This window comes from Agelaius tricolor, unplaced genomic scaffold (genome assembly GCF_023055355.1).
Source record: "Agelaius tricolor isolate 1412-34295 unplaced genomic scaffold, bAgeTri1.0.p SCAF_8, whole genome shotgun sequence".
Lineage (NCBI taxonomy): Eukaryota > Metazoa > Chordata > Aves > Passeriformes > Icteridae > Agelaius > Agelaius tricolor.
In genome coordinates, this window is record NW_027269268.1 from 38,346,207 (window position 1) to 38,590,264 (window position 244,058).

At 38.2% G+C, this 244,058-nt stretch overlaps 5 protein-coding genes across 6 annotated transcripts; 4 read left to right on the plus strand and 1 right to left on the minus strand.

Annotated features, from left to right (window-relative positions):
• The first annotated feature begins 15,757 nt into the window (after positions 1 to 15,757).
• Positions 15,758 to 20,236, plus strand: CNGA1 (cyclic nucleotide gated channel subunit alpha 1). Its single transcript, XM_071432710.1, is given in 7 exon segments — positions 15,758 to 15,869; positions 16,085 to 16,155; positions 16,549 to 16,574; positions 16,677 to 16,778; positions 17,661 to 17,768; positions 17,907 to 18,013; positions 18,819 to 20,236. Coding segments are annotated over 7 exon segments (1,944 nt in total).
• Positions 20,237 to 23,125: 2,889 nt separating this feature from the next.
• Positions 23,126 to 68,616, plus strand: NFXL1 (nuclear transcription factor, X-box binding like 1). Of its 2 annotated transcripts, none has more exons than XM_071432443.1 (22): positions 23,126 to 23,468; positions 24,589 to 24,759; positions 25,091 to 25,200; positions 27,305 to 27,438; positions 28,851 to 29,029; positions 29,222 to 29,383; positions 29,490 to 29,590; positions 30,799 to 30,913; positions 31,251 to 31,375; positions 32,210 to 32,332; positions 33,627 to 33,717; positions 37,133 to 37,253; positions 37,884 to 38,040; positions 38,751 to 38,842; positions 39,302 to 39,323; positions 45,655 to 45,795; positions 48,224 to 48,390; positions 49,130 to 49,199; positions 56,051 to 56,155; positions 57,365 to 57,451; positions 60,418 to 60,471; positions 65,394 to 68,616. In XM_071432443.1, exons 1-22 carry the CDS (start codon positions 23,315 to 23,317, stop codon positions 65,565 to 65,567), a joined length of 2,655 nt encoding a protein of 884 aa, XP_071288544.1. In that variant the 5' UTR covers positions 23,126 to 23,314; the 3' UTR covers positions 65,568 to 68,616. The 2 variants fall into 2 exon arrangements, with proteins under 2 accessions (XP_071288544.1, XP_071288545.1); XM_071432444.1 differs by lacking the exon at positions 23,126 to 23,468 and adding an exon at positions 23,572 to 23,940.
• Positions 68,617 to 71,138: 2,522 nt separating this feature from the next.
• Positions 71,139 to 182,934, plus strand: CORIN (corin, serine peptidase). The gene is given in 23 exon segments (XM_071432447.1): positions 71,139 to 71,575; positions 71,577 to 71,624; positions 88,567 to 88,711; positions 94,773 to 95,225; positions 111,949 to 112,159; positions 130,530 to 130,711; positions 136,132 to 136,245; positions 140,871 to 140,978; positions 142,512 to 142,622; positions 143,247 to 143,363; positions 146,393 to 146,491; positions 148,821 to 149,052; positions 150,494 to 150,639; positions 151,374 to 151,481; positions 155,710 to 155,823; positions 158,204 to 158,314; positions 159,000 to 159,129; positions 170,207 to 170,329; positions 173,121 to 173,170; positions 174,625 to 174,799; positions 178,470 to 178,741; positions 180,280 to 180,413; positions 180,869 to 182,934. Coding segments are annotated over 23 exon segments (3,507 nt in total). The 5' UTR covers positions 71,139 to 71,434; the 3' UTR covers positions 181,052 to 182,934.
• Positions 182,935 to 187,076: 4,142 nt separating this feature from the next.
• Positions 187,077 to 215,082, minus strand: ATP10D (ATPase phospholipid transporting 10D (putative)). Its single transcript, XM_071432446.1, has 21 exons — positions 214,855 to 215,082; positions 213,704 to 213,908; positions 212,704 to 212,789; positions 211,467 to 211,573; positions 210,588 to 210,719; positions 209,630 to 209,757; positions 209,233 to 209,485; positions 204,631 to 204,866; positions 203,786 to 203,974; positions 201,194 to 201,809; positions 200,942 to 201,048; positions 199,926 to 200,052; positions 198,576 to 198,760; positions 197,092 to 197,401; positions 196,446 to 196,522; positions 195,782 to 195,907; positions 195,192 to 195,392; positions 192,526 to 192,606; positions 192,166 to 192,270; positions 190,675 to 190,862; positions 187,077 to 188,809 (listed from the first exon to the last, which is right to left on the minus strand). The coding sequence occupies exons 1-21, from the start codon at positions 214,968 to 214,970 to the stop codon at positions 188,452 to 188,454; spliced, it is 3,933 nt and encodes a 1,310-aa protein (XP_071288547.1). The 5' UTR covers positions 214,971 to 215,082; the 3' UTR covers positions 187,077 to 188,451.
• A 21,956-nt stretch (positions 215,083 to 237,038) lies between these two features.
• COMMD8 (COMM domain containing 8) lies at positions 237,039 to 242,298 on the plus strand. Its single transcript, XM_071432449.1, has 5 exons — positions 237,039 to 237,131; positions 237,734 to 237,889; positions 238,833 to 238,985; positions 240,588 to 240,743; positions 241,832 to 242,298. Exons 1-5 carry the CDS (start codon positions 237,087 to 237,089, stop codon positions 241,850 to 241,852), a joined length of 531 nt encoding a protein of 176 aa, XP_071288550.1. The 5' UTR covers positions 237,039 to 237,086; the 3' UTR covers positions 241,853 to 242,298.
• Positions 242,299 to 244,058: the final 1,760 nt, after the last annotated feature.

Below are 244,058 nucleotides of genomic sequence, written 5' to 3' on the forward strand. Positions count from 1 at the left end.
ATTTCATTTCCTTTCGGGAAGGAAACGGAATCTTGCGAACCCAAACAGAAAGGCTTACAAACACTCTGGAAAGGAGATAGGATCAAATGAAATGCAATTGAAAAAAAGCCGAAAAAATCCAGAAAATCAGGAGTTTTAGTGTCTTCAAGAAATGGTCTCTGAGGAAATGAGCTGCATGGCAAAGGACCAAAACATGCCAAAACTAAGCTGACCGACGCTGCAAAAGCAGGGGAAAGAGTCAAGGAGGAAGAAACAGCTTGGGGGGAAGATATAATAGACATGGCATGGATGCTGAAAAAAAAGGAAAAAAAAAAGAGAGAAATCTTTCCCATACGCTATAAGCGCAGGCACATGCAGCAAAGCTTGCCAAAATTGATCCCCGCTGAAGGCCAAAAGAGAAAGGAAGGACTGCCAAACAGGCTGGAATGGAGATACCATCAAAGGAATTGCAATTGGAGGAGAAAAAAAAAAAAAACGGGAAATTTGGGCCATTTGGTGACTATAAGAAAATGCACCGGGATTATATCAGAGCGCTGCAAAAGAGCAAAACATGCCAAAACGAAGCTCACAGACGTTGCAAAAGCAGGGCAAAAAGGCAAGGAGGAAGGAACAGCTTGGGGGGAAGATATAATAGACATGGCATGGATGCTGAAAAAAAAGGAAAAAAAAAAAGAGAGAAATCTTTCCCATACGCTATAAGCGCAGGCACATGCAGCAAAGCTTGCCAAAATTGATCCCCGCTGAAGGCCAAAAGAGAAAGGAAGGACTACCAAACAGGCTGGAATGGAGATACCATCAAAGGAATTGCAATTGGAGGAGGAAAAAAAAAAAACGGGAAATTTGGGCCATTTGGTGACTATAAGAAAATGCACCGGGATTATATCAGAGCGCTGCAAAAGAGCAAAACATGCCAAAACTAAGCTCACAGATGTTGCAAAAGCAGGGCAAAAAGGCAAGGAGGAAGAAAAAACTTGCAGGAGAAGATATGAGGGACATGGCATGGATGCGGAAAAAAACTGAAAAAAAAAAAAGAAAAAATCTTTCCCAAAGTCAAAGGCATCAAAAGGCATGGCATGTCATCAAGTGCAGGGACATGCACCAAAGATTCCTCTCTTGGTCCCCATTGAAATCGCAAGATTCCGTTTCCCTTCCCGAAAGGAAATTTCATTTCCTTTCGGGAAGGAAACGGAATCTTGCGAACCCAAACAGAAAGGCTTACAAACACTCTGGAAAGGAGATAGGATCAAATGAAATGCAATTGAAAAAAAGCCGAAAAAATCCAGAAAATCAGGAGTTTTAGTGTCTTCAAGAAACGGTCTCTGAGGAAATGAGCTGCATGGCAAAGGACCAAAACATGCCAAAACTAAGCTGACCGACGCTGCAAAAGCAGGGGAAAGAGTCAAGGAGGAAGAAACAGCTTGGGGGGAAGATATAATAGACATGGCATGGATGCTGAAAAAAAAGGAAAAAAAAAAGAGAGAAATCTTTCCCATACGCTATAAGCGCAGGCACATGCAGCAAAGCTTGCCAAAATTGATCCCCGCTGAAGGCCAAAAGAGAAAGGAAGGACTACCAAACAGGCTGGAATGGAGATACCATCAAAGGAATTGCAATTGGAGGAGAAAAAAAAAAAACCGGGAAATTTGGGCCATTTGGTGACTATAAGAAAATGCACCGGGATAATATCAGAGCGCTGCAAAAGAGCAAAACATGCCAAAACTAAGCTCACAGACGTTGCAAAAGCAGGGCAAAAAGGCAAGGAGGAAGGAACAGCTTGGGGGGAAGATATAATAGACATGGCATGGATGCTGAAAAAAAAGGAAAAAAAAAAGAGAGAAATCTTTCCCATACGCTATAAGCGCAGGCACATGCAGCAAAGCTTGCCAAAATTGATCCCCGCTGAAGGCCAAAAGAGAAAGGAAGGACTACCAAACAGGCTGGAATGGAGATACCATCAAAGGAATTGCAATTGGAGGAGAAAAAAAAAAAAACTGGGAAATTTGGGCCATTTGGTGACTATAAGAAAATGCACCGGGATTATATCAGAGCGCTGCAAAAGAGCAAAACATGCCAAAACGAAGCTCACAGATGTTGCAAAAGCAGGGCAAAAAGGCAAGGAGGAAGAAAAAACTTGCAGGAGAAGATATGAGGGACGTGGCATGGATGCTGAAAAAAACTGAAAAAAAAAAAAGAAAAAATCTTTCCCAAAGTCAAAGGCATCAAAAGGCATGGCATGTCATCAAGTGCAGGGACATGCACCAAAGATTCCTCTCTTGGTCCCCATTGAAATCGCAAGATTCCGTTTCCCTTCCCGAAAGGAAATTTCATTTCCTTTCGGGAAGGAAACGGAATCTTGCGAACCCAAACAGAAAGGCTTACAAACACTCTGGAAAGGAGATAGGATCAAATGAAATGCAATTGAAAAAAAGCCGAAAAAATCCAGAAAATCAGGAGTTTTAGTGTCTTCAAGAAATGGTCTCTGAGGAAATGAGCTGCATGGCAAAGGACCAAAACATGCCAAAACTAAGCTGACCGACGCTGCAAAAGCAGGGGAAAGAGTCAAGGAGGAAGGAACAGCTTGGGGGGAAGATATAATAGACATGGCATGGATGCTGAAAAAAAAGGAAAAAAAAAAGAGAGAAATCTTTCCCATACGCTATAAGCGCAGGCACATGCAGCAAAGCTTGCCAAAATTGATCCCCGCTGAAGGCCAAAAGAGAAAGGAAGGACTGCCAAACAGGCTGGAATGGAGATACCATCAAAGGAATTGCAATTGGAGGAGAAAAAAAAAAAAAACGGGAAATTTGGGCCATTTGGTGACTATAAGAAAATGCACCGGGATTATATCAGAGCGCTGCAAAAGAGCAAAACATGCCAAAACGAAGCTCACAGACATTGCAAAAGCAGGGCAAAAAGGCAAGGAGGAAGGAACAGCTTGGGGGGAAGATATAATAGACATGGCATGGATGCTGAAAAAAAAGGAAAAAAAAAAGAGAGAAATCTTTCCCATACGCTATAAGCGCAGGCACATGCAGCAAAGCTTGCCAAAATTGATCCCCGCTGAAGGCCAAAAGAGAAAGGAAGGACTACCAAACAGGCTGGAATGGAGATACCATCAAAGGAATTGCAATTGGAGGAGGAAAAAAAAAAAACGGGAAATTTGGGCCATTTGGTGACTATAAGAAAATGCACCGGGATTATATCAGAGCGCTGCAAAAGAGCAAAACATGCCAAAACGAAGCTCACAGATGTTGCAAAAGCAGGGCAAAAAGGCAAGGAGGAAGAAAAAACTTGCAGGAGAAGATATGAGGGACATGGCATGGATGCGGAAAAAAACTGAAAAAAAAAAAAAGAAAAAATCTTTCCCAAAGTCAAAGGCATCAAAAGGCATGGCATGTCATCAAGTGCAGGGACATGCACCAAAGATTCCTCTCTTGGTCCCCATTGAAATCGCAAGATTCCGTTTCCCTTCCCGAAAGGAAATTTCATTTCCTTTCGGGAAGGAAACGGAATCTTGCGAACCCAAACAGAAAGGCTTACAAACACTCTGGAAAGGAGATAGGATCAAATGAAATGCAATTGAAAAAAAGCCGAAAAAATCCAGAAAATCAGGAGTTTTAGTGTCTTCAAGAAATGGTCTCTGAGGAAATGAGCTGCATGGCAAAGGACCAAAACATGCCAAAACTAAGCTGACCGACGCTGCAAAAGCAGGGGAAAGAGTCAAGGAGGAAGAAACAGCTTGGGGGGAAGATATAATAGACATGGCATGGATGCTGAAAAAAAAGGAAAAAAAAAAGAGAGAAATCTTTCCCATACGCTATAAGCGCAGGCACATGCAGCAAAGCTTGCCAAAATTGATCCCCGCTGAAGGCCAAAAGAGAAAGGAAGGACTACCAAACAGGCTGGAATGGAGATACCATCAAAGGAATTGCAATTGGAGGAGAAAAAAAAAAAAACTGGGAAATTTGGGCCATTTGGTGACTATAAGAAAATGCACCGGGATTATATCAGAGCGCTGCAAAAGAGCAAAACATGCCAAAACTAAGCTCACAGATGTTGCAAAAGCAGGGCAAAAAGGCAAGGAGGAAGAAAAAACTTGCAGGAGAAGATATGAGGGACATGGCATGGATGCTGAAAAAAACTGAAAAAAAAAAAAGAAAAAATCTTTCCCAAAGTCAAAGGCATCAAAAGGCATGGCATGTCATCAAGTGCAGGGACATGCACCAAAGATTCCTCTCTTGGTCCCCATTGAAATCGCAAGATTCCGTTTCCCTTCCCGAAAGGAAATTTCATTTCCTTTCGGGAAGGAAACGGAATCTTGCGAACCCAAACAGAAAGGCTTACAAACACTCTGGAAAGGAGATAGGATCAAATGAAATGCAATTGAAAAAAAGCCGAAAAAATCCAGAAAATCAGGAGTTTTAGTGTCTTCAAGAAATGGTCTCTGAGGAAATGAGATGCATGGCAAAGGACCAAAACATGCCAAAACTAAGCTGACCGACGCTGCAAAAGCAGGGGAAAAAGGCAAGGAGGAAGGAACAGCTTGGGGGGAAGATATAATAGACATGGCATGGATGCTGAAAAAAAAGGAAAAAAAAAAGAGAGAAATCTTTCCCATACGCTATAAGCGCAGGCACATGCAGCAAAGCTTGCCAAAATTGATCCCCGCTGAAGGCCAAAAGAGAAAGGAAGGACTGCCAAACAGGCTGGAATGGAGATACCATCAAAGGAATTGCAATTGGAGGAGAAAAAAAAAAAAAACGGGAAATTTGGGCCATTTGGTGACTATAAGAAAATGCACCGGGATTATATCAGAGCGCTGCAAAAGAGCAAAACATGCAAAAACGAAGCTCACAGATGTTGCAAAAGCAGGGCAAAAAGGCAAGGAGGAAGAAAAAACTTGCAGGAGAAGATATGAGGGACATGGCATGGATGCTGAAAAAAACTGAAAAAAAAAAAAGAAAAAATCTTTCCCAAAGTCAAAGGCATCAAAAGGCATGGCATGTCATCAAGTGCAGGGACATGCACCAAAGATTCCTCTCTTGGTCCCCATTGAAATCGCAAGATTCCGTTTCCCTTCCCGAAAGGAAATTTCATTTCCTTTCGGGAAGGAAACGGAATCTTGCGAACCCAAACAGAAAGGCTTACAAACACTCTGGAAAGGAGATAGGATCAAATGAAATGCAATTGAAAAAAAGCCGAAAAAATCCAGAAAATCAGGAGTTTTAGTGTCTTCAAGAAATGGTCTCTGAGGAAATGAGCTGCATGGCAAAGGACCAAAACATGCCAAAACTAAGCTGACCGACGCTGCAAAAGCAGGGGAAAGAGTCAAGGAGGAAGAAACAGCTTGGGGGGAAGATATAATAGACATGGCATGGATGCTGAAAAAAAAGGAAAAAAAAAAGAGAGAAATCTTTCCCATACGCTATAAGCGCAGGCACATGCAGCAAAGCTTGCCAAAATTGATCCCCGCTGAAGGCCAAAAGAGAAAGGAAGGACTACCAAACAGGCTGGAATGGAGATACCATCAAAGGAATTGCAATTGGAGGAGAAAAAAAAAAAAACTGGGAAATTTGGGCCATTTGGTGACTATAAGAAAATGCACCGGGATTATATCAGAGCGCTGCAAAAGAGCAAAACATGCCAAAACTAAGCTCACAGATGTTGCAAAAGCAGGGCAAAAAGGCAAGGAGGAAGAAAAAACTTGCAGGAGAAGATATGAGGGACATGGCATGGATGCTGAAAAAAACTGAAAAAAAAAAAAGAAAAAATCTTTCCCAAAGTCAAAGGCATCAAAAGGCATGGCATGTCATCAAGTGCAGGGACATGCACCAAAGATTCCTCTCTTGGTCCCCATTGAAATCGCAAGATTCCGTTTCCCTTCCCGAAAGGAAATTTCATTTCCTTTCGGGAAGGAAACGGAATCTTGCGAACCCAAACAGAAAGGCTTACAAACACTCTGGAAAGGAGATAGGATCAAATGAAATGCAATTGAAAAAAAGCCGAAAAAATCCAGAAAATCAGGAGTTTTAGTGTCTTCAAGAAATGGTCTCTGAGGAAATGAGATGCATGGCAAAGGACCAAAACATGCCAAAACTAAGCTGACCGACGCTGCAAAAGCAGGGGAAAAAGGCAAGGAGGAAGGAACAGCTTGGGGGGAAGATATAATAGACATGGCATGGATGCTGAAAAAAAAGGAAAAAAAAAAGAGAGAAATCTTTCCCATACGCTATAAGCGCAGGCACATGCAGCAAAGCTTGCCAAAATTGATCCCCGCTGAAGGCCAAAAGAGAAAGGAAGGACTGCCAAACAGGCTGGAATGGAGATACCATCAAAGGAATTGCAATTGGAGGAGAAAAAAAAAAAAAACGGGAAATTTGGGCCATTTGGTGACTATAAGAAAATGCACCGGGATTATATCAGAGCGCTGCAAAAGAGCAAAACATGCCAAAACTAAGCTCACAGATGTTGCAAAAGCAGGGCAAAAAGGCAAGGAGGAAGAAAAAACTTGCAGGAGAAGATATGAGGGACATGGCATGGATGCTGAAAAAAACTGGAAAAAAAAAAAAAAAATCTTTCCCAAAGTCAAAGTCATCAAAAGGCATGGCATGTCATCAAGTGCAGGGACATGCACCAAAGATTCCTCTCTTGGTCCCCATTGAAATCGCAAGATTCCGTTTCCCTTCCCGAAAGGAAATTTCATTTCCTTTCGGGAAGGAAACGGAATCTTGCGAACCCAAACAGAAAGGCTTACAAACACTCTGGAAAGGAGATAGGATCAAATGAAATGCAATTGAAAAAAAGCCGAAAAAATCCAGAAAATCAGGAGTTTTAGTGTCTTCAAGAAATGGTCTCTGAGGAAATGAGCTGCATGGCAAAGGACCAAAACATGCCAAAACTAAGCTGACCGACGCTGCAAAAGCAGGGGAAAGAGTCAAGGAGGAAGGAACAGCTTGGGGGGAAGATATAATAGACATGGCATGGATGCTGAAAAAAAAGGAAAAAAAAAAGAGAGAAATCTTTCCCATACGCTATAAGCGCAGGCACATGCAGCAAAGCTTGCCAAAATTGATCCCCGCTGAAGGCCAAAAGAGAAAGGAAGGACTGCCAAACAGGCTGGAATGGAGATACCATCAAAGGAATTGCAATTGGAGGAGAAAAAAAAAAAAACTGGGAAATTTGGGCCATTTGGTGACTATAAGAAAATGCACCGGGATTATATCAGAGCGCTGCAAAAGAGCAAAACATGCCAAAACTAAGCTCACAGACATTGCAAAAGCAGGGCAAAAAGGCAAGGAGGAAGGAACAGCTTGGGGGGAAGATATAATAGACATGGCATGGATGCTGAAAAAAAAGGAAAAAAAAAAGAGAGAAATCTTTCCCATACGCTATAAGCGCAGGCACATGCAGCAAAGCTTGCCAAAATTGATCCCCGCTGAAGGCCAAAAGAGAAAGGAAGGACTGCCAAACAGGCTGGAATGGAGATACCATCAAAGGAATTGCAATTGGAGGAGAAAAAAAAAAAAACTGGGAAATTTGGGCCATTTGGTGACTATAAGAAAATGCACCGGGATTATATCAGAGCGCTGCAAAAGAGCAAAACATGCTAAAACTAAGCTCACAGACGTTGCAAAAGCAGGGCAAAAAGGCAAGGAGGAAGAAAAAACTTGCAGGAGAAGATATGAGGGACATGGCATGGATGCTGAAAAAAACTGAAAAAAAAAAAAAAAAAATCTTTCCCAAAGTCAAAGTCATCAAAAGGCATGGCATGTCATCAAGTGCAGGGACATGCACCAAAGATTCCTCTCTTGGTCCCCATTGAAATCGCAAGATTCCGTTTCCCTTCCCGAAAGGAAATTTCATTTCCTTTCGGGAAGGAAACGGAATCTTGCGAACCCAAACAGAAAGGCTTACAAACACTCTGGAAAGGAGATAGGATCAAATGAAATGCAATTGAAAAAAAGCCGAAAAAATCCAGAAAATCAGGAGTTTTAGTGTCTTCAAGAAACGGTCTCTGAGGAAATGAGCTGCATGGCAAAGGACCAAAACATGCCAAAACTAAGCTGACCGACGCTGCAAAAGCAGGGGAAAGAGTCAAGGAGGAAGAAACAGCTTGGGGGGAAGATATAATAGACATGGCATGGATGCTGAAAAAAAAGGAAAAAAAAAAGAGAGAAATCTTTCCCATACGCTATAAGCGCAGGCACATGCAGCAAAGCTTGCCAAAATTGATCCCCGCTGAAGGCCAAAAGAGAAAGGAAGGACTGCCAAACAGGCTGGAATGGAGATACCATCAAAGGAATTGCAATTGGAGGAGAAAAAAAAAAAAACTGGGAAATTTGGGCCATTTGGTGACTATAAGAAAATGCACCGGGATTATATCAGAGCGCTGCAAAAGAGCAAAACATGCTAAAACTAAGCTCACAGACGTTGCAAAAGCAGGGCAAAAAGGCAAGGAGGAAGAAAAAACTTGCAGGAGAAGATATGAGGGACATGGCATGGATGCTGAAAAAAACTGAAAAAAAAAAAAAAAAAATCTTTCCCAAAGTCAAAGGCATCAAAAGGCATGGCATGTCATCAAGTGCAGGGACATGCACCAAAGATTCCTCTCTTGGTCCCCATTGAAATCGCAAGATTCCGTTTCCCTTCCCGAAAGGAAATTTCATTTCCTTTCGGGAAGGAAACGGAATCTTGCGAACCCAAACAGAAAGGCTTACAAACACTCTGGAAAGGAGATAGGATCAAATGAAATGCAATTGAAAAAAAGCCGAAAAAATCCAGAAAATCAGGAGTTTTAGTGTCTTCAAGAAACGGTCTCTGAGGAAATGAGCTGCATGGCAAAGGACCAAAACGTGCCAAAACTAAGCTGACCGACGCTGCAAAAGCAGGGGAAAGAGTCAAGGAGGAAGAAACAGCTTGGGGGGAAGATATAATAGACATGGCATGGATGCTGAAAAAAAAGGAAAAAAAAAAGAGAGAAATCTTTCCCATACGCTATAAGCGCAGGCACATGCAGCAAAGCTTGCCAAAATTGATCCCCGCTGAAGGCCAAAAGAGAAAGGAAGGACTACCAAACAGGCTGGAATGGAGATACCATCAAAGGAATTGCAATTGGAGGAGAAAAAAAAAAAAACTGGGAAATTTGGGCCATTTGGTGACTATAAGAAAATGCACCGGGATTATATCAGAGCGCTGCAAAAGAGCAAAACATGCCAAAACTAAGCTGACAGATGTCGCAAAAGCTGTGGAAAAAGTCAAGGAGGAAGACAAAACTACGGGGGGAAGATATAATAGACATGGCATGGATGCCTGAAAAAAATAAAAAAGTAAAAAATACTACACCCTTTTTTTGTCCCAATTTTACAATTTAATGAAGACCTAGTGTTTCCCAGCGAGTTTTCTGTTAATCCAGTCCCTCTGCTCCTTGCACTTTTCAGCCTAGTAATTGAGGAGACATCGCAGGGGAGAAACACCCACCGAACCTGGAAGACATAAGGATAATCTTCCTGCAGGTTCATCTCAGGGCAGAGAAAATACTGCCAGGCATGTCCAGTCACCGTGTGGACATTTCAGAAATGCTAGTCCCTGTGCAGAATAGTCATGCAGTAACTAGGCTGTGGATCTGGAGGATGATGGTGAGAGGCTTTGGGACAGTGTTTGAGCACACTGTGCAGTTGCTGTGCTCTGCACCTGAGAGCACTTGCAGTGCTTTGTGATCCCCGCCTCATCTGCACATTAGAATCCAACTTATAACACACATCTTAAATTGCATCTATTTCACTCTCCATCACTCTAAAAATACAGTACCACCTACTGGTGGAGACACTGTTGGCACTGATGGTTTTCTAGTCACCAAGCCTCATTGGGGCCAATTGAGCTTCATGTCACTGAATTCTACACAAGAGCATAAATAAGTCAGAAGCTGTGGAGTCTTCTCAGCTGCAGCACTTCCAACATGACATTAATTGCTGAAATCACATCAGCACTAGAAAAACCAGAACAATATTTGCAGAATATAAGCTGGTCAAAACTGTGATCCCAATCCAAACACTCGTCTGTTTACAGAGCTTCAACATAGTAAGCTGAAAGGCAATGTGCCATTAAAACATGCTTATTTATAAGTCATACATATGTTTAATGTATCTAGTGTTTTGGTTATGGGTATCTGAAACTATACGTAGAATTAATAGGATTGAGAAGAATTACAGATGATGACAATGCAAGATGCAAAAAGAGATTATAGTTGGCCTACTAAAACAATAATCCATTAGTACAGTCATTCTCCCATCAGTCAAGGTTACTTCACTGGAATACAGAATGACAGAAAAAATATCCATGAAAAAATATTGACAGTCAACTAATATAATTGTCAGTGAAGTCAATGACAGCTATGTAACTGGCTTTTAAAGGAGGGCAGAATTGACACCACTGTGTTAAGCTTATCCAGAATTTGTTCTGCAAACCTCTTCACAGGTTAGTAAGGTCCTGGCCACTGTCAGACAAGGAAGTGGCCAGGCTTAGCAGGACTCATTTTCCTCTGTTTGAGAGCTTTGAAGAATTCCAGGGTAAACCAATAAAGAAAAAAAAAAAGTTAGTTTTGCTTTGCAGGACTTATTATTTTATATGAAAACTGGCAGTTCTATACCAGATTAAAAGGGTGTATCAATTTTTTTGTGACACATAACAAGGCATATGTCCCAAACATTTAGTGCCACCACATATTCACAGAATCACTGCTCAGCACTGAACATTGATATCTTTCAGACAGGAAGACAGGGAAATACCCTGGAGAATGACAGAGGTAAATCTGATCAAGATTCAATACTGGTTGGATGCAGCAACCATCTGAGATTCTTTCATATCTATGATCTTAGGATAAGAGATGTATTTCAGCTCTTCAAAGACAACAGTAAAGCATAAGCCAGAATTTAGAGGATTATTCACTTTATCTCTTTGTCATGTTGCATATCGTACTAAAACTGGTGTATGTGGCTTCCACTGTGCATAAGATTATACATTTCCTTGTTGCCCATTACTATCTTATTTTAAATTATTTTTATTCTTTAAATTTCAATGCATGTTCTCTCTCCTGGAAAATGGAATGACTTGGAAAGACCAATGTCTTCAGGGCTGGAAAGTCATAGCAGCAGAAGTGTTTAATTTGCTTCCATCATCAGGAGGCTGGCCTTTGCTGAGGTTTTGTTTTATGATTAAATCCATAAACTCAGTCACCTGGGCTGCAAGATTTTAAGTTGGTTCCTATGATTGCTAATGACATTTTTTCCTGCTGCCCTTGGTTATAGAAACAAGTGTATCATAATCCTGGAGTCCCGGGGGCTGGACTACTTTCCTGAGTTATGCTTTTTGTGAAGCCAAGTTAGAATGTAATTCATAGAATGTAAAAACTTTAGCTATGTCTCAGTTGTGACAAAGATATAAATTCAAGTTTCAACATTTACCTCTTTTTGCTGCTTAAGAGCTTTTTTCTTTTTTTCTTTTAAAAAAATGGTCCATGTACAAGATTCCAGATTGAAAAATTAATCACTCAAACTTCAGAGAACATTATTTTTCTCATTCTTATAGTATCCAGCAGTGAAATATGAAAGGTGAGGTATGCAAATACCATGTTCTCTTTTGAAGTATATCCTCATGGGGCCTTTCTTGACTCTCCAGCCACTACACATGCACTCTTGCACATTTCTAATGGAGGAGGAATGCAACTACTTAAACCATTTTGCAAAGTCATAATCCATACTGAAGTTGAAGATTAATTCAGTGTCTTATAACTTCATCATCAAGACATTTTCCACTAAAAATGTATCCACAATTCACTGGATTTTAAAGCATCAAAATATGTTATGTTATATTATTTAAGAACTTTAAGTAATTGAAAATGTTATTTCCTTTTCTTCAGCCCTATGGTATATGCATGAAAATAATTTTTTAATTTATTTTAATTTTATTCCTTCCATAAAAGGAAATTTCCATTTATGGCATTTTATCTATTACAGTAAAAGAACCTGTTACCACTGCTAAAAAGCATCTTCTATATTTAAGAGAACAACTGAGCAGACAATACTGAATACATAGTTATTTACAATATTTTTTTTTCATTTTCAAAACAGAGCACACCCCAGTATTTGTCACTTCTTGTGCTTGCAGATAGGGCTAGTAACCTTCTGCTGAGTTGAAGGATAATACTGACTGCCACTGTCACTTTCATCTCCCTCTAAATCTCAAAATCCATCACTAGGTCAAGGAAATCCGCCTCTAATAACCATGTCCTTCCTTGGGAATAATTCAGAGAACTGCACAGGGGGCTGGCTCTTTGTGAAATCAATCAATAAGCCATTTATTTATGAAATGTTGATTATATTTAGCTTTTCATGGTGATGCTGCTTATGTAGTAAGGAAATGTGGCTGATTTAAAGGACTGAAATCTCTAGCAGAAGCAGCAGATTGCATTCCTAAGGTAAGCATGCACACTGCTTGTTGAAACTGCTTATTGCAGAACTGCTGAGGACTCTTAGCATGTTAGAAAAGACAGATCATGCTGTAGCATGCTGCAAATTTCAATGGTAATGAAGATTTTTTTGCTGTTTTTTGTAAAGAAAAAAAATAGATCTGTATATGATGCCCAGATCTGTTCCAGGGAATACTTATTTAAAGCATTTTGTCTATGAAAATAACGATTAGACATGTGAATGTAGTGGGCCAGTAAAAAAGGGAGAAATACATAAAATAAAAAAGCAGAAGCAACAGAAGCTGGTCTTCCATTCATCACAATCCTTCATTTTCTTGCAGTCCTAAAGATTTTGATGTATAGTGATTAGTAGAATTAATTTTCAGCTCATAATGCTTGAAAACTTGGTTGTTTATCATAGTAGTTACATTTTAAAAAAATCCAAGTAGTAAAAGGAAACTATTTGGGATGATACAGTAAAAACCATATGGTAGAAATCTAAAATATGTCTATAGAAAGCATCTATTACTTTTTGAATTTGCTACCTAAATATGATAATGTGAAAATATGCATCCCAATATTAAAAAGCACTGTAATAAGTTGTGACAATGTATCAATTAAAGAAAAAAATATGTGTGACTACAGAATAGGTAACATGATAGTGATAGAATTTAGTAAAAATTTTGAAATGCTTGAAAATGCCCTAAGATTAATTTGGACCCAGTGAATTTAATGTGATATTTTCTACTGTGCCCATTATGGGCAAATGCTGTAACAAAGTAACAACAGTCCCCAAACTAGATTTAATTTCTGTGTCTGTCCAACTTGCCCAGTGCACATTAGCACTCCTGTGTCTTAGACTTGGGAACTTTAACTCCCCATAATTTGCTTTTAGACTAGTGGAATTTGAAGATAATCTTGTGCTACACATCCTGACTGACAGGAAAAGAACCTGGTGCAGCACTTACCTAAACTTGGCATTCAAACTTGGTATTTTGAGACTACAGGGTAGTTAATACTTCAATTTCTATGCCACTTAATGTTTTCAGTGCCTCAGTAATATAAAATGTCCAGTCCTGCCTCAAATGTCAGCTCCTCTTTCCCAGCAAATCCTATGCATGGCTGCTTACCCAGAACACACAGTATCCCACAGTATCTCTGCTTACAACAGATACCAAGAGATACAGAGGAATTTGTTTATTTGAAAAAATGCCAAGAAAATCCTATTAACCTGAAGAAGATGGGAATGTAGAAGATACAGATTTTTTTTTCCCCAGCCTTCAGGCTCCATACTCTGGATTGGTGTGATTTTGGACACGTTCTATTTTATCATACTTATCATCATCTTTAAACTCTAGAACAAGTGCAAATCAGTATGTCTGGAGAGCACAATATCAATTTTTTTTTTCTTTCTTTCTTTCTTTTTTTTTTTTTTTTTTTTTTGACACTAAAGACTCAAAGAGCAAAAGTAAACATGAAAAATATATACCTATGTAGAGATGCTAGTACTGTGAGTGCTCACATGAACTGACTGGTTTAGAGCCCACTCTGTTGGAGAAATTATTTCCCTTGAGAATAATGCATTTGAACTTGTCTGGTGCTGAGTTGGATACAGCTTTATTTTGCACCATTATTTCTGTAGTCCTGTGGAGGATATAGGTTTAATCAGGATGGAATTGTGTGTGCCAGCATTAATAGAGCTTTCAGAGCACCTGTAAGCAGATATAAAGCCACTTAATTGAACCTGGTGTAATTTCAATCCTCTCACTTACAAGCAGTAAGTCACTGGAAACCCTGGTACAGCTTTTAGTCTCCTGATGAATCTAACCTGAAGTTTATCATGTCTTAGATACTTAGAATATTTTTATGACTATTTATCTTAGACCTGATCCATGCTGGCAAGCATTGAAAGACTGACCAGTAATATTGGACTATATTTAGGACTATTCATGGAATAACACATCTTAATCTTCAATCTTTATCTTTCTATTGTGTAGAATGTTAGATCTCAGTTGTTCAGAGCATGGTGTTTATAACACCAAGATTGTGGATTTGATCCTTGTATGGGCCATTCACTTAAGGGTTGGGCTCAGTAGTCCTTGTGGGTCCGTTCCAAATCAGAATATTCTGTCATTCTGTGATATTGCTGTGTTATTTTTTGCACCATGTGTCATTCATGTCTGATGAGTGCTGGAAATGTGGATTTCCCCTCCTATTTCCTGTATAGGCATATTTTTAGTTTCACTGACAAATAAGGGAAGTCAAGTCTGGCAGCAATGTCAGCTGTATCATTCTGCTCCTCCTTCACGGTGTGCCAGAATAAACTGCTTTGAGACTGATCCCTATGGCATTTAACTTCACTTATCAGTGGTACAGACACTCATTTGCCAGCTTGTAGCTTACAGAGATCTCTATATTCTGATTTCACACATACAGGGATATTGTTACTGCAGTGGATAGCAGTATCAATATCTGCTTCATAATCCTCTCTAAATGGCCCTGGCAAGAGCAAATCACACTGGTAGAATTCATGCCTAAAGAGCTGGCAGTTTCACTGATGCCAAGATATTACTGTAGGAATAAGTGGTGAAAAAGGAGAGCTGAAGTTAATTACACCAGTTCTAGAAAATTATGCAGTAGAATGCACTGTATTAGCTATAAAACATTTTCAGGGTTTTTCTTCCCTTGAGATGAATAGATCAGACATAAAGAGCCACTAACACTTCTATTTAGGTGTTTTTATACCACCTGTTATATGAGTAAGGAAACCACTACATTAATCTTACCCTCTTACTTACAGAACCACTCTTAGATCTCAACAGAGTGTAAGTCTCTGTTACCAGATATACTGAGATTTCTTTGGACCTACAACCAGGGGATACTTTTTACTCTGGTTTTCGGGATGTCATCTGTGCATGAATCTGTTTCTCCATCTTGAGACAGCATTTCTAGACTTTGGTTCAAAACCCAGAGAAACAGCAGTAGATGTTTCAAACACAATTGTTTAAATATTTTAAGGTATGTGTCAAAACTGAGGAGAAAAACTTAAATTAATGCTTCCCTAAAGATGTGTACAACGTTCCCTTTAGCAGGAGTTGTCAGGTCATTTTCTTGTCTGGTGGGAATGTCATGGGAAACAGGAAACTGCAAATATTCTTGTGGGGCTTCAGGAAAACAAGAATGTAAAGGATTCATTCTTGGAGGAAGAAAAAAAAAAGCTACTTATTCTAGTGGTGAAATGACTTCATTCTTTTTTTGTTCAGTCTTCTTCAATTACCCAAGTTAAACCTGACCATGAAGGTAGGAGTGATTGAGACCCATCACTCCCATACAATTGTTCCCAGTGTGGTAGTGCATGACACCAGTAAGGACCATGGACTGATGCATGAAGGGGAAAATAGGTATGTCAAATATATTTTTTGTTGGTTTGGTTTTTTTCTTAGTTTGATGATTTATATAGGATTATCTAAGCACATATACTTGCTATCATATAATTTTCTTCACTCTTAGCAAAAACCAAAGTTTTTAAGATTACAGTATATTGCTTATTGTAAATATTTAGGAGATTTTTGTTTTTTAAATTTCAGCAGATATCATATAACTATGTTGTTTTGTTGTTTCCCAGGCAACAGTATCTACCTGGAGTATTTGCATGCTACAATATTAACAATAATAGTAATAAAGATGAGTAAGTATCTTTGCCATTTGATTAAATGAGAGTACTGGAATTTTGATTATAAAAGCAGAAATAAATAATTATAATAAATATCGAATTGTTTCATTAGAAACAGTTATGTCATTCAGGTAAGCCCAAAAGAGACTGCACATACATTTCACTTCATGCACATCAGTTATGATGTTGATGATCCTTATTACCAAAGTTACGGATATTGTATCTATTGATTTAAAACAAAAGTAGTTCTAGGTGAAATAACAAGCAATAAGAAAAACACTTTTTTTGAAGGCTAAACACATAAGTACAATGTTATCCTTACTGAATTCAGATGCTTCTAATAAATAGATGTTGAAGAAACAGGATGTGCATCCCATGACCCTATCATATTTTTATTTTTCTTAGAGAGGAGAAGAAAAGGAAAAAAGAAAAGAAGAGGTAAGATGAAGAGTAATATTACTATTTCCAAGAGATTTAGGTTTTTTTCTACATATGTTTTACTTGGTCCTTAACAATGGAAAATGTTAATCTATTTCTTAGCAAGCCAGAAAAGAAAAAGGATGGAGAAACACAAAAGACCAAAGAAAAAAAGGAGAAAAATAAAAGTAAAGATAAGTTGAAGAAGAAAGAAAATACAGAAGAGTAAGTATTTTTTGTTTAGGTCCAGTTATGCTATGCAATAAAATTGCTTTTGATGTAAGAACAAATTCATTCACAGATGTCCTGTAAAGATGTTTATACCTTAGTGAATGAGTGTAAAGACTGCTGTTGTTCTTCCTAAAGCAGAGTTGTTTTGACTTAACTTCATATGTGGGCAACAGAAATATGCATGCGTGGAGGTGATCTGAAACCTTAATCAAGATATATCTCCTTTGGATTCTGATTATCTAATATTTCTTGTAAAACACACTGCAGCAAATCATGTGCCAGTATAAAGCAACCTCTTCCACACACAAAGGCACCTACAAGCCAGTAAACTCTTCTATGCTCTAAACGTTGTTGCTTTATAGACTGCTTGGTAAATTCATAATTTTCTAGCTAAGGAAGAGAAACTCAAGACAGTGCAGTAGAAACCTGTGTTGTATGATTTCCTGTTCTTTGGTTTCTTTATGTAAACTATGCCAATGTTTTATCTTCCTCAGACTTTTCCCTGTGAGAAAGGCATGATTAATTTAATGATTTATATTTATCTAAAACTTAATGGTGACATAATCTTTTTTTTTTTAATGATAAAATAAATTATCAGACAAGATAATTATTTGGGTAGGAAAAAATAATTTAAAAATGGCATGTGCCACTATGGAGTAAAGTGAGACTGCCAAGCTAACTTTGGTCAGCAAAATTTAGATTCTAAATTTGTGTCACACCAAGTCGTACCAACTTCCTATCTTCCATGCACTTTAACTTTGATAAAGACCACTTATTTCACAATAATAATTTCTGGAATGCTTAATTCCTCAAAAATGAGATGTGTATTTCAAGTCTCTCATTAAATTTCTTTTTTCCCCCCTGCTTACCACTTAGGAAGAAGAAAGATATTTTCACCATTGATCCAGCAGGAAATATATATTACAACTGGTTGTTTTGTATCACAATGCCTGTCATGTACAACTGGACCATGATTATTGCTAGGTGATGTATTCCTTTAGTGACTACATACAACTTCTGGAAAATCATAATATCCCTGACTAGATAAATAAATAATCATTGATTCATACATGAATTTAATTTTTGTTTTATGGTAATTTACTTTTGTTTTTTCATATTCAGAGCCTGTTTTGATGAGCTTCAGCATGATTACTTAGTGGCATGGTTTATTATTGATTATGTTTCTGATGCCATTTATGTTGCTGATATGTTTGTACGGACAAGGACAGGTAAATATACTTAAGGATTAATTATTCCTTTTTACATATTTATGCCATTTTTTTTAAATCAAAAGTCCAGTACTTCTCTTATCTGAATAGCCTTGATGAGGTGCAATAGTGAAAAAAAGACACTGAATTAGATTTCTGAAAGACTGCAGCCTTACTGTAAAAGTAGGAGAAATTCTGATGAAATTTTATGTATTACTCAAAGGACACATAAAGTTTGAGATATGCAGGTACAAGCTGTTCTGCCTGCAGCTGACTCAACAAGACAAAAAAACATAGTGCAGCCAAGAAAGGATCAGGGGCTCTGAAAAACAAGCACCTAGATCTGGTTTTTGTATTAATGGGATATTCAAGTATTTGCTTCATTTTCAACACTATCGAGCAAGCAAGACATCCCATTAACTTCAGCTACAACTATTTATTTTAAAATATTAACCTATGGAGCTATTAAGTAGATACACTCAATATGTAACTGCAGTTCCTGTGTTCAGATTCTTTTCCTCATTAAACACCCTTTCTATAGCTTGTGGAGGTTTCTTTGGAGGGGAAGATGAGGGTTTTTTTCCAGATGTTCACCATAGTGGAAAAGTGGAGGAAAATATTCAGATCTGGAATTGTTTATCTTTCATAGCTGAACCATATAGCACTAAGCTGACTATTTGGAAATAAGAAATTAAATAGTAAAAAGAGAAATTATGTTCCATATGGAATTTGCACCCAAAACATTTTTCAAAGTAGATTTGGACTGACCTTAAACTCAACATATTTGAACCTGTAGCTTCTTTTATTATTTACAATTTTATTTTAGGTTACCTGGAGCAAGGTCTTCTGGTGAAAGAAGAACATAAGCTACGAGAGAAATACAAGAAATCTTTTCAATTCAAACTAGATTTTCTGTCAATCTTACCAACTGATCTCTTATACTTTAAGTTAGGATTGAATTACCCAGAACTAAGAATAAACAGACTACTCAGAGTAGCTCGGATGTTTGAATTCTTCCAGAGAACAGAAACAAGAACAAACTACCCAAATATCTTCAGGATCTCTAACCTTGTCATGTACATTGTGATTATTATTCACTGGAATGCCTGTGTGTACTACTCCATCTCAAAAGCCATTGGATTTGGGGCTGACACGTGGGTCTACCCCAACACCTCAGACCCTGAATTTGCCCGCCTGACTAGAAAATATGTCTACAGTCTCTACTGGTCAACACTGACCCTGACTACTATTGGTGAAACTCCCCCTCCTGTAAGAGATTCTGAGTATTTCTTTGTGGTTGTTGACTTCTTGGTTGGAGTACTGATCTTTGCTACCATCGTTGGTAATGTGGGATCAATGATCTCCAACATGAATGCTGCCAGGGCGGAGTTCCAGGCAAGGATTGATGCTATCAAGCAGTATATGCACTTTCGGAATGTGAGTAAGGACATGGAAAAAAGAGTTATAAAGTGGTTTGACTACCTGTGGACAAACAAAAAGGCTGTGGATGAAAGGGAAGTCTTGAAGTATCTGCCTGATAAACTAAGAGCAGAGATTGCAATCAACGTTCACCTGGAAACGCTAAAAAAAGTTCGGATTTTTGCGGACTGTGAAGCAGGTTTGCTGGTTGAACTGGTTTTGAAACTCCAGCCCCAAGTATACAGTCCTGGAGATTACATCTGCAGAAAAGGAGATATTGGACGAGAGATGTACATTATCAAAGAAGGCAAGCTGGCAGTAGTTGCTGATGATGGAATCACCCAATTTGTGGTCCTAAGTGATGGCAGCTACTTCGGAGAAATCAGCATTCTTAACATCAAGGGTAGCAAAGCTGGCAATCGAAGAACAGCCAATATTAAAAGTATTGGATACTCAGACTTGTTTTGTCTGTCTAAAGATGATCTCATGGAGGCTTTAACAGAGTATCCAGATGCAAAGGCTATGCTGGAAGAAAAAGGCAAGCAAATCCTAATGAAAGATGGGTTGCTGGACATTGAAATTGCAAATTTAGGAAGTGATCCTAAAGATCTGGAAGAGAAGGTTGCCTACATGGAACGTGCTATGGACAGGTTGCAAACAAAGTTTGCCAGGTTGTTGGCTGAGTATGAAGGTGCACAACAGAAAGTGAAAAAAAGACTTACACAAATAGAGAAAATATTAAAGCCAGTCATGGAGGAAGAATTTGCAGACTTAGAAGAAGTAGATCCATCCACAGATAAACCTGGATTGTCAAAAGCAGAATAAAAACAATGGAAGTTGCCAATAAGACTGAGGGTCAAATTCTGACTGGGGCTGAACACATTGATTTCTAATCTTTGTGATAACTGACTATTAATTACAAAAAATTATTTGCTGAGACAATGTCACTAATCTCCTACAAGTAGCACATATTTGGCAGCTTTGGGGCAGAAAAAGAGAAATCAAGAATGAGAATGGAAGATAACACTTTGCTCTTGCACAAACAAGTGTTATTATCTGCTAATGTGTTTTGTACTCTGTAACGCTGCTCTATGGCAGATGCACGTACATTGTCATATACTGGCAAATACTGGAAGTTTTGCTGGTTGTTTTAAAACTATTTCTTTGTGTCTGCTTATGGAAAGAATGAAAGGTTTGGTTTGGTAACAATTTGAAGTCATTACCTTTATATTAAATTTGTGTATAAATGAGCACATTTTAATATATATTGATTAGCATGAAATTAATTAAGTATGCAGTATTATAAAAAGAATTAGGTATATCTACTAATATTATCTACTCTCATCTACAATGTAGATGCGACTACTGAAGGCTGTAAGATTTGGAAAATACTATTACTTCATGGGTCCACCTTGGCTGATTTCTTGAAATACAAGTGGGCAGATTGAAATACACCTTTTTTCAGGATAGTACACACAAAGGCTGGAATACAGAGAGGAGAAAACTCAATTTTATGCAAGCATCAATATGAAAGATATGGACGGCTTATAATCTAGTGTTCTTTTCACAATAAGAACAAACAATATAGAAATAAAAATATGCATTAAAAATTGTTCTGTTCCATGTAATCACGTGGCTGCAGAACATGGACTATCAAGTTTTGAAGATTTGTAATTAAAAATGTTTATGTCCCTAATGTAACACTTGTTTATGCTGGCAGAGTGCAAAGGGAAGACACAACAGCAACAGGACAATTTCTTCCTCCAGTGTCTTCTGTAGATGCTGTTGGGGGAAGAATATGACTAAAGAGGCTGCTTTTTCCCACTGATAGAGGATTTCTTTTTTTCATAATTACTTCTGAGATAGTAAAGTTGGTAGATTCATATGTTAGATCAATTTTCAACTGCTTTAAAATGCATTATCTCCATGTATCCTTTTTTCTTTTACCATTTGCAAAAAAATATTTTGCTTAGTTATAGTCTCAGCTGAGTGTTTGCAGCTGGGTATTTTCAGTAGAATTTGATCATAGACACATAACATTGTAAAAGTTTGATGAAAGGGAGTGAAGCAAGGAACTGTAAAGAGAGAATGGATAATTCTCTATTTAGGGATGTTTGATTACCCTGAGCAACTGGACGGCCACTCTCAAAAAATACATATGTACATGTTACTGTCAATAATCTCTCTACACTTGCATTCTCTGCTTAATGAGATGGAGATAATATAAATTGGGTATTTTATAAAGTGCATTCCTTTCTGGCTGTTTTATATTTTGTAATGTTGCTGCTTTCCAGCATGCCATAGATTTAGAAATAGCTCCTGATTTACTGCAAGGATGAAATTTTCTGAAGTACCTAATGCATAAGATATATATAGAACAACAAGGGTAAATATAAACACAAAATGGTTGTTCATGCCCTGTTGATCTGTGCTTTGAATGATAAATGGCTTCATTAGATGATAAGGGGAAAAGGTATGCCATCCTGTCAGTAAAGATTCTATCCCTGTACACAGGAACAAGGATTATTCTGGTATTTAGCTATATTTTGAGAGTTGGACTTTGCAATGAACATTCTTCCAGCTCAGGTCTTGAATATAATTTGCAATCTGTATGCCAGCAGCAACTTATCCTATATGGCTACTAGGCATTTAGAAGGCACTTTGTTGAAGTGCTTAAGACTTTTTATTAGATAAATGTGTGATATGAAGATTTAATTAAAAAAAGGACAGATATCTACTGTTAACTTTTTTTTCAGTATTGATTCTTCAGTCTAAGACATGAATTGTATTCACTAGCTGCCTCTTTCTTGAGAATAAAAACTCTTTGATTTAAACAATTTCAAAATAAAACAGAAAACCAGAATTTATCTCCAGTGGTTTCCTTACTATTTTCAGACTACTTATGGTTGGAAATCTTCTATAACGACTTTCATGAGAAGGTATTTGCTGAAAAAAGGCTAAATGCAAAGTTTCCTCCTGGCACACGACATAATGCAAGTGCTATGAGGAAAGGTCAATAGAATTAAAATGATTTCAACCTACCATTATTTGTCAGAACTTGGGAGGCACACGGGTTCCTCAATACATATTTCTGTGCGCTAAAACTTTCTGGATGTGCTTCAGTCAAGTTTCTAAACAGGCTTTGTGGTCGGTTTTTAACTCTCATCCTCCAGGAGCTATGAAGTTATAGGAGTTACAGGAGCTGCGCAGAAAATGTCTGCAAGAACCGCATGCCTCAGGAGCAGCTGCCCGACATTCCCTGCGGAGAAAAGGAAGCTCAGGGGACCTTATCGCTGGTGCAAGCACCTGAAGGGAGGCGGTAGTGTGGGGAGGGGGCGCGGTGTCTTCTCCTAAGCAACAAGAGACAGGAGGAGAGGAAATTTGCGCCAGGAGAGGTTAGATTCGTTTAGATTACTTAGATTAGTAACTAGGTTTCCCAGTTACTAGGAAAAATTTCACCCGAAACGGTTGTCAAGCACTGGAACAGGCTGCCCAGGGAAGTGCTGGAGTCACCAGTCCTTGAGGTATTTAAAAGCCGTATGGATGTGGCACTTGGGGACACGGTTCAATGTTGGACGTGGCAGCGCTGGGTTAATGACGGTGATCTCACACCTTTTCCAAGCTGGGACACCCTGTGACCCGGGGACAGAGCCACAGCCCCGCCTCCGAGCCCGGCCGGCTGAGGCGGTGTCCGGCGCGGGCCCGCCCGCCGCGCGGGGAGCGCCGGGAGCTGTAGTCGCGCTGCCGCGGGAGCACCGGCGGCGCCGCCGCCGCTTCCACGGCCGGGCGGAGCGGCCAGGCCGGGCTGGGCCGGGCGGAGCGCTCCCCGGGCGGCTGTGCCGGCAGCGGGGGAGGCGGAGGGTCTGGTCCCACCGCCGTCCTTCGCTCTCTGGTGAGGGACAAATGGAGGCTCAGTGGCGTCAGGGCGGCCGGGGCCGCGGCAGGCCCGGGGACGGGCTCGCCGCTCGCTCTGGTGCGGCCGCCCGGCCCCCGGCCGCTCGGGGCCGCGGCGGTGCCCGCGCTGCGGCAGCCGGGCCCATCGGCGACGGGGCCAGCGGTGAGTGTCGCGTTTCGCCCCCTACCCGTGCTGCCGGGCCCCGGGCTGGGGAGCCGGCGGTGCCCGGAGCCCTTGCAGGTGCGAGGTCGGGGCTGTCCCCGGCGGCGCGGGGAAGGGAGGCTGGCGGGCCCCGGCCCCCCTCCCGCGCTGCTCGGCGGTGTCGAGCCGGTGTTCGCCATGTGCCGGGTCCTGCCTGCAGGCTCCTGCCAGGGAGAGACGCGGAGGCCTCGGGCAGCGGCGAGGAGCGAGGGGCTAAGCCCTCGCCGGGGTGCACTGGGTGCACCGTCTTCCTGAAGCATTAGAGTAAAGTGTGAAGTAATGGATGAAATGTTTCTGTCTGGTTGGAAACAGCCAGGGAGTTGCTCGGTAGAGAGAGCGTTAGGTGCGCTGGTCAGGGAAACACTTCGCTCCGGTCTGGGAAAGGTGCGGGTGCACGGTGTACGCGGCAGCTGGGAGTGTAAGTTCGTCCTCGGTAAGTACAGCAGAGAAGTGCCAAAGACGGCTCTTTTCAGTGGCAGCATAGTTTCTTAAGAAAAGCCTTAAAGCTAAACTTGATGAAACCCTGGTAAATATATTGGGTCTAATAGAAAAATCTCCTGTGCAATAGCGTGAACACACTCTTGCAGTAAAGATTTGTTGAGTTTGAGGGAGATCAGTGAAAGTCATAATTTAAGAAATACCACATGCTGGAGAAATACCTGTATGGTACCTGCAAGTTATAACTGTAAATTTCTTATAAACAAAACTGCGTGTTGTGTTTTGTTTTTCCTCTTCCTCGTGTGTTAGTTGTGTTTGTGTGGGATGTCTGGGATTTTTTAAAGTATCCTTTTCATAAAGCAGCATTATAGTTGCTTATATTCAGATATGTTAGGTTTGATTTGTCAATAGTAATTGATAGATAATAATTCCTGCTGTGGATTTTATTATAATGCACAGTAAAGAAGTAAATACAATTTAGCTCTTCTTGTGTGGTATTGAAATGGTAGTGATGTAATACTCTTAAAAAAATAAAATCAGCAAACTCTTTAAAGAAAAGGACAAGTGAAAGTATGTAGAACTGAATGTGTGTTTACAATTAGCTATCATGATATTAATCATCATTAGTATTTTCTCTTAATAGAATTATCTTCACTGAAGAAATTTGATGAAATTAAGAAGGCTAATCAGGCTGCAGCAAAAAAGCTAGTTGAAGAACAATTAAGCTCCTCATCTGAAGATGATGATGAAGATGCTGAAGCAAAACAGGGGAAGATTTTGGACAAAACATTTACCATTTACACCAGTCAAACTGGTAATGTTTTTTTCATTTATTGACTTTTATTTTGGTCTGAAAGCATAAGCAATGTAGTATCATTGTACAATAGAATTTTACTTTAGTTGGAAGGAAGGCACTCTATTATGTCTTACATTAAAAATGTTCTTTCCCAGCAGTGCATGCTGGGTGTACTTCTTGTCTTTTCGTGCAGAAGCAATGGTATAGCTTTTAACAAGTTTAAAGTGTGGCTTTTTTAATAATACATGACTGGCTTTATTCAGAAAAAATACTTGTGCAGTAGTTTCAACATCTACAAAATAACAGATCAAATGTTACTAATTGCTTTAAAAATCTTTTTCCATTAAAGATGGAGATGCAAGTGAACTGGAACGTACGAGACAGTACATGAATGAGGCTTTTCAGTCAGGGGCCATGACATGTCTCATCTGCATTGCTTCAGTTAAAAGGAACCAAGCTGTAAGTACTTTACAGTAATCTTTTAGGGCAAAACAAATGTTACTGTCTGAATAACTTGTATTATATTATTGAGGTTATTCTTGGGATTGATAGCTTTAAAATGGTAAAAGAACTAAATGCAAATTTGGCATCTTTGGGTTCGGAAACACTGGAAGACGTAAGTGGTTATATGTGTAGCTTGAAATCAGAATATGTCTTTTTTTTTTTGTCATATGTTTGTTATCATTGTGTAAAATAGCTATTTTTAAGTTTTAGGTAGTAGCAGGTGACAAGGATAAGTGCTTGAATGCCAGTGCTTGAAATTGTGTATTCAGTAAGCTATGGAGCAGTAAAGCAAAACATGAAATACTAAAACATTAGGAGATATTATTGTTAGATTTACAGCAAGGAAACTAAGATAAACTTCACTGCCCTTAGTGCTGATCAGGTGAAAAAGAAGTGTGTGTGTCAGAGAAGTTTGTCCTATTTCATATAAGTACATTTTATGTGGGAAAGATTTCAGGACAAATATTTTTTCCTTTTTCTATTAGAGGTACATAAACCAAAAACATGTATAACTGTGATGCCTTGTGAAGGATGACCTAGAACAGAGTCTAGACAGAGTTAAGGAATAAAGTAGGTCTCAATGGCCTCACTGGACACACCTCGGGCAGTACAAGAGCCCAGCCAGGGCTACACCCAAGATGAGCCCAAAATGGTCACAAAAAAGGGGCAACCGGTCACAAGGTCTCTCATTTTTATAAGTTCTGGAACATTTGCATATTGGAGTTAATTGTCCAATTACAGCTTTAGGGTATGAAGTCCCATCCTCCTTGTTTTTCTCTCTTTATTCCACCGTTGTTTGTGCTCTTGGGCCTGAGATTTGGATTGGCTGTCCTTGGGTCCCAGCTAGAGAAGGAATTGTTTTGTCTAAGCTACTTTGTGAAGAGAGCTCACCATCCCTTAATATGAAGCTCAGAGCTCCACACAAAGCAGTACAGAATCTGGAAAATATAAAAGCTAAAACCTGAGGCATCAACTGTGTGTTTGACATGAAGAAGAAATGAAGTGAAATAATAATAATAAAAATAACTACATAATAATAATAAATAATTTCCAAAAATATTTAAATTTCTTATTATAGACATACACAGACTACAAGTACCTAATGAAACTATAGTCAGTAACTTCTTTCTAAAAAGAAATGCAATATATTTTGTATGAATTCTTAACATATTTAATCCATATTCTTTCAGACCTCAATGAGTTTAGCTTCATATTTCTGTGACTCTTGATAGAGATAATCATACCTTAGCAGAAGTGAGATGATTTGGTAACTTGAAAGCCTTCTTTTATAACTCAGTGGTTTGCTAATTATCTTGAATCTGTATAATTTTGGCGAAGTCTGTTTGTTTACATAATGTCTCCTGCTTAGCTTTAGTTTTTGGAAGTTAGTTACTATAGTTATAGAAACTTAGTCATTGGCACTGTCCTCTGTAAGTTACTGGAGAAAATATCTGCATTTTCACAGTATTATGTCATAAAATTGTCTAAAGTTATTAAAAAAAACAGTTAAAATTTTCTTCTGCACTTTTCTTACCAAATTGTTACAGTTTTGGCTAAAGCCAAAGTCATCTTTATGGTGCCAGGTGGTTTAATAAGAGAGAGTGGCACAAAATGAGCCTTGGGAGGTGCAGATTGGGTTCTAGGAAGGCAATATGACAGTTGGAGTAGCTTCCTCACAACGGTTATGGAGTCCCCATCTCTCAGGGCCTTCCAGCTTTGCTTGGCAAAGCTGTGTCTGAACAGAGCTAAGCTGGCAATAGTCCTTTGGGCATCAGTTTGTGCTACATGACCTCCAACACTGTTTAAATCAGCATTTCTCTGATTATCCGAGTATTTTGGGCTCCGTCAGCCTTGGCAAAACCTTCCCATGGGAGTTGGAAAAAAGATTAAGGTATGAATCTGTAACAGGTATGAATCTATGTATTGATCTAACAGTGGGTATAATCTATCTTTGAAAAACCATTTTGGAAGGGAAGTATTTCTTCAGATGTTACGGATTTTCATCAGTGGAAACAGAAACCTAATTTAAAGCAATTGGTGCCTGATGTCTGCTCTTTAGGTCTGGAGCTGTTGTGGATGCTTTTGTATATTTCATCTGGTGTGTATCCAAAAGTGGGCCAAGGACAGCCTCTTCCTTGTATCTTCTCCTCTGACAGATGATGATTTTGGGAAGAAAGACTATCCCTGGCCATGGTGAGCTCCTCGTGGTACATTTACAAAGTTATTTCTGTTGGGAAAACCAGGCAAACTGGTGTTCCTTTAGAAGGAATGGTACTTGTACATCATGTGCACAACAACAACAACAACAAAAAACTGTTCAGAAGGCTGACTTTTCTTTGCTTTTTAAAATTATGTAAGCTTTTGTTAACATGATTCAGAAAAATTTCACACTGTTACTAAAACCTTGCTGCATCAAATTTGTTTTAACCTCTGAGAAGGTAACTTATCTGTCATGTGTCTCAACTTCTGACATTTATTTCTGAATGGCTTTACATATTTTTCACTTTTAAAGTTGGCACCATGAGATAAGTTTAAAAAATATTGTCAAATAGCAAGATGTAGGGGTTTATTTATTTTTTTTAGTCTCATTATAATCCAAACATTAAATTAGGTCTTGCAGTTTTCCTTGAGATGGTAAAAAAAAGGAGGTAATAATGTGGCTACGTGAATACAGTTTCCTAAGCAGTTTTGTTTAGGAAATAAAGTGTCAATTGTTGCCTGGCAGCATCTCTAGTTGATAATGCCTCTTCAGGCAAATGGTTTTTTATTTTACATGTAAGGACATGCTAAAACTATGCTATCACTATAGACAAATGGTTCATGGTCTGTAATATATTATATCAGGGCAAATTGATGTTTTAATTGATAAAAATGAGTGCATAGGTCTTTAAGAGTCTTTCTGTTCTTCTCTGAGGGGGACTTTCTTGTCTTTTGTCTTTTCTCAGTGTAACCAGCAATGTGAATTGCTTTGTTTCTCCTTCCTTGTGTTGCTTCCCTTGTTCATGGCTTCTGTGGGGCCTGTTGGGCCTGTGGCACTTTATAAATCCCAGGCCTCTAGTGTCTGTCTACCTTTAACAGTAATTATGTTTTTTAATTTCTCTCAACATCAGGGGTGAACAATGAAGGTGTACATCTTGAACCTAAATTTTTTCATATAAAATTCTAATTAGTATGCTTGGTTTTACTAGCATTGCTAAACTTTGTTTTACATGACTAATAGACTGCTACTAGTAAACCCCTGGTTTTTAATCCTTTTTTTTTAATTAGTTCTATTTAAGTAGGTTAACTGTTGCATAGATTCTTTTGATATTACTTGACATAAAAACTGTTCTGATTTTTGCTGTGCTTATTTTTGTCTATATGTATTCTTAGAGAAAAGAAATTGCATTAGCGAAGCAATTCCTTAGACATTCTAATGTGTTGTAATATCTGACATATAGAAAGACCTTTCTTCTGTGTTTTTTTGTTATTCATTATAGTAGTTGTAAAAATGTTAATTGGTAGCATTGAAACAGTCTTGGGAAGCCAAAATGATAAAACTGCTTTTTTTTTTTAATTGTTTTAAGAAGTTGTTTTTGTTTTCACTCCTTTTCCCCTTGTTTTAGTCCAAAATGTAGGTTTGAATACAAACGCTCTGAAACTCCCAGTCGGTATTACTGTTATTGTGGAAAAGTGGAGAATCCAGTGGTGGACCCATGGCTGGTACCTCACTCCTGTGGTCAAATATGTGAGAGGGAATTCAAACCTTCCTGTGGTCATAAATGTTTGCTGCTTTGTCATCCAGGTAAATCCTTTGTGTTTCTTGGTTGTGTGACCTGTATTTAGATACCTGTTACACAGTTCAACTTTACATCTCTTAAGTACATTTAAAATTCTCAGAATAGAAGCGATGTAGTCAAGGCTGCATTTGCTGAATGGTCATTAACAAGATACTATTTTCCTGTAATTAGCAAGATACTGTTTTTCCTGTCATTAGGACCATGTCCACCTTGCCCAAAGATGGTCACAACGACGTGTCACTGTAAGAAGGCCAAAGCAGTGCCCCGACGGTGCAGTGCCAAGGAGTGGTCTTGCCGCCTGCCGTGCGGGCGAACACTGCTGTGTGGACAACATGTTTGTGAGAATCCCTGTCATGCAGGTAGACCAACCTTTGTAAAATTTCAGAGCAGTAGCTGTTTCTGTTGTTAAGATGCATCATTCTTTTGCAATTCCTACTCTCAGTGTCACTTTGCAATTGCATACAGGAGATTGTCAGCCTTGTCCACGTGTCAGTAAACAACAGTGTATCTGTGGGAGACAGACAGCAGAGAGGCTTTGTGCAAGCCCTCAGTGGCAGTGTGATCAGGTATGTTGAAGCTATCCTTTTAAACAGATTTCTCACCTTTATAAAATTTGATTACTTGATCTATTAAGGATTGGAAAAACGTATTCAGTAAGAAAAAAAAAACTTTTGGAAGTGTACAAATCAAGAATATAAACAGCATTGTTTGAGAAGAGATTTAATTGGTGGGTCCATTAATTTTTTACAATAGTTCAAATGATACTGTTGTGGAATTGTTCTGGGGTCACTCTAGCAGTGAATTTAACTTTGTATATTCTTTTTCTTGTTCTTGAGGTTGAAATTTCAGCTGTTGCCTTCAAAAATAAGAATGAAACCACAGCTTAGCAGACAAGAGTTTCATGCTTTATTTTAGGACTGTAGCAGAATGAAAGCTTTGTGATTAATTCTTTGAAGTATATTTACAGCCTGTGTTTAAGACCAAGGCTATGGATTGATAGACTGGAAAAAATAAAAATAATTTAAAAAATTAAGTGGTGGGGGGGAGGCTGTATCAGGGGGTACTTGGCCATTCTGATCCCGGTAAGGAAGGTACTTGACCTCTGTAAAGTATCAGTTAAAATGCAGTTTATTTCAGCTAACACTGTAGTGAAAAGGAGTATAATCTAAAGACTAGCATGTCCCTTTAGATCTCTGGAACCCCAAGCTGTGCAGCATTGAATGGGCCATGATAGATGTGCAGCATACAGTGCAGACCCCACTTTGGTTGTTGAAGGTTAATTGGATCTTCTTACAAGTGGAAAGCATCCTTGATCATCATTTCTACAGTCAAACACAAAGGCTATTCAGATGAGAACTTCTTGCTGCACTTTTAGATAAAAGCAAAGACATGCAGACAGCATAATCACTGCTACCAAGTGAGAGGTGTCTCCAATCTCTTCTGCTACAGTAAGTTTATCCTGTGGCCAAAGTGTATGTGCAGCACAATGCAGGCCTGAAGGCTGAGCTGTAGGTGCAGCCCAGCACACACCTGCAACTACTGAGGTTTTGTGAATCACTAACTCCTCACTCTACTGTGGCCTTCCAGGCAGGATCACTGCAGGGACGATCAGTTTTATTTAGTGAATCTGGCAAATACAACATTTATTAACAAAATTCAGAAAAAGTGAAATTCCATCCAGAAGCATTTCACTCCTGCTTTTTACCCTTGGCTTGCTTTGGCTTGGTATGTACTTCTATTTCATTGCATTCACTGATTTCTCTGAATTTCTCAGGTGTGTGGCAAGTGTTTGCCATGTGGCAATCACACATGTGAACGAGTTTGTCATGCTGGTCCCTGTGGAGACTGTCCTCGTTCTGGGAAAAGGTCCTGTCCATGTGGAAAAACAAGTAAGCTAATTTTTTTTTAATGATAAATTGAATAAAAAGTCCTCCAGTCTTTCACAGTCAGTAGTTTAGGCTAATTCTGCAGGGCAGGGTCCATAAAAAGTTCTTACTGTCAACCATGACAGTACATTAACTTTTTTTGCATAGCTTTCAAAGCTTTATTTAGCACCAGGGGTTTAATTTTTGATGTGAATAACTAAGTAAATCTAAGGAAGCTTTTAAAAAAAACTTTTAAAAGACAACTGTCATTTGAATGTACTGTACATTGTATTTTTTCCTAAATATTTTGTCTTTTTTTTGTTCCCTAAATGTTTATTTGTACTTTTCTCTCTTCGTCTAGAGTTTACATTGCCTTGTACAGAAGATGTGCCCACCTGTGGTGATAGTTGTGACAAAGTTCTGGAATGTGGAATCCATAAATGTTCACAGCGCTGTCATCGGGGTCCCTGTGAAATATGCAGGCAGGTTAGTCTTACTTTGTCCAGTTCACATTTTGTTTGGGCTCTTCAACTATGTGCCTGGAACCATGCAAGTCACCTAAGGAAAATGAAATCATATATACCACAAAATCTGTCACTTTATTTATTAAAAGCAATATGTTCTTTCATTACTCCCCTCCCACCCCAACACAACTGAGTAAGTCGTTGAGCACTGTATTGAGTTGAGCCTGCACCTTTGGATGAGTGTGTTGCTTTAGCTTGGTTTTGTTTGGTTTGTTTTTTGTTGTTTTTTTTTTTTTTTAATTATTATGCCCTAAAAGACAATTTTCCCCCCATCTTTTCTAGCTTCCTTCTGGCTTTATCTTTCTATGATATTCCTCCATTAGTGAGATGGAAGGTGGTATAACATAACACTATTTTCTTCTGTAAGAGAATTAACAATAAGAAATTTACTGTGCTCTAGATATCTCTGGAGCTTCTGTGGTCTGGCCTCCAAAGCCATTGCTCTGTCAGGTCTCAGCTGTCTCTTCCTGAACCAGCTTTGGCTACAAAGTCTAGGTGATAGTAATCATCACATGACAGCCATGATGAAGGTCAGATAATCCAGCTCATCTTCTTCTTAAGTTATCTGTATACACTAGTGGTGAATCTACTTTCATGTGGAGGAGAGGTACATTTTTGTATGAATTTCTTATGCAGTTGCACTTATCATCTTGCAGGACACACTTGCCTTGTGTATGCAGTGTTCTTGCAAGTTCCTTGAACTTTCCTTTACAGATAGTACTAGAACATTCTATTTTCCTTTTTTTTCCTCTTATATGAAAAACGCTCTGTTTTTTCTGCCTGTCCTGGTGCCCAGGAGGTTGAAAAGCAGTGTCGCTGTGGGAAGCACACCAAGCGCATGCCGTGCCATAAGCCATACCTGTGTGAAACCAAGTGCACTAAAATCCGCGACTGTCAGAAGCACCAGTGCCGCAGGAAGGTAAGAGCCCAGAGATGATCTGTCTCAAACACCTTGTTTAGCTGACTTGTGAAAAAAGTCTAGATAAAATCACATCAACTTGTTGCTCCGCCTCATGTTACTGTGTAGCAAGATGAATTTTCTTCTTTGTCACTGAAACTAGTTTTCAATGTACTAGAATTCTCTGAAAAGGATGACATCGAGTAACACTCACTGGCCTTATAAGCAGGGAGAGGATTTTGACAACTCTACAGTTCCTGAAGGCAGTTTTGATTCTTGAGTAGTCACTGATGCTTTATGCTTTCTGCAGCAGTTAATTCAATTTATTTCCCTGCTTTGTAGGAAGGGCTGGGAAACACTTAAAATTTTGTCAGGGACACACTCTTTATTTTTCACAGCCCAGCATTCCATCTCATGTGCACAGCAGTGCAAGCAGCAGTGGTCTGACAGTTGGGAATTGGAGATTTGTTTCACTTCTTATTTGAAGTCAAAAGTATCAGAAGTATCTTTTTAGTCTATTCACTAAAGAGAGCCTGAAAGTTGCCTCCTGTTTTTGAATTAATACTTTGTGAAAGTTGGACTACTTACCACAAATAGGCATGAAAAAATACAGTTTTACTCTTAAGTATTTTTGAATATTATTGTTGTAGTAAATTTATTTTATGTGAAAAGATTACAAAACAAGTGAATGCAATGTTGACACCTCCATGGTGGAAAATACAGGTTTCTTGTTGGAAGGAGGGTGCTTTTCAAGTTAATAGAAAATATGATGTTCTCTCCTGATACGACATCCACTGATGTGATGGTTTTATGAAATGTTTTGATTCTTTCAGGTTACTGATTTATTTAAGAATAGAAAATAGATAACTGGTCTTGAAGTTATCTGCCTTTACTACAGAGGTAAAAGGTGTATTAAAAATGGTTAGACCTTCTTGTGCTGGGGACAATAGAACATAAAAGTGGAAGAAATTGCAGAATAATGAGGTGAACTGTTAGATGTCCTATCTTCTGAAATTATTTGTAGTTAAAATATTATAATATTTTGAGCTTTATGCTGTTTTGAAGCCCTCTGCCTTTTTAATGTATTGAAATGATGCATTCAAATGTGTGTTTTCTTGTTATTTCATAATAAGAATTTTTTTTAAACCACTTTACAGGTAGCCTTTTTTCTGGAATGAGTTTGAGGAAATTTGACTAAGTTGCACTGAGTTTTTTTTAAAATAAGTATTGAAAAATGAGATAGTAGAAGAGGGAGAGTGTACACCAAAAGTTTCTGCCTCCAGTTATTAGACTTCATGGGGTTTTTTTTTAATAGTGCTGTTCTGGAAACTGTCCACCTTGTGATCAAGTCTGCGGGCGGACTCTTGGCTGCAGAAATCACAAATGCCCTTCAGGCTGCCACAGAGGTAAGAACAGGTGAAGAATCCCTGTAGTGATGGAATATTGTTTATTTTTTGCCAAATTTCATGCTTGCATGACTGTGTGTAGTACTTAATGAATTCTCTCCATTGTTGCATGTGGGCTTTTTGTGGGGGCAGTGTTTTTGAAAGTGCTGGTTAGAACTTAAGGACTTACATAGTGGCAACCTGAATTTTTATGTGGTGATTTTGCTTAATACTTTTCCTCTGAAAATGCTCCTGTCTCCTTTTCAATTGAGTAATACAAAAGCCATGGCTTGACTTCCTATTCTCAATAATTCTGTTCACTGAATATGCATAACAAAGTCCAAATGCGTACAAGAAATGACTGCTGCTGATTGAGTCTGGACAGTTTTAAAAAATCCTAGAATGCAACATGTGATACAAGTGGGCTTAAAATGAAAAAAAAAAATGATGGAATTTGAATATATATCGGTATCCTACTGGTAAAAGAAAATAAGAACTTGTTACTGACTGAGAAAGATAACAAAAAAGTTTCCTTCTGAATCCAGTGACCTTGGTTAGAAAGATGCTGGAAATGGGCAAAATTACCTGGCAGATTGCTTGGACATTTGCTTGGTAGGGGGTTAAATTGGAATGACTGGAAAATTGTCTGCCCTCTCAGCAATTTTCCCCATAGAAGCTGCTGCCCTGCTGAAACAGCAGCCAAGTAGCCTCTGTAATTTTCCTTAGTATTCTGAAGTATAAATTGCAATGACTCAGGAAATAAATCACAACTTGTTCAGCCAGTCTTCCTTCTGAAGCAGTGACTCTTAGGAGAAGAGGATAGGTAAATGTGGTAGTTGTACCTGTTAACTTGCTATTAAATCTGTCACCACAAACTAGTAGTTTGGTTTTTCTCTGTATACTGTGCCCCCTATTCTCTTTCCCTTCCCTTTCTTCTCCATCCCCTGTAGCTCTCTAAAATCTTGGAAATAGGTAATTTTTTGTGAACTGTCAGAAGAAAACTGGTAACATTGCTTTTCCATGTTAGTTTGGTTGATAACTAAATTCTAGAATAAAATTCTGATTGGAAAACTAAAGAGCTTATGCTGTATTATGGGATAAGCTTTTATGTTGAATGATTGTTTGTATTTGGTGCTGCTGGCTAAAAGTGACAAAGATTTCTAGTAATTAACATGAAAACAATAAAGCAATGTCTTTAAGAAAACAAAAGTGATCCTGGAGAATGTAAATACAAATATATACACTTTGAAGAATAACTTATCAAAAGAACATAATTGTCTATTTACTCACTAAAGTTGCATATAATGAAGGTAATCACTAATGATACCAGATGATACATTTATTTTCTTTTCTAAATTCTCTGTTTTAACAAAATACAGTCTTGTACAGTTTGTAATATCTTCATAAATGTTTGAAAGTATTCCTAATAAAGGCAATTATTTTAATATAAAAATATTTATATTTTCTAATATAAAAATAAAGTATTAGGAAAGTATTCCTAATAAAGGCAATTAATGGAAAAATTAAAGGAAATAATGCCTCATAGGAAATAACTTCCCAGATGGGGTCCTTTAAAAGGCACCAAATCTCAGAATTTTTAGAGTTTGGTGATAATAAACACTTGGCCTTTAGCAGGAGTTTCTAAAAAAAGGTAACTTAATCTCTTCTGTTTGTGGTTTGGTTTTTTTTTTCTTCTTTTCTTAAATATTTATTGTGCTTGCTGAAATTTGCAGTGTGTTGCCAGGGAATAGAAATATTTTGCTTCCTACTGTAGTACATTGTATCTCTTGATTTGAGAACAGTGTGCTCTCACCTCTCACCTTACTTTCAGACTCTCTGAATCTCTGATCTCTGCCTTTCTGTATTTTTGAGAATGTAGCCAGTTGTCTTCCTTAATAGGATATTTAAGTGAATTGTAGACATAGCCACTCTGGGCAGTATAGCTTTAGACCTTCAATTTATTTTGCAAAAGTAGCTGGGCAAGCTTGAGAAGTGGGCCTTGGGAATCTCATGAGGTTTACCCATCAGGTACAAGGTGCTGCACCCCAGGGTTGGGGCAGTCCCTGGTATTAACACAGACTGAGGGACGAACAGATCCAGAGCAGCCCTGCTGAGAGGGTCTTGAGGGTGCTGTGAGAGGCTGGACTTGACCCAGCCATGGGCACTCACAGCCCAGAGAGCCAAAGGTGTCCTGGGCTGCATCCAGAGCCCCGTGGGCAGCAGGGGAGGGAGGGGATTCTGCCCCTCTGCTCTGCTCTGGTGAGACCCCAGTGGAACACTGCATCCAACTCTGGGGTCCCAGCACAGGAAGGACATGGACCTATTGGAGAGAGTCCAGAGGAGGGCCACTGAGATGGTGAGAGGTATGGGCACCTCTCCTGTGAGGAAAGGGTGAGAGAATTGGGGTTGTTTAACCTGGAGAAGACTTGGCAGCTTTCCAGTCCCTAAGGCAGCCTACAAGAAAGATGGAGGGGGACTTTTTACAAGGACAGGCAGTGGCAAGACAAGGGCAATTGGCTTTTAAGTGAAAAGAGAATATGTTTAGATTAGATATTAGGAAAAGATTTTTTTTACTCTGAGGGTGGTGAGGCATTGGAACTGGTTGCCCAGAGGATTTTTGAATGCTCCATCCCTGGCAGTGTTTTGAGGCAAGGTTGGGTGGGGCTTTGAGCAGTAGGGTTTAGTGAAGTGTGTCCCTGCCCATGGCAGAGGGGTTGGATCTAAATCATCTTTAAGATCTCTTCCAACTCAAATGATTCTATGTTTCTGTGCATGCTGAACACTATATTGTTATTTAATTTACTTTGCAAAATGAAGACTGTAGTGCTTCCATCCTTTTCTCTTCAGCAGCCTTTTGCCAGTGAGACATCTGCTTCTTGAAATGCTGCTTTTCAGATCCTGCTAACAAGTCAGAATTGATTAAAAATTTTTGCTGTAAATATCTTCAGTTGTTTTCTTTAAAGCTTCAGATTGGAACATGATTAGTAAGCTAAAATCCCCTGTCTTTGCTTTTTTTAGAAGATTCATATTCTTGCTGTTAAATTACTCAATAATAAAACTTAGCAGTTGGCACTTGGTGAAGAAATGGTGTGGGAGAGTTATGAATTAAAACATAGATCTTTTACAGATACAGTTTTTAAAATGCATCAGATTACTAACTTTATAGAGATGGAGGATGTTTTCAAGGAAGCATTCATTTTACATAGGCTGAACATGAATATCATACTAAATCTGCAAAACTTTATTGTACCAGTTTTTCAGTGTCCCTTTTTGAATTTGGATGTAAGATGACATTTCTTCATAGGTATGTAAGACTGAAATACAAATTGAAAACATCTAAATGTTGTGTGATCTAAATAACTGGGCTTCTTTTATAAATGTGATAAAGAGGTTATGCCTGACTTGCTTGTCACATTGTTAGTATGTTTATTTTTAGGTAGTTGTAATCCATGTCCAGAGACTGTAGATGTGAAATGCAATTGTGGAAAAACTGTCATCAAAGTGCCCTGTGGCAGAGAGCGCACCATCAAACCTCCCAAGTGCAAGCAGCTGTGCAGGTCAGTATAGAAAGTGGGTCTGTTTCCTGTTCTTAAGTGGAGTTTAAAGTGTTCTTAAAGAAAGTGGTAAAATATACCTTGAAAGGCAAAATTTGTTCATTATCTGATTACAGTTATTACTTCTCAGTCTTCTGAATCCTTGACTGTGCAGATGGAGATTAACAATACCTCTCTGACACAGAGGTTTCATGAGCAGCTTGCCTGCTTCATGGGGGAGGTTCTGTCTCACCAAGCTCTTCCAACTCTGTAGTCCAGCTCATTTCCTCAAGTCATCTCTGGTATGTTTTGAAGTACCTCATTGAGGCAGTTTATCTAGAAAACTATACTAGCAAAAGAAAAAGAATATTTTCTGCTGGGATGTAGCAAGATTATGTAGTGCAGAGTAGAATTAGGATTGAAACAGCTGTTTGAGTATGTAAACCCAACTTTGATTTTTAATTTTATTTAGAATTCCTCTCTAATTGTATTGTAATGTTAACCACCTGCTGAAGGTGAGAAGTAAACTAAATCACAAAAAACACCAACAGCTTGTTCATAACTCAATTCTTTGTATGTTGAACATTCTTGCCCAGTGACTGTAACTTTGTATTTCCTGCTGTCATATTGATTCATTCTTGGATTTTACTTTAGTCGGCCACCTACCTGTCACCATCCTACCCAGGAGAAACACTACTGTCATTTTGGGCGGTGCCCTCCGTGTCGCCAGCCCTGCCGGAAAACCTTAACCTGTGGCCATTTGTGCCCTGTTTCCTGTCATGATGAAGCACTTGTGAAGCAAACAGGCTCAGTAAGTAAACAGTGAAAAATGGTGCATTATATGTGTTTGGAACAATGAGCATCAGTTTGACCTAAATCTTCTGGTTTGGGGCTTTTGGAGTTCAGAGTAAACACATAATCAAGCACAGAGGTAGGCATATTGCTCAGCATGATGCTAAGTGGTTCTAGCTCCTTTGCTGCAATCTAGGTAATTTTGTCATACATACTTGAATTGCTCAAAAGATAAGATTCTTGTTGGAGTTGTATTAAAAAGATTTAATTTCAGCTTTAAGTAATTGGTTTTAGCATAAGAACCAAAAAAAAATTTAAGTATGGTATTTACAAAACCATCAAATTTTGCACAAGTTAGAGGTCAGAAATTGGCAGTTATTAACATAACATGTGTTATGCACTGCATGATGGTAATTGAAGTAGCTTAGTTGAAATATTTTTACCTTTATTAACTGGTTAGAACTGTTTTACTGGTCTTTTTCATTTGGCTTGGTGCTTAATTTTTAGCACTAGCAGCCACAGGATTTAATTTTCCTATCCCTAACCAGGCTAAGGATAAAACTGTAATTTTTTTGTCTATATGGGATGTGGAGATTTCCATTAGTAAAAAGCTAGTTAATAGAAAGTGAATTTCTTAGAATTGGAAAGGCTTTAGATTGTACATTTATTTATGGTCAGGCAGATAGTTCCATTTATGTTTTGTATTCAGCTGGTGTCTTTTGCTCTCAGCATCAGTCTGCAGGGCCTTGGGAACAGCCATCTGAGCCGGCCTTCATTCAGACTGCACTCCCGTGCCCTCCCTGTGAGGTTCCTATACCAGTGTAAGTAGTAAAATAAAAAAAAAGCGAATTAAAAAGGGAGGTTTTATATGGAAGGTAATTATTTTGTGTCCAAGAAGTTATCAGGGATATTTTTTAAAAAATAACTGCTCTTCAGACTAGACCTCTGAAATAACTGAAAAATATGATGTATTAGTAGAGAAAAAGAAGATGCTATTTGGAACAAAAGCAGGTTACTTTCTAAAAAGTAACTGATTTCATATACAACTACAATTAATTTGCACATGAAACAAATTTTGAGGTTTTCATTATAAAGCACAGCAATCCAAACAACTGTTGAAAAGGAGGAGGCACTGAGCTGCTATAGATGGGTGATTTTCTTAGTTTACGCTTTTAAAAAATAGATTGCACTAATTTTTGTGTGAAAAGCACTCTCAATGTTTGAAGTCCCCTAAACAAATATGCATTTTCTAAATCTCTGATTTTTTTATTTTTTAACAGGGAGTGTCTTGGACAGCATGAGGTGAGTCATGGAAACTGCCCTGTGAAGTGAAATATGGCAGTTATCTTACTTTGTAAGTCTGCAAAACAAAAGGCATTAAAAAAGAATAGTAGATTTTTAATACATATTTTTAAATTGATGGAGTACCTTAACATGACAGCTTACATATCAGAAGGTATTTCGTTCCCTTCTGAAGAATGTGTATCTATTTGACTTTGGGCAATTCTTGGACAGAAATTTAAACTCATGATTTATGTAGCTCCTTGTGTTTTCTTGCAGGTGTTTAAATTTTATTTAAATGTTTTTCAGTGGTCTTCTTATGAAATATTTAGGCTTTTTTCCCCTCATTCTATAGTTAATCTCTCTCTGTCACACACTCTTGAGTTCTATGAACTGCTGTGTATATTTTAAAAGGATTAGGAATATAATGTCATACAGGAAAATTCTCATGTGACTTGGATCTAAGCACACATGGATGAAATCAGACAGTATAGTGGAAACTTCTTTAGTGTTAGTTAATAACTTATCTTTCTGGTGTGTAGCCTTCTCTAGTTCTAGATGGAGTTGCTGTCTGTTTTGGCTTGCATGAGAAGGGAATCTAATTGATACTTGGTAGCTGTCATCATGATTCACAATAATTTCTAAAAGTTACGAAATGTAAGTCAAGTATTTTGTCTTGATTTCAGAAGATGATTGCTAAACTAATTTAAAAAAATGTTTTGCTGTTATGGCTTTGTCTACTGGTATGTCTGGTATGAATTCAGTGTCAAAGCCTGACTAACAATATTATAAAAAAAACGAGGATCATTTAAGCAAGTAAAAAATGCTAGAAAACACTAAATACAAAAATATTGAAGATACCTCTTTTTTTTCTTTGACCTTTATTAATAATGTCTTGATGTGTGTTGTAATGGTGCCTTGATTATATTTTGGTGACATCTTCAAATGTTGTTACCAGCGTCCATGTAGCTGCAGTCTGTTGGGGCAGCACGTTCCTAACCCATCCAGGCTGTGAATGCAGCTTTTCCATCGAGCTGTTTTGCGGCTTGATGGTTGCTGAAGAAAAGCCTGTCCTGAAAGTGGATGAAAAGATCAACAATGCTTGTCTGTTTGTTGCTGAAACAGATGGGCTTGCTTTGTTTTTCCACAGTAAAACTTAACATGTAGATCAGCCAGGTTTTTTTTGAGTCAGTGACATGGTTTTTGATAGAACATACTGAATCTCACCCAAACTTCCATGAATTTATGTTAAACAAAATGCGAGCTGTGGTCAACAGACCCAGTCTGTAACGTGATCTAGACAATGTAAAAGGATTCAGTCCTGTTCAGATGTACATGACTGTAAAGTTTGTCCTTCCTCACAGCAGGACAGTATTGCTACACTTAATAGAAAGAATAGTAACAATTACTACATACTTATTACTACTTGTTTCAGAATAATTAAAAAAAAATTAATTCATTTTCTGTTGCATACTAGTCTTGGCAAAATCATCCAGTGGCTTTGGGTCGTGTTTTCTATGTGGATTTGCATAGACAATAAGGACAAATCCCTGTGAGTCTACAGCTGACTTTAATTATTTTGATTTTTTGATGCTACATGGTACTCTAGATGAACTGTGACTTCTGTCAGCCCACAGAGGGCGATGCTGCCTTCCTACTGAAGTGCAGCAATTCCTCGCGTGAAATTGTCTCCTGTTTGAGATTTTGGTGGAAGTTATGGAAAAGAATGAGTCATTAATATGTATACGAAGTGTATTTTGTTTGCAGTGGATTTTATGATCATTGTACATTTTTGTGTTGCTCTGAGATCTCTGGAAAGAAAAAAAACCATGTAGTGTCTGTTCACTGTTTTACAGCCACATTGGTTCCTAACAAATAATCTCAGCTCAAATTAATTTACTTTTGTTATTAAGAGAAAACATATGTATTTAGGAATGCTTCCCTCCAGTAGAAGGGTCCAACTCCTGTGAGGGGATTTTCACTGGGAAATGGGGACTGTTCACAAGTGACAAAAGTAGTAGCAGTTTTCTTAAACTTTTGCTGTGTGTAGGTGCTTATTGCTGTACTATGCTACTAGTTATGTTGGACTATTGTTATACCTCCTATAATGGAAGAGATATAAAAAAAGAAAGAAACTAGGAATGAAGCAGGCTATAAAGTCTTCTTGTGTTTTATCAGGATGTGTGATGACAATGTGTAGAATAGAGAAGCAAACACCTTAGGACTTGTATAACAAGTAAATCTACTGTCTAATTTTTTAATATTTGGACAGTAGTTTTAATTTGTGTGGATATTGGAGTTGGTTGTTCATTGGGAAGGTTGTGCATGGGGTTGTTTTTTCTTTTTTTATTTCTCTTTGGTATTTAATTTAGGAAGTATTTTTAAGGAATTGATTTAGTTTGAGCTCTTACATGTTCTGGCATTTAGAACAAGCAATTTGTCACTTAAGAACAAACTTAAAATTACTTTTCAGATGATGTAATTATATAAAATCTGTGCTTTGTGGAAGTATGATTCTACATGATGTTTAAGCTAAAAGAACATTTCTTTTAGCTGAAGTCGACAGCCTTCTCTTAAATAATTTTACATATATTTAGAAAAATAAATAACTCAGCATTCTTCCATTTGTAGGCTCTTAAAAGTAGCTCTCAATTTTGTCTCAGGTTGTGTGTCAGAAAAATCACCTATCAACAGTTGGTGTCATCCCAAAAAAGAAATCTTGATGTTCTAATGTTTTTAACTGTTATATACATTGGAATTTCATAGCAGTAGTACACATGTGCTGTTTTAACATCTTTTAAAATCAAGTTATTCTAAATCTCTTTTTATATGGGAAACATACATTAAAGCTGATACAAGGTAAGTGATGACAAAGAAGGAAATCTTTACTGACTATGATATCAATTTATCTGCTGTGTGTGATTTTCTTCTAGTTGCTTCATTTCATTAAACATTCTAGAGGAAGGAAAACGCTCTGGTTTTGTTTCCTTGTAAATATCTTGTATCAGGCTGGGCATATCATTGAAATCTCTTTCTTCTTGGGTGTGTCTATTTTCTTTTGGTAGGAATTTAATGATATGTTTTAATATTCTGTACGGGTTTTAGTTCTGGTTTGTTCATAGGAGGAAGACCATTACTCTGCCTCTAGGTAAAAATTAATGTGAAACTTGATGACTATGTATGTATGGCTAAACATCTTATAAAGGTTTCCAGAATTTCCTTGACCTGTTGCTTTCTGTTTTCATATTCTAATTGATTTATGTGTTAATCGCTTTTATGCATTTGGGAGATTTCCTGAAAAGCTTTTGAAAGTTGTCATGTGTTTTTTTCCTTTCCTTCCTTTCCTTCCTTTCCTTCCTTTCCTTCCTTTCCTTCCTTTCCTTCCTTTCCTTCCTTTCCTTCCTTTCCTTCCTTTCCTTCCTTTCCTTCCTTTCCTTCCTTTCCTTCCTTTCCTTCCTTTCCTTCCTTTCCTTCCTTTCCTTCCTTTCCTTCCTTTCCTTCCTTTCCTTCCTTTCCTTCCTTTCCTTCCTTTCCTTCCTTTCCTTCCTTTCCTTCCTTTCCTTCCTTTCCTTCCTTTCCTTCCTTTCCTTCCTTTCCTTCCTTTCCTTCCTTTCCTTCCTTTCCTTCCTTTCCTTCCTTTCCTTCCTTTCCTTCCTTTCCTTCCTTTCCTTCCTTTCCTTCCTTTCCTTCCTTTCCTTCCTTTCCTTCCTTTCCTTCCTTTCCTTCCTTTCCTTCCTTTCCTTCCTTGTCCTGTGGAGGACCTGTAGTCTGGAAATGTTGCCTTCTTTTTTTTTTTTTTCCCATTTAGCTTTCATAAAATACTTATGGTTCTCATCTGCCTTCTTCATTTTTCAGCTCATCAGCCTCCTGGAGTTTGTGGCTACTTTGATGTTTGTCTTTGTATTAAGAATTCCAGCCCTCATTTAACCATTTCAGAAACTCATTCCAATTGTAGGAAGTAAAAGTTTATTTTCTCAGCTGGATTTATTACTTAGATCCACAGCAGAGAAATGGAGAAAAAAAATAATATAGGCTTGAATTAATTGAAAATTTTCAATTTTTGGCTACGGTGTCTGTTGATTCCAGTAGGTTGTTGTATCTTACTGAGCTCAAGCTGAAGCTCTGCTGCATGCAGCCAGAGGGCTGGAATGTTCCCTCTAGTTAGACCTCTGAAAGCTGCCATTGTTGCCTGGCTGACTTCTGTGCTTCCCCAGTCTGCCTTTGTTTAACAGTGCCTCTCATCTGTGTACTTACTTGAGCAATGCTCCTGGAAGGGATGTTCCAATTCTGCCTAAGTGCTTGGCTGTAACTGGAGCTAGGGGTTGTGTCCTTATCTGGTGGAAGACTAACTGCTGGTAAAAAAAGGCTCACCAGCATTATGGAACAGCTGGAGCTAATTGCTGCTGTTGCCCTGATCTGCTGTCACTGTCTGAGCCACAGGCAGAAGCATAGTCATAAAAAACTGAGTGGCAATGGGCGAGCAAGGAAAGGTAGAGAAGTGGGTGGAATGTAATGATTAATACATCTTTTTTTTTTTTCCTTCTTTTATCTTATAATCCTTTGACTACTTACATTGCTACTGAAAAGATCTTGTGCTCTGGGGAGGGAGATGGAGTAGGATGTGAAGGGGTGGAATATTTGGAACACCAAAACCTTTGGTGATTGCTAAGCGCATTTACTATTCTCTGCTTCAGACCCACTGCTTGCTGGCTTTTCCTTTGGTCACCAGAAGCATCCATCAGAGACAGAGTAGGATGTTGGCGGGACCAGGTGTGGTTGTTGTATTAGTGCTTTAGCCAGCACTGAGCTTCAGCTCTGACACAGGGGTGTGAAAGTGGTTGGATGTGATGGCCTCAAGGTTTTCTCCTGTGTATGCCATGCTTGATGTTCAGCTTGCCGTGCAGACTTCTCTTCAGTCTTAGTGAGTCAGGATGATCAGGGGAGTTCAGAAGTCTTGTGAAAGAACTGGATTTTGAAGTGATGTAGTGGAGTAGTATTTTTTGGGTGAAGCCCAGAAAAATTTATATAGGCAACTGGATTTAAATTGTGCGTTGTGTGCTTGAGGGAGTTAACATGGACAGTGCTGAAGGAAGGCTGTCCCTCAATTCTGCCCTGTGGAGTCATCTCTCTTTTTTCTTTTCCTATGTTCACCTGTTTGTATGGCCAGGCCACTGGCAAAAGTCAAGAAACATTTTTCTATTGATTCCATTTCTTCCATTTTGATTATTTGAATCATCTTTCAGTAAAGAGAGATGTGTGGTAGGAGAGTGCTGTGAGAGCTGTAGAGTTTGAAGAGAGAAAAGGAATGGGTACCCTGCAAAGCAGTTCAGTCAACCACAGTTTCAACATAAAATCACACCCTTAGTATAGTCAAAGTGAGTTATGTCACATTAGCCTCTTGTGTAATAACATCACAAATAGTTTGTTTTTCTCTGAGAAATGACATGAAATTAAGAAAAAAATCAATTTTTTTGACAGCATCACAGAAAACTAATCTTTTTTTTGTATGAGTATTATATAATGGTTGGAAAATGCCAACAGTGAGTTTCCTCTAATCCTTTTGTATGGAGGGACTTGTACTATTCAACTTAGGGCAAGTAACCTACTTAGGAATTTACACTGGTTTCAGTACCAATGAAGAGTAATGGCTTTTAAGTAGATGCTCTGAAGGTTTCTTCAGAGTTCTGTTAACTGGAGTGTTGACCTCAAATTGGAAAGTACAAATGTGACATAACACATTAAAATCTTAGTCCTGTTCTGGAGCTATTTCTGCTTCTCCTTACTTTTCCTGGGAGTTATATTTGATGTAGTCAGTATTTGCTTTTTAGTATTTCTGGCTTGGAGGTTTTCTGTTTTTTCAGACTGTAAAATATTTTTGATTTATGGTGACCATAACACAATAAGCCCTATGAAAGCAAACTGTTACTGTCTTTTGCAATAATAGTAAAGCACCCTAGAAACCTTTGATGGAAGACATGAGTGTAATTCAGAAAGATGGAGCAAATGGTGCTAAAAGATTTGAGTGTAAAATAATCTTTCAAAAAGAAAGGGAAACTATGCTGCAAAAGTTAGCTTGTTTGATAAAGTGTGCCTTTTTCCTGTTATAGTCAGTGTAAAACAAATTTGTGTGGACACATTGTTATGTGGACAGGAACCCAAATGATACTTAAAAAATCAAATAGAATTTCTCTGGTGTTTTTTCTTTTTCAAAGCAGAACCAAAGCTTCTCTGTAATAATTCTGTGTCTCTGTGTGTGTAAATATATATATCTCACAGGCTACTAGCATGTGCAATGCTTGTATATATATCCCACCTGCATATCTATATTTATTTATTTATTTTTAACTTTTAGGTTAGTCCATTACCATGTCACTCTGCAAATCCCTACTCATGTAAGAGGTTTTGTGGGCGGCTTCTTGATTGTCAGAATCATACCTGTATGAAAGAATGTCATCGTGTTACCAAGTCCAACAGTAGTGCTGATGGAAAGAAGGTAGGGTAATTTCCTGTTTGCTTTTGTTTTTGTGTATTTTATGTATTTTATATGGAAATTGTCTTCAATTTTACTTGGAAATAAGGAATTTGCAGCTGGCAGGTAAAGATCTATTCCAGATCCCACTGGGAGACTTGCATGTGTGCTGTTCCCACTGATGCTGTGACAGTTAGCTCATCTATATTTCCTTAGACTATAAACCTGAGACACTATTGCATTTTTTGCAAATTCTATAACTGTCTTGTGATGACATTACTTTGATTTCATCAGAACTTTATTTAACACCCTAGAGAAGTCTCTTCTGAAGTTACAAAAAGTAGCTTTCAAGATCAAGGGCAGCTACTGATAATCCCTGTATACAAATGCACTTGCAGTCTACTGGGGAAGCTATTTACTGAGGAGAGTTTAAATGGGTTGAGGAGGGTGGGAGACCTTTAGAAGAGCACTGGAAGACTTTTCAAAGTACTGGGATGATGTACTCATGTTTATCAGTGCCTACTAGAAACTGTCATTTATGCAGTTAAGTTGCAGGTGTTAACTGCTGAAGATAATGTGAAACAAAAGTGTAAAACTAAAATTGTTCAAGTTATGAGCAGTTAGAGCCACATATATATGTTGTATGGTGTGGGAGAGTCATGATTTGGAGGGAAACAGCTTCTCAAGTTTTTTTTAAGCATTACTTTAGAAAAAGTTGCACCATGGGCAGTCTGGGCATTTAGAAAACACAGAAGCATTTAGCTGGGTATAAAGCAGGAATGTTATATTTTAACTAGCTTACACTTAAATAGCATAATATCTCTGTGGATTTGTGTCTTGGACGTGGTGGTGTTGTCATTTAATAACTATATATCGTAACACATTAATTTATGATTGTGGAAATTTTATCTGAGGAGTATGGGCTGTTAGTGTAACTGGTGGAACAGTGACTTGCAGCAACAGTGACATCAGTAAATAGTGAGAGTTACAGTTAAGCATCCCCAGTTCTGGCTATACGAGGCTGCCTGCCTGCTGCTTCAGTTAAGCCAATTAAAATGTGAATGAGTCAGGACTATTCCTGGCTCCATTTTGAATGAGGCAGTACATTCTCAGAAGAATGGGAGTCTATGTACCTGCAAAGCATGGGTAAATCTCATTTCTCAATTTTCTTCAATTCTTATGAACTCAACTTGATGTTGACCTTTAGAGCTTTTGTTCTCTTGTTTTCGTAGACTAAATGTAGTCAGGGCTGATTTAATTTCTGGCTTATATGTCTGAGTAGTGATTTTTCTGTCTGGAATTTCAGTTTGTTCTGCATGTTGTGTTAGAAAAATTTTGCAGAAAGGCCAGCTGTTTACTTTTACCCACTGTTAAATGTTATATGACAGTTTTCTAAATGGTTTTAGTTGCTGTTGTTTTTCTTAGATTTGAATTTTTGTGAGTTAAGATTTGTAAAAAATCATTGTACAAAGGTTTCTTTTTAAACTTCAGCAAAAATTGTTCAGCTATAGATGGAGAAGGAAAGGGAACTGGAGAAAAACTATTAAAACCTTAAAATTCTTATGCTGTTATTTTGAACAGCATAAAGTGGAACATTGGTGTTGGGAAAGTCCTTTTGGGGAAGCTTTTTGTAGCTTCATTCCTGGATAAATTTGCTTTACTTTGGCTGACTTCTTGGAAACTAAACATTGAATGTGATAATGGGCCTTAAATATTGTGTAGGTTCAGTTGATAACTCATGTCAATCTGTCTGGGTCTATTTGGTTGCAGACTGGGGTTCTGGAAGTGTTGTTAAGAATATGAGTAGAAATGAAGCTTCATTTACTGTGCTGTTCATCACCTTGTGCCGGTGATCGCATCAGCTGGAATGAGAGTGACATCACAGCTCTGGTAGACTTGTGTAGTCTGTGGAGTAGAAGCAAGACCTTAGGCAGTTCTTAGGATGTTCCCAAGTTAATAATCCTTTTTGCAAGATTATACAGAATATCATATGTGTATGGAAATGGAATGACTTAAAGTTTGCTGCTTAAAATCAAGCAAACCAATCCTTCCACCCCTGTATTAGAGGTAGTATGTAATGACTCAAGCATTACAAGAACATGGTGAGTGGGATAAGTTGGTTTTAGATATGTAATGACTTATTTTTTTAACAATTTTCCTTAGAGAATTAACAGGGATTATGGTCACTTTCCAAAGCACTAATATTAAGGAGCTTCTTTTAAGCCCAGAAGGGAAAATAGAATTCTCTTTGACTGACAAACACTGGCATTTCTGTTTTTTTCTTAAAAAACATGTTTTATTAATTACTCTTGCTTGTGAAATATCTTACTGAATAGCTTGATTCTCATAGCAAAAACACCCCAACTCCTTCTTCTATGTAACACGTCGTTAATGACACCCCACAAAACAAATACTTGGCATTTTCTTTAGTACTTTGTTTTAATTTTGTTAGGCGGGTCCAGAATGTTCACAGTGTGAAGAGGAGTGCACCAAGCCCCGGCCAGCTGGCTGTCCTCACCGATGTGTTTTGCCCTGTCATCCTGGGGATTGCCCATCATGTCTCCAGATGCTTAAAATAAAGTGTCACTGCAAACTATCAGTACTGTATATTGAATGCTTGTAAGTGTCAGAACACAAACCAGCTTTTCATTTAAATGCTATTAACTGGAAATAATTTGAAGTGCCTGGGGATGGGAGCTACTCTTATGGCAATAAAATTTTTCTTGATTATGATTTCTAAGATAATGGTTTTTTCTATTTAAATTTTGCAAGTATTTTATTTGGTATTACTGCTGAAATTGCTATATATGCATGGAGTCTCATGAACAGAAATTGATTTTATAATACAGATAATACTTTGAATTATACAAATATAATGTAATCTATATAAAATTTGTTCTATATGTGCTTATTTTGGAGTATGTAAAGAAGAATTTTATACAAGTATTAGAATGAATGTAGTTAGTCTAAAAGGTCTTTGTGCAATTAATGTCTTTCAATTTCTAGCTTTAATTGAAAAACTGCTTAGTCTTTCAATTTGTACACTTTTTTAATCATTTGTGTGTGTGGATAGATTTTAAGCTAGACTTCACAAAATATAAATTGAAACTTGGGAATTGTTCTGAAAATATTCATCATATGCAAGTGTATTTTTCTTAAAGTACCTCAAGTCCTCTAAATTTTTGTGGGTTTGTCTGTAAAACAGGGCAGTTTATATTAGTCACAAAGGATTTGGACAAATGAGTCCGCTTTTATTTACAGTGAAATATACTGAAAATACACCCGTAATTGCATTGACTTCTGTTATTGTTAAATTGTTTGGGTTTTTTTTAACACAAATATATCTTTCCTTTTACAGAAAACTAACATGTGCTGATGTAAAAGAAAAGGAGCTTCTTATTTCCTGCAGAAATCAGTGTCCAAAAGAGGTAAGCCATATTAATAAAGAAATGCTTCAGTTGATGGGTATGTGGAATTTTGTGAATATAGGCCAAGCAAACTAGAGAAGCTTAGTCTAAGTGAATATGTTAAATAATAGATGTGAAGGTGGTTAGTGGACTGTACTTCAAGGACAATTATTAATATATTGCTGTCAACTAGGAGGAGTATATTAAAGGAACAGGGGTTTGTCTCCAAGGCACGAATGGCTTGGATGTTTAAACACACAGATGAGCTTGAATGTGAAAGAGTATGTCCTCTTTCATGGTTTTAAAAACTGGTCATCAATCTGTCTCATAAATGATAAGATGCTGTTTGATTAGGAAAAATGGTAAGAATTGTGCTTGATATTCTCATGTAAGTGCAGGTTTAGAATCCCTATCTGTGCATTTTGGAGGCTAAGGGATTTTATACTTCATAAATGAGATGAGATAATAATGCCCAGGTGAATTAGTGAAATATATGTTAAGAAGTGTAAAATGAAAGACAAGCCAGTTAGTCTCTCTGCTGTATCTGGGTGCATCTAAAGGTTTGCTGTGAAGAAGAGAAGAATATTATCCTTACTACATGATATTTAGACTATGAGCCAGTAGCATCTGTAAAGAAAATTCCTGTTCAATACTATGTTTAAGTAATAAACTTTGTGGAACAGGGCAGGAGCTGGTTGGAGAAGCTACCAAATTTTCATGAGAAGCAGCTTAGAAATGTTTCAGGATGTCTCTTGCAGCAGTGTTACCCACAACTTGATGTGAGGGATGGGCCAAAGGATTTTTTCCTTGTCCCTCCCAGTGCTGCAGTTGTGTGCTGCTTGTGTGCTTTCAGAAATCCTTGCATTACTTATTGTTTTATGTTTGTTCCTTATTTGTCATTAATTGTGCTGAGAGTGACAGCTCTGTCTTTACTCCTTTTCCCACTGGAGGGTTAGAAAATGTGTGAAGTGGAAAAGCAAGAATTTCATTATCATCCAGTGTCAGAAACTTCAAATTTGAGTCCTTGTCTTTATTAAAAAACTTTTTAAAAATTATTTTGATTAAATACAAAAATTTACAGGATTTCTCCTGCTTTCCCAGCAGTGTCTGATCCTCTGCTTTTTGGACAAGATTGGGTTAACCCCAACAGGAAGGCTGTGCTCTGTACATACTTGTGTTTTCTGCTTTTTGCCCTTGTAGATGCCTATCTGCTGGATTTTTTTTTCTATACATGAATGTTCCTGTCACAATTTTCTCATCTGGATGTCTGAAAGCTCACTTCCTGGTGGGGGAACACTTTGAGATATTACTTAATTGTCCATTTATCTCTTAATTTTGTCCTTTCATGTCCTTCTCTGTTACTTTGGTTTTATTTGCTCCACGACTTCCTTCTCTATATTTTCAAGAGTGCTTGCAATCTCTTATCGTGAACTATATGTTCTGTACTTCAGCTTCTCTTCAAAGAATCTTTTGTTTCCTGTAGCTCATCTTTGATGAATATAACTGTTGTGATTTTGCTGAACGTATTCCCCAGACTTAGTCTGGGATTTAAAATCCATCTAGCGGTGGTCCCAAACTTCAGCTTGCAGTTAGAATTACCCTGTTCTACAGATAATGTCTTTTTTACTTAGTTTGATGGGATGTTAAATAAGGAGTACAGCAACAGAATTTATGTTAGTTTTATGAAGCAATTCTAAAATTCTTACTCCTATAAATGCTTTGGAAAATAAGTTTTTTTCCCAGCTACTTCTATCCAGAGCATTGTTTTACTGTATTTGATGATGGAAAAAAGCATGTTCTTCCTTTCCTGTGATGCTAGCTCTAGCTCTTACAGCTCTTACTATCTTTCATGAAATATAGAAGCTACTAACTATTAGTACCTTCTTGCTTCAAGTAGTTCATATCTTTGTGTTACAGTTCTTCCTACTTACTTCAGATCCTACTTTGGTAACTACATGAGTGCTGTATGGAGTTTTTACTGTTTTTTGTCTAAAAAATCTGTTCCATTTCTCTGACTACTGAGCAGTTCTAGGGATGTTTTGTCTGTTTCTGTTTTATAAACAAAATATATCTCTGCAGCTTTGAGAAAATGAGATACCTGTATCATAAAACAAATTATGCTGATAGTTCTCTTTTAAAGGAATCATTGATGAAGACAATTTGAAGGGGCAGCCTTAACAGATACTACCCTGCCACTCCCACCACCGCCTCTCTCCAGGAAATACAGGCCTTTTTGTGGTTTTTAAGTTTTTGTCTTGCAAGACAAGGACTTAACAAACAATTTGGCCAGAGAAAAGAGGATAGGACTACTGAATTTAGAGCATTTACAGCTTTCAGATCTAAAATGTCTGCCCAAAACTAATTTGGAAGTCTTTTTTGTGTAGTTCTGGAAGCCTCAAGTAAATCTCAAATTAGTGTTTCTTGAGAATTTTGTTATTCAGGAGCTGACATTGAGTCATTCGTAGAGCTCAGTGAAGCTGATGTTTCCTCTAAATCAGTGTGCACTATCACTTCTAGCTTACCATAGTGCCACTTAGGTTCAATAGAATGCGGTATTTTACTGCAGTTGTCATTTTGAGATGTTTTTGGTTAATGGAAATTGCAGTAGACAGTATTAGTAGACAGTGGTAGGACAGCTACCACATTTCTTTTACAGTTCCTGTGGTACATTTGGGGATAAAGAAAACCAATTATATTATCTGGTCCTTTGCAAAAATGCTACAGAAACTTGAAAAATTTGAGAAGCTCCATGCTTTTCTTTTGGCAATGGCAGTATAAAAATAAAAAAGTTAACTTTCAGCATTGCATAGTACAGCTGACATTTCCTTTCTGCTTTAGGGAGATGCTGCAACAGCTGTTATATATGAGATATTTTAATTAAAAAGTTAATTCTGTTGTTTGGTAGTAATAACAAGATATGCTGTGAAAGGAAATTCAACTCTATTTTTTTCTTAATCAGGGTGATTAAATTCTTATGATCATGCTTGCAGATGTTTTGAGACAATTCTTACATAGAAATTTTAAGTCGATCAGTTTTCATTGTCTGTGTCTTCCTGTTGGTATTTGTGAATCTGTATTTAATACTTTATTCCATGTAGTGTGTTTTTTTTGACAAAATAGCCATACTTTGTAGTTTTACTGTGCACTCTGCTTTTTTCCTGATGTGAAATACATGACTCCATTATGATAAATTTTTGGGGTTTTTTAAATGTATTGAACTAATTAAGCATTCTGGAAATAAAATTTAATTCTGCAAACACATACTGCAAATGTATGTGGATTGGAAAAATTTCGTTCAGTCTTTGGAAGTGATAAAATTCTCTTTTGTACTTAGCTTTTGGGATTGGTGCTCAAAAGTGCTATTTTCTTTAGCAGGCTCTTTTCTTTTCTTTAGCAGGCTATTTTCTGTATTATCAGATGTGTAGTAACAGGTTGTGTTTACTGCCTTCTGTTGGAGTTCACTTTAAACCTCCATAAGTGTTGACAGAGTTTATCATCATCAGGTATAATGTTAAGACTTAAATGCACTGCCTATGGAAAAAATATTTGTAGGACATTTTTTGTTTTGTTTTTTCAGAGCTATGGATTAAATCCCTTCTTTTAATGGCCTTGCCATATCAAACATAAAGCCTGTCCAATTTGGGCTTTAGTCCAGAAGCTATTGACAAGAGATTTTGTACAGTGCCCCACCAAAGGGGGCACACACTTTGAGCACCAAGTAGTTCAGCACTGACACTTAAAAACAAGCAAAAAAAAGTCCTTTCCCCATTACATTTTTATCCATCAGAAGCAGCAGAATGATTGCTTTTGTTTTCTGTGATCATTGGGAAATGTTGTTTTGCCATTCATTTCACAGCTTCTCTTGATATTTTTTTTAGTGTTGGTTTTTTTTTAGTGGAGGGAATAAAAAGAAAGTTCCCCATACAGAGATATAGGACAAGAAAAAAACTGGCAGGGAAACTTAAGTGTGTGCATTTGCTTTTCAGTATTGGATTAAACATACTCCTGTGCTATAAATATTTTGGTCTAATGGTGTCTAAGAATTTTATTGCAGTAGCACTTAGAGGATGAGGTGAGGGTTACTGTCTTGGATTTGCAGCTCTGACATGTCAGGACACGACTCTTTGGGCTTTGACACTATTAATGAAAATGTGCCAATTATGGAAGAGTAAGCTGGAAGTAATAGTTCTAGCCATGGCTTGTTCTAGCCAGCATGAGTGACTTGCAGGTGAGACTAGATGGAGTTACTGTGTCTGATGCCCTTGTGTAGGGAGCCAGGAGACAGTGTTCATGCAGTAGCAAATTTGTTTTGTAGAGATTGTGGTCAGTTGTGAGGAGACTCGGCCATTAGACTCCATGTTCTGGGTTGTAGTCTTGCCTTTGGTAGCATACAAGGCTTAGACAAGGTTCTCCCCTCATATTTTCAAAATGAGGCAAAATAACTTTTGGATTTCAGGGAAAAATATTTGCTGACTATCAGTTGTGCCTAATGATCCTAGATTCCTTCTTTGATAAGGTGACCAATTTATATATTTTTCCCTCCAGATAAAATGAATAGGTGAGATCTGCTGCATATGGCTTCAGCTGAGTGACTGAGTCAATGCTACTTAGTGAATATCTAGTTCAGATACAGGAGAGGGTTAATACCAGCATGAAGGTGGCTAAAAGAAACAACTGTATTTGATTATCTTTTGAAAAAACCACCCAACTTCCTCCCCCAAAACAACATCAAAACTAAAGAAAAAGATGGAGCAAGAGATATTAGCAATAAGGAAGGTTTTCCAAGGACTGAACTGACACTTAACTTTGCATTGTTTTCAGTAATGACCTTGGCAGTAAAAACATTGTACTTTTCTGATGAAAAGTTGTGGGGTGTTGTCAGTGTATGAGAATTGAGGAAGTGCATCTGTAGAACATAGGTATTGGGGTCATGTTATTAAATACAGGAAAACACCCCAAAACAGTAAGCCCATACATATGAAGCTTATAATAAGCTCCCAGGAAACAGCAGATATTCTTATTTTCACAGCATGATTAGCTGGAGAGAAATGCAATGAGAGCTGAAGATGTTTTGGGGAACATGCTCTACTAAGAATGAGGTGCAATTAAGGCATTGTACAAAGTCCTTCTTGCTGAGATATCACTTGAAATATTACATTCAGTTCTGGCTGTGTATTCAAGAAACATTGATTGAACATAGTTGAAATTCAATTAAGGCAATATTATGATAATAAAGAACCTTTTAAGCAAAGACAGAAATACTTCAATATGAGGATAAGAACTGCAGCTTAGACTAGCTAGAACAAACCTAGGAAACTCAAAAAAAAGCTCTTACATCTTGTAGTGACGTCATGGAGCACCCTCCTTAGTGAAATATTAGAATAGGCTCAGAATGGGGGACTGTTTCCATAGTAAGTGTTCGTCCAGTCCTGGAAGGGTATATGAGGTGCCTGCCTGTAGGAGGACTGAATTTCAGGACAGAACATGGTGACTTAAAGGTTCCTTCTAGTCCTGTATGAAATGTGCTGAAGCAGTAACTAAGAAACCGAGCCGAAAGCACAGAGTGTCTATAATGGCTTGTGACTGTCATGGACATGAAGACATGAGTATGTGTTCCATAATTTTAGTCTGAAAGATTCATGTTATGTTTAGGTGTGTGTTTCCTGATACTAGCTCAGATGTTGTGCCCATTCCAATGGACTTCTGAGAACCAAGATTTACTAATCAAAGTTGTACCCACCTGGGTTTGATACTTACTGTTTTCATTCTTGTGGATGAAGTGATGTAGTATGTATACATTTTGAATTTTTAATAAATGGGAAAAATGGATCTTAAAATTGTAAGTCTTAGGGCATTTTCCAATTTGCGTTAATCCCTTGATGACAGTGAAGAGGTGAAATTTCACTTTTGATAAAGAACACTCTCTAATGCTATTTTAAGTAGTTGGGGGCTTTAAAGCTCACTGTAAGTAAGTTGCTTAGATGTCTTCTGTGAGATTCTATCTTTGGTTATTAAGAGTATTAGGTTATGTAATTGAAAATGAAAAATTGTTACTGTGAAGCCTTCTTATGAGGAGGGATATTTTTAGTCAAGTTCTTAACAATGAAAAAAATCTGTTTACTTTCCTGACATATTTTATCTAATATAATGCTGGGAGCACTGCTACATTCTTATCAAGCAGTGTACTTAAATTAGTAACTCAATTCTTAAACAGTAAATGAATGATAATATTTTCTTTGTAAGTTAAAAATTGCACTGGCGGTAAAAAAAGTCTTTATCTTTCAGATGGCAGAAATAGGATAATCTGCCAAATGCATAAATTTAGGATTTTGTGAAATTATTTTTGCCATGATAAGAATTTTGGTGACCTTTATTTGACTTTTGCATAGTTCAGATAATGCTTGAATAGAAGATTTCTTTTGCGGTATTTTTGCTTCTGATTTTTCCTCTTCCTTTATTTCTCTGTCTAACCTACACGTAGCTACAGTACACATAATTTCAGTTTTCGGGGTTTTTTTACCTTATCCATTTGTATTCCCCCAGCGTAGAGATGGGGGTAATTGTTGTATACATTACTGTGGAAATGACTGTTCTTGAAACATGTGAAAGGAGAAATTGTCTTCCAATGAAGCTGTGCCAATAAAAGAGAAATCATCTTACAGGAACTGAAAACCAGTATATAACAAGCAAACATTTCCCCCCACGAAAAAAAGAAAAGAAAAATCAATTATTTCACAAGTTAAAAGACTGATTACCTGAATGAGTTTTCTGTTAAAATTCTGTGTCTGAAATAAAACCAATTCCATATGTTCTTGGTAATTTTACAATGCTTTATTGATGTGGGAGTTTAATTTATGTTCTGTTCCTTACAGTTGCCCTGTGGTCACCGGTGTAAAGAGATTTGCCATTCAGGTAGCTGTCCTCTTAACTGCAGCCAGAAGGTCAAACTCCGATGTCTCTGTAAGAGACTGAAAAAGGTAAATTTACAAGATGCAGTTTTTGAAGGATGTATATTCTTTGCATTTTCCTGAGCTTGTATGGATGGATTATGCGGATGCTGCAGATTGGAATAGGGCCTGTTACTATAGTAGGGCTGTAATGATTCACATCAGCTGAAGATCTGGGCTGCTATATCTGCAGATTCACTGGAGAATATAAAATCTTGTTAGTTCTAAAATATGTTAGCTGCCTGACTTAAAATAGCTTTAACTTCATTCACACTTAAATTTTTGTGAGAAAAATACTCAGATGACCTGGAGTGATTTGAGAATAAAAATTACATTTTTATTACAATATTGGGAAAATGTACAGAAGTTGGAATTAGCACAGATGTTGTGAAACCTGAACTAATATAATTAATTAAGATTCCTGCAAACCTAAAAGCAGCTATGGGCATCGGCATCCTTAGCTTCTAACACAGATAAGGACAATGTAATATAACAAGTTTACTATAGCTATACACTATTATGAGGGGAACAACAGAAATTTATATGAAGTTTTGACAAATGATGATGTCTTAATGAAAAAAAACCCCATAATCTGTCTTAATTAAAAAATGTTCAAATTACCTTTCTGGACCCAGTTAACTTCTGAACCTTCCAGCAGTTCCTCAGAGTCCTCAGCTTCTCCAAAATATGTCTTGTGCATCCAAGAAGTCTTGCAGGTGGATGCTCAGCAAGAGAAAAGATGACAGTGCTTAAAACTGAGCAGCCTCTGCTTACAGATAACCACTTTGTTGTTTGTTTTTTTGTTTTTTTTTTTTTAATTTCTTCAATACTAGGAAAAGGGGAGAAAGTATGATTGAGAATTACTTAATTTTCCCCCCCATGACCAGACTACGTCCTGTAGTCTAAGCCAGTTAAGATAATATATATGAAATTACTGACACTCTAAATGCAAAGGTTCAGAAGGTTATTTTACTTGTCTAAGGCAAACAGATGAATAAAGAGGAGAAAAATTAAACTGGACTGTAGATTTATTCTTCCTTTCAGCTTAGCTTATTAGAAAGAAGAAAAAAAAAGGACAATTTAATACATAATTACAGGTCGAAATAACATTCAGTCATTAGCTTTATATGTAAAACTAATGTTTTACTAAATAAGAAAGTTTTATTATTTTCATAAAGAAGTTGACAATTAAAATCTTATATAGGGAAATGATTATAAAAGACAAATTCTACTTAACAGGAAGTGCAGTGCAGCAAGATACAAGAAGGCCAAGTTTCACTGGAATGTGATGCATTATGCAAGGAAATGAAGAGGAAAGCACATGAGGTAATGTAACCATTGGAGCTATGATTCCTTTTCAGAGCTTCAAGAAAAGTAGAAAAAAGAACACATTATTTTTCAAGGCAGTACCTGCAGAAATGCGGCATAAGTGGATGTGCTGTTGAGTAGTAGCTATTTTTTCAGTCTTGAATTTATGAATGGTGTTAATTGACTCAAATACTATTTTTAAACAGTATTATGTTATTTTTTTTTCTTTGAATTGATTGGAACTGATTCTTTCCTCTTTCACTGAGAACAAGTGATGATCAGTGATGATAAAATAGTCATTATTAGTGCTGTAAGACTAGAGTCAGACTGCTTTACAGAGCATTGTAAGATCTGTCTTTCCAATCAAGGTTTTGCAGCTATCAGTTTCTCAGCTTGTCCAGTGTGGAGTATAATCTGCCATGTGGTATTAGTTATCCTATACTGGTAGAATTGAGACTTTCCAGTAACTGCAGAATACTACCTAGACTGCTGTTAATGTGACTTCTCCCTAGCTCAGCTGTTTCATGAAGTAAAGAATTTGCTGTGTGCTGTCACACAGAGACAGGATATGATCCTTGCTGTTACAAACCTTTAATAAAAACAGACACAAAAAGATTGATGCATAAATTGCTTGGGTTTTATCAGGTAAGTTTTAGATGTGATAAATGTACAACCCAAGAACTCAATGGGTAAAGTCAAGTAAGCTTCTGCTCAGATTTTCAGGATTGATTTACAAGTTCTAACAACTACCACACTGACCAAATCCTGCAACTTGGCAAACAGGTTGAATGCTAAAACTCTTGGGATATGCCTTTAGGGAATACCAACCATAACAAATAGTTCTAGAAAGAATGTGAAGATGGTAAGTTCACAGTATATGGAGTCCCTCCCTAAAGCCAGGTGAGCTGACAGTAAGAGTGCGTGAGCTGAGACCCAGCAGCCTGTCTCAGAGTGCTGCAGTGTCAGTGCTGTCTGCTCCAGGCAGACAGCACTGACACTGCAGCACTCTGAGACAGGCTACTACCAATGTCTTGCCCTCATGTTGTAATCCACAGGGAGAAATGGGCTAAGGCAGTGAGCAAATGGCCACAAGTCTCTGCTGTAAACAATGCCACAGACATACTGAATGGCACAACCTAGCTGTTTGTACCTTCTTCTCAGAAGAATGGGAATTTACTTGTTTTGGGGTTTTTATATAAAGTGATAAAGTTTTATTTAAATTCTTCCTAGGCACCTTTTTGTAACCTGTGTTGACTTATTATGCAAATGACATACTAGAATAGCCTACTAATATAGGCACTTGATGAAAGTGGCTTATTTATGTCTATTACTGTTTAATGTGTCCAGACTGTAAAAAAACTTGTAGAAAACTGCAGACATTTGCAAAGAGAAATTAGTTTGCACATTTGCAAAACACCCATGAATTTCTAAAACCAAAGTGCATTAATTCTTAATGAAACATTTAATGTCTGGCACCTATTGAGTAAGCATTTCTTACTCACTAGATGCCTAGGAATTGAATGTGTCTTTTACTGTACATTTTATTAAAGAAAAAGTCCTAGAAATGTTTTTCCATGCTGTGATTCTAATAGTTAAGATTCCCTTTTTCTGTGTACATTATACCTGTATATCTTATACAAATATGACCACACCAGATTAAAAAGAAGCTTTTCTGTTGCTCTTTTCAGATTTGAAGGTAACTTTTTGTTTTGTAGCTGAAGTTTTGCCATTAGATGGCAGTGAAAAACAAGGGGGCTCATTGTGTAATTTTTTGCACACCAGATTTTCAGATTTCAGATGTGCACAGCTGAAAAGGTCCTTTACACACATTTCTAAAGGGACTCTGCCATTGTATCTAGATTAATGAAATTCTCAGTAGTGGTTTTATTTGATACTAGGTTTAGTAATTTAAAAATTAGTCAGAAAACCTGCAAATAGGACTGTGCTTTTGGCCCTGCCCCCAGTCCCTGCTGTTTGATCTACAGCATGCTAAAGCATGAGCTAGTGTGCTCTCTCCTTAGTCATCAAAAGCTCTTGAATTGGAAATTATTTGTAATCAATTCTACCTGTGCAAACAGTATTCCATAAACTGTTTTCATTGTTAGTGTGCAGATCATCCAGCTACTAGGATCAAGATTTTTTTCATTTCAAGTTATTAATAGATTTTTACATCTAAATTTTCTAAGGGAGTGATTCAGTGACTGCAATGCTAAAAGCCTAAAAAAGGTATAAAAAGGGAGCTATATAAACTTCTCCCATATACTGTTCCTGTGGGAACTTAAGAGTGTGACATGGTGTCTTTCTAATGGCGTTAGTTGGATTTATCTCCTATTAGCATGCCTGGTTGTTTTTCAGTTGACATAAAATTTTGGCATCTAAAAATGTCCTGTAGTACTGAAATTCTAGATTTAGCCAAATACTCTGTGGGAGTAGAATACTTTCCTCTATTGTGAGCCAACCTCCTGATAAATTCATTTTATGCCTTTGCATTATGAAAAATAATTATTGATGTTTTATCCCTGTTTGGCATCTGTGTACTCTCCAGGATTTGGTGTCCTGTTAGTAGTCACCTGATGAATGCTAGCTATGCATCTCTTCAGATGGGAGCCACTCCATCCTGTTGTCCTTTGTATACGTTCAGGTTTCACATTTATTTATTATCGTAGGACCAAAATGGAATGCAGGTGCTAAGATTCAAGTATGTGGTGTCTTTATGTATTGACAATGTTTTCTGCACCATTTTTTTCTTAATACTTTCTAGCATTTAATTTGCATTCTTGAACTCTGCAAAATATTTCTATAGAGTTATCAATTGTATCTTGTGTGACTACTTTTCATATGGGTTTTGGATGGTGGAGCTCACAAGATGGAAAGTTTACAGGCTTTTGCTGAGAACCGTTCTATAGGAGTAATTATGACTTCTTAAGAAAATAGGTTTAGCTGCTGTTTACAACAGTTTATTATAACTTTGTGTGTCTGGACAGATAAAAGAAGCAGAAGCGAAAGCTGCTCTTGAAGAGGAGAAGCGAAGACAACAGGTATTAGCCTTTCTTTTTCCTCATCCACCTCATCCTCACCTTGTTCTTGTTAGTAAATAATGTAATTTGCATGCTATTAAAGATTTATAGTTTTTAATGTGATATGCATAGTCATTCCTGTCAGCTGTTACCATACTCTGTGTGCTGTAAATTATTTACAATGGTTGAGGCCACATTTCTGCAAGCAATTTTCATAATTTTGTGCAAAATGATAACTTTGTATTACTATAGCTTTGTGCAAGGTAATTTATTTTTAAACTAGTAAGTATGCTTTATTTTAATCAAACACTTTATACAGCATAAACATTACAGAATGCTGAATAGCCTCTGCAAGATTTAAATATTGGGTGAAGCTGCCCTTACCCCTCCTATCATGAAAGAACAAGGACAGCTAGATGAGTTCTTGTCCTTCAAGGTCTCTGGGGTGGCGGGGAAACATGTATTTAGTGTAATTGCTGTTGGTGGTGAGGGTATGTGGTTGGCATTGCAATCCACAAAGCTGCTGTGCCATCTGCCTGGAGGTGCTGGTCACATTCAGGCAAACACTCTAAGCTCAGTTGGTGATGACTAGGACAGGTTTGTCATCTGGAGTCTGCACGCCTTCCAGCCAGTTCATGTGTGCCTGTGCCTGAGTGAGCATTTGACACCAAATCATATTCCATGTCTAGTGTGTGCTTTCTGACTCCTTTTACTCAATTATCACAGCATCTGTATGTTTAATTTACACTTATGTTTTCACCTGCATGTCACACACTGTTTTTATCAGGGATCAGTGGCTTGCTCCCTTCTTGAAAGGGGAGCAAGGGAGGATTACAGAGCTGATGCACTTCTGCCATTTCCCCAATCTCATTAGTATAGACAGTCGCTCTGTGGGTCCTAACTTCTCTTATACACACTTTTTAAGTTCTCTAAGTAATTAATGAAAATGTTACATCTAAATTGCTCTGGCAAGGCATGTTTTTGCTTATCAGAGGGGAACCTTATCTGCTCATCCTGCAAGAAAAACATGGTTATGCATCTGTTCAGAGCACCAGGCATTGTTCTATGATCATCCTGCAATGTTTGTTGCAACATTCATATCTCAGCTGTCTATAGAATTAAGCACACATTTCCTCATATAACTCCTAGACAGTTCTTCTAATTCTTCTTGTTCTCTAAGCTGACCCTGGAAATGTAACTTCTGGCATACAGGTCAGGAAGTGTGACTTACATACAGATGTCTGAAACAAATTGGGCAGAGGAAATCTGTAGGTGTTGGTTCTGCAAGCAAAGTACTGATGTATGCTAATGGGCATTTAAACATGTAAAGAACATGTTTACAGTCCTAGAGCTAGAAAGCCAAATTTGCTGATGTTTGTCTTGCACTGAGTGTTTGCATGCATTCCAGAAGCCATCCCACCCAAATACTAATGATTTCTGCTCAAAATCACTTGATTTATAGTCCCTCTAGTAAAGTCTCAGTAAGGAGGCAGTAGCAGATTCGCTCTACCAACACATTGTGCTGGATTTTGGCTGGGTTCTTAAGCAGTGATTGTTTCTCTCTGCAGTCACATCACCATTGCTTTCTACTTGTACATTCTTTGAAGTCTCACAGTTCCAGCTCCACAGTAGTAACTTTATGCAATATATGACAACTGCTCCTGCATATTTGTTTTGTGATGGATGCAACTTCAGGGATGGAAAACTTCACCTATACATAATGAATCCTATTTGAAGGTTAACTTAGTTATTTAGTGCATTAGGAAGCAGTAGGACAAAAACAGTAAAAAAAATAAAGGATAAAACAAATTGTTAAAAAAAAAGATACAGCTGTAACTAATAAATAGGCTCTAGAACTGCATACAAGTACTAACCTCGACTACTGCAGCCTTTTTATGTAACATTGGTTCCCATCCAGTTAGAAGTCATAATCTGCCATCTGTTGATGGAAATTAGAGGACATCACTATCGTAGGGTGTTGGGTCACATTAAAAGTATATTTTTGAGTGTACTCCCTTCTGACAAAAGTTTGCATCTTGTACCACCTTCTCAATGTCATTAGCACATTTTTGTAGAGACTGTTCATCTGTTAGTCACAGTTTCTTAAAACTATTTTGATTAATACTTCATTAAATGTTTTATATACAAATTAGTTAGTGCTCTAGTAAGTCTGTGCATTTATATTTTGGTATTTGCTATATTTGGTAGCAACTTTTGCTAATACCATTTACAGATGGTTTCTTAGTGGAAGAGATGGCTTGGCTAGGCTTCTTGTTGTGGCCCTAGCAGCCAAACTTTCCCTCTGCTTCTAATTCAGAGGCACCCTGTGAGGCCAGGGTTTTCACAACTGCTAGAGGTGGTAAAAAGATCAGCACTTTGATTATTTAACAACTCTGACCAAGCTCTGTCTGTTCCTCTCCATTGTAAAAGGTTTAGTTAAATTTTCAAGCTAACTGTTTAGAGTTTCAATACTGGAAGTTAGGGTCTTGAAGCTGAAGTGTAATTTACTGAGTTGTAGGAAAGATTTATTTTCCCTTTTTTTATGTCCAAAGAAAAATTTTTAACAGATCCTTAGAAGTTAAATAGTCAAGTGTTCCCCTCCCCATTCATAAAAATATATCCTCACTTTCAGTAAATACACTTTGTCACTGTTACTTGCATTCATTTAGCTACATTTTCCCATGGGAATGCTACTCCCTTCAGTGCAGAAAGAACTGCATATAGCGAACAATACCTGAAAGAACAAAATCCAGGGCCTGAGCAACACTGAACTAGATGTTTTGAGTATACCGTTCAAATAAACACATGCCATTTTACTTTTAGTATGCTTACATACAAAGAAGTTAGGTTCTTATCTAAATAAAAACCCTAGGCTTGTTTAGCTTGAAAAGTTAAGCTTGTTTAAAGATTGTGCATAACCATTGCTTCAGAGGTCATTAAGGTGACACTTCAGGAATCTGACAGTTACACAAAATCTGTAGGTGGCTTTTCAAGGGTAGTGATGGCTTCTCTCTCATATTCTGCGCCTACAAATCTTTTTTCATTCTGTGTTTTTGGTTTTGTAAATTATATATTTATTTTTAGACAGGTTTTTGTAGAGTTCACTAGGGAAGCAATTCAATAGCTATTACATGATTTTGTTTGAGCCCTATATTTTAATTTAACTATTGTAATTCCTAGAGCTTTCTGCTTTTAAAATGTACTGATCACAAGTGTATAGTAACTATAGAAGCCCCAAATTTTACTTGAGTGTCTGTCACTCAAGTAAATGAAATACTGTCATGAAACAATGCCATGTTGTCTTTAAAACCATAAAAACTCTGCCCTTGCCTCCAGATTTTGGATTTTGAGAAACTGTTTCATTAAAATACTTTGCTTTTCTAAGGAAGGATTAGCTAGTTGAGAGTAATCTTGTTTCAAATAGGCTGTGACTTTGTCTGAACTCTTCTCCCATATCATCAGAGAAGTGCCAACAATTTCTGCCTTTATTAGGTACAAAGGAATAGACATCAAAATAGGTCCCTTTCTTCTGCTAACAGTGGTATCTGGCTCAGGAAGGGAAGAGCTGCTTTGTGAAACTGACAAATATTTGCTGTCAGTGAAGGAAGACCAGACATCAGGCAACCTTGAGTTCTGAATGAAAATTTTATTTACTGAACTACTACTCTGTCCATTTCCCAAAAGAGTCTTTTTCTTGTTTTTATAATGCACTTACTGTATCGTCTTAGTCCCTCTTCCTGGCAGCCCTGCAGTTGTAGTCACATAGATTTATTTCCTCTCTGGCCAGGCTTTGTCCCTGTTCACTGTCCATGATTCCTCTGCTTCAGCTCAGTCTTGTGCCTTTTGCCCAGCCAGTCCTGCCTTGCTGCGCTCTGCTACTCCCATCTCACTTCCTTTCACTCCATCTGGTTTGTCTGCTCCCTAGTGCCTTGTCCCATGTTTTCTCTGGTAGCTAACAACTTGACCAAAAATCCAGGTAATCATCAGACTTTAGTCTGTCTCAGGTCTTCCTAGCAATTAGATACCTTCTCATTGGAGCCTCATCCTAGTCTTCACTCTTTATTCTAGGCTGCCTAGTTCCAGTTTTATTTCAGCTTTGTTCACTCAAATGAGTTTTTTCTGTATTCTCATGATGCTCTTTTAAAATAAATGTGGAGGGGGATGATGAACAGGGATCAGAGATCCTATTGTTTATTCCAGACAGGACCCTGAAACTACCATTCTATGTTGGAAGCCTGGCATTCTTACTTTTACAATTGTTTTGCTCCATTTTTGGGCCTATAGGCATGTGCTTCCTACTGAAGGATATTATATACCTCTTACATTCATATGAGTGATTAAATGTTCAAGTTACAACACTTAACAAATACAATATTTTTGTGTGTATCTAAAATTATAGCAATTAATCTAAAATTTAGTGACCATGCAAATATAAAGAATTGAGGGAAATAACATACAGTTTTAGTTACTTACGTTTTTATTAATTTAGCTTTGGCAGAGTGCATCTTTATTACAAGGGAATGTCTTTGAAGATTTCAGCCTATGCCCTTATAGAAGTTGGTAAAATAGCTTAAATGCTAATGTGTTTTTTAATTGAAAAAAAAAAGTATTTTTAACATATTTCATGGAAATAACATTATTTTTAGCTTAATATTTTCAGCCTGAGTTAAAAAACTGAGCATGCAAAACTTCAGTTGGCTGCATTTTTGGCAATGTTTTTATAGGGAACTAAACAATGGTTTAATACTTAAAAGCAGTGTGCTTTGTACCTCTGGGATGTAGTGCCAATCTATGGTTGTAGTACCATCTGTGAGATGTGTAACTTCTCCTGGCTGACAGTTACTTCTATTGAATGTTACTTGGTAATGTTATTTAAAACCTTCATATTTCCTTGTTTTTAATTCTGATACAAATGTCAACTACATTTGGTTCTCTTTATTTAGGCTGAACTGGAAGCTTTTGAAAACAGATTAAAAGGGCGAAGAAAGAATAAGAGAAGAAAGGATGAGGTAGAAGTTGAACAATCATCATGGCAAAAGTACAAGAACTTCATCATGCTGCCAGTGTTTGGAGTTGCTGTTGTGATGGTTGCATGGCTCATGGTCTACAATGACTGAAAACAACTCAATATTTCATATACCTCAGTTGGACTTTAGGTAGCTGTTATTCCTACAACATTAGTCTGTGTGTAACAGAACTTAATAAGCATAGATTATGTATGTATACTCTTTGCTAAGAAAATGTAGAGGAGAGAAGAAATGTCACCTTTTGTGTTACTACATTCACAGCACAAAACTGAAGTCAGACACCAAAAGTAATAGTAGATTCTAGTCTACACTGAAGTGCTGATAGTTTGACTGGGATTTGTTAACATCTCTTCTATTATTCTGTTATTTTTCCTTGTCTCCATTTCATAATATTAAGAATAGCTTAGTATAAAATGGTTTATTGAATATATGTTTCCTGTAAAATCAGCTTAGTTGTTTATTGAAGGTTAGTGTTCTTATGCTCATCTTTGTTGTATCACACAATAATTCTATGCTTCACGCCAGTTTTAATTATGGCAAATAACAGGGAATCTTGGGTCACTTAAGCTTGCATATTCTGGGGCCTTGTTCAGAGCTTTGTTAGATAAAGGAAATGTGAACTATCTTTCAATTCAGCTATATCACAAACAGAACAGTGCCCTCCCCCCCTTACAAATGGTGGGGTTTGCTTTTTTGTTGTTTCACCCTGCCCCTTCCCACCCTTGTTTCCTCAAAATTGAACTAACTGACAAGTTCCTTTAGTGGACAGATGCATACATGGATGTCAAGAAGTTTCAGGGTACAAGGCTGCATTCTCACTGTTGCCCCAACTGCCAGCAGCAGAAAAACAATTTGAAATTAAACTTAAGAGTATCAATTGACTATTTGTATGGATAAATGTCAGAGTTGGATATTTGTACAGGTGTGTGAAAATGTAATTGGACAGTGTAACAATACAGTAATATGATGTTCTGAAGCCATCTGATGCTTGGTAGTCACATTTAAACCTTCTAGCTAAACTTCCAAATGTTTAAATATTTTCTTACTGACACTTGTGAATACCTTGCTTTAGGTTATCAGTATCGGTGGGTAGAACTGGAAGGTTTTTATCTGGCTTCAGGATTATCAGAGAGGCTATGTAGTCTCAGCTGAGAGACTGCAAGTTCAATTCAGAAATGGGGAAATCAGAAAACTGAATTTTTAAACCTCTGCTAGAAACTTTTTGCTGATACTTGAGCATTGCAGGTTACTGCAAAGTGATTACAAGCTCCTGCAAAAAATGGGGTGCATGCCAACGGGTATTAGTATTATGCCCTTGTAATTCAGGCATATAATTTAATCACAAATCCTGCAAAAGCAGTGGGACCATATGTATGAGTTAGCAGAAAACGTTGCAGTTTGCTTGAAAGCTCTTCTAGTTGATTTTGACTTACTTGCAAAGGGACCCAGTATTAATTTGAATATCCAATTGTAATTCTGATTCAGCAGCAAGAAAATAAAATAGGAAAGGCTGCAAAAAGGCAGAAGCTTTTGATTACATAGATTAAGAAAACAGATAAAATTAGTTTCTTTTCAGTTTTTCACAGAAGTTTGGTGAATGAGGAGAAAGGTGGGGAAAACTTGGCAATATTTAGCATGGATTGATGCTATTCTATAGTACTTTGGTTGTAAATTAAATTTTAGAGATGCATATTACTTATGTGTCAGACCATTAGTATTTAAAGTTGTAGAATTAATTGAAATTACGCTGTGCAAAATTGCATCTCCATTGAATTTCTTATTTTTCTAGTATAAAAGGTAAACATTGTTTCATATCGTTGCTTTAACTTTTTTCTATCACATTAATGCCTGGAAGATAATTTCAGATATGTTTAACAAGAGTGAGGTGATCCTATTGTATTGTGACTGCATATGTCAGTAACTCTTCTGTCACTAAGGAAAAAGTATTTTTGTTCAGATGAAGTAAAATGTGATGGTTTATCCAGAAGTACAAAAAGATACCTTTCTGGCTGAAATATGGAAATCAACATGAATGAGAACTTTGTGGAAACAGCTTTTATCTTGCATGACTATCACTAATTTTTTTTTATTTACTGCTAGTTTTAAAATAATTATAATGGAAAGTTTATCCTTGCTTCAACAGCAAAGAGAAGAAACCTCTCTCTAGCGAGTTATACTAATTAACTGCACTTATTAGATGTTTGAAGAAGTTCTTAGTATTCTTTTCTGCATATTTGTGGGAAATACTGGAGAAGAAGAGGCTTTTCATTGATCATCTTCATTAAAGATTGCCACAATTTTTTACTATACAAATTCATTCTGTTCATACAAAGGTATGTGTGAGTAGGCGTATTCCCTTTCTTAAAGGATTTGTATCTCTTCTGAACCTTGCATATGCAAGGCATACCTATTTTTGAAATTTTATTCAAAATAGTTCTGTATATCTTATCCAACCATGTGAGTCATTTGCACTCTGTTGGTCTGCCTGCTGAACCAGATATTTATTTCTTGGCATAAAAAAAGTGTGGGGGTTCAAGCAATCTGCAGTTTAATAAATCACTAGTTTTTTGTTTGTTTCTTTAAAATATTTTTACAGTTAATATTTTGTCTTTCTTTGGTTGGAGCTCTGTGTTGTCAACAACCTTTGAAGTAAAAGATACAGATAAAATCACCTTTTATTCAATATTAATGAAAGACGGTAATTTTAGAAAAGAAATTTTGAATTGAAGGTAGGGTTTGGTATCAATTTATATGTAATGTGCTGTTACATAATGTAATGAGCAAATATTTTTAATGTTAACAGCTTACAAAAAAAATGCATATTGATCAGTATACATTAAAACAAATTATATAATCTGACCTGCTGTTGAAGGGAAATTATAGTGATAGAAGCCTGATGATGACTTAACATGAAGAATATGTAGGTATGTGTAAAATGAAAAATATTGTGGCTTTTCCTGATTCTGGATGCATTGTGATGAAAATGTATCCTTCCATTGAGCCAAGGTTCTTACAACTGTTCAGTATGTTTGGGATTGGAAACTCCTAGGGCAAGTTTTTTCCCTGTAACAGTATCAATCCATTGTGTGTGTTAATTTAATGTAAAAACCAAGTCAGACAATAAATATATCAAAAACAACTTGAAAATTTGTTTTATCTCAAGGACTGGTGTAGTGAAGCAGCAAACTTCCCAGGTAATGATGACTGACACATTGCAGCCCAAGATTTAGGTATGCTTTCTGCCCCCTTCTCTGGTAGTGATAATTCTTCCTTCTCAGATGAATGCTGGAATTATGTAATTGTGTTCCTTCATGTTACTGCTCTGACAAAATTGTGAAAATGGGTTGGGGAAGTCGATTAAGGTGAAACAAATGGGAATGGACTTGGTAGATTTCTTTTTGGCCTCACAGGGAGAAATATAGCTGATTTATTAGACATTTGGGCTGACCTTAACTAATAGAGAAAGAAATGTTACTAAGCAGATAGCACCAAAATTTGTTCATAAAAGCATCTATGTTTGATTGTGACTTTAAAGCAGTGAACTCTGAGTTTGTGATCTCAGTAGTAGTTCGGGCTCCAAAACGTATCTGCCCTGTGCCAGCTTTCTCTGAGTAATGAGCTTGTGTGTTGTGAGGTTAGAGCGCAGAGATGCTTGGTCTGAAGTGTGTTCCAGTGCCAGGCAGTGAAAGCTTGATGTGTGTGCTTTAGGTTGGAGCATTCTTGTTTGGACACACACAAACAGGGTCATGTGTGGCCCTGTTCTCATTTTCATTTAGTTTTGATAACCCTCTTCTGCTTGGGTTGCAATCCTGTTACCAGTTGTTATCTATGAGCATTTCAATTGCTCCCTTTCCTTTCTTCATGAATATATTTGTATTCCTGTCTGCTCTTATTCAAGTAAATTAGTCAGTTGCTTTAGAGAATTAGAAAATTAAGAACCTGTAGTGTCTTGAATTTCCTAGGAAAAGAAATGCAAGGTAAAAATTAAGGAAAAAAAATCAAATTAAGTCAAATTAACTATAAGATAATGAGATATACTTCTTTCCATAAAGATGGAAAGATGGTTAGATGTTAATGAATTATTTGAACCCTGCATTACGATGTCTACATGCCATGCTACCAGAAAACAATTCTGTGGTATGGATAGTGTATGAATATGACCTGTGATACATCAAACTCAGCTGTAAGGTAGGCTAAACAGCAGCTGTGTAGAAATAAGTCATGCTCTGAGGGAACTGTGGCTTCATTCAACCAAGCATTATTTCTGCTAAATGTTGCTCGTGCAGTGATTTCCATAAAATTCCCAACAAAACCAGAACTCAGGCTTTCTTTGTATGCTGCTGAATCTTGTTGTGAAACTCCACTTTCAGTGGCACTCCTATTGAAGGAAATTAGTTTGAAATTAGGAGTCAAGACTGGCTTGGGGTTTGGAATTCACAATTCTCCAGCTGAAGCCATCCTCAGCCAAGGCCAAGCTGGCTTTGCAGTCTGAGTCATGTACTGCACCTTTAGATACACATTGTCATTTACTGTTATTAGAATTTTTGACAGGGCTACCTAATCTCTGTAATGAATCACAAATTATGGTTTGATTCCTACATCACAGCACAAAATATTTGTTATTTTGCATAAATGGTCTTTCTTTTCTCTCTTTCCATGCTTTTCCTATTTTTGGTGCAATTGTTTTAAAACCACCACTGTTTTCCTGCAGATGCTGGAGGTTGGTTTGGAGAGATGTTTGGTTGGTTATGTAAAAGGTGCAGCACTGAGTTACCATGAGCAGAAGCCTCTAAGTACACTGGCACTCCAGAAGCATAGAGAACACTGCACCATAAGGTAACCACTGTTTGCACACAAGGTAACAGGGCCTAAATCTGAAGGTATGGAAATACAGGTACGGAAAAGAAACTGGAAAAAAAATGCTAAGCATCTTGTTTATTGTTTAAATATAAACATATATAACACCATGTGGTTTTATTTACAAATATAAACACTGTGATGAGGGGTATCACCCTCACTGATTGTCAAGAGTGCTGACAGGGCTGGAAGCCATATTCATAGAGAGGTGGTGGTTCACATTTTCTTGGGAGGTTTCTGATTTACATTTAGAATGATAGCATTTCAGAAGCACTAAATCATACACAGGAAAAACTGGAAGCCTTTCTGGTTTACAGATGTCATCTCAGAACCCAGCAGTAGTCCCTGTGACTCTTGGAAGGGTCCTGAACTGTTTCTATTCTGGTAGCACATACTTCTGCCCATTTTGTATTCATTGTTTTGCGTTTTGTCCTGTTGACTTTATCGTTCTTGGATAGTATTGGTGGGCTCTGTTGTGTGCACAGACCGAGGCTTCAGTCAGACTTGACGTCTTTGAATGCAAACACAGGGCGAGGGGACAAATAGATCAAATGCAGGTCTTAAAAGATGGTATCTCATGGGGGTAGGACATTTGCTCTGTCACTTGCAGCTTCAGGTGGCACTTGGCTCTCGGCCTGAGAATTTTGCTTTCATAGATATGCAACAGCCACCACATCCCTCCAGCTCCGGATCGTTGGGGCCGGTCAGGACCAGGACCGGTGTCGGGACAAGGGGTAACGCCGTTGGGTCGCCGCTGTTCTCCCGCGCAGCGCTTCCTCGCAGGGGAGGGACGGGGCACGGCAGGCTCGTCGCCAGGGGGCTGGGACGGGAGCTTTCCTGCGGGGAACGAGCTGGGGAAACATGTCGTTGGCTCCGGGAGGTTCCTCCTGCTGGAGCTCTTTCCCCTCCGCTTCTGCGATGCCAGCGCCTCTTTCAGCTCTCTTTGGAGCGTTAGAAGCCGGGCTGCGGCAGGCCAGCCGCTGTGCTACAGAGGGAAGCGCTGCAGTCCCTGCAGGCGCGAAACTCTCCGTCCCTGGGCTGAAAGGAAAGCCTTTGCCGGACCGTAACGTAAAACAAAGCGCAGGGAAGTCCACCCGCGGATGAATGAAGGGATACGGGAGCCTGGCCCACGCTTGCCAACCTCCGCTCTGAACTCTGCGCCTCGACTCGATGGGCCGAGAGCGCCCGCAGGTCCGTGCGCTGGGCTGGCTTCGGATCGCTTCAGCCGCAAGTGCGCGTCCGGGCGGGCGGCCCGGGGGCCAGGGCGTGGCGGAGCCCCGGCGAGCCAAGGTAAGGGGTGCGAGGGGCGAACTCCGCGGGTTCTTGCCCCTTACATCATCTCTGACTCAGGCTTGTCTTGCCACCTGCAGCCCTTCGCAGCGTGACGAGGCGTCCCTTAACCGGATGGGGAGATGGGGAGGGGCGCAAAGGCTGTGCCCACTCCATCCGCCCTCCCTGGAGGATGGCTTTAGGGCGAAATTAGCAAGTGGGCTGTCTCTCAGCGTGCCCCCAAGGGGTAGAGCCTTGTGTGCGAAAGGGGTGGGGATGTGGCTCTTTCTTGCGGAGGTTTATTATTATTGGGTGGAGGAGCGGGGAGGGGGAGTCTGCAGAGCAGACAAAATGCGAAGCCCTCCTCGCAAGTGTGTTTGTGCAGGAGGCGGGTGGACGCGGTTCGTCAGAGACCGAGGTAGAGAACAGTGAGGGGACGGCCAAAGTGGAGAGGGGTCAGCAGCAGCCAGAGCATGCTCTCCACCCAACAGTTCCCTGCCCTGCCTGCGGAGGAGGAGCGCTACCGGCAGGTCCTCTCCGCCAGCCGGGTAAGGCGAACCTCGGGGCTCTCTCCTCCTCGCGGGGGGCCGCCTGGGTACCGCGGGCCGGGGGCCTTGGAGGGCGGCTGGCTCTGCCGCTCGGTGACCCCCGGGCTGCGGGCGGGGGCAGCGCGCTCAGGGGACACCTCCGGCCGCAGCCGGCCCAGGGGCAATTCCCGTGCGCGGCGCACAGCCTGCGCTGCCGCCGCGGGGCTGAGCGGTACGGTGCTCGGGCAGGCGGAGGAGGAGCCCTCGCCGAGCTGTTGTACCGAGAACGGACCCGTGGCTCAAAGGCAGGAACGGGGCCGTGTCCCCCGGAGGGGCGGCCTAGGGGACGGCCGGGGACAAGTGACCTGCCGCGCCCAACCTGCCGCGATGGGGCCGTCCCGGAGCGCTCCTGTGTCTAAACTTGCGAGGACGCGCCGGGGACGGCCGCGTTCAGAGGCGGCAGGTGAGCCGCAGCCAGCAAGTGCTCGTTGTCGGCGTCTCAGGGAGAGCCGAGCGGCGCCCTCGACCCGCTTTTCTCACCAAGCGCGGAAGATCAGCGGGGCTGCTGTGCCCGGTAAATGCTCTGCCGCTGGAAGGAGCGGAGAGTTGTTCGAATCCGACGACAGGATTTGCAGGAGCAAAGTTCAGGCTTAACGTCTGTCAGGGCTGTCATGGCAGCTCCATCGGGGTCTGGGCTCCCGGGGAACCGGTGCACCGTGACTCCGGCGCGGTGGTTGCCCCCCGGCATCAGCGGGAGCTGGCTTTATCCTTGCGTCGGTGCACCTTGCGGTCGGGTGGAGGGACCCCGAGTCCCCTCCCACGGCTGTCCGGCGGGATGGTACCGCTGGCCGTCAGGAGGTGATCCAGTACAGGGTCACAGAGGAGGCACTTAATCATTCCAGGGAGAGCCAGCCTGTGTGCTTGCAAGTGTCCGGAGGGGGTAGCGCAGGTGTGGCGTGGGCAGTTTCGCAGCACACACCTGTGGTGAGGGATGAGGGAGTCTGCCGCCCTTATGGGAGAGGCTGCATAAGAGAGGGCGAGAGGGAACCTGCAGGAGGTGGCTGCTGCGCTGGTGCGAGCTTGGAGGGTGGGTCCCCTGAGCCTGCCCTTCCCTCCGCTGGCCGGGACGCAGATGTCTCCCCAGTGTCCCGGCGCCGGTGCGCTGTCAGAGGGGCAGGTGCGGCGGGGGCCGCAGCTCTACAGCGGGGAGCCCACGGCGAGCGAGCGGCAGAGTCCGCAGGGAGAGACCGGCTGCCCTCGCCCTCCGCTGCCGGGAGGGACCGGCGAGGGCCGCGCCGGAGTGCTGAGCCTGATGCCGGGCACTTGCGGAGAGGGCGACGGAGCTTCTCGCACTGTCACACCGATCGTACGCGACCGAAATGCCACAGCAGGGGGTTTCACAAGTTTATAAACACGGCAGTATACTTCAGTAGTATCATTGCTCCACTTGATTTAAAATGCAGAGTCCTTGGATGCATTTCATGGGAGGCAGTTAATTAATTAACTTAATTTACTAGCCGTCTGGTTGTGATTATGAAACTCTGAAGTGAAATCAAATATCTAGAGCTTTTAATGCATTCACAGGATCTCTTGGGAAGTTTTGGCTTTCAGCAGTAAGAGTGTAGTAGTAGATTTTTCCATATGGGTACATACACCCTTCCTGTTCCTAAAAGAGGGACCAGTCAGCAGACTAAATTCTTTTGTTTGTTTTTGTAATGGATGCTCTAGTTGGAGATCTCTGTTATAAGCTTCTTGGGTGCTGTGGCACATGAATGAATGAATGTTTCACTGAGATAGTCCAAACAGCAAAGTTGTAATACAAGAAATTAGAGAACTATTCTACCTGTGTCCCTATAAAAGCTGGTGGTATCCCCAGAGGACCTTGGACATCTAGGTTCTGTGGAAAGATGGGGACTTCTTCAGCTGAACAAAGGAATCCTAAACAACGTTTAAACCTCTTTTAGAAATGAAATGCTCATGACTTGTGTTCCCTCCTTCAAAGGCCATTTATGAAGTACCCCAACAGTCTTTCTGCCTGTGGAGAAGCCTGACCCTCCAACCCCACATATAATCCTCACTCAGCATGCATTTTTAAGGAAGCCACCAGCACTCATCCTCCTGAGAAGGCTCTCCTGGTGGTGAGCCAGGCAGTACAGCATGCTTTCCCATGTTAGAGGAGCTTGCTTGTGCTTTTAGTATCTCATGAAGCCATCAGGACAAAATACTGTTTTTCCTGAGTCTTTTGGAGCTGGAACTATAAAGTACTGAAGAAAACATTCACTTCCTTTCCATAAGTCTTAGCTGGCACTCAGCTGTATGCAGATAACTGGAATGTCCAGCAAATTAAAAGTATTGTAGGTGGATCGTTGGAAATGTGTAATGATTTGAGGTGTTCTATAAAATGTGCACAGGGCGATTTTATGTATCTCTGTTATTGTTTGGCTGTTAATTATGTATTAGATGATGTCTGCAGATACAAGTCAAAGCTAGGACTGTTAACAGTGCCAGTAATTATTTTAAAATGTGGGTTTACTTGAATGTAGGAGTTGCCCTTTTTTAAATTCTTCTTTTCCTGCTAAGCTGATATACATGTTTAGGTCTTAGCACTCAGCTCCCTTGAGGAACAGTACTGTCCTAGCATTGTATTAAGCCCATGTATTGCCAGACACATAATTTCTTGTCATTATTTGCACAGCCAGACAAGGAATGTGTGCAGAGGCTGAGGTGGATAAGCACCTAGACAGAAATCTCATTTGTCAGATGGAGAATGGTCCTTTGACTTGAAGGTGAAACAGGCAAGGGAATTTTGGGATTGTTGTATCTGGCAAAGAAATCGAGCAGCTCCCACTCAACTGCTCTAACCAACAAATGGTGAACTGTAAACAAACCCTTTGTTCACAAGCAGGAAGACAGCACTTCAGTGTGGCTAAGTGGATGTTTGAGCTCTGTCAATCTTTGCCATGCTGAGGCCCAGCAGATTCAGGTCATCCCAATCCAGGAGACACAATATAAGCACTACTGGTACTTCCTTAAGAAGTGGGAGCTGTGGATTTGACCCCACCTGGACTGGGAGGCCCTGGGTACCAGGTCATGTGCTTTCAGGCTGAACAGATCATGCTCTTAGGCAGTTACATACACTGGCACTAACTCCTAGTGTGGTCAGGTTTTAAAAGATGGTGGTTATAGCTACATTGTGTGGGAAGAGTCCTGTCAGCGTGTCAGGCATCCTTAGCAAGTGCTTACAAGGCCAGATGAATGTCTTGTTTCTGAATGTCAGCCAGGGTTTGGCAGGGGCGGATGTCAGGCCACTTGCAGCAGGGCAGTTTTAGACTTGCACATGCTGCTTAGGCCCTTTCAAATGTGGCTGCCAGACACCTCCTGATATTTAAATGCCTTCAGGATGAAGCAGCTAAGTAAGCAGCAGGGCTTGAGGGGGGCAGTGTGATTACAGTTTGAAATACTGATGCTTGTAATCTGTCCCAGTTTCTTTCCCTACTGAAAAGAAATGGACCTCATAAGTGGCAGGCTGGGTACATAGAGTTCTCCAGTGCCAGGAAAGAAGGGTAGGTGATAACCTGCTGTGAAGTGATGGATTGTCATAGTGGGAGAAAGAAAGCTTAAATCCTCTTTGCAAAAGTCTTTGCACTCATGAAGTGACTGAAGACAGTATCCAGATAGCTGCAGCCTGACTATTCTCATTGCCTCTGAATTGTTAATTCTCTTGGTCCTCCGCAGTCAGTTGCTGCCTTGTGTGCAGTTTCACTGCAACTGTCCTGGGCCTCACTCTGGGTGCCAGGGTGTGGGAGGTGGGAGCCCCCCTCCATTTGCTGGGACTGCAGGGAGTGGGGTGGCCCTCGCTCCCCGAGAGGCTGCAGGAGTTAAATTGGAGGCAAAGAGGTAAGGAAGAGCGCCTGGGCCTTGTCCTTTGGCTCTCGTGGCAGCAGCTCCCGTGTCCAGCGGGCTGTCCCCGTGTCCAGCGGGCTGTCCCCTCTCCCGGCCGCGGCGGCCTTGCCCGGCTGTGCTGAGGGGCGAAGGGGGGGCTGCTCCTGGGTGCCTCTCGCAGTCCGCAGCCCCGCGGCAGAAGAATACGATGCCGATCGCATCCTTTCCCTCAGTCCCCCGCCCTCTATAAATAACTCTGGCTGAGCTGACCTGTCAGATTCCCCCGGCAGAGCGGATCCCCTGACCCGGGCCGCCTGCAGTGGAAAGTCTGAATGCAAAACATACCGTAGTAAAAATAGAGCTGCCGGGGAGCCCGGCCGGCAGGTCCCGGCGGCTCTCGGGCCGCACCGGGCCCGGCTCCCGCTGTCCCCTGGGCGCTCCCGGCAGCACTGAGAGCTCCCCCCGCTCCTAAATCTGTGTACGCTTTAATGCCCCAGTGAATGCTTTTGTCCCTGTCAGATGGAAGCATAATTCATTTTTGCTGTGAACAGATAGTTCCGAGTAGCATTTTTAATTTCAGCTTGCCTTTCTAACCAGCAAAGATGAAAGAAATACAAAAAATGGGTAATTTCCTAAATGTAAAAATAATAATGAGATGACTGTCAAGCAAGAGATTCTCATTTCAAAAAGAGGTGAGAATGTTGCTACCTCTGAAGTCTAAATTAGATTCCATCCTGTGTCTACCCTGTGCATACAGCTGCTCCCCTGAAGGGATAGATGCTCCTTGGCTATGGTTTCAAGACATTATAATTTAAAGCAGTGCTTGTAACTATATTGTGCATATATTATTTCTGGTTGTTTTACTTGTGAAACTTGAATATCTGGGGGTTAAAGCCAGCAAAAAATGACCAAAAAATGCTGTCTAATGCTACTGGTTCATCCATGTCACAGTTGTTGGCCCTCAGTGCCCTTCAGGGCACAGCCGACTCTTAAGGGTGGTGGTGGCCTGGCCTCGGCCCACAGCCAAGATTTTAAAGATTTTTTAAAAGATTTTATTTCCATTCCACATGTCCACTTGCTCTCTCCCTACCCCATCCTGTGGGATGGGGAAGAAAACAGAAAGAATGAGAAAGCTAACAGGTCAAGATAAAGGCTGGGAGATCCCTTCGTGGTCACTATCATGGATAAAACAGACTTGAGTGGAGTAAATTAGTTTATTACTGATTAATACATATTGACTGACTCAGATATTGCGAAACAAAAAGAAAAAATGAAGCAAGCATTAAAACACCTCAGGAAAACACCTCTCACTTCCCAGACCTCTCAGCTTCCCTTCAGACTCCTCTCCTTCCCCCTTGTTATCGCCACAGTTGGCACTCAGTCCCTTCAGTGAGGCAATGAACAGTGCAGGGAAGGACTGTGGTTCTCTTCTGCTCCTTCATTCTTACTCATCCTCTGCTCTGGTGTGGTTCCTCTGTGGGCTGCAGTCCTTTAGGAGGGAGTATCTGCTCTACCGTGGAGGGTGTACTTCTCTGACCTTGGTGTTTGCTCTGCTGTATCTCACTCTTTTCCTGCTTCTCTGCCTGTGTGGTGCATGTGCCCTTTCTTAAATACTTTCTCACGGAGGCACCACCAACTTGGTTGATGGGCTCAGCTGTGTCCTGTGTTGTGGATCCAGGTGGAACTGGGCATATGTGGCACACAGCAGCTCCTGCTCTCTTCTCAAGGAGGCCAAACTTGCAGCCCCCCCACTGCCAACAGCTTGCCACCTACATGGATGTCCATGTAATTGGGACACAAGTGGTGGTGGCCAGGGTACTGACCAGAGTAGCAGTGTTGCCTCTGTGGTTTTCTGCTTCCCTGTCCCTCTTCCCCTATCCCTGAATCATGAAGGAGTGAAAATAACCCAGCCATCCTTCCGTTCCTTTTCATCATTTCTGTCATTAGAATGGAACCTTTGCACCATCTGCTTGTTTGGGTGTCACACAGTTTACAGTTCTCTAATTTTTTTGAGTTGTTTCCAGCATAAGGTAGCTTTTTAGCACGTTGACCTGTAGAAACTGAATAGAGGCTGAAAATCAGATACTGACAGAGCTGCTTTTGAATGGTGAAGTTTGTGCTGTGATGGTTCAGGTGCTGCCCCTGGGGGACAGCTCCTGTAAGTCTGTAGGAAAAAAGACTGTCAGGTTGCATCACTGCAGGTGCTCCTGTAAGCTATTGCTCTTCCAGAATTCCAAGGCCAACTTTTTCTTGCAAAAGAAGTATTTTGTATGTTGAACATTTAATTATCTTCACCTAGTTCTTTAAGGGAAAGGAAGTGAAGGTAGAGTTTCCTTTTTTTAGGACTGCATCAGATTTCATCTCCTCCAATTCATGTGTTGTAGTTCAGGGAGATTCCAGTATTCAGTGTATGGTGCTCTTGCTTTGGGACTGGTTGGTGATTGTCAGAGTCTGTCTTTCCTTTCTTCCCTTCCTAAAACATGTAACACTCAGTTCTGCCATTTACAGAACCCGGTGTTTTAAAAACTAATGTGCTAGAATCTTTCAGAACCGATTTGTTTGATGCCAGAGAGAGATTTCACTTGGCAGTGATTTAGCAGTAGTAGTAACTGCCCAGAGCAATTCCTATTACTGTTCATCACCTCAAAAGAACTCCTAGTTTCAAAATAGCCTATACTGTCACTCTAATATTATTGAAAATTTCTTGATAACATCAAAGATTCAGGAAGCATTTCCTAAGGAAAGAGACTCTCATTTTCCCCCTTTTTTGCCTCTGAGTGAAGCAGTGGGAAATTGCTTATGTGCTCCTTGCATTGTTCCTCTCACTAATGATTTCAGAAAGCAGCCAGGTCTTTCTCTTGGGAATAAAACCTCTGGTAGGTAGCATTGAGGGGTTTTCCATCCCACATCTCTGAGTCCTGCAGCTCTGCATGGATGTGATAGTCCAGCAGATAGCTGTAATACACAATCATGTTTTCTCCTGACTTCTGTGGGACAGTGGAGCAACATGGACGTGTTTTCCATTGCTGCCGCTTTTGCGATCATATTTTTTACTGGGTGGATTACTTTGCCTGTGGTAAAGTTGTCCTGAAACCAGTGGCACCTGGAGATTATTGAAGCAGCACAGGCTACGTTTCTCAGGCTTTTCCCAGCCTTCTGCATTTTCACATCTCCTGGAAGGAACACAGACAGCTGAGCCCACCTTGCCTTAACAACCTTTCCTTTTTTGCCATGAGCGACAGATGTTGCTGAGAGATACTTTATTGTTTGAAAAAGCTAGTTCTGTGCATCTGCAAATATTGCCTAAATTGATAATATATCTGAAATAATATTAGGAACTGTAGAGTAAGTAGCTATCTTTCTATTTCTTTTTTTTCTTACATTGCCTTTCAATATGCAGCAACTACATAGCAGAATTAGGTAGTAAATGCCTTTTCATAAGCTTTGTTTTATCCTGCTCAGCCATTTTAAGGGTGTTAGCTTAAATAATTTGAAGTGCATGTAGACAAGCCTGGAAAGGAAGTCTGAAATGATGATTGAATGTATTTAGAAGTTGTTAACAAATCCTTTTCCCTATAAAGTGAGAGATATGGAATAGTGTTGATGGTATGAGATGGTTTGGATGGTTTGAGACTCCAGATGGTTTTCATTTGCTTTTTCCTTATCATAGATGGGATTATTCTATGACTCTTGGAGTTTTCCAAAGAAAATGTGAATGGAAGGAAATCTGGCATCTGTTCTAGGGATGACAAATTGAATATTTCTAGCCATAAATACAGTAGAATTTTTATTATTTGATGAAATAATCAGATTGTTATTGTCTCAGTGACTTAGATGGATGTTTTTATCCCATAAATCTTTATGTGATCTATAAAGCTTAATTATTATATCAAAGTTCTAGTCAAATATATACACCAATGTGAGTGCCTTGTTAACCCACTTGATCTTTTCTGTATTGGCTCATTTCTTTTGTGAGTTCAGCAATATTGAATAGTTTTAATCTCTAGTCACCTCTCCAGTTATTTCTGTCTCAATGTCCTGGTAGTTTCAAAAAATATTCTTCCTTTTCTTTATTTTCTTTTACTGAAGCAAAATGTTCAAAGATGACATGTTTCTGAACAAAGTGGTACCCTACTGAAAAATGAATGAGTTGCCTCTAAATTTTTTAGGTAGTAGGTTATTGACCTTTGTGACATTGCATAACCCCATTTTCATCTTTTGGAGGAGGTCAAATAAAAATCCAGCTATGCTGTACAGAAAAGGCTTTGACACTAAATCAAATCCTTTCCTTTGACTGATATTACTGTTGGCCTTATCTTTGGCCCAAGGCCAAAGTATCTTTTAAAATCATAATTCAGAAATTGTCTTTAGTATCTTTTAAAATCATAATTCAGAAAAAAAATCAGTAAAGTTAACATTATACATTCAAATTCTAAATTTTAATTTCTTCTAGGTAGATGTTTATAGTTGAAGAATAATTATGCATTTTTAATGAAAAAAATGATTAAAAGTGCATGAAAGATAAAGAGACAAATACTTTTTAAAAGATTCCTGCAATTTTTTAGCTTGCATTCTAATTTACCATCTAGTTAATGTAATTGAAAGCTTCTGATTTCAAATGGGCTTAGCAGTTGCATAATCAGCAGTAGGCATTGCACAGAGGGTTAAACCCTACTGATGTGGCATTAACAGGAAAAAAAGGTATCTCCAATTATGAGCTCATAACTACTTTGTGTGGGGTGGGGCTTCTGATGGCATTTCTACATAGGCGGTGGGTGACTGATACACTGAATGTGAGCCACAGGACAGGCAGGATTTCCTATTGCCCTTTCTAGTTTTCCAGGCTTGAAAGATTCTTTTAAGAGGAAGTTTTCAACTAACAGTATCCCTCCACCCCCTCAAAATGTTTTTGTTTTTTTCCAATTTTTTTTTATTGTCAGAAAGTAGGCCACTAAGATTTGTCTGCTGTGTTTTTTTATGGTTTTCAAATTTGCCTTTCTTATGCTAGTGGCTCTTCTGCAGACATCTACTCATTGAATTCCCAGCTAGGCAGGAACCTGAAGAGGGTACTGTGTTACTTACTCCCTGCTTGCTGGGTTGTGATTGTCAGCAGTGTGTAGCCAGAGGCTTGCCGTCGCTGTTCAGCCTGCTTAGCTCAATGCAATGAACATCTGGGTAGTCAGGAAAGCATTAGAATAGTCTCTCTGTGTGTTCAGAAAAACAGCACGGCGCTGTGGAAACTTCCATGAGTAATTTTTGCAAGCCGTAGCAACTTAAAGAAAACTAAGAACCCCTAGAGCATGAATTCTGCATTAGCTCAAGAGTATTTTCCCCAGAACAATTTCCCACTGCTTGTGCAAGTGAGCTGAATGGATGTTCGTGTTCTGGCACTGAGAAGTAACAGATAATGCTAACCATAGTCTAATCCTTAAAGTTACTGCCTTTCATACACACTTCAGTTTTTAAAAAATCTTTGCTAACTTCCATATGTTTACTGAATTTTGCCCATTTTATGAGGAATGGCTGCATCACACATCTTTGCCACCAGCTGTGAGTAATAAAAGAGAGAATTTAGAAATGTAGTAAGTTTGCTATCAGGTGTACTATTTCCTAATCTGAACATTCTTGAGAATTCAACAAAGTTCCATTGTAAATGTGGGAAGTATCCCCATGGTAGTTTTACCTTTACATCAGTGAAATGATAAATAATTGTAAATATGTACAATATATAACAAAGTATGTAAACAATTAGCATTTTTGCCAAAACAAAATCATTATTCAGCAGCACTTCTTTTTAAAAATGAAGGGATCACAACATAAGAGTGATACTACTGTTCTCTAGTAATGATAAATATCCTTTTTTCCCTGTTTTCTAATTCAAGTTTTGAAGACAGATTTGTACTGACTGTATATGTTGGCTAGTGGTGAGTCTAGTTCTTATTTACAATGAGATGGAGAACAGTTATTGGTATCACACATGGAATCCATGGAAATCCTTTCTTTTCCACTTCCATCTTTTGCATGAGATGTTAAGCATAGATTACCTGTAATGGAGAGTCAAGGTCAAGAGTTTGCTTGTCAATAGCTTTCTGATGCCTAAATAAAATATTTTTAGGAAGGCCAATTATTAAATTATTTATGTTTATTTTGATATCAAATAGATGTTTTTCAAAGTGCCTTTATAGTCCACTACATTGTCAGGATAGAACAGTGTATTCTTTCCCTGAAGAGCTAGATGAAATGAGAATAAGCTCAGAACTCCAAACTTTCACGTTTATGCTTCAAGCAAAAGAATCTGGCCTCTAGCACCAACCAAATACTTACTTTGGAAAGATAGGCCCAGCTTTATATGACATCTCCCTTAGTGGGATACTCTGTATTTTGGATTGATTAATTTAATGGAAGAGAAGGGAGGTCTGATCGTCCAAATGGACTTCTAATGGCTTATGTGAGCAATTTGTATTTTGTCTGAGGATATGGAATTCCCTGGGAGAAGTTACAAGATTACCATAAACTTGAACTATCAGGAAAATAGTGCATTTTATTGGCAAATAACTTTGTGATGATAACATACTTTTCAGGTTTGCTGATTTGCTGTATGAAAAGGGTTGTTTGTTTGGGTTTTTTTCCTGCCTTCTGTATGAAAAGGTGTTTGGTTTTTTGTTTTTTTTTTCTACTTTACTGCATCAGACGTTTTTTTCCCCCTCTAAATGGCACTATTTCCTTTTAGAATAACTATGACACTACTGTTCTTCAATTTGTGTACACTAGAATTTGGATACTGCTTGTAAATGCAGACAAAAGCTGCTTAGGATCCAGTTTCTTATGCTACCTTTATTTGTCAGCGTCCATTTCAGTTTGGCTCTCTCATTCCTCTGACACCGAAATGAAATATTCTGCAAATTTTTGCCTATATGTGTTTTTAATATGTGACTTTGTACCTCTGGAGGATTTATCTCACACTTTCTACTTGTTACAATGACTATTGAAGTATGATGTTATATTTTTTTGACAATAAAGTAGTCGAATGGAGGTGCATTGCTGCCTCCTAGTATTCATGTAAACAGGACAGAACTGATAAAAAATGTAGGCCATTTTCAGCTTCTGTTACTCATTACCAGGCCTTAGAATATTATGAGTTGATCAGAAAAGGCTGTAAGAATGAGTATGGTTAAATTGATATATATATATGTGGTGGTTTGTGCTTAAACATTGACACTTCACATGCTCAGTTTTTGCTCTGTAGCCATAACAGATGGGAACCATCTTCCTCTAATGGCAAAGGAAAAGCTGTATTGGCTGGTATGGTCATGTCAGTTCATATCTAGAGATTTAAGACCAGCATCATAAAAGCAGATGAAATCACAAGACCTGACAACCAAGCACTGCTTCAACATTAGAAGAGGAGCAGTATCAAGGATATGGAAAGAGCTGCAGATAGTTTTTGTAATCTTACATAATTATTGCTTGGCTGGATAGCAGATTCCTCAATGGCATTATGTGGACTTCTGAGAGCAATGGCATTATGAGGTGACCTGTTTATTGCCCTCTGACATTCTTTCTGCATTTCATGTTAGTACTTCTTTCCATTTCTCTCCATTACAAACACTAAATAATGCTTTGGTGTATGGCTTGCTCAACATACATTAATGCTTCTGATCTAGGAGGTGTCTTCTACATTTCTGTGTAGAGACCCATCATGCACAGAAGATACTGACAGTAGGCAATTAGCTCTAATGATACTCCTTTATTGGGAGAACATCTGTTAGTTCTGTGGTGACAACAGCAGGAGATATTTTTGTTGAGTGCTTATACCATGATTCAGGCTGTTTTATAGACTAGTAACTTAGATACTTTTAGTATCTAAAAGGAAAATTGCATACTGCCATAGGCTTTTCACCCATAAATCTTAATGTAATCTGTCATTTCTCTGCTTTAATAACAGGCATGTTATTGAAATGACAGCCATGAGATCAGATTCTTTCCACGTCCTGCAGAAAATAAGCTGTGAATTTTGGTCCAATGAATTCTTAGTCTTTTTGCAGTCAGATGGGACTACACACTCTTTTTCATCTTACTTTTTTCTTCCCTCTGTGGTTCCAGAAAATAAACTGAGCAATCTGATCCAGCAGTCCTAGATAAACCGAGAATTTTTTAAAAATACACACTGAAATTAGCTCAGAATTTATTTTTAGTCTATTTCCTTTATTGCAGTCATTACTGAAAGAATGCCACTCAGGTTAGCAGTGGTTAATGTAATTTTGTTAGGGACAAAACCTCTTAGCTGTCAGAAGAAGTTATCTGATGTTTTTAGGTATCCTCTCTTCTGATTATATTCTTATTAAATACAAAGCATGTTTGTATTAAAAGCAAATTACTTGTTGCCTTAAAAAACAAACGCAGATATTTCCTAACTGCACACAGTATTTAATTCTGAAAAATATTTCTTAGATTGAGTTTTCTAATAGCAGTGGTTGGAAGAGAACTTGTACCTGTTCTTCAAGTATTGAGAATATGTTTTAGTCCAGTGCTATAGATTTTCGGCTAAATCTATTTCATTTTGAAATCTTTAGCATTTAGGGTTGATTTATTTCAGTGGACCCTCAAGGATCCTGCTTTTAAGTCTTCTTGTCCTTTCCTTGGAAAGGGAGATATAAGTATCTACCAGGTACCTCAGACATAGAGAATGAGTCAGAGAAACTGTTAACTACACAAAGAGTTGGGGGAGACTGGTTTCTTCTCTCAGCCACTAACCTAGAAGTTTGAAGTGAGCCAAGGAATAAGCATTTTGCACCCCTGTTTCCTTCCATAGGCCCATTTTTATCTGACAACTCCATTATTTATGTCTTTAGTCTATTATTTGTTCCTCTATTCCATTATTCATAAGAACTGAGAGAACAGAGCACATCTGCAGTTTATGCAGATACCATTGTCATACTAGAGCACTTCAAGCTGGTGCATGTATTCTTTGTGTATTGCAATATTTGGTGGCAAGAGAAAAAGAAATACTGTCAGGGAATATACAACCAGTAGGTGTTCATGTCATTCATGTTTATCTATAGGACACTTTATTAAATTCTCATTGTTGATATGGGAAACAGCAACACAATCTATAGTTTTAGTTCATATTCATCAGAGAAATTGACAGAAAAAACCTAATGTAGATGTTCAAGTGATGGAAAATGGTAATATTGGGAAAGTGGAAAAAATAATTTATGCTTGCATAGTCACTGATGATGATTTAAACAGGTATATTGTTTTTCCTGAGGTCTTTTCCTGTAGAAGGGAAAAATACGACATGCTGTTTAGTTGCCTATAAATATTTATTTTGCAGTTCTACAGAACACGCAATTCATGGTGCTTAAAGAAGCATGTCTTTAACAATACAGCATTCTTTTCTTGAGCAGACACTGAAAGTAAATTTGGATACAACAGCCCATTTTAAAATCTGTGGCAGTGAGTTGTCAATACAAAGATTGAGATTTATTGCTTTCAGGAGTAGAAAAGAAAGAAAGTGTTCTCTTGATGTTCTCTTTTAGTCTTGAACATTTATGTAAAGTAAGTAGTATTTACAACACTAGTAGACTTTAGAAAACATTTGTCGTGTAAACACAGGATCACTGTTTTAATTGACACACATTTAATGTTTCTGCTAGGTTGACTCTAAGGTTTATATATGACAATGGTGATAACTGCTCAGTTAAACACTTGTGCTTGAGATTATTAAGAACTCATGTGCCTCCAAAATAATCAATGTCAACCCCTCTTAACAAAAAGAGTCAAAAAATTATGATGGGTACTATTTCTGAATGTTTTTTCAAATATTTGAGAACAAAAATTTTGTTCTTTCTTGCTAAGTTTTTACTCCTAAGACAAACTCTTCATGGAGTCACAGGTCAGAATTTACTTTGTATTACACTAGGTAGAGTTGGACATTTCTGCTTGGGACTTGCAAGAAGTGCATCTTGGTTGGGAGTAATTTCTTTAGGAAAATGAGCTGGATCTAAATTTTGTTTGTCTTGAAGAAATTAAGAATCAGCTCCTGAGTGCCTTGATCACTGAGCTGTGTAGTGATGGTCCTCCTCCTTGTTGTCTGGCTCAGAAGAACCACGTTCTTTTTAATAGAATATCATAAGTTCAAGGCATGGCGTGCTCTGATTCAAGAGGAGTCTGTGTTTATGTGGTTGTGATAGTCTGCTCAGTTGTAGATCTCATTTTTTAACTGCTTCAGGCAAAATAGGGTATTGAACTCAATTGCCCCCTTTCCTGTGGGAGCATTGCATCTACTGCATCGTTGTCTGCGCTTTCAGAAGTAATTATGGCAGAGTTTTGGGAGATCTGAGTCCATAGCAGAGTTGTGTTATTCCTCTGTTACCTGTGCTCAGAACTCACAAGGGGACCTAATACACACTGTGGAAACCCAGGCTGTGGGATTCAGGGAAGCCTGCTATGTGTACAGCAGCTAAAGCTGCTGGATTCCAGCATTACCAGAAGCAAAATGTCAGGCAGACACTGAAGACTTTAATATGACAAGGTAGACAAGTGTGGACTGCAGGAAGTCAAGCAGGTATTGTCTGAATGTTACATGGATTGAAGTTCCTAATATTCACCTAAATCCTTAACTTTATCTGTGACTGAATGTTTTAGATGTCACTTGTGGACAAGGGCATTAATTAAGCTGAGATATCCTGAAGTCTTGGTTTGAAACATTTACTGCTTCTGAATAAGCTGCTGATTAAGAAAAAATAATTCTGACAACCAATTAACTCTCTGCAATATTGTTTTTAGTTTTTGTGTTGTGGAAGATGAGGATTAGATTACAGACTTTGTCATCTCACTCAGATTGTTTCAACAGACACTCTTTGTTCTCATCCTGAGCTGGCTGTTTCAGATTTTCAGATAAATCCAACATCTTTAAGTTTACCATCCTGCTTGCTAGATAAATCTAGTAGTAGGACTGCGTTGAGACTGAATCACTGGAATAGGAGGAAGACTATCAAGGGAGATGCTACTAGCATCTCATACCATACCAATACCCTATGCATTTTCAGTGTTAATGTCTTTACTTTGAACAGTGAAAGTAGGAAAAGAAGTCAAATGGGACAGACACTGCAGTGGATGAGTCTCGAAGTGGTCAGATGATGTGATGCTTAGCACTGTCAGAAAAGACACATACAACTTCACAAATGCAGTTTTCTTGGCTTCTGCTGTCTGTCAAGGGTCTTGCAGTGTCTAGTAACCAGGGGTTTCAGGAGTAGTTGGTAATTCTATTATCAGTAAGGAAAATTACCTTCCAAATAGTCTTTGTGCCATGCTGGAACAGGAGATATTGTAGAATGATAGAAGATAATTCTGCAAATCCTACTTATGCCTGAGGTCTTCTCATTCAGTGCAGAAAATGGGACTGAGGTTGTGGGGTGGTACAAATCCAGTGTCTGCAGCAATTCCTTAAGAGATAGTTCAGCTTTGGTTTATGCCAGTCAGTCTGATGATCTTCTCTTTACAGAAAGGCATGTTCAGCAGAGCCAGCCAAAGGGATAACCCACAGAGACTGGCATTTACAAGAACTAACATTATTTATGTTGTAGACTTCAATCTCTTGAGGTTCTTCGGGGTGAGGCTGTCAGGGTAATGGATGCCTTTACTCTTGTGTCCTGACACAACCATCTTTGATTGATCTTCCTGACAAAGAGGATAAACTATTAGTCATCCTTTGAGAAGACACTGTCTGTAATGAATAAACTTACCATCCAGTTTCACGTTATCACAGGGAAGATTTTTATTTTTTGGTCAATTTCAAACAAAGGGGCATTGACTTTGTAACAGTTTCAACCTTGCTATTAAGTATTAATTTGGAATTTTGTTTTTGTTTCTGTTTAAAACCAATGACGTTTCTCCGGTATATGTGATCATAGTATTAATGGAGTTAGGTTTAAAAAATATAAAATGCATATTTAGGCTTTTACAGGGGTTTGAATTTTTGTACAGCTCAGTTGAATTCAGAAAATTGTTTTTCTCTATTCTTTTGTATTCCACTCATATAATAGAAAATGTGATTTGCATTATATAAAGTACTTAAAAAAACAGACATCATTACTGTGCAAATAAGTCTTCTATTGTCACTTAAAGGTTATAATACTACGTTGATTCTTTAATAAAAGAAACAAGAACACAGAGCTCTTGAATAATTAGTAATGGATTGTTTTAAATTATAAAATAATCTGTATTTAGCCTTATTCCTTAAGTTTATTATGTATTTTGCATTATTTTCAAATAAAATGCCCATCCAACATTCAGTTCATTAGAAAGGTTTAGACATTTCAGTGAAGCTATAGGTCTGTGGATAGTGAGTAAAATTTAATAAATGATATGGATTGTGCTAGACTGTCCACCGGGAAGAAAATTTACATTCAACTTGTCCTTAAGAATCTATTAGCCATATACAGCCTGTATTTAAATCATGTAGCTGTGTAGTAGGGAGGGACGACTGCTATTGAAAACATAGGTATTACTGATGGTCCCCAGCGTGATAAAACTGCATTTTTATTTTTCAGGTCTTAGGAACAGATGAGGATAGTATGGGGGATGGCTGCTCTCAGAAACTGGCTTCTGCCAAGTTCCTTCGACTTTTGCTCCTGATACTGATTCCATGCATTTGTGCTCTGATCCTTTTGCTGGTGATTCTGCTTACCTTTGTAGGTGAGTGCTTTTTTAATTAAGGAGATGCTTTTTAAATTAAAGAGACTAAAACTAAGACCACATTCTCAAGTGCAAATATAACTGTAGACATTAGACATACGTCTTAGCACACCTATCTAAAAAACGAATCTACTTAGTGACTGTTGCAGAGAAATACATCTGCTACTTATATTCATATCCTTGAAACATATTTAAAGTATTGATGAGGAAACCTTTTCTAGTTTTCTCAAGGTAGATTTTTGAAGAACACATTATCTTGAACATGTAGATAGTGTTCAGCAGCCATTTTGCAAGTAAAAAAGATACTTTTGCTATCATTTTAGATCACTGTCAGTGGAATGGAATATATATCTGTTTATGTCACACATTTATATGCAAACCTGGTTCTTATTTTCAGGTGAAATTTAATTAATAAATAGCCACAAATTTTTCTGAACAGCATACAAAATATTACTGTTTAAATAAGGAAAATTTTGTTCATTTCATCTACATACAAAATAGGTATCAATGCAGAACCCCAAATATGTTTTGTGGTAACTGTTTCAAGGTATTCATAGACATCGTAATGGCTTAGTCTGTTATGTAATTTTGTGCATATGTCTTTCATAATTAAAAAGTGCTAATTTATTAGCATAATTTTTTTAAAAAGTCTTCCCTTTGTTACTTTTAGAAAAGCTGACATATCATTAAATTGCTTCAAGTACAAAATAAAAAGGACAATTAAACTAGATTAAAGCATTATTTTTTCAGGGAAAAAAGTTTAAAAAATTTGCTTTCAGTGCTGAGTGTTTTTGGGGTTTTTTTAATTTTTCTTTTTGTTAGTGAGAACATTTTTGAATTGGGCTTCCTTAGGTAGTTTAGAAGCACATCTGAAACAAGTGGGGTATTGTATCCAGTATCCAGACATACAGATATAAATCTGTTTTCCTATTTTGAACACTCCAATTTCAATTCATATCACACAGTCAAACAACAAGCATAGGAAGAAAGTAAAGATGTTTCAAAAGTACTGTCAAAATCAGAGTAACTTAAATCTGTTTTCTCCATTCAGTCTGTAAAGGATATGCAAACGACGTTGTAGGCCTGTTCTTTTCATTTAGTTTAAGTTCAGGAAGTAAGAAAACCCCCAAAGCTAGTGAATGTTATGATTGACAGGTAAGCCTTGGGTTGTATTTCTGAACTAAGAACAGTCTGAAATGGATTAAGATCAAGTAAGTCTTGCAATTAGGAAATAGGAAGCCTTTAAATTTGCTTTCCTTATGTTTAGCATTCCATTTGTATCTTTCATATCCTCTGCCCTAGATTTTCATTCTTTGGTGAGAAACCAGATAAAAAGGCAGGTGTATTTACATCAGTTATACTCAATCTCTTTCTCAGGCATGGATTGACCTGTGATTAAATGTATGAAATCCTCTGGGAAATGGGGCCAGTTAGGATTCTACTTTTGTAGCAAAAATCGTGACTGTCTCCTCTTAAGTCAACGTCACTACTGTAGGGTAAAGAAAAAGGCTTGCTGTTATAACCCAAGTCTAAAACCTGCAAAGGTCCCTTCAGAAGCAGCTTTTGAATAAACATTTTATAATTTACTATTCTTCTCAACAGCTTTCATTTTCTATGTATTGATATCCTAGAAGCAAATATATTTGATGATCAGAATTAGATGAACTAATGCTGTGGGGATTTAAAGTGTGTGTAATAGAATATAGTCTGTTACAGTAACTAATAATACAATATATCCAAAATATTACTTCATATTTATTTCAGGTCAATAATAACTGAATTCTAATACTGGTATGAAGTCTTACTGTGTAAGAAATAAGTTGATAGTATTGAGTGGCTAATAGAAATTATTTGATGGGAGGGAGGTTGGAGGGGGGTGGGAGGAAGGAAAGAAGGAAAGAAAAGAAAGAAAGAAAGATAGGTTACTGCAGCTTGACTGACATGCAATAGTTTGGTATACTATGGGACCTTCACAGTATCAGTAAGGTGTCCATTTCTCTAGAGTGCAGAGTCATGGGTACAGACCCTGCAGGAGAAATCTCAGTTCATATGTGCTGGCCAGCTGTACTAGTGAACTAATGCTTTATTTCCTTTACAACTTCCTCATCAATTACCCATACTTTGTTTGACTGCTTTGCTCTGTTTCATTAGCTTTTAAATAGACTTGATCTCTTGAAGCTTTCCTGCTCTGAAGAGCTAGAAATCTTCCACAGTTTACGCTGCCAGCATCTCAATTTATGAGCTTGAACAGTGTGACTATTTCTTAAATCTCTTAACTGTCCATTTTTAAGTAAACTGTCAATTTTTTAAAACCTGTCCATATTTAAGCAAAATATTAATTCCCCAAAGTGAACAGCAAATGGAAATTATCATTAAAACTGCTGGAAAGTGTTGCTTTGAAATGAATGGGTCTGGTCCCAGTAGTTCTGTTTTGTACCAAGCACAATGAAGGAAGGCTGGCATACTTCATGTTTCTGTCATCTGGACGTGCCCAGCTGTAGCTGGAGACACAAATTGAAAATGGTTACATCTATTTCTCAACTAATTAACTATCTGGCTTATGATTTACCATCTACAGCTCTGTATGAACCCAAGTCTGAAGAATAGTTTGGTATAGTGTGCCTGTGTATACATGAATAAAATGCACGCTCTGTATGTGCTGCATGTCTGTTAGCAAACATTGATAGAGAGTAGTTAATTTCTCTTCACTGAAGAGATTAAGAAAGAACTGATTGTTTTAAAGCATCACTCTGTTTTCTTAGGTATCTTTAAATTTAAATATCAAAGCTATAAAAACATATCCAGTAAGCTTAATTTGGGATTTAAAAGATTGTTAAAATAATATTTGTTAAAAAATATTTGTTAAAATAATGTTTTTAGGGGAAGGGTGGGGGGAAGGATGAAAATTAAAGTGAATGGGAGCCCAGCTCAGAGAGTGGATTCTGCAGCCTGGAATAAAGTGCCTAAAGTCTCTATGGTGCAGTGGTAAAAGGACAGGATAAGAGGAGAATGTGGGAGAAGAAAGAGGTGACTCAGGAAGGTGACCTAACAGTGGAAACAGAGTTGTCATCTAGACCTAGCAAGTGAGGAATGCCAGGGGCCTACACCTGCCTCCCTCAAGGGCATACCTGAGCCAAGCTGATGTTATTTTGGAGGGAAAAATTGTTAAAAAGAATTTTAATACTGCTCATTGTCAGTGGAGATGATACAATTAGGAAGTCCTTTTGTGTCGAAGAGCTTTGTTGTGTGGTCCCCCTGTTAAGAGGAGTTGTTATCACTAGGAAACTGTAAAAATGGAATAAAAAAATGGAGTTGTTGAAAAGATAGGTTGAAGAAGCCAACAAGCATTTGGGGATCTCAGGGAAAGAAGTAAATGATGTAGTGGCATTGATAGACATAGTTATTATTTGTTGTTCCAGAAAAAAAATAAGTCTGAGTGAGAAGAGGATAGAATCCAGTGGGTAGCCTCAATATTTTGTTTCACAGTATTTATTTGACCATGGTATTAAACCAAAGGGGGTTTTCAAACATTTTTCAAGAGTTTACCTGAATTGTAATGCATTGCCTCTTGTTCTGCTGAGTGATATATAAATAGCTAATAATTTTAACTTAATTTAAAATTTATTAATAACTCTTTGGGACCAATGTTTTACAGCCTTTTTCTATTTTTATGCTGAGTGGAAGAGAAGAGACGAGTCTAGGGAGGAGGAGAGAGAATGTGAAAAAATACCTTAAGCTATTCTTGAATTATGGAAAAATACTATGCACTTTCCCACAGGAGTTCAAAAAGCTTATTTTAACTTTTTGAAAACTGCAAAAAAAACCCTGATAACTTTTGAAACTTGAAACAAAGTAGGCTTCTGAATTCTAGAGATTCAGAGCTTTGTTTGAACACAAATACCTGGCATCCAAATAAAGCCACATTTTAGTGAGCACAATTTCTGAGCAGAACCACTTACTCTTCCTTAGACTTTAGCAAATCATATTAATACTAGTCCCTATTTGTGAAAATGCGCTTACTGTTTGATTTGACTAGAGTACTCAAACAAAAAAAGTGCTGCTTAAATCATTTGCAGGTGGGAGATTTTTAGTTGTTTCTGTAAAGTACACACAGTAAATTCCTCCAAACCCCAATGATATATGAACATCTGCTGGTGGAAAACCAGAAACCCTAACATTTATATATTTTTATATATATATGTATGTATGTATGTATAAAGTTCCCCTGGGTTTGTCCAGTAGAAGTTAGACATAAAGATTTACTCACAGTTAGTAACACTGGAGCCAAAACAATCCAGCCTGGATAAATGATGATATGATAAATCTCAAATGGTAACTGTTTAATCGAAACTCACTATATTTCAGAAATTTCACCAGTTTTTCTTGCTGTTTGCATTTGCTATAGTTAAAAGTTGCTCAGTAAAAAAGAAAATGCTGACATTGCCCCTTCTCAGCTATTCCAGTTCTCTTTTTTCCCTTACCTCTAAAGCTTTCCAACCCAAAGGCACTTAAGTTGGATTCTTCTGTCATTTTCAGTTGTAGCTGTGATTAATAAGCATTTCTGCCTGCCCAGTCCTTGAATTTCAGACCAGTGAACTAATTTATTCTAGCAGCAGAGTGCACAGAGAAGTGAGAAGAGGAATTCAATAATGGGAATGGGCTCAGGATATCCTATGGGATTCAGTGTGGTGCCTGGAGCTGGGTTTGTCTGGGTACAGAGCCTGCGGCAGTGGCAGGTGAACAAGGCCTAACTGGGAGGTGATGGTGCAACCTGCCATTTTGGTAAATGCAATAACCAAAATGCAAATTAAGTCTGGGAGAGATGGTGCTGAGTGTTCTGTGGACTTAGGAGTCATGGAACCATAGAAAGATCATCTAATTCCAACCCCCCTGCCATTTGGGGTTCATCTGTACCAAGCAGCTAATGAAGAGTCAAATGAATATGAAGAAAAATTACTAAAATTATCAGTTGTTGCCCAGGTACTTGGTACATTTGAAAGACTTTATGTTTTGATGATTCCTTTAAATTTTTTTTATGATCAAGTCTAGGTGCACTGTGTCTATTATGATTGTTAAGCTGTTTTACCTGCCAGTGGCAAAAATTACTTTTGCTGTTTGCCAAAAATTTCTTATATTGTAATACAGAGTGGCGCTTCTCTTCTAGCATTAAATATGACTCTAACACATTTGGTTAAAGAATTTGAGATAATATTTGTTGTTTTTAATATAGATAAATAAGTTGTGTGTTCTACACATGTTAAAGATGTCTTCTTTATTATTTGGATTACTAGATTAAACATCAGTTATCTTACTATGTAGTTTAAATTCCCAGTGCTTCTGGGATAGATCTACTTACTGTTTGTGAATTATAATTACTTGCAACTATTCAACATATACAACTAAGAAAAGTCTGGTTTTGTCTCTAATATGATAAATGATCGGAAAATAAAGCCAGCAAGTGACAAAATTTTAGACAATAACTGTATATTTAAAATCCAGTATCAGAGAAGAATGACAAATAACTCAGGGCCCCATATTTAGCAGTGGTGGTTGAAGTACATAATCTTATACAGAGAAAACAGTATCTCTTTCCATGTTACAAATTACTGAATATGGAATATGTTGAAAATGTATTGATACCCTTAAAGCTTCAGAATTGGATTTCTGAAGATGGTGGTACTATGAAAACAAGAGATGATGCAATTTAAAAGGAGTAAAAAATAGCATTGTCCATCTTGTTAACATAATGATAGAATGAATGCATGTTGAAGCTCCTTGAAATTGCACTCTGTAGTTTTAAACATGTAAGTATTTGGTGACATACTATAAATATGATTAAAATAGTTTAAGCTCATTTATTTATCCTACAGCAGCCATGTTTTATGTGCTCCTGCCATTTTGTTGCCAGATAGAATTCTTAAATTTGTCCTTAATTTTAATTTTGATATTAAAATACTTTTAAAATCTGTGCCAGTATTTAGTTAGTATTAACTTTCCAAAACAAATTGGTAACACTTTTCCAGGTGATGGTAATTTTGGTGTTTTTTGTCCTTTATTGCAGGAGTGTTAGAAAAAACATGCTTTTATTCAAATGGAAGTGAGGGCCTCACAGTTAATGGTGACTTTGAAACGTCTCCTGATCTTTTGCCAAATATGGTTGAAAATAGTTCCGAGACTGATCCCATAGTAGATCTCAGCACTCAGCCCTCTTCTTGGACCACCACGCCTTTATCCCACGTTGACCAAATGAACAAGAACTCAAATATATTTAGAGAGTCTTTCCAGGAAAATTCCTTTGATCCCCCAACTCAAGCCACAGTGCTCAGTCATCAACCTGCCTCTGAAGCTGCTTTGGCAGAGGGCTCTGAAGACAGCACCCAGCTCTTTGCCACTGCAGAGGAAATGACGTTGTGGTCTACAGAGGCTTCTTTTAACAACACTGAGAGGATGACCACTCTGCCAATATTAAGTCCTACCCGTCCATCTGTGTCACAAAAAATGGATCAGAAAAAAAGTAAGTTTATATTTTATTTGGCTCTATGGTTCTGACCCAAAACTACAGAGCATACTATTGGCATGCTCCCCTATGTGTTTCTATGATGTCTAAGGAATGTGTGTCCCTTTCCATAATTTATTTTGTTGCGTACATTCCATCTTGCAATCAGCTGGTTTCTTATCAGAACATTTGTTCAACCTGTTAAGGAAGATGCTGTAAATTCTCTCAGTATGAAAACTTAAAATACATTCTTCAATTGGTGATAATCAGGCTTACCAAGCCTAGAAATGAGTTAGTGCACTTATAAATCTGTAGATTGTAAATTCTGTTTCTTTAAAACTATGCATGTGGCAAGTACATTCCTGATCTTGGCATGTAATTGCAGTTATAACTTTTTATGTCTTAATGGATAAATTCTTCTCTAATTTGAAGCAGGTTTTTTTGTGTTGCAATGAAGTTCTATTGGCATTTTTGAGAGAGAGTAACAACAATTAGCTGGGATCAGGACTTTTTTTTTTTACTGTGAAGGTAGGTGCATTTCATTAATGTCATAGTAAATGTTATTGATTCATCATGTTAGTGGTAGTGAAGAATTCCCTGATACTGCTTTGCTAATTGCTGAAACAAAAGGGTACCATATTGAAATGAATCCATTTCTCTGGAGCTGCTTACCATTCCTTTTTTCTTAATCCCACTGGAGCACAGAGCAAAACTTATTCGTAAGGTCATAGAGAAAATGTAATGTAAATCACTGATTTATCAGTATTTTCTTCTCTCCCCTAAACTATAGTGACTTCATTCATAAGCCATCTGAATGGTTCAGGCTTTTTGCAGGTTCTATTTGCTAAGTGATTTTTCTTATGTAGATTTCTCTCTTTTTCTTCCCCTGCACCCCAAACTCAGAATAAATGTATATAAATGGACACTTGAATCCTATTAGTGGTTAATTTATTTACTTCTTTTGGCAACTTGGCAAATTATCACTGTGCCAAGGAACAGCAAGAAATCATAATGTGCTACACTACAAATATTTTCATAATCATGTTTGAGATACCTGAAATTCCAGGAAGTATAGATGAAACAGTATAAAGCTCTTCTGTCTTTTCTTACTATGTTGGAATTAAACTCTTTTGAGATGCTTATAACATGTATATGTAATATGCACATTTGTATGGCACATGATATTTTTCCCTACTACAGTGGTAATGCAGGGACATCACTACAGTGACTCAGGACAGCCTTAGGTTTGGATTTCTAATCTTTTTGGTAATATACAGAGAAGCACTTCTAACACTTTCCAAGTATGTGTTCTATTCTGGTAAGTGCAGATCATTCCAACAGCAGTATGACTGCGTGTATATTCAGCAGGCATGACTACTTGGAATTCTATTGTGGCGTAGTATTTTCTGTGTAAAGAGAAAAGGACAAAATGTTTTCAAAGTCAAATTTGATATTCTACAAGATTTCTTAAAAACAACCCAAGAAACAAAACAACAAAAAAATCGCATCCCAAACTGAGATAACAAAAACCAAAACCCGGAGATGGTACGTTACTAATCAATAACCTCGCACTCTTTGATTCCACTTTCAAGTGTTTTGCTTATCCATATTCATGGGGACATTGTCTTATTTCTGTGTGTAGATTTAAAAAAAAAAAAAATTAAATATCCAGAAGAATTTGATCTCATAATAACTGTGTGTTCCCATGGCTCTCCAAGGCATGGAGGACTAGAAAGCAGGAGCTTTCTAGCACTGTCTTCTACTCACTTCCTTTCTTGTCCTGGCCTTTGCAAATTAACTCCTTATACTCATCTTTAGTCTCTTTGATCTTTTTTTTTTTCAACTAAGCTTTCTTCATGGAGAGATCCCTAAGGTAACACAGGACATGGTCTGATGTTCACAGGAAGTTCTTACGTATTCTGATGTGGAGGACAGTGAGATATAAATGAGTTTTGGAGCAGTGAAACTGCAATATTCTGTTGGAGTAAACATTTTTTTTTGGGACAAGTAAAACTTAAAGACCACATCAGATTAGTGGTAGTAGATGAAATTATTTCTCTCTTGCTTAGTGTCTGAATCCAGCTGTGAACATTATCACATACCTGAAGAAGAATGAGCTAGGGCTGGCTTGCTGAGACACTTGAACACTATGTGGTAGCAGATTCCAGTGATATGCAGTGAGTCCTGGTGAGCACTTGTTTGTCCTCCCATGAATTGATGTAATCACTTTTGAATCCATGTGAAACGGAGGTTTGAGTTTTTTAAGCGTATCTTGTAAGGAAATTAACCTCTAATGTGTGTCAGACTGATGTTCCATCATCATCAAGGCACACTAGCAGGTCATCCATCAGTCCAAGTTTCATCTGGTTCAAATGTGGAGAGGTGAATGCATTTCTGTTCATTTAGTAAGCATGTGTAACTTGGACTTTATGCTCATTTTATGCAGTACAATAAAAGATTAATGATATGTCATATGACATAGAGACTGCCAGTTCAAATCCAACCAGACAAAATTCTGTGAACACATTTGGACTGGCATTCATGTGGCTGTTAAGTTTTTGGTCGGATGCTAGTATTCCTAGTGCTGGATTTGCTTTACTGGTGGACCACAACTTCAGTAAAAGACATTAATAAGAGAAATTATAAATATTGTGACCATATGGTATTCAGTAAAGATTTGAAACTAACATAAGTAAGACATTGCTGAGTTACTAACTGGAGGGGAATTAAATTTGGCACATATGACATCAAGTACTTAAGAAATCCTTAAAGAAGAAGGAAGTTCTTTGGCAGAAATTCTAGCAAAGAATAGATTAGTGGGTAAATAGGAATGAATGATACAATGGCTCACAAATTTATTAGAAAGTTCTTTGAAGGCGACAGTGAAAATGCTGGTTAATACAACATACTTGGCTTTTCAAAATGCTGTTAACAAGAGTCTTCACCAAGAAATCTTACAGACCTCACAGACTATGCATTTGTTAAAATGCATAGGAGAAATAAGAATGAATGGCTAGGCTCCAGAGTGAAGAAGGTTGCTGGTGGAATCTTACAGACAGACAGTGTTTTCTGATCAGGGAAAACAGAAAATAGTCAACTAATAACATTTTTGCTAATACAGATTTAGCTTCCTAAAATGAGTAGCTGGGAATCACATAAAGGTTTCATAGTGGAAACGGTGACTGATAAAATGTTTAAATGACTGTGCCAATAGATGCAAAAGAATGCTGGACAGTGGGAAACAATGCAAACTCTATCAAATACAATGCTGGACTTTCAGCTAGTGTTGCGACCAAAATAAGGACCTGATGGTTTGCTGCAGTCAGCATTCTGTCTCCATGAGAATCCTCATCATGAAGTCTACCAAGAACAAAATAGAAAGTCCTGCCACGTCTGTGTAACTTAAGAAAGATAGCAGTTGAATTGGAAAAGGCAAATAGCAGGCAATCAGACCAATAGAGACATGGAAAGACTTAGATGTGGGAGGCACTAAATAGAAGGAAGACACTGTTTCCTTCTGGAAGACAGCTGGCTTGTTAGTAAGTTGTTGTGGGGGATAGTCAGATAGTTGTTGTGGGTGAAATAGAACAGTTACTCAAGTGTTTTTCATTATATGAGGAGTTGCCTTTTTTTTTTCTTTTTTTCTTTTTTCTCGTATCAGGCAGTAAGCTAAAAAAAAAGACCTCATGGACTTACTGCCACCGGATGATGGGAAAACCAGAAAGTATGGAAATGCTTGTGAGTTGGTCTGTTGGGGCTCGTAGAAACAATAGTCCATTGGAAACTTCTGACTTCTGAAGGTTCAAGATTTTATGTTGCCAGAAGTTGTTGTTATAGTCCTAGGTGGTTGTTCCTTATATTTGCCCAATATTACTATAATTTTTCTTGAATATATAATGGTGACCACTACAAAAAGTCAGCTTCTGAGTTAAATGTATCCTGTGTTACCTCTCTGTTGGGAAGCAAGTGAAGGAATATGTTTTTCCTATTGAGGTATTTGAGTTTGTGTCTCTTCATATCTAAATATTTTCTGGAGGCATAGACCATGGTCCCAAGTCATGAGGACAGCTCACTGGAGAGTTTTCTGATAGCAAAACCATCAGGATGGGAGTCAGGTGAATCAATAGGTTCTGTAGTGTTTATTCATAGAGTTTAGAAGTATATGCAGTAATATTCTACTCATCTGTCAATCAATGCTTAAAAGAAAAAAGACCACATTTTAAATAGTAACTATTAAAAAGAATAAAACATGGTTTCCCAAGGAAATATTAATACAATTTATTGCTACTTTTCTCTTGGAAATAAAAGCTGACTGCACTGAGGCAGTAAAGCGGGAGACTTGATTGAGATGAAGCATGACTCCCTGTTTTGTAATACTAATGATTGGGGAGACAGAAGTAGAGAGAGCGAGGGCTGACCTTCTTCCTAGAAAAACATCCTGTAGATGAATGGAATATACACTGGGACAGGAAGTATTAGTATCTGATTTTTTTCTTCCATTCACTGGTGTATTTGCATTTGTATATTTAATACTGCTTTTTCTTTGTGCCAAGTCTCCCGTAGATCTCCGCTAGCAGACAGTCTCGTAGCACCTCTGCCATTTCACAGAAGCAGTTTCAGTGGAGAACTATACCGGTGGCCAGATCCTAACGTGAAAAGTAACACGGCCAAGTTTGATCCTCAGCCATGCCCATCCATAGGGGCATCCCCGCGGCCCGGCCGGCGGTGAGGGGCGGTGAGGGCCGGACGCGCCCCTCAGCACGGCCCGACCGCCGCTGCGGGGCCCGGCCGCGCTCCTGCCCCGCGCCGCCGGCAGAGGGCGCCGCGAACGCGAGTCCCGCGCGGCCGGAGCGGGGCAGGAGTGTGAGAGGAGCGGGGCCTGGAACGGGGCAGGAGTGGGGCAGAAGTGGGGCCTGGAACGGGGCAGGAGTGCGACCGGAGAGGGGCCTGGAGCGGGGCAGAAGCCGAGGCGGAGAGGGGCAGGATCGGGGCAGCGGGCGCTCCCGGGCAGCGAAACACGGTCAGTTGCGCAAGTGCGGAGGAGGGTGGACGCCCCCCGAGCCCTAAACGATTGCTTCAAGGAATAAAAAGTGGAAAAGTCTTCTCGTAAAAGCGAGTCCCTGTCTCAAAAGTTTCAGAAAGCGCAGGTGTTTAAAAAAGCACAGGATTTATGGTTGCTTGCTTGCATCCAAGGAACCTTGGGTCTTTTCACCTTTCTAACGCATCTTTGAAACGGAACGGCTTCGTTTCTTTGCAGTCCTTCACTCAGCTCACTTCACTCACTTCACTTGATGTTACCCTGATTCTTTTATCACTCAACTATGTTCAATTTATAAATGAAATAGATCTCTTTGTCACTACACAGCGTTTCTTATTATGTCTTTGGGGTTCTGCCACTATTAGAATTCTACTACAAAGAATTTTGTGTTCTCCCAGAACTACTACAGAGAGGGTCTAGCTCACCTTTCTGTTTGGTAGGAAGGAGCAATATGAAAACCACGATGGGGATAGCTGGACATAATTTGTCACGAGTGATGCAGAAACAAGAAATTCCATGTCTCTCTATCTCAACCTTGTGCTTCTCATACTAAATCAGTTTTTCCTGCTGAAGCTAAGGTATCCAGTAACTGCATCCCAAGTCAGTCCATGAGCTTGAGTCTCCCTAATCCCCAGTATTTCCAGCAGCAATCTAATAAATCATTTTGTCTTTTAGCTCAATTTTTGTTTAATTACTCCTACAAGTTGGAGTAGACTCAGTTGTGTAAGGAGTAACAGCAGCCCTGGACCCATGGTAGATTTTTAGGGTATTCTTGTCCTCAAAAATAAAAAAAGAATTCAAGATGTTGTTAAAACATTATTTTCTCTTGAACGGGAAATGGTTTTGGTTTTTCAGATTGGCACAGAAGAACATAAGCAGTGTCCTAATTATAAGGGCAGGAATTTAGCCACTCAAATGTATCTTTGCCATGCAAATGCAAGCATGATTAGACTAATACGGTAATTATTAATTTTGTTGGTGCTTGAGTCCATGCTTGAGAGTGTTTTCTCTTCAAGCAGTACAGTCTGTTTCATTACCTCACTTATACCTGAATTTTCTCTCAGAGTTAAAGACAGTGAAAAAAGCTGCCTTAAAATTTGGCAATACAGTTCTCATTTAAAATTTTTTTCACTAGTCAAAAGAATCAAAATTCTGCTTTTCTTCCTTTGAAGAAATTTGAAATTGTATTTGCATTTCACAAGGCAAAATTAGTAAGCTGAGAGAAACGTGGATTTTCACAAAATTCATTCTCAAGAACCTGGTTTTCATCAGTTTTACCATTGCTGTTTTTTATGAGTACATGAGCCATAGCTTGGAAAGGAAACTGAAGTTTCTGACATGTGAAATATATTAGCTGAAATCCAAAGGATTCTTAAAAGCCATTATATTTAATATATAGAGCAATTTTTCTTTACCATTTATGCTTATAAGGGAAAAAAAGCTTGCTAGCTTTTATCACCTGGTGTGTTACTGTTGTCAGGTAACTGCAAGTTTGCCAAAAACTTCAGATGCTTGTATGAAAATTGTAATGATATTGTTAACATTGTCATACATTTACCTCTAGCTAAGCTTGTGATTTCAATTCTCTTTAATAAATTTGTGGCTCATTATTGCAGTTCTTCTGTTTGTAGTTCATCTCTTCAAATTCAGTCTGATGAAACAATGTCCCATGTAAGATATCTAATAGACTTCAAATATTTGTTAGGATTAATATTGCAGTAAGTTCTGTGAATAACTAACACACCCTCCTTGAAGTTCCATGTATCTTTACTCTTTGGCCTTTCAGTGGTTTCATTTAGAGTGAGAGATTCCCACTTCTGCTCAGCTTTGGAAATAAAATCAGCTTTGTTTGAGTTTAAATGATGTGTGCTTCTGGAGTTGAGGATGTGTGTTCCTTTAAAACTTGAAAGAATGGAAGTTTTTCAGCTTTATGCGTGTTTTACATTCATCATGGGTTTTTATACTTTGTTTGCATGTCAAACAGATGTTTGTTGTCAAACTGAATCATGAATTGACCAAGAGGCTAAGCAAGACATCACATGTTTAGTGAAACTTTCAAGGATGGTAACAATGAAGCAAGGCATATCTGAAGATAATTGTTCGAGAGTTGCAGGCTATGGCTTTTGTTTCAGACCCATCAGGTTGTCTGAAACTATTTAAAATGTATTTGTGTGGCTATTTCAACAAAAAGATGATGATAATATATTTTTTTCTGTTCTATATTGTGATTGATCACTTTGTTTCCAAAGGTACACCTTACATCTGGTAGCAGTATGTGATTTTATGATTGATTGAATCCTTTTCCTTGATTGAATCCTTTTCCTTGGGTATTTCCAAGACTCAAAGTCAGGGATGACAGCATGCTGGCAGCAACCTCACTTGGAGCAGAAAATTAGGTGGAGACCTCCAAAGGACTCTTTCTATCAATAGTTCTGTGATTCTAGGGTATAAAAAAATTGGGAGTACAACATGAACATTTTACATGGTTGAAAAAAGTTTAACATTGCTGCTGGTTTAATGATATTTAAGATAATCCTAATTTTCATGGGGAAACTTGTCATTTCTCTCCAGCTGAAACAGGCAATTGAACAATGAGCTATAAGAGAGAGCATTGAAGGAAGCTATTGATATTTATTAGTGGATTTATTTGAAAGAACAAAATGGACTTTCCATTCTGCGAAAAGCAGTTTAAGGACAAGGATTTAAAAATCTCAGTTTGCACAAGCAACTTTTAGGGATCATGTTCCAAAAATTTAAATACAACCTGAACTGACATAAAGCTGGAGGAAACTTAATCATGTTAAGCTCTTAAACATTTTCCTTTTGCACACTAAAATATAGGGTTGTTTTTGACCTCTAATTTCTCAGGCTGAGAAAGTTTTTCAGAATTCTTCTTTGTTCACACAGCAAAAACTGGAACATTAAAGAATAACTGCATTGTGTAGCCAGCTAGGGTTGTCTGCAAACAGAAGCATTCTGACTGTAGAGGTAGAAAAGGAATTAGACCTTCACTGAATATTTAAAAAATGCAATGCTTAAAAGAAACTTCCAGTGTTATAAACAGGAGAATCAGTAGCAGTTGGATAAAGAAATGGCCAGGGAAGTTGCATCTCATGTCCTGCAAAATGGGCTATCAAATTGAGAAGATCTAGGCTGCAGTATTTCTGGCTAACACAATCAATCTTAGAGATAATGACAATGCTATAACAAAACAAACACATACATACCTCTGAAAAATATAGTTGTGGGAATTTCCCATAGGGAAAACAATTAATTTATTGGCCTGATCAATCTTAGTTTTCCAGGGCTTTGAAGATCAGCACCCAGATCTAAAACTTCCCCAGTGAATTTCCACATAGGAAGCTGCAGGTTGCAAAGCATATTTTATGTGTACTGCAGTGTTTTTCTTTTCAAGTGTGAGGTGCTGTATTGTGCTCTTAGGTTCTAGACAGATTCTGCAGGGAGGAGTTTGCTGTGTTAGTTTTATCTGAAACTGAGTTAGGTATAATTATCACTGTGAGATGTACTTGGGAAAAAGGCGCCTAATTTCTTATTAAATAGATCAGAAGAGTGGCTATCCTAGAAAGGTAATTAACCAGAAAGAGCTGGACAGCTCAGGCACAGCCTATTTTTGTGCTGACCTATTCATAACCTAAACTATTTAAGTCTTTTAGAAAAGCACTGTGGGTTTTTTGTTTTGTTTTGAACATAATAGTATTGGTACATAATTAAATGTTGTCAGTCAAACTAGCATTTGTTTTCACTTATTGAAAACATGTTTGTTAGAAAAACCCACAAAAAACCCCAACCAAAAACATCTGGATGCCTGCCTGGTTCCAGTGGAGGCTACCATTTTTTATCCCCCCGTTTTTAAAAAAGCCCTATCAAGAAGGGGTAAAGTCATGCACATGTTTCAGAAGAATATCAAAATCCTGTCCAACTTAATGTACCATGGAAAGTAGCCTATAATGATAAATCTAAGTGTAAAATTAATTTAAATGTTTGCCTTAATGGCAGGCTCTTAGAAATATGTCTCCAATTTCACTAAAGAATTCTGTAATTAGGAAATGACTAATCAAAATACCAGATCTGGAACACAGGCCTGCTTGCAGGGGGGTAAATGTTCAGCCTCAGCTTTGGGTCTTGAGCTTACCTGTTCTCAGCTGTGCCTGCCCAAGGGATTAAAAAGTATGTGCTTCAGCCTAGAAGAGCAGCATCTGGAAGTAACTTGCTGACAGATGTGGGGCTCCAAAAAATGAAGTGACTTGATGAAGTGTCCAGCCTTTTGTAATGTTCTTTGGTCAAGAGAATAGCTGAGTTAGAATTTAAGACTTGCTCTGAGCAATGAGTGTCTGGGGCAGACTGGGTGTGGTGTTCCACTCTAAAGCAGCTGGTACAGATTGCTTTAAAAAAATTATTATGATAACACTTCACCTCTGATCTAAAATATGAGTTGTGTTTCCCTCATGGGTAATCCACTCCATACCTGGGAGATAATGAATTGTTTTTCTCTCTGCTGCAGGTGGTCAGTAGCCTTACCGCCTCTCCCTCTGGTACCTTGTGGAGCACAAGGGGGAGTTGACAATCTCTAATTCCTTTCAAATTGTATAATTCATTAGCTGAATGAAATTAAATGCAGACCATTTGTTCTCAGCTACTCCTGGTGCCTGACTTGTGTTTCAGATCCATGGATGGGATTTGCTGTTCTATAGTTTGTTTTCCTCTTCCCCACATAAACTATTATGAGTCAGATGGGCTTCATTTAAAGGTTGGTGATACTGACAAAGTGTCCCCATTCCCTTTGCTCTGAACCATACTGTGCTGCATGCTTTTTATGGCATTTGTTTGCTCAGTGAGCTGACTCAGCTGTAACACTGGCTAAGTTAGCTCTTGGTTGCTTTGACACAGAAGTTGTTTCAAAGGAAATGGCAAGCACACATGGTTGAGAGGAAGCAGTATGGTACCATTGCATCAGTTCAATTGTCTTATGAAATGTGTTTTCTGGTTGTGTCAGTTGACTTGAGAAAAGCCATGACCTTCTGTTGGAGACTTACTTGAGAAGTACCTTGCTTCTATCTTTAGGCTACCATCACTGTTTTTGAGCCCTCAGGAGACAGGAATTTGTCAAATATCTACCCACATGTAAATGTAACCAACTTACTACTGCTTATATTCAGATTATGTCTTTGTGCTGTAATAAGGCTGTATAAATGCACTCCTCTTAAGCCTTTCTTTAGGGACTAAAACATTACACATTTCATGTGTAAATTGCTTCTGATAATTTCCCAAAGGATCATTTATGCGTAAAATATCACCTAAAATAAAAGCTATTAGTGCTTTTATGTAAGTGCTTCTTAGTAATCCATGTTTCCATTTTGTAGTATACTGTAGAGGATCTCTGTTCTAGCAAATGAGAAATGCTTATTTTTCACAGCTAGAATAGGGACTTCTTCTACATTGTTTTCCATCCCTTCATCATTTTTACATTTTGGTAATGGGGATATTGCTGTTTGCACACACTTCTGCTTTTGTATTATCTACAGACACAGTATTTACCAAAGGTTTATTGGCTGTGGTAGCCCTCTTGAATGAGAAATCCTGGTCAACCCCACAATTTTGTTCTTGTCAAGAGAGGCTATTAGAAATGGGGACCTTGCTGTTGACAGTTGTTTGTAATATTGTACTTTACACCAGAGTATGGTGTTAATTTGTCTTTTCCTTCACTTTGTCAATGCTTAATGGATGCTTTTAGGTATTTCCACGATACAACTAAATAGTTTGTCAGTTGCAAAGGAAACGAGAAGTATCATGGAATGGTGATACTGTCACCAGTGGGTTTGTTTTTCTGTGTGGATGTTACAAATTTTGGTAGTGATAAAGCATCCCCTTACTGTTTAGTGGATTTTTTTAACAGAGCAGGTATAAATGGGAGACAGCAACAAAGCAAACACTGGTATCTTGATTTCTTTTGGCAAATAACTGTGCGGTAGTGGTTGGCATCAGTTTAGAGAAAGATAGCTGTTGAATAATTTACTTTTCACTAAGTCACCATCTTTAAAAATTAGAGATTAATTTTAATCTTGAAACTACAGCTTTTTATGCTATTTTTAGAAGGTGAATATATAATAAAGGAATGATTTAGTTCTCTAAGAGGACCTGGGCTTTAGTTATAAGATAATGAAACATGTTGCTTGATATACATCAGTAAGGAAACCTTAAGAAATAAATGCTTTTGAACAGTGTGATTTGTATTTTATAAGCTTCTTACTGACTAGAACTTCTTTTTAATTCGTGGTATCATTATTGAAATGACTCCTATGAAATTATCATTCAATACTTATTTAATAGAGTTGCAGAAATGAATTGTGTCTATTATTCTAGAAGAAGTTTTGAGCTAATCAGAACAGTTGACATGTATTTTGTACATGATGTTTCTTTTTAAGCATCAGTATAAGTGGAATTTTAAAATACTGTTTTAATTTTGTGCAAATGTACCTGAATAAATACAGAAGGACTATGTGCAATTGAAGAGAATCCTAGCAGGAACCACAGATGGGGGGTTCAGCTCTTCTTCATTCATTGTGTTTATTCAATTTCTTTCACTCTACTTCCCTTGTCATGAAGAATTTGGAACCTTCTTCATTTACAGACGTCTCTTTAGCAAATTTTTTATTTTTCTAGTGTTATGGTGACAGTGTGTCTTGGTTCACATTAAATCTCAAGGAGCTACAGACGTCAAGAGAGTGACATCTTTAAAAAGGGAAGGCAACTATTCAGAACAACACTTGAGCATATGCTAACTTCATTCCTATTCAGACAGCACTTCAGCACATGCTTAAAAGATGCTCTAAGTAGAGAAGCTGTCTAGCCTCAAGATTAAAATTCAAAATAACCTGAAGTATAGCTTTTAAAAAGTCATTTGGCATATACCTCCCCTGTTAATTTGAATAGGGTCTGCTGGTGCTCTGAAATTATGAAAAAAATTGTTCATATAGTCTATGGCTAACTTTTATCCCTAGATGTAAGGATCTAAAGAGTTTTAAGCAGTTTATTCCGTCAGGATCTTGAGAACAGTGCTAAACTTAAAAATTCCCTTTATTACCCATGGTCTGACAGAGAGGTTCTGTAACTTTTCACAAATGTCTCGCTTCTGTTTTGAGGCATCCAAGTAATGCTTACTAAAATAGTGCACTTCTAATGAGATAGATGCCTTCCAGAGTTAGATGTCTCATTTTGGATATACAATGAAAGATGTTGCATCTTGGTATGTCAATCTCAAATATTCAGTTAGTGATTCAAAATGTATAGGAAAATAAAATTAGGAACAGTCTTTGTAATGCTTTCGTTAGTATCTGTAATTTTAACTGCATGTAAAACACGTGTGATTCATTTAGATAGACTGAATTTTGGTAGGATGACAAGGCAGTCTGATTTAAACAAGTGTTTAATTTGTTATTTAGATAAAGGTACATTTGCAGTATTTGTGTTCTAAGTGTTTCAGCATTCCATGAGGGGAAAAAAAAGAAACTGAGGCTCAAGGGACATAAAAGTGTATTGGTTTTTTAGAACTAAGAGATTGGTCCAAAAAATGCACCCCAGTGACTAAAGATTTAAATAGGCTGAAATTATATGTAGCCAAATAGCTTACACCCTTGTAAGTATTTTTAAAATTCTTGTGTAAATATTTTTCAAAAATCTTACCTAGACCATAAATCATTAAGTGCAGAAAAGTTGGATGAAATCCAAGTAGCAGAAAATAACAAAGCATCACAAGCAAGGTGGGATGTGTTGAAGAGTTAATTGCAGTCATGATTGAAAAGGTAATATGCACTTGTTATATGTCATAATTGTTAGATCATTTCTGAGATCTTGGGTGGAGAAGAAAGTATACAAATAGGGATATAAAAGGTATATCTGAAAATAAGAGTTGCATTAACAATACAAGGTTGTAGGAATTATAGGATGAAGCTGATATTGCAATACAGAAATTGAAAAGAAGGTAAAGGTGAAATACAAAAGGAAATATAATCACTCGGGTGGTTATGTTGTATAAACAGTAATTTCCACTGTGTCCAGAATAAAAGAGACTCTGGGGGGGGAGACAGCAGGGGTCTCCAATAGATGGGAAGAATCATTCAGGCACTGAAGAGGTGAAATTTTCAAAGAAATGAAATGCTTTCATTATCTCACTATTTATGATGGCAAATTCAGGACAGATGCCTAAAAGATAAGCATTTTTAGGAGTCTTGAAGGGGAAATATTAAAGGAAAGCAGAAAAAATAATTAAAAAAATAAAAGAAGGATCTTTAACTATCTGATTTAAAAGCAAAGCCAAGTGAACTGGATCCAAACTGAAAGTATGAAGAAAATTATGACTGACTTACATTGACTGGTATATTTTGAGTAGTATGGCAAAACTCTCTGTGATGTTTCCTTATTGACTTTTAAACATGACTCAAACCACGTCCTGACACCAACAGCTGCAGATTCACCAACAGAGTGCTTTTTAGAGGGATTGAGAGTTTTAGACTGGAGGAAATAGTAAAAATGATACAGAGATGTTGATTAGGCTTGAAAAAAATTGAAGTCTAGATTTTTTTAAGCTATTTCCTTCCACAGTTTAATTTTGGTTTTCTGTCCATGTAAAGTTTTCCTTTGATTTATATTCTTATATAGTCAATATAACCGAGACTCATGAGAGTCTTTAACCTGTGGTGGGAATTATCCAAATGATCTAAATCTGTTACTCCATCTTTGATGTGTCCCTGTCCTTGCTTCTGTCTAGCCTTCCATACAGAAAGGTGACCTATAATTTCCCCTATTTTCTATCAGGTGCAAAACAAACCCAGGAAAAATTAATTGAAAGATTGCCAATTAAAACCAGAACTGGATGGTGAGAAAAAAATATAAGAACTAAAACACTTTCCCTCATCCTACCCTTCTTTCACAGGCTCAACTTCACTCCTTCATTTCCAACTCCTGTACCTCCTGCCTACTGTGAGTGGCACGGGAGGATGGGGAATGGCGTTGTGATCAGTCTGTAAGACTTCCACTCTGCTGCTTCTTACTCATCTCAATTTTCCCTGCTTCAGTGCTGGATCTCTTCATGGTCTGCAGTCCTTCCAGAGCAGATCCTCTGTGGGCCCTCTGGATGGGTTGCAGTTCCTCAGGATAAGCCTTCTTCAGCACTGGTCCTTCACAGGTTGCAGTTCCTGCAGGGCATGGCCACCTGCTCTGGCGCGGAGCCCTCATCAAGCTGCAGGGTAACTGCTCCATTCCAGCTCCCTTCCATGGGCTGCAGAAGAAATTCCTGCTGTGGTGCCTGAAGAGCCTTTTCCCCTTCTGCCCTCAGCTCAGTGGTACAGGATTCTTTCTCACACTTCTGTTTTCCTCACTCAGTCCCAGTGCAGAATTTGGCTCTCCCAGCGGTGCTGCCCTCACAGCTGTGCCCTGTGGTCACCTGCTGGGTGCCAGCTGAAGCCATCCATGTCTGCCATGGGGCAGCTCTGGCCTCTTGTCACAGACTCCAGCCTGTGAACCCCCATTGTCACCTGCACCTGGTACTGAGAAAGCTGAGAAAAACAGGCAGGTTTTACACTAAATTGCGTAAGAGGCAGCAAAACCCAGAGAAATAAAGTGAGTAAAGGGAGAGATATTATATCTAAATTTTATTTTAATTGTAAATAAAATAAATTCTGGAGGAAACCTCCACCATTTCAATTAGTAGGAAGAGCACTATTTGGGTACTCTTTAGACCCTTGGAAAAGTACACTTAAGTTCAGGATAACAGATCTCAAGGTATTTAAGAAACTAATTCTATGGTAGTAGACTACTAAAATCAAATCAGTAGGGGTATCATACTCAAAAATTTTAACACTCCAAGAAAAACAAGGTCTGAAGAAATGGATAGTTTTAATTACAACACCTGATACAGAGAGAATGAAGTACTGTTAGCATTTCTGTCAAAGGGAAATTTAGCCAGTAAAGGGTAATGGTTTACAAGGATCTTGTGGCCTTGGTGGTTACTGCAATGGTTAAAACATATCACATCACCCTCCAGCCACAAGATTTCACTGTACTAACTCTTGTTTTGTCTTTCAGCAGCTCAGATCTTAACCTCCAGTTTCTGTCACTGCACTGCCCCACCCCTTCTCCTCTGTTGGAAAAAAATATTTTTTTGCCAAAAATCTATTCAATCCAATTATTTGATCCAATTGAAATAGTTGTTTTTCCCCTCTTCCTCTCCTTTCACCTTGTGCCCACCAAAAAACAACATTGTGGTGCAAGAGAAGAGAGAAAAGGCAAGCAGGCTAATGTGCACAGCTAGTTCATTGCATGGCCTCGTAAATCTGGAAGCAGCAGTCCCTTCTGGGTGAGGAACTATGGCCTTATTATCATTACAGGCATGACTCAGTTTTTTAAAACTAAAAGGAGTGATTAAGCTTAATTGCAGTTCTAGTTGCTTTTTTTGGGGCTACGATGAACTTTGGGAGGGAAGGTAGGTGGTTATTTCCAGTCAGCTCAGCCTCCTAGTTCAGTGTATTTTGTGCAGATGCAGGCTGTAAGAACAATTCCAAGAGGAGAATGGGAAAGAGAAAATGTTTAAATTAGTTTCAGCAGGGCTGAATATGAAACTGTACACTTGCACTGCAATTGTTGGAGTAGAAAAAAGCACTTTTTTACTAGTTCAATCCATTTGGCAATTGCTGATGATAAACAGAAAACTCTTAATTCAGATGAATGTCAAAAATGACCCACATAACTAGGGACCATGCTGTTCTGATAAACAGTGTTTTCACATGCTGTTATTCCCATTCACTGCTCTTCTTACCTTCCTGTAGGTATTGCCAAAACTAGTTTATATTCCCCATAATTGCAGCCTTACAGTAAATGAAAGGATCCTATAAGAATGATGGATAGAGACTATTTGTATTTTTCTCTGTGTGATCATTCTGTTTCAAGGACAGGTCCTGGGTTTAGTTTCTTCTTTCTTTTAGAAATTATTATATAATCGCCACAAAATTCCTTCCTCTTATCAATGAATTTTGAAGTTGTTGCTCTGCTGTCCAGCCAGTGAGTACCATAAAAGGATCAGATAGCTCCAAGGAACTGTGCCCTTCTCTGTCAGAACTGCATGAATTTTAAAATGTCTAGAGCAGTCCATGCATGTGATCTCAGCCAAAAATGTCAGTGCTTCTTGCCACATGCCATGGCAGGGACTGTCTTGCAGTTGCAGGAGATACATGACTATCTCGTGAATAATTTTAATAAAATTTCATTTGATGAAATTTCCACTTGTGAAAGTAGAATGGTAGCAAAAAGAGAAACTTTATGTTAATGCTAAAGCCAGAGCAGCTTCAGAACCCATTTTTTTCTGTGTGACTTCTATTCTCAGCTTCCATTGAATTTTATTGTATCCAGGCTGTGTCAGAAAGAAATTGGTTTGGTTTTATTTCTATTCCAGTTTTGTAATAAGTCAGAGGATTGTGGAAATAGCTAAAAGCTTATTTGGTTTTCCAAGCTAAGCATCACTGGTGTAATTTTTTTCTTATTTTTTGACAGTATTATAATAGCATTATGGAATGTAATCTTACCTGTGAGATACCAGCATTGTTTATATATTATATATACTAACTATTCAGTTCAATACATGCTCTTCAGTGGTCATACTATTGTTCTAAACATACTGTTTTGATTTCACAGGTGCCTGCAGAAAAATCACCAACAGCCAGTGCCAAATGCTGCCATATAACTACACCACTGTCACTTCAGTTCTCTCCATTGTCAAGAGTATTGAAATGGAAAAGTTCCTGAAGTTCTTCAGTTACCTCAATCGTCTCAACTGCTATCAGCACATCATGCTGTTCGGCTGCAGTCTCGCTCTTCCTGAATGCATCAGTGACGGTGATGACAGGTATTTGGGAATGAAAGTCCATCAGTGACTAGAGCCAATCATGGTAAAATACTCTCTGTCTAATCAGACAAGGGAAGATCCAAACTAAGCCTATGACCTCACTGCAAAATTCCTGTCTGTCAAAGCTATTGACAACATTTCTGCCATGATAAGCCAACTGTAATAGAACTCTTTTAGAAAAATGTTGCCACTGTGTAAACTAAAATTGTGATATTGGGGCAGGCAGGCTTATTTTCCTAAAGAAGCATGTCCAGAGTTCTTCTGCCTAATTTCTCCAGTCTGGCTATGCCAAAATTGAATGTTTTGTAACAACAATAATGCCTTGGATATGTATAGTATTGTCATAGATTGGGGTGGCCGTTTGTTAAACTCCAAATTTGTTCAGTCATTTCCTTCAGCAAAGTTAATATTTTAAATCTATTTTTGGTATTAAATTAGCAGGATATGTTCAGGGTGACAAACTATTCTAGAGGTTTAAGGAGCGTATGTTTTTCTGCATTTACATAATTTCATAACATTAGTATAATGTGCATGCACTTTTTGATTGTTTTATTTGAAATAGGATCAGTGTGTTTAGCAGAGCTGAAATCAAACATGACACAAAAAGGGGAAAAGGAATATTTTTTTAATAGGTATACACAATCTTTAATATTTCTGGTGGGGGAGAGAGGATAGATTTCTTTCTCCTTTTTTCCATTTTTTATTTCCAGTTCCTCCACTGTGGATTTAGTGGAAGAGATTATGACAATTGAGTAAGTGTTTCAAACAGCATAACAAGCCCAGGAAGTTGAAAGCTTTGCAGTTTAGAAGGAATAGGGTACTTATGAAAGAAGTTCTGTGAGAACTGGTCAAAAATTCGGTTGCCAATGAAAGGCACCATCTCTCTCCAGGCAATATATGCCTGGAGTGCATCACAATGATTCCTGGACTGGCTAATTAAGCTCACTGAAGTGACAGAAAATTAACCCAGAGTAAAGGTGTACAGATGGTTACACAGATAGGATTAGTGGGGAGGAAAGGCAGCATAGATAACAGTGGAATGAGACTGATCTTTACACTGGCTGAGTGGTTTAAAACAAATGCAAAGTGTACATATCTTTGTTAGCCCACCAAAAGCTATTTTAAATTAACTCTATTTAATTGAGTGCATTATTATAGCACCTCTGCTCCAATTCAGTATTACAAGTTTTCTACTTAACAAATCTGATAAAAACCAGCCTTATAGTACCTGTTTTCTCTAAAAATTATTGAAAAAATAAGAAAAGTGGGTTTAGGTAATACATTGATGCATTTAAATGTTCAACAACAGAATACGCCATTTCTCTGTTGCTTCACTTATTCTGACTTCTTTGGAATTTGACTTTCACAAACCTGCTGAGAGTGAGTTGTGTGTATCAAAGGTGCAAAACTCTTAAACCAATCAAATAAGTGAAATGGTGGAAGGATAAATTTTGTATGTTTCTTTTCCATTTCTTTCCTGAAGACATTATTTTTGCTCTGGTTTTTAGTCAACCAAAATACTTTGAGATTCAAGAGTCAGGGGTTTTCTTTGGGCTTTTCCTTTTCCTCCTTCCTCCTCTTTTCTCTTTTTGTTTTTCCTGCTTTCCATAGCAGCAACCTTCCCTCATTAATTAACAATGTCAAAGCTGCAACTGGATTTTGATGTCCTGTTTTATGTCTTGGAGGTCACAGTGGTTCCTCTATTTGTATTTTAAATTTTTTTTTTTTTTGGTGGAAAATATTGTTGCCCCTGCAAACTGATGGGGATGAAGGTCCAATGTGAGACTGCAAGATTATGTTAGATGTAAGATTATGTTAGAATCTGACTTCAGTCTTAGTAATCATGTCTCCAGAGTGTGCCATGGATGTCACTGAAAATGCAGTGACTGGAATCAGAGTGGCAACCATGGGGAGAACAGTAAGAGTGGATTGACAGTGTCCTGGTTAGTTAAGTCTAGTTTGGTAAACCTCAGTTGTCCTAATTTAAATTCCAGTTTCTCCTTTAAACAAGAATATCTTTTTTATTTTTTTTCCTGTAGACGACTAAGTGATTTTTGTGATTACTGTCCTTTTTGTAGCATCAAATTATCGCAGGCAAACACATATTTCACAACCAAGAATAAATTATTTTAAGGAGCATCAGATCTGCAAAAAGTAATTATTAACACTGTTCCTTCTCTTCTGAACCCAGCCCCTTCCCTGCCCCATAATTCCTGTCAGTGAGATCTAGAGAAAAGCATATAACATAGTAGGGGGAAGTTACTTTGTATATGCTGCGTGCAGATATCAAAAATGAAAGAGACAAGCCCCTGTTAGGTCTGTTGAATAAGGGAATCCGGTTAGCAGGAAGATACTGAAGCAGAAGAGTCACTGTGGAAAGCCTCTGGTGGTAACGAATGCAGAAATGTCCATCTGCTGTAGTGTTTTTTGCGGGGGCTGTGGTTGTCTAGAACATACAGTATGACAAAACATCCCCTCATGTTGTGAGCAGCTGTTACTGACATCGTCATTATTTCCTGCCATCAGTTACAGCTGGCTCATTCTAACGTCAGCCGTTCTATATCTGATCATCACTTTTCATTTGTTCTCTCTTTGCTTTGTGGAGCAATTGTCCCTAATGTATGTAAAGCTTAATGTGACAAATGTTGTTTACACAGTGTGGAAGAGATGAAGCTCCTGTGATGCCTAGATGTCTATTCTTAGGTATTGTTGAGAGTCTGTTGGCAACTTGCAGCCATGGGAGCAATAATTGTGGCAGTGCATTACAAGAAGGAACAAGAAGGAAAGTTACAAGCACTAATCTTTGGCATCCAGTGAGCTGTCATTACATAGCTTTTCTCTGATATTTAAACTTATGTCTGTTTCCCATTTATTTTTCATGTATTTATAGACATTGTTTTCATTAACACTTGAAGGAGCTTAAGTTTCTAGGCAGAGAGCATAGTCAGTGTTTTTGTAGTTAGGTACAGGGAGTTCTAAATACTACCACAATATTGTTGCTCTTCAGAAATGTTCTTCTGTATCTTACCGCAGTGAAAGCATGTGTGACATTAAAAATGCAGTAATTTTAAAAGCTGTTTAATTTCAGCAACTGCATATAAAATCAGCTATCCCTGCTCTTTTAAGAAAGTACCTAACAGTATCTATATACTACTTTCTAGTACAGAAAAAGTTTAAAAGTACAACTAAAACCTGTGTGAAAATGGAAAATGGAAATTTGAAATGCAGTAAGGCTTTTTTGCACGCTTACCCATAATTTTTGTAGTAAGGGACTGCATACATAAAGGTGTTAGGCAACTTCATCCTTCTTGAGTGGTTGGATGAGATCTTTAAGTCAATACGACTTAAAAATCAGCCTTAAAAAGCCCTGTCCTACCACAGTCCATCAGCACTGCTAAGAAAACATGAAAATTAATACCAGTGGTGGAAGAACACCTTAAACTAGATGTGCTGAGCTAATGACATCTAAAACATTCCCAGTAGTAACTTTGTCCTTTTGGGTATTAATAGTCTGTATCCTCTGACCATCACATGCAACACTGGTACTTGGTTGTAAGAGAGATCTGTCCTCAGAGCTATTGGTTATGATTAATGATTTAATCTAGTGAATTCTCCCTCAGCACTGAAGGACACTAAGAGTGGGCCAAAGGTCAGTTACTACAACATAGTGGATGTTTATTTATAGCAACTCACAAGCATTGCATTCTACAATTCAAGAAGACAATAAAAGTTAATCTGCAATGTTTTTAGATTTCAAAAGGAAAAAAAAGGATGTATTTTAAAGCCAAAATTAATATAAAATTTAAATATTTACAATCATTAGAGAAATTTATAGTGGGTCAGCTTATTACTGCATAATGCAAACAGACTCGTTGATTGATGCTTTCTAATATTTCTTCCACTCTATGAAAAAATCAAATTTCATCAAAAGACTTGGAAAAATAGGAAGACTATGTAAGATCCTTAAGGCCCATATACATGTCTTATTTTGACTTTTTATGCTGGGGATAAATTTGAAGCTTATGGATTCTCATACCCCTGTGCTGTCATGCTTCCTTTAAAACAGAAATAATAGCTTGAGTACTTACATTAATCCTCTTTGTAGAAGTATATTCCAGAAAGCAGAGGAAATGCCTTCTATTGAGAATTCCTCAGAGTCTCCTATCTTTGGAAATCAAACTTAATTTAGGCTAGAAAATAGTATTAGGGCAATGCAAACTAAAAAAGTGCTTCCAAACTAAAATTCCAATGCACCTTGCATTTCTGTATATTTTCGCTCACTATGCTTTTTTCATGTCAGATATCTTTGAAAACAGGGTTGTGAAATGGCTTGTCTTCAGTTAGGGCTCAAAGAATCCATTGGAGATCATGGCTTTTTATGCAGGATGCTGTACAAACATGCACTGAAGGGCAGCCTCCTGCTTCCAAAAGTTTACAGCCAACATGAAGAAAACAAGGATGGGAAGAGAAAGTAATGTTGGCACATTAATGGCTTGGGAAGCCAAAACTGAGCAAGGAATTTGCAGTAGATCAGAAACCTACTCAGTAACATTTATAGCCTGTATCTTTAGGAACAACATTATTTTTCATCTTGATTAAACCCTGAAATTAATTTCACTTATTCATTCACTTAACTTGTGATCTAACGCACAGTGAATGTATGGCAAAACTCTCTGCCATAAGTCAACCTTTTTTTCCTCCCTCAGATTAATTCTAAAGAGCAAAACAATACAATGAAGGGAAAAGACTTCCTTTGATTTTCTAACTCTTTCCTAGAAAGAGTTAGATGTAAATATCTATATGCAACATATTTTATTGTGCTGTAGTATCTATACTACACACTGCAGTAGCCAGGTAAGGACTTGTAGAAAGCCAAAGAGGTCAGAATAGGTCAACATGGTATGTTTGGAATGGGAGAAATTAACTAATGAAAATTAGGTTAATACTAAATAGGTTCTAAGAAGCTGTGAATAGTTTGTATGCAGTCAAATGTTCTTTGAAGAGCTGCTGATATGACTCATAGTGCCAAATTTGATTCTGTGGTTGATTTTCTTAATCAATTAAATAAATTGATTTTCTAAAGCAATAAATTAATTTTTTTTCTGGTTGATTGTCTTAATCTTTTTTCGGTAATTAGTAAAAAGGAAAAACCAAGTAGTATGATTTTCACTGTGGGCTTAAAATAGGATGAAATATTAGGTCCAAAAAACAAATCCAGAAATATGTGTGGTGTCTTTTATTAAAAGCTGTCTACTGTTCAAAACAGTTTCATTCATGTCCTGTTAAAAAATGGAAAGGAATCAGTCTTCATAGAGAAATAGATATCTGCCTGTCATGTTTAGTATAATCCATGAATGAGACCAGTGATGTGGTTATTTCCTTTTTCCTGTTTTTGTGAACTTCACTTGAAACTTATCCATGTTCTTTGTTTCTCCTGCTGACAGTAAAATTAATTATATTTTATCACATTTATAACAGCTAAACTTACTAAAATAATGAGGTGTTATTAAAAACCTACATTTTCGAGTTAATTGAGGCTTTTGAAGTGTTTAGGAGAAAAAGCTGACTGATCACATGGATCTTGTTTACACAGCTAATGAGAATTTTTGTTTTAAGGCTTTGAACAGGAAGCTATCAGCATACAATTGAGTTAATATCTATTACACAAAGTCCACAATGGGTTTAATTGTGTATGAATGATGTGTGGATATGTATGAATTTGTATAGGCAATCCTCCACTGGCATGCTTTAATTTTGTTTTAATCCACTTGATTTTGGCAACAAAAGCAGGTAAATATGCTGAGACAAAACAGCAGCTGCTAGGACCTCTGACTGAACAATCCCATAGGTAGTCTGTGACCCAGCTTTAAGGCAGTCGTTTTATAGTGCACCTGTGTGGAGATGTCAAATTGTAGATGCAGAGGGAACTTTGCCATTCTGCAGTTTTAAGAAATGTTCAAATTTTACACATTTATGAAGTTAGCTTCAGAGTAATTTTTGAAGAAAAGGTATTGAGAAACCCTCTTGGAAGGACATTTAGAGTCCTCTCTCATAAACCTATCAGAGATGCTTTCATTGAAATTGGTGGTATTTCCTTTTCAAACATTAAGCTACTGCACTAGTGACAATCACTTTCCAGGTCTCCGAGGAATAAGGTGGGACAGTTTTCTCCTACCACCGTGTTGTCTCTTCACGTTTTTCTCATGACTTCATCTGGTGTAGTTCTTGCCATGACCCAGGCACATGGAGTGGAGACTTCTTCCAGATGCTTATAAGTGGCTACCAGTTGTTTCCTGGGTTTTGCAGTCCTGTCTTTCACATCCTGTGCGAGTTGCTCCTAATCCACTTCCTTTTTAATGGTGCCTCTTTAGCCTAAGAAATTTAACATGACCCACAAAGGCTATTCCAGCTGTAGTTCTGGCAATAGTTGTTTGCCAAGGAGATACAGAAGTTTAGAATTGAATTTAGAATTCAATTCAAAATAAAGCAGAGGTGATGTTCAGTGGGTGAAGTGGTTTATACATAGAATGTTTGAAATCACGTCTTTTGTTTTAAATGTTGCCATGACTTGGCTTGCAGCCCTTCAGAATCCAGCAGACTAATTGTGTGACAAAAACCCACACTGTTGTAAAATCTGTCTTTGGATATAACCAAGTCATAATCCGGTCTTCCGTTTTTAAATCTTCAGTTTTTAAATCTAAATTTTTAAGTCTGTTTAAGTGCACTTGTTACTTGAACCACACAATCTTGGAGGTCCAGCTAATGAAAAACATGTATAGTCAAATCCTGTCAAAAAGGAACACAAAAATTAGAGTGTAATAGTGTTGCAAATGCTTGCCCACATAAATAGTGTTCTCTGTCTGCTAGTTTTTGCTTTTTTTTGTGTGTCTTGTTATTGTTGATTTAAAGCAACCTCCTAAGGGAATTGATGTGTTATTGTTCAGCAGAAAAACTGAGGAATACACGGGGTCTGTGTTATTTGAAAAAGCCCAGAACACCAAAACAAATGAATAATTTTTTCATTAATGTTGTTCTTTCTAGCAGTTAATAAGCTTCCAATAGATTTAATTTAACCGCTTGTTATAATAATGATTTTATGGTGTAATTTTTTGATAAGCAAAATGTTGAGGATAGAGTTGCTAATGGCAGGTAGTCAATGTGTTGTGAGAAACATTTTGTAAGGCTTTATGCAATGTCAGTACTCAATGTCAGCTCCAGTCTACCATTAAATTGATAACACAATAATTCAAGGTGAAGTAGAACTAATTTACAGCAACGAGAAAGTGAAATGGTTGGGAGGTGTAATGCATTGGGGAGGGTTTCAAACTAGCAAAACTAACTGTTTAATGTATCTGTAAAATAGCACTAGATAGTTCCTGTGTACTTCTGAAAGTGTTTATGTGCAGTAACAGATGTCATATGCAAAGCCATGATGGAAAACGTTTCAGTGATGAATTCAGTGTTTCAGACATGAATTTCTAAATGTAAGGAGACAGTGAATAAAATCAAGGTGACTTGAAATGGAAAATTGAATAGGTAATAAATAGATGGATGGATCAAAACAAATCTACAATACACAGATCCAGAAAGTGATGAAATATTTGCACAGAAAAAGAATCAAGAAGAAAATAAATCCTCAAGCTCCAATTCGTGCTCTAAGGAAAGACAATTTTTCAAAAAAAAAAAATTTATTTCTGCTGTCCTATGAGTATCACATATTCCTCTTGAGACATGAGTGAGACTTTTAGTCTCTGTAACTGTTGAGGCTTGGCTGCTGTGGGTGGGCCTAAAGGGTCCCAATAGCTCAGGGTGGTCCTGGATCTAGGTATGGGGCCTGAAGTTAACTCTGTGATGCCAGTTCTTTTACACAGGTACAGTGTCAGGAAGGACAAACCAGGGACAAAATATAGGGGAAAAGGACAGAGACGATGCTGGAAAGAATGTGTTTTTCACATTGAGAGAACTGTCCCTTCCCTGCCCACAAACTGTTTAGCATTACGGGTATGTATAATTTATCAATAATTCAACATAAAGAAAGAAGGGATTAACTTAAGAAATTAATTAAAAATTAAAAAGTTAGAAAAGCAATATAGAAATATAGACACTGGCATCCTGCATTGGCCAGAATTATGTGTGTGGTCCAATGCATGTCAAGCCAGCCTTTGCCATAGCAGGCAGCATCAAAACTTTGTGCAGTGTTTCACCATCCCCACTGATGTAACTTCAAATGTGTGTGTGATGGATGCACCAGAGTTAAAAGGCTATCATATAGAGAAACACTTTTGAGAACAGTCTGGGCATGGAAATGTCTGCTTGAAACTATATTTTACAATGCTGCACAGAGAAGTTAAGGGAAGGAGGCAGAAAGGAAAATCAGGAGGGCTGGTTATTTTATTAATGAATATGTTACTGATTGATTGCCTTCAGCCCTGTAGTTGCAAGGATTTTCTGTGTGTATTATCTATTATAAGCTGTGGTTTATGGTTCCTAAGTTAGTATGTTAACTAGAGGTTATAAGTCATTCTTCTGCACATGCAATATATTATTAATAATAATATATTATTTCTTATAAATAAATACTGATCACTTATGTAGCTTAAATAACTTTTACAACTACTCTTAAAATTAGCATGGCTTTTTGTTAATGTCTGTTTGCTAATTTAGAAAAACATGCTTTTTCACAGAATAAAATTTATTTAATTTAATAAATTGCAATAGTTGTAGTGTAGGAACTTTAGGTGAAACATTGCATTTTCATAAACATTTCAGGAGCATTAACACTGATCTTCCTGTTCAACTGGTGTATCTGGGCTCACAACCAGAAACATACAGATGAGGTAACAATTTATCTTAGTATGGTAGATAGAACTCTTCTGATAGATATGAGTACACCCTATTGTGCAGCAATTAGTAAACAAAATAGTTTCAGATTAAAGTGTGGTTAAAGAATTCTCGAAAAATTCCTATGCTTTTCAGCTAATTTTAACATCTTTTAGTCCCCATCTTATTAACAAATAGCTTGTAAACTATCTGCACTCAAACCCTATTGAGGATTCAGTTAGTGAGACATGCTTACCTCTCACAAGTCTGTCTCTGTCAGAAGTTATTGTTGGCCTATTGGAGACCCCAGGGGAAAGCACCAGGCTCTCAGGCTGAGCAGGGCAGTCAAACTAGAATCACAAGGTTACACAGGTGGGGAGGAGAGAAACTTCTGGAACTCTTCTGGTTCACATCAGGATGAGCATTAAAGATGAGTGAAACTCCTCAGGGCTACTCTCGGGTTTTGAGGATCTCTGAGGGTGAAAGTTTCACAACCCTTCTGGAGAACATGTTCTAGATTACTGTTTCATGATAGATAATGCTATATAAAGTGCTAGTGGTGCTGAAAGAATCAGTATTATCCTATTCTCCTGCTTGTTATTCCCCGTCTCAGGACATGTTTTTCCATGTCCTGTCAAGAGTATTTAGTCAGCTCCATGATAGATTGGATTTGGAAACTGATCTGAATTAAATTAGGAGTGACTGATGCTGTCCATTGTGTAACGGCATGAAGTGCCGTGCTGGCAGAAAGAATTAGGGAAGAGAGGTGGGGAGAGGTTTTGTAGCAGGCTGATGGAGGGGAGGACAGCTTCTTTAAATTGATGAGATCTGCTTCTGACAGATTTGTTTGTGAAACAATTTTAATGTGAACTTGAAGCAGCATGATAATGGCTTACAATGATTTTCTACTTGACAGAGAAGATCCTTGAATGTCAATGAGTGAGAAGTGTGTCTGATTCTTTAGGATTCTTGATAAGATGCAGCTCAGAAAGTTTTAACTTGTTTTGATTCTTGAGGTCTTCCTTTTTGGCAATGCTCTGAAGTGCACAGGGAAACATGAGTTCTGGAAAACTGCATGAAATTAAGGGTACCTCTCACAGTCATCTGTGGAAATGGAAGGCAGTTCTTCAGGTACAGTATTGTTTTGGGTGTATTTATTGTCCTGAAGATACAAATACTTAGAGCAGCTGTGCAATGTGTGATTTACTTCCAGTTAGTCCAGAATTCCTGTAGCAATGCTGTGATTGAAATACTGGTGTGTAGTGCAGAGGACTTTAGTTTCACTGTGCCAGCTTCTCTTTCCCAAGTGTGAATTCTGTTTGCTGAAATCAAAAGATCTTGTAACCTGAATTTTCAGGCATTTTTGGAGTTTGTTTTGTTTTTTAAAAGAAATTTCTATAGAGTAAACTAAATAAACGGTGTGTTCATAATTTGCATAATAAATACTAGGCAAGATTTTTCAGAAATTTGACTTCATTTAGGAGTCATTTTGGCAGATAGTACAATATTGTAAAAATAGTTGTAGCAATATTCTTAATAATACTTATTTCAACTGATTCATGGCTGAACTAAAGCTCTAATTAATTAATTTAGTGCCTCTCTCCCATTTTCACTGTTGTCTTTGAATCAGGTGATGGGATCAGTAAGAGAAATCTGGAAGGGCTGATTGCTGTAGTCAGGACAGATCATCCCAACTGATTATGGTCATTGTACAAACAGTGAAAATTTTTGATAGATTTTTTTCTTTTCAATGCTACATTGCAATATTTATGCTTTGGCTGTACAGTGTATGCTTTAGGAGTTTCTGATTGTTAGAGTATTATAAGCTCAACTTGTGATGTATTATGCTGTCTGGAAAGTGACTGAGGAGTCAGAGGGGATTTCTGAATTTGTTTCTTGCTTGTTCACAGAATCATACAATATCCTGGTTTGGAAGGTACCCACAAGGATCATCAAAGTCCAGCTCCTGGCCCTGCACAGGAACATCTCCAAGGGTCACACCATGTGCCTGAGAGAATTGTCCCAGTGCTTCTTGAACTCTTTCAGGCTGGTGCATTGACCACTTCCCTAGGGAGCCTATTCCAGTGCCCAAACATGCTCTGGAGCAAGAACCTTTTCCTGATACCTAACCTAAACCTCCCCTGACTCAGCTTCATGCTGTTTCCTCGAGTCCTGTCACTGGTCCCAAACTTGAAGAGATCAGTGTCTGCCCCTCCCCTTCCCCTCATGAGGAAGTTGCAGGCTATGATGAGGTCTCCTCCTCTCACACTTCTCGTCTCCAAGCTAAACAGACCAAGCGTCCTCAGTCTCTTCTCATAGGGGTTCCCCTCTAGACCCTTCATCATCTTTATTGCCCTCCTTTGGATGCTCTTTTATAGTTTAATATCTGTCTTACATTGGCACCCAGAACTGCCCCCAGGACTTGAGGTGAGGCTGCCCCAGTGCAGAGAAGAGTGGGACAATCCCCTCCTTTGCCCAGCTGGTGATGCTGTGCCTGATGCACCCCAGGACAGGGTTGTTCATCTGGGCTGCCCCGGCACTGCTGACTCAGATGTGACTCCTTATTTTGGTCAAAATAGTTTAGCTGGGTTTTGTCTACAAAATAAATTATTGCACTGACAAAAAATTCTAACTTGCATTGTAGAGACTTTATGTGTCCATTCTTAAGAATATCAACACAGTTTGGCCAGATGTTCTGAAGAGCATTTCTAAGCCTGAAAGAGATGTTAAATAACAGCAGTTGATGTAGAAGATGTAAAATTCAACAGCAGCTGCTGCTTCCTTTACTCATTTTTGGATGGATAAGAAGAGTCTTTTTTATCCAATGGTATATTTGGATTTGTTCCCAGTTCCACTTTCACTGGAATCAGGAATTTATATTTCCCCCCTGTCTGAAGAGCTTTCACAGTTCTGTGTGAGCTATTTGTTAGGTATGGTACTCTTGAATAGCAGATGTGTTCTAAGACTTTTGCAAGTGTAACACTTTAGCTGTCTCTTTCCTGTTGCCATAAGATATGGCAACTATTAAGGAGTAGTTAATTTAAACTGTCATTCTTAGTGAAAAAAATCTGTGTGGACCCACAGAAGAGATCCCAGTCCAGCTTTTTCATCAAATTTGGTTTTTCCACTTTTCTGTTCTCATAGCCTTTAAACAGATTGTTCTTCCATGCTGCAGGCAATCCATTCACTATCTCCATCTTTTTCATTCTCATTGTGTAACCCAGGCTTTTTTCAGTCTCTTGGAAAGGGCACTCCTCTTGTGGCTCATCTGTAGTCGCCAAGCTTCATGACTGTAAATGGGGTATTCATGGGTGTATGAGTTAGAAGTGGCCTTCTGCACTATCTTAATAAATCCTTAAATCCTTATGTTGAGTCCCTGTAGGGCAGATGAGTGGACACTTACCTGCAGTTCAGCCAGTTCCTGCCCAGCCTTAATCTTGTCTAAACAGCTCTAACCATTATTCAGGCTCCCACCCCTGGGAAACTGAGCTGCTGTGCCTTTTACCAGGTTCGCCTCTGAGGCCTTTTTTTTTCCTTTAAGATGTTCCATGTTTCTCAGATTATGAGCCCTATACTTTTTGCATCTTTGTACTTACACACATGAATCTGTTTTGAGAACACTACATACATTTAAGCTAAAAACTAGGTGGGAGGTAGTATTTGCTTTTAGTATTACAAAGTGTTACATGGAATTGAGATGCCATCTTTCAGTGTTGCTATATGGATTCAATACATTTTTGTCAAGTGAAATAAATACAAAAATCTAAAATAATATTGCTTTCTTTTCAGATTTTATTATGTAAAGAAGCAAATTTCCGATTTAAACCCCTATCTAAGAGACAAAATAGAAATTCAAACATTCAAATGAACTTGAAAGTTAGAGATGAAAACCAAACAAGAAAAGATAAAAATACATATTTTTCTTGATTATATGAAACATTAGCAGCCGATTTGTTTAAAAATCCATGAATCAAGAAGTGGTATTGAGAGGTTTATGAGTTTGTCTCATAAAACTGTCAGTGACTGTGCTGCTCTCCATATTGAAGTACTTGTGAGAGGACACTAAGAACGATTTCACAAGAATGGTCACTTTAGAAAACTGTAGTCCTGGGTGTGTGTGTTTGCTCTGCTGTAGAAACTTCTTTTTCTGACATTTATATTCTCTGACAGTCGTTATTGTTAGAATATCATGAAAAGTATTAAAGACAGTTAGAACACACAAAGGCTGGTGTGTGAGCTAATCACTCCAACATGTTTGATTTCAGGGCTGTAGCAATAAAGAGTAACCTCAGTTTTCTTCTTCCCATTATTTCATGATGTTTCAGTTTTTCCTTGCACTCATCCTCCCTGCCCCAGCAATCTCTCACAATTGTATTACCAGTTCTTTTATTTTGCCTCAGGCCTGAGATCTGTCACCATTCTTAGCATGTGTGCCTGTGTACGAATGATACAGCAAAATATCCTACAGTTGTTTTTAACTTGTCTCAGTACCTGAATACAGCTTATTGTGTGGCCACAGAAAAAGTTATCCTGAAACAACTGAAGGGATGAAGCTGGGGAAAGAACAGTAATGAGAAGCAGCAGAAAATGTTCATCAGTCTGCCTGCAGTCAGGTTGTCTAATGAGCCACAAATGTGACCTTTAGCAATGCAGCTAACAGTTGGGTGTTCTCAGAGTGATCTTCGTGCTGCATTTTCAGTTCTGGCATAACAACTTGGTTGTAAGCATTTTGCAAATCATTTACGTTCTATTGTTTTAACCTGTAAAATTGCAATAATTAATTTTTCAACAGGGCATGTCTATAGCATTGCTTTTACCAGTGGAGATACTATTGTCAAGACACAAAGAATTACCACAGATAATAATGAGCACTAGATATATTATTCTATTCACCACGTTGCATGGGGAGCTTCTACAGGATAGTTAATTGTTAATTTTATTTAATTTATTCCTTTTTTCAGCTCTAGCAATTTCTACTTCTCCCTCTCGTGACATCTTATTCCTTCTTTGCATGTATCCTTTTGGAGGACCCAATCAATTGTTGTTTTGTTTTTTTTGGTCACATTACTCTTCAGTTGAATGAGTTATTTGACCTCTTATTTACAGCCTAAAAACAGCAAAACTAAAAGTAGCACGGAACCAGATCCAGGCTTTTGGGAACCAAGCTGCATACAGTGCTGCTGCTTCCAGAAAAGACATGCCCTCAGTGTCTGCTGAGGTTGGGAGGCAGACTCTTTAGCTAACTTGAATCTTGAGCTAACCTTAGAAAATGTGGTAAATTCTGAAGCAAGAGGAAAAGAGTCACCATGAGGATCTTCCCTCTCCTTACTTCTTCTTGGAGTATTATTTCTTTGATAACTTCTACTACTTAAAACGCTAAGAAACAGAGTCTGCTGAGGACCCCTGTGCATTGTGATTGCAAAGAAGAGAAGGAGTAAATTCTGAAAAATATTCATCTAAAAATGTAGAATATCTCTGAGTTATAAGGAGCAGGTCCCTGCAGGATTATAATTAGGCAATCTGAGTTCCAGTGTAAGTGAACGCTGGGTGATTGTCATGACAGGGAAGTCAGATCTTCTGCTTTCAGACAGTGTTTGACCTCTTTGGAAACTTGAAAGCACTTAACAGAGTATTTACTGTATTGAATATATGTGCTTCAATGAGTATTTAATACAAAACTTCTGAAGACAGCTTCTTCAATGATACCTTATGCAAATTAAAAACCCTTATATATTCTCTCTATCTTTAATATACTTTTTAATAAGCTGTAAAGAAGATTTCTAATTTTTTTGTTCCCTATATTTCTTAATTTTGGCATTTCTACGCAGCTGAATTTACTGAAGTGTGGGTTTTGGGTCTGGGGAAACCAACCACAGAGATAAAAATATGTCATATTTTCTTTCTTTCATCAAACTCCAATTTCAGGAGCTTTTCTATTAATATCCCAAAGAGCAGAATCACATGCTAATATGTTACAACCTGCTTCTGTGCCTGCCACTGGTGCCAAATCAATTATGGTAAGATTGCCATAGACCTGCCAGTTTATTTTTAAAATGATTGGCCTCTGAGTAGCTGTAAATAAGACTAGTCAAGATAAGGACTATTAATAATATTTTCATCCTCCAGCAAATTAAGCAACAAGTCCATACTAAACTTGATCATTATCCAGAAATATTTAATTTATGGAGCACACATGACTTAGCCATTGAAACTGGGCCACATATTGCAGTAATCACTGGATAATCCCATGTTTTCTGATTTGTCACAGCTTCTCTAGGGACTACAAATTCTGCTTGGTTATTTGATCACCACGTAGTTGTCTTTTAAAAGACTGGTAATTTCCAAATTATTACTGTTCTGTGCATGTCTGTGGTAGGTTGACCCTGGCTGGTCACCAGGTGCTCCCCAAAGCTGCTCTGTTATTCCCCTCCTCAGCTGGATTGGGAATGTAGAACAAGTCTCACGGATCAAGATGTGGACAAGGAGAGATCTCTCACCAGCTACTGTCATAGGCAGACTTGACGTGGAGAAAGGAATTTAATTCACTGCCAATCAAATCAGAGCAAGGCAATGAGAAAAGTAACCCCAAATCTTAAAATAACTTCCTCACAGCCTTCTCTTCTTCCTGTGTTTAATTTTGTTCATGAATTCTCTACCTTCTGTCCCCTCAGACGTGCAGGGGGATGGCAAGTGTGGCCTGTGGTCAGTTCATCACACATTGTCACTGTCACTCCTTCCTTCTCAGGAGAAGGACTCCTCACACTCTTCCTCTGCTCCACATGGGGTCCCTCCTATGGGGGACACAGCCCTCCAGGAACTTCTCCAGTGTGAGTCCTTGCCATGGGCTACGTTCTTCATGAACTGCTGCAGTGTGGGTCCCTCCCACAGTGTGCAGTCCTTCAGGAACTTCAGGCTGCTCCAGTGTTGGTTCACCACAGGCTCACAGGTTCTGCCGTCAAACCTGCCCCAGTGTGGGGTCCCAGAGGGTCACAGCTTCCTTTGGGCATCCACCTATTCCAGAGTAGAGTCGTCCAGGGGTGCACCTCCTGCCCCACCTGCTGTACTGACCTTGGTATCTCCAGAGTTGCTTCCCTCCCATATTCTCACTCTTTTCTCCTGGCTGCAGTTGCCTTGCACAGATATTTTTCCCTGCCTCCTTAAATATTGCAGAGGTACAGCAGCCATCAGTGATGGGCTCAGCTTTGGCCAGTGGTGGGTCTGTCTTGCATCTGACTGGAGTTGGCTCTGTCAGACACAGGAGAAGTTTCTGGCAGCTTTTTACAGGAGCCACTCCTGTATCCCTCCCACCTTGCCATGCAAATCCAATACCATATAAATAAAAGAGGTGAACTTTTTTTGTATTTTTGGGTTTTTTCCTCATACAGATGTAAAGAATTCAATGTGCAGATAGATATTCTGAAAAAAATTACATTTTTTAGAAGCTTTTTAACAATTATGTGTAAGTATAACTCTGCATAATTATATTTTAATATAACTTTTTAATATTATTTTTTAAATTTTGATTTAAATGAATGTTCAGTATGTTGAAAGACCTTTGGAAACAAGGAATCATATAGATGAAAGTTTTCTATAGTTACATTTGAAGATACTGACATGCACATACTACTATTGCCTGGTTGCTAAATGTCAGGCTACAGCTGAGGTGTGGTGCTTTAAAAGTTAAAGTTTAAAAGTTTAGGTGTGGGTCAGGAAAAACAGAGATCATATCAAATACTCCAGACTTGTATGAAACTTTATCTGAGAGTCCTCAAGAACTCTTTATGCTTTGTTTATTTATTTGTTTGGCATTATTTTCAAGTAGCATTCCCATTGGTAGAAATCATATGTACAGATTGGTTTTAACTGTGATTAGTAGATCTCTGTCAGAGACCTGTTAAATTCAAGTAATGTCCCTACTGACACTTGTTTTTGAGAACAAAAAATATACTGAGCAAAATGTAATGCCTTCAGATTACTGCTTGTGATCATCAGGTATGCTCCATTGCACCAGTAAATGAGGTAGACTCACTGCTTACAATACTTTTCACTGTAATACAGTTTTGTAGCATATTTTGTGGTTTTGTAAAAAATGAACAGAAAGTTAAATTAAGCATATCAGATTGAATAAAATACAGGATTATCACCAACAGGTCAAATCAATACTCCATTTTAGTTTTGTGACATCTTATTTCTTACAGATATTTTGAAACTCAAGTGCATTCTGTAGTAAGTAGCAGCATTTCTTTTGGCATTTTCCTGTACTAGGGAACCTCTGTCAAACCAGAAGTGTTATTAGTATATTAGCTAAGAAGGAAAAGCTTAAAAATGTCTGGAGACAGTCACTTGCCCTGTCAAATCCCCTTTATTTAAGGAGTTTCTCAGGCTCCAGATTGGAGGCAGTAATGGCTGCTGAAGAGCTTTTGTGCCCTTTCTTTCTCTGCATATTGAATAGGTTCTGTAAAAAGAAGAGTGTTTCAGAACATCTTTTTCTGAAGAGCCTTTACAAGTCAGAGAAACTTAGTTTGCCAGTACAACGTGCAGAACTAATAAGTGGCAGCTCTTCTGTCCTCAGATGAAATCATTCTTGGTTTTGTACACAGCCATATAGGTGATCTTTAGTGCAAAAATTTTCTGTCTTTCAACAGATCACAATAAAAAAAATCTGGTGGTGAGAAGGGCTCATATATATTTTAGAATATATATGGTTCTTTACAGGCAACAATAATCTGCCATCCTGGAAGCTGCAAGAGACAATTTTAGAGATAAATTCCTTGATTTGATTCTGAGATAAATTCAGTAACTGCAGCATATGAAGTGCATTGTGTAAAAGTCCTTAGCATTACCTGGAGAATGTATCTCTAAGAACGCCTTTTTTAAAAAAGTGGTTCCAGCCAGAGTATGTGAAGAACTCAGTAACAACACTGACAGCACACTTGTCTTTTTAGATACTAAGCAGAGAAAGGCAACCATACTGACTTCAAAATACTTATGCAAGTAAATATTTTGCTTTACATCAATCTCTTAGTTAACATTGTAGTGAGGCAGCTTTGGCACCTTTCCACTTTCTTGTGGTTGCTGCCATGTCACACAGTTGGTAAAAAGTACCATGTTATTCTCTGCTACTGTAAAATGAAACACTAAGTTGGTAAATTTTTGGGTACTGTAGAGTTCTTCAGTTCAGGCCACTTCCTTGTGACTGAATATGGAATTCTAGCCATGGTTTTGAGATGGGCAGATACAACTGAGAGTCAGATGTAAAGAGAAAGATGTCTGTGGTGTACCAGGAAAAAGATTATTCTGTGGCATTGTGAGTGGTTATTAATAAAGCAAAACTTCATTTGCTAAAGCCTAAGAGGTTCTTCAGTCATTTAAACATAAACTGCAAAAATGTTGGGTTGAAAATGTAATCGCTGTAAGGGTATGGGTGTAGCCCTGTAGAGCACAAGATTTGTCAAAAGCATTTATTATTACTTTTTGGGCTTTCTAAAAAGTTCTCACAGACTGCTAAAGTAATAATATTTTTTAATTTTGCTCTGTCTCTTTTCTTTAGTCGAGGCCTCTTGCCCTGCAGGACGTTTTGTGAGGCAGCAAAAGAAGGCTGTGAACCAGTCCTGGGTATGGTGAATGCCTCTTGGCCAGACTTCTTGAAGTGCTCTCAATTCCAGAACAAAACTGAGAATGACACCACTACAAGGGTATGCTTCTCACCACACCAAGAAAAAGGAAAGCAGTGTATGTTTCCATTCTTAACTGTTACACTGTGTTTATGAGTTTTCATTTAATAATTTATTTTCCTCCTGTGTAGGAAAAGCTCTGGGGTGAAAGAAGAGTGTGAGAAGCAGTTTTTGCTGAGCACTAGATGAAAAGGGATTAGAGCAGAGAATCAGACTCAGCGGTCTGGTTCTACTGTGGTCAGAGAAGTAAATTCTCTTAAATATACGAACTGCAAAAATAAATATTCAACAACAATACAGTTTATTTCTGTAGGAGAAGCAGCCTAGTGAACCCAAACTCTTACCTTTTTCAGCCACAGAGGAACCACATTAGAACCATTCTTTCAAATAAAAATAAAGGTACTGTTTATACCACAAAACTATGTAAATTACAGTATAGAGTTATGAGACATTGTTCACTTCTGTATTTTTGCTAAAGAGACATTATGAATTATGTCTGTCTCTGTTAAAGAAGTAATGCACCTGAACTGCACTTCATTGTGGCCTGAACTGCGCTTCATTGTCATGAGATTTTGAGTTGGAAGGGACCCTAAAATCATCTTATTCCAACCCCTCTGCCACAGTAAGGCACACCTTCCACTAGACCAGGATGCTCAGAGCCCCATCCAGCCTGGCCTTGAACGCTTCCAGGGATGGGGCGTCCACAACTTCTCTGGACAACCTGTCCAGTGTCTCACCACCCTCACAGTAAAGATTTTCTTCCTAATATCTAATCTAAATCTACTCTCTTTCAGTTTGAAGACTTTCCCCTTGTCCTATTATTACTTGTTCATGTAAAAAGTTCCTCTCCATCTTTCTTGTAGGCTCCCTGCAGGTATTGGAAGGCTGCAATTAGGTCAGCCCTAGCTTCATTTGAACTGGCATTGATTAATAGAATTATCTTTGAGGAATAATTTGTGTAGATAGTTCGAATCCCTGATTGCAACAGGTACTTATTTTTCAATAGGCAGTATAATTATATACATCCAATAGATAATTTTTCTGAGAAAAAGTTTTTAAAATCAGGCAGATGCACTATCTTTCCTTGTGCCCTTGCATTTACTTAATGCAATGAAAAGATGATTTGTGTATGTGTAACATTTATGCTGAACAGCTGCAAAACCAGCAATAGTGGAATAATTTTTTGAGGAAAACAAAATGTTTTGCAGGATTGTCATATTGTTTCATGTGAAGAAACACACACGGTTGCTTAAACTATTTCCCCCACCAAATCACTCTAATTCTGTTGATCCTGCATTATATTTTGTTGTTTTCTCTGGTTTTTATTCTCCTATTCTGCCTGTGTTCCTGTTTTTTGCCTGTTTATTTTCCAGCTTGGAGTTTATTATGTGGCCTTTTTAGGCCACATCACTTGAGTGAAAGAAAAAGGTCTTTTGTCTTTTTTCTCCCACAGGATTTTGCATCCTAAGGAAATAGAGAAATGAGCAATTACCTGGGGGTAAGGAGTTGCCAGCTTTTCTAATTCCATGATTGTGATCATAGTGTGATCAAAACTTTCTAGAATTGACAGCAACAAGATGCATATACTGTACTGCAGGGTACATACATGGTATAGGAAGCAGGTGATGAAAATCTAAAAGTGAGAGAATACAGGGATTCCTCTGTGTTCCATTGTGCTGTTATGACTATACTGGGTAAAGAAAAAGTGCACCTGTTTTATAATTCTGACTCCAAAAGCTGACAAAATCAAATGCCCAGAAAAGGAGAACAGGCCAAGACTATGTGGCAGTACTTTTCCAAATTCTCCTGCGTTTTCCATCTGTTTGAGATTCAAGGATTCTTCTGTAATTTGTGACCTGCCATAGATTTTTATTCTATTAATGTGTCCCTTTGTTACATGGGTCTGTGTACGTTTTAGCATCCATAGTATTGTGTTCCAGAATGTTACAGCTTGTCAGTGTATTGCATGAGGAGCACTGCCTTTTGCTTGTTTTAATACCTCTTACTTCTTCTATAGCATTAGGTAGTAAATGTGGTCTCCTCTTTGCTTTGAAAAAAAAAATTGGCAGCACTTTCCATGGTCATCTTCACAGTTGTGTAGAATGCTTTATCTATTGCTATACCTTGAAATGCAACCAGATGTCAGTCTTGAGGATGGTAAAATAATCTTTATTTCAGTCTGTGCTCTCTGCAGCTTTCCAAGGACCTTTCCACATAATCTTCTATAGATGACATTCCAGTAATCTAGCTGGAAAGTACAGCAAATAAATGGTCTTGCCTCCTCGAAAACACTTTTGATAGTACACCAGACACAGGTGAAATTAAACACTTTTTGCTGCCACTGGTGTTTAGTCCAGGATTTTGGAAGCTAATCTAGATTGTAAAACTTTCTGGGTAAGGACTAAAACAAGCAAGTTTCTCTGTTAGCAAGGTTTGCTTCCATTTTATCTGGGCTCATTTTACATAACATTCTTCTTCAGGAGTTTGTGTGTATGTATATTTGCATGATTTTATTAAAAAAATGTGTAAATTATTTACAGAGGTATCAGTAATTAACATTTCCCAGCATATTTCTTTAGAATAACATCTTTGCCATTTGTAATAATTTTGAGTGGAATGGTCTGTGTTTTTCCTATTTCAGACATCTATTTCAGACATTATTTCTTCTTCTGCTGCTACTTTGTTTCGTATAGTACCAGGGTTTCTGAGTGTGTAGCCTGTGTTCAGTAAAGTCCTATAAATGGTTGCATACCTAAATCCACTAGGTTCCAGATCAAAATTTAGCATTCAAGAAAAGTGGTTGTTTTACAGCATTAGATAAGGCTTTTATAATTTCCATTAAAATCTGATCTTTGGAGGTATGATGGAACGGTTTTCAACCTGCTGAAAACTTCTTGCACAAGCTTGGTAGAAGGCAGAAATTACATTAATTGGAGGTACTGTCCACGATGTCTGTACTCTCCTTGCCCTGAACACTGCACTGATTGGACCAAACATATCCAGTCATTACCTATTAGAAGACTGCAAGAGGTGAGATTAAAATTTCTAAAGATTCCATCTGATTGCAGCTGGAAGCTAAAACTGAGAGATAAAGAAAACTAATCTCACTCTTCCTCTTGTTTTTTGTATAACATACAAGATAACCAGCAAAATGCTCACTTTAGGTGTGCAGAAATGGAGAAGTAGTTTGGGATACGATCAGAACAAGACAGAGATGTATTAAGGAGGCAGAGTCAGGATGATTTATAAGTGCTTCAACACACTTTTTCATAGCCCAGAAATGAATATAGGACCCTGGAACCTTTTCTCTTTTGATCTGTAAGAAAAGTTATCAGATATTCCTGCTGTTAACTTCCATTCTCTCAGTTCATACAAAAGATAGGAATCCATTACTCTTGCTGTCTTAGTACCAGTGAAGATCTTTGATGGAGATCTCCATCAAAGCAAATGAAGATGGTTCTTTTTGAGCTATATATGCTCTTCTCCTTTTTAAACATGAAGGAAATTGTGTAAAAGCCAAGTTATAAGAATGTAAGATTACCCATCTGTTAAAGTTGCCTCTTCAACCTCTAAGAGCCTTTCTTGTAGAATGAATTACAAAATTTTGATCATGCTGTCATATTGTACTTTTACCTGACATCATCGTCTGTGGGAAAAACTCTGGTGTCCAGGGAACTACTACTTCCATACCAAGGAGGTCTGTTGTTTCCAGGGGGCCCTGTAGAGCTTAGTGACGGCAGAAATCAGGAAGTGCAGTGTATAGGGCAGGGAACTGGAGAAATAAAAATATTAGCTCATAATGAAGTGTGACATTTTTCTGTGAAATGAGATTCTTGCCCTGTCACTGTTGTAATGATCATGCTGAACAAGGCACTTGAATAAAAAATTTCTCTGTTGTTCTTTGAACACTTCCAGCTAACTGGGCTCTTCATTTGTATAGCTGGAGTTTATTTGCAATTGAGACATTTGCATCTACAAGTAAAGGCAACAAGAGCTGTTCTTTCAACATGTAAAATGACATCAGTGTCTACCCTCCAAAAAAAAATCACATGCCGATTTTTGTGTCTTAGATGTTATTATTCATTAGTCCTCATAATGCTCACTTTAATATCTCATTGCCTCATTTTTCATGCTATGAAATGAGACTGTGACTGTTATCTGATCTCATGTTTGTCTTAAGCCTATTGTATTTTGCAGTTCATAATACCCTTCCAAAACTCTTCCAAAAAGAGTTCTGATGAGGCTGTTACTCTTCAGTGAGAGGTTAGGAAATGTGTCCAAGCACACAGTGTGAGGGAGCCTACTAAGGAACACACCATTAGGGTGTGCAAAAGGATGACACTGGTGGTTTTGCACTACCTTCTCACTGATGAAGAGTCACAAACATTAAATGGCACAAACCAGTTGAAAATCTTTGGTTTAAATTAGTATTAGGGCACCTAATTAGTATTTTGGGCACTGTTCATTAAAGTTAGCATTAGGAGTTTACCTCCTTTAAAATACATTGCATAAACAGCTTTCACTGCAATAACCATGTTCTCATTATCCAACTAGAAAATGATGTTTGTATTGCAAAATCAAAATTATTTGCTGTCCAAGTGAACAGTACACCTAGAAATGTCATGGAAAAGATTTTGAAATTATTCCTAAGTTTTTATTACCAATGAATTTTCCATAAAGAGTGTGTGTTTCAGTTGACTATAACTCTAAGTTTGCCCTGTTTCTTGTGGATAATAAAATAATAGTGAGGCTTAAAAAAGAAGGTAAATATATTGAAAAAAATAATCTCCTGCTGACAAAATTTAAAACTAATAATGAAGGTGTGGAGAGTGTGTGTGTGTTTGTGTGTAGAGACATTGCCATAGTGTGATAGAAAAGACTGCTATTCTAGGACCACAAATAAAGCTAAAAATATAGGTAAATAGTTTAATGTGCAGCCAGTGCAAGCTGGAGTTATTTGTCATTTTTGAAAAGCACTGAAGAAGCATGCCCAGTGCTAAGTGGTACCTCAAGGCATCCACTGTATAACTATTAGTTTGGCAAATGAGAGGAGTATCAAAGGGCTGTACAGTAAAGCCAGTCTTAAGCAGAAATTATTATATTTTTTGGGCATATTCCGCATGAGAATGTAGGGCTCCTTTCTTCATCCCAGGGCAGATTTAACAGGTGTAGTCCTTTCATGACTGCTTGTTGAGGTCTTTTAAAATGGGTCATTCACTGATAAAAATTTTAAATGGCTTTGTGCTATCTGAAAAATTGAGATTTTTTTTCTCTTTTAGGTTTTCCTCTTGACCTTCTTGCATTCAGTGATGTTCCTCTGAGCTTTATCCTAATGTTTTCCAAATTGGAAATACATTTCAATCCCTGTGGGAAATACTGAATATCAGTTTAACATTTGTAAGACTCTAGTATCACTAACTTTGTAGTGTTGATGCTAATGATTTTTCTCCACATTCTGTGTTTTCTGCTCTCTTACAGCACTGTGTGGAGGAGAGGAGAGTTTCTTGTGTGCCAGTGGGATCTGCATCCCAGGGAAACTGCAGTGCAATGGCTACAATGACTGTGATGATTGGAGTGATGAGGTCCATTGTAGTAAGTTTCTTAAACCTTGCAGTGTTCTGCTGAAGTACTGAATCCATTCAGGGAAACCTGGAAGCTGAAGCAGGCTGTTGGCACAAAACAGGAACTTTGCATAGTGTTTGCATATATTGACATTTGGACTATGTTTAGCTTTGCTCGCTAAGGCCACAGCATGTGCTTTTGATCTATCAAATTTTATGCCTTGAGGGAGCTTTGTGGAAATAAGAAGTATTTGGGTTTTTTTGTTTGGGATTTTTTTTAATGGATCAGTAGTGTACATCAGAAAGGAGCACTTCTGATAATCAGCTGCAAACTGCTAGTTGTAGCTTTATCCTGGGCCTTGGCATTGATTTTAGGCTAGATACAAGACCATCTGTTTAGAGAGTTCTCTTGGTCTCAACCCTGGATGTGATTTATTTAAATTAATCCCAGTATGTGCTGCAGTAGAATGTACATATGTGATAGCTTAATTTTTATGTATTTGTCTGTGGTAGAGCATGTCTTTAGAGCTCCTATGTGTTTTTCTGTGTTAACAAAACACCTTGGACTACAGACAACTTTAGAGAAGTGGAGCAAATGTACCTTAAAAAAACAATGAGAAGGCAAGAAGAAAAAGAACAGAGGAAGATGTGGAAAAATTACTAAATGGGGACTATACAGGACATGATACCACAAAACAGGATTTCTCATTCAGACTTTGAAAAATGTCAGACTGTGCAGTTTAGACTCAACTCAAAAGATTAGTTCTTATTAGTGATTTAAGAGCCTGGGCATTCCAAGACTCACAGAGCTGCTTTTAAGGAAGTTGTTGTTAGATTTTGTCAGGGGTACTCCAAGGAATAAATGAGGACAGCAATTTCCTTCTGGTCTCAATATGAATAAGGCTAGAGTTTGCTTTTCCTTTAATAGCCTAAAATTCATTTCTTGGAGGGTGAGATAATGTCTATTATGTAAAAAGTATTGTGTGTTTTTATTTTCCAATTTTTCATGTCAGCGTTAGCTTTAGATTTAAAGTAAGCTAAAAAATTTAAAAATGCCTATGAGAATATGGCTTTCAAGTTCTATTAGAAATGGGAAAGGAAGAAATTAGTAGTAAAAGAATGTCTTGAAAAAGACATATTACATGTCTTGAAAAAACAAGCATAAATTTCAGGAGCTAGTATTACCTTTGAAAGGACACCTGTGTGTTTAATGATACAGGGTTTATATGCAGAGGGCAGCCTTCATTAGGATGCTTGGTAGGAGTTGTGGAAAGGGTGTGGAGGTCAAGTAAAACTTTCCTGGATTACACAGCAGAAAGAGCAAAACTGAAGGAAGAGCTGTTTGCCTGAAAGCTTGCCTGATGAAAGATGCTGTGTTTCTTGCAGTCCTTGCCCCTCTCAAAGTCTTAAGTCACCTCATTAAATTATAGAATAGGTTCCTCAGAGTCCCATCCAAGCTGACCTTGAATATTTCCAGGAATGGAGTGTCTACCATTTCTCTGGGTAACCTGTTCTAGTGTTTCCCCATCCTCATTGTGAAAAAATTATTCCTTATGTCTAGTCTAAAAATACTCTCTTCTAAAACTATTACTCCTTGTCCTATAACAAGAGGCCTAGCTAAAAAGTCTGTCCCCATCTTTCCTATAAGCTTCCCTAAAGTGCTGAAAGGCCACTATTTCTCCAGGAGAAACAACTGCAGCCCTCTCTCAGCCTTTCTTCAAAGGAGAGCTGTTCCATCCCTATGGTCATTTTGTAGCCTTGTCTGGACCTCTTCCAAGAGCTCCATGTCTTTCCTGTGCTGTGGCACCTACGGCTGGATGCAGCACTCCAGGTGGGCTTTCACAAGAGCAGAGCAGAGGGACAGAATCACTTCCTCAGCCTTCTGGCCATGCTGCTTCTGATGCAGCCCAGGATACAACTGGCTTTCTGGACTGCAAGTGCACATTGCTGAGTCATATGCAGCTGCTCATCTACCTGTTGCCCCAAGTTTTTTGGCAGGACTGCTTTCCATCTATTCATCCCCCAGCCTGTGTTGATACCAGGGTTTGCCCTGACCCAGGTGCAGCCCCTTGTACTTGATCTTGTTAGACCACAGGAGTCCCATGCACCCACTTCTTGAGCTTGTCCAGGTCCCTCTGTATGGCATCCTGTCCTTCAGGTGTGATAACCACACCACTCAGCTTGACATGCACACCATCTCTCCTCTCATCTGCAGCTTTGCTGAGGCTGTGCTTGATCCCTTCATCTATGTTGTTAATGAAGACATTAGATAACACTGGTCCCAGTACAGAGCCCCAAGGGACACCACTGGTCACTGATGTCCTTTGGGATTCTGAGCTATTGACCCTTGGGACATGATCATCCAACCAATTCCTTATCCACCAAACAATCCACCCATGAAATCCATCTCTCTCCAGTTTAGAGGGTAGGATGTTGTGAGGGTTTGCCCACACCCATGTGCAGCCAGTCCTTCTGGATCTGGATCATAAAGGGATCAAACCTGCCGCACTGGTTTTTCCACCAGGCTTTAAACAATTGAGCTTATCTCAGGGCCAAATTGTTGAATGCAAAAGATTCACCAGGCTTCATCTGTGTTTCATGAAGTACGGTAAAATTTAGTTAAAGTAAAGTTGTATTTAATTTTGTGAAATTGGGGATATCCCCATCATTTATAAAATTTAAGTTGAGCCTTCTACAAGTGGCAGCTGCCAGGTGCCTGTCTTACTTAACAGAGTAACCAGCTACCTTTACAATACATTATTGCCAATATCTTGAAGCAAATGTACATTAAGGCTGTTAGATTTTCATCAAGTGAGTCTTATTTCCCTGCAAGGAAGTTTGTATTCTTTTTGTTTACCCTGTCTTTGTGGGCCTGTGTTTTGTCTACCCTGAAGGACACTGCAGCTGCTTCAGAGGTATGGATGGAAACAGGAATGGGAGTATGAATGGAAATTAAACAGTAAATTTATCCAGAGGAAATAACATAGAAACAAGTAGTTTTGTTTCATTTTCAGGAGGAGCAGTAGAAGAAGCACAGAAGCTGTCAGAGTTACAAACTGATCAATAATATTAAAGGTTGCCAAGAGTACTTAATGCTGTTGCATATTCAAAAGAAGTGATGTTTAGAATTTACTCTCAGCTGGGATGTTGGTCTGCTTACAGGAAGCAAGAACTTAAATTTATTTTCATTTAGTGTGGAGTTTTTGTTATTCCCTGTTTTATGAATAATGGTTCTTTTTGAAGCTGAATTAACCATTCAGCTTCAAAAGTATGTGGCTCATGGCTCAGCCATATTATTTTACTTCATATCCTGAAGCATTTCCTTCTTATTAAGGTATAAATTTGCTTGGACCTTCTAAGGTAATGTGAAACTTGAAGAAAGCACTAATACTTGTATAGGGGAAGAAGAGGAAATGACTCATGTTCAAGTTTCAGAGTTTTTTTCACCTAGGAAGTGAAACACTTGATCTGAAGGGGTAGAACCCCACTGCACCTTCTGGAAGAGTTCTGCACCTTTCGCTGTGTAATATCCTTGGAAGGACACCCTGCTTTCAAAGGGGAACCAATGTGCAATCATGAACACAGGAGTTACAAGAGGAGAGAGGGAAGTGGTAGCCTGATTCTATTGTTTTGTGGTTGATCATCTCAGAAGAAAGGTGGCACTTTGGTTCCAGTCCCTGCTTTTTGGGCTCTCTCTCTGTTTTCTGGGGAATAATTAATTTAAGATGCCCACATATGCCAGTAAAAAATGGGCACAAAGGACTTCCTTGGTTCCAGTGGCTTAGCTCCAACAGGAAGGCAGTATTGTCCACCCAGTTGTTCTGTATCTTGGCATTCTCCCTGGAAAGCTAGAGGTCGAGGAAAAGTCTAGAAGAAGACAGTGAAACTGAGTTACTCCCTTCCTAGCTGTATGCTTGAAATAAAAAGTTATTACTGATGGGACCAGATTCTACAAACCATACCACAAACCATAATTTCTCTTCAACCCTCTCAACTACAACAAAGATTCCATGTTTTTATTGAACCTGATATTATTCAAGTGTTATGGTTATTCTCAGAGAATATCTGGCAGGCTTTACTGATGCATCCAGTCATGGAGAAAAAATGTTGAACCCACCCAGGGCTGACAGTAAGAATTCCTTGATGAGAAGGCACCAGGCTAGATCTCCTGAGCTCCAAAGTGTGTTAAGCATAAAGCTCATTTGAAACCATTGTAAGACCAAAGACCAAGTTCAAAAGTAAGGTCTAGGGATCTTGATTTTGCTGTTAGAATCTTCACCTCCACTTAACAGCCACATCAGGTAGTCAGGGTTTTCCTAGTAATCTGCAATGGTGATGCCTACAACATTTCTTGAGAACTTTATGTGTATAAATTATTTAAACATTTAGGTCCCTATGTGCAGCCAGAGCATTCTCTCATTATGGTATTGATCAAAAAAACACCTGGCAGGGAGAGAGTAAAAATTTCTAAAAACGGCTTTTGATTTTTCATATTCTTTCAGATTAGTTTCTCATAAACTGGTAAACACCAGTATTAATGCAGAGCTGTAAGTTGTAAGGTCTCTTTAGCTAATCTGGTGTGTAGTCAGTATAGGGTTCATAGTTCATATGAATGTTCCAATGCAACCTTAACATTTCACATGCTTTGTTTTTTAGATTGCAGCAATGATGTATTTCGTTGTGACACGGGAAAATGCCTCAATTACACCTTTGTTTGTGATGGATACGATGACTGTGGTGACCTTAGTGATGAGCAAAATTGTGGTAAATGAAAGTTATGTGCTTTTCTAAAGTCTTTAAAATATCAGGACTGCCTAACCCAGTAAACCTTTTCCTTAAACTACTGAAGGAGTAATATACCCTGCTCTTGCTGCATTTGAACACAGTGAAAACAGCTCACAGATTATATATGAAATTTGGAAAGGTTTAAAGGAGAGTTCTGGATCAATCCAAATCTTGAAGGGTTTGGTATTTATAAGAAATACTGCTATTTTCAACTTGCTTTAAACTAATTCCAAAAGATGCTTCCTTGCTAGCTTGACTGGATTTAATTAAGAGTAAAGCAGACTACATTAAGGCACTGCTGGTGCCAACTGTTTTATAGCTGAAATGTTTTTATATAAGATTGATAGTGAAGTTGTATGTTTTGATTATCAAATTCCGTTTCTTTCAAATTGTCTTGTCAATCAACTTTCCATGTTCTCATGACACTTACCTACCTACCATATGTATCTGCCTATACTTAACTTCCATAGAAGAATCAATGAAGTTTTGACATTAGAAAAGAATAATCTTAGCATGTAAATATTGGGAAATGTAGAAAGCCTTATTTTTACTAACTTTTGGTTCTGTTACTACACCTGAGAACAATTAAGTTTTCTAAAATAAGATTTAACAGTTAAAATATGATTTCTCCCTTTTTTCCATTTGCTTTTCTAACGAAGAACACAAAGAATATAAAAACTGAAAATCAAGGCACATTTTTTTCTGAGATTTTTTAAAATTTCTTCAAATTAGGCACACTCTAAGACTTTTCAATATTTTCTTGTCAGTTTTGGTTATTTAGTGGGTTCTTTTTCATAAATAATCTTAGTTTAAAGGTGATTAAGTTTTTCTAAATGTTGATCTCTCTCCTATCTTTCCTACCTTGACATAGGTTTTTTCTATATAATTTTTAAAATCTAAGTTTTTGTATATGCTATAATTGGTTTTCATAGCAGAGTTGGAGGATTGGACTGTGTCTATTCTCTCTGTTTTGGTATAAAGTCAGTGTGCTCAGCATAATGCTCTTCTATGTTTATTTGGGTAGAAAGAGTAAGATGACAATTAGAATAATTTCTTTGTAGATAATTCTTATGGAAAATTCCAAGTACGTGCAAAAAATACAGTTTCTGGACTTGAGAAATATTTTTTAAATTTCTTAGTAAAAAGATAAATGAAGGAAATTAATTTCTCTGATGGTTATTGAAAATGTTGGTTAACTGAAACCATTCGCTGAGATCCCATAGAAGATCTATGCCAGATCTTCTAATGGGCTTAACAAATCTTAGAAACTTGTTTCTTTACAAATAGTCACAGCTGTGCAGCTGGGAGAAGGAATGAGTGCGTCACTATACAGGCAATACAATTAATAATAAAAGTCTGCAGATAGAAAAAATTTCTTAGTATAATTTATTAATGCAAAAAGCCTCATTAATAAGATTAGCTAATAAGCATAGAACAATGGATCAGTAATATAAAATATACAAATGGTAACTTAGCATCCTTTTTCTTTCTTCAAATTTGCATTTTATGTAGATTGCAATCCAGTGACACATCACCAGTGTGGAGAGGGGAGATGTATAACAGCTGATTGGGTATGTGATGGTGACCATGACTGTATAGACAAATCAGATGAGATCAATTGCTGTAAGTTCCCTTAATCTCTAAATTATTTTTTCTTTCTTTGAAAACTAAAAAAAACCCCAAAAACCCAAAAAACAACAACAACAAAAAAACACCCACAAAAGTAAGATAACTAGTGTTCTCTCTTCTAAGGCAAAACTATAAACTTATTTTATTTCAGGAGTTCACACTTGACAAATGTCTGTTTTCAGTAGACAGCAGCAGCAAACTAAACATTTGTTGCCTTTGTTAAGAAGTAAAGCATTGCTTTGTGTTAGAGCTTCTTGTTAATTACAGAATTAGCTTTTTGTTAATTGTAATGTTCCCAGTACATGAGTAAAAATTATGTGCATTTTTTTTTCCTTGGGGAAGCTAAGAGTTCATCTCAGGCTGTTGCTAATGCCTCACATTGATAGTGTCAGTCTCTGTAGGTAAAGATCAGTGCAGCTATTGGAAAATTAGCTGACACATAATGAGAAATACCTCCTGATCTCCAGTGCTAAGCAGTGTCATCAGCTCCTCCTAAAATAACTTCTGTGTGATGTTCAGATATAGTGCAGAGCTTCACTGAGCTCATTGATTGTCTTTTTAATATTTTTGTCACTGAGCTCAGAATATTGTCTTTTTAATATTTTTTTGTCTCTCTAGCATGTCACAGTCAGGGTCTGGTGGAGTGCAGAAATGGGCAGTGCATTCCTAGTGCATTCCAGTGTGATGGAGATAATGATTGTAAAGATGGAAGTGATGAAGAAAACTGCAGTGAAAGTAAGGATATGCTTCATTTTACTCTTCTCACTAAACCTACCATTGACTGCTATGTTCCACAGTGCCTTTAGCTAAAGCTGTCTGACAAATGACTTTCTTTACCTTTCAAATAACTCTTGCCAAGGCTGCTTGGTGTGTGCTTTCACACAGGCATTTGTACGCAGACTTATTTTAGTACTTAAAATTATTAAAAAAGGTGAAGAAGTGGGGGTGATATTTACCACAGTATTTAGTTATCTGATATAATTAGCTGTTACTTGAAATACATTGTTTGGAGCAATGAGAATCTACTATTACAGGAACTGGTGTCATTTGAGGAGGAATTTTCTCATTAAAATCCTTTTCTTTATCAGAACTTGGGAATCAGAGAAAGAATGTTTTCATGAGTAAACTAATGATTTAGTGTGACTAAAGGAAAATTTATGAGAACATGAGTTCTCAAAGCTACTTGATAGCTATCTTATTATGGACTCTATGGGAGAAGAGGAAACTAAGGAATGGCTTGAGCCCCAGAACATGGTTTTCAGAGACACTCAGAAAGCAATGTTGTTATGATGATTTCAAAATTTGAAGGTATTTTTCACATGTAATTCTCTTATTCCTGGTAAGGTATAGGTTCAGATTGCAGCCTTTCTTTAATGCAAGAATTATTAATGTCTTTTAAAAATTAATTAAATAAATTTAAATAGTTAACCTTATGCAGAAAGCTAGTGTTGGCAAATGTAGTGCTAATAGGACAGGCTATTTAATAGTTATTAGAGTAGAAAAGACCTGTTATCATAAAATAGGTACACAGTGTGATAAAATCAGCCTTGTTTTTTTAGGAAACCAGTCTAAAAGAAATCCTTTCATAAGCATGTTACTCAATCCCTTCTTTTCACAGAAGGTTCTTGGGATCTTCCTACTCCAATTTAAGTACTTTCATTCCAAAAAATACCTGAGAAGCTGAAACAGAAAAATTATTATTTTTTTCTTCACTTTTAATGTTGACATTATAAAAAGGTCTTGCATGAAGTATCTTCTAGTTGTGACTGTGGCAGCCTTAAAACGTAGAAACAAGTTTTTCTCCACAGTTCTGACTGTGCACTTTCACAAAATGTTCACCTTTTATTCTTATTTTTTGATGTCCAGTCTCAGTCTTATCCTATGAATTCTTTTATCCTTCCTTTGTTTTACATGATGTGGGCTAGAAGCCAGTGATATATTTTGTTCTCACTGCCTCTTTTTTCCCTTTTGATGTTGAAGCAATGGTTAAAAATCTTTTTTTGGTATGATGAACAGGTATAGGTTAAAATATTCAAGCACTAGTATGGGGTGATAATTATCACTACATGATAAAAGATCTTTCTGCTTGCTGTTAAACTGCTGAGCTTTTAAATACAAACATTTTCCTAATTTTTGTTATTAATTCTTCAATGTGCAAAAGTTCTATCCAGTATTTTGCAGTATTGTGTCAAGAAAAATTCTTTCTTTAGGCAACCATATCTCATCCATCCTAATTTGCATGGGAATGTGTTGGCAGAATTTAGATTTCATTCATCTTTATTTCCCTGCAAAGTCCATGCAAAAGCAAGGCAGAATTCTTGTTTGTAATGTATTGTTGTATTTCTTAATGTATTTTGTTGTTTCCAGCAACTGCAAAAAAATGTAGTAGGACATTCACTTATTACAAAGACTTTTCTGCTCGACAAATAAAATTTTAAAATTTTGGATATGTCTGTCAGAGTCAGCGGAGTTAGGCCTCATGGAGTCTGGAGTACTGGTTTTGTTACAAACACAGTAAATATGAGAAATCAGCATAGAAGTATGCACAACTGTTTCTGTGATCTCTTCAAAAGACAGGGTACAGTGTGTTTGTAGAAATTCAGCATTATTTGTGCTAGGATCAAAAGAATCTACCTTGTAGCACAGGGATTTTTAAAGTATAGGAAGGAGTTGGAGCAAACTTTAAAAATAATTTTAACGTAAATATTTGGGATAGCTCTAGAAGTCAAAAGGCTTTTCCTGCCTTTCAAGTTCCATTTTGCAGTCAGATGCAGCTGTTAAATAAGATTGTCAATCACTATAGCAAAGAAATTACCTCTGTTGCTTCAATATATAACATGTATGAATGGACGTAAATCTACTTTATAATATGATAGATATGACTATATCAATTAGACAAGATTGTTGTCAAGGGTATTGAAACTAGATCATTCTTCAGGACCTTCTGTATGTCCAATGGAGGGATGAATGATGAATGTTCATGGGCAGTAGTGCAATTCAAATACGAAGCAATCAGGGCAATAAGCTATTTTAAACAGGATAAGATGATGAACACCATCTATTTAGTCTCTCCTTACAGAACAGTGAATTAAAGGACTCCTTTTGCTCAGGGAAGAGAGAATTTAATGGTTTGGAAAGGAGCTAGCACAATGATGAGAGAGAAAAGACCAGAGATTTGTCAGATAAAGTAACTACTCAAGTAGTTCAGAAACTGTTGATGAAGTGCTGGTTTTATTTGTTCTGAAGTCCATTATTAGGACCATAACATTTTTGGATTTCTTTATGTTGTTGTTTGTTTTTTAACCAGTCAAAGGAGGACATTGAGTATTTGTCTCTGACCTTTCTTTAGGATGTCTTTTATTGTCAACCAAAACAATCATAAAATGAGAAGCAGATCAACTGAATGGCATTGAAGAATAATTCCCAGACAGTGTTCTCTTTCAGCAAGGACCTATTGTTCTTTTTGAAATGCGATTTGCAGGACTTTTCATATTCTGCATGGTAAATGTCTTTCAGGAATCCATGCCTCTCATTCAGAAACTGGGATATAATTTTTTATATTGAACAGAGGGGTAAGAGAAGTGAGAACTGAACAGTGTTGTACACTTTTCTTCCTTACTGCACTTGAAATGGTGTTGGGTACTTACTGAAATAGGTAAAGGAAATACTTAATTTTTATGTAAACAGTGTACTTTCTCATTATGCTCCAGTCATTTTTATTAGTCTGGTAAATAATTTGAAAAGTACATTTCTACTTCCCTCAGATCAAACCCTCTGTCAGGAGGGAGACCAGAGGTGCTCTTTCTGCCCTGATCCCTGTGAAGCTTCTCCCTGTGAGATGAGGAACAGCCAGGCAAACTGCAGTAAGTAGGGCATGTGCTTCATACTGTTACTCTTTTAGGGTGTTCCAGTTTATAATGAGGATGAAGGGTAGAACACAGTAAGTAATACTTCAGTTTTCTAGCTAATGTAGATGTGTAATGACTAAGCTTTGACAAGGGCAATGTTGAAGAAAATATGTCATCAAAGCTCTTGATTATTGATGTATTAGGATTGATAGCATTTGACATTGAGATATTTTAATCTTCTCTTCTGTGAAATGTATTGTAGGTAAGGAAGTAGCAGGACCTCTTAAGCTGTAGGACAGACTCAGAAGGAAAGACTAACATTTGGGTTACTTAAAATGAGTCAGATGTTCCCCTGGACCATATGTTCTGTTTATTCCTCTCTGGATTATCAGGAATTGCGTGTGAGAGTCAATGTTATTATTTTCAAACCTACAGTGACACTTTTGCACATAACATAATGGAACCTTTCTAAACACAGCATGAAAATTATAATCATATTGAAAAGAGCTATCAACATGTAAAGAGCTATCCTCCAGCAGCATTTCGGTAGACTAGATTTTCTTCCAGAATTCACTTAAACCCATATAAATACGAAGTATAATAAAAGAGAATGGTATATGTACATTTCAACCCTTTAATCTTGAATAATGTTATGTTACACAAGCACTTAGAATATTGCATGTAATTTTGTGGTCATCCTGAAATATTGATGAATGTGCAAAGTTCTGTACACATGAAAGAAAGATGTTTACTGGCCAAAATCAAAAGCTAAGCCCGAACTGATCTGGGCATCTCAGACAAAAGTGTGGAAGGACAAGGGATAGTTCATCATGAAGGAAAGGAAATGGAGGTAATGTGAAGGGAATTGTTAAAGTCATTGAACCTCATGTACCCCAAAGATGTGACTGAGTGGTTTGAGACAACAGAAACAGTTCAGTATTGGTAGTATGCCAGGATTTAGCAGTGAGGAAAAGCTGGATGTAAAATGAGCTTTGTGATGATCAGATTAGGAGTACATAGTAAAAAAAGTTATAACACCAAATGCCAGACTAATAAGGAGTGCCCAGTTCTGCTGATTAGCTGAATAATTGGCTGTTGGATCTTCTTCCAACTTCTCCCAAAGATATGGCTATGGGATGACACAGTTGTCACACTATGCTAGAGACTGATGCTAGCAACTGGGTAACAGAGAATATTAATCATATTAAGGTATATTTGCTCCCAGAATAGACAAATTTATCCATTCTTTTACTTTTGAATGGTATACTTTTTTGTGGAAAACTTTCTCAATATATCCAGAGTAAATAAGTTTAAATATTTTCACAATCATCTCATTGATAAATAAAAAGTTAAATTTCAGTCTGAATTGAAGCAAAATTCTGTCTGTAGTTTTCTGTTATGGTGGAAAACTGAAAAATAAATATTTCTGAATACCAGTGTGAGAAGAAATACAAAAGCTATACAATTTCTAGAAATCCAAAATACTTGGCTAGTTCAAAATTTGCTGTGATAAACTCCCAAAAGTTGGAAAACTTTTGTATGTAGCTCTAATATATTTATAATCATATGTACTTGCAGCTGTTGCATCTGTTTTGTCTTTGCTTATCATTCCAATTTGTTATTAGCTATGTCTTACCCAAATTAAATTATTTGCGTGTAGACTGTCTCTTGCTCAATGCTTGTGCAATATATAATCTAATTGTCCCCTCTTTCAGATCTTGGTAAACAATGAAAAAAATTAAAAGCAGATCCTGGCTTCTGTTTTCTATACAGAGAAATTGTGCAGTCTCTGTCACTAGAGAGACTTTTTACGACCTGACTGTCTAAAGCCTTGAGAAAGCTGATCAGTCCTCAGAGCTGACCTGCTTTGATCAGGGCATTGGAGTAGAGACCTCCTGAGATCCTTTCTAACCCAAAGTATCCAATTATCTCTGTCTCCCTAATTTTGGCAATTGCCCTTGTCAGTTTGAGGTGTGTCATTGTAGCATAATAGGTACACCAGTGTGTTGCTGTACAGCACACACTGTGCTGGTTTAAGGATGGTTTATTGTACCACCCTAAAGTTAAGATGTTGCTCAGAAAGATAATAAGTATTAATAAGGAAATAAAAGTATCTTAATGGGTTATGAGATAGGCAGGGTTCAAACCCACCTTTACTGCTAAGAATAGGCTTGTAAGGGATCTCTAGCTCTGGAACTTGTAATTTCTCAAGGCTTAGAGGATATCCCCTGACTGATAAATTTTAAATAAGTATGGAATTACTTAAATAAGTATGGAATTACTTCTTCTGTATTATTTTAATCTTACACCATTTGTGGTTCTGTTTGTTTTCTCTCTGTGAAAGGTCAGTGTGAACCAATTACTCTGGAACTTTGTATGAACTTGCCTTACAACTATACTTATTACCCAAACTACCTGGGCCACAGGACACAGAAGGAAGCCTCTATCAGCTGGGAGTCTTCCCTTTTCCCAGCTTTGGTTCAGACCAACTGCTACAAGTACCTGATGTTTTTTGCCTGCACAATCTTAGTACCAAAATGTGACCCCCATACAAATCAGCGGATCCCACCTTGCAGGTACTATATGAAACCATATTTCATTTAATTCTTTACTGTCTGTCATAGTAGTTTTTTTCCCAGTTTTATGCTTTCATTGAAAATGCCAAAAATTTTGCTTTGGAATTCTATAGGAAAAGGCTACTGCTGACCAGCATGCCCAGGTCAGTATTGGAGGTCCCTCTTTGAAGGGCTGCTCTCCAATTTGTGCCTAGTGCTACTCCATTCTAGGTGCAGGATCAGGCATTTGTTCTTGTTAAATTTCATGTCCTTGATGACTGCCCAGTGCAAAGGCCTCTTGTCCCTTCAGAGTCAATACCATCTCTTGGTTTTGTATAATCAGCAAGCTTGCTAAGGATGCACTAAACTGCTGCATCCAGACCATTGACAGATGTACTGAACAGGACAGGCCCTGCAGCTGAACCCAGAGGAGCAGCACAGGTGACCAGTCAGCAACCAGATGCAGCCCCGTTTGCCAGGACCCTTCAGTTTTTCACCCACAGCACTGTGAAGAAAATAAAAAAATTCAATTCATTAAAAGGTCAAAGGAAAATGAGTGGAATAAGATGCCTTCCCTGAATGGACTGTCTCTAGAAGAAAGATGTGTAAATAATCAAAATACATAAAGGCAAATTAAAATTACATAAAGAAATTTAAAAAAAAAGGGGGGGAATCCTTTAACTGAATATTTTTCAACCTAGTAGGATCCCAGACAAAAGTAGTGGCTAAATGTTTCAAACATTAGGGGATTTTTCTATTATGCCTTTTTACCTTTGTAATTTTGAAGCATTTGCCAGTGGGTATTTTGAGAGAAACCATGGATGAATTTTGCAGTGATTCCCATCTTTTATAAGGTTTAAAAAATGCTGCAGAATGACTTTATTCATGCCTTTTCCTGACTGGCCAACCAAACTTGTCTAACAGCAGATGAAGATGTAGAAAGTGTTCTGTTGCTGTAACAGACAACAGCCTCAAGACTGGGCTGGTCTGAGCTTTGCTTTTCCCAAAGTTTTAATTTTATTGAATTCCCAGGGGAGTTCTTCCCTCCTTTGTTTGCAGGCTTAAATATTTTGACCTTTTGAAGCCCTGTGGTTTCTGAGATAGCATAATCAGAAGAGGTAGCATTTCGCTCATACAAAATGTGTTTGGTTTCTTTTCTCTGAAGGAGAGCAGTTAGTGCTTCTTAAAAATCGTTCTCTGCCATCTCTTACAGAGGAGAGCATGTTTGTGAGCAGTTATATTTGGTTATTAACCTATTTATAACATAACTGCACAACAGTAACTTAGTGTTTCAATCATAGCATTCTTTGATATATGTATTTTTTTCATATTAAAACATCTGTTTATCTGATTTTTTTTTCTTGATCTTCATGTTTAACTTCAGCTAGGATTAATAACTTCTAGTATCTGTGAATTTCTCAGCCATTCAGTTATTTGGTACAATTCTGCTTTGTCTCCTCAGGACTTTATGTGTACAGTCTAAGGAGCGCTGTGAGGCTGTGCTCGGGATTGTAGGTCTGCATTGGCCAGAAGATACAGACTGCACTCAGTTTCCAGATGAGAACTCAGACAACCAAACCTGTCTAACACCAGATGAAGATGTGGAAGGTGGTACCTCCTACATATATTACAGCAAATAAGAGATTTAAATGGGTTCCCAAAGCCACTGGTCTTTGTTTTTTTTTTTTATACCTCCCCTTTAATTATAATATTTAAACTGTGGAAATTATTCCAAACTGAGTTCCACTACTCAGCTATGCTAGTCTCTTGGCAGAATTCTTTGCTGGATTTCTTGCTCCAGGGAATTGCTAGCACTCAATGAAAGAGTTCCTTAAAGATCTGGCAACTCTGTTCCACTCCTTTGTCCCAAAGTGGTACTGTGAGATGAGGCAGAAGCTGTGAAGGGGTTAATTAGTGGAAAGTTATACCTGGTTTTCATTAGTCGAAATAGACACATAATTGTCAATCTCTTTTTCTTTCTTTTTTTTTTTTAATCCTGGGATTTCTTATACTTGTTTCAATGCATAATACACCACCACAATGGTGAGAAGAGTAGCTAGGAAATTCATACCCACGGTCTAAACATTGCATGCCAGTGATTTTGCAAAGCAATGACATTTGACAGAGGGCAGCATGGAAGGGAGAGCTCTGGAAAATGTTGCTCCACCACGTTCCTGGTGCAATTCTCAAGAGTCTCACCTGACACATAATTCCAGTCTCACAAGCTTTCTATCTGTGTTATTTACCCTTCTGAAACAGCCTGGGTGACAAATCAGTGCCCATGCCGTGATGAAGCTTTATCTTAGGGCGTGCTGTTTGTCCCTGTTGTTTGTCCTTGGCAGAGTGCTCCCCCAGTCACTTCAAGTGCCGCTCTGGGCGGTGCGTGCTGGCGTCGCGGAGGTGCGATGGGCAGGCTGACTGCGAGGACAGCAGCGACGAGGACAGCTGTGGTAAGGACATGAGTCAGCTGGAATGGAGGGCGGCTGCAGCACTGGAGAATGAGCTTCATCGTTCATTCAGTTATTTGAACTGTAGCATAAGAGTTCAGAGAAGGAGAACCCCCTTTTTGTGTGTTTAAAAGTATATTTACAGTATCAGTAAAAATACTATAGCAAGAATCCTTCTTAATCAACATGAATACTATTTGTGATGCCTGATCGTTTAGATTCTGACAACCATACTCTGTGATGTTTTGAGTATTCTTTAAAGAATCAAGCTAAAAAATTTCTCCAGATTTAGTTATTTTCGTATTGCTGAAGGCTTTACTGAGCTAAAATGTAACTCTCTGGCAGATTAAATCTTGAATCTGTAAATGTAGTTTTAAATTTATACATGATAATGTTCTCGTTAGGATGTATAGACAAAAGATACCATTGTGATGTATTGTGTTGCTGAAGTGGATTCTGCATGTTTTTTCAGATTGGTTAAGTTACAAGTACAAGCATAAACCCTCGGAGTTTATTCTCCAATATGTTTCTGAGTTTACTTTTAGCATAGATGCTTTCGACTTTTAACTTAAGGGGATGTATTGAGCCTGAAAGAATCAAGAAATCTCTTGGTCACTACATATCCTTTTACCTGCTGGCAGGACAGTTTCAGAAGGAGAAAGGAGTTCTAAATATTTATCAAGTGACTAAGTTGAAGCCGTCATGGAGGTCTGCATGCAGGCCTGGCATCCCTAGGGGCAAAGAGAATAATCATACATCACTAAGGATTTAGAGAAGAGGTGTGGTTATGAGCAAAGGATTGGAAAACATTGCAGCAGAGTAGGATTAAGGTGCACAACCTGTGTATTTTTTTTAAACTGAGAAAGGGTTAAGTGGGAAGCAGAGTTTATGTGAACAACAAAACTGTGGCAATAAGAGAATTTCTACTCAGAGACAGTAAAATAAAATCCAACACCAGAAAGCTAAAGCTAGGCTAAAGTTCAATCTTAGCAGCCCTATAAAATGCTTCTTTTTAAAAGCAGATTGTTTTAATGTTTGCAGTAGCCAAGGGTTTATTTACCCCCAATGAGTGATGTATTCTCAGTCTCTGGGAGTTTCTAGATCATTCTTGTATTCTCTCTTCTCTTTCTTTCTTTCTTTCCCTCCCCCCACCCCTGTAAAAAAGAAAGAAAGGGGTAAAAAAAAGGTTATGCTCTCTGCAATATGATTTAATATTAGGTCATTCTCTTGTTTGGGTTATAAAGGAAAGTCAGAGCTGATGGTCACAGTGATTCTTTCAGAGTTTGACATCTCTTTACTTCGAATCAATTGTCTCAATTGTCCTCCTTGCCAAATATTTTTTTGTTGACACCAATTTTGAACTCCTTAGAAAACGAACTGTTACGTGTCTTTTAGGATAATTTTGTTCTCCTAGACATTAACATATGAAATATTGTTCTAATATGTAACATTCGTTTCTCGAGTGGAACTCTCTCTAAAGTCTAGACAGAATGTCACAAGCAATCAGCAGAATTCTTATCAGTTTCTATAAATATGGAAGACTGTATTAGCAAGCAAATTACTGCTGTCAGGGTGACATTACATTGACCAGGGCTAATACTGTTACTGAAAAACAAAAAGTCCTTGTAGAGCTCCAGGAGTAGCTGTCTCTAACTTATTCATATTCCATGTGTGCAGGACAAAATCAAAACTTGATGATCTTTCCGTGTGTAAATGGATAGCTCAAATTTTCTTGGGTTTATCCTTTTAAATTTGTTTTCTAACGTTAAAAAAAAGACAGACTGTTTAATTTGAAACCCTTGTATTTGAAGTGCTTTAAATGATCTCTGTGGAACATCTTTCCAGTGCAGGCAGAAGGAGGCTGAAAAAGACTAGCTACAGCTTTCTTATGCTTAGACTACTCTGGCCAAAAAATATAAGTTAGAACCCTCCAAAGAGGTGTACTCTCCCCATGCAGAGCAGAGCTGTATTCAGCACCCACTGTCTCCTTCTGTCAGCAATCCCTGCCATATTTTCACATGGGCTTTGTGAGAGGACATCTCAGCCACGCAATTGCACTGAAATCCTCAGACTTTAGTGCCATCGACACTGGGATTTGGGGAGAAAATTTGACTGGGGTTACTGGAAGTGAGACTTCTGAGTACAATAAAGTGCAGGGAAGGTAATTTCAAAAAAATATTATTATGAAAGATGTCACGAGATTTTGTGGTATTAAATGTTATAGTTGGTTGTAATTGAATGCATTAAATTGCTGCTGCTGAGCAATGCCTCTGGCAGGGAGCAGAACAGGGTCCTACACCTACTAAAGAAATTGAGGACATAACATTCATGGCCAATACTGTCTTTCACTATTTTCTGCAATCTGGGTTTTGACCTGTAGTATTTTAGGTGAAAGAAAAATGTGCTGGTCTTGACGTTTATGATTTAATGATAATTGGGTGGGAAATGTGTATATCGACAACAATTTGTAACTTTCTTCATATTATGAAGAAGAAGGAAGTTAAGATCATATATGAAACCATATCTCTTGTCAATATTCAAACTCAAATATTTTTGAGTTGGTGTTAATGTATATATAGACAAGTTTTCCTAGCTCTGTTTTCACTTCCCTTTCATTGAATTAAAAATGCACGTCACAAAAATAATTAGAGATGAAATATAAATACTGCAAATGGTGGTAGATGATCTCTACCAACAAAACAGTGTACTTGAACACTGAATTCAGTAACTAGTGAATTTTTCATAGGGAATTGTCTCTGTCTATGTGATTAGTTTTGGAGAGTCCTGGTACACTTCACAGTGTAACACTGTAATGTTTGATGAAGAGAAAAGGAAACGTGTATTTAATGAATTGTAAATGCTGCTAAAAAATTGCTAGGTTCATAAATTATGGGGAGTTTAAGCTTTTTTTATTTTGTGTTCATAACAAGATCCTAAGATGGAATTCCTTGTTCTATATAAGAGTAGAGATTTTTTTTTTTTAATTTCAATTAATTTTTCATCAAAAGTTATCAGAAATACTGTCAAGAAGGAGACCTGGAAAGTGGTGATACCCAGGAAAGTTATTTGATCATGAGGAAAAAGTTTCAAAGGTTAAGGCTATTTATTTCTCTGGGCTTTAACCTTTATTTAGGTGTTTTTTCAAATCTAAACAAAATCAAGCATCCCACACATCCGGGTACAGGTAAAACCTGAACAGATTTTTCCATTAATCCAGTAGGGATTCTCTGGTTCATATTTGTAAAACACGTACTTCAGAATTAAAATTTCTTGGAAGCAATATATTTGCTTATAACTTACTGCTTTCACAGTTGCAGGTCCAGGTGAAGAGGGGTGCTGCTTTAAATACTGTTTTTAAATTTATACCTGATTTTTTTGTATGTATGAACATCAGGGCTATCAATTGAGTTTACCCTTAGATTAAAATGAAAAGTATCATGTATAGAACAGGCCAAACAAGGCAATCAAATAATCTGGCTTAGTCAGGACAATATGTCATTTTTATGGCTTCCTATAAAACCAGAGTGTCAGTCATGCAGGAAATTAGTATGTCAAAGTATTTAAACTGATATCACAATAAAATATTTTTTTAGTTGATGGAAATAAAAAGTGGAATAAAACAAGAGAAAACTATTTTCTAAAATGTACCTTGGTCTATTCTTAATTTCTTCTAGCTGACCAACAGGAATTTTTCTGTCAAAGCACTTTGACATAGTTTTGTATTACTTCTCTTTCTACCTTTCATTCTGATTCTGTGTTAGATTCTGCATCAGCACTGCCAGAAAAAAAGCATGTATTTCTGCAGTGTTTCATGGAGATTCCATGCTTTTACAGGATTTGCTTTTGAAAGACCGAGGAATTTCTATGGACTTCAGAATTATAAAAGTTTTTATATTACTGGCAAATATATTTCAAGAATAGTGGTGTATGGATTTTGAGCTAATTGAGCTAATGCCTAAACCATTATAGATATGTATATTATACACTCATAATGCAATTATTATTTCAGAAGCACTGAATTATTTTGAAGTGTTACAATATTTAGATCCATTTATCAAGTGTGCACTGTGCCAATCTTATTTCCATTTCTTCATTTGTAACTATTCTTGGTACCTTCTAAAGTTCATATTGCAAGTGAAAATATTTTGTGTGTTTCAGGACTTTTAAGGAAGAAAACAGTTGATTCAATATTGCATACAAATATTTCAGAACTGTGCTTCTCTGCCTCCAGGTTGTAGAGAAAGGGGTCTTTGGGAGTGTCCTTTGAAGAAGGTGTGCATCAAACACACTATGATCTGTGATGGTTTCCCAGACTGCCCTGACATGATGGATGAAAAGAATTGCTGTAAGAACTCATGCAGTATGTTACTCCCTTAAAAGGCTGATCACATTTTTGGGATGTTGAGGTGCAAAATCAGTCAAAGTAAAAAGGCTTTATGCTTTCCATAGGCATAAAGACTTAGTCATTCCCTCAGTTCCCCTTTCAGTTTGTCTATGGCACCAATTTCCCTCTTTCCTCATCTTCTGTCCTTTGTTGTTCACATCCTGAGATCCTTGCTGTCTGTTTGGTCACTCTTGTCCTCTTTTTCTTTTTTTTCTTTTCTCTTTCTCCCTCCTTGTTCTTGTGCCTTTGTACTTTTATTCCTTGTAGATTTTTGACTTCTTTTCCCAGGTTTCCTTAACTTCATTCCATACAGGCATTGCTCATAGCTGCCTACTGCTCATTTTTTCCTTGATTTCTACTTACCTGTTTTTTGGTAAATGTCTTATGTTTTATTGTAAACAATGCCTTATTTAGTTTCTTTCCTGATTGACATTTCTTAGATTCTGTCTCCCTGCTTGGCTCCACAGGTTTCTTCTGCAATCCAATCTGTGATAGCAGTCAAGGTACAGAACTTAGGAGGATGCACCAGTGGCATGGGCACGCAGTCCATGTGCACAGTGCAAGTCTGTTCAGAGTGCTGTCAGGGAGCAGCCTGCACCCTGGTCCCCTCTAGGGGCTTTCCTCAGTTCTCTTTCCTCTGTTTCCATCTGAGAATGGGATGGGAAGTGGTGGAATATCTGCACACAGCAGCTGCTTTTCAGGATCCCACCCTGCATACTTAGCTGGGAGTGAGTGTCCTGGGAAGTTAGGTCCACTTTCTGAAGTCTCTTCTTTTGAGACTGGTGTGTGGGCATGCTCCCAAGACAAGGAAGCAGAAAAGACATACTGGGAGAAGGTCTGCACAACAAAGCAGGGATCATTGGTTGGTAAAGTTGGCTGAAAACTGAAATTTTTCATTCTCTGAGGAAACCTGGTATTTTGTCATTTTTGCTGGGATGTTTGGATATAATTTTGTGATTTAAAAGAAGTTGCTCCTGAATCTCTAGAGTTCTGTTGGTAGGAGCATTTTGTGTCGTAAGTGAAGCCTATGAATACGTTTGCCAAAATGAACAGTGGCCTGCATGTATCACTAGAGCAAACTTTGTTTCTCTTTGGGAAGCTGAAGCTCACAAAACATTGCTTAATCTGTTTTTCATTGTAAAGGTTAAACCACTTAATTTCCAAGCTCTGTGCTGTAATCTAAAGAGTGGAAGTGGTATTAAAGTGATTTACTTGTGATCACACATTAGGATTATGACAGAGAAAAGATTACCAAAGGGCTAAGGTTAATCTAGTTCATAATTACCAGAGTATATTTCCTCTCTGCTTTTGATTTGGGGCTTGAATAGTCTTAAAATGGCAGCAAAGTTTTCCCAGCTGAGGGCTTCCAGTTTTTGAATTACGCTCTCTGGAAGGTGGAGTTAAAGTGCTTTTTCTGGTTTTGCATGCTTTATTCTAGAGGTAGAAATACCAGGGGTAGGCAGCACTGCCTGCTCTATCTGTATGGTTTTCCCTGTGGAGTGCACTTTTTTTACTAGTGTTGCAAATAAGTGCTTGGATTGTATAAATTGGCAGTATAAATGCTGTACATCAGCCAAACATGGGCACAACTGAATGCAGCTCTCTTCCATGCATTTTCTCCCCCTCTGCCCTCTCCCAGGTCTCAGAATTCCCTAACGATGGGGTTTATAGAAGCTGGAAATATGTTAGTGAGGAAGTTACTGTGCCTCTACACACCTGCCTTTTGGAAGGGAGGTTGTTGGAGGAAAAGTCATTTGCAAATGGAAGCTATTGTTGTTCCCATACTGAACAGAGTCTGGAAATCCATATGTAAGGCTACCAGCTGTGAACTGGAACATGTCTATCAGTACAGCAGTTCTCTACCTCTAAAGTGGAGATAAAAATAAATATATAATTTTCAAAAGCAAAGGAGAATTCAAAAATTAATATATAATTCCTTTGGATTAGAGGAAATAGATATTAATTGCGGTAAAATATTTTTTTAAAAACCTTGAAGAACTAAACAAATTTGGATCAGTCGGCTAAAAATCACAGAACAGTGTTTTCTCTTTCAGCTTCTGAGGGGCTAAGACAAGATCACAAATGATACCAAGTAATCCCAGATCTTGCGTTTGTAGACACTCTTCCTTCCCTCTGAATTGCAATGCCCTCTGTCACTGCATGGCAGCAACCACTTTCTGCATCAGTGGTATCTATGCTGAATTTGATTGCAAATCTGCCTCACTTCCTTTTCCATAAATCTGATCTGTATCTACCTTGACTCTCCTCAATTTTTCATGTCAATGTGAATTTCACTTTGATCATGTCTTTCTCAGGAGGAAGCATGTTTTTGTCTTTGCAGCATTTTGCGACGAGAGTGAACTTGAATGTGCCAACCATGAGTGTGTGCCCCGTGAACTCTGGTGTGATGGGCAGGCAGACTGCACTGACAGCTCAGATGAATGGGACTGTGGTAAGTTTCTTCTCAAAGTGGTGTTTGGGTGATGGTAGCAATCACTGGTGATTTAATTCAGAATACAGTGGTGGAGAGGTGCTCCCTCTGTTAGCCAAGAGAGGACTGGAGTGAGTTGGGAAGGCATGCAAGGAAGTGGGCAGAGGAGAAAGCAAAAGCTCAGTGTGAAGTGTCACAGTGCGAAGATACAAGAAAAGTGATAGAGCAAGAAAATGTGTAGATGATGTGTGTAATCTGGAAAGTATTGTGGATAGAGGAAAGGTTCAGAAGACACTGAGATTTGGAAGGACCTTTTGAGAATCTTTTTTGCATGGGATAAAAGCAGTTCCTGAATTTTTATGTACAGATTAAGAGAGAAGAAATGGTAATGGTCTTTCTACCTAGGTTATCTAACTAGATTAAGGCTATAAAAATAAAGGCTATCAGCAACCCATGTGAATCTGTGCTGGTGAATTAGAAGTATTTGGGTTTATTCTTACACTCTTGATGCCTTTGCTGTTCACTCCTAACAAGGTTCAGATAACCACACTTGCCTTGGTTTTAAGTTGCATAGCTATTCAGCATGTAAAGCTAGGAGAAGTGCCAGCAACTTGGAAGAATCTTGAATGTAGTTGCATGTTTTCAGTTTTCCATCTATAAAACTATTTGAAATAATACTGAAGTTTTCTTCCTTTTTTCTTTCCAGTTACACTGTCTAAAACCAGGAATTCCTTGATGCTCCTGACCGTTCACAGGTCAGCTGCTGATAACCATGTTTGTGCTGATTACTGGCAAGAAAACTTAAGCCAACTGGCCTGCAATCAGATGGGTTTAGGGTAAGGTCAGTAGTTTGTAGCTTTGATGATTTCTTAGGACAATTGGAGTGCCGGTGTTAGATGTGGACTATCATTGTTCACTGCAATGTTAGACCTAGTGTGGAAATGGTTCACAGAGAAAAGAGGTAACGAAATTTTGTGAACTTTGGCAAAATTTCACTAAGATCTAGGCACTTTCACCACTTTATAAACATTGCATGATTGTTATTAAGAGTCTTTTGAAAAGGTAATGGTGTTTTGCCAAGGCTCAGTACATGCACTAACAGTTACTGCTGAGGCTCAGAATGTAATACTCTGTTTCTCCCCAAAGAATTAAAGACGACTTAGGGAATACAAGAAAAGTCCTCTTCATTTATTTGCTTTTTGCAATAAATACTGTAAGTTAGACAAGTGGATGTATTTAACTTGGGCATCTCTGGACAACAGATTGTTGAAGAGAGGGTTTCTGTGTGGAACTCAGAAAAAGAAATAGCTTCTAAGTGTCTTAATGCATGCACACTAAATTATGGGATAATCGATGCAAAATATAACTGTTGGATATAAATCAAGTTCAGCTGCTCTGATATTCACAGCTGTCTCTTACTGGGAAGATGCAAATCTGATGGTATATAAGGCTGTCTTTTGCCAGTGTGAATTAAGAGGTGTCTTTTCTGTTTGCTTTTCTCCACTACACAAACTGACATTCTTTGTACCTTTCTCAAAGTACACAGGAGGATAAAGACCCTGGGTTAGTTAAGTACCCTTCATGTACTCTGTATAGTCTTGCACTGCAGGGATACCTGGCATCCATTCTAACAGATGCTCTGAATTGAAGACCACCTGTAACTGGACTGCCTGCCATTCTAACTCACAATTTTATACTCCTCTGTCTAGTTTAGTGTATCTAAATAATATTTGCATTATCTTTTTGCTTTAGCTTTATATAGTATCCTAATAAAGCTTTATAGAATGATAGAATATACTGAGTTGGAAGGGACCCATCAGTGTCATTGAGTCCAACTCCTGGCCCTGCACAGGACACTCCAACAATCACACCTTGTGCCTGACAGACTATGCAAATCCTTCTTGAAGTCAGACAGGCATGGTCCTGTGACCACTTCCCTGAGGAGCTTGTTCCAGTGCCCAGCCATCTCTGGATGAAAAACCTTTCCCTGTTACCTAACCTAAACTTCCCCCTGATGTTTCATACCATTCCTTTGAGTCCTGTCACTGGTCACAAGACTGAAGAGATCAGTGTCTGCCCCTCTACTTACCCTCCAGAGGTAACCAAGTACCTCAGACACTCCTCATACAGCTTCCTTTCCAGTCCCTTCACCATCCTCCTGGCCATCTTTTGGATGCTCTCTAACAGTTTAATGTCTCACATTGTGGCACCCAAAACTGCCCACAATATTCAAGGTGAGGCCACCCCAGTGCAGAGCAGAGCAGGACAATCCCTTCCCTTGGCTGGCTGGTGATGCTGTCCCTGATGCTCCCCAGGACAGGACTGTCCCTCCTGGCTTCCAGGGCACTGCTGACTCATGTTCACCTTGCCATTGGTCCTAACATAAAATTTGCTTCTCTTTCCCATAATGCTTGCTGCTGGGAAAATGAAAATGTATTAAACTATCACAACACCTCTGATTCCCTCCGTTTTTCAGGGGTGTGCCTAGGCTGAAATCAGCATGGGTAGAAACCTACACCTTCCTGCTTCTTCACTGATGCTTGCTAACAGGTGTCATCAATCCTGCACTTTTAAAAACGTAAGAGACAAAAATGATTCTTAAATCTCACCACTCAATTTTCTAACAAGGTGATATATTCTAAAAATTATTTTTTCTACAAGATCTTCTTGGTAGGGACAGGCAATTGTGTCAAGGCAGTAGGAAATTCTGAAGTCAATTCAGTTCTGAAGTCTACAACTTCAGTTTGACTCCACTACTAATTTCTAATTCTTTCTTGCAGTACTTCAGAAAACCAGATCAGTGTTTGTCTTTCCTTTCTTAATGCCTATTTTGTCAATAACCTGAGGCCTGATTTTTTTAGCTATTCTTCAAGTTTTTGTGGAGTGGCACTGCCAAAAATACAGTAAATTATCTTTGAAAAGCTGTAAGAAAAACAAAAATTATGATGCGTTACTAGAACTGATTTCCAAAATCAGTTCTTATATACTCCAGTTCTTAAATACTCCTTATTTACAAAAGGAGTAATATGAGCAATACAGCTATTTAATTATTTTGTTAACATTGCATAGGGATTCAGTGAAAATGTCACAGAGGCTAATGTTTTCTATATGGTACAATGGAAGACTCTATAATTGAAGTTTCATGCCACTGGGTAATCTGATCTGAAGCCATGAACTTCATCTCTTGGTATTTACATCCTGTATAAATTATTTAATTGACTTACAACAAGAATGGCTGAATGTGAGGTTGACAAGATTGGTGTTTTTAACAAGCTTTTTCTACTCACCATTGAGGGTGCAGGTAAATTAGACTGTATATTGCACAGAACTCAAGTAATGATAAAACATCTCCTTTTACATAAAAAATTAATAAATAAATATGAAATATTTTATGCAGTGCTTTTCTGCAAGTATTCCCAATGGGAAAAGCTTCATTTTACTCCTTCAGAAAATTAAAGTTGTGAATGTACAAATTCTGTCCACATTAGAGCACACTGCAGAACCACCCAGCTTTGTGGCTGTTACTTACTTAATAATTACTTACAGCAACTCTTGATTTTGCTTTAATAGCACTCTTGTTTATTTTTACAGAAAAATAATGCATATTATGAGCGAGATATCAAATTGAAGACTTATTAATGCCTTAGACCAGGAATTACAATGAATGATAGCTTTTGGAATTTTTATTTTCTGTAAAGCTCTGCAAACTATTTTTAATAACTGTCTGGTGCTTTGCCAAATAAAAACTCCCAATTACTATATAATGTGGTAATGTTTAAAATATAAAGGCAATGTCTTTCTAACAGCTTTTGCATATTTTAGTTATTTAAAAATAACATATTTTAATACTTTAGGCTAAATTGATCTGAAAAAACAAATGAAGATAATGAAGTGATAGTGGTTAAAGTTAGGTTAATTTAACGGATAGTGGTAACACATTTTACAGAATAGCAGTCTGTCTGTTTGAAACATATAAACCTTCAGTCTGAAGCAACATGAAAAGTTCATTCTATTCTGCCCATTTCACAAAATGCAAGCAATTTTGCTGGCTGTTTGCCAGTTATAATTCCACAGACTATGTGGTTTTCCAGTTTCTCATAGCACCACTCATGGAATGTGTTGTGTGATGCATGATGCAACATCACACAAAGCCCCAAGTTCCAAGCATTGCCTGAAAGGCTTTGGACTGTTAATGGCTGGTGCTCAAGCTATCATGTATTCTTAGCAGGTCTTACATTTTTCTCTAGTACAAAAGACGTTAAATTTGTTTGTGTGTAATGCCAAGAGCTTGATGGGAATGCTCAAGTCTTAGGTTTCACAGTTTACAACCAGATGGGACTATCATGCCACCTAATCTGACTGCCTCTTTATGTCAGGATATATAAGTTTATTCAGAAACTTCTGACTGAGGCCTAGATTTCATTACAGTGAATTTAAATGCAGTCTCTGGCAATGAGTTTTTCTGTTAACACAGGTAGAGAACAGAACAGCAGTCAGTCTCAAATCTGTCCTGTTGTGTTCTAGAGGCTGTGCTGCTGAGGATGGGTGTACTGCATAGGTTCAGAACACTGGAAGAATGTTGGAAGAATGTATTTTGTCATGATGTTCAGTTGAAGAAACCCACTTTCCATATACTTGGAAGTCCACATTATTTGTTGATGAAATGGCAATCATAAAAGCATGGTCTGCTCAGCTCTGAAATTTGATAAAGGCAGTAGTGGAGTTGTTCTGTCATTCTGTGAAAATATAGTGGAATAATTTGTCTTTCTTGGCTGCACTAGGATGATACAGCAAGTGCAGCAAACTTCAAGAGCTTGTGCTCAGCAGAGTATGGGGGAGATTTTACTTCACCGGCGTGTTCTGGTCTAGTATCAGTGTAAAATTGCACCTGTCTACCAAGTTACTTGTTTTCAAAAATCTCCTGTTATCTCTTCCTGTGCCTGCTGCTCCTTTTCTTGGAGGCAGTGTCACTGGTGGTCCACTGAAACCAGCAGCTCCTTTTCCTTCTTTCCTCTGCTGTGGCATCTGCTGTGTATGTATTTATGAAAGGGATGGGCAAGTTTGTTGTTGCTGCCTGGGTTTCTGTCTTTTCTGGCACTTTTCACTCAATGTCTTTGGTATAAAGATCTTGAATATTTGACAACTGAGCAGTCAAGCTTCTGGACAAACAATCTCTTGTTTTCACATGATCTAATTTGGGTTTTTTTTATTACTCTATCACTATTTCTGCAAGAGGAATAATGGAAGCGCAGCTAATGTTTTATTTGCTCAAAGAGCATAACAAAAACAAACCCCAGAATCCTGTAATACCTATGTAATAAATTTGAACTTCTGAATGAAACTTCATTTTCTCCAAGACTAGACATGACATTTAGTGAAACAAATTCCATGCCAAAGAGGAAGTATTTATACTCATTAATTCAATCTAGATTTCTAAATCCATTCAACAGAATGTAACATGCTCTTAACCTGCCTTGAATTTATTCATGTTTTCCATGGCCACAGTGTTCTATTAATCCTGTAGATGATGTAGAAAGATAGCAAATTTTTTACATTTAATTTAATTTTTTAAGAATGGCAACTAATAACTCATTAAAGAATTTTACTGAAAATAGAGCTGTGGTAGATGTGGAAGGCTTTTCTAGTAAATTGGAGCAATAATAGACCAATGTTAAAATATGTAGACTTTATTAATTGTATTAGAATTGTGCTAGATTAATATCTGATTGATTATGTCTCATCTTTCATGTCCATATGTAGTTTAAAATATAATTATTTGCATAAGGCTATTTTTTAGAGATTCCAACCTTATAATTCCTGACAAATTGTGACAGTTTCTTCAAACAGTCATTAAACGTGTGGTCAGTGTCCTCATATAACACTTTCTAGTTCCATGATTGGATATTTTCTTTTTTTTAAAAAGTAAAACTATTCTTACTCATAATTTTATTATCTCAAACAGTCTGAATGTGCTTCTGGGTAATTGGCCATAGGTGGCCATACTTGACCTGCAGAGGTCCCTTCCAAGGCCAACCGTTCTGTGATTGGTTAAAAGAAAGATACATGAATACTACCAAACCAGGAAATGTTCTTATTCTACTGATTCATCACAAATCCTTTTTCAAACTGTTTTATGCTGTAACTTGTACATTTTAAACCTACTGTCCCCTTTTTTCTTTCATTTTTTATACAGGGGCTTCCAGATTCAGATTTACTCATTTTAACACTAAACAGATAGTAAATATCTCTGCATTGAAAATTTATTCTGATATCTCCAAGTTGAAGTGGTTTTGGGTTTTTTTTTTAACTTACATATTGAAACTAAAATAGTGTAGATTTAGACTGGCCATAAGGAATAATTTTTTCACAATGAGGATGGGGAAACACTAGAACAGGTTAGCCAGAGAAATGGTAGACACCCCATTCCTGGAAATATTCAAGGTCAGCTTGGGTGGAAGTCTGAGCAGCCTATTCTATAATTTAATGAGGTGACTTAAGACCTTGAGAGGGGCAAGGACTGCAAGAAACACAGCATCTTTCATCAGGCAAGCTTTCAGGCAAACAGGTCTTCCTTCAGTTTTGCTCTTTCTGCTGTGTAATTCAGAAAAGTCTTATTTGACCTCCACACCCTCTCCACAACTCCTACCAAGCATCCTAATGAAGGCTGCCCTCTGCATATAAACCCTGTATCATTAAACACACAGGTGTCCTTTCAAAGGTAATCTTAGCTCATGAAATGATGTCAGTGTTAGCTTTAGATGTAAAAAGTAAGCTTAAAAATGTAAAAATGCCTATGAGAATATTGCTCTCAAGTTCTCTTAGAGGTGAAAGAAGAAGAAATTGGTAATAAAAGAATAAATATGTTACATATCTTGAAAAAAAACAAGCATAAATTACACTATGGGAAGATTTCTTAGTAAATAACCATTCTGTAAAGGATGATGTTGAACAAAGAAACAAGTAAATTTTGTTCAAATTCAGTGAATACTTTCATTACAGGATAAAAAAGGTTGAAAAATCAAGTTGTTTCAGATTTTTGAAATTAAACAACTAGAATTTTGTTTCAAGTCAACATTTTTCTCTGAAATTCATTCCATTTTTAAAATTAAAAGATAATTGACTTTAAATGAAGGACTAACATTAAATTTGAAGTTGAATTAATACTTCCAGCTAAGAAAATTTAGATTGTATTTGAAGCTTTAACTTCAGATGCTTTCAACTGGTCTTTTTTCAGGTTTAGCTACAGAATGATACTTTATGAAACCTGTAATTTACAGAGTCAGAGAACAGAGTGCTGCAAAGTCAGGTTATCAACACTGTTTTCAGCACAAATCTGAAACACAACCCCATCCTAGCTGTGAAGAAAATTAACTCTATCCCAGCCAAAACCAGCATGCAGAGGTAAAGTGAGCAAGTAAATTTTTTGCAGTATAATTATGAGTTAACTCATTCTTTGCAGACTTGACTAGTTTATCAGCTAGGAGATAAGACTGAGGGATTTTGAAACCTGAAAATATCACAGTAATTATCAACTTTCTACCAAAAAATTTTAAGAATAATTTAATCATACTTTTTTATTTTTTCTATCAATGCAGTGAATACTTTCTATGTTTCAATATGTTTTCACTTTAAAATTTCAGATATCTTTGATTTTAATACTGTTAAAATCAAGGTTTTGATATTTTACTCCATATTCTATGGCACAGCTGTGGCTTTGGAGAATTCTGGTCAAGACCAAGGAACATTTTAGCCAATATGTACAGACAGGAACACGTGCTGTTCCAGCTCTGAAAGAGGCCTAATTTGCTTTAAATTAGCGTCCATATGTGTGTGATCCATTGCCTTCTGGCCTAACTCAAGGCTTCCTTTCTCAAACCTGCTGTCACATGAGGCCTACAAGAATGGAATTACAGAAAGTAAACTGACATGTGTCACTGTTACTTGGAAGCAAGAAGTAATCCAGTTTATGGATTATACTTTATTCTAAACTTGCAGTTTAATGCATTTGAACAACTTCTTCCAAATGGAAAAGGGAGAATAAGGTATGGAAAACATTGCTGTACAGAAGTATCCCAGATATGTTACAAACAGAATGATGAACTTCATAACCTAAAATTAGTTCCTGCCTTCTAGTTTGTATTCTTTTTGTTTGTTATAATTTAGTATGCAAGTCATAATGCTTATTTTTTACTGTAAACTTTGACTGTTGTGCACAGTGATCAGCAGGTAGCAGACTAGAATGCTCTGAAAACTTTTTATTAAATATTTCTATTGTACAGCTTATCTAATGAAACATTACTTTTCCCCACTGATAGCACATTTTTAATTTAGAACACAGACCAGATTCTCTTTTTCTCTTTTAATTCTAAAAATTCCTCTCTTAAACACACGTAAGAGAATCGCTAGCTTGAAATTAAATTCATTAAAGGAATATTCTAATTTTTAAGTTGAAACTGAAAAATTAGTAAAATTTAAGTTGGAAATTCCTATTTAAGTAATGTGCTACTGCAAATTGAAATGTTTTGCCTGATTTGATTTTACAAGTAACTGATTTTGTAAGTTGTTAAATATTTTTAATTGACTTAGATTAAAGGAAACTTTTAGATCAAAGGAATTAGATATGTTAGAATTTTACGTGCCCTGTAATGGTCATTAGATCTAGCAGACATCTTTCTGTGAAGGAGCAAGACTGATTTGATGATCTCGGAGCTCTTTCCAACCTAATTATTTCTGTGATTCAGTGATTCAGTGACTTTTCTGTAATGTTGAAATATGCTCTGGTGTGTGAAAAGTCTGATCTAGTAACTGTTGTCCTTCCTTAAGATTCAGCTCTTCATCATAGGCTCTGGTCCCTACAGTGTGTTTGTGTTGTGCAAAAGAATCATAAAATCCTCACTGTAACAGGCATCTGGAGAACATCTAATCTTTCTCCCACCCGAAGCAGACCTATTGCCAAATGGGATCAGTTCAACCACTGCTCTGTTTAGCCAAGTCTTGAAAACTTTGATGGATAGGGCTCTCTGTTCCAGGGCTGCTTCACCTTCCTAATGAAAAAGTATTTCCTTTTTGTGTGCTCTGAGTCTCCAAAGCTGTAGGTCAAGGCCATTTCCCCGTATTTTACCATGCAGCACTATGGATAAAAATTTGTTTCAGTCATGTTTTAACTCCTCTTCAAGTATTTGCAGGTTGCTGCTGAATTGCCCCTTAGCTTCCTCTTCACAAGAGTAAGCAAGTTCAGTACCTCAGTCCCTCCTTAAGAGTCAGTGCCAGAGGCCCCTCAAAAATCTGAAAGCCAATCGTGTGATCCTTTCCAGTTTCTAAATATCATCTTAAACTGATGTACCTCAAACTGCTCACTGTCTTCCAGTATGTATAGTTTCAGTCAACAAACACTGTTTCAATTTTACTTTTTGCCAGTAAAGGTAATAATTAAAAACATTAATTTAAAATCCACACCAAGTTTCTGAGCAAAGTGGTTATGGTATATTCAAACCAAAAGGGAAAACAGAAGACTAAGAGAAGTAAAGGAGCTTTCTGAAAGCATTTCATAAAAAAAGTATTTATTTGTTTGGCCTGAAATCTTGAAAGATATTACAACTTCAACAGGCCACTAAACTAAAAAACTGGCAGGAGAGCTGTTTTTGAACTTGAAGACGTAGCTTGATGTCTAGAAGTAATTAGCAATATAACCTTGTTATTTTAGAAACTCAGAAGAAAGTGTGTGCTACAGCTCCAAGAGGGACCAAGGAGATCCCGCTGTCTGCTGTGCTTCTGGAGCACAGGATGGGGCTGGTAAAAGGGGTACCCATTGCCCCACCTCTCTCCTTCTCTCTGAGTGATTTAGAGTCCCTGGTGTAATGTGTGCTCCTGGCCCAGCAGCCCCTCTGAAAGTCTCACACTTAGAAACTCTGACCAGCCTGAATCTTTACTCCTGAGATTTTTAGCTCATGTTCTCTCATTCTCTAGCAATTCTGAGAATGCTCTGGTCTCTACACAAATACTAACCATTGTCTCCAGCTTTCTTCATCTAGAAATGAGGGTCTTTGTTCCCCTTCATTCTGGCTATTTCTCATTAAGTAGATGAAAGGAGACAAGTGGCAGCCCTTGCCTATCTAAAAGAAAATCTTTTATAAGCAGCATCAAGGGGGGAACATAAATGTTCATAGAAGCCGTTCTAAAGATATAAATTAAGGTATCCTGGTTTTGAGTGTTTTATATCAAACAGTGACCACCAAAGAAAAAAGGTATAAGGTGTGATCTTTTGACTTTTGCTTTAGTTAAGTAAAATAACTATGAAATTTCATGCAGGTATACATGTTTTTTCGGTTGTTACCTTGATTTAGAAGCACATATGTCCTTAATTCTGATTGCACCATCACTGTAATCTGTAATCCAGAACTGCAGGTTTCATCAAAACAATCTGGTGTTTGGTATAATATAGATTTGGATTCATCAAATGGCATGATATTCACATCTTTTTTGCACATTTTTGAGTTACATATTTTATAGATCAGACACTGTTTAGAAGTTCATAAAATACCACTGTACACAGTTATGAAATGGTGAACATCATTGTTCAGAGATCATAAGGCAGAATGTCATTGTAAGAAGAAGGTTTGGTAGGGAAAAGGGTGGGAAATATCGAAGAGAGCAGATCTTTTTATGAATTCTAAAAGCAGGCACTGAGAAAGAAAACTCTTTTTGCAGCAAACATATGCCTGCACATTCTGGTTAGTAGATCATGGAATGACATTTGCTTAATATGCCCAGAGAAGGTTCTGAAAAATAAGTCATGCAACAGGCAGGGTCCAGGGACGTGACCCAAAGTTTGGTTTATTCTGCCAGCTGTGTTGAAAATATTTCCATATGGTTACACTGACAACTTTACCATAAAACTCAGTTCTTTGATTGCTGTTAGTCTGTGCAGTCACGTGGATAAAGAGTGCTGGTGTTTTGTAAAGATTTTTTATAAAAGAAATATAATCAGTATTGAGAATTGGATTTAAAGACAAGCTAATATCCTGGCTGGCATTACCAGGTACTATCATGAGAGATTGGGTTCAGAGGCTAATTTAAGGACACATCACAGTTTTTCTGAAATTCTCTAATTCTTTTTTCCATGAGTTAGGATTTAGAATTTGGCCTTTGGTGTTTGGGAGAGCACAGTTTCAAAGTCCTTGTCATTGACAGGGACTGATGGCTAATCATGAATGGTTCTGTGCTGGAAAGCTGCATGATGAGTTAAGTAATTTAGAAATGCTCTATTTTTTTTTTCCATTTGGCAGTAAAGGTATAATAAAATAGCAATTTCTTGAGTCTATCAGGCAATACCTAGACTGAGGAAGTGGATATATGAAAATACCTCCTGGTGAACCACTCCAACCCTCACATACTTGTTAGGCTGCTGCAGAAGGTTTGACATTGTCACCAGTGATTTGTTCTGTTTCGCAAAGCAGGCAGCTTGGACTTAGAGATACTCTCAAACCTTATTAACAAGGCCTAGACTGCTCTTTACTGTTAAAGTTTAATGGATTTCCAGTGACAGGAATGGAAGAAAATTTTTTTTTGTTACCTCTTTTACATATGAACATCTTTGTTTTTTGGGGTTTTTTTGCATTTTTTGAGGCCAAGAAACTGTTGAAAGAGTATCAATGTGTGCATTACAGTAAATGTTGGCTGTTCCTGATTCCAGTTCTGCTTCTTGTTGGGAAATACAATGTGACAGTCATGTTGACTGTCCTCGCTTCTCAGGGTGATTTCATTCTCCTAACTGTGTATCTGCCACTTCTGGCTTTGCCATATCACTCAGACGTGTATCTTTAGAGTAAACAGGTACATTAGGGCCTCTTCACCTTCATAGCTGTAACATAGAAACCTACCAGAAGTTCTATCAATGTCTTTCATTTGTTTCAGAGGACCATCCAAAACAGAAATTGTAATAGAGAGTGAGCAAATGCAGGATCAAAAATGGCTGAATCTGCACTCAGACTGGAAGAATAAAAATGCATCCACTTTACATGCACTTCTAGTGAATGGGTAAGTAACAGGTTAAAAAAGACCTATTTCACTGCTGTGGGTGGTCACTTACCAGTGCAGGATGACAGACTCTGGTAAGCTCTTGTTTTCCATGGTGTCTGTGTATAAATCCCAGCAAATTCTCATGTAAGTTGTTAAGATACATTCTACAATTACTTTAGTGTCTACAACCACTGTAGTCTCTTTTGAGACCATTTTGTGAATCCTCAGGGGCCCATTCTGGTAGAATAAGAGCATTGGAGTGATACAGAGGTGATGCCCTTGAAGCACCTGGACCAAACAGCTTGGTTAAATCTCTGCTGAGCAAGAAAGTCCAGCAAGTGCATAGAGCAAAATCTGCAGACACATCTTAGCATCCTCTGCAGCCTGAGTAGTCTGGATTCATTCATTTGGAGCAACTACAGCTCCTTCAGTAGAGGCTTTAGCCACTTACAGTAGGTTTCCTTAGCTCTAGCTTCAGATGATGGTATATTCCTTTTAATTAACCCAACTAAACAGGTAGTTATTAATGAGAAGCCATAATCTCATGGTTGAGACATTCAAAGTGTGACTTTGAAGAGCCAGTGAAGTAGAAATCCAGGGCAAAACTGGGAGAGCCACCTAATCCCTATTGGCAACTGCATTCTTCAAAAAGCACATTCATAGTTTCCCTTTGAAATGCCCAGGAGCTTTCAGAACATTCTTCTTTCACAGAAAATCCTTGTGTTTCACAAGAAAAGATTGTCTTGGGCAACTGGAGGGATACAATATGTGTGAAGACAAAAATCTGAGGAAGAAATCTACGTTTCTTTTGCTTGGCTCCATTATTTTCTATACTCAAAGTTTTCCCTAGTGGCATAATACTAAAAAGATTGTGCTTGCAAGGGCCTAATTTTGCTTTCTTACATCTCAATTGTGTAGCTTTTTTGATTTACATTAGTATTTTCCCCATTCCTTTAAGTCAATTTATAGTTTTTCATCTAGAAGGGCCATTACTGAACGATACTTGAAAGTTGTCTTTTTAACTCTTCGATTTTCCTTTCTCACTGTCTTTTTCCTCTAGCCTAAAAGTATCTAAATGCTTTTCTCCAGAGTAATACAAGAATAACCACCTTGGGTTGTGACAATCCTTGGGCAGATCCACAATCCTATTCTGTTCAGTCACTAAAGTGCAAAGCAGAAATTTCAAGGTACTTTTTGACATTTTGGAAGAGGTCTGCTAGAAAACATATGAAGTAATGGATCTGGAGCCTCTTGAGTTACAAATTCTAGTCACAAAAGATTTAGTTTTGCCCAAAGTGCAGGTTAAAGGAGGGAAAACATCAGTAGTGATTATTGTTAAATCTATAGCATAAATGAAAGATACATGTAGGAAACAGATCTTCCAGTCCCCCTGAATTCAGAAAATGGATAAGAAGAAGTGAGAAGCTGAGGAGGAAGGGTGCATGAAAGGTGAGGCTGTTTTTGTTTTGGCTGCATCCAGTGCAGATGACTGGGAAGTGCCCCTGAGCCCTGCAGTCTGGGTGTATTCATCTGTGTCACCTGCAGCATGTAAAATGTTTGTGCTGTGGAGTATGCTGTAAAGGAGTTGCCAGGCTTCTGGACTAATGGGAACTTGGCCAAGAACTAACAAAAACACCACTAAATCATAGAGTTTTGGTAGGAGGGAACAGCACAGTGCAGGCAGTGCACACATAAAAGCTTAAAAGTTTTCTCCTTAGAGCTGGCTGAATGGTAAGTAAAAAAAACAAGTGTAAAACACATGCATGGCTGGTCTCAGTTATATTCCATGTATTTTCTTTGCCTGTCAAAACTGTGCACAAAATTTAATTTCCTGAAATTGGTTGTCTATCTCTACTATCTCTAGAAAAATAATTTTCTGAACTGTGTTTTCAGGAAGACAAATAGACTGATTTTTACAGTGTATGAATGAGGTACATGCAATGTAAGGGACAAAGGTTTGGTTAAATTCCAGATTCAAGGTAATCTGTTGGGCTGGCTGACACTGTTGTTTTGCCCACATTAGTATCTATGATTTAACATGAAATGCAGCCTCTTTTTAGGTGACTGCAGTTTTAAAGATACTGCCTACCTGCTGGGATTAAAGTCTGCAAAGAATTACCTGGCAAAGAAATGACCTGTGCATTCAGCTCTGCACCTGCCTCAGAAAAGCATGTACACAGTAGGAATGAAAAAACTGTGGAAATAAAAAGGCAATCAGCTAGTTGTGCAACAGTGCTTGCTGATTTAATTGTGATTTCTCCTCCCTTGACAGAAAAATCAATTCTTCCCTCTCTTATCTGAAGATATTCAACAGAAAGTAGAAGTTTTTGTTGTTCTAATACCTACTTCTGCAGATTTCCTGGATTCTTTTAAAATAGCCAAACTCTTAGGGCATGAAAGATCATCTATTAGCAAAGGCATTTCAAAGAAAATCCCGTCCTTTGAGTGTAAGGAAGAGGAGACTGGCAATCTGTGCTTTCAGGTGCTGTAAATAAGAATTTGACAGACTGTGCATCCCAGCTGACCTCAGAGCTGGATCCATGCCCAGGGAGCAAGGCAGTCTGCAAAATACATGACACCTACTCATGAAATGTATTGTAAAACTGAACTAATATTTTGAATTATCTTCAGGCAGATGCTGGAAGCCATGGATGATCTGGCATTAGAAGATCCTTGAGTGTCTTTTTACAGTTTGAGGGAATTTTTAACAGCTGGATTACAGAAATGAATACAATACCTGTGCTGATTTTCAAATTACCAAAATGAATCAATTAATGAGATTTCTACCATGTTTTGTTTCAATATTTAGACAGACATGTCAAAGCAGAAGCAAAGTGGCTCTCTTTTGCACTAAAGAAGGTAAGAGAGAAGTTCTTATAAAATAGATATTTTTCAGCATGTGTTAAATCACTTTAAAAAATGCGTATGTTTAGTGTGGATTCATTCTGAAATTTTTCCTAGACCTCTGCAACATCTAATTTTGCACTGGGTTTATTTTTCCCTACTTACTCAGTGTCATCAGCTTTTCTTATATTTTGACTAGGATGCTGTGTGTTAAGGTAGCCATTCCTGACACCACAAAAGCAATTCTGTCAGCAGTTACGTTTCAGAAAGAAATTTGATAAAATTTCCTGCTGAAAATATCCTTAACCACCATAGTGGTTAGCAGAGTGTCTGCCTGGGAGCTGAAGCTGTTTGTTAAGTTCAGGAGGACAGAAGAACCTGAAGTAGAAAGTTATGAACTAAGTGTGTTGGCACAGCAGGTTGTGCAGTTTTAAGTGGTTTGAAAATGCAGAAATTCTTCATCTCTGATGAAACCATGTTCTACAGACAAGAAGAGCTTTGCTAAAGAGCACTTGAACGATGAAGTAGCTTGAGTCAGGGAAAAGGAATTACAAGACAGGAGCTAAATTTGGGAAACTAATCAAAACATTTGCTACTTGTCAGAGAAAGGCAGAAGCTCAAAGGAGCTTTCAAAAAGCTCGTTGTAGGTATTTTGTTCTGACATATGCTGCTTACTCTATGAAGTTAAATGAACACAGTAGGAATTAAAAGGTACAAAAAACCATTGCTCCAGTTTATTTCTTCAGCACTAAATTCCCAGATTCATGCAATGGCAGCATATCCTCCCTTGGGATGCTAGTTGCAGAAACTGGTGGTGTTCTTTGTTCTCTAAATTAGACTGAGTATAAACAGAATAAATAACAAGCCTGGCATCTTTCAAATCCAGAAAAGAAAGTGAAGCAAAAGTGAAGGATTATTTTAGAGTAGTAACTGGCAGGTGGTAGCCTGGTGTAATTTCTAGTGGAAGCTGCTTGTAAAGTGTAATGGACAGAGTACTAGAATGTCTTCAGATTTTCAAATATTCTCCCTTAGTAATTTCTGCAGGCAAAGTGAGTTTTCTGCTGCGTAGCTGAGTAAACAGCATAACCTCACACTGACTTGAAAAAACCTTACTATTAGCTGAGCAGATTTTCCAGAAGCAATTCTTCTGGATAATATGAAGTAGGCCAAACATGTTACTAGCTAGAAGGAAAAAAAACCATGAGGAAATCGGAGTGAAAGGAAGCCAAGATTCCAAACTTGGCTTGGTTAATATTTCAGGCAAAATTAATAACTGGAGAGCAAGTCTTTTGATCCAAAGGGATGCAAAAAGTGTCTCAGTGTTTGATACAGCTGTGTGTCAGACGCTTTGGTTTGGTGATTTGCCCTGGTTGGTGGTTACTCTGACCGATGCAGTAAGTGAGGTGGTTTCAGGGCTGTGCCAGGGCGCCGTGCCCAGCGCGGTGCCACTAACGCTGCTGTCCCCGCAGACTGCGGCCGCCGCCCCGCCGCCCGCATGAGCAAGAGGATCCTGGGGGGCCGGACGAGCCGGCCGGGGCGCTGGCCCTGGCAGTGCTCCCTGCAGAGCGAGCCCAGCGGGCACGTCTGCGGCTGTGTGCTCATCGCCACCAGATGGGTCCTGACCGTCGCTCACTGCTTCGAGGGGTGAGAGCGCCCAGGCATTTCCCTGCTCATTTATTGTGTGAAAAATGTGACCTTGATGATTGGCTTTTCGCAAATATTAAAATGAATGTTATATGTGTTGGGTTAGAAGGTAAAGCTGTATTAATTTTCTTAAGTAGTGTGTTAAGTATAATTTAGGTTATAAAATAATGTTAAAATAGAAACTATGCTATGTAAGATACTTTCTTTCTAAAAGAAAAGACTTGCACAGAGATAGCAGTTACAAGACACATAAATCTTTCAGAGAAAGAGAATTTATTCCTCCATTATCAGGAGAAACAAACTTCTTCTTGCCTTGCTCAGGCAGAACAACGTTGTTAAGATTATGAAGAAGAAGTTGACGATGACCAGACAGAATCCTGTACTTGAATAGAATTTATGCATTATGTATGAAATGTATGAATATGCAACAAGTTATTGTTTTTAAGAGTTAATCCTCTGTTAACGTGTGTCCTTTTTCCTGCTTATGCTGCCCAGAGAAAGGTACCCAGACATCCATAACTCTTTGTTTCTATTGCCTCATTTTGTCCTAATTCAAATTGTCCAAATTATTATTACGGTAATTGTATTACTATTTTTATAACCATTTTATTACTATTAAACTTTTAAAATTTTAAAAAACAAGTGATTAGCGTTTTTCACATATTGAACATGTGAATTTACAAGTTCTTCCTCTAGCAAACACATGGGGTGTAGGTGAAGACCTTTGCAGAACGGCCAGTCACAGAGACCTGGTTTTAGGAGACTAAAAAAGAAGGTAAAAGGTACAAACCAGCATCAGCTTAGGTTTTCACATGTTTTATTATTCTCTGCTGGCATCTCTACTGATGAAGGCTAAATAAAGATGCCCTGACTTTCAGCAGGAAACAGGAAAAGGAAGAAGACCAAAGCACTAATTCTATGGCTGTCATACAACTGCCATGAGTTTAGAAATCATCCTCTGTACCAGAGTAGAAAAGACCCTGAAAAAATGCTGTGGCCATTGGTAAAAAGAAAAACTGAGTATTTACTCACAGTGCAAATGACATATTGAAATCACTGCCTTTCGTTTTTATACAGCCCACTCTTTTATTAGGATTGCAACAATTAACAAGTCAGTATTAACAGCTGAGTGCCTCCTGGTATCAGAGGCCACGGTGCAAGGACAGTCTGGAGCACAGAGGGTGTTTACATGTCTTAGCAATTGTTTTGATCATTGCCAACTTTTTGGTGCTAACCAATATTTCCTTTTGATGAACCACAGATTTCAGAGGGAGCTTTATTACCTGATTTATTTCATCATGTACCAAAGTTTTTTAATTGGGTTTCTAAAGAAAATTTAAACAAGTGTTTTCTGCTGTAGTTAGCAAGTACTTCTTTGGCATATGGTTACTTAATCCTGCTTTAAACTGTTGCTTGCTCACTGGAAATTATTTTAAACTGCACAAAACACTTTATGTTTAAGGCAGCAGAAATTCTAGGTTAAGCAAGATTCTCTTGAACCGATATTTCTTTATAGTGTTAGTCATTCACTTTTTCAGTAAAAATTTTGTCTTTTTATTTCTGAAAAACTAAGTTCTTTGGTGTTTGTCCTTCTAAACTAACAGTTTGCTAAACCTGTATAATACAAACAAGGGTACTGTATTTTATCAGATTTTGGGTCCAGAAGGAATTTCTCTTCCTTCTCCATCTATTTTTAAATATGCTCCTGGAATATTTCCTATCCTTTGGAAGAACACTTTCTGGTGATCTAAAATAAAGGGTGGGACAGAGGTTGATTCTTCAGCAATATTGGACTGCTATTGAATTTCCTGGATAAGATTCCTCTCATTACTGAAAGATAAGCAAAGCAGCTGTCACATTATGAAGTAAAAATTCTCCCAGTTTTGTCAAATGCAGAAAAGGTGCCACTACATTTTTGAGCTGTTCATTTACTCCTTATGTAGAGCTGCATAATATCCCTGTGAGTTAAGAGTATAACTTCTTTCTCATTTATATTCTAAAGACCTTAAAGTACTAAGATATTCTGGTCTAATAATTGACTGAGAAGTTATATGAACTTTTTTCTCTTCTGCCTTTCTGAATAGACTGGGGAGGATGTACCCAGAAACCTGAAATCTTGAAATTCTTCATTTGTAAGAACTTTTTTTTTATAAGCTTAATATATCATCAGCAAGACTATTCTTTGTCACAATTTTTTTTTACATAAAGTATTTTAAAAATTTCCCAAACCAACCAGATAATAGAACAATATAAAGAGATTTTAAAGTGTTCTGGTCCTTTATACAAAATGCTTCATTTTGTGAAACTCATGTGAAGTTTGGAATACAAAGGACCATATAAAAACAATACAAATAGCCATGAATACTTGTAAAGGGCATAAATAGAAAGGGCTGCATTAACATTTTGTTGTTTGCAAGTTTTCTTATTATAGTCCCCCTTGAGTTTTGTCAAGATCACTTTGAAATGCATTACATTAAAGTAACCAAAACATTTAGAGATTTTTTTTTTTAATGTGTAGGACAATGCATTCTGGCTGATTACTTATTTCTCTAGGCAATGCTACTTTACAATGGTCATAAACACAATAGTATATAAATATTCTCAGTACTTCATTTCTGTAACTTTATGGAGCAGCTCACAAATTGAACATGATGCTAAAATGATCATTACAGTCTTAAATGCCAGAGTGTTCATCTAACTCTCAAGATGAATGTAGTCTTGATTTAGCAACTGAATCTCTTTACAAATTGCAGGAATTAAAATCCTCTTGAGCACTATGAAAAAGCTGAAATTTTGCATGCTTTTACTTGCACTGCTTTGAATAAGCTTCAGTCCTGTCAAAGGTGCTTAGCTACATGAGTTGTCTTTCAGAAGCTGTGAAAAAAGGTGACTTTTTGGAGAGCTTTTAGCATCACAGGCTAATTAGAAACCACAAAGAAACCCACAACTAATCCTGTGACCAGTTAGGACTGAGAGATTACAGCCTCGAAGCCTTCCATAAAATCTAGGCTTTTCTGATGTGTCTCAACTAACAATAGTTCAGTGTTCCCCCCTGTATCATGTGTATCATTGCTTTGTGGTCTTGTATGTTTACCAAAAAAGTCTCAAAAAAATTTAAGAGTCAAAGTAACCTTTGATCTTAGGCATATAAAGTATACGTGGCACAGACTGAATGCTGAATAAATAAGGGATTTTTCCCATGGCTATCGTAAAATATTTAATTTAGACAATAAAATTGCTTATATGAGATTCCTTAGGGTTTTCAGTGAGGCTTAACTGCTGTCAGCAGCAGACTGCTGAACAATATTCTCACCCCAGCAAAATCTGTATGTGCCCACCAGTGAGCATGTGAGCAACTAACGCTGGGAAGGATTCAAGGGATGACTTTGACAGCCTTTAATACAGCAACTAATACATGGTTACATATCTTCTGATGGAGTGAGCTTTAATGTGTTTGGTTACAAGCAGGAGGGAAATGAAAAGCATTGAATTCTGTTGCTCAGATCTTTGCTGTAAGGAATAATGCATAAATATCTCTTTTCTTCTTGTAGTATTTGCATGCTTTGCAAAGTGTAGTGTACAAAAAGGGAGAAAAAATATCTTAGCTTAAAAGAAAAACTTGACTGAAATTTCACTTTTTTTTTTCTTTTTTTTTTCTTTTTTTACAAAGGAGAGAAAGTGCAGCTGCATGGAAAGTAGTGTTTGGGATTAGCAATCTTGATCATCCATCAAGTTTCATGCAGACCCGACTAGTGAGGACCATCATCCTCCATCCACGCTACAACAGAGCAGTTGTAGACTATGATATCAGCATTGTGGAACTTGATGAGGACATCAACGAGACAAGCTATGTAAGACCTGTCTGCTTGCCCAGCAAGAACCAGTTGGTTCAGCCAGACACCTACTGCTACATCACAGGCTGGGGACACATGGGCAACAAAAGTAAGCTCAATGTTCCTGTGACTTTTGAAAAGTAAGAGTATTTCTGTGACTTTTGAAAAACATGTGAAGCTTCTACTGAGTTAATCCAATAAGTGATAATGTTACAAACTTTTATCCATTTATACTATTACTGGATCTTAGTAAATAACGGGGAAGTGTAACTACTCTTGAAGGGATCAAGTTGTGAATATAGTGTCGCTTTTTCAAGCAGCAGCCTCAATTTATGCTCCTTAATACATACTTAGACACTGACTTGATTTTTAAAAATATTGAGGATCTGGAAACTTCTATCAAGAAAGTCCCCCACATTAGTTATGATTTTACCCATCTAAGTTGTAGTCAGAACAGTATTGCAAAGGTAGCACCTCTTCGGAAACCCTCTTATTTCAGAGAAAGCTGGGGACACTGGAAACACTGGCATAGAGTCTGGATGAACAGGAGCATGACTCATTTCATACTTGTGAGACAATTTATTCCACAGTCACAAGTGTTGTTTTTGTACCTCTGACCAGAAGGTTAGTGTGTTTTCTTGTTTTGGGGCTGCCACAATCCTTGACAAGAACTGTTGTGTTATGTAAATCTTTGGTCAGGCAAAATAATTCTGCATGAATAGTATGCAAATTAGTCTGGCCCCAGCAGTTTTAGTGCACTAGCCATTGTGTTTCTGCCTTTGCTATTATTACAGTAATTACTAGGGATGGCTTTTCCATACGCTGGGTAAGGAAATCTTTCTTTCTGTATTGCTTCAGTGGAACTTCAGTTGTAGTGGCCAGTTTAGATGAGGTAAAAATTAAATTGGATATGTGAATGGTAAGCTGTTTACTGGCATCTCTACCCATCTAAAATATCTCTATATGATGTCAGGAGAAAAACTCTGACAGGTTCTTTTGTAGATTGGTAAAGGGTTTTTGTTCTCTAATGTGGTCAGAGTTGATTTTAAAGGTTTTATGCTGGGAAGCATCAAAACCCACCATGGCTACATAGCATTTAGTAATGCATATCCTAGGTTGAAAAAATTTGATTAGAATTTGAGCTCATTAAGTTGCTTGGACTAGGAAGAAGTCTTTTATTGTCTCTTGAACATATTACAATAATTTCATTAGGTTCAAATCCTCATTTCCCGGTACATTCTGTAAGTCAAATTTACCCAAACATAGCCAAAATAGTTCTGATTATTACCAAGTTTTACCATGACAGACACCAAGAAACAGGGAGGTCCTACCCTGGAACAATGAATCAAACCTATTGTCCACTTCTCTCACATTACTATTTTCCAGCCACTACTGCCCCCATCTTAAAAGTCACAAATTGCAGCATGTCAAGGTGTGAATGCTCAATAAACAGCAAATGTCACACCAGTCCTTGTGTGCTTAGTCCTTCTCCAGAATGCAACACATAGTGCTCCTTACATTTAATACATATATAGAGAGCAATATTTATAATGTATCCCAGTGGAAACGTTTGTCATACCTCATGGAGTCATAATAGGTAAGTATTTGTGAATTTGTGTATAGTAAACACCTAATTCTGTTTTACAGTGCCTTTCAAGCTTCAAGAAGGAGAGGTTCGCATAATTTCCTTAGAACAATGCCAGTCATATTTTGACATGAAAATCATCACCAGCAGGATGCTGTGTGCAGGCTACGAATCTGGCACTGTGGACTCTTGCATGGTAGGCTTCTCTGTAAGGAGAAACAGAAAGTTTCCAGAAACAAAATTGCTTTTAGAAATAAAAATACTGTGAAGTTAATTAGGTGTAGCATACTTTATGTATTCTAGGAATGACAGCTGTCTATTTATATACTTGAACCCAACTTTTATCATTACTATTATTGTTAATATTGGTGTAAAGAATTAATCTTCATGCTGGTGAAATGCTGCTTGAAGACTCTAGGGTTTATCCTTATTAGTTAAATTTTTAATTTTTATGAGCCTTTTGCAGGTTATTTTTTGTACAAATGTAATGGGTAATAAATACTAGTAATGCTGCATGTGGCTACACAGTTCAGCAGGTTTTTACAGCTGAGTTATTTGCTAAAGGCAAATGGCTGTGGGAAATGTGATATAGCTTTAATGATGAGTGCTGGCCATGTGTGTAATAGACTGATTTTAACTTTCCTATTGCAGGGTGACAGTGGAGGACCACTTGTGTGTGAGCATACTGCCGGGCGCTGGACTCTGTTTGGTTTAACATCTTGGGGCTCTGTCTGCTTTTCCAAGGTTTTGGGACCTGGAGTTTACAGTAATGTGTCACATTTTATTGAGTGGATTGAAAGACAAATATATATCCACACCTTTCTGCTAAACTAACTCCAGATGGTAAGAATTGTGCTGACAGACAAAAGAAAAAAGGAATCAGCCCTTCAACACTGAAAGTTTTGCAGTCCAGAAACTCTGTGAAAAGGAGTTTCAAGCTCTATCTATTCTTGTTGTGGAGCTATGGAATATGCAGTGTATGTTACTGGTAAATCCTCTGCTCATGAATATACTTTGTGGTAGAATTAATAATCCTTTTGACTTTTCTTTTAACTGTGTTGTGGTGCTATTCTAAACACTGCAAAAAGCTTAAAAGAAAAGAATCAACCACTTTCTGCCTTTTAGCTATTAAAACTAAGCAGTAGCACAGACTAGAAGAACTTTTTAAAATAACCTATTTTAATACTATTCAGTTAGTAGCACATGCATTTTCACTCACTTCTTGTGATGAGGAAGGAATTTTGTGCATTCATGTGGCCCTGCAGGACGTACATTCACAAGGACAACTCTCGACAGGGCCATACCACATGCTGGAGGGTGTGGAAGAGATTGATGGGTTTGTACATCCATGTGGCACAGGACACATCAAAGCACACATGCAGGTCTCCAAAGGTATGTAGCCATATGCTCCTGGTATGCCTGAGCTAGAGCATTCTGTCCCTCAGGGTGGTTCATTTGCATAGGCATACCCCTGTACTGTCCTGATTCCACAGTTTCTGTTCCCAGAGCCAGACTGGGCATCTCTCTGGGGTGATGCAGGAACCAGTAGAGGCACTAGAGACCAAAACTTTATTGTTCAGACTCTTTGTGGACAGCCTCTAGCACTTAATCTTCTGAAGTTTCTAATGTCCTAATAGGTCTAGGAAACACCCATGTTTCAGCAGCACTACACTGATCAGTGCATTTATCAAACCTGTGCCCCACTGGCTTTCCTCCTCACACTGTATAATGTGTTCAGCATACAAAGCATGCACTGACCATCTCCAGCCCTCTAAAAACCTAAGAGGGTTGGCAATACCACTGAAATGTTTTTTCCTCCTAGAGTCACCTAGTTTGGACATCTTGTGAGACATGGAAAATGCAGATTTAAAATGCAATAGATGCAGTGTGGGCACCGTCACAATATTGGGGAACTGGGTAATTTTTATAGGTCTCTTCTTGTACCTTGCATTTCAAGTTTAATTTTGACTAGCAAGGTAAAACTTTTGGGAAAAGGAAAAAAGCAGAAAGAGTTTGATAGAAGACTTGGGATTCCAGCTTCTGTTGAAATGAGTATTAGAAATACCAGAAGCAAAGTACAACAGCTTCACCAGCAAAGGCTCAAGGAGCCCAGCTCAAGTGCTTGGTAGTCAGATATAGAGTGCTCTGTGCAGTAGTAAGACACTGAGCCTTAACTCTACTTAACTCCAAGAGAATCTGGTTGAAAGAGATTATGATGGAGTTGGGCACCTTTTTATGGTGCTAGAGGGGAAGTATGTCCTATCAACTGCTGTAGATGATGTCCTGCACAGCTTTCAGCTTTTAGGAGGCCACAATAGGACAAGTCAGGAATCTGAGGACTACAGGACAAATTCCACTGGGGAACAATGCATTTAAAATTCGTGTTTTCAGTGCTGTGCCTAGTCCCCTGTGAATCCAGCCTAAGGCTCATAATAATCCTCTCTGCTACCTCTGGCATGGCCCCACGACAGCACGGCAGGGCCTTGTCAATAGCACGGCTGCTGCATGTGAAAACATGCATAAAAAAGACCTAACACATGGACATTTCAGGTACTATGAATCATGTTGCAACTCATCTCCAGAGCTCTATTGCTTTTGTGAAGGTTTATTTTTTATCCCCGTATCTTCTCCTTAAACATTGCTAACATTAGAACATTAGTCACACTAGACTGCGCTGTAGACATGAATATTAATAAATACTCAATATTTATATTATGGATTCTGAAACTATTTAAGTGATTATTCAGTCACTGTTTCATGCTCAGAAGGAAAACTCCTTGAGGCTTTGCTAGGTTTGATTGTTGGGGTTTTTTACTTTTAGTATCTTAAGGATATAACACTTAAAATACTCTTCTTGCCCCAGCTATAAATGAGAGAAGGCAGCTGTGACATGTTTATTTAGTGCAAGTAGATTACAGCTGAAGCAGGTTATTGATGTCCTTGCCTCAAGGATATGGAGGCTGGAGCTCTCAGTCCTCATTCAGCTTTCCTCTGGGGCTGGGATCTCTGTGGCTGTAGGGCAGAAAAGCTCTGAGTCCTGGAGCTGGTTCAAGAGTTCCCTGAGGTGTGGGTGGCCCAGTGGTTGTTAGAGCCAGCTGACTGGTGTCAGACAGGTTCTGGCCAGGTGTGTTTTCCAAAGAGGTGCTGCTCCAGAATAAGCAACCCAGCCTGGCTTCTCACCACCAGATATGGTCTGTGGTTAGCAGCTTTGAATTTTGTAAAGTGCAAGAGTACATAAAGTCATTCATGTAGATATTAGCATTACCAAATGATAACATGTAACTACACATTTTAATTACCTGGATTTGACCTACCACCAGTTTCCAAGCAGTCCCTCCCAGGAAATGAAGTATAGGCTTGCTTAAACATAAGGTCCAGGCCTGTCCTATATGGGATCAGTCTGAAGAAATTCCAGGCTGAACCCCATCCCAGATGGCTCTAGGAGGGAGCACTTGGGTCTTATCCTTTCCCATGACTGTGTCTGACACAACATTCCATTTAAAGAGGAAATTTGTAATTTTATAGATGTATTTTTATACGGGGTTTTTTATGTGTGCACATGAAATAGGCAAACATGCTCCTCCTTCCACTGTATCAAGCCTTTTCCTGTGTGCTGACACAATGGCTGCGATCACAGTTACGCTGTTTGTCTCACAGTGTAGCCTCATTGTAAGGTAACATTTGCTGGTTTTGCTTCTACCACAGCTGTATCTCCAGATGGAAGCAATGTCACTCTCAGTCAAGCCAACATGTTTCTTTCTAGTTGTACTAATAAAAATTTACAATCCTTTTCCAAATAGCTTCTGTTGAACATGTGTTTTAATCTTTAGAGAGACTAAACAATCATATGAAGGTAACAAGTTATAACTTTAGCAATAATGCCAAAAGTAGCCTTCAAAAGGCATTTCTGAATCCTTAGCTGACCTTTTTTAGCAGCCCTGTTAGTACTGCAGTACTTGTGGAGATTCTGGCACTACTACCACTGTGCAACTTTTAGTTTTTTCTGTGTGTATGCTTCCAATACAGAATATTACTAGGAATACTGCGGCTGACAACTACTCTGAACTTAGAAATCTGAAAAATTAAAGCTGCAATCAAATCTGCAATCTGAACACATTTTGTTCTATAATTTTGCTCTGGAATGCAATTAGTTTTAAATAAAAAATCTCTTATAAGTTGTACACAGAATTTCAACAACATGGTACACATGCTGAAATCAAAATAATAAGCAGACAGAAGCTTAAAACTGTTAAAATTTACCTTTCCACTGCAATAAGGAAGCCAGGACCATGAGGGCAAGAGTAACATAATAACAAATAATACAAAATTCACATTGAAATTCAGCTATGGGAACATTGTTAAGACAATCACATTTGGAAGTTGCCCATTAGCCTTTGCCAAGAGCCAGGGCTGGTGGGAGCAGTGGGTTCTCTGCTTTAGCTGGTCCTCAGCCTTATGCTGAGCCCCAGTGGGGCTGTGGAAAAAACAGCTCAGGCTAAACATCAGCTCAAACTGTGCCCCAGGTACAGACCAAAGCTCACTCTGCTGCCAAAATACTCAGCAAAGGCTGTGGCTGACTGCCACCCGCACATCTTTAGTACAGGTGTGGTTGCTGAGAAAGAAAAAAATTTAAAACATGTACTTTCTTCTGTAAGTCAAATACTGCACATCAAAATCAGAGTTAAGGCTGTTCTAGATGTAGCTGCAAAGTTTGGGGCAGTTGAAGGTGGTTCTTTTGGTTTGTTTTCATATTAAAGAAGTGTAAATGCTGTGCTTCCTTTCATGACATGTGGAAGGCACCTGTGAGATGCTCTTAAAAAGCTTATTTTCAAAATGGAAAAGTCAGATCATGCTGTGCCTAAGTGGAGAAGCAAGCAGGTGATTGTGATGTTTTCAGTGCTAAAAAAAAATAATAAAGGGAACATTGAACTGTTGAGAAGCACAGGGAGCACAATGCGTTTCCACCCTTCATTTGGCACTACTTTAGTTATGGCAAATTAATATTTTAAAGCTCTTCTTAAAGACTCATGACCCTCATCTCCCTTTCAATAAAAGACAGCAAGTAATCACAGCAAATGCCTTCAGCTATTTCTTCTGTTTGTCCACCACAAAAAAACCCAACAAACCCAACCACCACACCAAAAAAACCTAACAGTCAAACAAAAAAAATACCCAACCCAACCCCCAAAGCAAGTTTTACCCATAATTATGTTATGACCCAGACTGCTTGTTGAAATCCTCTAATAAAATACAGACTGTAGAGGGCAGTTTTAAGCAATATGGAGTACCAATATGCAATACACACACACACACACACACACACACACACACACACACACACACACACACGTGTTACTTTTCACTACTTCAAGTGGTACAAAAGCATTTACAATCTCAGCAGAGAGGAACAGTGTCCTGAAAGCCTCACTGCACTAAGTTGTGAGTAATGGAGTGCTGAGGCTTGTAAAGAGTCACATAATAGCAATTTAAATGTCCATCATGGAGCTGGTCCTGGGTCTAACAGATGACTCCCACTCATGTTTCTTCACGTCTATTTTGATGCCGTGGCTTAGTCAGAAGGTTTTGGAAGATCTTACTTACAGCTTTTGTATAAAAAAATGCAAACTCCTGACAGTAAATGATCATCTACCTGTCAAGTCTGCTGGTAGGTTCTGCTTCTGCAGCAGAGGCAACAAGAGGGCAGGTCACAGGATGGTGTTGTCCCCAGACTCTTTTTCACAGAGGCAGGGGGGACAGAGCTGAGGCCTGCACTCCCTCAGGTCACTGGAAATGCTGGAGCTCCCCCATCAAAGTTCAACATACCTCAGTCATAGAGTTAGAGACCTGTAAAACATGGACCAATCTCCTCTCAGTGGCCACAAGTGCAGAGAGGCCATGGATTTAAAGTGCAAAAGAAACATTCAGGTCAGATAATGAAAACAAAACCACTATTTGACTCTGAGGGCAGGAGAGCACTGCCTGTTTCTCTGCAGCTCTTTACAGCAGGATAACATCCACTAGGAAGGACAAGGGTGGAGCTGAGCCTGCCTTGGGACTGTGGAGCAGAGTAGATTATTTCACTTCATCCTAGTAACTCTCTTCCTGTATGATTCTGCCCCAGTACCAGCTTGTCTCCCTGCACAACTTGCAGCCTTGCAGCTCTCATTTCTTGAAGAGAAAGCTGAGATGTTCCACTTGGGAAATTTGGAGTATGCTCATGGCAAGGTGCCCCCACACAGCAAGAAGGATGTTACAGATAAACATCTGAAAAAGTAACTCAAACCAAAATGATCTCTTGGAGTTTGAATATCTGCCATCACTTCAAAGGCCTCCACTAACTTTATGTTAGAACCTACCAAAAACATTTCATCGTATGTTGAACCGAACTAAAAAAAAAAAAAAAAAAAATAATTCAGAAATGGCTGTCATCACTTTCTCCTTCCACTACTTTTCTTCTACAGGCTAAAAAAAGTATATTTTCTCTTTCTCCCCTCACTAACATTAGGGATAGAGTCAGTCCTAATTACATTCTACCTTTTGAACACAGAGCGGTTTTAAACATTTGGAACATGTGGTGACTGGCATTTGAATGAACTCAGCATGCCCTCAATATCTGCCCTCTATAGCAGCAGCTGTCCAGACCTCACAGTGTTTGTTTAAATTCTTTCAGAGATCTTAAAAGATGTGGAATATGCAATGTTGATCATTGATATGGAAAGCTCATGGTTCAATTAGAAAGCAGAGCCCTTGCCTGAAACATGGTGCCTAAAAATAAGCACACAAATCTGGGCAATTTGAAAACAGAAACTTTGAGAAAGTAACAGAACCAAAAAAAAATTGACTCAGCAGTAATAATTCATTAGCAGCTACAGTTTGAGGAAATTGTTTATTTCAACAGGTGCTAGTGAATACAAACAGATTTCCTAAGCTCCTCTCTAAATTGTCCATGTAACTTTTGGGAATGGAAGCAAAAAGGAGGCAATATTTTAGAGTCTGGAATCTAGAAGTTGCCACATGCACCTCAGCCACTTTTTGTGCAGTGTGTGAGCAGTGGGAAACTGGCAGAGGGCAGGACTCATCTATCTTGGAGACAGATGAACAACAGCACTTAAATGTGAGACATGCAATGCAAGATGCCTTCTTTTGAGCAGCCTTTAGAGACACTTAAGCTGATTATTATAAAAGCTTGGAGAAATTTTAAAACACTTGAGAGTGAAGAAGAGTGATGTTACCAGCTAAAAGCTGCTATTTGTAAGGGAAGACCTGAAGACAGACTGGAGCTCCTCACTGCTGCTGGCCAACAATTTTGCAGTACAGGCATGAGGTAGTTTTGAGAAAAGACAGCCAGCCAGCATCTGAATTGGGTGAGATAGGAAAGAAGTCCATTTTGGTGGCAGACAACATGAAATGGCACATGGAGTCAAAATGGAGTGATACACCTGGAGGATGACCTGACATGGAAAACAAAAGGCTGCACTTAGGGTTTGCTCTTTATGTGAAGAAGGCAGTGAGGGAGACATGTTACATGTGTCTCATTTGGGCTTCTCTCTTATGGTTAAAATGGTAATTGTCCAGCAGGGAGATGGCCCATGCAAGAGCCTGGTGAACAAACTGGACCACAGTGGTTATATAAATTACTGTCTACACACACTACAACATGTAATAAAAAGTCTTGAAACAAGCCAACCAGTAACACCACATGCCAGCCCTGTAGCTTCCTTCATTCTTCAGCAAGTGGTGAATCCCAGGGCATGCTAGGGTTCTAGGGCACAGTCTAAGGGAGGAGGCTGACTTACCTCAACTGGATTCTGCAAATCCACATTCATGCAATGTCCTGTCCATAACATCACGAGGTGTTATGCAATGTTGCATACAAGAAATTACCAGTATGCAAAGTCTAGTGTGTGAAGAAATATAAAAATAATCCAGACATTTAGACTGTGAATATCTTAATAAATTACAGCAAAGTCTCACAAACAAGGTTTTAAGGAAATGTGTTTGTCATCTACCTTGGCTGAAGAAAACAAAACCACAGCATGGCAGAAATCAGCAGTTATTAACTCCTGTGTTTAACCAGCTAGCATTCCAACTTTGTAAAATATAGTAAAGCATCTTCTTCACACAAAACAGAACTCAAAACTGCTCTGTGTGCTGGAGATACAGCACTGCTGCCCTTTTCAGAAGCACACACAGACACTTCGGCACATGATCTATTGCCACCAAATGTAAATGTATTAGTTCCCCTTGGTAAATTCAGTCTCTTCAAAGTTCAAGCCACTTGTACTCCCAGACTCATCCTGAATGTCTGGTATGAAGGAGGTGTTCTTTAATAACCTATCTCTTGAACAGGTCTGAAAAGGTGTTTTAGATGCTGGCAAAACACTGTCAGTTCTTTCTTCCTCTGATACAGCACCTGCAGCTGAGCTGGACGGCACAGAAGTAGGCTGGGGCTCCACCCTATAATTCACATTGCACTCATCTTTCCATCTCCTAATTTCTTTCCTCTGCTCCTTGGGGGACAGTCTGACAAGGTACTTGGCTCTCAACACCGGAGATGGAAACAGTGTTCCTTGGAGAACTCTTATCAAATACCTACAAAATAAACACAGTTACAAACAAGCTGTTTAAAAGAAACCCCAAAACTGTTTCCAGTGACTAAAGGAAACCAAATACCATTCAAATAACCCTGATACCTAGTTCTTGGACTAAAACTAGATGATCTTTAAGGTCTCTTCCAACCCAGGCCATTCTATAATTCTGTGATATTAGAAGTGACTTAACTGGCAATTTAGGTCAGTTTTAATCAAAGATTTTTGCAGTGGATTTTCAGGCAACAGGGCATCCAATGTCTGTCCTTCTGTAAGAGAACTTATTTAAATCTCCAGTGAAAGCCCCAGTCTCACTCCCTCATGCCAGAAGCTGCCAAGGACCCCCTGGCTTCACAATGCCCCTGAGTGGAGGCTTTTCAGCACCATACAAAGGATCATATCAGAAATAAACATTGGAAAAAAACATGCATGTGACAGCAGTAGTCCCATAATAGGTACTTCTGCTTCAAATCACTGCAGTAGAAAAGCTGAAATTAGCCACAACAGCTATAAATCTTCTGATTCCCTGTTCACACAGGGAGAGTACTTATGACTTAAGGAATTTCTAAATAGTTTGTGTTTAGTTCACCATGAAAACCACTGTCATCTTCAACAGCCACACATTGGAAGCAGCGACCAAGCTGAAACCTTTATCCTACCTTGGCTCTCTACAGCCCTACCAAAAGGTCTCAGAACAGCCTTTATCTAATAATTTGTCACGTAGAGGAGATTTACTGTGTGTGAAAGAAAAGGCACTACTGTCACCACCTGAACCAAGCTGAGAGCAGGGACAGAAAACCACGTGTTTCTTGCACCTCATGGTTCGTCATTCTGCTGAAGTGTGAACCAAAACCATCAGTCAGATCAGATCAGTCATAACCCCCAGTGAGTGCAGTAAAACTCTTGATGACATGCTTGAGACAGATCAGACATTTTCAAACAGGACTTAATACTTGGTGGCCATTGCAGGCATCTATAGGCATGGCTCTACCAGCTTTGCTGCTGGCAGGATTGATAACTTATACAGCCCATACTACAGCACTTGATCCAGAAACTGTGCTTAGATTGTGTCTAATGATACTAAATTACATCAGGTGAGCAGGAAACAGCTCTTATTCTCCTCAACTCTTCTCAGTATCTGTCTGTGCAATTCAATTTCAAGTCTCATTCTTTCTGAAATGATATAAGGGCAAGAAAGACACACAACACAGAAGAATGAGTAATTAGCACTGGAGGCACTTCACTGTAGGCTACAGACTTGAGTTCACACTCAGGCAGTGAAATGAAGATAGCTGTGGCTACTAAAGAAAGCTGAAGGGAAGGTTTGATGAAGTCTCTTTCACAGGTTTTCATGCGGTTTGGTTTGCTCTGTTGGCTCATTCAGGTGTCTCCCTGCTCACCATGCTGGAATCTTCCACCTCCACCCAATACAACTGCCCTTCCAGGGTGAATTAATTATTAAACTTGAACTTCAGTGAGACAAAAAAAATATCAAGACCCCTTATGAATCTAGTCAGCATGTTTCCACCCCACAAAGAAGCCTGTACATGCATTCTTCACTCTAAACACTCTTGTACTCTTGTACATATTTGTTACATAAATTTCAAACAGAAAATCATTTCACAAAGTAACACAGACTAAGCACAGTATTTCTTTGTCTATATATAGTACATGTCCAACTCTGGTCACTAATTTAACTGATTTGTATATAAATAAACCATAGCTTGGTTTAATAAATTAATGAAATCTTCATTTTTATTGTGGGATGCTAGGGAAGAAAGACCTAGCCAGAGTTTCATAACATCACTGACTCACAGAAAACTAATTCTGGTAACAGCAGTAATCTATAATTATATAACAGAAACTCACCTGGGTAGCAGAGCAATGCAAGTAGTCAGGAGGCAAACTAAGTAAAATACTGGGTCTGTCATGTGCTTTTCCATGATCCAGTAAAAGTCTGATTGTGGGTTGTGGGTTTTGTAGGTTGCTCCAACAGCCAGAGTGAACACAAAGTAAAACAGGATGCTGCCAACTATAACAACTGTATGTATCCATGTCTGCAATTCCAGCAAGGAAAGAAATAAGATTTAAGCTGTAAAACAGAAAGACTATTACATCTGTATTTACATGAACATGCACACTTTTCCTCCAAGGGCAGCTGTTGAAAGTAACAGAGGATACATCTGTTCAGATAATATTCCTAATTTCATACAAAACAATCCAGAAAGAATGGAGCCTTCTTTCTACAGTATACAGGTGTTCCAGACATTTAATTTTTTTAAATTCTCATAAATTCATAGCTTTTCATTCTTTTGTGAAAGACATTTGCCTCAGATTACTACCTCATTCACTGGCAGCACAGAAAGCTTTCTCAAGCAAATGGAGGTGAGATCTTCACATGACACCACCTTTATATATCTTGCCTGAGACATTGGTTGCCTTTCTACACTGGAGGTTTTCTGTAATTTTACACCTAAATGGCTATAGCAGCTACTAAGAAAACAACATTGTTACTGTTCTTACAGCCTGCCAACATTAAAAAATGCCAAACAAAACACATTTAAGTTCTCTAATCAGAGTGTGAATACATTCATGCTATATATATGTTCTCAATAAAGACATCTTAAATGTCAAATGTCCCAAAAGAACAGTGAAAAGACAATCACAACTTGAAATTTCATCCACTACAAAACAATCCTAAAAATACTTCTAAAAAGTCAAAGAAAAACCAAAATTCATTAGTAAGTGTCCTTCTACTGTACCCATTATTGTATTTTCTTTAAAGTTAAGCCAAACCCCCAAGTATTACCCTTGTAAGTACTCTAGATTTATCCAAGCTAAGGCCGATGCTTTAGCTTGTGCAGACTTGAAAACTGAAATAATGTGTCTTAGCATATCAGTTTTCCAGTTCTGGCATCAAAATACACCTCTGAGCTGTTTATCCTTGCCACAGAGAAAATCAATTCCAAGCATTCAAAATCAGCAATTTACACTGTTGTCTTTGAGATGCAAACTTTGCAAACCAAAGAAGTTTCAGCAGATCACTGGTGGATTTTTGACCATTTGCAAAACTGATCCAACATCCCCCAAACCACCCTACTTTAAAAGAAAGCAGGATCATTTCACTATTAAAAAATAATTCTGAGGCCCAGTTTTGTTAATTTTAGTCGTATTTCTATTAGTTCCAATGACAGATATGTTAGGAGAGCTCACATGATCACATAAATACAATATTTAGGGTTTGACCCTTTTATACTTATTCTGTTTTGTATTTGAAGACCTCTCTTCCCTTTAATTTTACTGAAAGCTGTATGCACATACTCTGTAAGGAATACACTCTTTTGGAAACAAAGTACTCACCACAGACTTGCACTCAATGAGAAGGTGAAACAGCATAATGAAGAGTGCTGCTGTGTTTATGGGGTTTCCAAAAGAAAAAATGTCTATGTCTGAGCCACAGTAAGTCTGTAAAGGAAGACAGTGGTCAGTGTCAAATATTCTTTATATACAGTCCTAACATGAAGTGGCATGAATAACTTCAATACCATACATATTTGTACATACACAGTTCAGTTCTGTTCCAATGATGATCTTAGTATACATTCATATACTATGGAATATACTAAGGAAGTAAAAATCAAATACTTCATTCCATTCTTTAATTTGCTTAGGTTTTAAGTAAGTCAAAATGTATAAATATACTCTGTAGCCAGCACTTACAAAGTAAGGCACAAAAAAGCAAACGAGACTTTGGTAAAAAGCATCCAGCAAGGTTATCCAGAAAGCTGAAGGCAAGTAAGCCTGTAAGAGAAAAACATAATGGCATTGTAACAAATTGAATAAATTGCTGCATCCTTAACTAGCATTAATTTTGATCTGGGGAAAGATTATCTACAGAAGTAATTCCAGTTAGTTTCCAAGTGAAAAAGGCATCTTTTGTGTTAGTACAACAAAGATCTCCCTCCACACTAATATAGCTAACTGTTAGTATTTAAATCAGCAGCCAGCTCTGGGAACTCTGATCCTGCAGCTGTGCCTATCAGAATGGATGTACCAGAGCTTTAGCTGAGTCCCAAGGAGGGGAGGGGGCTGATGGACAGGGAAGTACCCTGCAGCTTACCATCACTGAATACCAAGTCCCACCTTCTTCTATCTCCACCCCTTTTTGTTATGTGTGCTCTTTGACTCCTCTGTGAGCTAATTTGACCCATCAGATGTGAGAAACCAACTCACTTTTCTGCTGGAATAACACATTGATTCTTTAGTGAGTTAAATCAGCTCCTGGGAGGACCTGATGGGATAACTAAGCTGGCACTAGGAAAAGTTTAACTATATGGATGAAGAGGGAACAGGAAGAATAAAAGAAGGGAATAAGACTTTCTCCCTCAGCAGCAGCAGACTGCTATGACAGATCAACCACCTAGGAAATCATAGTTGCCTATGCTCAGGCTCAGCTATGTCCCCTTCCTTCAGGCACTGAAGTGAGACACATAGGTGAGAAGCCCAATCATCCAGGATGTCCTCTATGATTATTGGAGAGATGGGTTTTTCCAAAGAGCCTTTCAGCCCTTTTTTAAGAACTGAACCACTGTCTGAAGGTGATGTGGAAAACTTATTTGCCTTTCAGGAAAGTGCTTTAAACTACTGAAGATGAATCCCATTTACTGTTCCATTATTTTTTATGGTTTATACAAAGATCTACACTCATGATGTCATGGTGCAATATTGTGATGTTGCATCTTATTGCATCTTTTAAAGCATTTCTCTTTTTTCTATACTGTATTTAAGTCCAAGCAATTATTTCCATGTGCTTCCATGCATGAAAGGAAATTATAATAACTCCAACCACAGAGCAAGGAATGATGGGATGGACAAAAGACAAAAAAACTAACAGAAGATAAGGGAATAAAAAAGGAAAAGAAGAAAATATATTATGCAATGCAGTAATTCTGATCATGTTGCTTCAAAACCTACATCTCAGCTCAGATCACTGCATCGTATATATCCTGAAGATCAAAACAAATAATGAGGCCTTGCAACATTTACTTAAACAAAATTGACTGACAAAGCACAGACCTGCTCAAGCCAATCTACACAGGTTTGGATTGGTACCAAAAGAATACTTTGTTTTTCAAAAGTACTGTAAACCAAGAAACATAAAATATTTAAGTGTATATAAAAACAAAAGTAGAAGTCCACAAACAAGCAAACAATTTGTCCATTCAGTGTATAACCTTTGCCTTCTAGACCAGACCGAAACTAGGTTATAATAAATGAGACGACACTAGTACACAACATATTGTGTAGCTCCTTTTTTTAGTAGTATTTGTTAGAATAGAGTAGAATAGAACAGAATAAAATATTTCAGTTGGAAGGGATTATCTGCCTGACCACTTCAGGGCTGACCAAAAGTTCAAGCATGTTATTAAGGGCATTGTGGAAATGCCTCCTTAACACTGACAGACTTGGGGTATTGACCACATCTCTAAGAGCCTGCTCCAGTGTATGACCATCCTCTTGGTAAAGAAATGCCTTCTAATGATATTGTAGGATCTGATCATAAAGAAAATGTTGAGTTTTAGGTGACTCATATAGTCAATGTTTCCTCTTTCTGGACTATTAGTACCTATTTTGTCTCAGGCTCAGTATGTCTCTGCCTTCAATTGTTCTAATAAAGACATTATTTTAATTATTAAATATTTAGAAATATAAATTTAAAATTATGCTAGATTTCATGCTAAGCAAAGCAGAAACCAGGAAAAACCCCACTGAATTATATAATTTTGATTTATAAACTACGGCCCCACTCCCTCTGGTTTTCTGTGCTAAAAGTTTGGACAGAAATTACTGACAGACCAGTATGATGCAAAGTGTTTTCACATGGGAAGGCAAATTTCACAACATACCTGTAGGGTGAAAAGGACCCTGACTGACAGAAGTTCTTTGAGGATTATTTGAAATTAATCTGCTATGGTTCTTTGTCAGTTGAGACCTTTATATGACAAAGAAAAAAAATAGAGTATACAGAGTGCCCTTATCTTGCTCAAACAACTCCCAGTTTGAGGAAGCATGTTGACAGCTGACACAATGAATGAAATAAACATGCTGGTAACAATGTTTGTCTAGTACATCCCTTTACCTGAAGTCCTTAATTTCTTTTATCATCCAAATGTCTGATAAGATTGGGTCTATTACTGAAAAGAGCCTAAAAAATCTTTTGAAAACCATGTTTTTATTTGTGCACATACTGCATAGGCCTTGACATTTCCTAACAGAGAAAGTAATTTAAAACAATGTTTATCTGAGATGAAACATAAAAGAAAGACAGAAATGGCTCAAAAGCTGACCATTTCAATTTGCTTCAGGCCAAGAACTCTGTAACCTACCACAGGTTTCTGGCTCATTGTGTAAAGCTGTGGGAGTTCCATGAGTATCTCTGCAGATACATCTTTGTCCAAGATACCATAAATGATGGGTGGCATCGATGTAAAAAGGAGATTGAAAAGAATCAAAATCCAGTAGTCAGTCATTGATGTGCCGGAAAACCCGCAGAAAAACTGGTACCAAAACAGGAGATTAACGTAGGTCTGAAAAGCCAAAGATGACATGATGAAATTTTAGCCATTGACAAATGCTTTAAAAACAAGAGAAAAACTGGTAGGTCTTAGGTCTGGTTATAGTAATCTGTAGAAACATTTCAAAATCAGACATGAATTGCTGAAACAGTTGTGCTGCCACCATATTAGTAGTGCCCCTCACCCACTGTTTAATGAAATCTAACAATGGCTTTGAGTGGGAAATTTAGTCCAAGAAATAAGAGCCTCTGGCCTTTGCAGACAAATGGGAAACTGGACTGTTTGACACATGCTTTTTGAAACCATTCACAATAGGAAGAGAAAAAAGAAAATAAAGCCTCACTAAACCTAACAGTGCTCAAAAATACGTAAAATTCTCCTAGAATGGGACAGCTACATACCACATTCTTGTAGAAGAAGTAAAGCACCATGTTGGTAAGTCTGGTATAACACCAGTGACCATGGACAAGCAGCAGCTTCCTGAGGTGTCTAAACTGAGAGATTGCAAAGTCACTTGCCATCACAGCCTGCGACACACAAGAAGAAAAGGATATGCTATAACCAAATCATTAAAAACAAGCTTCAGATACTGACAACCAAGCAACTTAACAACTGCTGGAAATTTTTATTTTACAATTTTTTATACATAGTGCTTGCCAGGTGATCCTCCCTCAGATATCCCCTTCCATACAAGACTTTGCAACTAACACACAGAGCTCAGTCCAGCACAGCACAGGCAGGAATATGGCTGTCATCATTCTTACCACACAATAAATCACTGCATAGAAATCACTGACACTGATACTTAGGCTGCTCATTTCCCTGCAGGACATGAGAAATATGGAGCTTGCTGACAGGCAGCAAACTATTGTTTGAAGCTTGACCTGCAGCATTCAGCTTCTGATTGCTCCTGGTGGAATGCTGAGGACTGGGTGTGAGGCTCAGGCTGCAAAGTTTTGCCCATGTAAGGGAACAGACTGTGGAGCTATTGGGTCTCCAGAGTACATTCTGAACTGATTTTAAATGGAACCTGACATCATTTGCAGCTGTCTTTGGATACACTACCTGCATGCCTTCCTGGCCAGATATTCCCACACCAGTGTCAGCCACCTGGATCATACTGACATCATTGGCACCATCACCTACAGAGGAAAGAGGAAAAATCAAAACTAGCTTTGCTGGCTATCACATTGCTATGGAGGTGGCAGGAAAAGACAAATACCAAACACCAGAGAGTTCAGAGAAATACATTTTTATGGCCAACACTGAAAAACACTAAGGAAAACAGGATTAGTAAGTGGAACACACAACCAAACTGAGCTGTGTTCTCCAAATAGATAATAGATGTTCCTTTTGTCAGAATTTAGCTGGCATGATGCACCACAAAATATGGGTGCTTTAAATCACAGCCAGTCATCTCCCCTCCACCTCCTAATTTTGGGTGGTTATGATGGAAAAAAATTGCTCTCACTTGCTGCTTTGCATGGTTCATAACAATGACTCATGCTGTTCTTACTGCTTTATACTGACCTAAGTTGATAGACTGAATTTGCTACTTCAGAAGACAGGCATCATCTCGTGTCAGAGACAACTACAATTCAAAGGATTATCTCGCTCATAAAATAAATTTTGTGACAGACATTAACAAAATATACAAGAGAAGAAACTGGCTTCTACTTCTTTTCAGAGAAAGGATAACCAGAAGCCTCACCTACAGCTAATGTCATTGCCTTTAGCTTATTTCGCACCAGTTTGACCAGGACACTCTTCTGCAGTGGTGTGGCTTGGCAACAGACTACAGCCCGACATTTTTCTGTGAGTTCCAAGAAAATATTCTGTAGGCTGTCATGAAGGACATGTTCTAAAGTCCTTCCATCAATAACCAGGCCTGAATTGAACCCTTGAGCTTGGGTGGAGGGACTTGCAGAGACATTTCCAAGTTTTTCACTGTGGTTTTTTTTGACAGAAGCATTCTTCTGGATATCTTCTAAAATTTTGCTCATTACCAAGGCACAGGCATCCTAATAAAAGACAAGAGAAAGGCATCTTATGAAATTCTGTTTGTACTCTGCCTCCCTTTTCAATTCATAAAATACATACGGGGAAAACATCAAATGCTGTCCTTGTATAGTATTTATCTTGAAAAGCTCAGACAAGAGGCTGAATAGCCCTTTAAAATCACAAAGGATGTAGACTGCTGTTAATGAAAGTGTGATAAACTTTGCTTGAGCAGATTTGCTTGGGTATTGCACTAAGAGAACAGAGAAAAACCTATGCAAGCCAGAAAACCTTCACAAATTAGCAGGAAAAGCAACCATTAAGGATTCTGTAATATAAATACAGCTTTGATAAAACTTTTGCTCTCTGTGTTTCTTTTGTCTGGCATGCAAAGCCAAAAGTGCTCTTCATATCACCTTACAGGTGAGCTGCCATGAATTACTGAGGAACTGGCCTTGTGGAATGTTTTACTTTATCAGAATCAATATGAGAGGCTCAAAAAGTTTGTGGTATCAATATATATAAAGCACATGCAACACAGAAAAAATACATCTTCTTAAATTTTCTCATAATTTTAGTTTGAAATGCAACAGTATCAAATCCTGGTTTTTATTCCTGAGCCTAGTTAGAGGGAGGAAGAGCACTTCTGCAAAAGGAGCTTAGTTCTCACCGTCAAGTAAGACACTAATTTCCCAGCAGAATAAAAGGAAAATGTTGGCACAAATCAAACTCCAAGCTTTCCTCAAACACAACTGGACTAAAAATCCTTTCTTTTTTCACTTTATTTTCCCCACAGTTAATTCTTGCCACACTATCTTTTATGGCATATACGAATTGTATTTCTTAAGATACATATAAGCAGAGGAAAAAAGAAAAATTAAAGGTCTTAGAACAATCCTCTAAACCTGAGGCCATGTCAACTCCTTAGCTTACCACTGAGAGAAATTAGGAAGTTTATTCAATTAAAATAATTAATCATAATGTAGGGACTGCATATAAAGAAACAGATTTTCAAACAGACTTTCTACATACACAGAAAGGATTTCATATTTTACCCACAAGGGTAAAATATTAACAATACAGAAAAGCAAATGTTCTTTGATTTCCCAAGCAAACAACATTTGCTTTTTTGTATTGTCCTGTGGACTAGCCCTATTGAATTTTTCAGCAGAGAAGAAAATCTACTTTTCTACTCACCCTAGTCTGTGATTTAAGAGTGAAGATTCTGTCCTCTGGTTCCAGCAGTTTACAAGCATAGGCAATGTTGACAGCTGTCTCTCTCTTGTCACCTGTCAACATCCATATTTTTATTCCAGCTTTCCGTAATGCCTGTATTGTGTCTGGAACACCCTCCTGCAGGCGATCTTCAATGCCAGTGGCACCTTAAGTCAGACAAGCAGAAAGATTAGTGCTGCTGTATTTCCAGAACCAAAATGCTTCAAGAGTGACAGGACAAGCTGGTTCTCTCTTTGTACCCACATCCCAAAACAGACATGCTACCATGACATGCTTGCAATTTCCTGAAAGCAAGCACCTTGCAGTATGAAGTTGCTTAACCTCCTTATTTTCACTTCCATTTAATGTTAGGGCCAACCCATATTGCTTATTGTCACACCAGAGACACGAACCTGCAAGACAGCAGGTCTCCAACGCAGCTTGACTTCTCTCTGTTGGCTTTAGTGGCAAAGGATACCTGTATATCCTTAAAAAATAATCAGTTTGCAGCACTGCTCTAGCTTCTCTCCAGAAACTGAAGCCAGTGATCCCAGAATTCCTTCAGTATCAAGGTTTATTGCATTTGTACTAAGCAAATATGACACAAACTGAGAGAAGGAGCACACTTTACACAATAGGATCTGTCTCTCTTCAACTTCTAGCACAAGCTGCCTTTACCACCACAGTCAGATCTTTGCACTTTGTTTTCCAAATGTTATTTGCTGGGCAGTTCTCTAAAATGATTATCCCAGACTGCCTGCAGTTTACCTTCCACACTCCTACAGCAAACATTTTTGTTTCATTTCTGCACAGCTGAATGACCTTCAGAGGAGTGGTTCTAGCAGAAGCATGCCTGACTTCTCTCTATGTTATTAAAGGAGAACACAGCACATCTGCTGTGCCATGAATGCAACACTGATAGGAAATATGCTCAGAAGTGGGGTATCTCTGAGTATTTGCACAGGCAGGCCTGTGACTTGTTATTATCATTTCATGTGTTTGTTACAATTACATTTTAAAAAAAATCTAGTGAAGATAGAAAAATACACAATATTAACAATAAAAGAAACAAACAAAAAAACCCCCACAATAGTAGATTTTTACAAAAAACAGGAAAGCACCATCTATTCTTAGTGTGCTTTACAACTAGTACAAACTTACCAGTGAGATTTATGAAAACTCAGGAGTGATGATAAATTCTAAGTCTGTAGCAAGCTGTATGTGAAAGCTCAATGTGTTACACAGATTGAGATTAACACAGCTCTCTGCAAACAAATTCCAATTATGAACATCACAGGCATTTTCCTGGGAGTTACAATATTTTCTACCTACCAAGTAGAGTTAGTTTAGTCTCAAGCCTCATGGCAGATTCAAGCAGCAGGTCCTCCCTATTGTCAATGCTGGTTTCTGCTAAAAAACGATGATTTAACCACTCTGCATATTCTGCATCACTCATCACCTACACAAGGAGGGAAAACATAGGCATGTATCTATACTGGGTTTTGAACAGTGCATCAAAAGTGTTCTTATGGTTCTTCTACTGTCCACATCCAAACCTACAAGTGCAGCCACTGGCAGTGCATTGCTTACATGCTCCAGAATATCCATAGATTTAGTACAATGTTAAGAGTGTTAGATTACTTTTCCAGGCTACTTACTCATTGGCACCCTGCAGGTTCCTGGGCTGCCTGACAGATTTCCATTTAGATAGAAGGCAGGCAGGGCAATGGGCACAGTGCACGGTCCCCACTGCTGCTGACCTGCAGTGCTGACACTGGCACAGAACCACTGCACAGCTGGGTACAGCTTGCTGGCTGCACAGCTACACAGCCTGTGCTTTCACTTTGCATAAAGCTTTGTCAAGAGGCTTCTAGCCTGTTTCAATTCCTATGGAATTTTACTTCCGAGCAGCTTTGAATTTAAAATGGAATCTCAAAACATCACTTCAGTTGTGCATCCACAGCTTGTAACGCTGCAAACTGTTTGTGAAACCAAATAAAACAGGTGTAACTTAATCTCTTTTCTGTGTCAGGAATTCCACCTAGGGTAAGATTCACACAACGAGACCTGCTTATGACTCCTGAAGAAAAATGCGGCTGTTCAACAATCCCTGTTTTAAAATTAAGATGCTAAAATGCTTGGCATCCTGAACTGATAAAAATGGCAATCCAACAGATGCCAGGAATTGATCTGGGTTTTCTTACAAATTCCTCCTAAAAGTACATCAGGATAAACAAAATGTGGCAAGAGAAGAATCTGTTTAGAAGACATGATTGCTCCATTGGTGGTACCACTGAGGCTGGTCACAGACTGCAAACATTCTTTAAAATATATATTAAAAGAAATACCTTCTTAGCAATACACAGAGTGCGCAGTCCTCTTCTGGCATAATCATCCAAATGCTGCTGAGTTCTCTCTTTAATCTTCTCTTCAATTTCAGAATTATTTGTATGTACTATTACAAAAGAGAAGAGAAAGCAAATTGAACATGCATGTTTAGGCTCAATTTAGCAGAAAATTTTGAAGGTCTAAATACATTCTTTAAGTAGCAAATTGTTAAAACTTATCATTAAGGAGTGAATTACAAGTTCTGTAGGTACCTTCAGATGCAGTTCTCAACAAATCCATCATGACTGAGTCAGCACCTTTTGTGTACACCACCACTTGGTTGGAGACTGGATGCCGAACCACCACTGACATCCTTTTCCGCAGTGAATCAAAAGGCAGGATATGCAAAAGCTGAAACGTTAAAGGCCCCAGACCTGCAAAGTCCACAGTTACTTGATCTGGAGTCCTAGACTGTAAAACACACTTATAAGCCCTAGCAGCATGAACCAAGGCAGCTTCATCTGGACTCTCAGCTTCATAACATAGCTTTGGTATGGGAGATAATTCAATAGATGACACAGCATGGTTGGGTTCACCACAAGCAGCTACATTCTCTAGATGGAGTTCTCCAGGCACTTGAGAATTTTCTGGACTGTCAATAGCGTGAGGTTCAGAAATCCTTTGAGCATCTCCATCCAAAGTAGGTGAAGCCAGTTTCATTCTAAAAATAGACAGTTTTCTCACAAAAGTATTGGGGCTTTCGGATGATGACTCCTTTACGCTTGGAAGTGGAGAAGAACTTAGTCTCCAGACTGAAAACCTCTGGAACATTTGCCTGATTTCCTCAAGAGATTTAATAGGCAACCTACTCAGCGAAGAGAGTCTCATCTGGAACAGAAGAGTTAGAGAAAGTATTTATGTTAAATTCTTCCTTTTTTATTATATTAAGGAAGGACACCTTACCAAGTAGGTATGTTTTATAATGAAAGTAGTATTTTAAAATTTACTATGGGTTTGACTGCTTGTATTATTACTGTAAACAGCCTCTGTAAGCTGTGAAAGTTCTTCAGGTCTGAAAATTGGATGTGTTTCAAGTTTAATTCATGACTCCATGCAATACTTCTCTTCAGAACTTTCAGTAATGAACAGAGTAAGTATGACATTGTAACTTTTTGAAGTTGTGGCAAATTGAACTAAACACTTCAACCCTTGTTCCGAATCAGCAACATACTTGTGAAGAATAAACCAACCCCCTCACACTAACTAGCTACAAGAACTGCTAAACATACAGCTTATGTTTATCAACAGTTTTTAGTGTTTTGAATTAAAAGACAGTTCCCCTGTGATCAGTGTTATAAAATAATTGCCTTCCTGTTACTCAGAACAGCTAGGGAGCTAACAGCTTACAAAAATCAGGCATACAAGGCTGACATTCCTTTCTCACTGCTGGTAAGGACATAAGAATGAGTTACCAGGAAGCATGTTCTCTTTTGCCACTGAAAAGCAAAAGGTAGGGACAAACTATGGCTCACTCCTCCACAGTTCCAGCAAGTTGCAATGTGTCTCCATTCAACATCATGGAAACAGAGACTAGGAATGTCCTCTCATTGCCTCTTCCTATGGCAACACTGAAACTTCCCGTTGCCTTGAGTTATCCTCTGTCATTCCCTAATCATGAACTCAGAAACCTCCTTCCACATTGCTCCTCCCAATCTACCTATTAGTGACCTGGAGGACTTCTACCCTGCTGGCAAGTTATTCAGACATATTACTCTCAAAAAAACAAGATTCTCCATCCCATTTAAGGATTAGGTAACTATTGACTATGAACTCATCCTCCTCACATGGATCTCTAGGCTGCCTATTGGACACTTTCTGGGAATGCTTGGAAGCACAATACAACATAAAGCTTATTTATAAATAGGGGGTATTTTATATCCCACAGGATATGTTTTGTGAATGTCTCCAGCTATGGCTGTAGGTTTACTACCTAGACAGACATGAAAATCGAGTTCTGCACATGTCACTAATTTTTTTTTCCAAAAACAAAGTTGACAAATGTAAATCACCAGGTAATGAGGGAAAGAAATCAAAGCTGAACTTGGGAATTATCCTGCAACACAGTCAAAACTGGCAAAAAAAAAAAAAAAGAGTTATGAAAATCCCACACTGAAAAAACCCAAAAGATTTGAAAAAAAGTACTATCATTTAATAAAAGTTAGGTTGTGTGCACTGAAAAAAAACAAGTGGTCACTCCAAACTACTAAACCAGGGCAGACCAGAAAATGCACTGTTAATTCATAGTGAAACAACTTTATGCCATTCTGCAAAGCAATTTTTCTTCAGACTAATATACATATAAAACTTCATCTTCCATACTTTTGCTGAATGTCTATTTGAATAGTCAGGGAACAGTATTCCATGAGGTAAGAGCATTCTTAGTTTCAATATTCTGTGAATCTTCAGGGAATATTCTTATTTTTCAGCCAACAATAACCTACTTGTGAAGGTAACCTGACTGTTAATGTATTATTACAGGAAATTATATCCATATTTAAAGGAACCCGTAATAGAATATGGAAAAAATTACAACTGCAATTTAATCTCCAAATTTGTCTTGTAAAAGTTACAAATGGTCACAGAAACAAAAAGATTGAAGCCAATTTATCAGTATTATTTTATTCATTAACTCATTGCACTCCATGGTTTTACAGTAATTACCTTCTTTCTAATAGGACAAAAACGCAGAGGTGAAAAGGAGAATTTTTAAAATGTCAGTTAATTGTATTTTTCTTTTTGTAACTGAACCAAAAGGAGATCAGCTACTTGCAAATATGGTCAAATAACCAAAAGCATGACCTTACCTTCTGACGTGTCTGATTGGGGCCTGAGACTACAACAGTATTACAGATCGCCAGAGCAATAAAGAAATCAGTGATATACATTGTCTCCAAAGATAACTCGTTGCTAGCTTCTTCTGATTGTTGATAGGAATGAAAAGAAATTTGACTGAACTTCTCCAGCAGCTGTGTGTCTGGTACAACATCTGTTTCCTATTATGAAACGAACAAAAGTTTCCATCAGATTATAAACTTAGCCTCTGGAGGTTAAATCAGCTACAGACGATCGAAGTGTAGAAGTTCATACAACTTCCCTCCTGTGCTGAGTTGTAATACCAGGGAACAGAGAAACACTGGCATCCTCACTGCCTTGTGCTAGTCCCTTGAAAATGGCAAACTTCCTGCCCAAAGAGGTAAACACTAAAGGCTTAGCTCATAGCTTTAGACACTTCAACAGAGATTAACTATGGTGAATGGTATTCGGATAACTCTGCTTCTGCACCTGAAGGTTTCTCCTCACATAACCTCAAATTAGTATTGACCATATTGATATTTCCTATTAAAAACAAAGGAAAATGCTAGAAACTTCTTAAAATAAAAGAACAAACTGTTATTAAGTCAGTAATTTCATTTGAATTGATCATGGATGCAGAGCAGCAAGAGTCAAGTATAGACCTTCATGAACCAACATGTGTCTGCAATGTCAGTTGTAAATAGTATGCAACCAAGCCATCATGACACCCCAAATTTTGGTGGAAGAGAGAAGGGATTTCTTAAATGACAACCAATCTGATCAAATGGGAGTAAAAAGAGATACCTTCCTGAGTTAATTCAGAAATTTAGCAATACACCAAACAGCTTCTACTTACTATGGGACTGCTGAAAGCCATGTGTCCTGAGTTGGCAATATCACCTGCTTCATCTTTCCTTTTGAATGCAGAGTAACTACCAGATAACTGGTTCAAAGACTTTCTCTTCAAAGGTTCACACACAGCTCTGCAGTTGTGCCCCTGACATTTTGATGTAGGGGCTGAAGAGCCACACTGACAATCAGCTGAATCCTCATCCTCTGAATCAATCTCTTGATAGGATTCCAACCTCTTTGCTAAGGAAAGGGAAACAAAATTATTGTTCCATGAGCAAAAAGAAACATAGTCCAAAGTAAGGAATTACTTATATAGTTAAGAATAATCCACCATTTATGGAAAATTAAACCTGTAACAAGCCACCACACTGTCTTCCTGTTTGAGCAGCACTCTACTGGATTGAATCCAGAAGACAGAACAAAAATTATCTGAATTCTACATAAATGGAGTTCAAATAAACTGGAGTCATACAACCTCCAGAAGGGCACATTGATGGGAGTCAAATGCATGTTCAAGTGAAGGGAAATTGCATACAGGTAGGAAGGAAATAGCTTGTTTTCCGTGAACACTGTGGCTATCAGAAGACCCAATGGCTCCATATTGTGGCAAGATGAACTCAGGCTAGGTATCAACAAAACCTTGTCAGAGATGACGGGACAAATTAGAATGGAATGCCTGAGAAAGCACTGAATAGGACTTTACTGGAGGTTCTGAAGAAATAAAACAAAGAATTTCATAAAGAATAATAGCAAAAATTCTGCTTTAAGCCAGAAAAACAGGACCAGACTCCTGATGAGTTTTCTAGCCATTATGTTATGATGGATCAGGATTGTATGTCAGAGGTTTGAAAAATACAGCTGCTAGCAGGAACTCATTCAAACTGTGTTTATTGTTTCAGTACTGGATACCCCCTCACAAAAAGATACACATTTTCTGAGTTTTTAATTGAAAAGCAAGTTTCAATAATCAAACTTTGTCTGGACATGTGTAACACCTTTGTGCCAGAGATGTAAATGCAGTTCTGTTTCTCTCCACAAATCAATAGTGTAAAGAACCTCTGCAGCAAATGGAAACACTCCTATGCTATCATGTGCTTGATTAAGAACATATCCAAGTGTTTGCACTGGAGTTCTGAGAGTGTTTGACCACATGCCAGAAGCTGAAATCTCTGGAAAGCACTCTGGAAAGAACTATGTACACTATTCAGCTTTCAAGTTTTACCTCGCACTGTGAAAACAGCATTCCATGAGCATACACTAGCACTTCAGTGCCTAAAATCCACAGATTGGAAAAACTGTTCTGAGAGCTGTGCGTTGCCTCTTTATTTCATTGAAGTCTGAATACAAACAATGGCATGCTAGCAAAAAACCAACATTAAGTATACATTGCAGACATGTCCAGCAACACCACTAATTCCCTATTTCTTTACTTCAGGTGGTACCAAATGTACAGGAAAGAAGTGAGAAGCGGGATATCATTCTGTTTTATGCAAACAGAAAACCTTTCCACAGGTCAGTCCCCAGGTCTGTTGCTCTAAATGAGATGGAAATAGGTTTATTATGTCATTGGCTAGACATTTTCTACTGTCTTTCTGCAACATAAATGAAAGAGTCCTGTCCTCTATCCTGCTATTCTGATGAGTCCAAGGAAACAGAGAAACCAGAGCTTACACCTTGGCAAGCCATCTTCCTGATATCAGTATGAAACTAGTAACTTAGCTCTTTTAAAAAACAGCCAAGTAGGAACATAACACTGAGGCTCTCCACAACTATTACCAAATATAAAATTGCACACAAGGCACTGATACTTTTTACTGGAAAGCAACACCAATGACTTAGTATGTGTGTTTGTAGAGGCAGGCTTGGACAACCCACACCCATTCTGCTCTGCTCCAGGCTGTGGAGAAGCTGCATGTTCTGGCTGAAGTAACACGTAGCATCTCTTACAACACCACACTGCTCTACTGCCATGGTCCAAGAAACACACGTCACTTTAGACAGAACACAGCCTGGGGGCATCTCCATGGAGAATTATTCTGAATCACAGGCATCCCTTTACCCCAGGAAATACAGATATAAACCCAGAAATACATATTCAGATTAAGCAGCTTCTATCAAAAGACTGGACTGTGTTGCACTGCAACTCTTACCATATGTAGCAAGAGCCTTGCAAACAGCAGCTCTATGCATCTAAACAAATATAAATCAGGGCTAAAAAACAGGACCTCCAATGTTTTTCAAACTGATTTTCAGGGCTCATATAATTTCTAATTTGTTAGGAAGAAATGCATGTTTACTGTCCAGGGAAAAGACAGGGCACAGGAGGAAGTAATTATGTACGTAGTCAACAACTAATAATTTTGGAAGATAGCTTTATGTGAACTACTAGCAGAAGCATGTGGAGGCATACTTTCCCTGGCACACTGAGACCTGAATCATCCACAGTTGCATCACTCATACTACTCTTTGGTTTCTTTTCTGAAAGTTTTCCTTGATTTAGGAAATGCTCTGAAAATATAACGCCAAAAATGAAATTAAAATAAAATGCCAAAGAAGCATCTTGGAACCCTCATCATAAGACTTCCAAAAAAACATGTGCAGCAATTGCTGTAAAATTTGTCTGTAATATCTGGTCCTGTGACACAACAAAAGAAGGGCTGAACTGATTCATTGCTGTGGCCAGCAGAGTGTGCCTTTTGCTTGTAGCTGTGAGCAGTTCTATCTGGCAGCAAACCCATGAAAACCACAAAGAGGGTTTACTACACAGCTGTGCCTCACATGTCCACCCACCATCAGCACTACACCCTTGATCTCATATGGAATATTTGCATTGTCCACCAGCAAAATGCCTGCAGGCACTAGTACATGCACATGGTAACTGTAATAAATACTTTGTGGTTTTACTTAATTAATAAAATGGCTAATTAAATAATTCACATCAATCTGGCCAATTTTCTCTTGTGTCTGGAGCTATATCTTCTCCCAGCTCCCAGAAGACTTCAAGTTGGCTCTCATGAAATACACACTTATCTCGGTCCCTCTGGAAGCCTCAGGAGCCCTGGGCCAGTCCCGAGTCGGCAGACACTGGGGGCAGCCCCGACACAGTGGGGAGACACTCTCTGTGCCCCGAGGGTGCTGAGGGCACCTGGGCTGGCAGGGAGACACTCTCTGTGTCCCGAGGGTGCTGAGGGCACCTGGGCTGGCAGGGAGACACTCTCTGTGCCCCGAGGGTGCTGAGGGCACCTGGGCTGACAGGGAGACACTCTCTGTGTGTGCCCCGAGGGTGCTGAGGGCACCTGGGCTGGCAGGGAGACACTCTCTGTGTGTGCCCCGAGGGTGCTGAGGGCACCTGGGCTGGCAGGGAGACACTCTCTGTGTGTGCCCCGAGGGTGCTGAGGGCACCTGGGCTGGCAGGGAGACACTCTCTGTGTGTGCCCCGAGGGTACTGAGGGCACCTGGGCTGGGGGCAGACACTCTCTGTGTGTGCCCCGAGGGTGCTGAGGGCACCTGGGCTGGTCGCCTGTGCAGCACAAGAGACACCAGAGACATCGTTAGAAGATAAAGGGCCGACTTAGCAGGGGTTAATCCAAGGTTTTATTAGGGTCCCAAAGGAGCTCCTGCACCTCAGGGGGCCTCCTGCCGAGAGCCCCGGGAGATGTGCCAAGGTCACATTTAAAGGGAGGTGGAAACCAAAAGTAGATAACATTTTACCAACCAATGAGTGACCCTAAGGGATGGATGCTGGGGGATAGACATATAGGACAGCGTATGGGGCAAGGCTTGGGGGGCTGACCCCTGGCCTCTGGCTAATCACTCGACGACCTGGACCAAAACTTCTGGATGGAGGGATGGGAGGCTGAGTGATTGACAGAGAGCCAGGGTGGGGGTTTGGGGATGATCTCATCCCGGGAGAGGGATAACACAGGTAAAGGGAGAAAGGGAGGGGAGTACAGTCTGGGATAAACCATTTGGGAAAAATATGGAAATACAAAACAAAACTGCTTCAAAATATTACAAAGTATAAAAATGCACTACAACACACACTGACAGATCCTACACTTTTAGACAATAAGACAGCAACTATTCATTAACACTGCCTCTTGATTTTTTGCCTAATAATAAGCATCTGTGTAAGATCTAAGTAAGAATACAACAGTAATTTTCAATGAAGGTACTTACCTTTGCAGCATTAACACACACATGGACACACATCTGATTGACTTGTACCTTAAAATTACTGTTAAATAACATATTAATACTGTTAAGCATGTATTTAATTTGGGTTACTATGTCCTCAAGAGTAGAACTATGTCAAAGTGGAGTCTTAACATATACTACATAAAGGTGGTACACTGCTAGGACAGTCAACAGAATGTTTAAACCTTAAAATGCTAGGTAAGCATTAGCACTGTAGTTGGAGGCAGAAAAAAAAAAGAGAGGAAAGAGTAGATGGGCAATTTTCCAACCTTCTGGGTTCTGAATATTCCATGGAGAGAAACAAAACCAAGTAGGCATGATTTCTTCCATAATGAGTAAAGAATATTTAGTTCATGGTATCAAATATGTTGGAAAAATGATCCAGGTGAACAAAGGCTGAGTGTCTTACCATTTTCCTCATGGCAATACTCTTGTCCTGCAATGCTGCATCTCCGAAAAACCATCTTATTTTCAGTGAGGGTTCCAGTTTTGTCAGAGAAAATATACTGAATCTGGCCAAGGTCTTCAGCAATATTTAGTGCTCGACACTGAATAGTTGAGTCTGTTTTCTCATGGTAAAAATCAATGTCATTCTGTATTAAATAAATTTGTCCCAATTTGACAATTTCAATTGAAACATAGAGAGAAACAGGGATCAAGACCTACCAAAATAAAACATAGAGATTAAATAACACTAAGGTCTTTGGCCAGTTACAAGCATGAAGTAGCTCTACTGAAGCCAAAGAGCTACTTCAAGGGTACAACTGAGATCAGAATATGACCCGTGTTCAAAGCACATCAGTTACCTGCAACAAAATTATCATTGTCCAGAACATGTAGAAGCCTGCTAATGCTGGAGGACTCGATTTCCCATCTGGCCTGGGGATGTTAAAAAAAGGTATTTCCGAATACCTACTTAACCAAAGTCCATGACCTTGAAAACAAGAACAAGATAAAGTCAATCAGTTTTATGCAAAGTGTATCACAGCTCTGGGTTATTATGTTAGCTGTTACACTCTGCAGTTCTTTCTAAGCCTTTAAACTACAATTTTATATCTTGGGTTTTTTTCTCCACAGCAGTCCCAAGTATCAATACATACATGAAGAAATACCTTACATGACTTCTATCAACAGCATCTATACAGCATATCTCAGAAATAAAGAAACATTAGCTACACTTCACAAACAGGTTTTTCCCTCCAAAAAAACTTGCTGGCAATTAATTTTGTTATCCTTGCTTGTCTAGGTTTTAGTCTACTAGTAAACACATCACCACATCATAATTTTTAAGTGTAATCTGAAGAAGTTTTATTAAACATATTTTAACATATTTTAAACAACTTTATGATCTGTCAGAAAAGTTAGTCTGTTTAGATGTACTCAAGCTACTCATTTAATCAACCTCTAAAATATCAAGTCAGTACAACTCTAGTTACACTAGGTCTCTCACCTCAATGTATACATGTATCTCATGTTACCTGAAAAATCCTATGGGAAAACAGGAGTTTGCTGAACAGTTAGTTAGAAAAAGATAAATCAAATGGAGAAACAGGATCCAGACCCAAAAACTCACATCAGGAACACACTTTTTAACCACATTCCAGATCAAACATGACAACATGAACTTAAACCTCACAGAACTCCCAACTTTCAGGAAATTATATCTGGATGAAGACTGACAAAATCAATCAGCCCCAAAATAAAACACTAACCATTGCAGGCTGAGAGAGGAAAATAGCAGGAATCTGAGTGATTCTCACTTACCTACTGCACCAGTTAAACACATCAAAAGTAGGAGCAGAACACACCACAGAATATCTGTGTTCACTTTTCTTTCCAATTTACTACGCTTGTAATGAGGGCCGCTGTTATTCAGCATAGCTTTGGTTTCATGACCTGCAACCAAAAAGGAGGTTGAAATCCTCCAATAGCAGGTATCACAACCACAAGTGCTTTATATTTCTAAAGCTTTGGGAAATAGAATATTTCTATTAAATAATATTTGAACAGCCATTATAAATATGAGTAAATCAGATTCTCCTACAATACATGAATTCTGTCCTAAAAAAACTGAACAAGTTAAATCAAAATCTGTCATGTATATTTTAACTTTCATTAGCTTCCATTAACTGTCACTAATATTGTTTCCTTTAGAAACCTTATTCTTGACATTTCCACATTATTTTAACATTTTCTACAAAATCCTACACCTGTGTTACAACTATCTGGCTGGATACATCATATTGATTAGTGTAAAAACCTCTGTCCTTTCTAGAAATTGTAGAACAGAACCAGAAGAACAGCACTAGCTTCAGTTTTGATTAAGAAAAAAGTCCTAAGCAAGTCACACATTTCCATATCCATTTCAAAATCCCAGTTTACTATTGCAACTAACAAGTTGAGGATGAGGACCTGTTCACACACAACAGATCTGCCCTTCCAGGAATAATCAGGGGTATCAGATTTTACTGTGAAAACAGAAAAAAACTTAACTCAGATATGAGTTCTTAATATTTATAGCTATGGCTGCCTTCTGCTGGATTCAAGCTTTTACTCTCCCAATTCCCCTTTGTACAATACTGTTTCTTAGGGCACGCAACCATCTTGTTTGCAAGTCTGTGAAAACCAGGGCAGTTCACTAACCTGCATATACCACTATGCCTACCACAGCTTCTGTGTTTCTTACTGTGCACCCTCGGAGCAGTAAGTTTTCCTTGCTGAGACCCACTCGGTCCATGTTTGAATGCTCACTGCAAAAAAAAGCACCTCATGTCAGCTGTAGGAATCCAGCAATTACCAACCAGGCTTTGCAAAACCATTAGGAACAGATTTCCCAAAGAAGCTGCAAGTCACTGAATGCCATCCCAACGTGTCTGACTGGACTTTTCATATGAATGGAGTAAGAGAAAAGCAGATCACCCTTTAAAATCTGAGCATTTGCCATCTGTTATATGAGAAGCAGGCAACACTACTGAAAAGAACAAATACTGGAAATCTAATACCCTATCCTATTTGGATTATCAGCATTCATAAAATATTTGAAAAAAATAGTAAATCTCATCATAAATTTACTGTGAGCACCATCACTCCTGTGGTATGCTTCCAGTGTAGCTAGGCCCCACTCTTTGTCAAGGTGCTTCCTCAGAGACTAAGATTTATATTTATTTATTTTTATTCTCAAATATCTAATGTGTCAGTGTGCAAAGGGAAGAATAAACACATTCTAACTCTCAAAACCTGAAAACAGGTCACCCCATAAAAAAGTAGTTTGTTTTCCTATTATCTATAGAGAGTCATCAACATGTAAATATCACAGAATCATAGAATGGCTGGAGTTGGAAGGGACCTTAATGATCAACTAGTACCTTAAGGTCCCTTCCAACACTAACCATGAAGAAAATTCATAAACCCAGTCTGAAGAAAAGACAGAGACAGGCACAATGGTCAAAAGGAGTTCGATCAATTGACTCAAGGTTACACAAAAGAAATCAGAGTAGGAAAGGAAGCCAGTCCTTCCGATTTCTAATTCTAAGCAATGCAGCTTGCCCAGTCAGGCTGTGGTCCAGACCAAATACTATAGATACCATATATTATGAAGAGCAGATTTAAAACAGCTATTTCAAGTATGAAGTCTGCAAAACAACCTGAACTAAGATGTTGAAAATATTCAATACAAAATAAAAAGCATCGCTGCCTCATCTGCTGCTCAGAAACCGCTTCTGAAGCTCTGTCTGTTGTGCTGCACTCAGAAATGCAGTGGTGCAAACTGACCTCTATCCATATCATTACTTCTTAAAGCAAACATTACAAGATCTCCTAAAATTAGTAAGAATGCCAAAGCAAATGACAATAAGTATAAAGAGCCAGCAAGCTTACTTACACAAAGCCTCGGAAACGATTGAGGTCATTGTTAGGACTTTCACACTCTATTCTACTGGAAAATTCTTCTGGATCAATTTCAGAGACCTAAAGCCATGGGAAGGGAAAAAAACCCAGAGAACTCAGACAAAATGTGTAGAACCTAAAATTCATTGTAAATTTACAGGTTCAGATACTACTATCTAACAATTTAGCCTCTAAACTGTAGGTTGCTGATGGTGTTGATGGTCTCCTACCCAGTATAAATCAGATTTACATAGCATAGGGCTTCCTGGTAAATATTAAACACTGTCAAGTATCACTTGAATTGCTGATATTTTGAGAACACTGGAGAGGAAAAAAATGGGTGGAAGGATGAGGAGGAAGAAAAAAACACAAAAGCAGTATGAACATCTGAAAGGCAGATATTTCCCATAGATTTTTCTCATTGTATGATAATGAAGAAACAGAAAGAAGAGACACTGTCTCCTCTGCAAGCAGAATTTCTTACAGACTTTTTTTTCCCAATACCATGACCAGGATGGTTTCTGTGCTAACACAAAGCAAGCAGGGAGAACATTGCAATGATGTTTGAGACTTACAAGTACCAAAGAAAGGGCTGTTATGAAAGACCAGAACTACATATTGCAAACAAAAAGTGGGTGAGCATTTCAGTGAAAAGTCAAGTGAAACAAATCTCCCGTATTAATAAGAATGAAACATGACCAGAAGTAAGAGAAATGCACCATAAGTAACTACTTGAAGTTTACCTGAATTGGCAATTTCGCTGGTTTTCATTACTTGAAACAGATCTGTCTTTCTCTGGGTTATGTGAACATGCAAAGACTTGCTCCAAAACCACTCAAGCAACAAATTAGAACTGTGTTACCTAGTACCTTGTTTTTCAGATGGGGATTGATAAACTACCATGAATTAGGTAGTCTAGAGGGCTGTTTGGGTTTTTTTAGTTCACCACCTGTCATGTCAGCTTTCTTACACCACTAGAAAAGCACAATTTTTACCTGCTCTGAATATCCTCTCACCACCTGCCTCTGCTTTAGATTGGTTTCTCCATCAAGGCCTGCAGTTTCAATATAACAGATCCCATCTGGGTCACTAGAATATAACAGCACCATGTCAGCAGGAATGATTTCATTGCGTGAAAGCCGGACAAAGTCCCCAACATGGACATTTTTCCAGCACTCATCTGTGTATTTCTTCTCTTTCCTGGAACACACAGAAGAACAGTTATTTTTTTACAAATGCATAAGCTGAAACTGAGAAAAACCTATAGGTGCTATTTGTGATGGCTACTACAACATATAAGAAGTGACATTTTCCAAAATACTTGTTTTCCCACATGGAAACAGAGCATGCAAAAAAGAAAAAAACCCCATTCACTATACTTCCTTCATCTTCGTATTTTACATCTTGGAATATCCTTTTATGACAGGTATAAAAGAAAAACAATTATGTGGGCAGCACAGGTATATTCTTAGAGAAGTTTTTTGATGGTTAATTTAGAATATGATGAATTCCTGTCTTTTTATCATCCATGATAATAACTGCCTAGCAGACTCCCTGCCTGATTTGCACCCACAGTGTGTAACACTGCAGTCCTGCATGGTGGAATACAGATGTTAACACTCATACTGAATGAACTGTGTGATGCACTCAAGTAGAAAACCATCCTGTTCTCTTTAGGGAAATGGCATCACACTACGAGTACGACATGATGCCATTAATGACTGATAAACTAGCAGCCTTTCAATTTCCATTAAGCTATTTTAGAAGAATTAAGAATACACCTCTCAAAACAAATGCCATGTTTAACAATGCTTAACTAGTCAAAGTAACTTGGTTAATACAGTACAAACACACGCATGAACTCATTTGCCTCAAGCAGAACTTTTTTCCAGATTTTACACTAATATGATAACCATTTAACAAAACTGGCGATCTAGTCACAATTAGTTCCTGATTGAACAGATCTAAATAGTCCTGCTTGAGCAGGGGGGTTAAGACTAAGTGACTTCAGAGACCTTTTCCAAATTACATTATTTTATGCTTCTATAAGTATCCAGAAGGTAAGCAAAAGAGTTATTACTAACTCTTTCATATAATAGTCATAATCAAATAATAACAATAAACCACAAATACTCTTGTCTCTTACCTGCTATATACTTTGGTTACTAAGTTGTTTATCTGTTTATCCATTTTGTACCTTGAATAATCTTCCAGACCATCCTTCACTGCAATAATTGTCAGAACCCCAATTAGAGGTAGCATTGTAATTTCTTTTTGGAAAGCTTCAACTAGAGGAACCCAATTTAGGACAACCAGAAATAGGAAATATAAATTGGCAATTCTGAAACAAAGAGAAAACACAGGATTTAACTGTGCTAGCAGGCAACGATCCTCATTTCCCCACTCCATTCCCATGTCCAATACAGACATTTAAGTTATCAGCAATTTATCTTTTCTTCACCCACAATTTAAGGAATAAGTATCCCAAACTCTGTTTTCACTATCCAGTCAATAGACTACTTAGCAACACAGTTGCTTAACATACATGACCAGGTAATGCAGAAACCAAGAATTCTCCTGTATTTTCAAACTGTTGTCCAGGCACATGTTTTCCAGAGTGAGGCACTGATGAATTTTGCACTCTCAGATTTCCAGGTCCTTTAAACTAAATTTTATCATCTCTTAGGGAAGATGACATATTTTAAAAAGGGAGCCATCCTGTAACCTCCTTGTGTAGCTTGACAAATCTGCAGCTCTCCAAGCAGAAGGAAGATGAAAAAAACTGGCAAGGCAGAAAGACATGAGGGAAGCAGAAATAGACAATTGCAGGAAATAAGCTGAAAATCCCACTGTTGATTGGTGTGTGGCAGTGCTCCAAGAGCAAGGAACAGTTCCATAGTCCAAAGAACAGAATAAGCAGAAAGTACATAAGCTTAGGAGAAAAGGATTAGCTCAACAATGATGGTACTCAAGAAACTCTGGCCATATATAATGTATCTTTTCAGAAGCGATAGGTCAGCAGGAGGAATAATTTTTTAATATATAGTAACACATACAAAGGTTTAAATAGAAGGATTCAGCTTCAGAAGAATTACCACAATCAAAAAGGAGTTCCTTACCTGTGAAATTGTTCAAATAAATTCCGTGGTAAAAAATTCAATAAAGTATACCTAGTAGTTCGTATTTTGTTGTTCATGTACAGTTTTGATACTTTTTCATACTCTTCTTTAAAATGTCCCAAACAGGGTATCACTATCCTATGTTTGCCAGTAGTTTTTGATGACTGATAGCACTTGGTACTTGAATTGTTGCTGCTGCATTCTCTGCCCTCTGTCGATATCAGTCGCTGCCATCGGTATCGGGCCCAGCGGATGGGATCTGCCATTGCACCTGAAACACTTTACAGTCCAAGGAGAGTCATCTCTCTGAAATGTTTGAAAATACAGCAAGTTACACAACAACTCTGTAAAGGCTTTCAACAAAAAGTCACAGCTACCGTTTTGAATGAGCCTAGGGAAAAAAACTTATTTTCATAATGAACCCAACCCAGACTGTTAATAGGTTATGTAAGGTCAGGAACTTCTGCTTCAAAGATTGAATTTATCTGAATTTCATCAAACCTTTCAGGATTCTATAATTTGATTACTTTGTTTAAAATGCACAATATTTTTGTAATAGCAGTCCACCCACCAGTTTCTCATGCTGTAGCATGGTGCAGAAAGGCAGACAAGCTGCTAATTCTGCAGAGAACAGCATTTTGAAAGGAATCCTCATCTCAGACATTGCAGTCCATGCTGATGGTTAACAAAACTTAAACTCAGAAGTCAACAATCTAGTAATATGCATCTGAGAACAGCCTTAGACACAAAGTGAGGACTTGCCAGTGAAAGGCACTAAGTAGCTATTATCAACCAAACTTCTTCCAGTGAATTAAAGAGGTTTGAGAACTTTTAACAACTGACAGAGGATTAATAAATTTCATGCCAATGCTTCCCCTTTATCCACCTAGCTAAGCTCTAGCATTCTACCCAGGAATTTCTTTTCCCACAGAGAGCCAAAGTTCATAGCTAAAGGTGATACTCACTTATAGATATATGTGTTGCTCACTTTATCAAATCACCCAATGCTGTCAGAAAAGGCCTCTTGCACAAACCATGCTTTAGTAGAAGCTCTAAAGTGCTGGTCTTTATAAGAAAGTTTTTTACAATTTGAAAGTTTTAATTAATGGTTGCTACATTTCTTGTATTACTTCTTCCATAGAACAGTTCATCTTATATTTGTTTAAAACTATAAATTGCATGAGCCCAAAACCATCAGTACTTCTCGCTTTGGGTTACATTCCTTCCATCTGGTATCTTACTGCCTGCATAGATTCTAGCAAAATTTACTAATAAAGCCTCTTTCTAAATTCCCACACAAAAGTTGCTTCTAAAAATTGCTGGGTCTTCCAAAAGGAAATCTCTTTACAACAGACTCTCCTGTGTGGTTATCAAACTAATCCTGACATTGGTTTCAATCAATTTAAGCTTCTGTTCATGTGGTATCATTCTCTTCTACTGACAAATGCCACTCTGTCCTGCTCAGATTCCTCCAAAATGTTGCCCTAAATAGGAATTTTCGAAACTATCAACTTGACTATTTTATCCAGACTATCTTCTTGTACACATCTTCGTTGATTCTTCTATTACAACTACAGAATTCTTGACACATGAGCGCAATGCCCTCACCAGGTCCTCTAAAAATTGGGTACTACTCATATCTCCACATCAACCCATTCTGTTCTGAAAAAGGAGATTCTTCAAAATTCCCAAAAAGCCAGTATGTCTGTGTCATAGCTAGAAAGCTTTTCTCTAATGCTTATCTGGCCTCTTCATCTTATCAAATTAAGATGGGACATTTTTGTCCTATCACCATTAGATGTGGTAGCTATTGACTGTCACGGTGCCTCAGAAGACTGTAACTCTGTCCATGAAAATCACTTTAGAAACCATGACCTGCACACAAAGGAGAGAAAAAACCCACCAAACCCTCTATATAGCATCTCCTCTCAGCATCCCCTGGCAGTACCCTGCTATGCTTCCAAGGCCCTTCTGCAGCGCTCCCCCAAACATCATAAGGGTCCAGTCTGAGGAAATGGCTTTCCTTTTTTCCTCAGTCCTAAACCTTGTGGTCCCAGTAATCATCAGACTACCAAAGGCTACAAGGGAATGTAGCTATGTCTGGGACTTCTAGGAGAAGCAAATAAGAAGAAGTTGGGAAGATTTTTTAAAATACATGGCATCCTCTTATTTTCACAGAATTTGGCATCTTCTGTCTTTGCTTCCTCTAATCCTACTGCCTGGGAGACAGTTCCCAGAGAGACTGCCCTCAGCATAGAGGTTACTATCCTATTTTAGTCAGGGTCAGCCCTTCCTCCAGAAATGGGAACTCACATTTAGAGCAGCTACTTCACACCAATGAATCACTTTAAATGTATGGCTACCATACAGACATACATATGAACACTGATCTGTACACATGTGAAAGAGATGCTTCAGTAAATTTACACTGAGCCTGAGAACAAGTTAAAGATTGAAAGGTCTTCAAAAATGTTTAGGGACTGCAGAACGTACTACTAGTGGAGTCCATACATGACTTTCAATAAACCTAGAGCTCCCAAACCCCCAAATTAACACAGATTCATCTACAAAAGTCAGGACTGAGTTAAAGAACAAAGTACTGGAAATTAAAGAATTTTAAAAGATGACTGGCTGAAAAGAGATACGTTGGGTGTTTTTCCTGCAATCACAAATTTCAGCAGTTCAGCGATTAATAAAACCCCAAACTTCTGGATTTTGGATGGCATCCTTAAGGCCTGACCATTTTGAAGAAACAACAATTCTCCTTAACTGTCTCTGCTGTGACAAATCAGTAATTGTAAAACAGATTTTGTACAATGGAAGATCTTTTAAAATAAATGTTTGCTTTAACTAAAAATATCAGGGAGATTTTTATCTTAACTAGAAATTATCTTTATCTTTAACTAGAAATTATCAGGGAGAGTTTTACCACAATTTCTTCTGTTAAATTTATCAGACTCCTTCAAGCTTTCATCTTTAGCATGAATCGTGCCGGGTGTGTCCATTAACCACACTTGTGCCCAATAATCTGACAGATCTCTACACACTGTTACAGTGTACAATGACCTGGGAGCAAACTTAAGAAAGTAAATGCCAGGAAATTTTACAAGACACCACCAGCCAGATATCTGAGAGAAGGTTACATTTGTAGTGAAAATCATGTTTGTTTTCATAAGATCAGGGAAACAAACATCTGACACTGTTGAAGAAGGAAGGAAGGAACTCTTTCTTGATCTCCCAGGGCTAATGGGAATGCAAAAGCTTAAACAGAAGATCCTGTTCATTCAGTGAAAATTATATAGGCAAAATAACTTATACAGCTAAAATATACCTCACGTATTTCAAAACCTTCCAAATTCTAAGTATTTTTGGTTTCCATAATCTATTATCTTTTCTAGCATTTGATACATTTGATATTTATAGAAAATGAAGCAGTTGGGAAAGCAGGGAGGAAGAGCACCGGACATTTTAACACAACAGCATGCTAAGGAATTCCTTACCACTGGATGAGGAGCTAATAGCTTAAACTGCATATGCAATGCTGCTGAAGAGCAGTCACCCCTCACCACATACATATCCTCTCTGACTCCTGACACAGCTCCAAAACCTCTGCCCCACCCTTCCTCAGAGAGCAGAGTTCCTTAAAAAGGAACAGGAAACATCAGGTTCAGTTCTGTGCACTGCATGTTTTTGTCAGTATCGCCAGTATTCTAATGTAACTACACCTAAGAAAAAGGAAGATTGTAGGGATGAGAAATAACTACAAACCCACAGCATTGGAAACATTGTATGAGAAATAACAAATAAAATCCTATGATCAGAGAGGTGAATCAGACAATTAACAGACATCCTGGGAAAAAAGTATCTGGACCTCCTCCTCTGCCATAATGCCCTCTGACTCACCTGGGATTTGACTGAGCTACTATTTTGCAAATTACTTTTTTTTTCAAATAATTTGCATCACCATTTTAAAATAGCACTTTTGATGTTTTAAGCTTCAGAAACCTCTTTTGCATTTCTTAAGTCAATTTTGAGTAATTTTATTATTCTTCTTCAATAAATTTCGTTCATAAAGTATTGAACACATTTTCTGTGGTCAGAAGGAGTTTCATCAACTTCATGTTAGACATTTTAGAGGATTAAGTCACCAAATATTAAATAAAAGCTATTTTAAACAATTTTTCTGAGAAATTAATTCCCTTAAAACACTATTTGACCCTCTTGTCATGTTATTTTTCATAGCCAAGTTTTGAGTTCCCCAGCTAATGTGAACTTAAAGTAGAAATACAAAACAGCAGATATTTCTTGAAACATTGGTAAATGATCTACAAGATGAGTTACTCTGAAGCACTATTTTTAGAAGTTAATTTCTAAAAAATATGTTTATGTTTAAAACCCCCAGGAATAATGTTCATGCATTTGAAAAGAGGAAGCCTAAATCATCACCTGCTTAGTTTCGAGGACAGCCTCACACAAGCTAGCCTATCCTTATTTTCACCCTATACACTGTTCAAGTAAACATTCTTGATCTTGCTAAATGGAAACAGCTGATATAGAGGCATTTCAGATATGTCTTACACTCAAAAAGGGAAGTTCTTGTAGTAAGCTTACTAACTGTTACTAACATAATGATAATGATGAAAAGTGGAAGGCAATTATATGATACTGGATTTATTTGCTTTCTTGCTTTTTTTCTACACCAAATCCTTCATGTGCTCTGATTCTTTCCTCTTCTTATAATGCAGTTTGAGATATGAAAAACTGGAGGGACCAGATATGGTTAACAGGCAATAGCTGGCTGTCATACCTTTGTTAAAGCAAGGCACAACAGCATCAGTTTTACCACAGGACAGATCAACACTATACACTCTCCATGTTTGACCATGCTATATCACAACAAAAACAGGCTTTGAGAACTGTCTGCTAGTGGTAATGCTGAGAGAAAACCCCTACTTTTAAAGTCTGTACCCTGGAAGAAGGGCCTGGAATGATAAAGCCCCACGTAAGCATTCTCTTGTAGGTGTATTCTATGTCTGTAAGTTGTTTTATTTTCCCGTGACTTCCACTGTCTTGTGTAAATTCTGTCAGCTTCCAATTCTGTGAAGTACCACCTGCATATCTGCATGCAACCCTTTACTCCCAGCTTTCTTGGTGAGGGATGGAGCTGACACTAAAAATTCCTTAGTTCCAGTTATATTATTGGTAGCCTTTGGCAAGTCACTGAGCAATCCCTTATCGCTCTCATACTAGATAATTTCTTAAGATCACCAGCAAAGCAGATGTGTAGATAATTTAGCCTATGTTTATCCTGCTCTGGTAGTGCACCTTACTATTATGTTGTGATCATTTGCTCACCTGTCATGTGAGGTGCCTTACCATTTACCCTGGCTTCTCCTAACCACTTCCTCCCTTCTGACAACATCCTTCTCTTTTGCTGTGATCTCCAAATAATTAGTCCTCATTTTTCTTTCAGAAAATTCTTTGTTAAATGCACTTGGTAAATGACCTATTTCACAAGAATGTTCCCCAGACCTTTGACACATGCATGTTTATGGTGTGTGTGTCTCTATCCTGTTGCTTCTCAGGCAGTGTGCAGTAGGCCTTCATCTGGGCTAGTTTCCAGTAGGAAGTAATATATCAGGGTAAATGGTAAGGCACTTGTTGGCAAACAGAAATGCAATAAAATAAATTCATTATCTTAGCTGAAAAATGTCTACAACACCTAAAAGAGAAGCAACTCAGACAATGAATCTCCCCCTTAGGTCTGAGGTTGTGGGTGACCAGGGAATATAAAAAATGCTATCCTAGATGGAAGTCACACTACACAATGGGGAAGTGTGGATCATCCCCAATCCATACAACAGTCCCATTTAAACCTCCTAGCAAGTGTTACTGCACAGGTTCACTAAACTACACTAGCACTTTTGTCACTACACTGACAGAAATATACAGGTTAAATGTTAAAAACTCCTCTTAATCCTCTTTTAAAACTTCTGAGTTTTAAAACTCAGAAGCTAGCAGAAAATGAAGAAGCTTCAGGGAACCAGGGGTTGAAGATTAATTCACACTCTGAAGAACAAATCTTTTCTCCTTTGCTGCTTGCTGTAACATGATATCTCAAAAATTTGTCATGCGTTTGCAAGCCAATAGGAAATCTGCTGAGACATTCTAATATGCCAAATAGATCTGGATAAGAGACTTTTGCTGTCAATTTATGGGACAAACAGCCAAAAACCTGCAGGAATCAAAACTTCAAATTGAGAAAATTATGTGGTCATTTGGAACCATAAATTCTGAGATATATTTATCAAAGAGATGTAAGAATTCTTGAATTAAGAGTGGAAGGCAGATATTAGTATAAACAATCAATTGCTGTGGGACTATTTCACCATGCACTCCTACCTACAAAGTAAAATTTAGCATTGGTAATATTGAAACCTTGCAAGTCTTAAAATCCTTGGATCTTAGAAAGGAAATTTCTTGGTTGAGAGTATGTTAAGCCAGCCATCAACAGCTCTTCACAAATTATAAACAACCAGCAGAATGCATTAAAACCCAAGAAGTGCCAAAGCCATGACACAAGGATGGATGCAAGATAATTTAATAGTAAACCAAGAAGTAATACTGGTTAACATACTATAGTGTGGGAGCAGAAAAATATAAAACTGTATAAAAGCAGAAAATCTCCTTCATCTTGGGAAAAGTTATTTAGGATGCCAATCAGATCTTGTACTTACAGACACAACCAAACCATACACTACCAAATTTTAGGTTTAAATTTCAGGTGAAATAGTTCAAAAGTAAAACTGAAGACTGCTGGAGAGTGATCACCTGTGAAAATATTTTACATCCTTTTCTCCATCAGAAAAGTTCTGCTTTATGCCATGTTCTCATGTGCCACATTGGTCTCAAAACTGCAAACCAAAACCTTACAGTTTAAGTATTTTTTATGACTGTCTTTCCACACAGGTATATCTTTAACTTATGGTCAGACAGCATTTAGTCACTACGGATGCTTTGCTATGTGTGAAATTCACATGAATTCCACAGTAAGACTAAGGTGTGGACCATATTAAAAATTTATACTGGTGTTCACATAACACAGAAGAATTTGGTTTGTTTTCTTTTTTCTTTGTAGCCATGTACACTCCCTATGCTACCATAAATACTTCTAAGAGAAATGGATCCATATTAGCAGTATTGTTGGTTTCTAAAGGGCAAGAACTCTTTTGTGTAGATAAGGTCTAGCATACTCACTGAAATTTATACTGAAAGTATCTATTAAAGCAAGAAACTGTACTTGAGTTCCTGAAATCCTAGATTAGGTTTCTGACTAATTTTATTCCATTCTTCTGATTTTCTAAGACACCTACATTATCAGCTACTCAAAAGTTCCATAAATTCCCAAGGTACCCATTGGGGTCTTCAGGTCTAATGCTCCAGGGTCAGTGAATTTTTGACAAAACCAACTCTCATACAACCTCAGGAAGACAATCAAATATGCCACAGAGCAATAAAACCCAAGCCTACTGCTTGGGGATATATTGACAGGAATAACCTGTGAATCCACTTTAACCACTGGAGACTTCCTGTAAGACTATAAAACATACTCTTGAGATGTTATTTCAAACCTGAAATTGAGAAGTAACCTACAGCAATTGAGGGCTCAACTATAAATGTGTATCTTTAAAGTTTTCATTAATAAAATTAAGCCAAAATATATAGAAGCCTAAAAACAAAATATTCAAGGAGTTAAGAATGCTGAAATTCTGACCCTAGTAACGCCAAAACTATCTAAAACACCAGTTAATCACTGTCGCAAGCAGCTGAACTGAGTTTAAAGTTAACACTGAAAAGAATTGTTCTCACTTCTGCCTTCCACTCCTGGCTTAGTCAACTCCTTCATAATGAGTCTGGTACTCACTGAACCTGGTTCTCACTGATCTGCAAGAACTTTTACTAACTCAAAGACAGTAATACTGTTGGATTTCCCAATCCATCATTACAGCTGTGAAAGTACTCATGTTGGCATAAGCAAGGTGGGACAGGAATGTCTGATTAGAGAGTATCTTTGAGTACTCATGTAGAGCACTTGGCCCCAATTTCAGTCTAGTTTTCATTAAAAACATATATCAGTTCTGGTTATTGCCTTTAGCATTCAGATCATCCAAGGCAGTGGCAATTAACAAAAGAATGTGATCCTCACCTGTCAGTCCTACCTTTTGCTCCTGTAAGCAGTAAGTGCCTAAGCACTAACTGTAAAAATTCAGTCTCAAGGACTGGCTTCAGACCAGCTTTGGAGTCACACAGAAGAGCTACGTTAATTCAATTCCACTCCAATCCTAGGTAAACCACCTAGTGCTGTCTCTGCTGGAAACCACTAATGAAAACAAGAATAATGGCAATTCTGTTAACTTTTGGTGATGATATGAAGACAAGTATGTTTTTAAATAAGAGGTTGGTCAGCACTATGGTCATTGGGGAGACACAAATACCCTGCAAGTATTGCTTTGCAAGTATTAAAAAATAGTAATTTTGTTATTAGAAGTACATTTTTCTTCAGTATCTATCTTTCTGATACGAACTTGGATTATTCTTTCCCATCTTTGTGAACACTTTTTATAATTCAGTCCAGTAACTACTGCTGTGATCCAATCCTGTGAGCGAACATGTGCACTACGCACCCCTGCGAATTTCCTGGAGTTTCGGGAATTTCTCTGCGGAAATTCCTAGAAATCCCCTGCCATGAATCTGTGAAGTAGCAAAAAGCTGACACCTCAGTCACCACCGTGAGCTATTAAAACAAAGACTTTTGTTTCTGCAGTCAAAGTCGAGGAGATGAACACACGCGGTGGCGGGTGGGGGGGTGGAGGTCGCTCGTGGTCCCGGGGACATTTAAAAACATAAACCCCCAAATCATCCTTTTCCACGGCCGAGTTTCTCGGGGCCGTTCCGGTGCCGGCAGCGCTCTCTGGGTCGGCGGCCGGGCTGAGGGGAGCTCCCCCACGGCCGCTGCTTCCGCGTTTCCCCCGCCTCGTCTCAGCCCCGGAGCCCGGCACCGCTGTCCTCCCGCACCACCATCCTCGCACCCGGCCCCACGGGCGAGCTGCCCCCTGAAACTGCTCAGGACTTACCGATGGAGCCGCGCACATCCCGGGGGAATGGCCGCGCACCCGCCCCGCCCCGCCGGTGCTGCCCGGCCCCCCGGCCGCCTCCGCCCCTCCGCTGCCCACCGCAGCCTTTGGCCGCTCGTTCTTTTCGCCCGTTTCCCCCTCTGGTCCTTCTCCTCCGAGAAGTGACTGAGGCGGGAACGCCGGCCCGAGCTGCGGCCGAGGGCCCTTCCAAAATCGGCTCCCTGGGTGAGGGAGCTTTGCTCTCTGCCATAGAGTGCGTGAGGACTCTATTTATTTATTGTTTAAAGGTTTGTTTTTCCTTTGCCTTAAGGCCTAGGCAGATGGAGTTTGTGGTAGGAGTACGACTGTCAAGGAACCTGACACCCTTGACAGCTCGTAGGGGACTGATGCTCTTGCTTTTTTACAGTCATTTACAACACTGAAGGCAGCTTGGCCTGTCTAAACATAAATTTTCTAGCGACTGGGCTAATCAAGGTTAGTCAACACTTCCTCTTGTTTTTTAGGAAGTAAGACTCTGGCTATTGAGAATCTGCCCAAATTGCCTTACACAAATCACTGCCATCAGGAATCTCAGTGAGTTTTTTCATCAATAACCCTTGTAAAGTCCCACATTGTCCTTTATGATCTTACTGCCTCCCAGGGCACTCTTGGAGGCTGCCTCTCACAATGAAATCAGACGGCCTTTTACACGAAAGGGAGAGGATTCCTGATTCAAGACCATCTTTTGCTGAAAAAGAAAGAAGAAGAAGAAAATCCACCAGGAAGTGTTATTTGCAGATCTCTTGGTCCCTATTGAAATAGACTGGGGTTCCCAGTACTTGTGCAGTGTCAACAATTAATTCCTTACAGAGAGCTGGGAGGGCTGTGCTGAGCAGTGGTGCTCAGTTGTGCTCTCCTTCCCATCTATGTGCATAGTGTTGTTTTCCACTGTTTCCTGCATTCTAGCACGTCCTGCACCCCTGACCACACACTGAAAACATTTTGGTTACATTCAGTGAACAGCTGCTGATGGTCTGCTCTTTGGAGTGCCCATATAGCTCTAGTGGAAATTTCAAAACATATTGGCATGTCAGATGGAATAAAAATTCTACATGAAGGAAGTCTCGAACTACTTGAAATTACATATGTTTTTGGCAGAAAAAGATGTGGAGTTCTGTTTCTTTGTACGATCTACCACCTTTGCTGGCTCGGGTGCTGTAGGGAAGAGGAATCAGCTCTGGGGAGGGCAGAGCAAGCTGCTGCAAGACACAAGGTGGTAGTAGGCTTTGCCAAAACCCAGTTACTTTAAAGTGATTTAATCAGTTAACATTGATTTATTGGAACATTCAAGTTGGCAGAGATGTTTGACAAAGAAGAGAATATCATGCAGCTTGTCACCAGCCACAGCTACTGTAATCCCATTGCAACTGTAAATAATTCATATCCAGAGTCTTACATTTCCCATTCATTTTTTTTCATGCATGACAGTCCATTCGGTAAGCCTCCAACTATGAAATGTATTATTTTGTTTGCCTTGTTTGTGCAGCAATAACAATTGCCTCAATTAGGCCTCTACATCAGTGCATGCAGAAATACCTGAGCAAGCTGTAAATGAGCTACCCTGGGTGCCAGAAAGAGCACAGCTGCCTTAATGCAGCACTCTATGCACTTTAATTAGATGTGCTGAAGCAGAGCATGTGAGCTGTTTGGAGAGGCAAGGCTGTTTGGAGATCAGGTGAGTGGGAGGCACTGCTGACTCCTGACTTGGCCATTACATACACATTTGCACTTTTATCCTTCTGTACAACTGTCCAGTAATACGAATGGTCTTGATTCCAGGCATGCAAAGCAACCATCCAGCATGTCTGAAGTGTAATTAAGCTGTCTTCCCCCAGGTATCCTATGGAAAAGTACAAAGATCATAGTCACCAGAGATAATGCTTGACTGAGAAATCTTACTGACCGCTTTTCTATGTGGAGGTAATAACACTGAGCATCCTCCACACAGATATATCCTTTTTTTTGTTTCCCCAGAGATCTGCAGGTGTTTTTTATATCATCTCCTGAACTGCCACATGAAAAAGGAAAACTTCGAAATTCAGGTCATCTAGGGCTGTGGCAATAACAAAAGAATGTGATCCTTGCCTGTCAGTCCTACCTTTTACTCCTGTAAACAGTCAGTGCCCACACACTAACTGTAAAAATTCAGTTTGAAACAATGGTTTCAGACCAGCTTTGGAGTCCCACAGAAGAGGAAAGTTAGTTCAATTCCACTCTGATTTTAATGCCACTAAGTGCCCTAAACCACTTAGTGCCTTCTCTGCTGGAAAGCACAACTAATGAAAACAAGAATAATGACAATTCTATTATCTCTTGGTGATGATATGAAGACAAGTATGTTTTTAAATAAGAAGTTTGTCAACACTTTGGTCATTGATGTGAATACTCTGTAAGTATTGCTTTGTAAGTACTAAAATAATTTTGATATTAGAAGTACATTTTTCTTCAGTAGCTGTCTTTCTGACAAGAACTGAATATTCTTTCCTGTCTTTATGAATACTTTTCATAACTAAATCCAGTAAGTATTATAGTATTCCAACCCTCTAAGTGACCATGTGTGCTCTGCACCCCTCCACACTTTCCTGAAGTTTCAGGAATTTTCCTGACATTAGTCCAATGACACAAGAGCTGCTCATGACTCCAGAACAGTCACAGAGCTCTTTGTGTATTTCAAACTCTCCATCTGTTTATGGCTGCAATAACTGTGCAAGTACAAGCACGAACAGCTCAGCTGTGCTCTTACAGACATGGCTTGGGACACATGAAAGAGAGGAACTCATGAACTGCTGACTAAACATGTTGGCAAACTGAAAACTTTCCAATGAAGACCTGAAAGGAAGAGGGAAATTTGCCATAGCATGCTATCAAACATTTCCCAGAGCACCTCAGGTTAATGGAATGTGAAAACCTGGGTATGATTCTTCTCTGGGAGAATCTCTTCCCCAGAGGATAATCATACCCACTGATGATTCCAGTGCCAAAGCACATAAATAGCAGTGCCAGTGGGGATTTGGGGTTGGAGAGATAGATGGTTATCATTACTGCAGTGTGGATGCTCCCACATCAGCTTAGTGCATTCATATGAGGTCAGTGGAGAGATCCAGTGTGGATTTACAGGTAAATAGTGACATATGAAATCCACTCTAGTTCAAATACATTTGAAGATGTGGTGACATATTAATAATAACATATCCAGAAAGGGATTTTATTACTATCCAGTAATTTCATGATGTTTTTACTTCCTTAGCTCAGCAGTAAATCTAAATAATTTAACCGAAGCAGAGATTTCAAAAAAAAACCCCTTGAATTTTAAAGTACATTGAATAATTGTTTACCAGATCATTGGCTGATAAATGTGTTTATATGTGTTTAGAGTCCTAAGCAACGCTGCCAGAGCAAATTAAAGCAGTCGGCTGTGCTTATCACTAAGGTCATTTCCTCCAAGATCATCAGATGTATCTCCTGGCAGGACCCCTGGAAGATGGATACACACTGAACAAACAGCTGTTTATCTGCTCTAGTTTGTGCGTGGCCATAGCCTTTATTTACCATACACTGTCTAGATCTGTACTGGTTTATTGATTTCCTTGTGAGGAGATTGTTTTTATCACTTGAGTGAGCATTTTATAAATAGTCATGAATTTCCCTTCAATTTTCCTGCTCCCTGTGAGACAAGAAGGTATGACTACTTTCAGATAAAAATTGGAATAAGGGAGAATAAACACCATATGAAAGTGTTTGTTAGTGAATCTGAGCCTGAGTACTCAGTTTGAAAGATTGAGCGTTTATTTTAATATTTTATTGTGCAAGATACATTCTATGTAAATTATATACATTTTAAAATCTTGAAAGAGGTAGAGTTGTATGTAAATATTTTTGTGGGAACTTTCCTGAAAGGCATTTTCAGGGTCATTAAATCCTTGTAATTGCAAGCATGCCATACAATCTGTTTCATAAACTGACTGATTTTTTCTAAAACTAGTTAGGTATTTTGTCATATTACTCTGCTAAAAAAATTGCCTCAGAGTTTGGTTGCTGTGAGGGTTAAGAATTATCTTGTAGCTTCTGAACTCAATTTCATACCCATTTACTTATATACTAGCAGTGACCACTGCTTCCATTAAATAGTCTTTTTGTTCCTGGTGTTTATCAATCCACCTTTGTTTTGCTAAAGTAAACCAGATAAGAATGAATCATATCAAACTGACCAAAGGCTAACTAAATTTCAAATAGAAGTGTCCAGACAAAGGTGTGATGCAGTTTAACAATCCATTCAGACCTTAGTTAATGTTGGATAAATTGCTGTGGCATAGCTTGTGTAGACAAGTTTTAAGGGAAAAACTGACTAATACTCACTCATGTAATCCTCATGCTTTGCCTGTGATTTGTACCATCAAGTTTAGACAACTGCAGAACAGAAGGAATCAGGAAGCTGGCATTAGATGCCAGTTCTGGACAGCAGTTATTAGCAGCCAGTAGCAGTTATTGTTATTGGCACAGGACTTACAGATTGTCCCTCACTGTGGTTTGGCATTGTGTGTATTAGGAACTTCCATCCTGAAAACCACTAAGATGAGACTTTTTGTTCAAGAGATTTTCATCTTATCTATTCTGCAGAAAGTAATTATCAGCTGGAATTTAACAAGGAGTCTGAAAGTCTTTCACTGAGAGGCTTTAAGAGGCTCTGAATTAACAAGAGAAGCAGAAAATAATTTTAAATGAGATACTGTCACCTTACTGCATCAGGAATTTACCTCTTATCCTGACATTTTTACTTTACCACCTCAGCTTCTCTATTGGATAATCTGAGGGGAGACTCAAGCTTCTAACAATCCATATTCACTCCCCGTGAACTAACACAGGCCCATTGAATAAGGAGACACAAAACTAACCTTAAAAAAAGGGAACACGATATAATGCTGATATTTGTGGACTGATAGAAAAGTATGTAGGATTGGAAAGTAGTTCTAGCTAAGTGGAATTGCACATAGCCAGATTGATGCACTTGGAAAATTGCTTTATTCCTTCTTTTTCTGTTTACTCTGATGTGGCAATTTCTCATGGCTAATCTTCAACCATATCTATCTAACTTGTCATTAGCTGGTTTACACTGTTACAGTATAATTGTGTGTCAAAACACTTTTGACATGCACTTAGGTTATGTATTTATGTGCCTTCCTTTTCATTGTATATAGAAGCAAGTTGACTTGTTGAATTTATCTGGTCCACAAATAACCTTAATTCTACACTTTCTTTTTATCAAACCACTTTATCAGCTAACAAAAGGATCTGAGTCAGTGATATCAAATGAAATATTTAGTAACTGTTGTTTTTTTTCCTCTATCTTTGCTTGCATACAGTTACTGTCTGCATTATAATATTTTTAAAGTGGTTTTTTCCTATTAAATTTTTCTACAGTTTTTCTAACACAATTCTGCTGGACAGTGACTCCAACCTGCCAAGCAAATTTTGTCAATATTCTCACTTAACTACTTATGCCACAATTACTATATCAATTTCTTGAACAAATAAAAATAATCCAGCAGATAGATATGAAGATACCACTCAGACTTTTTGATCCTCTCAGGTGTTTTTCACAAGGGAAAATCCAAGGCTGGTTTCTCATAAAATGGTTAATTTAAGGTTAGGAAACCTAGTATTGGATTAAAAGCGTCCACAAGACACCACACTGAAAAAATATAATTTTTATGCTTCATGTATAGTTAAACATTTTTGAAGATGAAACTTTGCCCCAGCAGATGTTATATCTTCCCCTTCTAGAGCCAGTAAAACAAGATAAAGTCTAAGCAAAGATAGACCAAGACTGAGACAAAGCACAAGTCCAGTTTTAGCTAACTTGGAGGAAATGTTACCACATGGGTGTTTCTGAATTCACCTGATGAGCCCGGTGTATCACAGATCCAAGATGAATTAATGAAAAGCAATACCCATGGTAAAGACAAGAGAGATTTATACTTTCACAGCTATTGTAGGTCAAGTTCAAATTTAGAAGAAAGCTTAGAGTTTACTTGTAACCTGCACTATGTGACAATATTAAACCAACTGCTCCTTGCTAGAACTTTGTCATATATTTCATTGTAAATAACATAGGGAAAAGCATGTCCTGTTTTGAAATGAAAAATGTGTATTTTCCCCTTATTTTGCCTGTATATGGAAAAGAATTATTTAAGGAAAACTAGGAAAATTATCATAATTGTAGATTTTCTGGTTTAAGTTGCTCAGTATTTCTTTAGAAATATTCTCAAAATTGTGAAATGAAAATTTCTTACTACATTCTTTATTGTGTCCCCTGGAAGAACAAGTAGGTCATGTTTTCACAATGCAAACAAATTTTCTAGATAGTTCTTCTCTAGAATTTGCTCCAGAGTAATTCTAAATTATAGTAAATGTCAGGTACTTTATTAAAAATTTAAAATACCTTTCCTGATAATAAAATAATAATAAAATCAACCCACTGAAAACTTGGTGTGAGCAAAATAGTAATAAAAATACTACTGTCACCCACATAATAAGATTCATTATTTTATTTATTGTTCCTATAGCAATTTTTACCATTCATTATTACAATAGTAAACCCTATTTGTATGTAGCATTTTCCTATGTACAAAACTCTGGCACTTGGGCATGCACTGGAGGGCTTCCAGACTTCTTCAGATGGCTGAAAAAGTGTTTTGGAAAATTAGAATTTTTTTTTTGTACTGAGAGAAATTACACATGGGCAAGCTGAGATGTTTGGATTGGTACAGTGTCTTATTCATCAGCAACTAAGCCATGAGAAAATTTCCACTGTAAAAAAGTGCTTCTCTTCTTTTTGTCCCTTTGCTAATTTGAGACACTCTTAAGATTAAAAAAAAAAAAAAAAAGAAAGAAAAAAAGAAGAAGCAAAAAAAAAAGGGAATTACAGTAATATGATTCAAAGCACAACTTGTCGCAGCAATCATGGAAGTCATGGGTCATGTGGTCATACAACTGCAATGAGAGTCAGCAAAGTTTGAAAAGCTGGTAAATATCCAGAAGCTGTCCAGGACACTGACAATTGCTTCTAAAAATCTAGTTTTCAAATTAATACTTGAATAGTCAGTTAGCTTTGAGAGAAGTTGTCGCTTTCATAGTATTTGTTTTGCTATCTTTTGGAGAAGCCTATTAAATTCTTATTTCCCATGGAAAAGACAAGAGCAGTAGGAAGCAGAGATGTGAAAAGCTGCTTCGTATTATTTAGAGACCACAAAGAAGTCCAGAAAATCTGGCTAATACAATGTGCTGCCAAGATGGACACAGATTGACAAGACTGAGAAAGACTTATAAATCACAAGGCCATTTTGTGAGGAATTCCTGTAAGGAAGTTGGCTTTATTTACCCCGGAAGAGATTTAGTCAATAAGCCTCACTATGGATGTGTCTGTATACAAACTGTTTTTTCTTAGTCTGTCATAGTTGCTTCTCTTTATATGCCCTAGGTTAAAACAACCTCTGTCAGCAGAAGCAGAGTATTGCCAGTGTAACTTTCACCAGCTGCTGTTTTCATTTCATTTCAAAATATGATGTGATAAAAATAAAATCCATAGTAGCTGTAATAGTAGTTCTCAACTCAGAGTTATATGATAAATACAGACCCTGAAGTCCGTGTGTAGATGAGATGTTTGTAGTGGGGTGTTTATTATTTTAGGAATACTTTCTCCCTACTGCTATTATGATGTGTTGGTACACATTGCTATGCAGCATATTCCAGCATCTACTAATTGTTGTTTACTACTAGGGTTAAGAGTCACCACAATCTACCCAACGGGCATTTTCTTTTCTGTTTTATGATGTCCAGAGATTTTTGAAAAGCACCAACACATTCTTACCATTCATTATTAATACTGAAATCTTAAGGTTGGGCTTGGAAAAACAAGGGAATATTTTGACTTAGTTTTACTACATCTATCCTAAAAGGGATTGCTAATTTTCTCTTGTTGTCATTTTGAATTCCAGATATTACAATCATTAGGCCTGGACATTGTGAGTAAAATTCCAGTCCTGATGTGTACCTGGTGTTCAGTTCATCCAGAATTTTAAAGCGTGAAGAAAGAGACATAGAAGGATAGAAATGGTGACAATAGTTTTTTCCTTATAAGACAGTATCAATAGAGAAGATAAAAATAAACTTTCTGCAGGTTCCCTGAACATGGGATAAGAAATAAAGGTTCTGAATTGTAGAAAGGAGAGTTAGGAGAATATTCATAATATTCTTGTAGGATGGAAGATGAAGACTCCTCCCTCTCCAATCAAAGAAGCTTATGCAAAGAAGTGTGTCTTGGGGACAGGAGAGGAGAGGCAGGGTAGGTCTGTAGTGCCCAGCTGCTTACAAAAGATGGTGACCATGTGGTACTCATGAGCAGAGTCCCAGCTACTGGCTCTAGTTTGTCTTCTGAGCTGTTGTTTTAGCTGGGATATGGCTCAAGCCAACTGCAGGCTCCTTGGAGTACCTAGGATGTCACTTTTCTAGTCTAAGCTATTACTCTGCCTCTGTCCTGCAGAATACCGGGTGTGATACCAGCTCCTGGCACAGCTAGGCAGGTATTGAGAGGTACATAGTACAGATATTTTAGAAACCTATGATATTAACTGATTTCAAGTAATATGTACAATGTTTTTTTTCCATCTGGTACTTGCGAGTATGCTTGGAGTGTTCCCAACAACAGCACTTCCTCTCTCAAGATCTTACAGTGTAGCAGAGCCCTTTTGAATGATCCCTTCAGTATGCTTTTGTCCATGAAAGGCAGTACAGATTTCATATAAACTGTATAAACAGTGACTCTAAGGGGTGTTGAACCACAGGAATGTCCCTCAGAGCTATTGCTAGTTCTTCAATGCAGTCTGTGGAAAGGACAGAACTGCTACAGAAACCAACAACATGATTTTGAAATATTAGTGAGAAGTGAATTCAGGAACATTTAAGTTCCTTTTGTTACATCTCTTACTGGAAAAAGGAGACATGATAGAGAGATGTGTAAAGCTGTGGACACAGACTGTATCCACAGTATGCATGACACACTGTACTCCTTATGTCTCAGAGAGTGAATACATGAGTATTATGTTCACTGAATAGGGACTGAGGAAAAGAACCAAAACTTCTCATGGTTTTGTATGTTCAAAATTTACAAGTAAAAATTATTTGTGAAACAGATTTGTCATTCAGAAGGACTTATGATCATAGATTATGAACAGCAAATAGGTGATAAAGTATGTTATGCACATCAGTGTCATGTTCATTTAGCCTCACTATGAACTTCACTGGCTCATAAGGGTGTAAACATTAAATAGAGATACGTATTTTCAATCTCCTTCAGCTGCAGCATATCACTATGATTATGATTCTATGTAAGCTTCTACAAAAACTTTCAAGATTCCTGGTTTAATAATTAAAGTTCACTGATTGATATTCATGTGTCAACCAATTTCATCTAAGTATGGGCTACCAGAAGGGGTAGTTTTGTCTTACCCCTCATTCCCAACTGCAAAGGTCACTTCTGTCAGAAATGGTGCTCTGTTCGCCGTGGAAATCTAACCCATGGGAAAAAAAAAAGAATGCAAAAATAAAATTACCTTTCACCTACATCAGCTGCAGTTTCATCCTGCAGCCCCAGGGCCTTAGTGCAGGCATGAGGGTCTGAGAGAGGAAGCAGAGCTGGCAGTGGGGACTAGGGGATCAGTGGGACCTCCCTTCTCCACAGCAACCCACGTTTAGCCCAGCACAATCTCAACTGCAGTCTCAGTGTTTCCACTGCATTTAAAAAATGCCTTTACTGTCCCCTTTGTGTGGGTAAAATACACAGTTACCTATTTATTTCTATTGACATACCTGTTTAATAGTTCCTTGTGGGACACTTAGACTGGTGCTTGGATATTCTCCCCAACTGAATATACTTAGAGCAATGTGCAACACTATCCTACTATACTATGTACACATTATATATAGGAATAATTATATATTATATATAATAGTATATAATTATTACTATATTGTTATGATAAAATGTATGTTACTATAATATTAATAACCTATGGTTATTAAGTTATTTCCCAATGTTTTAATTACTGGCATTCTTCCAAAACCAAGGGCAACAAAAGGATTGATCTTAAAATGAGTTTAATTACTGTAGTTTACCTTGTGGGTTTTCTTTATAAACAAAGAAATAACCCCCCCTACAATTCATCAGCAATGTGGATAAAATAATGTAAAGTTCACTCTACACTTTTCTCTCATAAAATTGCTTCTTTCCTTGCTGCTCTGAAATCCATGCCTATGTACTTACTGTTCCACAAGTTCCCCTCCCTGATTTTGTGGCTATTTGAGACCTTAACTTCAAGGGGTGATGTGGGTTGTTACTGCTGTACAGAAGCATGAAAACCAGGCATTTTTAAAGATTAAGGCTTGATGGCAGATCCAAATAATGCAGTTCCAAACAAAGTTCAAACTGCCAAAGGCCAATTTTATATCCCCTACTTCACTGCAGTTGAACATGAGCTGTGAAAGATGGATTTATAACCCAGCTGTGGTTTCCTTGAGCAGTCTGACTTTGCTCCTCATGGGCCAATAGGCTGAATCAAAAATATTACTTTGAAACTACATATATGTGAAAAAATGAAAAGCGAAATATTTTATTCTTCAGACTGGGAGAAAATTAGCTGCTTTGAAAATGTTCACTGGGATAGTGTCACGTGGGATGGCAATTTCTCATCCTCTTCTATCTGTTCCTGTCTTCATGCGTTACATCTTTGCTCTCTTCCATTTTTCACTTGTTTGATCCCTTTCAACTGAGTGGGACGCTCACTACCTCTCTCTTTATTTCGTAAATTATTTCATTGCAAGTCTGGATCACCTTCGTATTTCTCCTGTTGTCGCTGTGTTTGAATTGTTTGGAGCAGACGCTCCCCCTGGTGCTGTTTTGTAGTGCACAACACAGTTCAGTCAAAGTGGGTAAGTTTCCACTTATCTAGCTAATTTCTAGGGGAATAAAGGAAATTAGTATTGAAAATAATTTTTCAAATTTGAAATTTCATCTACTCCTCATTTAAACAGCAGCTTTGAGTAATTTCTCCATAATAAAATTGAATTAATTTTCTTAAAAGCTTAATCTACTAGCAGTAGCAAACCCTAAGAAAAATGGGGAGAATTTGAAAGTTTTCAGTCTGCAAAACCTGAAGTCGGTTCTTCCCCATGTATTTCTTCTCCAAAACTCCCATGCACCACATCATTCCCACAAGGAAGGCCACATGACTGTCTGAAGAAGTTGCGCTGCAGACTGCCTTAACCAGCTTGGGTTTTTTACAAACACCTTCTATCTACCAGTTTGGACTTGTAGCTGTTTTGGTATTCTTACAGCCCAGTATTGCACCTACATATGCATAACTGACTGTAAATTAGCCTTGTGATTTCAGTGAAATCTGCCTACAGGTATAACAGTCTGTGCAATTTTGTGACCTGCTGTGACTTGAATTCTTTCAGGTTTTCTTGTAAAAGTGATCAGAGCAATTTTGCTTCTTTGCATTCACATTCAATCAATTCAACACATGGAAAGGTCACTGCTAATGTAAAAAGCTGTTCCATAAACCTCCTCCACTGTTCTGACTAGGATTGAATTTACACTTTGATAGAGCATTAAAAAAATGAGCTCTTCAAGTAAACACTGTACAAGCAGCACGGGCTTTTGCAGTCAGTGTTTCTCCTGACTTCCTCAATTTGATTTTAAATCACAGAAGATGTGGTGCCCGTTTTAAGTCTTGAGCTTCCTCTCTTGCCATCAAGTGCAAATTTAACCTGTTCAGGGGCAAAAACCAAAGCTGCAAGACAGGCAGAATGCAAACATAGCTTAAGTGTCATGACCTCAAAGCTTGTAAAATTAGGGGGTTCTGGTTCATTGGGCCCCTGTCCGAAGGTCGCACGGTGCACACTCTCCTCCCCAAGCGCGCCGGACGGTCGGGACACCGCGGCTGGGACTCGAACCCGCGCTCTGGAGCGGATGAGGGCGGGTGTTTGCACGTGCGCATGCGCGCCGCCGGCGGGGCGGTCACGAGGTGGAGATGCCGCGGCTGCTGGAGAAGCTCCCGGCGGGCCGAGCTCTCGAGGTGGGCTCCGGCCGGGCCGGGCCGGGTCGGGCAGGGCAGGGCAGGGCAGGGCAGGGCAGGCGGGTCGGCCGGCCGGGGGGAGCCGCCCTCCGGCACCTGTGGGGGAGGCAGGGCCCGCCGGCGGCGCGGGGCTCAGAGCGGGCCGCCCCTCCCTTCCCGGCAGGCCGCAGTGCAGAGGGCAGTGCTTTGGCAGGCTCGGGAGGGCACGGCGCCGGAACGCGGCTCGGGTTGTGCTGTGCGGGCCGGCAGTGCCGGTGCGCGGGGGCTGAGCCGCCCTCGGACTCGGCATCTCGGCAGGACTGAAGTTGTGCTCGGCGCTGTTCAGTCCGCTTGTAAGTCCAGGGTGAACGTGAATCACGTTGTGATTCCTGTGGCCAGACCTCGTGAACTGCCTTTAAGGCGCCAAGGGAGGAGGGCTTATATTCAGGGAGTACCTGTTCGGGGCTTTTCTGAATAATGCCCGGGCTGCCGTCTGGAAGCACTGAGGCAGTCCCCAGTGGAGGGAGGTTTGATAACTGAAGTGCTTGATCAGTCTCATATTCAGTCTCAGAAGTACAGATTAATTGTGAGAGAATTATAAATTATGCATCGCATCCTTTCAGTTCCTTCATAAGGTAATTGATGGCATCTGTGGCCGTGCGTACCCGCGATACCAGGATTATGGCAATGTTTGGAGCTTGGCAGAGTGGATGGAGGTTTTAGAAGAAACTATGAGATATTTCAAAACTGCAGTTGGCAAAAATATGTCTGATGAAGAGGTAAGGGCTCATCACTGACTTGGACAAATCATGACTGGAGTGATTTGTAGTTTGTTTAATCCTAAAATATTTTTATAGTGTAGGATTTGAATGGTAGTAAATTCAGTCTAAATAGGTAGAAGGTAAGCAGCATTTAGAGATACACTGCCAAGACTTCTACAACAAAAAGTGAAATAGATGCTGGCTTTTAAATATTTTTCTAATATCACAGGATACTTGTTAAAATACTGGTTTAATCACTTAAATTGGTATTTTAAGCATCCCCAGATTAAAACTGTTTCTGTAATACTACTCATTAACAATAAAACCAGTTCACTTTCTTGTTTGATTTTCTTTATTTGTTAGTACTGCATTGAAGTGGTGTAAAATATTGACTGTATGTAAATAAATTTTGTAAAAAATCTAAGTGTGAATGGGAGGACCATGTGGTACAGGGACTGCAGTTCAGGACGTTCCTATAGGTATAAACTTTGCAAAATCTTTTATTATTAGAAATATTAATTCTCATCTCTTGCATATTGCTGGTATTTTGGCCACCTGCTAGCAGCAGGGTCAAAGAAAGGCAGCTGTGTAGCCTTGGGGACCTCCCTACATCAGTATTTCTGTTTCAGCTGAGCTGATGTATTTAGCCTCTGCCCTGGAGCTGAGAAGCTTGCAGACCTACACCTGAGTTGTTTGGGGGTGTGATGTTCTTTTGATTTCAGAGTGACATGTTAGAAGGCTGATAAAACCTCTGTTCTCTGGTGTCTTTTTTAATTTAAATGATTCTTTTTTTTCTCTGTATGTTGCTGTGGTAAACACTGACTCTTAACTACCAAAGACAGAGAGCAGCCACAAAGGGCAGCTATCAGCTTAGATATTTTAGTTATTGCAGGTGGTACAGGTTAATTCTGTGCTTCACAGTGCAAGTAATCATGGTTTTAATTTTATTTTTATTTTTTAGGCTGCTCAGCAGATAGAGGAGTTAAATTCAGATTATCAAGAAGCAATCACAAAATGTCTGAAAGGTAGAAAGGAAGAAATCAGAAATGCCCTAGTAGAAAATGTACATGCAATCTCTTCTGCCCAGCTGCAGGATTTTGACTGGCAGTTAAAGGTGAGACTGTTGCTTTGATATTGTTTGAAAGGAATGTTCTACAACAGGGAAGTAACTTGATTCAGTCCCATTAGGCCTGCTTCCTCTGCAGAGTGGTTCAGGTATTTTAGGTGTTGCAAAAGTTCGTTAATGACTGATGCAAAAACACATCAAAGACTTGCCAAAAATTTGCGAGTGTAAATTTTAAAATTTTATTTTGTTTTTCCCCTCTTTTCTTTTAAAGCTGCTCAGGGAGACTTGGTGCTATTCAGGAGCACCTGAATGTTTTGTATGCTGTTATAATTTTGAGGCCTGAATAAACAGTGTTTACTCTCAAAGGAAGAAGTATATGCTTAATTTTAAGATCAGCTAACTGATTCAGTCAAGTAATTGACTGATAAGTTTTCTTGACTTTCTTCAAATGTTCATATTTTTGCAATGGACATTTAATAAGTAGTTTGAAATAATTTATCATTAGACCTCCTGTTTTGGTAATAAACCAGTGATACTGGTGTTGCCTACCCTGAAGCTTGATCAAAGACTTAAAAACATTACTTATACTGTTTATATTTTTGGTTAGACTGTGAGAGCTGTTAAACAGATTTGTAGAGCTGTTAAGTAGTTTTCCATGTTTACAAGAGTGCTCAATAGTTTCTGCTGCAAACAGCTTTGGAAATCAAAGAACAATGCCCAAAACAGACAAGTTTATGCAAGAGCAGATATGACATCATAATGTGCTTTAGATGAACTGGGCTTGATCTCTTGCTAACTGCATTTACTGGTGATGAAAATATGCACTCATGTGAACTCTTGTTTTTTGTTTGTGGCTTCTTTTAAATTTTTCATCTAGAGAATTTTTTGCGTTTCTTTCTATTTTGTGATGCAAATTTCTGGTACATATCTGAACTATTATTTTTCTTAAAACCACTTTTTTCCCCCCTTGAGCTTGTTATGATTTTTTTTTCACTTGCCATGATTGAGCTTTACTGCATTCTGTTCTCTAAATAAAGATAGGTCTGTACAATACTAACCTATAGTACTGTCAACTGATCTTTGATTTTAATGCATTTTAAAAGCCTTGTTGATGCTAGAGTGAGCATTGTAGTCAATAAAAAAGCACAATTGTCATGTAACCTGCCTCAGTGTTTGTCGAATAGGATATCTGACAATGTGTTTGATCAGCTGCCGAGTGTTGAAAAATGCATAAAGGTCTCCTCCTTCTCCCAACAAACCCATTCTGTAAAACCCTTCTTGTTGATTAGAAGACCCATTTGATTATGGTGATTTCAGAATCTAAGTAATTCATTAAGAGCCATGATCAAATGTATCCTTTGTTTTCACCTAGAATACCAAAATGTGGTAGCCCAGAATTTTAACAAATTTGTTTTGGCAAGTATATATGACAAGTCTGTAAAGAGGATGGTCTTTATTCAATATATTGTTGGTATTAACAAGCAAACAAAAATCCCAATAATGGAGGAAATTATTTGGAGTTAAGTTTGTCATGCTGATGTTTGTTCTGGTATTACAAGTTCAATATAAAATACAGATGTGATATTATGAAAGACTAAAAATTTAATGGCTCCAGCTTGTACTTTATTGTTATTGTGTCAATCTGCACAGCTTGCTCTCTCCAGTGATAAGATCTCCATGCTGCAAATGCCACTCCTCAATCTTGATTTGGATGTGAGAGAAAATGGTGAAATTAAGCCAATTTCTATAGAGATGAATAAGGAAGAGTTGCAAAACCTAATAAATGCACTGGAAGCTGCTAATAAGGTAACTTTTACTGATGTAATATTTGTTCCTGACTTGTTAGGTACTGATTTATATTAAGCAGAATTCATAGAATCATGGCATAATTTGGGTTGAAAAGGATCTGTAAAGGTTGTCTAGTCTAAGCTCACTGCAATGAGCAGGGACATTTTTTACTAGATCATGTTGCTCAGAGCCCTCTCCAGCCTGATGCAGGGGTGGGGCATCTGTGTCCAGTGTTTCACCACCCTCATTGTAAAAAATTTCTTCCTAATATCTAGACTAAATCTAATTTCTTTAATTTTATATGATTACCCCTATCCTATGCTGAAAGATTGGTGAGAACTCCCATGTTTCCCTCAGCTTCACAAAATGTCAGTGTCTGGGAGACTTACTTGGTTCATATTAAGTCCTTTAATTTCCATGGCACATGGTGAATCAGGAAGAAAGTTACAAAGATTACAGTATAGTGACCCAAGAAGAGAATTTCAAGTCAAGCTATAAGGCTTCTGAGACACTGAAGGGTCTCAGATTTCTTAACAGAAAAGGTGAGGAAAAGGCTAAGGAAAATGAGGATTTGAAGAAAATTGTGTTTGCAGGAAATTATAGCCCTTAAGAGCTTTCACAGCTTGCTTCCATATGGATTTTCTTCCCTGCAAAACTAAATAAAAATAGTATGTGAGCAATGATTCTTCCAGGACAGACTTCAGTGTTCACATGCTCTTTGTTCTGCTGGAGGGTCTGTCTGGAAGCTGTGGGATGTGTCATCTCCATACTTAGTTCTGTGGGCACACGAGGAGGAATTCACTTCAGAATTGGTCCCTTGGCTCTGCTTTGTGCTGAAGGAATCTCACTGCACCTGGACTTGGTATTCTGCTTTTTGATTGCAGGCAGCTAAAGAATAGCTTGAGTGCAGTAAAGGGTAAAGAAAGGTATTTTAAGTGATGGTTTTGTGGGATTGTAAAAGAGAGTTGAGAGGGGAATGGTGTACTGTCTAGAGGAAAGATGCTTAATCAGTTGCATATTATACTGAAACAGAAAGCAAAAGGCTTCTTTTCAAAGGTTGCTTAAATTTTGTTCTTAACCATCTTTAATCTCATTCCTTTTTGAAGGTTGTCTTACAACTGAAATGATGGAATTCAGATCAACAGTACCTTCTGGTGATGGCTCCCTAAATGATTTGGGGAAAAAATGTGTTTACTGCAAAGTGGGAAGGTTTTGGTGCTGTAAAATACTGAAGTCAGAAGACTGCTATGACCAAATGAACTACTAATGCTTCAATAAAAATAATAAATTCTTGTATCTATTTGACCAAAAATACATAAATCTAATGTACAGTTGCTTTTAGTACTAAAGATTTATAGACATTTGGAAGATAATCACTTACAACATGTGCCATATTTGTTTTGGTAAACCTTTGGCAGTGACTGCACAGGTGCCTGGTAAAACTAAGGCATCTTACTTGCATTTTATGTTATCTAAAGTGCCATGCTAATGAAGAATGAGAGAGTATTTGTAGCATTAATGTATTTATACTTGTAAATATGGTAAATAAACACCTGATTTTGTGTGTGAATAATTGTAGTAGGCTGCTTTTTCATTTATGAATCACTAAACACAATCTTTTTAGATGCTTTTAGGGAAAATTACCTTTACAAACAAAACTAGTGTAGAATGACTGAAGTTGAGGTTGGATGTGAGCTCTGGAGGTTACCTTCATTGCTCAAACAGGGTAATGTAGAGCAGGATGTACAGGCCTGTCTCCAGATGTCTTGAGTATTTCCCGGTGATTGAGGCACCACAATTTCTCTAGGCAATCTGTTCAGTGCTCAGAAGTTGCAGTAAAAGCACTCCAGCTTTATTCAGAGTAAAATTGTAGTTTTTAGTTTAGTTTTTGCATCTTAGTTGGTAGCTTTTCAATTAAAAATATTAATGTTTTCAAAAGGGGGTGCAGTGCTGGAGAGGAGCTGACCTATATAGACTATGAGAAAGATATTCCTAGCTCACTTAATACAGGAGATAATTAGTAAATTCTACTCTAAACTTTTCTGAAACCAGACAGAGTTTTGATTGTAGTATGTAGCAAAAGTTAAAAGCACTAACACTAGGGAAGGGTACACCAGAGGTCTTACATTTTCTACTCTTTATTAGACCACTTTTCCATACATAAAGAGCAAATTATCTGTAATGCTTACATGAATACTGATGTATGATTCTCATTGTGTGCATATGTGTGTCTCAGGCAAGTTTTGTATAATAATAAGGAAAATTACTGATGACTTAACTTTATTCCTAGTTTCAAAATCAGGGTCTTGAGTTTATTCCACTGTATTTTGTTGTGCCATAGGTTTTCATATATGCAAAGTTTAGTACACTAATATAAAATAATGGACTTCAGAGTACTGGTCACAAAAGAGGAGGAAATTAAGCTCTTGTAGAAAGGCTTCTATAAAGAGGATTTTAATGGGTTTAATAGATAGGAAACCTAAGTATATTCTTTCTCTCTTATTTGGCACTGATACATTTAATCAGATATACATGTTCAGTCTCAGCAACTGAAGAATGAAGTGTGGAGAAGTGGATAAAGTTGTAAAGATGAAAGAGTGGAAGATGTATCTTAGTGAAAGGAGTGCAACCTCTAACAGATATGGCTTGATCATAGTCTCAAATCTCCATAAGCAACAAATTTCATAATGGATCAAATATAACAGATAAAGGCCTTGTATAAATGGTAGAAAATTCAAACTAAAAATCAGATTGGAATTGATAATTGTTTAATTTTATTAAAAATCTGGAGAGTTACTACAGGTTGTCCAGCAGCATGGTAGGAGGATGCTGGTTTTTTAATTGTGAGTGTAAGGAATACATTTACCAAGTCTCTTTATTTTATTTATAGGTATATTTGTGTTGACTATGCTTTTTCCTTTCCTCTAGATCTAGTTGCTTTATAGGTGAATATGGCCTTATGTGTTCAAATGCTCCATGTAGTATATGATGCATGTCTGAAGGTATAACTCTTGCTCATCTGATGGGCATGTATTGCTGAAAGGCTTGTCTAGAGAAAAGAGGCTTTACTTTTTGTTTTTATTGTTGCCATGCTGTTTTTTATCAAAACTCAAAAGGACTGGAAACTACTTTTATTTATAGTTGCAGATCTAATAACAGCAATTTATTTCATAAAAGAGTACTCTATTGTTTGGGATGTCGTTTGGACAGAAGAAACTTGTGTGCTGATGTATTCATATAATTTATAGATGTACTGTGAAAACTGAAAAAAAACATACCTAGAAATTCTGTACTTCAGTGAAAGATGGATATTTAAAACTAATTTTTAGTGTC

What these genes read in the sequence shown, in the direction of transcription:
- ATP10D (XM_071432446.1), bottom strand. Translation starts at nt 214,970, where the DNA reads ATGCTACCTCTAATTGGGGTTCTGACAATTATTGCAGTGAAGGATGGT. An exon ending in GTAACCAAAGTATATAGCAG is followed by an intron (nt 213,909 to 214,854) that starts GTAAGAGACAAG and finishes TGTGTGTTCCAG; the next exon opens with GAAAGAGAAGAAATACACAG. An exon ending in CTCTGTGTATTGCTAAGAAG is followed by an intron (nt 200,053 to 200,941) that starts GTATTTCTTTTA and finishes CTCCTTGTGTAG; the next exon opens with GTGATGAGTGATGCAGAATA.
- COMMD8 (XM_071432449.1), top strand. Translation starts at nt 237,087, where the DNA reads ATGCCGCGGCTGCTGGAGAAGCTCCCGGCGGGCCGAGCTCTCGAG. An exon ending in ATTTTGACTGGCAGTTAAAG is followed by an intron (nt 238,986 to 240,587) that starts GTGAGACTGTTG and finishes CAATCTGCACAG; the next exon opens with CTTGCTCTCTCCAGTGATAA. An exon ending in CACTGGAAGCTGCTAATAAG is followed by an intron (nt 240,744 to 241,831) that starts GTAACTTTTACT and finishes TCCTTTTTGAAG; the next exon opens with GTTGTCTTACAACTGAAATG.
- NFXL1 (XM_071432443.1), top strand. Translation starts at nt 23,315, where the DNA reads ATGGAGGCTCAGTGGCGTCAGGGCGGCCGGGGCCGCGGCAGGCCCGGG. An exon ending in CATCGGCGACGGGGCCAGCG is followed by an intron (nt 23,469 to 24,588) that starts GTGAGTGTCGCG and finishes TTCTCTTAATAG; the next exon opens with AATTATCTTCACTGAAGAAA. An exon ending in AGCACCAGTGCCGCAGGAAG is followed by an intron (nt 32,333 to 33,626) that starts GTAAGAGCCCAG and finishes TTTTTTTAATAG; the next exon opens with TGCTGTTCTGGAAACTGTCC.